This window comes from Sceloporus occidentalis, unplaced genomic scaffold, assembly GCF_023333645.1.
Source record: "Sceloporus occidentalis isolate IW3139 unplaced genomic scaffold, rSceOcc1.0.p SCAF_54, whole genome shotgun sequence".
NCBI lineage: Eukaryota > Metazoa > Chordata > Lepidosauria > Squamata > Phrynosomatidae > Sceloporus > Sceloporus occidentalis.
This window is the reverse complement of record NW_028317034.1, coordinates 5,116,586-5,397,244: the sequence shown is the minus strand read 5'-3', so window position 1 is coordinate 5,397,244 and position 280,659 is coordinate 5,116,586. Positions and strand designations below refer to the sequence as shown.

The 280,659-nt window shown below is 38.9% G+C and overlaps 6 protein-coding genes and 1 non-coding gene across 9 annotated transcripts; 4 read left to right on the top strand and 3 right to left on the bottom strand.

Annotated features, from left to right (window-relative positions):
• Window positions 1-59,205: 59,205 nt before the first annotated feature.
• LOC149288056 (transcription cofactor vestigial-like protein 2) lies at window positions 59,206-65,635 on the top strand. 3 transcript variants are annotated; one of them, XM_089492217.1, is made up of 4 exons: window positions 59,206-59,286; window positions 60,598-60,916; window positions 64,409-64,930; window positions 65,595-65,635. In XM_089492217.1, exons 1-4 carry the CDS (start codon window positions 59,206-59,208, stop codon window positions 65,633-65,635), a joined length of 963 nt encoding a protein of 320 aa, XP_089348343.1. The 3 variants fall into 3 exon arrangements, with proteins under 3 accessions (XP_089348343.1, XP_089348342.1, XP_089348344.1); XM_089492216.1 differs by lacking the exon at window positions 65,595-65,635 and adding an exon at window positions 65,442-65,485; XM_089492218.1 differs by lacking the exon at window positions 64,409-64,930.
• Window positions 65,636-80,990: 15,355 nt separating this feature from the next.
• On the bottom strand, window positions 80,991-150,228 carry ROS1 (ROS proto-oncogene 1, receptor tyrosine kinase). Its single transcript, XM_089492183.1, has 39 exons — window positions 150,147-150,228; window positions 145,133-145,281; window positions 144,724-144,859; window positions 144,126-144,333; window positions 141,674-141,750; window positions 140,717-140,833; window positions 140,071-140,255; window positions 139,402-139,499; window positions 137,495-138,012; window positions 136,984-137,193; window positions 136,099-136,209; window positions 135,448-135,623; window positions 135,014-135,205; window positions 134,627-134,727; window positions 134,135-134,349; window positions 132,409-132,572; window positions 132,035-132,200; window positions 129,196-129,252; window positions 125,239-125,441; window positions 123,175-123,386; window positions 122,464-122,753; window positions 120,379-120,555; window positions 117,951-118,168; window positions 116,776-116,920; window positions 115,357-115,589; window positions 115,104-115,277; window positions 114,065-114,236; window positions 113,556-113,673; window positions 108,084-108,271; window positions 106,569-106,655; window positions 106,292-106,427; window positions 105,497-105,659; window positions 102,745-102,809; window positions 102,102-102,240; window positions 101,754-101,845; window positions 100,832-101,035; window positions 99,247-99,381; window positions 85,669-85,832; window positions 80,991-81,097 (listed from the first exon to the last, which is right to left on the bottom strand). Exons 1-39 carry the CDS (start codon window positions 150,226-150,228, stop codon window positions 80,991-80,993), a joined length of 6,384 nt encoding a protein of 2,127 aa, XP_089348309.1.
• A 9,411-nt stretch (window positions 150,229-159,639) lies between these two features.
• Window positions 159,640-213,537, top strand: LOC149288054 (discoidin, CUB and LCCL domain-containing protein 1-like). Its single transcript, XM_089492182.1, has 16 exons — window positions 159,640-159,670; window positions 161,530-161,658; window positions 190,051-190,269; window positions 199,671-199,808; window positions 200,452-200,503; window positions 200,727-200,799; window positions 204,410-204,543; window positions 205,719-205,759; window positions 207,022-207,228; window positions 208,142-208,266; window positions 208,649-208,796; window positions 209,284-209,400; window positions 210,016-210,100; window positions 211,205-211,254; window positions 211,345-211,473; window positions 213,008-213,537. Exons 1-16 carry the CDS (start codon window positions 159,640-159,642, stop codon window positions 213,535-213,537), a joined length of 2,208 nt encoding a protein of 735 aa, XP_089348308.1.
• A 13,935-nt stretch (window positions 213,538-227,472) lies between these two features.
• Window positions 227,473-239,153, bottom strand: LOC149288053 (Golgi-associated PDZ and coiled-coil motif-containing protein-like). Its single transcript, XM_089492181.1, has 9 exons — window positions 238,890-239,153; window positions 234,293-234,457; window positions 233,203-233,226; window positions 232,217-232,392; window positions 231,751-231,916; window positions 230,818-230,913; window positions 230,243-230,407; window positions 228,930-229,110; window positions 227,473-227,591 (listed from the first exon to the last, which is right to left on the bottom strand). The coding sequence occupies exons 1-9, from the start codon at window positions 239,151-239,153 to the stop codon at window positions 227,473-227,475; spliced, it is 1,356 nt and encodes a 451-aa protein (XP_089348307.1).
• Window positions 239,154-249,087: 9,934 nt separating this feature from the next.
• On the bottom strand, window positions 249,088-249,159 carry TRNAC-GCA (transfer RNA cysteine (anticodon GCA)). Its single transcript has one exon. It is a non-coding gene; the product is annotated as a tRNA-Cys (tRNA).
• A 532-nt stretch (window positions 249,160-249,691) lies between these two features.
• On the top strand, window positions 249,692-252,887 carry LOC149288051 (nephrocan-like). Its single transcript, XM_089492180.1, has 3 exons — window positions 249,692-249,880; window positions 251,297-252,198; window positions 252,431-252,887. Exons 1-3 carry the CDS (start codon window positions 249,692-249,694, stop codon window positions 252,885-252,887), a joined length of 1,548 nt encoding a protein of 515 aa, XP_089348306.1.
• A 2,436-nt stretch (window positions 252,888-255,323) lies between these two features.
• Window positions 255,324-271,310, top strand: LOC149288050 (dehydrodolichyl diphosphate synthase complex subunit nus1-like). Its single transcript, XM_089492178.1, has 5 exons — window positions 255,324-255,843; window positions 258,567-258,695; window positions 270,352-270,504; window positions 270,597-270,696; window positions 271,220-271,310. Exons 1-5 carry the CDS (start codon window positions 255,324-255,326, stop codon window positions 271,308-271,310), a joined length of 993 nt encoding a protein of 330 aa, XP_089348304.1.
• Window positions 271,311-280,659: the final 9,349 nt, after the last annotated feature.

Here is a 280,659-nt window from a genome sequence, read left to right as displayed (position 1 = left end):
AACAAGTTAATCACCTGTCTTCGCTAAAGCCTATACAAAGCTTTAAGTCCTCCTGTTACTAGAGACAAAAGAGAGGATCAAGATCTGTCAATGAAGAGCATGGGTATATTTCTCTGTTTCCATTTGCCTCCTGATAGTGCTGTCATGCTCTAAATGATTTCCAAAAACCGCAAACAAAGTAATTGGCTGCTTCACACATGCGGCAGTAAACCACGAAAGGTTTTACAGTTAATACAGATGCAGTTAAGAGCTTAACGGAATACCAGTTTTCACTTACATGTATATTTAACCAGTGTACTTAAGAAATCACCCAAAACTCCAGTGTTATATCAGTTAAATACATTACATCATCAAGTATTGTAATGCATTCTGATTTTTGAAACATTTAGAAAGTGGATGAATATTACTTACACATGTGTACAAATAACATGGGTTTCTGTTAAGTTGCCCTGCAACTTTAGTACTAAATTTAACAAGTGTATTATACATTGGCAGAAATGTCCTTTATAAAACAGCTCCCACTTGTCTGGGAGCATGCGAGTGTGAGTACTCGCACATCAGGTTAGAAAAAGATAATTTAAATTAAGTCTATTTTTTGTATACATAATGATAAAAGATATAAAGCTCAGGTGAACAGTACTGAAAAAGTACAAGAAAGCCCTTTCTTTGATCATCATTTAGTTTGCATTCTCCTAGTCTTTGAATTTTCCCTCACCATATTCTGTTGAAAGAGCCAACAGATACGGAGCCGTGCCATCTTTGTGGAGCTGCCATGCAGTAAAAAAATAAGATGAAATAAAAGGATGGACTAAGATCAAGTTCTAAAGAGTCACAATAAATCCCAGATCTTGAAAAAAGAGATATCAGAAAATCTCTGCTGAGATACAGCCGTCATACCCGGGTTCAGTAACAGAATATCATCCAGAGAGTAAAAACATAGGAAACTTTTTTCTGACATGAGCTATCAGTTCTTTCATAATTCTGGTAAATGTATATGGTGCATTGGAGAGGCCAAACACCATATTTTACTTTTAGGGCTGTCATAATCACCTGATTGGCTAAATAGATGCTGCTGCTAAAACTTAAGCACAGCACAAGCGTTTCATCTCACAGGCAAGATTCTCCGGGAGGCTGATGCATACCCACTAGCTGTTGCTACGTGGTTATGCTAATCCTTAGGACAAAGCAAGTTTGCATATCATACATTCCTGCAAACTCTATTTTGTTTCTCAAGTTTCACTAACACCAAAAAACACAAAAATTTGAATTTATTTAATATTCATATACCATCAAAAACGAAATGCATAAATCTTCATTCAGACTATTTCTTAACATTTTCCAGCACAAATGATCTAGATGCAGATCTAGACTGGCGGTGAGTTATGACCAGCATGCATCACACCATATGTCAAATGCAATATGCAGATCATAAGCAAATTATGCAACCAACACCAATTTACACAATCCTGCCATCAGAACCAATAATATTGGTCAGACATGCAGGAGAAAGGGGGAAACTGGGATCTAGAGAGCTCTAGCTCTCTCACTGGTGCCACCCTGTACCCCTAATTAGGGTGACTTACACATAAATCCAAGCAACGGAACCAGATATTGCACTGCAATTAGTGTCCACTGTCACCTGCTGGAAGCAGTAATGCAATCCAGGGGTCCACCGTCTATAATGGGAAATACAGACTCCACAAGTCCTAAGTCACGGAGGCTTCTGTGACATTAAGAAAAACAAGTACCTACTTATTTAGTACTCGGCAAAGATTTCAAAAGGTATAGCTTCTAAGTTTTTACAGAAAGTGAAATGATCATTTTGTCTCATAATTTGTCTTCTTAATAAATTCTACTTTACCAGGGTGATTGTAAAGGAACCCACAGGAATTTTCACTGCTTTGTGCAATATATCTTATCTGTTAGTGAGTACATTCTGAACTCCAGTCCTAATAGATAGGAAGCCTTGTCTCATTTGTACTATAATTTAACCTTAACTGAGTTGCCAGTGTTATACTACCACATTTAGTAAATGTGTATTTTTATGTTAGCGTTTGTCATTGTATTGCAAATAGAATCAAATCTAATCAAATCTAATCTATAATTAATGCACCTAATATTTATAAGATGACCCCTCAAAATGTAAATATTAATTTAGGGGGGAAAAGCCAGAATACAAGACTAGCCTATAGGAAAAAAAGTTTTACTAGTAAATACTAATTCACATGTAAACTATTTTTTCATATTTAATAAAAACTATGATTGAGAAAAAATATTTTTTGTTTTTATTTCCTTTTATTTGCCACTCTGCCCCCAGTTATGCACATCTGCCTCTCTGATATGCCACTCTTCCCCCAGATATGCCTTTTAACCCCCTATATGCCACTCTGCCTCCCCCATATGCCTTTTAACCCCCTATATGCCACTCTGCCTCTAGAAAACCATTATACCCCCCATGCCACTCTTAATTATCCCCCACATGCCCCGACTTACCAATGCATCTCTAGACTTGTCCCCCGTGCTTCAGACTCCCTGGTGTCTAGTGGGGGCAGCCGGTGGAGGTCCGTGCGATGCACGCAGACAATCTCCTCTGCTGCTGGCCTGTACTTCCGCCAGGGGTTCTATGACTGAGCACTGAAGGTCATGTGATGCTGGCGCTCCGTCATAGAAGCCCCAGAGGAAGTGCCAGCAGTAGTGGAGGATGTGTACGCACATTGCACAGATGTCCACCAGCTGCCAGAAAGGATGATACGGGCTCCCTGCAGCGCTGCGGGGGATCTGGATCTTAGTCTTGTAGTCTGACCTCTATTTCAAGTCTGAATATAAGACGAGGGATATTTTTCAGAGCATTTGCTCAGAAAAAAACCTAATCTTATAATCGAGCAAATACAGTAGTTTCTATGCTGCAGAGAAAGGCAGGAAGATTAAATACAGTAATAAAATATGCAGAATACAGAATAAATGCTTTGAGCTGTCCTAACAGAATAATAAACAGGTGTTTCTCATTTATCAGTTCTTTTTCGCCTATAACATCAACCTAATACAAACTTGTATGCAAATTAATTAATTAATACATTTCCAGCGCACATTATATATAGCAAATTAATTTCAAAATACTCCTTTACCCCAATTTATGCTACTCCCTTCTTGTAAGTCAATTTTAATCATCCGCTTATATGTTAGCGTTACATTAAGTTTCCTTAGTGATTAAAAAGACATACAAATTGAATAAACATTTAGGAAGTCTTAAACATCTCAGTTCTTCCCTTTACTCTAACTAGGGTTTCCAACAAGAGCACATTAAACCTCCTGTATAACGCATAGGTCCAGGTAGAGTTTCAACCTAATCTCTGTATAATCTGTACAGGAAATTTTGCTAGAGCTGTGGCGTATAATCATCTTGTTGTTGGTGTCATCTACACACCTCCAGGCGTTAATGGTGCATTCTGTGTGGTAACAACAAGCTCCCTTAAAGTAAATGTTGAATGTGTTACTAATCCTTATGTTTGCTTTATTCTTGAAGCTGATAACACTTGGTAAACAAACTCCAGTTTGGACAGCTTCAGGCAGGCACCCTTGTTAGATATCAAAGGAATAGTTGCTTTTAAAAAAGCAGTGGTCAATTAATGACAGTTACATTATTAACGTTTTATTTGTTGGGACAAAAATGACACTGACCTATGTTATTTAAAAAAGCCTTATTTCTACTAATAAAAGCTTCATAAATTCAAAACAAAAAATACTTTTCCCAAATTATATTTCAAAACAATCATTTTCAGTGAAATTAAAAGATATAACTGTACTATGATGGAATTAACAACCATTTTGCATCCAGAGTTATAATTACTGTTCATACAAAAGCAATGGCTTGCTGACACGGCTCAACCCAATCCCACTACAATCCCAATACAAAAATGAATGACCCATCGTATAAACATGGAAACCCTACTATCATAAGTTGTAGAGTCTAATACAGTAAGGGAACTTAAACATGCATGAGATACAGCTATACCGAATTTCTAGTTTCTGAGGTTTTGGTCCTAATCTCAAAACATTATTGAAAATATCAGTCACACAGAAAATGTAATCAGGAGTTATTTCAGTAAGGTTTAAACTAATGTCAGGTTAGCAAAAAAATAGTACTGGAATTAATACAGTATTATGGTTTCTGTTTTTCAGAAACGCAATGTCTTAGAGGGAAGATCTGCTAGCCACCTAGAAAAAGAGGTCCCAATAGCTTCTGTCATTAACATCTTTTTTTCTACTTGGCCCAAAAAATGTTTCACCATTGACTAAAGACTCTATCCTCTCTTGGTTTTATTCATTTTCCTGACAGAGCTACACAGCTAAGCAGTTGGTAAAAGATGAAAAATAAAATCCCCAAAAATAATCCATTTTCGAATTCCTTTCTTGAAATTGTTTGCTATAATGGGAAGACAAAGGGACATTTAAAAGCGAAACGCATATACAATAACCAATGCAGATTATAACAGGTAAATTTACCTCAAGATGGCACTTGTACATTAGCTTGTAAGAGTATTTGAAACAATATTTTTTTCATTTAATGTATAGGTTCACACTTTTCATACTTGGTGTTTTAGGCTCTATTTTACTATCATATTCACTCAATTTACTATGCACATATCGATGTACAAAGCCCAAACCAAATTATTATTATTATTATTATTATTATTATTATTCATTTTTCTTCAATCCCCACTGATCTGTAATAAAAGAACACCACTCTATGTAATATGTACTGTAATAATCACTGCTGGTTAAACATACCACATAAAACAAGGCAAAGAGCTTAAAGAGAAAGTGCCCTAGAAAATGTATTTTTGTGAGCATTTAGTAAACTATTGTATAAAGCAATGTCGTACATCAATCAAAAATATGTTTGATTTTATATTGTACCAATCTAATGAAGACATTTCCCCCTAGATTTGTATAAGTATTAGACTGTAGATTGGTTAAGGCTGGTCATTCTCTTATTAGCACAAGCCAGTATGATAATAAATTGGTGTATGTATCTTATAGACTGGGCTAGGTTGACATGAACATTCTTGTAGCAAATATCCAGATGCCAAAAATATTCTATTATATGAATGATCACAGGTTTTAAACAGAAAATGTCTCTTCTTTTTAAAGATTTGTTAAGTGAAATTACTAATAAAGCAACTATAATGTGATTCATTTTTTAATGATAAATACTTATGACATTTGATTGATACAAGAGGGACATAACATAGCAGACATACTATGCCTAAATCAAAAAAGTATGTTGTTCTTGACATAATATTTTTGTGAAGAGACTAATCAGCTTATCAAGATGTCAACCAATTGTTACTGAGACCCCAACAAACAAACTGGAGCATGGTACTTGAATGTGTGAATCAAAGGCACTAACAATAAACCCTGGGATGCGCGTGCAGACATGGTGATTGTGCTATGGAAGCTAGAGGAAGTAACACTGACCAAACAGTGGCATCTCATGTTGCAAAGTGACACAGAGTGCCGACTTGATTGTGTCAAAGCCGACTGACTTAAAACAATACAACAGACGATTCATCACCACCTTGTATAGAGCCTTTTTTAGATTGAGTTTCACCCACGTCTGGAAAACTTAAACAATGCTAAACCATTTTTACAGAGATGTGCTTATATATATTTGGAGAGAGAGAAAAGAGTATTTCAAAATATATTCTTAAAAATCAAATTTCAATTAATTGCAGCACTTCTTTTTATTTTTTTCCCCTCTAATTTTAGTGGCATTTTTATGAAATTTAATTGCAATGTATCTTACTATTGTGCTTTGCTCATTGCTTGCTGTATAAACCCTCAAGACAAGGTCATTTGTGCCCTGCCTTTTATACTGTGGCAATTTTCTATTGCCATGGAATGCTATTATTTTCTAAATGTTGTACATCTTTTTTTCATTTTTAATATTTAGTATTAACATTCTTTCTTTCCTCTTTATTTAAATAATAGCTGTGACACTGCTTAAACATTACAAATTCTACTTACTTTTATTAATTTACACATCCTTCAAGTAATCTATTTCTGTTATGCAAAACATGTATTTACTGTTTGTTTACTTATCAGCAAACAGCTAATGCAATGTCTATAATGCAGTCCCAAAGCTGCAGAGAAATGCAGAAAAGGGACATCAAACAGGGACATGTGCTGTCCTTTCACCCATGAAAACATGCTTGTGTTCCTGTACTGAAATTAATTGCAAAAATGTAATTTTAAAAAGAATGCTTATGTCATTCTATGGAATAGCATCACAACCTAGGAAAAAACTCTATATGTGCGCTAAAATTAACTATATACATACTTCTAGTCCAACCTGTATGATGTAAAGAAAAAACATATAATAAGTGATCAATACTACATTCAGTCTAGTTAACTAAGTGGCAAAGTGTTGAAGACTGTTTTGTGGTAGATAATGGACCATTAACTGATGAAATGCAAGAAAAACAAGAAAGCAATGACAAATTCACGTTACTCTAAACACGTTACAGAATGGTAATGTCATATGTTATTATAGACTAAGTAATGGAATTGAACTTATATTTCAGAAAGTCAAGTGGATTCTTTCTTTAAGGGTAGTAAAGTACTGGAAAAGAACTAGACCATCTGAAAACATTGCATAGAGATCTTTCTTTCTTGAGTCAATATTTCTTATATGGTGATAAGTGACAACATTAAAACAGAACTGGACAGCATGCAAGTGTGCCTATTTTGGTTTGAGCTTGGCTTCCATTAGCCAAAATGCAGTTGAATGACTCTAAGTGGCTTATATATGATTGAGAACAGTAATACAGTTTAGTGGCCTCAGATAAGTGAACAAAATACCACGGAAAAGTTGCTTTAAACATTTGTTATTCCACATAGAAAAGCATAGCTTGAAAGGTCTACCTGGGAACACAAAGGGTCGATAAAGAAATCAATTTCCTCTGTGTACTTTGACAAGATATAGTGTTTACTAATATTTGTACTTTGGCACTGAATCGATTGAAGGGCCTTTGCTTTGATCACATGAACACAAGGCAAAATATTTAATGGAATTGTCTATTTTGTCATCAACTTATTGTCTAAAGTAAAAAATTAGGGTTATATTTTGGAGTTTGTTTAAGAAAATAGACCTCTACATTTTATAGTGTTGGAGGGACAGTGGTTAGACAAAATAATCTGATATGTAAAAGCAAGAATGTTCAGGTCATGCTTTTGAGGGATGGAGACTTGCATTTACTAAGGGGGTGTAACACATTTGCTATGTGCAACGAAGGGAAGGTTCATATGCAATAATTATATAGACGTTCTAAATGGACAGGGCCGGATTAAGAGCACCGTGGACCTGGTGCTGAGGATTTTGGTGGGCCTTTTTATGGAAATAAATAAAATAGACAGAATCTTAACTCTTCTGCATCCATCTGTACTGGATAAAGATGACATCAGTGCTAGGCAGATAGTATAAGATATAATCTTATATGATGGGATTGGGAGTATATCAGTATACTTAAAAAAAGTAATCATACACAAGATGCCTGAAGCCACAATTTAGTGCAATTAATATGCGGATTGAAATAGAGTAAATAACACTAAACCTGTACTTTTCCTCTCCCTGATTTATGGGCCTAGAAAGTTTAGTCCTCTGAAGTGACAACAAATTGAGGCTCTGCCACACCGACACCCAAACACACACATACCAGGACAGGCTCTGCCACACCGACACCCAAACACACACACACCAGGACAGGCTCTGCAACACCAACACCCAAACACACACACCAGGACAGGCTCTGCCACACTGACACCCGCATCCAGACAGGCTAAGCTAACAATATTATTTTTTTATTATTGTCCACACTGCTTTTGTCTTTTGTGTTTTTACCCCCTTGTGTATCTTTGGTATTGATTTATGTGATGGCCCCAGCTGCCCCCCTTGTGTATTGATGCTGCTAGCCCCATGTGTATTTGTGCACTCCAGCGAGCCCCCCCACTGTGTATTTATGCCCCCAGCCAGCCCCACATTGTATATTTATCCCACCAGACAGCCCCTCCCTTTAGTATTGATTTATGTGATGCCCCAGCAAGCACCCTCTTGTGAATTAACACCCCCACACCCTTGCTAATTGCTCCCAGTCAGCCCCACATTGTGTATGTATGCCAGCCAGCCTTCCCTTTAGTATCAAATCAGCCCTGGCGCCCAGATTGCATACACTGCCTATCACCTAGATTGGATGCCTAGGACTTGCCATCTCTGCCCCCAAACAACCTCCCTGTGGCATCTTTGCGCCCAAACAGCCTCCTATGGCCCCACCTATTTACACATCCATGCTATCACACACATATTAATTCACTCATTCACAAATATTCATTCACTAATTCAGATACTCATGCACTCATTCAGATATCCATTCACTCACTGAATCCCTCATTCAGATACTTAATATATACTCATTAATTCACTCATTCATTCACTCAATCTTACATACTAATTATTACACCCTCCCCCACCCCCTTACCTGAGCTGCAGATTTCTCTGTGTGGCTCGCAGACTTCCACAGGGGCCCGCTGCTTTCTTCTGTGTTGCTTGCACTCTGTGCTCCTGGGTTAAACTTGCATGTTAGGTTTGGGGTATCTTGCAGTGTGAGGTAAACTTATGTTCTTTGGCCAAGGTAGCATACCAAAGCATCAAACATATTTAATGTATCTACTTGTAGTTTTTTCTTAGTCATTTATGTCATAATTACCTACTTGATTGTGGATATCAATACATGTGCATTATAGTACATTAGAAAAATTGTCCATTCATTTATCTAAATATCCATGTAATATTTATAAAATTCTGAGTAAAAATTTACTTAATTCAGTGAACATGTAAATTATTATTGAGAGGTATCTATTTTCAAAGTGTGCATGTCTGATAGTCCTAGTCACATTATTCATTTAAAACCATTCAACTAGTTTCTAAGAAATGAAAGAATAAACATCTCAGGAAATATGAATCTTCTAATTTTCTGTCACAATATGTCATTCCATATGGGATGTCCTTGTACAAAAATCAGGAAATAATGACAATAGAATTAGTTGCCGTCCCTCTACTATTCTCATAAAAACGATAAATCCAAGGACAAATGGCTTTACGGAAACGCAATGGATTTAAAACTGTTTAAACGTCAGTTTTCTATTGTGAGTCTAAGAAGAACATGTTTACTATTCATGTCAATCTGTTGTTAAAGATAAAGTCACGCCAATTTTTTATTTTACTTTTTAACATTGTAATGTATTTTGCCACAATCCAAGCTTTAGAACTCTATATTAATAATTTTCAAGTTAAAAAACATGGTACTAAGTATGTAGTGATAAATTTAAAATAAGTCCTGTGTGTATCTTTATAAATAAGATGTTTTGTGTCCAAATGAATGTTTTATAATGGTGATTATAGACTTTTTACATCAAGCAAAACAAAAGGAATGTTTTTGTTGCTATAAAAACAATTGTTAAACCGTTCCTTATTATACATAAGTATATATTATAACACCTCTTCACTTTAAATTTGGGCATCTTTTGAATAGCTATTTGCCTTATTTATTAAAGTATATATGTTTTAAAAAATGCAATGTCTCATCAGACATTTTTTTTAATTTTTTTAATTTTTGGGTGTCAAATTTTAAATGATAAAACTATAACATATTATAAACGAATACATTATAACACAAAAAATACTCACAATACCAGAAATATATTTTGATAAAATAAATGCTGCAATTATAACTCATAGTTTCCTAATTTAGAGAAATATTTTTTAAGAGCCAATGAAGCTATCTTTTGTCTAATTTTTTTGTTTTTTAATCAGACAATAGGAGACATGCGCTGAAAGTGTCAGCGGAAAAAATAAATCAAAGACGTCTGAGCTCTTACCTTTGAGGTTTTATAAGCAGATATTGCCTGTTGTTCAATATTAGAGAAATTGTAATTTTTTAGAGAAAAAAATCTTCCATATTTCTAGTATTGAATACTGAACAACAATACTGCTTTCTCAATATATTTCTTTGCACTTATTCTGCATAATGTGGCATGGGATGATATATTATTGTTAGGATTTAAATGCTGAACAATAAATTGGGTGCAGCCAAATATGTCCCTACTTTTAACTTTGTTAGCCTATTTTCATAGCACACACTTTCACAAAAAAAAAGTTTTTCATTGCACCAGCATCTAGGTTGGAAGATGAATGCCCCTCCCTCTATCTTTCTTAAATGTCCCTGTTAAGGGTTCAATTTCCAAGTCTACATGCTCTTTTTTTAACGACTTGCTTAGTTTGGAAGCTCAACCACTTTATCTTAGTTTAGTAACAGTTTATTTCAGTTAGGACAAAGAATAGACTAGAAATAAAAAAAATGGCCTTGGCACTTTAAGGCCAGCAGCCAATAAAAGGGATGCATGTGGCCACCTGCTGTATGCTCACGGCTGTCTGCTTTACTTTTCAGCTTGTGACCATGTGTATCCAGCAGACAACTGCACACAAAACCAGCGAGTCTGTGGCATGAGCATTAGCAAAGTTAGGTCTAATGTGCATTTGTTCATTGTGTCTGGTGTACAGTCTTTGCCTGTTTAGGAACCACTTCTAATGTGAATTCAAGATGTTGGTTTATATATCCATTTCCAGGTTCTTTGTATCTTCAAAACACAATACTGGAAGATATAGATAGATAGATAGATAGATAGATAGATAGATAGATAGATAGATAGATAGATAGATAGAGATATATCTATCTATCTATCTATCTATATATCTATCTATATATATATGCTATACTTAGATTTAGGGGTAAACATATTAAACAGCTTACATTTTAACTAGGAAAACCTATATTTACACATTTATGCATTTACACATACTCCTCTGTGTCCCAGAGGAATGCACAGGCCTTAAACACCTTTTCAGACACCATTCAATTCTTCTTACATGTTAATTGTCTATTCAGTAAAACTGTTTAATGTTCTTTGGTGAGATAATGACCAGATTAGAGCAGTATAGATGATTGAGAATTCAACAAATCTTTATTTCCCCATAAACTCTTCATAGAGTGATACAAACACAACCCCTAAGGTATTTCTAAAAGAAAGCCAAACAACCTTTTAAGAAAGAAATCCATTCTTTTTAAGTATCTGTCACTTCAAAAGTGTCTCTCTCTCTCTCTCGTTTCTCTAGTGATCTTTTTACCGAGAAGGAGTAAAATATCAGCAGTCAAAATACAGCGGAACCAACTGCTTGTCTTCAAGATAGAAAGGATTTTAATCTGAGATCTGTGAAAACTGACACTCGTGCACAACAACAACAAAAAGAATAAATACAACTCTGAGAGGGGTAAATGCAGCTAAAACGTACGCTGGATTAAGTTTGTTGTTGCTTGGTTTAATGTCCTTATCATTAAGTCATCCCTAATACTACAAGGTGTGGAATAGGAATGCATCAAAGTATCACTGACATTCACCGGCAATTAGCCGTTTGACATAACTCCCCTGGCGCAGAGAACATTGGCACTTTACCATGTTCTTCTCATGTGATGTGTATCTATTAGTTTTAATGTGTTGTCTACACCTGGATAATATGGTATGAAGCATCTCAAAATATCTGGTTCACTAAAGTCTAGTTTAAAACTGATTAAACCTGTATTTCCAGGTTGTGTTTTTAAAAGTATTACTTCATAGAGGACACACATAGATTTACTAAGACTATCACTTAGTGCGTTCACATATGCAGTTTTATATCCGTTATGAAATAGCTGTCTCTGTATAAAATTAAGTTGATCATTTTCATTTCAAATTAAAAAAAGAATGTACTTCTCCCTTGGGAAACAACAATTTTAGCAAGGCAATTATTTCCCCAAAGTTAGAAGACATACAGGCTATTGGAACTGAAGATAGGTAACCTATTGCACTCCAGCAACTATGATGGGAGTATTATTTTACAGCTGGCGGAGTGGTAAGAGCTGCCAGTCCCTGACGGACACAAGCTTTGGAAATATTACAAACGAAAATACATTGCTTCCTATCAGTTACACTGCAATAATTTGTGAGGGGTTATGGCCCAGTGTTCTTCCTTTAAGAATCATAATAATCCACCATAAATAATATATAATTCCTTGTAATTGCACGGCTGTCCTACAGATGGATGATGTCATGCCCCCCTTTCCATTCTATTAAACAGGTCCAGCAATGGCTGTTTTGTAATCTATATCCTAGCTCATAATCACCACCTCTTTGCTATGGTCACTGACGGGGCTGTCTGGTAACCCCCATGTTGCAAGTTACACAGTTAGTATGATGTAAAAAGCCTTGTGCTAAAACAGTCAGCCCTTTTTCCTGAGAGCTTGTCTACTTTCACACCAATCACTTGGTTCAGTAACAGTTGTCTGCATTATTTAACTCAGCCCAGCACGTTAATCCAGCAACTGCTGTTTTGGGACAGGTGCAGGGATCAAACATGCTCTGTAAACTAAAACATCTGGCCCGGCAGTGATAATAGGCCCTTTTACTGAACAAGTTGGATGGGAAATGGGAACTCTCATAGTTAAAATCATTGCAATTAGCTCTCTATTTCTTACTGTACCCGGCAATGGAATTTGTTTAAGAAAATGTGCCTGTATTTTTACTTTCTGAATATACATTAATAATATAATAAAACTCAGTACCACAATGACACTATATGTAATCAGTAGTCAACGGAGAGCTAGAGTTAAAACAAAATGGTTATTGTGCTACACATGTAATTAAATGTAAACAACAATAGTACATACTGAACAGTCGTGTGAAAAGGAAGTACACCCTCTTTATATGGTTTTACATACCAGGACATAATAATAATCATATGTTCCTTAGCAGGTCTAAAAATTTGGTAAATACAACCTCAGATGAACAACACATGACATATTATACCGTGTCAGGATTTAGTCTACAAAATTAAAGCTAAAATTGAGAAGCCATGTGTGAAGAAGTAAGTACACCTTATGATTCAATAGCTGGTAGAACCAAGCTGAATTGACAGCAATAACTTGAATTATTTTCTGCATGACTTTATCAGTTTCTCACATTGTAGCCTACTCTTCATTACAATGTTGCTTCAGTTCATTGAGGTTTGCGGCTATTTGTTAATGCACAGCTCATTTAAGGTCTCACCACAGCATTTCAATCGGGTTGAAGCCTGGATTTTGACTGGGCCATTGCAATACCTTGATTTTTTTCTTTTTCAGCCATTCTGTTGTAGATTTGCTGGTGTGCTTGGGATCATTCTGCTGTTGCATGACCCAATTTTGGCCAAGCTGTCGGACAGATTGCCTTACATTTGACTCTAGTTCATGGTAGACTCAATGACTGCAAGGTTCCTAGGTCCTGTGGCGGCAAAACAAACTCAAATCATCACCCTTCCACCACCGTGCTTGACAGTTAGTATGAAGTGTTTGTTCTGATATTCTGTGTTTGGTTTTCACCAAATGTGGCGCTGTGCATTATGGCCAAACATCCACTCTGGTCTTGCCTGTCCAAAGGACATTGTTCCCGAAGTCTTATGGTTTGTTCAGAAGCAACTTTGCTTAAGCTGCCAATCATTGACAGTACACCAGTACCCACAATGAGAGTATTGTTAAGTATATTTTAAGTACCCAATCAGTGGTTTGAAAGTCAATATTTGGACTTTATACATGGGCACTAAGGTCTAAACTGACCTCTGCATGCAGCATTCAGCACTGGAGCTGACTAGAGGTGAGTACAGAATTCAGCTGAATTCATCTCCTGCAAGGCATTTAGCTGTAAGTTGAGGATTCTGCAGAATGAAAACTTTAAAGGGGCTACGGACATGGCATATGCATGAACACATATTTCAAAGGGATGAATCAGTTCCAGATAGTGTAAATCTATGACTTTTCTTGGAAGGCACCATTTCCTATTTTAGTACGGTAACCTGGCAATAATTGTTACAATCATTTTTATGCTACAAGACCATCTTTGTCCATCTAAAGATAATGACCTATACTTGTGTTCCCTGCATACTAAACCCTTGAATAGTCTGCATGGTCTGGCAACCACAAGCTATGTGGCAGGCATTTAATTAAGTGGCCTGTACAAATCAGTGTTATCCACGAGCAATGACATGGAAATATTAGTGGATTTGGCTATCCCTGCTACCCTCTGTGGTTGTGATGCGCTTAAAATATTGTCACATTAAACAACCCAAGGAGAGATTTTTCTGTACAATTTGTGCACAGATGATGTACAAATAATCTGGGTCCCTTTGAAGAGAATGCTTCAACTCCTGTTTTGCAACAGACTGGATATAGAAGCCTGATTTGCTTAATCCAGTCCAGGATTTTAATAAAGCCTGCAAAAAGTGAAGAACATGGACATTTAAACATGCTAATCATGAAGTCTCCTGGAAGGAAAATGACTTTCGCTGTGCTCCCTGAGTAAAGAGATGCCCAGATATTTCCCAGCCTGTTCAAGAGAGACCAACTTTAGCGAGTATTTAGGCTAGTCATATTCAGCCAGCAGAGTATATGCCAGAAAGGGCTCCAATGGAATCCTTGGAAGTGATATTTATGGCCCTCAGCTTAAGGAGTTTTTTTCCACAGTACATAAGTGATGCAGCAAGTTGTTTGTAATGCATTTAATTAGATTTCAGATTTCATTAGATCATCAAGCAAAGTGTTGAGAGTCCAAAAATGTTTAACATGGATTAAAGGCTCATTAATGTACTTATTCTCATATATTGGAAACCCATGAACCCAATGCCTTTGAAAATGTAACATAGATAAGAAAGTCTGTGTATATAATAGGATTTGTCAGGGGGTTTTCATAGATGTCTATGTGTCTGCAGATTAATAAGGTGCACAAGCATCCTGTTGTCTTCTCCTTCATTATTTTCCTGCTATGCTACAACCTCTTAAGTCAATTGGCTTCATTTAGAGCACTAGATGAAGACAACATGAGTTGTGACAGAGGTTTACCTACTGTAGAGGAAGAATTCGGAAATTCCTTCAGCTCACAGTAAATTATTATTTTTTTAAAATCATCAAAAATTAATCAAGGCTTAATTACTTTTATAAAGTAAATTTAAACTTTTTTGCTTTCTGCAGCTTTGAAAACTTATACTTAAGAATGTAATCCATCCCCTTCCTCCCAAGTCAAAGGCGCAGCTGCTGCAGTTTATGGTAGTTGCTTCTGAATAACCATGCCGGACAACAGCTGTGCACCAGGTCATTTGTAATGTCATAACATACAGCAGCCATATTTGGTTCTATGAAAACAAAATGTATGTACTACAGTCAAGATATCTGCCTATTATTTCGCGATTATCTAAACTGAGCAGTCCCAAAGAGATGATTTGATGCACACTGAAGAGTCCATTAATACACTGTAATTTCAGCAGCGAATGTACACATTTTCTTCTTTATTTGTGAAATTGCTGATAAAGGGATTTGTTTTCAGGAAACTGCTCAGTAGCTGTTGGAGCTGGAAACGTCTTCCCTGAAGATTTAATGACAGGCACACTGAATAACAATTCCAGGGTACTGTTCTTCAAGCTAAGCTACTTTTACTCTTCCAAACAGCATTCAAAAAAGCAACTGGCCCTCATAACAAATGTAGATATTAGGTGCCTAAACCAAAAAGATTTATGGAGCCTAAGTGAAAAGTGTTGGATTTAGTTACACAAACATTAAATAATAATTAAATGATATACAATGTTAGGGATATTAATGAGACAAAATAGGCAAAACCAATATTTCGTCACACACACAAAATAACGATGCTACCAAACATTGCAGTACCACATCCACAATATTAATTTAAGGAGATACCCTATATTTTATCTCCGATCCTAAATTCTTTCAGATCGCCAAAAATTATAATTCAAATTAGATAGATATCGCCACGATAGTCAATCAAAAATATTTTTTTATTGTGAATACAATTTATAAAATCTATGTATGAGTCACACAGTGCATAATATAAAACACAACGTTCTTAAAACATGTCAAAAATTAAATCAATTCAATACAATATATTATCGATAGTTATCAATATGAATTAGTACTATATGAGTCTAACACACAATTAATTTCCAGTCCACTCAGCAACCAAAAATTGATAATAATCCGGGCAGTAATAAAGATATCACTATTTCTCTTATATTAGTTTAACTAATATGACAAATTAAAAATAATTTAATAATGTCTACGAGTATTAGTGAAATTCCTAATAGATGAAAATGATGTCAAACTTCATCTACAGGTAAAAATACCTTTTCATTATTGTTATTATCACGGGTTATAAGCTGCAGTCTCACAAGCCGCCATATACAATAATGCAATATACTATTTCCCAGAAACAGGGAATTCTATATGAAGAAGACAAAATTCATCTCTATTCAGAATAATAAAACAATTATAATTACCACCACTTGTTGCTGTTGTCCAACTGGTCCTTGTAGAAGTTAATCCAGGTTCAGTGGCAAGAAATTAAGTGGGAAAGAATATAACTTTCTAAAAGGTATATAGGTTAGAACTCCAAGTAACTCCAAGAGTGAAATATGGTGCCAGGATCTTTAGATTCCAATTCTCTGGGGTAAATTTGGTGAATCAGTCCGTCCTTTTCCTTTTTCTTTTTTTTCTTTTTTTTTCCAAGACATAAGCTTAAAAACAGAGCTTATTATCATAGCCTCCACCTCTTGATTGGAATTCTCCAATCATAACGGTGGGTTTTACCCATTAAAATTAGGATTTCTACTCATATTTACACCGTTGTAATTTCTTAATTTACCTGTGAGAGACGCTCTGGTCTAAGAATTAACTTAAAACCATTACATATGTGTTTGGAATTTATCCTTGGTCACCCTAATCGCCAGGTGTTACCTCCTAGATAGTAACTCAGGCCTTGGTAGTCTTACGACGTATCCCCCATTCCAAGTTACATTTCTAAAGATATGCAGCGTCTACTCCTTAACTTTCTCATGGAAGATAACATTAATTGTATCATATATACGCTGAAACATCATTATACATGAATACTCCTTTGTTCTCAATTATAGAGGGAATAAGGACAAAAAGAAATAATCACTACATGATTAAGTAAAATAAAATGGTTCTGACTCCATTTTGTGTTCATGTAAAGTACAGAATATATGGAATACATGTTTTCTATGATAAAATATCCGACAACAATAGAATATTACAATTATTCTACATCAAACCTTTACCTGCTGGAGGCCATATAAACTGATTGTAACCCTTTACACAGTAGTGGTTTACATGGTAGTGCCTCTTATGAAGGTGATGCACCTGCATGGAGATTTTTTTTATTAAATGCTATATTGGCTCTTTGCCTATCCAACCCCTTTACATCAAACATAAATAAACAATGCTAGCCATAAAGACCCGACTAGCTATCTGCATACCTAGGAACTTTTGTGCTCAGGCTACCGGGAGACTACCCTTGCGGGATGCTGCCAGAACTAACCGCTGACATCAGTGGGCGGCACACAGACGTTGTGAGTGGTCCTGCTGACATCGGTGGACGGTTCTGCTGACAGCGGTGGACGTTCCCGCTAATGTCGCAAGAAACACCCCCATTTAAAGGATAAATGGGCAGGGAGTGGGGCGTGTCAGGATAGAGGATATGGGTATCGACCCAGAGAACCCAAGTATGGCCATCTGGCATGCCAGACAAAAGCCATGTGGGCCTGTGGCCAATATGGCCAAATACTGATACTGCTACTACTGATACCAAGCTACTATTCCTACTATTGCTGACTCAACATCAAGTGATTGTGTTGTGTAGTGTAGCAATCTGGGGTATTACAAAAAGTGGAGTAAAAAAGTGATTGAAACCAAACTAGGACACTTGGTTGCTTTCCAGCAGTTGTGGCAACATTTGACATTCAAAGTGTTTTTATTACATTTGTGGATGTTTAGCCAACTAAATGGATGGGTGCAAATCATGAGATGTTCATTCCACAACATGTGGATGTGCATTGCACAGCAGCTGTAGCATCAATTCATACTGATATAAAAACTAACTTTTGACACTCCATTTGTACTCACTTTCCTGGCTGAGACTCATGGGAGCTGGAGTATTAAATAACCCTGTCACAGAACCAGGGCTGCAGAGGACTTTTAACCCTAAATATCTCTAATGTCTCTGGCCCCACCAGAGTGCTCTTTTGCACAAATATACCACTGGTGGTGGGGCTCAGACGAGGTGTGGTTGGGAGACGGAGCACCTTGGGATCACCCCGAAAACAATGATTTAGGGTTATAGGGGCATTGCTGTGCTTGGTGGCCTGATTGTTGCTCCGGGCTGTCTGGGTGGGGTACTGTTTGTAGTGATGGGATTATCTCCAAATCTGAGTTTGGATATAAGGCTGTGTGTTTTCACAATAAAGTGTTCTTTGTTTTTTACCTCAAAATTAGTACATGCGCTGTATCAACTAGATTTCGGTCAGCTACAGCACCAGCATGTCTCCATTCCGACATGCTTCATCTCTCTCTACCGCTAGTTCTGTCTAGCACTGAGAGGGTTAATCGTGGAAGTCTCGGGAAGGAAGCAACGTTTGGCGGGTGTACCCAGTCGGGGTACAGGACCTCCCGTCACAAACCCTTGCTGCAATGCATGTTTGAAACAGAAGTACCTTCTGTCTGCAGCCTGCAAACTGTGTCTCTGCCCAGAAGAGACTCTGTGTCTATTATGAAGCAGTTGTCAGAGTAATGAGGAGGAGACCAGCTAGAGAGCAGATCAAACCTCTCTGGTAGCAGAGGGATGTGCAGAGTTTTTAGGGTTTTTTTAATTGCTGACTATCGGGTGTTTTGTTCTGCTTTCATGAGTAGTTAACATATTTTAAAGAACCTACCGCCCCCCGCTGCTGCTCCAGTGGGCCTGTGAATTTCCAAATAAGTGCCCCTTTTTCCCCACCTCTCTGCATGCTCATTGTCAGTGTAATTATAAGGTAGATGCATTGTCATCTATGTTACTCTACAAACCCCAGGTAGTCATCAGTGACAGATCAAATATACCACCCTGATCTACAATTATTCATGGTTTTCTGGACCATCTCACCCGCCTCATTAATGGCATAAAATGAAAACTTTTTAAAACAAAAAGTAGGGCTAAGTGATAGTGATTGATGGTTCATATCTGTCAAATACTTATTTTATAAGTACTATTTACTTCTGTAAGTCAATTATGTGTCAGACTCCATCATCCATCATGTCCTGTCTGTCTTTTATTTTAGGCAATAAACTCATAAATGCGCCCCTGAAATTTCAGTACCCTAGGAAGCCTCTTAGTTGACCTTTATGGTAGGGCCATGCTGTTAACATAGCACATCATCTAAGACTTCATAGACATAGCATCCACCAACCCATCTTTGCAAATACTACAGTTTCAGACACTTGCAGGAGCATATTTTAATGTTCTTGGATGTGAGAAATAAACCATGTAACTGTCAGTATGAATAAACCTAAACCAGAGTAATTCAGTAATTCCAGCTAGTTTGTGAAGCCTAAAACCAGGTAATTGTCTATCCTTCCTGCAATGGTGATGGAGGTTTAAGGTACAGGTAGTATTAAAATAAATTCAAGGTGAACAAGTGATGTAGCATTAAATAAGCTGTTACTGTCATATGTCCTAAGGACTTTTCTTTAAGAGGGACAGTCCCTCTTTGGGATAATGATGCAGTTTTGTGGGCGTTAAACAGACTTCAAAGTCACCATATGTTTTTAAAAGCCGCTAACTACACGTGTCCCTCTTTGACCATTTGACGGGTGTAAGATATGATGCACTGGTACTTTAATGTACCTACACTAATGGACCTAAATTACAAATAGACTAGATGCAGTATCTGTATTTGTATACAGTAATTCTACATGTCTGCTCGGATTAATACCCCCCTTATTTAAAAGCTGAAAAATTGCCCTTGATATAAGTGGATGACATTGATCGTATTAGATAAAAATGCAGAAATCCTATGCCAGTGCCCTGTGGGGATTTATGGATCCAGTTTCAAAATAGCCCATGATTTTGTTTCTGTGTTTCATTTCAGTAATGAACGTCTGTTCAGTAAATCCTCACTGTATGTATATATCCTCACTTGCTTTTATAAATAGACATCTATACATACACCATGGATTGCAACAGGCAGACAGCCACATCTCGTGGTATTATTTTTAATAACACGTGTTTCCTTAACTCTATTTCTGTCTTTGTAACCGTGGCAGCCTTTCACTACAACATTACATATAAAAGGTAATGTCATAACAGTTGACATCATAGCCCATAATAGATATGAAGTTGGCTGCAAGAGGTTCTTGCTCTCTTTAAGACTAGGGAGGGTTAGATATGTTAAGATGAAACTACTTAGGCAATAGTGACTAAATTAGCTTCTATCAATACTATGTTAACATATATTATGCATGAAAAGATAATGGTTGTTTTATGTGTTGCAATGTGTGATGCAAAAATGACAAAGATGCACTTTAAAAGCAGGAAATATGCTGTGCAAGCTACAAGTAGTCTACAACACATTTGCCATGGAAAGCCAATGACCAATGGCTCCCCGGACCTTCAATGCCATATTTGTCTGACACCGAAACATTGTCCCACAGAATTGATACACAGATGTGTTATTGACTTATAACAGACTTCTTTCATCTTTACGTTAAGCCTCAAGGCTGTGGGCCACCACCTGGACTTTGCTGCCTGTTGGTGACTTGAATTCCAAAAGAAGTATACTATCCTAATAATAAAAATCCAAATGCAAGGTCAGGTAAATAATTATTCCAAGAAAGGGACTAGGAAAGGTGAGCTAAAGGAATATGGGAGGAAGGCTGTTAAGGCATTAGTTTGCAGGTATCCTTAAAGAAATGGGTCTGAAGGGATCCTTTCAAAGACCGAAGGTAGGGGGAAAGACGGATAGGCTGGGGGAGGGCATTCCAGAGGATAGAGGCAGCCCTTGAGAAGTCTTGTAAGTATGCATGAGAACTAGAAATCGGAGGAGAGGACATACAGAGAGTAGGGTAACTACGAAGAGCTTTGAAAAGTAAGAATCAAGATCCTGAAGTGCACAGGCAGCCAGTGAAGAGACTGACGGAGGGGGAGGTTTTTGTAAAGCAATGGGAGAGGAAATAAGCCTGGCAGCAGCATTCATGGTGGATTGTAGAGGGGTAAGACAGGTGTCAGGGAGACGAGCTAAGACAGAGTTACAATAATTAAGGGTGGAGATAATAAGGGCATGGACAAAAGCCTGGCATCTTGTGTTAGGAAGGGATGAAAGCAGGCAATGTTTTTAAGATGAAAGCGGCAGTTATTTGAGACAGACTCAATGTGGGCGTGAACAATAGGTCAGAGTCAAGGTTTACACCAACGCAGCAAGCTTGATGGGGTGATGAGAAGGTTGCACATTTGACGTTCAGGGAAACTGATGAGGGAGTATTAGCATTGGAGAGAGGGAATATGAGGTGTTCAGTTTTTGAGAGATTAAGTTTTGGGAAACATGCAGATATCCAGTTAGAGACAGTTAATTATACAGTCTAAGACAAAGGGAGAGAGATCGGGAAAGGATAGGTAGATCTGGAACAGAAGGGGTCCTACAACTGAGCCTTGGGGTACCTCGACTGACAGGGGAAGGGGAGAGGAAGTGTTACTTTAGCGGGAGATGCTGAAGGTATGATCACAAAGGTAGGATGTGAACCAGGATAGAGCAGTGTCCTGGAGACCAAGATCGTGAAGGGTTTGAAGGAGAAGAGGGTGATCCACATGTACTAGGAGATGGTTTACAGAGGAGGAAGCATTTTACAATTGTAAATTCCTATGACACACACACATATACACTGATCAGCCATAACCTTATGACCACCTGCCTAATATTATTTTGCCATCAAAACAGTCCTGACCCATTGAGGCATGGATTCCACTAGACCTTCGATGGTGTCCTGTTTTATCTGGCACCAAGTCGTTAGCAGCAGGTGCTTTAAGTCCTGCAGGTTGCTAGGTGGGGCCTCCATAGATGCATCCTAGTGCCATGTGTTCTCCAGGTAAGTGACACACACACACCTGACCATCCACGTGATGTAAAAGAAAACGTGATTCATCAGACCAGGCCACCTTCTTCCATGGCTTGGTTGTCCAGTTGTTATACCCACGTGCCCATTGTAGGCACTATCGGCAGTGGACAGGGGTCAACATGGGCACCATGACTGGTCTACAGCTATGCAGCCTCTTATGCAACAAACTGTGATGCACTGTGTGTTCTGACAACTTTCTATCAGAACCAGCATGAACTTTTTCAGCAACCTGAGCCACAGTAGCTCTTTTGTTGTATTTGACCTTCACACCCCATATGCATCAATGAACCTTGGCTGCCCATGACACTTAAATCCCTTTTCTTCCCCATTGTGATGCTCAGTTTGATCTTCAGCAAGTTGTCTCGACTAAATCTACATGCCTAAATGCATTGAGTTGCTACCATATGATTGGCTAGTTTGCTATTGAACAGGTGTACCTAATAAAGTGGCCAGTGAGGCCACTTTTATTGAGCATTATTATTAAGTGCAGGTTAAAATAATAATACTCAATGTATAAAGAGTTATATGTGTCAGACAACTAGTAGGCATGACCCTTACGAAAAAATTACTGCAGTTTTTCTGAAGTAATACTGCAGTTTTTTAGACATGAAAAAACTGCAATACTCCACTTTTACTGCAGTATTACTGCACATTTACTGCAGTATTACTGCATTTGTACTTCACTGTACTGCAGTTTTACTGCAGTTATTTTTGTAAGGAAGTACAAATGCAATAAAGCTGCAGTACATTGAAGTACAACTGTAGGTTTGCAGTATAAAAAAAAAAGTGCACTAAATGTGCAGTAATACTGCAGTACAACTGCAGTACAGTGAAGTACAAATGCAGTAAAACTGCAGTAAATGTGCAGTAATACTGCAGTAAAAGTGCAGTATTGCAGTTTTTTCATGTCCAAAAAACTGCAGTATTACTTCAGAAAAACTGCAGTAATTTTTTGTAAGGGGATATTGTTGATTAAAGGTATAGTAGTGTGGCAACTAAGGTTAAAAGAAACATATCAGGTTTGGTCTTTCCCCAGTGTGTTTCTATTCACAAGACAAGCAATCCTTAACCTTGAAAGAGTAGAGGATGGATGTACTGGGTGTGGAATTTAGCATCTAGTTAATGGCTAGTCTTCAAGAAGAGAGAAAAAGATGCTAAACTCCTGAAAGAAACCTTTGACTTGTTGTGATGCTTGTATCTAGTTCCTTCTTATAGAGATTGTCATTAGTCAACTAAAAAAAAAAAAGTATAAAAGAAGAGTTGCAGATTTAAATATGCATTATATCTGATGCTAAATTTATAAATAAAAGTACTGATAGGTTGGTGGCACAAGAGAACTATGAGTATAGGTGCATTACAAAATACTGTTGCATAAAGATGAACAGAAGAGTCAGAGTGAAAGCCACATTATTGCAACTCCCTACTAACTGGTCTCCCTCTCTCCTGCCTTTCATCACTCCAATCAATCTTCAATACTGCAGCTAGATTTATCTTTCTCTGTCACCGTTCCTCATCTGTCGCTCCACAATGCCAATTGCTCCATTGACTCCCCATACCTTCCAGAATCAAATTTAAACTTTTGACCATGACCCACAGAACTCTTAACTACTCTGCACCACTTATATCTCTATCCACCTTTCCAAATACATCCCTAATTGCTGTTTTTGTTTCTCTCAAGACTTGCATCTCTTATAAACCATCATCACCTCTTCTCACTCCTGGATGCAGGAATTCCCTTCCTCATTCAGTCAGACTTTTAAAAACTCTCTGAAAAACCACCTATTTTGAAAAGCGTACAACCTTTCCTCCTAACACTCTCAGCCACCACCCTAATCAAGCCATCTGAATGACTAACAACCTCTACAGATCATCCGGACCTTATGAACTCATCCCCATTCAAGCAGTCCTCTTCTATTGTTTCACTTCCCCCTTAACCACTGACTACATTATAAGCTCGCAAGAGCAGGGTCCTCAGGCTCCTTTTGGACCACTGTGTTATTATGTGTGATTTTAAATTATTCAACTGATTGTAAAAGAGCTACAGAATCTGCTGCCACCATATAAATAAATGTAATGTAAAGTCTCAGGAACCCAAATGGAATGCATAATATGAAGATAAGGGGACTGGTTTACAGTACCGAATGCTTTGGAGAATATAATAAGTAGGCAGTGATGTCACTAGAATTGGGAAATATGAAGGCCATTTGTAACAGTACTAGACTGGTCTAGAAGGCACCAGAATACAGAGAATAAACTGCCAGATTTCCCCTTTGTTTTTTGTTATATATTATTATGTTTGACCATATATGAAACATGTATTATTAGTGCATCGTTTTCAGTGCGTTAGTAGTGGTGTTAAAATTAATATTCGTTTCACAGCTTCTTAAGCAGCTGTTAAACTTTAGTCATTAGTACACATTGTAGTACTTTCTTTTGCTAAGCCACAGAGGGAGCTTGCCTTGGAAATGGAATTCTCCAAGTGCTGGCAATGATCCAACCTCAGAAGAAGAGTAGACACATTGTTATGCACATACACTGTGCACAGTGGGTAGCAAATATTGATCACAACAGCTCTTAGCTTACTTATGCGATCACAGGACCAACTGGAAATAAGTGTTTTTCCCCCAAGTTTTTCATGAGAAAGCAGAATAGATTCCCATTACAAAGCAAAACCTGTCCGCCACAAATCTTAAACTACAGGAAACATATAATGTCAGTGAAGGAACACTGTCAGTGATTTAGCATTTAACTGAAATGCCAGCAGATCTTGAAAAAAGCCCATTTACACTTTGTGGGCAGAGTACAGAATGGCTGAACTCAAATAATTGATCAAGGTGGTGCAATGCGTATCTGGATTTCCGTAAGGCCTTTGACACTGTCCCACATAGAAGACTTATAAATAAACTGCAATCTCTGGGTTTAGATCCCAATGTTGTTGAATGGATTAGGCAGTGGGTGAGTGACAGAAAATAAAAGGTTGTAGTCAATGGAGTACATTGGGGGCAAGGTCTTGTTACCAGTGGGGTACCTCAGGGATCTGTACTCGGACCCACTCTTTTTAACATTTTTATTAGTAATATTGCACAAGGTATTGATGGTAAGATATGTCTTTTTGCAGAGAAGGACTACTACACTCGTTCTTGGACTGCAGGATAAAACCTACCAGGAAAGGTTAAAGGATCTTAATATATGTAACTTGGAAGAAAAACGAGACAGGGGGAAATTTTAAATGCATAAAAGGAATCAATATGATAAAGGAGGAGAGTATATTTAAAAGAAGAACAGCTTCCACAACAAGAGGACATAGTCTTACATTAGAGGGAAAAAGGTTTGAAAGTAATATCAGGAATATTAACTTACTGAGAGGGAGGTAGATGCATGGAATGGCCTTCCAGCAGAAGTGATACATGTTAATAAAGGGAAGGGGTTTAAGTATGCGTCACATGGGCATAATCGGAGATAAGATGATTTAGGAAAGTCAGGGACTTAGGAAAGTATTCAGAAATTGGGCAGACTAGATGGGCCGAATGGTTCTTATGTGCTGGTACATTCTATGTTTCTATGTTAATTAGTCTTTGGCCTACATACACATATTTAAATGCAGTAATTGTGTTTTACAAACCCTGGAGAAGACTTTCAATGGAGCTCCTCTTCATGTTTCAATTGGCTTAAAGGTAGCTATATACATGCCTGTAAATATTGCACCAACCCTTCATTCACACAATAGTCGATAGAATCCATACTATAGCGTCCCTCCCCTCCTGGCTTTTGATTTCTAGCACAAGGTATAAAGAGGTATACACAACTACTACAATCACTTTTCTAATGCTGGTCAGATATATAATAATGTGGAGAAAATCATATCCTGGTCATTTTTGTCAAGCTGAATGCAAGTTGGTGTATAATTATAAAGAGGAGAACATGATGAATTGACGTGAATAAAATGTTCTAGACAGAAATATTTGTCAAACATGGAGCAGCAAAAGTAGGAAATGGCTTGGTTTCAGAGAAAGAGGGGGCAGGTAAGAGTTTTAAATGGATCCTCCTTATTTCTAATCTCAAAAAGTCAGGACCACACATAGCACCAGGCATCCCATACAGCTGTCTTGGGCATCTGAATCAGGGGGTGCCAGCAGGTTGCATATTCTTCCTAGGAAGATTGTTGAGATGAGATTGAAGCCCCTGTGCTACTTTATTAGGGGCACATTGAGACCCAACATCCCTGTTCCTCTTTCCTCTGCTGATGTCCCTCCTTTCTAAATGTTTGCTGTATATGAGTTTGTCACAGCTTTTTATAAAAAAATATATAATGCTATCTAAAATGCAAAAACTTGGAAGGGTGGCAAAGTATTCTGGCCAGGAGTGTCATTTGGTCTAGGACCTGACCAGCTCAATTTACAGTACAGAGAATGCATCTCTGAAACTAACATCACATTACATGGGTTTACTTAGTACACTCAATGTGGGATTTGGGAACCCAACAGACATGCTTTAACAGTAATCCCAATGATCTATTTCTAGATGCATCCAAAGAGTACCACCTGGGGAAAAAACATGTTTATTACATTTTAAAGGTCCATCTAGCTATGATCAGCAAGTCCTCATGGGGGGGGACATTTAAAGCCAAGAGAAATCATCCCCCTGCCCCCATGCAATGTATGGAACTCACATACTCACTGGTACACACTCACCTATGCAAAAACTTACACAGTCATGCTAACATACACTCCCTCTGACACACACATATACATACGCAGTCATGCTTACACGCATGTACACATGCACATTTGTGCTCACACACATAGACATTCAAGCTCACACATAAATACATATACACTCTCAGGCTAACATACATACAGTCATAAAATACATACATACTTCCTCCCTTACCCCTTCACTCACTAACATGCTTCTTTTCTTCCTCCCCCCACTCCCTAACCTCACCTGCAGCTACAGCCTTCTCACTCTTACCCTGCTGAGTTCCTACCTCCCCAGGCCGGTTCAAAGGTCTTCACAAAGGGCCAGTCTGACCCTGGGGGGTGAGAACAGGGAATCCTAGATGCTCTCTGTGTGCCCTAGATGACCTCTTCTACTCAGAAGCAAACTATAGGTTTATGAAAACTATTCACAAAGCATAACTGAGACTAAATTATTCATCCCACCACAACTCACACACAACACACTGCTTAGAAGACCTGTGCATTTGGATTTGTACGCTCGTTAAAAATGCTTCTTATTTTGATCTGACGTTTTGATGTTTTGAGCAAATTGGCCAAAAACAAACTAATACATTTGTCTGAATCGTTTTTGGTCAATTTGCACATATACTGTTTAGTGAACAAATCAGAAAGTACAGTTAAGACTGTTTATAGTTCTTCTATATACACATTTAGGACACCTTGTTTTGCAATGAAAACAATGTATAATATGGCTTATTTGCTTTAACACTGAATCCAAATATAATTGGAACTTGTTATTATAGAGCAGGATAAAAAGAATCCTAAAAGGTACTAGAATAGAGTAAAAGCATGAATGGTACAAAAAGTACAATAGACATGGCAATATGAAGCACCTCCTTCTCTTCTCCAAGCAGTATCCAAGCAACTTTTAATAGAAGGCCAGCTACAAGCAAAAAAGGAAAAAAAAGACAAGAGTGGAAACAAGACATCACTTCATATATATAAATGGACTCTTGAAGAAGAGGACAGATTGTCAACCCAAACACTAATTTCTCTTCCGAGATAAAAAATACACAAACAAATATTTACAATAAAACACTTTAAATGTACCTGAATTCTGAAAATGCAGGGTTCTAAAAGATTCTGAACCACCATGAAGAGTGTAAAAGCCACGGTTTTGTATTTTTAGTTAGAAAAACATCGATGCACAGATACATTACTTACTATGGCTTCAGTCAATGTGAGCACCACTTTAAAATTAAGAAAGCTTTAAAGAAAACCATGTAGAGTGCACTTTGAAAAAGAAATCCCTAAAAAGGTCCTATGAAACTTTCATCTTTCTCAAAAAAGTTTAGGAATCTTTGCGGTGAAATGAAAATAACTTCATAAAACCTTGAAGTAAAAATATACTTGTGTTTATCAGGAGATGTACAAATATAAAATGAAATGTTACGAAAATGCTTATTTCAGTAAAAATTATATTCAGCACAATTGATGTATTAATATAGAACTGGCGAAGTAACATCGGCCCTGGTACTTTTAGACTTGCTACTTTTACAGGTAAAGGTAGGTAGGAGGACATCAGCACAGAAAATGTGAGATGGCTAGTCAGGGGCTGGCTGTGATGGCAATAGTGAAAAAGGATTTAGCAGCATTTTATAGAGTTTACCATGCTATGTATAATTACATGTATCTGTAAATATCATATTCAGTAGTTTGGGATCACTCAGCCAGCTACACTTCCACCTGCAAATAAATTCAATACAATTTATACACACAATACACAAATAAAACACAAATAGGAAAAATAAGAACAAAATATCCCACACCCACATATTATTGTTATTATTATTATTATTGTTGTTATTATTATTTAGAAATGGGCTGGTGGCAGCCCTTTGCATTTCTCATGCACCTGTTTTTGTGGATTATAACTCCCATCACATCAGCCAAGCTGATGATAAGGGTCATGGGAGCTGTGGCCCACAAAAGCAGCTTCATGAAAAAAGCAAAAGGCTGGCATACTTATAATTTTTTCTTCTTTTTTAATCTAAACTGTTTTTGTATAGTGTATTATAAATGAAACCATTTATTTTCTGTGTGCCTACCTTGCCCAATTCTGTGTGCTGTTGCACAATGCATGTAGTGTGCCCTGTAGATTAAAAAAAAAATAAAATATATATATATATATATATATATATGCAAAAAACAATGCATGTATAGCATTTCTGTAATTTAGAGATGCAGCTGAATGTATTTTGGTGGGTTTCTCTGTAGTTGCATGTAATCTGTCCAAACTTTGGCAAGTTTGGTGAAAAAAAATTAATGTTATGGCTCATTTTGCCAGGGATTGTGACCAACTGGTTGCATGATAAGTGTCCAAATGCTCCTTTTGAAATACCATGAGTTGTCTTTTGTCCAAAAAGATATACTTCTGTTCAGGTATTTGAACTGACTGGCTGCTAAAAAGTCCCAAATGAGACATGGGTATCACAAAATTTAATTTGAAAATGTCAAGTTTGGAAAAGGGAACAGGCATGTTCCATGTAATGCTTGGAAAAAAATGAATTCAAGCCACTTATATTACATATGTTGGACCATACCAACAGTATTAATTGAAAGCTCTATTTATCCTTGGAAAAACAGTATAAAAATTGTGTGGGTTAAGGAAACTAAAAAATGCTGAAAAAGTCAGGTTTTTAGGCACAAAACACCCTTAGTAAAGAAAGGAATAATGGGCAAAATTTGCCTTTCTTCGCTAAGACATATGAGTATATATATTTATTGTATCAATATGCTTTTTTTATGAAGACTCATGGGTGTTTTGGGACTTGCTATGTAACAACATCAGTTGTTACAGAGCACCAAGGTATTATTTCTAATGGCTGAGTGTCACTAGACCATTATATCAAAATATACATGCAAGACCATCGGTTCAGCTCATAAGATGGTTTTTAAGTTTGGTGTTGGGAACTTGGTGTTATAGCTCTCTGGCATTGTCATTATCAAGGAACATCCTGCCTCTTTATGCTTTCAGTATTATCTGTCTTATCTGCGTGCTATTTCTAGGATACCGAGAAATGGTTTGCCTTACTAATTAATGATCATTTTAAGTCCCATTGCAGCCATAGGACTTTGATTAACTATTAAATAGAGTTGCTTTCTTTTTTCTGAGTCTGACACATAGTTCTCTATCTCTGTGGCAGTTAATTAATTGGGAGAAAAATACTGCATCCAACACAGGTTCTGACAAACTGAAGATGAAGATACTGCTTCTTTGGAAGAAGCTTTAAACAGCGGCACTTGTCCTGCAGCCACAAAGGGCAATGGTTAAAAACAGGATTTTTACATGTCTGACCACGAGGAAGACCCCCAACAAAACAAACAAAAATTAAGCAGAGAGCTCTGAATTTTTTTTTCCATTTTATTTGGTTTTTTTACTCACTCTTTCTTGGTTCATGTACACAAGTCTAATATAGATACAGTATACAAGGTGAGATTGCTGAAGACAGTTTAATGACAGAAGTCATACAATATGGCAAGACTGAGCACAGCAACAAGACACAAAATAGTTATACTCAATCAGCGAGGTCTCTTCTAGGCAAAAGATTCAAAGGCAAACAGGGAGTTCCAGATGTTCTGTCCAAGCTCTTTCGAAGAACATTTGTGTGTCTGACATCTCTGTCTATACAGTAATGTGAAGAATGATAGACATGTTAAAAGGTAATTTCTATCATTTAACAAATTTAAAGTGAGTGAACAGAAGAAAAATCTAAGTTAATATTTGGTGTGACCACAGAATCAATTCTTCTAGGTACACTTGCACAAACTCAAGGATTTGGTAGACACATAGTTAGATGAATGATTAAACAATTATGCCAATTAGATGCTAATAATCATCAATTTAATATATAGGTTAAAACGCAGTCATTAACTTAACCGGAAACATTTGTAAGAGGAATAAAACTGGGTGAGGAACAGCCAAATTCACTAACAAGGTAAAGTTTCTGGAGACAGTTTAATGCCAAAAGTCATACACCATGGCAAGACTGAGCACAGCAACGATGCATACGGTAGTTATACTGCACCAGCAAGGTTATTCCCAGGCAGTATTTTAAGGATGTTCTGTCCAAGCTCTTTTGAAGAAGTACAAAGAAACGGGCAATGTTGAAGACCGTAGACTTGCGGCCAAAAAAGCCATACCTCCATAGTGGAAACAAGGCCAAGCGACTTAATTATTCACAAAAACATAGGAACTGGGGTGAATAAAAATGGCAGTAGGTACTCTGGACTGATAACTCTGAAATATGTGGCTGTTGGACAGCTGTACAAGAATGCATGTTTGCAGGCAACAGTGAAGCGTGGTGAAGGTTCCTTGAAAGTTTCTGCAAATAGAGTTGGGAAATTGATCAGAATTAATGCTGAGAAGTACAGGCAGATATTTATCCATCATACAATATACAATATATACATACAAACACTCACAAACACTCATACTGTACATAGATATTTACAATCACATACCCCTATACAAAGATATTTGTGCTCAAGTACATACAAACATGCACACCTCCACAGAGGATTACTAAGTAAATATGTATCCAGTACTACAATATAACAACACTTTTAGTTATGTTATATTAATTAGATAATTGCAATTGTGTTAAATATTATCAGAGGTAGCAATACCTACCATTTTAATTTGAAAGAATTATCTCAATGCGTAAGATAATTATAGTAAAAAACACATGGAAAATCTAACTTTAACAAATAATAATGTGATAATAAACACAAGAACAAAAGAAAGAGAATCAGAGTAAAAAAGGATAAAAGGGATACAATAATTGATTGGATTATTATAAAGAAACCAGAGACATTTGTTTGATGCTGATACTTATGAATTAAGAATTCCTTGTGTAGTTATTTTAAAGGCAGGTATTATAATATACAAACAAAATATTAGAAAGACAAGTATAACCACTTGCATCTACTATAGATCAATGAAGGCTACTAAAGTCCTGTTGCCTGTTGGTATTTATCCTGTTTTTGGAAACATCTCATATGCCTGGTATTTTCATTTATTTTGGCACTGAAAATGAATGATGCGCATCGCTGTTTCTAAACAAGATTTTTTTTAAAGATTTGGTAAATAAAAGTATATATTTTATAAAAGGTGACATCCCAAAGTATTTTACTAGGGTCATCTTAATACTTTTGATTTAACCATTTTAGCCCCAGTCTGTCCTAAATGCGTGCAGACAACCTCTGCTGCCGGCACTTCCGTCTGGGCTTCTATGACGGAGAAGCACCAGCGGAGGTGCCGGCAGCGGAGGTTGTCAACGCACATCGCCGCAGCTGGTTATATGTCACGCCACATCGCGCAGACGTCCATGGCTGCCGGAGAGGAGGATCCAGGTCCCCTGCAGCGCTGGGGGGATCTGGATCCTAACCCTGCTGCTTACCCACAGCAGGGATAAATGAAAAAGAAAAAAAAACACTGCATGTCCCGGGCGTCAGGCGACATGAACTGTGCATCCCTGCGCTAAACCCTGAATATAGGCCGCACCCCTACTTTAAAGACCTAAAGTGTGTGTGGGGGGAGTGCGGCCTATATTCGGGCCAGTACTGTATTTTCAAAAACTAGACAGCTCAGGGAATCTAGTTAGGGGCATACTGGCCTGTCCCACGCAGCTGATTCCACAACAGCTGATTCTTCCAAAGTTAGACTATAAAGAAAAGAAAACATTTTCACATCCACTTTGCAGTTTCACATGTTTATTTTTCTGCATGGATATGTAAAAAAACAAAAAAGGTCTTGATTTGTGTTTAGTAACACCCCCAGAGTACAGCAATACTCCACATGCATTGATAAGTCATGTTTCTCACACATTGTGGTGTCAAAACATGAATATACACATTTCCGTGTTTTTTTTATATATATATTTTTTGTATATGTATTGCTATCAGATCACTTGTATGTGACAAGTTTAGGCCACTGACATTGATCTAGGAGACTGATCTATAATTACTGACTTAACAGGTCACTGACAAGTGATCAGGTAAAAATTATGTATTGCCCAATAGGAGCACAGCATTGACTGATATTTACACCACCAATTTAACCAAACCACCAATGCAGGGGCATACCGAGACACCCCTACACCACCAACTTAACCAAACCACCAATGCAGGGGCATACCGAGACACCCCTACACCACCAATTTAACCAAACCACCAATGCAGGGGCATACCGAGACACCCCTACACCACCGACTTAACCAAACCACCAATGCAGGGGCATACCGAGACACCCCTACACCACCCCAGGTTCTGAGCCACAGGCCAGCTCGAAACCTACCAAACTAACTTGAACCAAGTCAAATTAGTAAACCAAACCATAAAAACCACCGTACTAAACAATAATCCCCAACTATCCCCGCCGCTGTGACAAAACAGGGTAGTCACCCCCACAACCCACCAGTAAAGGGAGGGAGGGTGGGACAACCAGGATTTAGAAAAGCAATTAAGGGACCGTTTACAAAATGGTTGCTACTTATATACCTTGATAGTAACCCCACCCATAAAAGATTTGAACCAATCAAATTAAATCACTCCTTATGCACACCACCTAGCTCTGTCAAGACCCACTCCACCTAAGCTGCGCTGTTCCACGGGCTTCAAACTCGTAGGGACAAATATTAATCCCTGCAATGCCGCGATTGTGTTATACACGTACAATATCTCACAAAAGTGAGTACACCCCTCACATTTTTGTAAGTATTATATCTAATAAACTCTAATAAATATCACTGAAGAAATGACACACTGCTACAATGTAAAGTAGTGAGTGTACAGCCTGTATAACAGTGTAAATTTGCTGTTCCCTTAAAAATAACTCAACACACAGCCATTAACGTCTAAACCTTGGCAACAAAAGTGAGTACACCCCTCACAAGCGGAAATGTCCAAATTGGGCCCAGTTAGCCATTTCCCCTCCCCGGTGTCATGTGACTCGTTAGTCTGGTTTGCCCAGATAACTGGGCAGACAGCAGCAGCAGTGCCTCAGTGAGCACCACGTTTGTTGCGACGTTGGGACATTTTGTTTGCATGACAGAACTGATGAGCCCACTTGGGCGTGACATACCTGGCACCTTACCGGACGGGAAGGGGTTCAAAAATATGGGAACAAATGGAAAAATACGACAATATTGCACAGGTAATCTTCAATACATTAATATATACTCAATCTGAAAAATCTAAAAGTAAGTATATTTACTCTCCCCGTAAACAAGAACTAAAACTAGATAGGGAAAGATTTTGACACAAATAGGTCTTCTCAAATATAAATGTTATACAAAATATGAATTCACCAACTATAAGCATTAATATTTACCCTCAAACCCTCCATAGCAGTACAATAGTTTGGCTTGGCTAATGTTCTGGCTTGCAGCAACTACCTACTTGTGCACACTGCATAAGAGTGCGGACGCATATCCATTGAAGTTTTAACTTCCCTGTGCGCTGGGAAGCCCATTTAATAAAAATGAAATAATGTTTGGATGGCTCCCTGGCCCAGGAGAAACTGCATTTGAAGGAAACAAATCAGCTCTGCACAAGGGAGTACCTAGGGTATTTGGCGCCCGCACACACACACAAAAATGTATTTAATAATTTAAATAAGTAATGAATAAATAACCTTTACTGAATAGATAATATAACTTTCTATAATAACACCTCTGCAAAAAAACACAAGGCCTATTCTGCAAAGGTAAACGGATTTATATCCTCTACCTTTGGGTCTCTATTGCTGCAAATTAAATTAATTAAGGCTATATTTATTTTAACCGTATACTGAGCCCAAAACTGATGATGGTACAGCATGACTCCCATCATTATATACTGAGCGACACATTAATGGTGGTACAGCATAACTCCCATCACTATATACTGAGTCTGACAGTGATAGTGGTAAAGCATAAATAATATATATATGAAGGTGGTATAGCATAACTCCCTATCATCAATGAGGATATGGAATGACAGCACAACACACAGCAATTTGATCAAGCAAAACTTTAATACAAAACTCTTACTGCACATATGTATATATGTGTGTAAAACAAGTTAAGCCATCAATATCACAGCAATCAATGCTATAGTGTCAAATGTCAATACAGTGCTACATCATTGAGCCAAGTAGTTATCTCTCCTTTAGCTGATTAACTCTCAACTCAGGAGGTACTGGGAATCCCCTTAGAACAGTCTTTTCAAAGAGTCACTTGTCTCGGATGCAAGGATCCGTCCTGGGCTGCCAGTGCATGTTCTTGCAAACAACGCAGATGAGGCTTCAAAGTTTGTGGTTGCGGCTGTGGGTCTTTATAGCCGTTGTGGGGATTTTCCAGAATCTTTCAGGGGCGACTGTCTTTACATCATGGGGTTATCTCTAGGTGGCTTCTGTTCTGTGACGCAGGGTGGCTCTCTATTCTATGATGCTGGCCAGGCACCCTTACCAGAGGTCATTCGCCATTTAGTTCTTATGTGCTTGGGTGTTTGCTTATCTATTCGGCACAGTGGTCTTTACATTTTGATGCCTAAGTTACAAGTTATATAACTATACTAAGCTTATTAACCCTGTCCTGATTGGGCCCAAGAGTCATATGATTAAAATGCATTACACTCCCATCACTGTATACTGAGCCAGGCACTGATTTTTATACACCGTAACTCTCATCACTATATACGGAGCCAGGGACTGATTGTGATACAGCATAACTCTCATCACTATATACTGAGCCAGATATTGACAGTGGTACAGCATATTTCTCATCCTTATATAATAAGCCAGGAATTGACAGTCGTACACCAAAACTCCCATCACTTTATACAGAGCCAGGCACTGATTGTGGCACACTTTACCTCCCATTACTTTATACTGAATGAGTTACTGCTGGTGGTACACCATAATTCCCATCAGACTTTCACTTACACACTCACACGCTTTCTTACACTTTCACAATGTCTTTCTAACTTTAGTGCATCCCTGTCTTGTTTCCTGAAGTTCCTCTCCTTTTTCCTCCTCCTTCTCTCCTCCCCCCCTCTTGTTCAGCGGCTTCAGTGCTGAGTTTTGGAATATGACATCATATTCTGGGGCTCACCATCTGTATCCAGTGCGGATTGCAAGAGAGCAGGATAGGGAGGTCTGTATGAACAGACAGTGCTTCCTCTCCCTCGATTTTGCGCTGGTTAGAGGGAGATCCCCTTAAGAGGGCCGCACATGTAGGGATCAGACCCACTCCCAGGTACACCACTGGTGGACGGGCCCCAGTCTGTGCTTGATGGGTCCGTCCGCCCTTGGTGTTGAACAACCCAATCAACTGAAAACATGTAATTCATGTATCACACATTGCAACTTAAATCTGGATGTCTTCAGGTTTTTGTAAATATAGTTAAAGAAGAAATAACAGTTGAGTGGTGGAAAGAGTTACACAGCATTAGACCCTTGTGCCGGGGAACCCACTGATCTTAGGATCCTTTGGCTTTTGGGTACATTTGCCGGCCCTTTAAAGTTGGCACTGTTGGTACTGCTGCTGCTGATCTCTGTAATAAGTTATTACTAGAAACGCATAAAATGTTTGTTTCCTTTTAACTTATTTTTGTACAAAACTCTCATCTTGCTTTTACTTACCTCAAAATATAACTGTATATAAGTGCCCAATTCAAGCCAAGCACACAGCCATAAAACCATTGATTTTATACCTAATGGTACTCAAGAAAGCTTCCCCACCATGGAACACCCATGTAGACCAGTTGTTCAGTGTTTATATCTGTCACTCTTCAAGAAAGTGGGCTTTGTTTGGAATTTGCTGCTTAAATAAACTTATATTTTCTACTTATTGACACTGAAGTGAAATAAGAACTAAGGGTAGTAGTTTGGTAGATTAGGCTAAAATAACCAAACAATAAAATTATTATGTATGTGAGGAGAAGACCACAATTTGTATACCTTGGAACATTCACAGTTTGTCTTTGTGTCTCAAGATTTTTCTACAATGTCAAGGTCAATGGACACATTTTAAAATCGACATCTTCATATACTACTCTTATGCTCTTATGATAGCCGAGCATCCAATCTGGGGTTGTTTCTCATAGGTATGTAACAGCTAGTGCATGCTTGAATACAGAATATCATTACATCCTGAAAGTAATGGTTTTCACAAGGATCATCATGTCACAATTAGCAAATCACAGGAGCTTAATCTTAGTCAGAGACTATTAAAGGGTTAAAAATAGATTTTTTTCCCTACTAAACAACAACACATGCTGGGTAAATCTTTACCCACTAACTAGTGTTTTAGATAGAAGCTTTCATAGGCACTCAAGTCTCTTCTTCAGGTTTTCCTGAGAAATGGGTTTGAATGACCATAAAATATCACATTTGTACTCTGAAAGCTTCTTTGTTTTGCTTTTGTTTTTGCCAGCATACCTGAAAATAATACCTGAGTGGTACTGAAAGCATGTAGATGAAAAAGTCAGCCATACAAATAAAAGTATTTTCTGTATCAAATATTTATTTTATTCTTTATAAAAAGTAAAATCCACATATCTGTATGGTTATACCACAGGTTCTTGATTTCATGTTTATTTTTTTTTTGTGAAGAACACGTGCAGTTTGTTACACAATTTTAATATAAAACGGCTGCTCTGTCACATATTAGTAGAATATACTGCACATTAAAAATGTATATTCAAATTTAAAAATGTCAAATCGTTTTATAAAAATCGTCTTTTTACTGTTTCAGTTTCTAAGCCATTTTATACAATTGTAGATATTCCTGAATGAAATGTAGCCTTGGAGAATATGATGTCACTATACAAACCTTCTATATACATTTTAAACAAAAAAAAACAAACACACAACTTACCAGGAAAGGGGCACTGTGCATCCACCCTAGGCCTACAAATCATTTAGGTATCACGGTTAACCAGAGAAAACAGAAATTATCTGTATTTTGGTTATTATATTTTAGTTATTTTGTATATTTTGAAGTGACCCAGTAGATTGAAATACATGATGTATAGAGAACAACATAAAACAACAGTTTTACATTGTTTACATTAATACTTATGAGGAAGGACAAACACAATTAATAATGTATGTATGAGAGCAATGATTTGCCATAATTAGAAATTCAGTTTTGACACGGCATTTTAAGTAGCCAATATCCGCTATTTGTTTATATATAGCTGTAGTTTAATAGCCGGTGGAACTGTGGTGGATTAGTGTTAGTCAGTCAGACAAAAAGCAAAAAGCCAATTCGGAATCCAATAAGTCCCTATGGATTCCTTCAGAAATTATGGATCCTGATATCTCCCCTTTATAGCATATCTTGGAATCATCAGTGAAATATCATCTTGTGAGCCACTAATTTTTTTGTGAGCATCAATTGTTTGGGATGGACAGCTTCCATTTTATGTGGCATCTGAATCCAATGTATAAACCCCCGCAATAAAAAGCACCTGATTTGAAGGGAATCAGTCCTGGCATTAGTGTCACCTGGTTGAAATAAAGTTATAGACATTAACTCTCAACATTGGCATTATGAAAAAAAATATTTACTTCTACTGCACCATGCATCCCTTTGAATATTGGTTCCTTGCCATGATGCTCTGGTTAAAATATGAACATCTCCACTGATATTTTAGTAATAACAACAAATGCCCTTTGAAAACTAACCAAGGTCATCACCTATATTTTGATATCTTTTACACAATAACAAAATTGTTCATTTTTTGACTTACCTTAATTCAAGACCTTACTTGTTGAATAAAATAATTAAAAAGAAATGTTTCCTTTACCAGCTTGTGCACACTAAGTAAAGGTGCAATTATTGCAAGTATCCAATTTGCACCAGGATGAACTTTTAACACTAAGATTTAGCGACTATAAAAAGTACCAGCTTATGTACGAGCTTGAAAATACAAGTCTGTATAACTTTCAGTATAGTGTCATGCATTTAGTTTCCCTGAAATGAAATACGCTACCTATTACCATACCTGAAAATTTCCCAAGGTAGGCTACCTGGAGCTCTCCCTCCCTTGGGGGAGTAACTTCATGACAGAGCAAGGCCAACCATGCTTAAGGTAGCTGGTCACACATACGGGTACGGCTAGTTACAAAGAAGAGTAGAGTTAGCTCCAGACCATTTAGCACAGGTGCATTTTGGTCCAGTCTGACTATGAGTTGGCCAGCAGGTCTTGGGGTGGAAGCAAAACCTCTGCCACGCAAAACAAGAAGCAGATCACCAAACAGGTACAGCCTTCATAGCATGCTGCTGCCAGCACTGCATGTCCTTAGTAGGCAGGGCACAAAGATATTATCACATATGCCGAAGCTCCACAGTAAGGGCAGCGGTCATTGAGGATGTGGCTGGGGGGTGCCGTTCTAGCTCAGGACAGCAACAAACATAATGGCCTTTAGTTGATGAAGAGTAGGAGAGAAGTGGAGGTGATTGAGCCTTTATGATATCTTAATGTAATCCCTGGGAACTCCTTACTGGCTCTCTGTGCAACCCATGAAATCACTTTACAAAATGTAATGGCGCCGCTGGTATTTTTTATTTGGACAATATATCGTCCTTGGACTATATGAGGACAAACTTAAACAAGGTGTGCACACTAGTTTTTTTAAAAATATATTTTATACTGTATTTTGCAGCAACGTAATAAAATAAGTCCATTATTCTAGATAAAATAGCTAAATGAAGCCTGAATAATATAATAAAAAGTCCAAAGGATTTGTGTGACATATTTCCGTTTAAAAGTACAAGATAGTCATGATTTTGTTAACTGAATATGGCTTATTTCAAAGAATAAAAAGTAACAAACAGGAGACAACCCTATAGCGGAGTTGTTCTTCATCTGTACACTAAATCCTATTTTCATGCCAACTTCCCAACATCTCGTATATTAGCACTCTCCTCAACTTGATTGCAAGTAAATAAAATAGTTAATGTTACAGATAAGTAGAGAGTGAAATCGATTTACATTAAGTTAACTTAGTCAAACAATCACTTTAGTTAAAGACACAACTTGCCTCTTCATCTCAACCACCACACATGCCCTGCTGCTACAACACCTAGAGCCTAACACACGTACCACTGACCTTGCAATGCAAATAAAAGTGCCATGAAAAGATTACACATTGTGTCCAACCAAATGATTAATGGTATGGCCTCTCACTCAGCAATCTTCTCATAGCAAAACGCTAAGATAATATTTCCCACCTCTAATATTCTACTTAACATAGTAGATCTAATTCTCTAATTAGTATTAATTACATACTAAGTTGTTTCTTTATGCATGCAAAAAAGTTAGAAGACCTTGGCATGGTGATGTATGTCTGTTTTTTTCTCTCAGCTGTCTCACCCAACAGTCTGAGTTCTTAAGTTACAGGACAGTTTCTAACTTTGTGGTTGTCCGAAGTCATTGGGACAGAAGGCACATGATAGATAATTTATGAGGACACAGAGCTGTCACATTCAAGGCAGGTGTTGAGAAACTGGCAAACCGCCTGAGCAAAGAAAAAGACTCTGACCTCACCCTTTAATACTGTAAAATGGTAGCTGACATGGTCACAGGATAGCTAGCATTGACATAAGGGACTTTATAAATAAAACCATAGGTCATCAAGCTGGAGTAGACTGTTACATCTGACTCTTTATAAACACAGGACACCATGGAAAAAATGGCAGATCTAGGATGACATTGAAGGACACCTTCATCATTTTTCAGAGTAGTTTAAATAATCAGGGCCCTCTTTAATGCAGGGCAGAAAGCGCAGATGCCCTGGGCCGAGTCATTTCTGGAGGTCCATAGCAGCAGCCCCTTGAGCCCGCAACTACCAAAGTCGCAGAGGTCACAACTCCGACTGGGCCCGCCACTCTAGGGGGCCAGGCAACCCCTGCAACTGTTTTCACACGGGCTTGCAGCTTACCTCCGTGTTGCTTGCACACTTTGTATGCACCTCTCTTTTACTGCCCAAGAGAAGCAGGAACATAGCAGGGTCACGTTGCTGCTGGGAGAAAAAATGGCATAGGCAGACTGTTTGGTGGCAAAGATGGCAAGGCAGGCTGTTTAGGGGCAAGGATGGCATAGGCAGGCTTTATGGGGCAAAGATGGAACATGTAGGCTGTTTGGTGCAAATAATGCACAGGCAGTCTGTTTAGGGGCAAATATAGCACAGTGAGGCTGTTTGGGGGGCACTGACAAGCTATCTTGGGACAAAGATGGCACAGACAAGCTGTATTAGGTGTCCAATCCTCTTACTGGACAGGTCCTGTGGTTGCAATCTAGGCACCAGGGCTGGTCTTTGGGGTTTAAAATATGCAATATCTCGTAAACAGATTGGAATACTCTAAAACAAAATGCAAAGTGCCTGGAGCTCATGTTATCATTCCATAAAATCAAAGTGTGGAAGACAATTTAATAAGTGCACAACTGAAGCATATGAATGAGATTTAATTATAGAGAATTATAAAACTGGATGATTTATTATTCATTTGTTTGCATAGGAAACAACGGAACAACACATTTAATGTCTGATTTATATAAGTTAGCCACTGTCCACCCTTGGCAAATGAACAACCAGAAAATCATACAAAATAGTCTGTTTTAGGGGAAAACCTGTATTTTAAGCATAGTAATTACTTATGAAATATGCAACTGTAAGCTGACTTTCTATCTGTGCAAAATGAAAACATAATTGGGCACTGCCAAATCTTGGATTGTTGATGGGAAATTGAGTTTCAGATTTTTTCTTAGCAGAATTGTTTCTTAGCAATATTGAAATGGGAGCGATGTCCTGCCACTGATTGGCTGCTTCAAGCAACAAATGTCAGCCCATGGAGGAGAAGGGGAGCTACTGCAGCAAGTAAGTGTTTTTTTCTTCCATTTTTCTTGGAAGAATGCCAATTAAAGTACCCACATAGATTAGACATTAGACTATATTTTTAACCTGCCTTTTTTATTTGGAAGTTAACTTGAAATTAACTGGAGGAGCAAGGGGGCAAACACCACTGTGTATACTTCAACTCTAATCTCCAACTACTCATGCACTCTGTTACTATGCTTATACATAGGACTTTAACTTGTTTTCCTGCAAATGTTTTCATATTTTAACAAAATTCCAGGTTTATGATTTAAAGTTACCCAAATATCAATCGATATATATTGTACATTTTACATGCAATGGAAAACTTCATTGTTTTATTCAAAGCTCTAAATGACAATTCTAAAAGTTAAATGTGTTGTATTATTGAAAGATATTTGGGTTAAATCTGATGCCGGGAAATTATTGAGGAATTGTTTGTATCAATGAATTTATGCATTAGTTTTTGACCACTTAAATAAATACTAGGTAGGTCAAATGTAAAAAAAAAAAAAGATAAGCAAAGTAACGGCAAGGAGTTTTCTAGTAAAATCACTAAACACGTCAGGGTGATGTATATAACAATTGGTTCCGCTAAAAGGGGTAAAAGTTTAATTGTGAACATTCTGTCGGTTACAGCTTGACTGCTTTTTACTTTTATCACTTTGCACTAGAATTTCTGTTAATACAGGAGAGATGTACTTCATAGGAAGGCACAGTGACATGTTTCACAAACCAATTACTGAATAGTAACTCTTCTGAAGCACTGTGTGACCCTGGTATGCCAATATGCAAGAGGTATAGATGCAGCTGCCCAAAATCTTACTAAGTCCATAGCTGACAGCTGCTGCTTGAGCTCCTGCCTCTGTAACAACAGATGCCTGTTCGCTTTCATGTAACAATTTGTGTATTATACTTTCAGGAGCATAATAGGTTTATGGTTGCTCATATACCCATAATTTCTCCGCACCAATGACATAATATACTTCTGGCAAGGAATATAGCACCTTTTCTCTTTTTTTTTTTTGCCAGAACATATAATTTGTTTGAGAGAAAAGAAGGTTTTTCATTTAAATATTTAATTACATTTTATTAAATATTATTTTTCAAAATGTCTTCTTAAATATCATTTTATGAAATTATACTGTTTATGTATTTGCATGTTCATGTTTAGTTCCTCTGTTATTATTTTCTGACAATTTTATCAAAATTTGTATTTACAAGAACTATGGATACTGTAACTGTTCACTGCAGATTTCCTATAATATTTCCTTTATTTATTTCTAAGTAAAGTAAAATGTTGCATCAGAAAAATAGTGTTTGATTTATATACATAATGTCAGCTGGTTTTGTGTTTGCTCTATGATGTGTAGATGGCTTTGTGATAAATATGCTCATATTTTCATTTTTATTATCTAGTTTTATTATTTTATTTTTTTTGCAATTGGCCTTTATTTAGCTGTTTTTTTAAAACTTTGTGACATGTCTATTGCATCATGTTTTTTAATAAAATATTCATTTAGAATGAATTAGTATTGCTAATACTACTAATAATAAAAACAACATCAATACTAATAGTAGCAAAATCTAAACTATATTGTGACACAGTTCCACTCACATCAATAACATTTATACATATGTTTAAAAGGTATACAGTTGTTTTCAACATTTAACATGTATACTCTTCTCTACTGTACTCTTTCATCTGCTGAAATGACATGGGAGGTCCGGAAAGCTTATGTTGTTGTTATATGTTGGCCCAATAAAAGATATTAGTATAAAGACTAAAGACTCCATTTTATTTTGGGTTAAGAGGGCTATATCCATTTTTCTACTTTGCAGATATAGACCAAAATATTTTAGCAGAGACTGAGCTGGATTCAATACAGGAGACACATATATTAGAAGTAATTGAATAGCAATCCTTGCATAGATTGCAATAAAATATTATGAGAAAAAAATGGCGTTATCTTTAGATAAAATGCACTGCTATTTTTCTTCTCTTATTTTTCCATTGCCGTCTGCGGGAAGATTGCTATTGAATTACTTGTGATAGATTTATCTTCGGCATTGATTCCAGCTTAGTGTCCCCTTGCAGTACTTGCAGAGTAGCATTTCAGAAACCAATCAATCTTTGTAGTTAATACAGGCATTGACAGCTCTAACCCCAAACATACAAAAGTTCCATTTAAAGGCAGTGTATATATTCATCGCAGAGAAGACCATACACATGGTCATGTGTGCACACAATGTAATTGATAAGCTTCTGAGTATTAGAATAGCAGAGGCACAATGTTACAGACGCATACAGGATTATGCAGAAAAGTGTCTCTTTGACAAAAGTACTTCAGTTAATATTTCACTTATTATAAAATATAAGCTTCTGGAAAACAAATAAAACAATTTTGGCCAATTGTGCAAACAGTGAAAAGTGATTTCATGTATTATGTGATTACATTTACTAATGTATACCATCTACTTAAGTTACTAGAAATGTCTTGGAGTGTTGCACTTGGGGAGGTCCACCTCAGGCGCTGCTCATCAAAGAGGTGCCACAGGTGGCACAATCATGGTCGCAACCAGGCCTGCCACCCTAGGGTGGCCGGGCAAACCCTGCAGCCACTTGTCTGCCCCTTTACTTCCACTAGGTGTAAGTAATGCCCACGGCTAGTTGAACAGAGAGGGTAGATTGGATGATCTCTCTTACTCTCTCTCCCTGCCTTTGACTGATCCAGCAGGCAGGTAGTGACATCACAACCACCTCTTGCATGCTGGATCAGTCTGAACACAGGATGGAGCGAAAGAGAAACATCACTCCTGCAGGTAAGTTCAGGTAAGTGGTGTGAGCAGGGCGTGTTTGGGGGCAAACATGGCTCAGGCAGGCAATTTGGGGCTACTGATAAGCTGGTTGGGGAAAAAAGGACACTGATAATCTGTTTAGTCACAAAGATGGCACAGATTAGTTTTTTGTGGGGCGAAATATGGCACAGGCAACCTGTATGGGGCACCGATAAGCTGTCTGGGGAAAATATGGGACAGATAAGCTCTTTGGGGGCACATATGGTACAGACAAGCTGTTTGGGGCAAAGATGGCATGGACAAACTGTTTGGGGGCAAAGATGGCATTGTTTGTGGACAAAGATGGCACTCTGGGACATGTTACTTGGTCAAGTGGGAGAGCCTGAAGCAATTTCCCCACCAGAGCCCTGTGATTTCTAGTTACGCCACTGCCTCCAGCCTTAAGACAGTAACCCCAGTCCTGCAGCTATGTTTCAGACTTACAAGTCGAGTTCATCCACTGTGGAGCATTGAGTTCTTAATGGCGAGCACTGAGCTCCCTGGTTAACACATTAAGTGTGTATTTCAAGTGTCCCCTCGTGAAAACACCATACTAGATCACCAGGGAACAAGTAAGCAAATCCTAGGTGTGCAGAAAGGAAGGAGAAATGCTGGGATAAATGCAGTTTACATTCTTGTAAATATTAATTTTTTTGTGGGTGTTTTTGCATTTCAAATTGGCGGGATGGCAACCACAGGATTCGCCCCAAGTGCCAAATCCCCTAGGTATGCTCCTTATGTCTTATAAATATGTCCAGATGTTATCTGTACTTTGAACAAAAGGTTAGAGCTGAAAATAAAAATGCCACAATTTCCCTTTTTATAATCATGCATTTGGAATTGCGCAAAGGCAAAAACTATAGTAATACCGTATTTGCTCGATTATAAGACGACCCTGATTATAAGACGACCCCCCAAAATCTGAATATTAACTTAGGAAAAAAAGAAAAAGCCTGAATATAAGACGACCCTAAAGGAAAAAAGTTTTACCAGTAAATGTTAATTCATGTAAACTATTTTTTTAAATAAAAGCTATGATTGAGAAAAATATTTTCTTTGTTTTTATTTCCTTGTATTTTCCAGCCTGTCCCCCAGTTACGCACATCTGCCCCCAGGCTTGCCACACCAATATGGCACTGTGGCCCATGATATCCCTTTTAACCCTCTATATGCCACTGTGCCTCCAGAAATGCCTTATACCCCTATATCCCATTCTGGCATTTAGGGGGTTAAAATGCATATTATGGGGCAGAGTGGCATATAGGGAGGTATAAGGCATTCCAGGAGGCAGAGTGGCATTAAGGGAGTTAAAAGGCATTGTATAGAGCACTCTGCCTCCAGAAATTCCTTATACCCCTATATGCCACTCTGGCATTTAGGGGGTTAAAAGGCATATTATGGGGCAGAGTGGCATATAGGGAGGTATAAGGCATTTCAGGAGGCAGAGTGCTCTATTAAATGCCCCCTTAACGCCACTCTGCCTCCTGACATGCCTTATACCTCCCTATATGCCACTCTGCCCCATAATATGCCTTTTAACCCCCTAAATCCCAGAGTGGCCTATAGGGGTATAAGGCATTCCAGAAATGACCTATGCCCCCATTTAACACACACACGCACACACACACACACACTTACCAGTGCTTCCAATTTCCTGCTGTATTGCCGGGGCAGCGGGTTGACGTCTCCTTCCGCTGCAGCCGGAAGGAGGTGGAGTTGGCAGCGGGGGTAGTACGGCACCGGTGCGGGGAACTCTGATCTCTGACAGTCGGGGAAGGTATGCGAGACGGACGCAGACAACCCCCTCTGCTAGCCACACCTCCTTCCGGCTGCAGCGGACGTTGTCTACGCACATCGCGTAGACGTCAACCCGCTGCCCCGGCAATACAGCAGGAAGCACCGGTAAGTGTGTGTGTGTGGGGGGGTGACACAGGAGGATCCAGGTCCCCTGCAGCGGTGCGGGGGATCTGGATCTTAGTCTCATAATCAGACCTCTATTTGAGGTCTGATTAGAAGACGACCCCGATTAGAAGACGAGGGGTATTTTTCAGAGCATTTGCTCTGAAAAAAACCTTGTCTTATAATCGAGCAAATACGGTAATATGTAGCAATATTATATATACATACCCCTCAAAGAACTACACATTAAGAAAATCTTTAGTCACAATAGCCAATACTGTCACATGATCCATGAAGGGGATTTGACTGTTGTGAAATAGGTGGCTTTCTGTAAATGTTTATATTATTATAGTTTTAGATTTATTGTAACACACGGTTTTCAAAGACTCTGGTCAATGCTTGGTCAAAACACGGAATGGGTGGAACATATTGCGTACTGTATATTTGTTTTGATTTTATTATTGGTTTGAAAACTTTATTTTATTTGGATATATGACCCTGAAAAAAATAAATGGAAGACTCCGAATGTATATGGAAGATACTATTTTCCTTATTAAAGATTGGATGATTTTCTGCCTATTAATCCGTAATTCTTTTTCTCTCTACTGAGTGGAATAGTTACCATATATTTGGAGGTCCTGGCTATATACCTTCAGAAGCCTACACTATCCTCTCCTTTGTGAGTGCAACCATTATTGAGGAGGGGTAGTTTAAGTGTACTGAATTGCACTATTTTTCTTGTTTTATTTTAAAGATATCTTCTCTAAACACTTATACATTCATTCACTCACTCAATCACTCATTCATTCAGCTCTTCTTGCCAGAGAAATGTGCCAATATTGGCCCTTTATAATTAATAGTAATTAAAAATAACATTGTTAAAACTACAATTAATCCCCAACAGTGAGCAGAATGCATGGACCTTCAGACACCGTGTATTTGCATTCATTTAATCCCCTGATATAATCATGCACATTTCCATTTTAGTTTACCCAAAAATGAGAATATTGAAAATCTGCACTTGGAAAAACAAGCAAAACAAGATCTCAGAAAGGTTACAGGCTTGTATGTCTCTTGCCACTAGAAACAATGTATAAATGTGTTAACTATGTTATTTTTGTCCTTTCTACTTCACAGTTGACATTTGTTAAGTCACTTTGTACTATAATACTGGAAACCATGCTAGTGTGGAAATGCCAATCAAATGAAAAGAACAGACTCTCTTTTTTAGTAAAAATCCAGGGGTTGAGACATTGGTGAAAACATGTTACCTAATTATTTTCCTCAATGAAAGAATGAAAACACAATATTAATAATTAAAACATACAACATTCGCTATGCTGTGTGTCATTTGGCAATTGTAAAATCATAGATAACATATATCTTTACACAAATAAGTTTATTGTCTTTAAGTCTTCTGTATGTTTTCTTTTCCAAATATTGAATAGTTACTGTTCTCTTCCATAATAATAATGATGATAGTCAGACTTCAGTGTACCTTCCTGATGACCTCTCTCTGCCTATTATCCAAAAGCTTATAGGACCAGAGAGTTAAGTGAAAGATTCACAGGATTCCCCACAACATAGCAGCCATGCTTTAGTGAGTTTCTGCAGCTTGTTATGAAGCATACCACACATGGTTAGAAGGGCTATATTTTCATTTAGTCTGAATGCTTGGCACTCTCAGACCGTAAACATAAGACTAGGTACAAATAGATGGAATTATTGTGTTGAACACCATGTGATGAAAGTGATTAATAATTAATTTTTAGTAGTGTGTCTCTCTAAGATTCATGCGATGTGCCAAATGATTTGTCATAAAATGAAATCGCTATTTAGGTTATGTAAGGATATTCTTTTATCTGCACATTCTTGTCATTGCAGAAGACTGTATAAGAATTAGCAGATGTTATGTTAATAGTGCAGTACATCTTTCTAAGAAAGAATTTATGGTGGCATATGTCAGTGCTTACAGGGATTGCAAATCTTTTAGACATGCATATTTTTCATTGCTGTATTTATTAGTTTACTGTTCATTTAACTAACCCAATGGAGAACGAAGATATTTTTAAATAGCTTGCCTTTGGTGAGTCCACCCTCAGGAGAGTATTACATTTTAGCTCACAAGTGCCATTAAAGAGGAGATTTTGCCTTACATTTTGGCCCTAGACTGCCCCTGTGGGCAGGATTAATCTATTTAAGCATTGTTAATTCTTGGCTGAGCACATCTCGCACTTTTTTGCACATACCTTTTGTACTAATTGCCACAATGGAAAACTGAATACAGATTAAGACCAAGAGCCATCCATCAATCCCAGCATCAACTCACGGTGGACAATGAACACCAGTAGCTGCAATAGGTACTAGAAATGTAACAATATGCTTTATATAGCATGAACACACAAGCTTTGATATATTTATAGTAAGCACTATTCACAAAGGGGTTTATTTACGGTTTCAATGAGTAGGTTTGAATGTTTGATTATTGATATGTGGCTGACACCTCTGTAATGGCATCTAAACGTTACAATAATTGTCCATATGAAAAACTATGATGCATCATGAAGTAAAAATAATCTAAATGAAGTCATTTACATTTTAGAAGGAATTTAACTGTAAGTTATAAATATGAAAATAACCAGTTTAGGATCACTAATCACTAACATAAATTTGTCAGCTCCAGGCCGACCTTGAGAATCAGCAAACTCACCCAGAAATTGGGGTCCAATGGCAATTAAAAGGGTCAGTCTAGTCCCAAACTAGTTTATTTTAAATACTTTTTTTAATGCATAATGGAGTCAAGTTTCCATAGACTTCAGTACATCTCACTGCATGCAAACTGATACAAGCATTCTATTGTTATTGGAGTTAAAAATTAGATTTCTGAGTTGCCACATAAATAGGCGGAAGTAGCAGCAGCCCATCACATGTATGCTAAATGTATGTTTTGGATATCAGCAGTGGTTCTATTGGACTGACATATAACTGCTTCATAACCATTGCTTCATTTACAAGAGGTTTGGAAATAACATTTTTAATCTTAGCTTGCTGAGAACATTAAGACATACCTAGATCTGAGAGGCATACTGTCAGGCCATCTTGCCTGGGTAGAATGTATATTAAGCATGATGTCAGTTGCCATGCAGCATCTGGTTATATGAACACAATAAACTAACAGTGCTTAATTTTTAGTTAGCACATTCAGTATCTTTAGTATGTTTACACAGGTATGGCTTATTCATATATATATAAAGCTTCAACAGTTGTGAAAATGTATCTACTGTGCCCTTACTCCCAATAGCTGCAATCCCACTCTGGTGTCTCAGCCAGCCAAAAACACGATAACAGAAAGCAAATGTGTTGTGCGCTCAATACACCTAACATGCTTATAATACATAAATGGTACCTTTGTATTTAGGGTCACAAAGATGCTTCAAGTAAAACAAATAAATCCAAAATAAATATATATAGTGCAATATGTCTATAAAAGTGGTCATTAACACTCAGAAAGCTGTAGGCACTTTGCATGGAGCAGAACACCACTCTTTGATCCACATCAACTGGAGACCGATACGATTAGTGTGTTCCTTACTCTATACTCCACAACTTCACACTTAAGAAGAAGAAAAAAGCACTGGCATTATTCAATAAAAACATTACATTATCTTACATTAAAAATAATTTGATACCCTCCTGAAGACTAAGTAAATGGTAAGTTCCCATGGAAGTCCTCAAATTTGTGCCAGGTTCCTTTGCTCCCACAACAGCTTGCACCCATCGCTGGGCTTCATCTGGTGAAACATAAAGATGCCATACATTTATTAGATGCATTTTAGGTTATTGAGCGTAAAACTCATTTGCTTTCATTTATATATTGTAAAAACAGTTCTTTATTGCTTTATGGGTTGCATAATATTAAAACATTATATTTAAAGAAAATGTATTAGCGACAATGCAGAATTACTGTTTATTTCTAATAATACAGTCAAAATGATTAATAAACTTACTATATTATGTTATCCGTATTCAAGCTTACAATTACATTTATTGAATTTTCCATTTTTAACTTAAGCACTCATACTTCGGATGTGCTCAATAATGGCTGTTTGTTTTATGGTTGTGTTTGGAGCTGAATGATATATTCATGAGACCACCATGCCTTAAATCCCCAGGGAGAGGACAGCTGAAGGCCAATTCTTCTGTCATTTTTGAAACGTCTCAAGCAGTTGTGCTTGGAATGTGTTAAATGGAATTACCCAACAATCTTATTCATTTCAAAAGTGGGCCACTTGCTCCAAATATCCCTTTCTTATGGTGGAGCTGCATTAACAGAAAAATTATTAAATACATGAACATACAAATATTGGTAAAATAAAGGTTAGTAGAATGGATGGGCAAATAGTTTCTAAGACCGTAGATGTGTCACGAACCGAGGACACAGGTTGATAAGGAGCCCAGGTGCAGGGGATACGAGGGGCTCTGTCTGTACCCCACGATGCATGATGGCCTGGGGGTTGATACAGACAGGCGCAGGAATAATCCACAGACAGAAGATCAGGATTTAAGAGTTGTATTGTAATATGGTGGTACAACAATATTTACAAAGAAAGTCACTCGACAGGAAGCCCACTTGCGGGGCACACGGCAGGAAGCCCACTTGCGGGGCACACGGCAGATAAGCCCTCTTGCGGGGCACACGGCAGATAAGCCCTCTTGCGGGGCACACGGCAGATAAGCCCTCTTGCGGGGCACACGGCAGGTTGCCCACTTGCGGGGCACACGGCAGGTTGCCCACTTGCGGGGCACACGGCAGGTTGCCCACTTGCGGGGCACACGGCAGGTTGCCCACTTGCCGGGCACTCAACCAGGGTAGTCCGCTAGTGGGCAGTCATCCTGGGAGTCGCGATGCAGGGCACTCCTATTGGGAGTCCACTTAGTGGGGCGCTGGCCGCAACTCAGGAACACGGCAGGTACTGGAACACGGCAGGTACTGGAACACGGCAGGTACTGGAACACGGCAGGTACTGGAACACGGCAGGTACTGGAACAAGGCAGGTACTGGAACAAGGCAGGTACTGGAACAAGGCAGGTACTGGAACATATCAGGAACCAAACAGGTAGTCCTCAAACATTAATGTCAAGGCCCAGACTGCAGGGCTGGGCAGGTTTATCAAGGCTGACTTGATCAGGTAAGCCACTGCAGCTGGACCTGATAATTGGTCTGAGAGGTCCTGAATGGCCAGGGCGGCCACTAGTGGTCGGCAAATGAAAATGAACAACAAAGTTTGAACCAGTCCAGCTAGCGCATGGTGAAACGTGACAAGATGGGGCCTTTCAAGCAAGCAACCCGGATTTATGAAAACACAGGTAACATTGGTGCATGTGTCAACAATGAGTACATTTAACACTTAATTACATGATTTTCCATTTCATGTAGTCATATGTTTGCCTGATGCACCTGAAGTTTCTGCGAAGGTAGTCAATATCCCTAAACAGCGAATCAAACAGGCAAGTCTACTTTGAAAAGTTTGAGTTGACTTAACTAAAAAGCAACTCAATATCACTCAGAAAGAAACTTTTCTAATCTTAAAAACTAGAGTTGCTCAACTCGACAGCTGGATAAATGATTGTTAATAGGCCCCTGAAAAGGTGAATAAATTATTGTAACATATATGGAATGGTGTAGTAGCTTATGTAAGATGCAATTAAATTTAAGATGGAAATTAATTAAAATGTAACTAAAACAGCTAAGGTTCTACAATCAGATTGAAATGGTTGGTCTATATCATCATAGTATCTCTTGTTTTTCTGTTTGGATGTTGTTGGAATATCACTGGTGTGTTGGGCGATCCAAGTTTCCATATTCCAAATATTCCCCATGACATTAAGAATTTTTTTTTATAGAGGATGATTGCTTCACTTTCTTAGTCTACATTTTGTACTCTTGCTGTTACTGGATATCCTGGATCTTGAATTCAAGTTTTGCATGTGGTAATGACACTGAACTCTTCGGTATGCAGCCCCTCACACCTTTAAACACACGTCATTTGTAGGTTAAAAATGAATGATAGTTTAAGTCGACAACCTAATTATAACAAGTATTTAGTATTTACGCATCCTCCACAATTCATGCTTAAGTCGAAAATAGGAAGCTTTGTGGTTGTCATGTGTCTGACCAGGAATAAGGCATTGGGCCAAGACACATTTGAGACAGATGGAATTTCTTGCCCCTGTGAAAATATACTGCTAATATCATCCTCCCCTCTCCCCTCTTTAGACACAAGTGGATCTCTAGTGCAGTCGACTGTCACCCGAAACTAACAAGGAGACGTGTCTCCTAGCAATCTGAGCTTCAGTCAAAAGTTCATGTCTTGGCAGCCCTATGCCAACTTGGACAGAGATTTCAGGAATGGCTAGAAAAATATTTTTATGTAATTTACCTTACTGTGGTATTTCATTTATAACCTTCAAAAATGTAAAGAGCATGAACTAAAAATTCCTTGACATACTAAACATACAGCTAATACACCATGACAGGAGAATTACACATTTTTGCCTATACCTTGAGCTTTACATATTCAGATGACATATTTGCATACTAATTTCTTTGGTTTAATTCATTATTTTAAATATGTATTGACATTTTAAGGGAAACATCTAATTACTTAAATCTAGTTATAACATATATTTTAATTTTAGTGTTAAATATCTAAACTGAGTTGTGATGATTTCTTTTTCTCTCTTTTCCAATGTCTTTTCCTATATAGTCACCATCTTTTAAGATATTTTATCTAACTGAAAATAAATCAAATGTATAGAATTTTCATTTAGTGACAGTAAATTCATGACAATTAATTCATTTTTCTTGTTATTCAGCTGATCAAATGAGTGGGACATAATACATTTTTTATGAAAACTATTTTGTTGTTTTGGATATAATCAGGAAATTTTAAGATGTTGTTTTTCCAATAAAAATAATTATTATATTCCAGATGCCCATAAACACACAGACACACATTATTAACATCCATCTGCACTTATGGAATTGATTTTAAATCATCTAAGCAAATCAGATGGGGTTACATAAATGTTATGTCTGTCTAGTACATATGTGTGTAGTACATACATATTTAACCTGTAAACACATTAACATTTAGAATATTTGAAACACTCATTTAATCAGTGATGAGACAAATGGATAAGTACTGATGCAAGAAAATTATCTCTGCTGTGATATTGAGATTGTTCCCCCTTAAGAAGGTGACATGTATACTTCCCTATATTCTGAATAAGTAATGTGCATTAAGACCCCCAGATAGGTGGATTTATGATACTAAGTATTGGGTTAAGAGGTACAGAGCTGTGTCATTATTATTATTATTTATACATATTATATCACTGCAGGGAAATAACCCTATAAACTTAACAGAGCTGTTTCCATGCCATGTCTGGTTTTAAGCTTCCACATTTCTCTACCTTCTCCCTTGGGGCAGCTTATTACTGCCTCATTTCTTAAACCATTGAGTGCTGGGGCTGGGAAACATTTTTGCCACGGGAAACCAAGCTAATTTTTGTAGTTTTCCTCGAGTTATATTTAGGTGACAATTATTAGTAAATAAATCCAATACATGTAATCTACATGTAAGTAGATTGCACCTGAAGCCCATGTAGATGACAATGCACAACATAAGGCTGCACAGCTACAACTAATAAGGTAAATTCCATAATTATGCATAAACATAAGCAGAAAATACAGATTTACACAAGTATGACAGCCTCAAGTGGAGTGTGCTAAGAGTTGTAATCAACCAATAAATGTGTGCTCTTCTTAATCTTTGTGACTCTCCTTGACCCACCCTACAACTTCCTACTTGTTGCTTTTCTTTTTTGGCCCCTCCTCCTTAAACACATTTCTTTCCCCTTAACCACTCCATAGTCTGTGTCTCACATTCCCTTCTTTCATCAACCTACCCCAGCTCACATGCCCTTCTCTCTTTCTTCAAACCTTACACAATTCTAACCAATTGTGTGAAGCCACCTCATCCCCACAAATCCTAATCTCACCTCTTATTCATCCTTATTCTCCTCATTTTATGCTCAAACTGATGTACAGTTTAACCCTGGCATCTCTATTCCAATCAACATCCCTCCCTGCAAATTTCATAAGCACAAACAACCACAAATTTCAAACCAGTCTACTGTAACCCCAGCTGTACCCTCTGGAATGAACGCCTTGTGTACAACAAACGGCTGTTCACAATCTTTTCATTTTCTAACCACCTGACCCCCTTGCCCTCACTAAAACATGGAAACAGGCACTCCATTCTCTCTGTCTGACCACAACCTCCTACCATTCAACCTTGCCATACCTCTCACACCTCCTCTACCTAAAAAAGACCACAAACTTTCAGAAACTTCTATGACCTCAACCTACTACAGTTAACACACTTCTGCCTCTGCTTTGAAGCATCTCTACGTCCTCCTGCCCTGATGTTGCCACTGCACAGCATAACAACACGCTAGCCTTGGTCCTAGATGAGGTTGTTCCTGTAACTGTGCCCCCCCCAAGCCTTCCACATCAGCCATTGCATTCCACACAAACCTGTTGCCGCCAAAGGTTTTCATGCACAGCAAAGCGACTGTTTCCACTTTTCCATTCTCCTCTGTCACCCAGCACCTCCCTATCCTTCAAAAGTCTCTGCCCAAGACCATGCAACCCATTTTAAAAATAATTTATTTTAAAATAAAAAGCCTTGTCGCTAGTAGTGAGGCCTCTAATGTCCTCTTGCCTTCGTGTCCCAACACCTTATGATTACTTCACCATCTCTTCTATCCACAATTCCTGACAACCCAATCCACTCAAAATACCCATTTCACTTCCTTGTTGTCACACTTGTTGTGACTCTTCCCTCTCTCTCAAGTTATTCACCAAATCCTGAGAAACATCTCCTGAATCTGCTCTTTCTACACCTAAAAAACCCCAAAATACTAACCTACTCCCTTGCAATATCCTGTCTACTTACCAGCTGGCCTTTTCCCCTCCCACCTTTTACCACCCCAGTTTTTTTTTCTTGCCATCCCTCTTCATCTGCTGACCCACTGGGCCAATTACTCCATTGACTCCCTGTACACACCAAAACTAAATTCAAACATCCCCCTATATTACTTCTACCATATCCATATACAATACTAACCACCTTCTTCACACACACACACCCATGACTTGAGTCTCTCTCTTCTACCAGGTGTACTTCTTCCCTCTTGCATATACAGGATTTCACATGTGTATCACTTTTCTGAAATTCACCACCCCATTCTGTCAGTCTTTCTCCTACTGACCTTAATTTCAAATGGTCACTAAAAAGCCGCCTATTCCAAGAAGCATACAACCTTCCCTCCTAATACCATCAACCAGCATGCCAAAGGAGCCATCTGGCATGCCATCCTGCAAGATCATCATAGATCATCATAGAGTTCTCCATAATGACCTCACGAAAATTAACTCATCCTTATCAGTCTTCTCCTCCTGTCTACCCTCTCACTAAACCATCAATATCTCATGGTGCCATTTCTGAGCGCACTGTGCATGGCGGGTTCGAGCCCCAATTTTTTTTGCTTAGAATAGGGACAAACCCTGCATTTTGAAGTATATTTGAAAAACACATTAGTCATGAATAAGATACATATGAAAACACATATTGCCTAGTAACACTGTGGCCCATGTGATCATGTGATGGGCTGGGACAAACAGGGAGAGCACTGGTATTATAATATTATAAAAATTTATAATTATAATTATAAAAAGTAACTTTAAAAAAAAATATATATATATATATTACTGAAAACAAAGTTATTTACAACAGAGAAATTACTTTCATTGTAATAAACAATTCAAATAAAACCTCTCCTAAAAGAAATCAGAGCTAAACATGTAAGAGGGAGGGGGACATGTGAGCTGGATGGATTATCAGAGTTTGTGTAATTGTATGTGTATGTTGTATGTGTGTGTATGTATGCATCCTTACTGTTACATATGTTAATAATGTCGTCTTAAATTGCGCAAATTATTTTCACTCTCCCTAATGGTAGCAGAATCCCCTGGTGCTATGTAATTAAATGTAAAAGAGGAGAGTCATGAGAGAAGGAAGAGAAAAATTAGAATGGGAATGATAGAGAGAGCAAGGAGAGAAGAAAGAAGGCGAAAGGAGTCAGAAGAATAAGAAAGCAAAAGGAAAACCTTTCAACCAGATCAGTATGATCATTTTTAGTCAGCACCATCATGCATGTTGAATGTCACCCCACCCCTTACAAAAGGCTCTGCCCTTCCAACTGGCCAAAGGATGCCTACCTTCATATAGTTGAGCAATAGTAAAATTAGAGGGTTGGTAGCTGTTCGGGCTAACATTTTGCCATACTCATAAAAAATGCATATTTATGTAACTGCCTAGTGTGATTTATTTAAAATAGCATTCAAACTTATTTATAGTGTCAAATATCACCACCACTGACAGAAACCCAGATGCAAATCGGCTATTGACAGCCCATGTTTGACAAAATAAAATATGTTCATAACATTTGTATACCGCTCAGAGGGCCCAGCAGTGGCCGCAAAAGGACAAAAAGAGGCATTCATAGCAAGTAGACCTTGCAGGGCTCTCCTTAGTGCCTACTGCTATCTAAGGGGGAACCTCGCTGAAGATTTGCATTGGGGAAGTGCACCTCTTCCACTCACCTTCAATATTGTACCTGTTTTGTTATATTTAGGGTTTTTTCTATTTATTTGATTTTTTTTTTAACCAGAGCTGCACAATTTTTAACTTGCCACATTTGGCCAATGGACATCTGAATATCTGTGTTGAATTATACCAGACCTGAGTGTATTTTAGAGATGAGATATCCCAACGCTTACTTTATAAGCGTTTAGCAATAATTGAATATTTGATTGCTTGCTGAAATTAATGTTGTGTTAAGCCAATATATTGCCAATTTTAGTATAATGTTTTGCTAGGTGACAAAAGTTTGGAAATTTTGCCTGTGGTGCAGAACAAGTTATGATCAGATGACAAATATAGCCGTGTCCATTGCCATTAACCTTTGCGGTATAGTTCCTATTCTCTGTCTCTGCTATTTCTAATATATATGTCAGCCGAACCAAAATCATGAGTGTGTTCCAGATGATATTACTGCAATCCTTTCCATTATAGCATGCACAGATATGTTTGCTACCATTAAGTTATCTGGGTTTAGCTTTTAATGCACTGACAATCTCAGTGACTTTTATTGTTCCAAATGTTCACAAGAAGTACTGTCTATTGTTCAGTATTCTTCCAGTATTAAACCTACTTGTGTTAAAAGGGGTTTTGTAATAGAGAAAAAAAATGTTCATTGAAACTTAAACAGCTTTGGCAATATACACTTTTACCTTACAAGTGGAAGGTAAATAATTATTATTTATTGGATAATTTCAAAGAGGTATCATACCAGCCAGGTAATTGTTAATCCTGGCTAATACAGATATTGCTACAGTCCCACAGAGTGCAGGGCCCTCTAATGTAACTGTTCCTCTTAGTCTGCCAAGTCAGACCCTTTAAATGAATATTCTAAGAAGTATATCTAGATAGATAGATAGATAGATAGATAGATAGATAGATAGATAGATAGATATAGATATTAATAAAGCATGAAAACTGTCTCCAAAGCTATGTTAAAGTACATACATTTCCTGACTTGCTAAGCAGGTGGGCACATTATTTACATTATTTTTGTTATATAATTTAGCACTGCCCAATCAATGATTATTATGTTTTTCATTTTTGTATATACCGTAATTCCTAATATAGTTTTTTTTTTAGTTTTGTGGTGGTTTTTTTTTGTTTCTATTATATTTTATTAATAAAACAGGATGTATTAGCCCAATCACGTTAAAGATGATACAATCTGGACATACATTAACCTTTACATTGTACTAAGATTCTTAGTTTCTCCTGTTTCTAAACAATATATGGCGACTTTTTTTTTCTACTTGGCTTGATTTACAATAATTCTTACCATTTTATTTTTTTTTTAGATATTTTTTTTGGGGGGGGGGGGGTTCTGTGATACATGCTATTAGCATCCCCACAGCATTGTTCTTTAATACTGCACATGGTGGCACCTGGAAATGGAAATAAATAGCAAGCATTTTTCTTTTTTCACTAGGACCATAAAATGCTTTCATATAGAAAACTGCCCAAATTCCTGATCTATAAGTAAACACCACGCCAGCACACCTAGCCCGGGTCATACACTACAACGTGATCCAGGCTCTTTAAAGCCCTAATAATAACATCTTCCTGAAACAAAAGCAAGAACAACACCCTAGGCTGTTGTCTTTCAGCTTTCCCACCTCTCGTCGCCTACCTCCCCCTCTACACTTGCCCAGTGTGGCAGAAACGTCACTACGCATGCGCGGGATTTAAATACCCTCCAGCGGCAGTCCGGCTACCTGGCGCACTGTCACTTGTCCCACGTTGAAGACAGCTTGCTGTCACGCTGCTCTGGGCTACGGATTGAAAGTTTGCAGAGATCCCACTGTGGAGCCCCACGCATGTATCCACCCCGACTTCATCCACGTTCTATGAAGGATCTTAACATCAGGAGCTTTTCTGTTACAAGAACACTGAACCTTAATGGTAAAGAACACGAAGAAAGTAGCGATCAACAAAGCCAACATTAGCAGCATCAACTTTTTCTAGCCATGAGCTGTTTGGATGTTATGTATCAAGTGTATGGTCCTCCTCAGCCTTACTTTGCAACAGCTTATAGCCCTTACCATCAGGTACGTTACACAATGATAAAATACAATATATATATATATATATATATATATATATATATATATATATTTATATATTTATATATATATATATATATTATAATATATAATAATTAATAAAATTATATAATTATTATTTTTATTTTATTTTTTATGAGGTTTAGTCATTTGAAAAAATTACTTTGTATTTTTGTATTCTCTGATCTGTAGATGTTCTCTTCCTACAGAAAATGTAGGTGTGAATTCTGTCGGTTTTTTTGCTGTTGTCAGTGTGTGATCGCCAGTAAAGTGACTTTAAATGACACCGTCCTCTATTCCAAAGGCATTGATTAGGTGCAAAGAATAATATTTACTAAGCAATTAACCAGCGCTGGCTGAGAACTTCGCATGGTGGATGTGATCGCATGGCAGTGATTTGCTTTTTTACAAAGGATACTATTAGATGTATTTAGGAAGAAATTGTTATTTTCGTGTAATTCCTTCCTCGGGTGTGTGTTTGGAAATATTAGTCGCTTTGCTACTTTTTCTACCCCCCTTAAATGTGTCAAATATTTGCTGGGATGTTTCCCATCCCCTGCACCTGTTGCAGTCTGTTGCACGTGTTTCTTCATTCATAGACATTTCAGCCCCGATCTGAAACCGACCCCGTTGTTTTATTCATTCACAGAACTAAATGCTTCGTCGGTCTCGTTAAAAGCTTTAGTAATGTACGCGAAGGTAATTATATTAATGTGGGTGATGTACCGATGTATTATTTGCAGTGGATTTGGGGAGTTTGTGGAGTTTACTGGTACTTATGTAGTGGATTTTGAGATATAATATATATATATATATATACACACGTATAAATGGTTTTATTAATGAATATGCAATCATAAAATTATACATTTGTGTATAATATATATTTTATTATTTTTTAATTTATATATATTTTTTTCTAGCTTATATTCACGAGGCGTTGCAAACATAGTGTATCGCCTCCAATAACTTGTTAGATCCCTATGTATTAACGCGTTCTTATGAATCCCACATACGTGCCCTAACAAGCGGCTTGGTTGTGTTTAGTAAGTTTGGAGCGCTGTACTGACCCGGGGTCTCGCTAGGAATAATTCGGAGTCTCCGAGACAGCACCGGGTGTCCCCGTCCTAGATCTGAGAGGGTAACTGGCTGCTTTGTTACTCGAAGGGTGCATGGCTTTTAGAGCTGCGATAGCGCACAGTTGTGAATACGCCGGCCCCTGGTGGGGATTGCGATGTTTCTTTTAGCGATGTTACATGTAACTGATGAGCGTCGCTCTCTTATTGTGTTATATAGAAACTCGCCTTTTACTCCAAGATGCAAGAAGCTCCAGAGAGCGCTAGCAGCAGCAGCAGTGTGAGCAGCGTGAGCAGCGGCAGCTCCTTCTCCAGCCATGTAGTGCCCCCCAATATCAAAGAAGAAGACTGCAGCCCCGACAAGGAGAGACCCCCCGAGGCAGAGTACATCAACTCCAGATGTGTCCTCTTCACCTACTTCCAGGGGGACATCAGCTCGGTGGTAGATGAGCACTTCAGCCGGGCACTCAGTCAGTCCAGCAGCTACTCGCCCAGTGGCTCCAATGGCAAGAACTCCCGCAGCTCCAACTCCTGGAGGGGTAAGTGGGACTGGGCTGCTAACAAAATATACCGATCGTCCAGTGAAACTTTTCATTTACACACTAGGGGTGCAGTGGGGAGAAGAATAAACCCCACATTCAACCTCATCATGCCTTTATAAACCTAATCTGTCTCTGATTTCCTTAGACTTATTTTTTTTAATAGTAGTGATCAGTTATTACATGGACAAAAAAATAGAAAACTATGTATTCCTATATTATAGGAATTTTACATTTAGGTGGCAAAACCAATTAGCTTGAAAATACATTGTGTATGGGATAAATAATAGAAGGTTAATATAAGTCTACTTACTGAATGTATCAGCACTAGTAGTGGAGACTGTATTTGTTATGTTATACAGTAAATATGTGCAATAACATTTTGCTTACAACAGAGGGGTCATAGCCTCAAGATTAGTAGAAAGCTAATTTAATTAATTAATAATAATTAACAATATTTAGCAAATCAATTAAAATACATGACAATGATACATCAGTTGTGTTTATTTGTATCTTGTAAAACTATAAAATTAAATGTGAAATTTATATGCAATAGGTACAATGAGTTCATACATGTATGAAAAGTGCCTTTTTTTTATTTATTTTTTTGTCATCTTTAAGAAAAGCAATTCAGTTAATTTACAAAAAATGGAATAGTGTTTTAGGCACTTAAGAATACATTTAAACAACAATTCTTTAATAGTAAAGGCAGCAGCAAAAAAGCGGCTTGAGAATTTGTGTACTGGTATTATTAGCATAATTCTGTATGAATTCATACAGTAAGGGAATTACCAAACAGGGGATAGGCATATAGCTAGCCTTAGATCTGAATCTAAGACCAAGGACTGATTAAGAGTCCATACGTCAGGAAAAATGGGCAGACCATATGGGCAGAATGGTTCTTCTCCGCTATTAAATTCTATGTATCTATGTTTGTCAATGCCATTTGCTCAGGGGAGAAGAAATAGAACATTATGCGGCTGACAATGACAGCAGCCACTTTTAGCTGCGCAGTATATGTCAAACTGTTTTTCAAAGTCTGCTAATGGAATTTAAACACTGAAAGGGTTAAGTAAGCTTTGTGAAAAAGCACTTTAAACATGAAGTTTTATTTGGTGTCTAGACTAAAATCTTGATTTATATATTTGAGAACTGACAAATTGTTAATTAGATTTGTGCCGTAGTTTTCCTAACATCAGCCCCAAATTACAATTTAACGGAGGGTTTGAGTTATTTCTTCCCTCTCACGTGTATCAGTGATCCACATGGACTTATTAAATATCTGTCATGTTTCTCATTGGTAGGATAGTCTATCTATACTGATGCTACATTATTCGTTTTATTCTGCAAAACTGGGCCCATGGGATAATACTAATTTAAAAAAAACAAACACATATGGTCAGAAGAAAAAAGGTCAGAATTGAACCATTTCACAAAAAGAATAATTACTGAACTAGTAGCACATGTTGAAATTAACCTTACAAAGAGCAGGCTAACTAAAATAATGATCATAGTCAATTTGGGTCTTTAATGACCCATCCCTGGTAGGTTCTATTGGTAAATTAAATCTATAACATATTGTTGTGTGTACGGTCAAGCATATTCTAGATTTAGAATTTAGCCCATCACTTTCACTATTTTGCCCAAATAAATTCTTGAAGGTTCTATAGTAGAACCTTGTCTAGTAATGGAATCAGCATCCATACCTTATAACCAGATGTCCCAATTTCAACGAGCGAGTCTCCAAATTAAGGCTTCTGCCTCTCGTCGTTTAATGCAAAAGTATCCCATAAAAGTATAGCAATTAACAATATTTTTTTTTTTGCGTTAAATATCATGAGTGGTTTAACACGTTGCCAATACCACATTAAAAATTCCCATCCCAAATATGAGCTAAAATATACGCTTTAGGTAAAACTGGTCATTTATGCTTTGATATAATTTTTTGTTGTTGTTGTTACCAGTAGAATGTATACTTCCTGCTCCCGTGTGCATAAATTAATAGAGCATTTTAAGCACTGTCCCCTAAATTAATCGTAAAAATCTGGCCTGTTTATATCACATGCATACTAATTTGTAAAGCGCAGAGCTATGTTCTGAGCAGCTGTTCTTCTTTTGTACTCATAGCCGCTACAGAATTTTAAATTTGAAAAAAATACTTTGTTAATTCTTAACTATTCTTAACTAGAAGCCAAACATGCTTAACAGCCCAAAGTATTAAATTGTATGCTCTTTGTTTTTGTATGTGTTGCAAGCATTGTTTTTTTGGCTTAATGTCAACATCATTAGCCTGATAATTTGCTCCTAATATTGTTAATTGTTTATTTTCACACTGTGAGCTGCTGTTATCTCTTGCAACATTATGTAGGCAGTTGATCGTTTCCTTTACACTCGCAAGTCACATACACTCTAAATTAATAGGTATATGACTCTTGATGTCATTTTATTATTTTCTAATTTTAAGTCTCATTTACATTACATAGGTAGGCTTATAAAATACTAAAATTATACGTACTCACTTTCAATATCAGTGATTCTTTGCTAAGTGTGAGCTTACCCTTTTTAACTTTACTATCATTTCTGTCTTAAACTTAAGCTGATGCGTTGCACCTTCCCAAAATACATCTATATTTAACTTCCAGAAAATGTGACTTTTTACGGTGAGGTCAGTTTGGACTGCGGAGAGACTGTTCCTTTAATAACATGCAAACAGTTCATGTTACCATGTGAAGTTAAAAAGGTACACAGAAAATAGTCACAGATCCAATCAGTGGATGCGAACAGATATAGTATTTTGAGTTGAAGTTACAATTGAGCAAAAGAGCTTGAATATATAGTTTGAACTTATTTTAAACCTAAACTAACTCTGGCAAACTAAAGGTCATTCAGTACTTTAAAATATTATGTAAACTCTGTAAGGTTTTTTTTTATATAAGTACAATATTCTTTTGATTAGAATAATTATGGGACTTTTTGGATTGCTGGCCAATACCAGGATGTTCAACTGTAGTCCACAAAAACAACAGTTTTCCAGATTGAATATTGAATGATTTCTTCCAAAGAAGATCGAAATAAAATGTACATGTTTATACAGTAAAAAAGACATGTTCGTGCAGTTAGATATTTGTGGTTATGTATAAAAGTACTATTACTGTCAATGTATTATTCAACAAGACTAGGGGGGCCTCAGAATACCAAGAAATTAAGATGGTAAATCTGAGGTCTTGAAAGCTTATGTGGGTCTTATTATGTAAATATGTTAGCACATAAACAGGTATCACTAACATCAACAAAGAGCAACAAAAGACATTATTTAGTAATGCACAGTGTTAATTGCCTGATTTCCTGTTGCTAAAAGATCTTCTGAAACTCTAGAACGTTTGAAGCTCAGAAGTGAGTTGAACACCCTTAGTCTGTGGCCAATGCACCAAATATGAAAACTAGTAGATGGCGAGTTACTGATCACTAACAACTGTCCTTGTCTTTTCCCAGACTCATCTTATCCGATGAACCAGAGAAGCTTTCCTCCTTCTTTTTGGAACAGCAGCTATCAGCCACCTGCAGTCACTGCCTCCTCATCATTGAGCAGCAGCCTGGCCAGTCCTCTCAGTGGACCCCACGCAGAAATCCCATTTGGGGCAGATCCCTATTCCACAGCTTCGTTACACAGCCACTTACACCAAGCTCCCCCAGAGCCATGGCACCATGCACACCATCATCACCACCACCACCATCCATACTCAATTGGAGGAGCAATAAACAGCCAGGCATCAAGTTACCCAAGAGCCAGCATGCATGAGGTTTATAGCACGCACTTTGATCCCCGTTACAGCTCGCTGCTTGTCCCAGCCTCAGTCCGTCCTCACCGGATCTCTCCAGCGGGAACAACACCAGCTGCAGCCCAGTGTGATCTTGGCAAGGGAGAACCAGCCACTTCTGCATGGACAGCGCCGGGTCCTTTCCCAGGGCCAACTGGAGAAATGGGACAGAGCCTTGGTCTCAATGTTGATGCAGGTAACAGGACCCTTCCCATGCTATTGTGGCAGTAAAATATTGATGACAGCAAAGGCCTCCCCTATCATACATGTTTTCAGGTTGCAAAATTCTGTCACTTACATACAAATTTTGTACACACACAAACACACATATATATGTATATGTGTGGATGTGTGTGGTGTGTGACAAAGAGACAGCATGCAAGTATCATCCTCATACATGAAGTCATTCTGTAGAGTCTACTCTAGCTGAGACTCCATCTTGTACTGACTACCACTCCCATCAGCCCAACTGTGCATAATGGAAGTTGTAGTCCAAAAAAGTGACCCCTTATTTCTTTATTATATGATTTATGATTTGCCAGTTTCTAACTGCTATGGCACTGCTTGCTTTCATTTCACTCTGTCCTTAAACATCTTGTGTGTTTATCTCTCTTCTCCTCCTCTATCTTCTTCCTTTCTGTATTATGTCTTTCTCTCTATATATTTTTGTTTCTTCTGCCTTTCTTTTGCTACTTTCCTAATACCAGGTTTACATCCACAGGATAAAAGCAAAGATCTGTACTGGTTTTAAAACCTATTGCCCCATGTAGATCCTAAACACCTTGTTAAATTGGTAACATCCTTGGCTGACATCGAGTTGCTTTGATTTCGTGGTAACAGCTTGTGATCTTGGTTTGCAGCTCGGCGTTACTCCTTCTGTGGTGGAGCCCTCCTGAGCTGATCTTCTCAAAGACTTAAACCAAACCATCTATCCCAGTCCCAGGAACTATCAACGCCCAGAACCAATTTGAACAGCACTCAAGCACTAAGACTGCACTCCGAGGAGCATGTGAACCGGACGTATACACATACACAGAAAAAGAAACATGCCATTTAGGAGAAAAGATTTTTTTCATTTATGTTGTGGACCTTTCAAGAACTGATGTTATTTTTATTTAAGAAGTTGCTATCACCAATGAGTTGGTGCCACCAAAAATTATATAGATATAAATATATTAATATAAATTCACTGGCTTTCCAATGACAAGGACAATATATTTTTTGTTCCTTTGGTGTTGTGAATATTTTTTAGGCCTATGTGACATTTCATTTATATTCTCTCCATACAGGCTACCAGTTTAATAATCTAGGTATTTGTATAAATATTATTATATATAAAAATACACTCAGAGACACAATTGCACGTAACCTTTAAAGATCTGTATCCAGTGGCCCATATGTGGACATCCAATCCAGTTTATGTGGTGAATGGCAAGGAGCTATCTGTAACCACCTGCCCCTAAGCTTACAGAAATGCAGCTGTTAAACGGACAACTGTTTAAACGTCTGAAATATGACAACCAAGGTGGCACTCAGGATTTAGCCCAACTATTGCAAATTATTTTTTTACAAGGAGAATTTTATGATGAAAGGAGAAACCCTTTCGGCTGTGGACAGCCTGTATGCAGAACAACTGCAGCAGCAGCAACTTGTAAGGAGATCTGCACGGAGCACAGTATGGACAGTTGATCTCTAGGGCTCCTATTTGTGTGTGTTTGCTGCTGCCGTAAGGTCACTTTAATTCGTTTTTGGAAAACAGTGAACGTTGTATTTAATTTCAGAATCTATACATTAAAGTATCTTAATATGTTTAGTTGTGCTATTCGGTGAATAAATATATTCAGTCTTCATCTATTTTTGTGATTACAAGGATATACCTAAACAATGATGTGCCGATTTTACAAATACCTGTTTCTACTACCAGAGCCGGCCTTAGGCGTTGTGGCGCCCTGTGCGGACTACTCCTCTGGCGCCCCCCCTCACTACCCCCCCCTCTCTGCCCATTCAAACTACACCCCCCCTGTCCCTTCAAACTACACCCCCCCTGTCCCTTCAAACTACACCCCCCCTCTGCCCCTTCAAACTACACCCCCCTCCCTCTGCCCCTTCAAACTACACCCCCCTCCCTCTGCCCCTTCAAACTACACCCCCCCTCTGCCCCTTCAAACTACACCCCCCCCCCCACTTACCTTGTTGCCGGAGTCCTGCGGTGAGAGCGGGAGGCATCCATCTTCTCGCTCTGCCGCGGTGCCGGCATTTCATGTTGAGAGCCGGAATAGTCCGGCGCTCAACATGAGATGCCGGCACAGCGACGGAGTCACGGAGAGTAAGGGGCGCCGAGCGGTTGCCGAGAACTTCACGAGCAACCGCTCGGCGCCCCTGACCGGGACATAGATTTAAGCATCGTTTTTTTTTTTAAACTTTATTTAACATGAATGATGTTAAATAAAGTTTTAAAAAAAAAACACAAAAAAACAAACCGATGCTTTAATCTAAGTCCCGGTCAGGCGCCCCTGCAACCATGGCGCCCTGTGCGGTCGCACAGGTCGCACACCCCTAAGGCCGGCCCTGTCTACTACTTACTCCATTTTAACTCATAACATAATAGACATAATGGACCGTGACATTTCATTGACCAGATGCCCTGAGGGCTTCCCGCTGTGTCCAGGTAAGTACATAAAGGGTATAGTGCAATCCATTTGCCCAGGTAGCTCTAATTCACTGATGGCGCAACATGCAGACCATTCAACGTAGTCTTCCTAAATGTGATACAGCCTGTACAGAAATTCCCGCTTTTTTTTTTAGAGACTGAGCATGCAGTATGTTATTATTTATTAACTTCTATAGTGCCATCATATTCCATAATATTCCACCTGCTGCCTAATATTTTCATGTCATTCTCTTTGTATAGTGTGGTAATCAACCTTAAAAATAAATACAAATGATTGCTGAACTATAGGGTTAATGCAACAAAGATTTTTATACTTTTTTAAGAAATACTCTGACTTCACAATAGAGTGCCTTTTTTTAAAAAAAATTCAAAACCAACAATTAGCATTTATAGAAAATTAAAATTTACCAGTCCTGTGCATTGCCAGTTTTTTAATACATATCACCAAATATATTTAATTAAATATATTATATTTAAAGCATTTTATAGAAATACCAGATCACAACTACTTACTTTCTTCTATCATAATATTCAAGTGTATTTAAATGAACTATTAAATGATTTGTTATAACCATTTGTTCAAACCAAATGATCAATTTAATAACTGCTTATCTGGTACAACAACAGCTAAAACTATTAATACAATGCATTCTAAACACCTTTCATAGTTATGTGGCCCATAAAACATGTAATAATACTAAAATACACCACAACGGATGCACAACTTTGTAGAAATGAATTAACAGTGGTAATAGACAGATGATATTATATACATATAGTATAATCATATACTATTACATTTTGCTGCCACCCATGTGTTGGATATATGTACAAAAAATTGCCTACGAATATTATTATCTATAAAGCCCATATATATATTTGCTGTGAGATTTTTAAATATTTGTGTTGGGGGATATATTCAATAAAGAAATAACCGAGAGATTTCTTGGAGAGTTTTGTTTGAAACTCTTCAAATTGATTATATATTATGAAGACCTAGTGACTGCAAGTTGCTTCAGCAAGAAAGGCTGACCTAGGCTGCATAATCCATAATTCAACTAGTAATATACCTTTCAAAATTGTTCACTTTTTAACCATACATTAATCAGGGCCAACCTTGTCTGCTAGGATACCAGAAACATTTCCCAACCCAGTAAGCCACCTGACCTGGAGCTGGTCTTCAAGTAGGCTAGCTCTTGCTTGTGGATGTTGAAAACTGTTTAGTGACAGGGCACAATCTTCTTCTCCCGTCTCCCTATGATTGCATGCATGGCATTATCTTTTTTTGTATAGTGTGGGTAATGGCGGAGACCAAGTTTCAATAATGAATTCCAAACAAAAAATGTATTTGTAAGGTGATCTAGAACAGTCTATTGTGAAACAATGAAGGTGGTGGGTTTCCATGTGATCAATGTTCTTTGTCACTTAAGGCACAAGGGTATGTCCTAGGTCCCCTTAGCATTTATTTTTTTTCCAGTGGGGTAGGACACTGGAAAAAGTATCTTAGTATTTTCAGATGACCATATCTGGAAACTTTTTGGCTTCGGCGACCCAGAGCACCCCTTGCAGGATGCAGGGAGGAGGTCCCGGTGATCTGGGCGGGTCCCACTGACGTCGGTGGACAGTCCTGCCAATGTCCATGGACACACATTATATTTAATTGAGAAGTGGGTCGGGAGTGGGGTGTGCCACAACGCTGCTCCCACGAGCTGGAGTTTCCCCTTAGGGACCTGAAGAAGCGGTGCTTCACCAGGTATGGAGATGACACAAAATGCTGTAAGAAAAAGATGCTATCAAACTACACATGGATTTGAACAATAAAAGACAGTTATACAGCTGCATTTCCACGTAGAAGAATGTGAGCTTATGCATTTGGAAACAAAATACAATTCTGCTAATTATATATTGAATGACTGCTCATTGTGAAAATCCTCAATGGAGAAGTAACTGCAAGTACTTTCCACAAGTCCTCTCAGGCAGTTGCTGCTAAAACATGCAAGTTTTTTGTCCTGCACTCTATATATATTGTGACAGAATACCCCTTCACTTTGGTACTCTGTCCGGGAATCTTTACTTACACACAGTCTTCAAGGCTGCAGAGACGGCTCAGACACGAGGAGGGTAAAATAAAAGGCTGGGCCTGTTTTTATTTTTCGTCACAGGCATAACAGAAAATAAATAAATCAAAACAAAAAGCCTCGCTCTTGTGAGCACTAACTAATACAAGTTACTCCAACCTAACTGCAGTTGGACAGCTTATCCGTTCCAACAAAACAAAATAACACAATATATGCAATAATTGCAGCAGTCAGTGTTTTTGGCAGCTCTCTCTCAGGGAGCCAAATGATCTCTCTTTTGCACTGAGACCAGGAGGCTACTTAACTGCCTCTCCCATTAATTAGTGGAACCAGGTGAGTACTAGGAGAGTATCCGATAATCTCCGGACTGGATTCCCACCTGCTGGTCTTCGGCTGCTCATAAACTGTGGAGTGGAGCACTGGCCCGCCCTACTCTCCAAATGCTCCACCCCAGGGACCCAAAACACACAAATAACAACAGACGTTAATAAGTCCAATATTAACAGTACATCTCCCTGGGGCTAGAAAACCTATTGTGGGTAACCACCCTGCAAAATATAAGGGGATATATACACTCCCTCCATTATCATCCCCTGCTTTCTGTCACAATATATATATCTTTACATATCATAAGTAGCATCACACCTTTAATATACCATACCACTGGATTGGTAAACCGCTTCTTCAGTCCATTGATCAGTCCGTTGGTGCACAGTAAATGCGCAGAGGGAATTTACCTTTTTTCTCTTTTATCTTACTTGTCTAATTTTTACATTATCCCTCCTCTATCTAACTTTTCTGTCACCCCACATACACACATGTAAACCATCTGTAAACACATACATTTACAAACATACACATATATGTATGAATACAGTACAGTATTGGATTAACCCCTTAAGGACAATGGGCGGTCCCTAAACCCATTGAAAACATTGCATTTTGAGCCCGTACATGTACAGGCTTTGTCATTAACGGGTTAACTGATACATATATTTGGTCTCATCTATTTTATACTGGATGTCATCCACATGTATGCCCCTTCTATGTTCAACAAAAACCTCAATAGAATCCTTTTTTTTAAAAAAAAAAGAAAGAAAGCAATGCACAGAAGCATGGACCATGAGGATACCCAAAGAGCAACTGCCATATGATTGCACTCCCCTGAAAGACAGGCAATAAATGAAATTGGTCAATATCTACTATGGGCTTGTCTACGGTGAAGAAAATATGCGAGTATGTATTAACATACATAACTACAGCATTTTCAAGAACATAGACAATGAGAGCTGACAAAAAAATACCCCCAAAATTAAATGAAACAATGTGCAGTAGCCCATCCCCTATTATCACAAAATACATTAAATAAAAACACGTAAAGAAAAAAATTAAGTTAAACAAAAGAGATGTCCTTGAACATGGGGGAGAGGGGGATGTAGTTGTAGCCTATACCCCTGAAAGTTATTTTATGACTTCCCACTCCCCACTATAAATGGTGGTGATTCAACTTGCATGTCCTCAGCTGAAACATACAGAATTTCAAGTTGCAAACAAAATGTGAGTATATGTGACCTAAGTCGCACCTGGTCATTAGAATTAACCCTTAACTCAGCTGACCAGATTCCGACCATTTACAGATTTATTCCCTTAAGGCTGAGTTGGTAGCAAATCCTTACAGCCCTTCGTCAAAAGTAGGTGCATTGCTTTTACATATACGGTATATTTGAACTTCTTCGAATGTGCACTTTCATACAATGACATATTCCTGTCTCTTGAAACAGCTGCGTGTTTTTTCCAGGAATTAACCACTGCTATGCATAGTTGACCCCCTCCTACAGAAGGGGTTAAACAAAGTGACAAAATAAGCATAAGAAAACAGCAGAGTGTAATTCTACACCTCCTCTATAAATCAGTGATTTATTGCCTCTCCATTACTCATGTCAGCTTCTAGTGTCTGGTATTGAAACCCTCATGCCTTCTGTCCTTTACAGTAGCACTGAATGAGTTACTTGTGGTCTGATGTTTAAATGCACCTGATGATCTGGCAGGGGAAGGGATGGAAATGTGACTCCCTGGACCCTGTCCATCCTAACATGACTCCTGTCTCCATATTATTCAGTACTTTGAAATTATCTCAAGCTTGCATGCAAATAAATCTTGTAGGTTGTCTCAGGTTTCTTCTAAGGTCTGGGAGCCCTGCTATTATCTATCACTGGAGCTTTGAAGTTCTATTTAGATCAATGCCAGCCACAAACTAATCCTAATCCTGGCTCTCTGTGAAAGGCTGGACAATATATGGTGGTTTTTGGACCTTGGGTCTTATTTACTTATGGGTAGGGAGAATAATCTTTCTAGACTACTAATGTCATAAGCATGAAGTCCTTTCTAGTCTAAAGATGGTGCACAGTAGGTGACTGCCACAGTAGTTAACAAATTCCTAAGTAAGCTGCAGGCTCCGTCCACGTTTATATAAAACACAGAAAGCACTAGTGTTGGGAAATGTAAGCAGCTTGAACCATGTTAGCACTATGTCCATATCTGTCCCAGTTTGACAAGTGTTAAAGATTGCTAAAGATCTGCACCTGTTGAAGATATCAATGGGACCATAACACTAAGGAAGACAGTATTATTTTCATACTAGCTGATGTGCCCAAAGTTAAAATGACAGTAGGTGTTTCACACAGTTTCATGTAGTGATTCTGTGCCTGTTGTCCCCAACTGCAGTCCCATCAGTGAAAGTGCCTCCACTCACAGCGCATCAGGCATGAGGGCCAATATGAGGGGGAACCAGGCTGCTTTTTATGTTTATCTAGGGACCTGGGCTGTACACAGCATACAGGCAGCACAGACAGGGGTCACCGAGAGAGATCAAGCCAAGGTGGTACATTCCATTGCTGTACCTATAGCCATTTTGTATCTGGAAGGCTTGACCATGTGTAAATAAACTTTACTAATTCAGTAAGTCGTATCAATCTACCTGCCCTATCTGTCTTTACCAAAACACAGGTCTATCTTTCCAAAACATGGCCACAAAAGACGTTTGACGGCCCTGCATCCTTAATCGTTTCTAGGATAAGCTTCCGAGAACAAAAAACAGCAACCCATATATAGAACATATAAATAATATGTATAATGTGTGTTTCAAATATATGAGCATACCAGCAGACCTTTGGCCAGGCCTCATGTAATAAAGTCAGCCCTATTCATTTAATATAGGATACAGGATCTTGTAGCATAAAGATTTTGCACTATTAAGATCGAGTGATAGGAGGAGGGAGCGCTTTGGTGACATTAGCATTCTTTTAACTGCTGTTTGTATGTAATTGAATCTGGATATTTGCTCAAGCAGTGTAGTTAGACAAACAAACCCCCTTCATTACCATTTCCTTCATTCCCCACCTCCTTTGAGTAAAGTGAGAGGAATCCTGACACAATGTGCAATTTCCTGCAATGCAGCATCTAAAGTGCTCTCTTTCTGCGTTGACCTCGCACCAGCTCACATACCCACAAATGATTATTCTTGTTGGATCCCCTCATGCTTGGGCAGACTGCTCTGCCTGTTTCTAACTGCAGCTACAGGCTGCTGGATCAAGGAGCGATACCTGATAGCTGCTGTTTCCGTGGTTGAAATATTTGTGAAGTTAACGCATAATCTGAAAGCAGAAGCTAATAAATTATAGGGTGCTAATTGGGACCGGAGTGGAGCTGTCAATCATGTTATCCTAAACACACTGAGACCCTCATAACCTAAAAAGGCAAGAGAGAGTATAAGTATCTCCCAGTTGTTCCTTGCTATGACCTCCACACAGAGGAAGAGCAACAAGAGTATAAAAAGTACAAAACAAATAGCAAAGTGCAGGTCACTTAGAGGACTGAGAATCAGCAAGTTGTGGCTACTGCAGTTAACAGCTTTGTTTGCAAATGTGTCATTATAAAAAAGCAAATAAAATCTGGATGTTGTGGCTTTCTGCAAAATAATGGTTCTCATTGTGTTTCCCATATGCTTTAGGCACTGGATCCTACTGCTCTATGCAGTAGAAAAAAAAAACATGTATAGGTGATTTTCTTAATTTCCTTCAAAAGAAACTCTTGCCAGACTGTCCATATTGGGTTGTTAACTGTGTGACTGGCTGCTGAAATAAAAAAAAACACACACACAACATAAACAGCCTAGGAAACCTTCCACATTTCAAGCGGTTAGGCCGAATATTCATGAAATGTTTTATGATTGACTTGAAAATATAGTTATGCATCAAGGAAACTAATGTAAAGGGACAATTAACTGTCACTAACAGCCCCAACAAAGGGGAAAAAAAACACTAACCTGTGGTAGAAGCTGCAGCCCTGCTGCTTCCATCTTTTTCAGTGATTCTTGCCACTGATTAGTTGCTTGAGAGTGCTCCCATTGAACACATCTCCTGCACAGAAAACAGCTGGGAGTGGGGTCGTATGCTATGGTATTTAAATATCAATACTAATTAGGAAGTTCCCATATATTTGTATTTGTAATAATAATAGTAATATTTATTATTATTTATTGTTTTATAGCGCACCAGATTCCACAGCACTGTACAAAAGGGTAGATAGGATAATAAGTATATAACATAACAAAGTGACATACAGAAACAACATGTGAGGAGGGCCCTGCTCAAAGGAGCTTACAATCTAGAGGTGATGTCAATTAATTTAATATAGCGTGGAACTGGGAAAAGTAGATTTATTTGAATGCAGTAGAGAATATACCACTCAGGCAACCCAAGGCATAGATATAACAGAGTGTATCTTTATACAATATGTATAAAAATACAATTGCACTCTTGTTCCACAAAACAACTCTGCTATTTTGGTGTGAGTAAGTTAGGAACACAAGGCAGCATTTAGTCTCTTCTAATATGTATAAAACCCATACCACCCGTTATAAAGACAGACAGGTGCTGTGGTAAATTTAAGATTAGGGGAATCTAGTTTGCTAAACAGAAATAGCTCAATTATTTTTACATCACCTATTGTAATCATACATCTTTTTTTATTCCGATACAATATTCACTTACTAAAATGTCTTATTCTATTCACTAAAAGTAGAGTCATCAGTCAGGTTACATGTTAACTTAGCTGACGTAACAATGTAAAACAAATGCACTTGTATGTTACAATTTGCAAAACAACTCCCTTTTTCGTGATGCATGGGTTGTTGGCAAGTTGTTGTGAGTAAATGCAGCTTTGATTTGCTGAGTTGCAGTTGAGTTCATGAGCTTAACTCGACCCTTACCTTGCTAGCTCGTCTGCAACTTGCCATATCTGTTCAACACATAAAAAAAGAAACTAAATTGAAAAAAAATGAGGGTCCAAGAAGGGGATACAGCCAAGTCTTCTCTTCCCCAGTGAGGGGGTGGGGGGGTCATAATTCTCCCTCTGGAATAGGGAGTCTATACATAACCCCACACACATTCTCTAGGGCATAATACTTTGGTACCCACCCATACCGCCTCCTCTCCCAAAATAGAAGGCTTAGGGGGTTAAAGTAATGTGAATCCTTTGTGGAACTATGGTGCCCAACAAATCCCCCCTCCACACACACACACATCTGATGATGAAAGAGTCCACAATGCCATTCAGTGAAATTATACATAAAAAAACCATAAAAACAGGGAAATATAGGGCTCAGTTTACTAGGGCTTACAATATAAATCTGTCAATGTGGTTTATACGTTTTCAGATAAACATAAATAAAAAATGGTAATTGCAACACATATAATACACATAATTGCCACATCATCAGATGTAATAATGCATATACATGTCTGATATAAATAAGAAGGATTTCTGCTTTATGAACAGACCTTTTTGTAATGTTTGTAAGTATTTTAGGCAGATCATTGTAAATTGATGTTACCTATAACACATTTTTACAATAAAGTTTATCAGTATAAGTAGCTAACATGTGTTTATTCAGATGGGCAAAACTGTTCCAGTCCACAAATTCATTGGAAAGCCGACAGAATCAGAAGCATGACAAAGGTTTTTGTGTGTCATCAAATAAGTGATGCACAAAATACAGGTGAAAAATTCAGGTTAGTTACAATTACAGTTTGTTAGCAAGAAAAAGAGTAGAGAAGTCTGATCAAAGTTGATTTTACAATCTACAGAATTTTAGAAAATATTATAATTTATAACTATTATGATCATTATTGTTGTTAAAATGTATTGATATAGTACCAAAAGTTGGAACAGGGCTTGATATGGATATGGCTTGATTATTATTATTATTATTGGACAAAACATGTAATTCTTCTGCTATCAAAATGCATTTGTTTCTAATTTTGAATAGTTAACAAATGGCACTCATAGGCCAGTGCTCTGTGGGATGTGGGATGAACTTCCCCGGAGTTCATCAAGAATGTGAGCAATGCTTTGGTTGGGAAGCATCTCTTTATTATGGTACAGCAGCACACATGTCCTACATGCTTGGTAATTTTCACACTACTAATACTGACATTTTTTTTTGCATTATGCCGGCTTGGAATTTCGCACAGCTTTGATACAAACTGTTTGCCTTGAAATTTTTAAATTACAATGTTCAAACGTGCTTATAATTGAAACAGTTGATGTACTCCTGTGTTGTGATATGTGGAATAAAGACTTGCAATGTTACAAGAATAAATATATATATACACCGATCAGCCATAACAGTATGACCACTGACAGGCGACGTGAATAACACTGATAATCTTGTTATCATTTAGCCTGTCAGTGGGTGGGATATGTTAGGCAGCAAGTGAACATTTCATCCTCAAACTTGATGGGTTAGAAGCAGGGACAAAGGGCAAGCATAAGGATCTGAGCGACTTTGACAGGCAGCACTTATCATGCAATAGCATAACTAAAAAGTGATATATACATATATATATATATATACACACACACATATATATATACGCTCACTGGCCACTTTATTAGGTACACCTTGATAATACCCTTTTTCCTTCAGAACGGCCTTCACTCTTCATGGCATTCTATCTACAAGGTACTGGAAACATTCCTCAGAGATTTTGGTCCATACGGACCTTATAAAGTGGTCAGTGAGTGTGTGTATATATATAGATATATATACCGTATTGGCTGGAATATAGGACTACCCTATAAGAAAAAAGTTTTACTTGTAAATATTAATTCACATGTAAACTATTTTTCATATTTAATAAAAACTATGATTGAGAACATTTTTCCTTTTATTTGCCAACCTGTCCCCAGTTATGCACATCTGTCAACCAGATATAGCTTATACCCCCCTATATGCCACTCTGCCTCCCTGATATGCCACTCTGCCTCCCAGATATGCCTTTTAACCCCCCATATGCCACTCTGCTCCAAAATATGCCTTTTACACCCCTATATGCCAGTCTGCCTCCATAATATTCCTTTTAACCTCCTATATGCCACTCTACCTCCCTTATTTTTCTTTTAACCCCCTATATGCCACTCTGCCTCCAGAAAGCCCTTATACCCCCCATATGCCACTCTTACCCTCCCCCGACTTACCAGTGCTTCCCTAGACTTCTCCCCGTGCTTCAGATTCCTTGGTGTCTAGTGGTGGCACCCGGTGAAGGTCTGTGCGACCTTCTATGACTGAGAACCGGAAGGTCATGTGATGCTGGCGCTCTGTCATAGAAGCCCCAGAGGAAGTGCCGGCAGCAGCGGAGGTTGTCTGCGTGCATCACACAGACCCCCACCGGCTGCCGGAGAGGAGGATCCAGGTCCCTGGATGCGCTATGGGGGATCTGGATCTTAGTCTTGTAGTCAGACCTCTATTTGAGGTCTGATTAGAAGACGACCTTGAATAATAGGCGAGGGATATTTTTCAGAGCATTTGCTTTGAAAAAAACCTTGTCTTGTCATCCAGCAAATACAGTATGTGTATGATAGTTACTTATCAAACTTAAAGTCACACTCAGAAAAAAGGTTTTCAAGGTTATATTTCACAAAGCACATGGTGAAACACCATTAACCATTTCATTACATGCACTGTAGCAGTTCTAAAACCCTGATAGCCCCAGAAGTATACTATCCCCACCTTAGTACATCTTGACGTCTATTAAAATAAATCAAACCACATAGTCATTCTCTACAATTTACACGTGGAAAGCAAACCTTGGTAAATATTGCCCTAATTGAAAAAAAGGCAAAATTCAATTCAAATAAATAATTCACATTTTTTTTTATTAATCCTGAAGAAGAGCTCGTAATGTTTGGCCAAACAGATACAGACACTTACCAAACTGTTGCATTAACCTTTCAGGCTTGTTACTTAAAAACCTATTACAAAAGATATATTTAAAAGCCTTGTTGCAGTAATTATGTAATGCTTCTATCGGAAACATTTAAGATTCTACAGAATTATGCACAGCAGCAACAAATATTCCTTTTATGTGTTTTGTTATATGAAAAAGTTAGAGGTCAAGGAAGAAGAAAATTACTCTCCTATTTTTTATGTGACTTTAACAGGTCAAGGACTGTTTCCTTTTAGTTATAAATGACTGATGTCTAATATATTTATTTCCCACATACATGTAAACATACCAAACAATAGTCGATAAGTATCTGCAAAACAAATATCTATGTAGAAAAAAACAGTAAGTTACGTTCAAGAAAATTGCAGACTGAACAATAAAATGTAAATGCCAAGGTGAGTAATTTTGTTACTTAAACAATCAAAGAATATTTGAATATCGTTTTCTAATGATCTCTGTTCCTTGAACCTATACTTCAGCATAATGAGTATTGGAGCGTAAACTTTGAATACAGGAAAATATCAAAAAAAGTGAAAACCTTGAATTTAAAAAGTCAGTTCATAGAATTTGTTTGGGCTATAAGACTAAAAAGTGAGTGTTCGTACAATGTCTGAAATGTGATATTATCACCATGATCGATTGAATATTACTTTTGATTAGACCATTTCACTGGTTGCTATAGCGATAGGGCCACTTTCCAAAGTTTGCACTGCAACAAATTTTTTCATACATAATCCTCTTTGGGTGTTAGGGATTGCAGTGTGCTCATGAAAGAGTGAAATGTTCAGTTAGGGTAGGTGATGAAAATAAGAAGATCAATCGAGCATGTAGACTCTTAACCCTGCTGCTTCTTATTCTTCTATTGAAATATTTTCTACAAATAAAAAAAAAGGTTTTGTATAGTTGAACTTGCATTATTATTAGTGTGCCTCTTATCCAGATATAGCAAGGAATGCACACACACATTATATATATATATATATATATATATATATATTATATATACACAAACACATACACTACCTTTCAAAAGTGGTCACTTTTTCTTGGAAAACAAGGGCATTTCTAGCTGTAACATAATTGCAAAAGGGTTTTCTCACAATCAATTAGCCTTTTAAACTTAAACTTGGATTAGAGACCAAAACGTGCCATTGGAACATCAAGAATGATGATTGTTGATAAAGGGCCTCTGTATGCCTATGAAGATATTTTGTTAAAAATCAGTAATTTTCAGTCGTTACAATAGTCATTTACAACATCAACAACACCTGCACTGTATTTCTGATCCATTGGATGGCAAGATGGCAAGTCACCCCAAATTTAGGAATGGTAGTTTGTATTAGATTTGTAAAAACAGACCAAAAACTATTTGCACACATTTTTTGTTTTCATTTTGGTCTATTGGTTTTCGAACAACAAATTTTGTTTCCTGCCCTTTTGGTTCAGATGAAATTCAGAGAACTTTGTCACTTACTCTCATTCACTCTCTCATGCTCTCTTACACACACATTCTCACGCTCATTCACACTCTCTTGTGCTTTATCTCAATGTCCCTACCTTCTCCACTGACCGCTTCTGTGTCTCCTTTCCCGCAGCTGTGCCTCCTTTCCCGCAGCTGTGCTTCTTCTCTTGCCTCTCCTTGTTTTTTGTCTTCTTTCTTCGTCCGCTGTGCCCTGTGTCTTCTATCTTCATCCGCTTCTCTCTGTGAAGAAATGCTTCTCTTTCTCTGTAAATTCATTATTGTGGCTTCCCAGAGCACTTCCGCAAAATGACGGATGCTCTGAACACACCCTCTCTGCGATTGGAGGGGGGGCAGTCACTGTGGCTCAGCCCTTTTGTGGAAGTGCACACAAAGGCCAGAATAATGCAGATAGATTTTTCGACTATAAAGAGGTGCAGAAACACCTCTCCTTCTCTATGAATATAGGGACTTTCGGAAAGTTTCCGCACTTTTTAACTCTATTTATTTCCAAACAAATTACGTCACTTGTCTATATACTCACCTTCCTTTGCGATGTAGTGTTCCCAATGTTGTACCAACTTTTTCCCAGAAGACAGTCAACATCAACATCTGACCCTGCCATCAGAATGTCGCAGCTTGAATCGAGACTCATCAGACCAGGCAACATTCTTCCAGTCGTTAATTGTCCAATTTTGGTGAGCCTGTGCGAATTGTAGCCTCAGTTTCCTGTTCTTAGCTGACAGGAGTGGCACCTGGTATGGTCTTCTGCTGCTATAGCCCATCTTTTTCAAAACTCATATGGTTGTGCGTGAAAATCCCAGTAGACCAGCAGTTTCTGAAATACTCAGACCAGCCCGCCTGGCACCAAGAACCATGCCACGTTCAAAGTCACTTAAATCCCCTTTCTTCCCCATTCTGATGCTCGGTTTGAACTTCAGCAAGTCCTCTTGACTAAGTCTACATTCCTAAATGCATCGAGTTGCTGATTAGCTATTTCTGTTAACAAGCAATTGAACAGGTGTACCTAATAAAGTGGCCAGTGAGTGTACAGTATACATACCGGATAGATAGATAGATAGATAGATGGATAGATAGGACAGACCATTCTTTACCAATATTGGACCATCCATTAATTATGCAATATCTAATTATATTCAAAATCGCAAGCTATATTTGTATGTTTTACAATTTCTTTGAGGAACAAACAGATAACAAAGGATTAATGACAAAATCCATATGAAAGGAGAATACATTTCTTTATTAAATAAGCAATTCATAAGCAGTCTTTTTCTTTTTTTAAGTATATATATATATATATATATATATATATATATATATATATATATACAGGAGGGCTCAGTGCATTGTGTACACTGTATATAACAGTTGACCCAGACATTGTTAGTTGGCCTTCTGTTATATGTGGAGGAATAGGGAGAGAATAAAGATAGAGAGAGAAAAATGTAAAGAGATAGAGAAAAGAAAAAAAGAAAGGAAGAGGGAGGGTGGTAGAGAAAAAAACAGAAGTAAATGGAAAAAGGAAAAAAGGGATGCTGGTTTTTTTTCTTACATAACAAGATAAGCATTTATCCAATTGCTCCTATGGAATTGAACATCTAATAATTTAAGCAGTTCCAGTCAAGTTGCATATTTTCAACGAAACCTAAAGATTGAAGCATTTTGAAGGATTTCTGTCTTTTAACATGGGAGATAATAATGTGTTTTCTTATCTTGATTATTTTTTGATGTTTGGTCTTCTATGTTGTGATCATAAGGTAAGTGAGTCCTTCTGGATTTCTTGTTTCAGTAAGAGTCAATGGACCACTACCTTCTGGTTCTCTGCTGCTAACATTGACGTCTGTATCTGAAACGAAAACAGGTTGTTCAGTTGCAATATTAAAATGTCAGGGGAATGCACAAGTATACTCTTTAAAAATCCAAACAAGAAGAAGCCCACACTATACATATTTACATTACTCTTATAGGCATAGAAAAATACCCCAAAAAACATATAGCTTATTTTACTGGCATAATTTCTTTCTTTATAAAAATGATTTAGGGTTTAAGATAAAAAAATACTATTTTTACCAGACCTGTTCCACCAGTCTATGTAAATTAAGTTGAACGTCAGAATACCAACATGTCCAACCAAAGGATTAACCAACGTGGCTTGGTATTGTATCTGATTGCCTCACATCTATTCACTGCTAGTCAAAGCCTTCATATGGATAGCCACACTTCATATCACAAAGCTCTATTTTCTCATATGGAGAAAGGAGATTACAATTCTGTGCCAGAATACCTGAGAAGTCATTAAATGATTCTTCGGTTACTGCTGATAACAGGTATGTGCTGCTTTAAACTTGCCCTTAAGGTGGACATTTTATAATAAGGCCTTCCAATTAAACCTTGGTATTTATGTCTCAGACATTTGCTGGCCTGTCTGCCTAACTTTAGATCTGTTCCTTGTGAAAGTGTTAAGTGCTAGTGTTCGCCTAAATTGAGCTACATGAAGTCATTGTGGTATTTTTATTCAGTATGTGTCTACGTTACTATTCCCAGGGCTTAAGTGTTCACAGAATGGGCTTCATTTAGATTTTATACGTGAGATGTGCTTCCGGCTACAAAACAATTATTCTCCTTGAACCATAATGCAGGTTAGGGCCACCTTTAATATTTCCCACACATTTTTCATGTCATTACTCTTATTTAACATTAGTGGCGTTGCTGGGGGATCTATTGAGGCTAAAGTCCCACATCTCAATGCCATAGCCCTGAATGAGAAATACCAATAACAAAAGTTATGATGGGCAAAGGTGATGGATAACCTTTCCACTTAAAATTAAGGGGGTAGTAGAAGAATTATTAAACACTCATCTACAGATTCTGGGTAGGCGCATGCAAATAAGGTCAACAATGATCCCCTTTTGCCTCTATATCCTATCCTCGCAGAAATTAAAGGGTATCAAAGTCATTTTGAAGGAAAAAGGATATTGGGATGATAAAACCCATGAGTTTATTCACATTTCACACAGAGCACGTTTGATTCACACTTTCTTTACTTTTATTTATAACATAACTATATAGTCAGTATCTTTAGTATATATCCAAACTGGGGTGTACAATTGCAGACAGTTTTGCTTAATGCACATTGCTTGCATCTACTTTCATTATTTTTCATGTTAAATTGTTTGAAAAAAAATAAGGTAATAATGGACAGAATTTAAGATGACTTTATCACCTAAACATTGTTTTTACTGTTAATGGAGAAAAGAAAAAAAAAATGATTGGAAATAATCGATACATTATGTTAGTAGAACTGCAAGCAATTGCCTAAATTAGGGAAAAGATGTGTTTTCAATGTGGAGTCTCCTGTTTATGACATCACTTGTAGATTTATATGCAAATTACACATAACCCATTGAAAACCAGTTCATTAACTTTTCATTTAACATTTTTCTCCTAAATTAGCTATTTGCTTGCAATATTGTGAACACAACGTATGCATTATTTTCAATTAATTTTTTCTTTTCATTCACAGTAAAAACAATGTTTAGGTAATATAGTACCTTTAACTAAATCTGTTTTTGGTGAAGATATTCATTGTTTTGCACTATTGTTTACATATAAAGCTGAAACCTCAAGAACTAAAATTGCACTGCAAATTCAGTTTTTTTTTTACTAAACTATTGAAAAAGGTTTTCTTAAGAATTGTTTTATATATGACATTTATGTGGCATAACAAATATATATCTCCTAGTCTCTTCACTGGGGTGTACAAATGTACAAGGCCATTGTTTACATCTGTTCATGCATATATCTTTTTTTTATTATTTTGTTGCCAATTTTTTTTTTTTTTACTGACTCTAGCCTTATTTTCTTTTCTACATATCACATTTATTTTATTTATGTTTGCGAGAGGAGGCCAACAGTTGGGCTATATTACCGGTATTTTAAATGACGTGTCCAAAAACATGAAAGCAGAACAGTCAGTTTTTTATCATTTCATTTATTTTCATTTATGAATATTATCCATAGCTTATGCCTTTCGTTTTTTAATTTGGAGATAATTGGTTTGAAAGGAATATTTATCCTCAGTGGAACTAATATACGTGGTAAATGTTGGCAAAACTAACATCACAATTAACTCACTTCCCCCAAGCCTCTCCTTATAATATATTATAAAATTAAAGCAATGTGGTAAAAGGTAGGAAATAAGAAAATAAGAACAACTCTAGTCTGCCTTTTTTTCCTGCTTAAAAACCTCAAACCTAAATTGTTCCTTGAAGAATTATACATGTACTCAGTAATGGGAGGAGAGCAGAAGTGATGATGGTGCATAGCCAGAGGCAGGTATGGGTGTGTTGCCATGTGTGTCATTAAAAACACACTTGCACTTTGCGATCTGTTGAAGCAGAATGTTGGGATATGATTTCATGTGCTAGAATCCCACTTCAATAGGTCACTAAGTGGCAGCATGACAGCCTTGATTCTCATTATTAACTGGCCAGTGGGCCAGTCTGGGGAGATTTGCTTGCAAAAGTGTCCTAAAAATCGGCATGTATATTATAGGTAAGGTTATCCAATGGCCCCATAAACCAGGCGCACTTACAGAAAATGCACGTTGCAGGGCTACATTAAAATCAGAGCTGTCCAGCATCAACCTGCAAAATCCCCTATTATCTGATCAGCCTATATTTCTGTGTTTGAAAAGGAAAAATAAAGAGGTGGAGGAAAAAGTGTATGTTACATGATTTCTTACAAAGCAAGACAAACATTGCTCCAAATGCTTATATTAACCCCTTAAGGACCAGGCTTTTTTTTACTTTTTGTACCCTTTGGGGCCGAGGCTGTTTTTAACACTTTTGCGGTGCTTGTGTTTCGATGTAATTTTCTCCACACCCATTTGGTGTACCCACACAAGTTATATATTGTTTTTTTCAGGACAAGAAGGGCTTTCTTCAGATACCATTGTTTTGATCATACTTTCTAATTTCCTATAAAAATAATAAAATATGATGAAAAATTGAAAAAAAAACACTTTTTCTGTTTTATTTGAAAAAATCTTTTACTCATACAAAAAAGCTAATGAAAAAACATGCTAAATAGATTCTACTATTTGTCCTGAGTTTAGAAATACCCAATGTTTTTATGTTTTTTTGCTACAAGTAGCGTTTGGTTATTTCAAAACCATTTTGTTTTTAAATCTGGTCATTCTGCACTATGTGCTACTTCAGGTATCTTTAAAGCTGGCCAATGCAATTTACCCCATCAAACCTCATCTCCCGAGTACAGTGATACCACCCAGGCATGGCTTTGTCTGGTTTTTGATGGCTAAAAGGCCACATTTGAGAAGTGCGCCCCCCCCCATTTTGGTCAGTCTGTGCCTATGCTCTATCTTTGAACCCGGCCACTCGTTATCGAGGCATTTCAGCAACACCATTGAAGTTTTAAAATGGGCGTCCGCCACCAAATAGTGTATGGCGGATGTTGATGCCCCAGGGGCTGCTGATCTCGGTGTTGCTGAATGCCTCGACATCGACGCATTACAGCAACGCCATTTAAAACGAAGAAAGTGATCGTAGTAAGCTTGTTTCATGAAATGACATGCCAGGCACGTCATTGGTCCGTTTGTTTCTGACGTGTCTGGGCCGTCATTGGACGTTAAGGGGTTAAAGTTCACCAACAAAGAATGCCTATTTAAGTTATTTGTAAGTACTTATGCAATCTCAGCCTGTTAAAATAAATTACCTTAAGCGAATCCAAGCGGGATCATGTTAGACCACCCAAAACTCTCGTACTTGCTAGCTAGCTGGGGGTAAGTGTGACATGTGAGTAGTGTGGCAGTTGGAAATGTGTTCAGCCAAACATATCTTCTGCAAGGCAAGTAGTCTGAGATCTGGGAAAATGGCAAATGTATATGGAGGAATTCTACAAAATCCTCCTCCAATGCATTTGCTATGGAGTAAAAAAAAACAATTATATAAAGGGATCGCTATCATTTGCATTAAAGTGTATATGAAAGCTGAAATGACTCTTTAAACTGCTATTTTGCTTATAAGTATGAGGCAGACAAAAGAAACACAATTAAAATACACAAATTTCTTATGTAAAGTTAAAAATTTTTAAAGATAACAAACTGACCTGCCTGTCAAGGTGGTAAGATGCATGCCAAGGACATATTTCATCATATAAAACAGGTAATGTTAGTACAAATGTGTTAAACATAAAGTCTCCACAATTTATAATACAGAGATAACAAATATTTATGTAGCACAAGGAAATATTGTATAAAATCTATGGAATAATGGAAAAACCGTCAAACTTTGAATTTACTTCATTTGCATTGAATTTAGATTGTGGGAGGGTGGTGAAAAGTTTCTTTAATAACTGTAATATACCATATTTAGATCTTTATGAATAATGCTTAATTACCTTCAAAAGCTGGATTGAAAACACCTTCCAGACTCATCCTTTTGACATTACGTTGGGTGAATCTTAAAGAGCACAATTTTAGCTCTTCTAATTGTTTACGAAGGTAAGAGAATGATGGTCTTTCTTTCGGGTGCTGGGCCCAGCATTTGAGAATCAAATCCCACCTAAAAGGAAAAAAAAAGAAAAAACCAGAATCAAGTAGTAGACTAAAATATTTATGAAATGCTTCTTTCTAAAAAAAAAAAAAAAAAAAAAAGTAATGTTCTTGATATGATAATATTAATACAAGTGTCTTCTTTAGCTTTAGCTGTTTCTCTACTTTTAATAAATGGCTTCTTCATATTAGCTCATCTCGTCAAAAGAAAAGTTCTCAGTTGATGGTCTAAACTTTATTTCAGTGCCTTGTCGTCTTATGAAACAGTAACAGAGGGAGGTGATTTTCTAAAATGAATGGTACCAGGTCAATTGTTATTTGGTTATCACTCATAAGTATGAAAGACTCTGTTCTCTGCCTGTCAAAGGAGCACTAAGGTCTGATGAAAGCTCATGAGTGCATTTTCATTTCTATATGAGTAGCAGCAGCAGCAAAAAAGGCATTCCACTGCATCTCTTGCAGGAATCAGGGTGTACACTGATGAAGATGGACAAAATAATCCATGGTAATATGTATAGTACAGTACTGAAACTTTTTGTTTATTAATACAATGCAGAATCTCCTTGTCCAAATACCAATATTAATCAACCATTTTTTATAAATAGGGAATGCTTATTTCCCTATTATATAATCATCTATTCATATATATATACATTATATATATTCATATATATATTATTTATAGATGTGTATGTGCTTCAGAATGATCTGTCATTTAGTTTGTTGTTATATTTCTTGTTAGTGGAAATCTTTTCACTGGAAGGTGTTTTATGAGGAAGTTGTTCTGCATCATTACTGCTCCAGTAGAGCTTTCAGTGGTTTCCTGTTAGGAAAACAACAAATAATAGACAACTTTCATTTTGTTCTTCAAGGCACAGGAAGTATGAGCAATCACCTTACAGACCGTGCTACGGCTGCCTTGAGTTAAGAGCGTTTGATGCCCATGAAATGCCTAAGAAAAGACTTTCAGGAAACAAAAAGATTCTGAGTTGCTACTGAAAAAACCAACACGTAGACACAACAAAGTAAGAGATCAGCCCACAACCAGTAAATACGGTTTAGAAACAACTTACAAATATTGATTGAAAATGGAGTTACTGACCATCAATTGGAAATTTACATTAAAGGAAATCTAATAAAGTATACAGACTGCACTGATGTAAGCATCACCAGGGGTACTTTCTAGTTACAAAAGAGAATCACAAGAACGATAAAACACAGCAAGTGAACAAAAATATGAAAATGTAAAGAAACATTTTTTTAAAAGACGCCTTGTAACCAACACAGATCCAAAGATTTGAGAGAATCTTATTTTAATGACCGGTTGCAAACATTAAGCATGAAGAGTTAATGACAATGAACATTATGCTTCCTGTCAGAGAAGTATTGTTAGCTTTAATGAAGAGATGGGACAGAATATGTTTAGGAAGCTGTCAGTGAGTCTGGTATTCATAAATGTTACTGAGATATGTAACACTATGTTTAGTGACAAGGTCACAGTAAAGTTGGAAGGTTTTGGTATGCCTGTGAAATAGAAGATGGATAGCAGATCTGCTAATGGGAAAAATAGTTTTACACTAGAAATAGTTTTACACTAGAAAACTGTGCTTGGGGTATGGGTGCAGAGACAAATGTATCTGGAAAAAGCCTGAACAGAACAAAAAAAGTAAAACTGTCTATATTTACCCGATGACTGTATGACGGAAGGAACTGGAAAATACTTACTAGATGGCATTAACATACTAGCAGTAAGATAATATGAAAGCAGCATAAACATGGTTGTAGAGGTATATAAGCATGTCTGTAGTATTATTTTCCACACTGTGAGTTGTTATAGATAAAACAATAATTATTTTAAAACTGCTCATGAACTTTGAGGTTATCCAGAAAATATATTACTGCTCCCTATCTAAGTGAGATCCCGACAAGGATCACAGTGAGTGTCATATAATTGTGCATATTGACAAGTGGGGTCGCATAAAAAGTAACTGTCCTTTGTCTGTCCACACAAACATGGAATTGCAAGAAAAAGAAACTTGGCAACCCATGAGCATACCTGGCATTGCCGAGTGAAGCACCGCTTCTCCAGTTCTGAGGGTCAAGACATGAATCCTTAACACGCCCCGCTCCCCGCCCATTTTCCCTGTAAATGGGGGTGACTGAAGTCGGCAGGAACTCCCACTGACGGCGGCGGGAACTCCCACTGATGTCGGCGGGACATCCCACTGACGTCGGCGGGACATCCCACTGATGACACGGGACCGCCCCCTGACATCAGCAGGCCCATTCCCAGCACTCCCCTGGATTATCAGAGGAGCAGATAGAGGCAGGAAACATAAAAACACAAGCCATTAGGATATGGACTTACTCTAGAACTACAAAAAGTACAAATGGATTGAGAATACTGAATACTCTCAGTACCTGTTATGGTCAGTACAGCAAGCAGACCCCATGTAAGTCAGCGGTATAGATGAGACAAGAATGCACCAGCAGCATATTGTGAACCTTGCTGGTGGATACATAATACAGACGCAAATATTCATTCCATATATGGTTTAAAGCACATGTCACAAGTCAACCGTCGAGCAATGATCTAGTGGAAGAGTCAATATGGTTGGTTGATAATTTTAAGTAGTACTGGTTCTATTAGGATTATAACAGTTGAACAAGTAACTGGAAATCTGTTAACCGAGACAAACCAAAAAAAATTTATTGACATGGAATAATGTTCTGTTCATCAGTATCAGAGATCACAAATTTTAACCTTTCTTCAAGCCATGGGGAATATGATGGCAGTATATTAAGCAATAAATAATAATAAGGATTAGCATTCTATAACCATGTATATCACATTTAACTTTTTACAGCACATATGTTTTTCTTTTTAAGAACTAACAATATACAATGTTATAAACATGTAAAGGACCACATCTTGTGAATAATATCCCAATAAGTATTACATACATTTAAAAATATGAAAACAGACATGTATCTATTCTAATATGGTGAAGATCTCAAATAAAATTTAGTTGAAATCTTTTTCTAGTGTTTTATCATAAAGTAGATAGATAGATACATATCTTTTTTTCAGTAACCTTTACAACAGCTGCATAATCGTATAAGCTACACATACTGAACAGGTGTATACATCCAAAAGAAGCTATTATGATTGTGCTGGTATTATCCATGTTTTATTATTTTTATTTGAAAAACATGGTTGGAAACTTTATTTCTACTCTTTATGACATGAACCATGCACAAAAAAGTGTACAATATTCACTTTGTGAACGGAGACTGAACATATAGCAGTCAGTGCTAATATGGTGCCCTCTACTGGACATCCATCAGAAAACAATGGAATAAACCATTTAAAATCCTTTAGTGACTAGAATGGAGGGTTGAAAAAAACTGTTAAAATGTCTAATATATTTATATGATGTGGTTTTATGCCATCTTGATTAATGTACCATGATATCTTGTTCTCTCTTTAAATTAACAGGAAAAAAAGAATAAACAGTGTTATCTATTTTACTGATTTATTTAAATATATAGGTCTTAAAAAGATACAGGTTGTCTGCTAGATCTTATAAAATGTGATTAAAGAATTGAAGAAGAGAAAACATCTCAAGTTAATAATGTTCAGTTTATTCAGTGGGCTTACGGGACACTTTTTTTTTACTGGATGTGGCTGTACCAAGACTTTGGATGTGGCTTATTCACTTGCTAATAGCTTTTAATGCAACATAGTAAGACATTGTAAATATAATAATGCATTTAATTGAAAAAAATATTTGGTACTTTACAACATTATGATGTACTCACAATCAAAAAATATTGCTTTACAACACTAAGATATACTTTTTTATTTCTTTGCGACACTAAGATATCAAAATTCTCCTACAAAAAGGGATATCAGGGGTGGCTAGAAGGACAGAGGGATATGTTTCTAAAAGATGGACTGTCCCTCCTAAATATGGACACTCGGCAGGTATGGCGTAAGAGGTAATAAGTAGCCTGAGGATGTAAGAAAAATTGCGAGACCCACAAATGACATGCTGGTAATTTATTCAAATATGAGTAGGAAATAGGGAATATATATACAGTATCTCACAAAAGTGAGTACACCCCTCACATCTTTGTAAAAGTGTTATTATATCTTTTCATGTGAGAACACTGAAGAAATGACTCTCTGCTACAATGTAAAGTAGTGACCGTAGAGGCTGTATAACAGTGTCAATTTGGTGTTCCCTTAAAAATAACTCAACACACAGCCATTAATGTCTAAACCTTGGCAACAAAAGTGGGTACACCCCTAAGTGGAAATGTCCAAATTGGGCCTAATTAGCCATTTTCCCTGTGTTAAATTTAGTGTTATCGCTCTCACACTGTCTCATACTGGTCACTGAAAGTTCAACATGGCACCTCATGGCAAAGAACTCTCTGAGGATCTGAAAAAAAGAATTGTTGCTCTACATAAAGATGGTGTTGGCTATAACCAAGACCCTGAAACTGAGCTGCAGCATGGTGGGCAAGACCATACAGCGGTTTCATGGGACAGGTTCCACTCAGAGCAGGCCTCGCCATGGTCGACCAAGGAAGTTGGGTGCACGTGCATAGCATCATATCCAGAAGTTGTCTTTGGGAAATAGACGTATGAGTGCTGCCAGCATTGAAGGGTCAGCCTGTCAGTGCTCAGACCATACGTCGTCCCAGAAGGAAGCCTCTTCTAAAGATGATGCACAAGAAAGCCTGCAGACAGTTTGCTGAAGACAAGCAGACTAAGAACATGGATTACTGCTGGAAAATAATGGTGGCCACACAAAATATTGACACTTTGGGCCCCATTTGGACATTTCCACTCACTTTTGTTGCCAAGGTTTAGACATTAATGGCTGTGTGTTCAGTTATTTTGAGGGGACAGCAGATATACAGGCTGTACACTAACTACTTTACATTGTAGCAGTGTCATTTCTTCAGTGTTGTCACATGAAAAGATATAATAAAATATTTACAAAAATGTGAGGGGTGTACTCAACTGCTAACTTGTATGCACTCACTGCTTAATGAAAAGTGAAAGGGCATTTTGCATTATTTCCACAATATCTCAAACATAAAAAAGAACCCCAGAGTAAGGAAAGAAACAGAGGAGCAGCAGCAGTAGGGCGCTGGGCCTGGGCAGGCACTGGCAGGGAGACATATCCAGCCTCTTAGTGCAGGACTTAATTTCCCCAATATTCAGAAGAACTGATCCAGTAAAGAAAGAGTTTTATTCTGCACTTGATTAAAGAATAGCTTACAAGCAATCTGCGCCCTGGATCCCACCAAGGCACCAGAACATGACACCTTTGTGAGTCCTTGGTAGTAACTAAAATCGCGTCATACTTTGGTAGTTGAGGTGAACAAGATATTAGCACTACTAGAGTGAGGAAGTTCAGTACTGCTGGTGCTGGCAGTACTGTGATGACCAATCACAGCAATCACATGACTGTTTCATCAGTTACTGTGCCTCTCTCCATAATCTTTATGATCTGTGGTGAGACACAGCATTGGTGTGTGAAATCTGCAAAAAAAAATTTTCCAACCATCAAGTATCCAATTTAACCTATTGATTAACGAGACATAACCGGACACCATCCTGATCCTACCAAACCCCAAAAAATGTTTTGGCTAGTTCGGTGTTCCGAACTGCTGAAGAAGCCTATACTATTCTGGCCAAGTCAGATGTTTCGTCTGACAAAGCCAAAATTACAGCATCAGATATTGAGCGAATATCTGATGTGTCTGGTGTCACATCAGATAATAAGTGTGACGGAACCCTCCATCACTGGAGAGGCCAGCCTCCTCCCTATTGACTATGGGCCCTGGGTTTGTAAAGGCTTCTGTGGCTACCCCCAGCAGTATCATCTCATCACTGGCTGAGGGGATTATCTCCCCGCCACCAGGGAGTAACTGCCATTGTTTTAATTTAATATCAGACCCCTCCACCCCAATGCTGCCCTAGAGGTGTCCCAAATTTTGTTAATATAAACCTAGGGTCATAATGATTTTTTTAATGAACTTTCTGAAATATACATCCAGGAACAGAATGTCTGCATTAAGCCCCTTCTTCTCTTTAAATAGAGACTGCATTTCAGAGAGTATACCCCCACAAAGTGGTCTAGCTATGGGGTCTACCTTTGTGAAAGCGTCACAGGATATACTGCCTCATTGAGAGTGTATGAGGGAAAAACCGTCTAGATCCCCCTGGCTGCCAGTCTCACTAAGTACAACAAGGGCTTTGTGAAATTCTAGCCCTTAGATACACTGATAAGAAGGATATGTATGTTCTATCCTCCATACACAACAAACAAGTGGTGCCTGTAAATGTGAGAGGCTGATGCCCAGGTTCTAAGATCCCAGCATATTTTTGACCCTGAAGTAGGAAATTATTTTTACGGCTGATTTTGGCAGTGATTGGTAACCAAATGACTGCTTAAAAGTGTCCAAATGCTCCTGATGAAATACAGAAATGTATACTTATGGGAGCATGTTCTACTGGGGAACTACTAAACATTTTCACATATAGCATAGGCCTGGAAAAACACCCTGACCTAATATACTGGCATGTTCCAACTTATGTCCTGTAATGTCCTGTAAAAAACTCAAAACCTATTGGTGAAAAAAGCACAAAATTCATGTGGGCTTTTTTCTACTTTCACTCTTATTACTGATAATAAATGTTTAATCATGTAAATGTTGTATCAAAAGAAAGCTCTATCTCTCCTTCAAAAACAATATATAGTTTACATGAGTAAACTTTTTACAGCAAAGGGGAATAATGAGCTATTATTTTGCTTTGCCCACAAACTAGAGGTTTTGCCTAAATTAACTTTTACATTGAAAAAAAAGCCCTAAAATAAATAAATGAATTTTAACATATAAAGAAATGTTTGCTGCAGTCCCTGCATATCAATAATGAACTAATACTGTATACACCTATACACTTCTCCTATTCACCCCACTCCAATCAATCACAGCGATAACCATCAATGAGACCATTCCCCCAATTTTTGCCTACTTCTATCTATCAAGATGAGATAAGACAGCGGCACTTGACGGCCACCGTTTCGAATTAAGTCCAGAAACTGAGCTAAAAAATTACTGGAATCTTGTTTATTTCTTGTTCATGGTAAAAAGTCCAGAGTGAATCAGTGAAGGGGCTGTTGTGTGTAACCATTTTTGTACACCATCTTATATATTCTACAAGGTACATGTATGAAGACACAAAAAATTTTACAATGACAATCATTTTTTGTAAGTAGTGTTTTTGTAAATTCTCTCATTGCCCTGCAGAAAGGATGACATCACAAAATGTTAAAGTTTGTCAGTCCCACATTAGCTACTATTAGCTATTCCTTAAGGGATTAACGAACGGAAACACTATTTCACTATATAAACTCTATTTTGGTGTAGAACACTCTAAAGAAAAAGTTTTAATGGTCATCACTCATCATCTCAGAACTAGGTTTAGGACAAAAGGAATTTGAAGAACTCGGCACTTCCATTAATAAGCAGAAGTAATGGCAACAGACAATTTACTGAAACTACATACAGGTGGTGAGTGCTAGGTGGATACCATAAAATAACTTTTGTGCCCTCTCTTTTGTAGGCCATATAAGCATTTTAAAGTCTATTCTTCTGAACTCTTTTTTTCTCACCTTTTTGTCTTTTTTTGTGAACAGAGATTGACACTTCTGATGAAAGTTGAGTAGTGTGGCATATTACACTTCCAACGAATACACTTCCATATTTCTAAATGTTACGCATATAAAACAAATACTGAACAAAACAGCTTCTCCTTTAGATTTGTCAGTAAAAAGAAACTGTTTTTGTTCATTATTTTGAAATACAGTGATGAGAAAAAGTATTTGCCCCTTTCCTGATTTCTTTTATTGTTAGTTTTTGTCACGTTTAAATATTTCAGGTCACTTACTCACTTAGCTAATATAAGACAACGTGAGCAAACACAAAACGCAGTTCTTAAATTAATATTTCATTTCTTGAATGTAAAGAGTTGGACAAAACCTATATCACCCACATGAAAAAGTAGTCAATCCCCTTAACCCAATAACTGATTGTGCCACCCTTGGCACCAACAACTTCAATTAAATATATGCAATTAGTTTTTTTGCATCGCACTTGGCAAAATTATTCAGCCACATTGCAGGTTTCTTGAGCATGGACTGTTTTTTTTAGGGTCATGCCATGGCATCTTAATCAGATTCAAGTCAAGACTTTGACTAAGCGGGCTCCTGGCCTGTTTGATTTATTTCTGCTCTGTGATTTTGTACCTTGCTGACCTGATCTGTGCACCATACCTGGCTATCATGACTACCTGCACTGTGTACCGACCTTAGCTATGTCTGACTACACTTTAAGTGTACCGAACCCAGGATTGGTCTGGGCATCTACCTCTGGCATTACCTATATAGAGGTATCTGGCACTTCCAGCAAGTGCTTTGCTATCCTCTACTCAGTACATATACATATACATATACATATATATATATATATATATATATATATATATTCCGTATTGGCTCGGATATAGGCCGCCCCCGTATATAGGCCGCACCCTAAAAGTTTGGTGCTTTTTTAAAAAAGCACCAAAAAAACATGCTGCCACTCTGTCTCCCCCCCTGAGATATGCTGCCACTCTGTCTTCCCCCCCCCGAGATATGCTGCCACTCCCCCCCCCGAGATATGCTGCCACTGTCCTCCTCCCCCCTCGAGATATGCTGCCACTCTGCCCCCCCGACTTACCAGAGGAGACTCCCGGGTGTCTTGCGGGGCCGGCGGGGGACATCTACGCAATACGCGGGGTAGGCGGGGAGGGACACAGAGATCTTGAAAGTGGAGATAGCGCAGAAAGGAGAGGGGCTTCAGATCAGAACAAGGAGGGTGGAGATGGGGGAGGGGCAAGATCAGAACAGAGGAGGTATGTATTAATAAAAATTCTCATAAAATTCAAGAGACTCAGGGTAATATTAAATGTATGCTTGCTAATGCAAGGAGCCTAAATAACAGAATGGGAGAACTAGAGGCAATAGCATACACTAAGCAATATGATATAATAGGCATAACAGAAACATGGTGGGATGAGACCCATGACTGGGCAGTTAACTTAAAAGGTTATACGTTATATAGGAAGGACAGAAAAAGCAGGAAGGGAGGAGGAGTATGCTTGTATGTTAACAACGAGCGAAAGTCAAATATTAAGCACCTTGAAGGTGACAAGGGATTTGTGGAAGCTTTATGGGTAGATATCAACTTGGGGCAAAAAAAGGAAAAGAACTACTGGTTGGGATATGTTATAAACCACCTAATGTTAATAATGATGAGGAAGAGCAGCTGTTAGAGCAAATTGAGAAAGCTACACATCTGGGTAACACGTTAATTATTGGAGATTTTAATTACCCGGACATAAATTGGGATAGAGGGACTAGTAGTTCTGCAAGGGGATTGAGGTTTTTGAACCTGTTAAATGACACATTCATGTCACAACTGGTACAAGCACCAACTAGAAAGGATACTTGTTTGGATCTGGTGATAACAAACAATGTTGATCTTGTGTCTAACACTTGGGTAACAGTGATCACAATATGGTCTCTTTTGAAATAAACTCAAAAAAGAAATTGCCCATGGGGAATACTAAAACGTATAATTTTAAGAAGGCTGATTTCAATAAGATAAGGGCAGCTTTACAACTTATTGACTGGCAAGAACTCTTCAGGGATAAAAATACTGAGGAAAAATTGAGTATTTTCAAACAAATATTAGCAGGGTACACTTCTCAGTATGTACCACTAGGAAACAAATATAAAAGAAACAAATTGAAACCGATGTGGCTTAGTGGGGACGTTAAGCAGAAAATAAAAATAAGAGAATGGCTTTTACAGCATTTAAATCAGACGGATAAGAGGCATCCTATATAAGATATAAGGAAGCCAATAAAGCATGCAAAAAGGTGATTAGATGGGCTAAACTAGAAAATGAGGGTGATTGCCAAAGAGAGCAAAACTAACCCCAAAAAATTCTTTAAGTACATAAATTCTAAAAAAACAAAAAATGAAAACGTAAGTCCATTAATAACAGAGAGGGGAGTGTTGGTTAAGGAGGACCAGGAAAAAGCAGAAACTTTAAATGACTATTTTTCCTCAGTATATATTAAGGAGGAACCTATGGCAATGGATATACATAGGACCACTGAGAAAAATTTTCAGTCAAACTGTGAGTGGATGGCTCAGGACAAGGTGCTGCAGAAACTAAAGAAAATTAATGAGTCAGGAAATAAGTGAACCTCTGTTTCTAATCTTTCGGGATTCTTTTCTTTCAGGAATTGTACCAGAGGATTGGAGCAAGGCAGATGTGGTTCCTATTTTCAAAAAGGGTTCAAACTCTGTGCCCGGAAATTATAGACCTGTGAGCTTAATTTCCGTGGCTGGGAAAGTATTTGAAGGGCTGTTTAGGGATAATATTCAAGAATCCCTCGGGAAGAACAGTATTATTAGCAAAAATCAGCATGGTTTTATGAAACATAGGTCCTGTCAAACTAATTTAATTGCATTCTATGAAGAAGTAAGTAGAAGTGTCGATCAGGGGGTTGCAGTGGATTTAATCTACTTGGATTTTGCCAAGGCGTTTGACACGGTTCAACACAATAGGTTAGTATTCAAACTGAGGGAAATTGGTCTAGATGCAAATTCTTGTTCTTGGGTAGAACATTGGCTTAGAGATAGAGAACAGAGAGTTGTTATAAATGGTAAATTTTCAAGCTGGTCAAAAGTGGTAAGTGGTGTCCCTCAGGGTTCTGTTCTGGGACCAATTTTATTCAACATATTTATAAATGACCTGGCAGTAGGCGTTGAAAGTCATGTTTCTGTGTTTGCAGATGACACTAAACTAGGTAAAGTTATACAGGGCGAGCAGGATATTACTGTGCTGCAGAGGGATCTAGATAGACTGGGGGACTGGGCACACAAATGGCAGATGAAATTCAATGTAGATAAATGTAAAGTTATGCACTTCGGGGTAGCGAATGCACAAGCAACCTACACCCTAAACGGTAGTGAATTAGGGGTAACGACAAATGAGAAGGATTTGGGAATTGTTATAGACAACAAACTAGGCAATAATGTGCAATGTCAGTCTGCGGTTGCTAAGGCCAGTAAGGTATTGTCATGTATAAAAAGGGGCATCAAGTCGCGGGATAAAGATATAATTTTGCCTCTGTATAAATCAATGGTAAGGCCGCACCTTGAATATGCTGTGCAATTTTGGGAACCTATTCTAAAGAAGGATATCATAGCACTAGAAAGGGTGCAAAGGCGGGCTACAAAATTAATAAAAGGAATGGAGCACTATAGTTATGAAGAAAGGTTAACTAATTTAAATCTGTTTTGTTTAGAAAAACATCGCCTTATAGCATTATATAAATATATTCGGGGCCAATACAAACCATTGTGTGGAAATCTGTTCATAAACAGGACTATGCATAGGACACGTGGTCATGCGTTCAGACTGGAAGAAAGGAGATTTAGACTAAAGCAAAGGAAAGGGTTTTTTACAGTAAGGTCAATAAGGATGTGGAATTCTCTGCCTGCAGAGGTAGTTTTATCGGAGTCTGTACAGACGTTTAAACTGCAACTGGGTGGATACCTGGAGAAACATAATATTCAGGGATATAATCTTTAATTATGGGGAAACAGCTTATTGATCCAAGGAGAAATCTGACTGCCATTTTGGGGTCAAGAAGGAATTTTTATTCCCTGGTTAGTGCAAAATTGGAAAGAGCGAAACCGGGGTTTTTTTTGCCTTCTTTTGGATCAACAGCAACAAATTAACAGATATAGGAAAGGCTGAACTTGATGGACGCATGTCTTTTTTCAGCCTATGTATCTATGTAACTATTTAAATGGGTGGGGAGTGGGGCAGGTTAGGACCCCGCTCTCTCAACCAGGAGGATTCTGGTGTCGACCCAGAGAACCAGAGAAGCAAGCTTCTTCAGAAGTCTCTGGGCCAAACCCAGAGAGTTCACAGGTATGGTTACAGCAGTTGTGATACCATGTCTAACAAAAGATTTTTTTTGCAAATGTGAGATGAGCCTTTCTGCTCTATTTGGTTAACAATGGTTTTTACCTGGAAACTCTCCCACTGATGTCATTTTTGCACAGTTTCTTTCTTATTCTAGAATTGTGAACACTGACCTTAACTGAGGCAAGTCAGTAGAGCCCTACACGGGACTGCTTTTTTAATCCCGCTCCCGTTGTTTTTAATCCCTCTCCCGCCCTGTCCCGCAATGTGGGTGTTCCGCTCCCGCCTGCTCCCGCCACATTTGTGGCCAATCATGCCGGCCTCCTTACCTGATTGCAGTCCCGCAAGGCTGCCCTCGAGTTGTTCTCTCACAGCGTCTCCTATCTTGCTCCGCCCAGGAACAAAGCGGAGTCACAGGAAGTGATGTCACATCACATGACTCCATTTTGTTCCTGGGCGGAGCAAGATAGGAGACACTGTAAGGGAGCAGCGAGAAGGCAGCCTTGCGGGACTGCGCGGGATTACCGGGACCCGCAGGTACAGTGCCTGACCGCCCACTCCCGCCCGCAGCCCCAGCAAGACCGCCCGCGGCCGCCTCCCAATGCAGTCCTCTACAAGTGAGCCCTGCAGTTCTTTAATACATTTGACCACCTAGATGATTTTTCAATGTGCTCTGGGAGGAATTTTGATTCACCGGCCACTCCTGGAAAGGCTCACTACTGTTCCAAGTTTTCTCTATTTGTGGATAATGGTTCTCATTGTGGTTTGCTGGAGTCCCAGAGCCCTTGAAATGGCTTAGTAGCCCTTTCCAGGCTGACAGATGTCAATGTTTCTCACCAGACCTTTTAGCCTACTTCACTTTGCAGGACAGGTTGTATTTAATTTATGTTTAAATTCATGGTGGCTTGCAGTGATCATGCCTGGGAGTGTCTGGTGAAATTGAACCCAGTTATCATTTACATTTGGTTAATTGGTTTCACATAAGGCAAGGTAGGGTTGGATAGCTTTTTTCCTTGTATACATGAAATCATTTTAAAACTGCATTTTGTGAGTACCATGGTTATCTTTGTCTAATATTAAAATTAATTTGATGATCTGAAACATTTAAATGAGACAAATATGCAAAATTAGTACGAAATTGGGAAGGGGCAAATATTTTTTCATAGCACTGTATGTATGAAAACCAATTCCTAAATGGCAGATTAAATTGTTAGGATTTATAGAGATGATTAATATCTTAACACAGGGCTATACAATGGGGAGTACATTAAACTCACAGTTAAACAGTTTAAACACTGAATTTAACAATGCTTAAGTATTGGTAATTAAGATATTTGCACTTTAATACTCACAGATCATCAGAACAGTTCACTGGGGCCTCCATTCTTTGCCCGGAACGTACATGGTGTAAGACCTCCAAGTTAGAGTATCCTGGATAAGGCTGTTGACCAAAAGAGAAAACTTCCCAGAGGACAATGCCATAGGACCTATAACAAGCAAAATAAGAATGTTGGACATGTTTGAAATGTTGTATATATATATTCTAAAGACAACTGTGATGATTATCATGAGAACCTCCCTTTCTCTTATGAAACCACTATACTACTAAATACTACGAAATACTACTAATTTGTTAATGGGTTTTTTTACCCTATTACTTTAGCATTCTTGTGTTTCAACTTCCCTTTTTCTAACTTCAATATCATTTTCCCATTTCCACACATTATGCACATTATGTTATTATTCACATCATATGACTATCCACACAGGTCATTTTAGGGTATATATACTACCAAAGTAACAGCTAAAGAGTTCACGGTGTGGTAACAAAGAATATAATATGAGGGAAGATTACAAGATTCACCATCAATTCAAGGACAGCTATCTATCGGATATTGTCTTTAATCGAAAGAGATTTGTAAGATTTCCTAACTGGATTACATATATTTTAAAGTACCAAGCAAACTTTCTTTCAATTGCTTACTTCATTTTCTGGTAAGATACTTGTCCTGCTGTTTTGATTTCATGAGTATTTTTATATTTTTTTCCAAACCATATTTGTACTTCAAATAAATAAATGTTAAATGAAAGGAATGCAAGTTTATGGAAAAATATATACTAATGGAATGCATTGTTCAGTCAATTTCAATAAACATCTTTTGATTTTACATATCTCTTTGATCTGCTTTTAAAGGATTTAAAAGAAGTAACATTCTGCTTATACACCAGCAATTGTAATGAAGCCATTCTGCAAGGTTGTACCGGAAAAATAAATGGCAAGGTTGCTCTAGAACAACAGATGTTAATGTTTTGCTGAAACAACACACAATACCTACAGAATACTTTCTTCCTAAATTTACATATAGGGGTGGAATGGTGGTTTCTGAACACTTAATAAGTGTGACAAAACATTAACCTATAAAAAACAGGAAGTGTTGAAAACATATTGATTTATTTGCCTGTTTCCATACAAAAAAAATTGAAGATTGGAAGAGAGATTGACACACAAAAAAAACCACTTGAAACATTCAGAATAATTGTATATGGCTTTTTTTCAAATTCCGCAGTAAATGCTGAATACTCTGATACTTTTCTAGATTAGATCTCAGGTAAGCAATAAGGAAAGTGCATCCGCTAGGAGTTCACTGAAAAGTAAATGTATCTGGCAACATAATCACTATTCCATGTTTATTCTCATCTTACTACCCTCCTGTGTTAAAACAAACACCATCCTCTCATGGATTGAACCTCCATTCACGGAATGCTTAATGCAAAAACCTGTGAATTATATGTGCCACTGGTACTATCCAAAATGTCCATCCCCATAGGCATTTACATAGATTTACATGAAAGGATAGGAAATATTAAAAGATTATGGGGATTATATATTTATTATATATTATCAATATTTACAAAAATGCATTATTAGAAACTCACCATACATCAGAACGGCTGGTAAATATCCCATCAATTAAACTTTCAGGCGCCATCCATCGAACAGGAAGAAATCCCTCTCCTTTCTTTTTGTAGTAGTCATTACTGTAGATATCTCTAGCAAGTCCGAAATCCCCTATCTTTACAATTCTGTCAGGGCTATTGTATCCCTTCACTGAAACCAGGCAATTGCGGGCAGCCAGATCTCTAAAAAGATATCAAACATGTCCATTATTGGTATTTTTCTCAGAAGTGGGTCTTATAGATTTTTAAGTAAAAACTTTATGTAAATATTTGTGGGATTTGGTAGGTATGACTCCACATCAAAATCTTAAGGGTCACTATGTTATTGTAACATGTTGAATAGGTTTTGGCTTTCTTATTCACTCTGTATTAATGTTTATACACTTACTCAAGTCATGTAGACTAGTGTTGGCTCAAGGGAAGACTTTAGAGATATTCTTTTCAATTTCATTAATTTTTTTTGTTTATTCATTAAAGGGAGAGTTGAAAAGACAGCTTGCAGGGAAGCTGTGTTTCAGCTCCTTGATTTCTGTATACATTATGATAGGACATACTCGTGAGCTTCAAAAACCTGGCTTCTTTACATCCCTAGTCTAAATGACAAGGATCGAGTTTTCCACTCTCACTCTTACTCACTTGGGAAGCTAAGACTTGGGAAGAAGCAGATATGGATTTTTATCTAATTAAATAAATATAATCCAAACAAAATATGTTTTTTGGTATTCAATACATATGGTAACAAAAAAAATCTCCTCTGTCAACAGTATAGGAAGCAAACTAAATGTTCTGGAGCTTTTCAGATATTACACTTAAATTAATTTGTTTGTCTTTCTCCTTTTAATCTTGATTATGGTTTAATGCAAACATTGATAATTATTTATTTTAAAACAATTTACTCTACCTGTGGACAAAATGCATTTTTTCAAGGTAGGCACCACCATTACAAATGTTAAGGGCTATGTCAAGAAGGTCTAATGTTGACAGCAAAGGTTTCTGTAGCTAAAAGAAACAGACAATAGCATTATTATAACATTTGAATTTAGGAGTGAAACGACTTAGAACTCTTCAATATATATATATAATGTACATATATAAAATGTATATATTTATATATACCGTATTTATTCAGTAATCTACAATAGCTTCAAACCAACGATTTATGGAAGAGTACGGTAGAGTATGAGTAACACAACAAATACCCAGGAATATGCATAAAGACCACTTTTGACAAGGATATATATTTCTACACACTTACAAATGTATTTGCTCGAGCATCTCGTAGATACGAAAGCAGGTCTCCACCATCCATTAATTCCAAGATAATATACTGTGGTTCATTGAAAAGGCAAACCCCAAGCAGTTTCAGGATATTAGGATGGTCAAATTGGCTATGTACATATAAGGAAAATTATGGTAAGATCATTGTAATAATGCATGGCATATATATATATATATATATATATATATATATATATATATATGTATTAAAATCAGCAGTGGTTGGATAAAAGGTTTGGAAACGCTAATGCAGTTGGGGGAACAGCACATTGCAAGAAGTTCAGTATGGTTTCACGTTATACTATTGCAAGACATCCTGCAAATTATAGATAGTTGATTATAAGATTAACACATTTGAAACTACAGCTGAATTTTCCTAGGCGTTTTGATGTTTTCAATCTAAAGACATCTAGATGGTCATGACCCATGTTCGTGATCCTTTATACTAACTCACCATAAATTGTGGAATTAATGTCATTTTTACAGCTCATTCAGTAACAGATAATTAAAAGACATACAAGAATACTAGGCATGTGATCAAAGGAACTACAATGGGATGTTATGAATTCCAGTGAAGAGTGTTCGGGGACAACCTTAATTTAGGACAGAAATACCTCATCAAGTGTGCTTCCTTTATGAATTCGGACTTTTCATGGTCTGTTGCATCACTCTTTAGCGTCTATTTACACAGAGACAAAACAAGCAAATCTCACCATCAACTACAAGGTATTGGACAATGGAGAATAAGAATAATTGCTGTTACCAGAATGCCACACAACTAGCAACATGCCTGAAGCTAAATATACTTTACAAAGCAAAAGATCTCTCCTAAGTTTGTATCGCTATGTAAATCAACCCTTGTTGATGTTCGGAGTACTCTGTTTTGGTTTCATAAGAGTATTGAGGGTTTTACAGAGTTGTGCAAGTGTTCTGAAGATGGATTACAAAGTGTCTTTTCCTCACCTTAACAGAAAACTGTCAGTATAATGGCTTTCAGCATAACTTAATTAATTTAAAGAATACTCAGAGCAATCATATGCACTTTGCTGCATTTGATGGCTAAGTGGTCCCTTTATGTGGTGTCCTCCTTCAGTGGCGTCTCCAGCTTTCATATTTAGGGGGGGCACATGGGGGGCCAGGAACCAAAGTATGGGGGCCAATTATAAAACGGTACATATACACTATATATATATATATATATATATATATATATATATATATATATATACACACATATACACACACACGTTAGGCAGTTATTTCTCATTCTTTAATATTAGCCCCTGCTGATGACAATATATAGAAATATTACACCCTGCTTCTGATATATATTAATATTAACCCCTGCTGCGGATATATATTGATATTAGCCCCTGCTGCGGATATATACTTATATTATACCCTGCTGCCGATATGCATAGAAATTATACCCTGCTGCCGATATATATTAATATTTGACCCTGCTACCAGTATATATTAATATTAGCCCCTACTGCCAATATATATTATTAGTCCCTGCAGCCAATATATATATAAACTTAGCCCCTGCAGCCAATATATATTAATATTAGCCCCTGCTGCCGATATATATATAAATACTAGACCCTGCTGCCAATATGAATATAAATACTAGACCCTGCTGCCAATTAATATTAATATTAGCCCCTGCTGCCAATATATGTTAATATCTCCCTCTCCCTCCCAAACTATCCTAACTACCCCCTCTCCCTCCCAATCTATCCTAACTACCCCCTCTCCCTCCCAATCTATCCTAACTACCCCCTCTCCCTCCCAATCTATCCTAACTACCCCCTCTCCCTCCCAATCTATCCTATCTACCCCCTCTCTCCCTCCCAATGTATCCCTATCTACCTCTTCTCACTTCCTATCTACCTCTTTTCACTCTCTAACCCCCTCCTAACTTTCTACCCTCCTCCCCCCCCCCCTTTGAAGTTCACTTACCTTGGGCTTGTAGAAGTCCAGCGGCGGGATCGCGAGGTCTCTGTCTTCCTGGTTCTGCCGCAGTGTGCGCGGCTTCATTGCTGAGCGCCGGATATGACATCATATACCGGCGCTCGGCTTGAAATGCCGGCACTGCGACCAAGGCAGAGGCCTCGCGGTCGCGGAAAAGAGTGAGAGGCGCCGAACGGTCGCTGAGAACTTATTCCTCAGCGACCGCTCGGCGCCTCTCTCTCTCTCCTCCGGATCTATTAAAAAAAAAAAAAAAAAGACGGCGTTTCAATTGGGGGGGCACACCGGGGGGCACAGCATGATTTAGGGGGGGCCATGGCCCCCTCTGCCCCCCCCCTGCCGACGCCACTGTCCTCCTTATGTAATCGGCAGAATCTCCCCATATGCATTTGTCCAGGCCCGGGCTCCCTGAGATAATTTATACTCCCCCTCAACATACCTGCCATCCTGGTGGGTACTGCAGGGACTTACTTCCCTGGAAGACTGCAATGCACACTACAGCAGACCCTAGTCCAACACTTTTTGCTGCCTCAAATGAGGGGCTTCAGCAAAAAACGTGTGGGCAGGCACAGCTCTTTTTCCACACTTAAAGGGGTTTACTGGTAATTTGATTCAGCCTCCTGGAGGTTATGCCAGTGACTGGCTTACTATTTAATGATGGGAGTTATGCTGTACCATTGTCAGTGTTTGGTTTGCTAAATACTGATGGGCTTTATGCTGTATCACTGTCATTGTTTAGCTCAATGTATAATTATGGTAGTTATGCAGTACAACAATCAGTGTCTCAAGCAATATACTGTAATAGAATTTCTACTGTATAACATATGGCAGGCTTACTATGAGTGGCACTGCATCATAACTATGTTTGGCTAACTGTATACTGATGAGGGCTTCGCTGTGTATCTACAGCATACCAAGCATGTATGGCAGTGTTGGTGGGAATTTGTTACTATAATCTGCACCATGATAACCAGGTGTAGCTAAATTATGCTAATTGTGTGGGTTAGGCACAGTGGGTGGAGCTTTGAAGAAGTGGTTGTGTTACATTTTCAAGTATGTTATTGATAGCTGTTCTGCAAAGTTTTCCTGGAATTTTTCAAATGTTGGCAACTATGCTTTAGCACCCATAGCATTCCATTCAAAGGCTTTAGATTACATAGTTTACTATGAGTCACAGTAAATAAAGATACGTTGAAAGATATTTTGTGAGAGAAAGAATATAAAAAATGCTTGCGTCACAGACAAGTTAAGATAATGTGCTTAGAATCTTTACCATCTTTTATGTAACTGTGATAACTATGTATGACTGCATAAGGCATTCAGTAGAATAATTACTAAACTGTATTATTAAAATACCACATAGACTTATTTTAATAAGATATATATAAATATTACCTTCACAGCTACTCTTGTGGTGCCAGTTTCAGGTCCTAGAATGTCCGCAGCAGTTCCCTCATAGACCTCACCAAAGGCTCCACTCCCCAAGAAAAGACATAACGTTAGCTTCTCCCGAGGAAATTGCGCCAAACTTTGCATATCAATTTGTGTAGGAAGGATACTGGAGAATTGAACATTGTATTTTAGAGGCATTTCAGATAAAAAAGGAAACCATCTTGAATTTTAGGTATCTATAAATTTACGGGGAAGGCCATATGGATAATTCAGTCCACCTATTATTATTATTACTGTTATTATCTATTTTACTTTATTATTAATTTAAGATCCTTCCTGAGAGAATCTCAGAACAATAAGAAGAAAAAAATCACTCTGTAAGAACACTGTATAGCACAGTATACATCAATTATCACAACAACCCGGTTAGAAGGAAGAAACCAGTTAGGAAGTAAAGACTCTCTTAGATTGGAAAAGACTGTAAGGAAACAAATGGTTCAAGTCTGGTTATGGAATGAAAAAAAATCCCAACTATGATCATACCTTATTCAAAATATATAAACCATTATTAATTAGTCATCAAAATTAATCAAATAAAATTAAAGATATATAGAGATGAATACTTTCTATTTTTGTTTCAAGATGTATTATCACCCCAGTGGCATATACAAAATATTGGACAAAAGGCTCCTGTAATATTACTGCTGGTGCTTCACATTTCTTGTACTCACATTTCTCTTCCACTACTCAAGGGGAATATAGTTATGTTTCAACCAAACTGTGAATTGTTGGGTTTACCTTATAGCATAACAAGCTTTCCCGAAACCAACAGCATTAGATAATCCGCGCAACTCTGCTAGTTCTTTGTCTTCAAAGATAACAGCTGGATTTTCTTTGGTTGGGTTGTGTTTGTATTTTACCCTTTTATATATTGCTATGAAATGTATAAGGTAAAAAAATAGACAATTATGTTAGAGAAATCCCAGGTACAATCTGTTCACAAACTTACAGAAATAGACAATGGAGTGACAGTAAGGATGCAGAAATGAATGCAAATGACCTACATGCTACCCACCAAAAGCAGCTGTCACAAGAACCCCAAGAAGTATGGCTGAAATAGTTGCCACGATGATGGTGACTTCATTCGAAGAGTCAGATTTCACTATTGAAAAACACAACAATAAATAGAGTTTGCATGATTTATCATAAAATAAGCCGTGGACTACAAAGTACGAGAGCATGACCCCATAGAGAATGGAGAAACTTTGGAAGCAGCTTTATTCACCAAGCAGTGAGTGCATGCATGGTGGTTGAAATCTACACAGAAGTTGGACTTAAGTCCAACAGAATCACTGTTGCCATCTTAAATTTGCACTTGCGGAAATTAACATTAACATACATTCACCTGACTCGACCCCAAAGGGTGGACTGAAAACGTCTTAATAAATAGACTTCATTGAGAGGATTTATGCTTATGGCTGGACTGGGGATGAAAAGCAGCCCTGGCATTTTAAGGACAGTGGCTGCTAAATGACGTACATCCTTTTGTTACAAGTGCAATGCGTAGATTTAGTTCAGTTTAGCTTAAACTTGTTCATGCAATCACAGTGTGACATGAACAGCTGACACGTGTGCTTTAGCTGTTAAAACCCCTAATACACATATGTGAGGAAAGAACCAATAGGATATCATGGCGCATGGGGTGTTTGTCTTCTTAAGAACACTGCAAGGGTTAATCAAATTGTACATAAAAGCATAACATATAAGTTCTGTCTAACTCAGATAAGAAAGCTAAGCTGATGTATCATCATTTTCTGGATCATGTGCACAAAGCTGCAAATAAGCTGGTATATCTGTTTATTTGCAATGCTTGCATGCAGGACAGTGGGTTTTGTATAAAATTATCCATGACTAATCATGTGCCTAATCTCAGTGCTTTTGCCGATATGTCCTTTTAGTTCTTTTGCTGGCGTGAAAGAAAGAAGCTACATGGACTTTTTTGTTAATGTAACCTTAACCAATTTGATGCTCCAAATATTTTTCCAGAGCTTACTTACATTATAATTTCCATTATTCTATGATTTCAATGTTACCTATACTTTTGGTTATTGTCGGCACTAACATTTTTATTTTTGTTTGGTACACGCATGTTATATTCCAAAATCATGCAGGCATGTACATTACTAAGGGAAAAATTAAATAAGCAATTAAGGAATAAAAACATAGGTATACGTGCAAATATAGGAATTTGCCCATTTAGGAATTTGACCAGCAAAATAAATTTCATTGTACACCCTCTTTTTTGGATTGCTCATTCCTCAGCATTAAATATATTGAGTCTCAAGTAATTGCTTCAACACGGACCCCCAAGGGATTTAAAATACTCACAAGGTGGACTCAGATTAATGCAATTGATGTAATGCCAAGTCTGATACTAAATATTTGTAATATTATTTCTATTGTGAATCAGATTAAAGGTTTGAGTGTTGCCACTCCTTTGGCACTGAAAAGTTTAATTTGCATTTGTATAATTGGTCACATTAAAGCCACGTGCACTGAATTCTACGTCCTTTTCCAGATATTCATTTACCTTTAGTTAGTAGAATACTTTCGCTGACGTCACTGTGGTCCCCAACTCCTAACACATTTGCAGCTGCAGCTCTGAACTGGAATGTCCCTTCCATCGTTGTTGCCTTCCATATGCAGATATCAATACATGAGCCATTATATGCCACATGCCAGAGAGTCAGAGCTCCTTTTTTGTTATCCAGTACCTTTCTGAAGTGCAAGAGTTGGCAGAAAATAAAACGAAAGCATCTACATCAAACTATTCAAGTAATGTTCAATGAGAAGTATGTTAGAAAATGAATGCAATCATTATGTTATTATTTAAGCGTTATGGACACAAATCATTTCCACATAAATACATTGAATGGTCATTCATTTTTGGCTGTTTCTTTAACTATGTTCGTTAACTATGTTCCTTGTTTTCAGCCAACCAGTGGCGACTCTAGAAACAGTATATAGGGGGGGCACACAAGATACCACAGTCAAACTGGGGGGGCATTAATAATTTCCACCATTAAATCATACCACTGAAAAACCATATATATTATATATATATATTGCCAAAAGTAATGTGCTATGGAATGATACTTTTGTTATTGGACAATACAATACTTGATCATTCAACATGGGAAGCCTGAAGCCACAATTTAGTACGACTAATCCTTGAAATCCTTTAAACACCACAATACCTTAACATTTGCACTAAATGATTTCAGGGCCTAATATTAGATCCTGCTGCTGCTATATATATATTAGCCCCTGCTGCCCATATATATTATTAGCTCCAGTTGCCGATATATATTAATATTAGTCCCTGCTGCCGATATATACATATATATATATAAATATTAGACCCTGCTGCCGATAACAGGTATAGATCAAAACATTAACACACAAACCCAGCTTTGCATGTATAGATCAATTGAAATTCACTTGTGATCTCAGCACTGAAGGTATATATCAAATAAACAGAATCAGACATACAAATCCTGTATTTGCAGGTATACAATAATAATATATGAAACGTAGCATCGCAGGTATAGATCAAATAAATACATGGAAACAGCATTGCAGGTATTAACCAACTGAACAAGACATACAAACCCTGTATTTGCAGGTATACATAAATAATGCATGGAAACATAGCATAGCAGATATGGATCTACACAATAACACAGAAACCCAGCTTTGCAGGTACAGATCAATTGGAATTCACATAAAACCACAGCATTAAAGGTATATTTAAAACCCCCTAAATTACAGGCATAGATCACAGGTTGCACACCCCAAAGCAAGCCCTGGCGTCCACACTGTCCACATAGAACCTGGCCAGCACCCAGATAACACACATACGATTTGCCATCTTTGTCCCATATACACCCGGCCTGTGCCATCTCGGTCCCCAAGGCTCAAACATCCTGCTAGTGCCATCTTTGCCCTTCCACAATTATACATCTATGATACACACAAACACATTAACTCATGCTCTCCCTCATTCAGACAATTCATCCACACATTAACTCATGCTCTCCCTCATTCAGACAATTCATCTATTTTAAGAAACTACGCCCCTTGGAGCTTCCTACATGAGCAGTAATGCCACGTCAAGGCTTCAACCCTAATTACTGATCATTCACATGCCTTTCATATCTCCATTCACTCGCAGAAGCACACACCAAACTTTCCATACATTCACTCACAGAAGCACACACACCATTCTTTCCCCTTACAATCCCAAAGAAATGATGGTAAAAGGAGAAAAAAAAAATCACTTTTACAGCAAAAAAAGTTTGGCTGATTTTAATAATATTTGCAGTTCATCAGGATTTCAAAAATTGACACCCTCTACCGTTGGCAAAATTTAATCCCATGATCAAAGGGGTCATGGGATTAAAAATTAGTATCGGCCATTTTTAAAAAGGGAATGTGACTTTTTATAGCTATATGATCGCTCTGGTAACATTGGCTACCACAGTGATCATTTAGCTAGAATACTTAAACTTTTTTTTTTTTTTAAAGTTTAACTACTTTATGTTTAAATTATTTTTTTTACATTTTTTTAAATTCTTTTTTTACAAGCTATATACCGTTGGACAGGTGAGATAATTACCTTTCCAACGGTGTATGAGATACAGGCATCTAAGCAGCATGCCCCATGCCGCTTTAACTGCCAATTGTCAGTTATTAATAAAGTTGCGCGGTGACATCATCGCGTCATTGCGCGTGCCGTCACCGGCCGGATCGGGTGGCCCCGGTGATGCCCTTCAGTGTGAGGGGCAGATCGCCGGGGTAGGTGGTGATGGGGGTCCACAGACCTCCATCAAGGTAAGATAGTGCTAGCGACGGCATGGTGCCGTCGTTAGCAGTCAAGGGGACTGTCCTGGGTAGCTCCAAATTCGGAGGGGGGGCAACGAATATCTTGGGGGGGGCAATTGCCCCCCCTTGCCCCCCTGTAGCGACGCCACTGCAGCCAACCTATCTAGAAGCTAACTACATATCTGATCCACATACTCCAGCTTATCTCTTGAATAATATGGGTTGCACCTCTTATTTCATCTACGTCACAAATACCCAGTCCAAAGTTTAAAGAGTTTAGTCCCCTTTCTCATTCCCATTTCCCTAACTCTCAGATGGGGACAATGGAAGCAAAGTTTATCCATTCATCTCAACATAATTTGCCTTATATAGAAAAGGTATTGCTACATATAGATAATATATGTTAGTAACAAATAACATAATATTGATACTTAATATGACATTTGATTTAGAGTTAAAGAACCATTATTGGCATAGACTCAGTAGCGTGGTGGGGGGGGGCGGTCCGCACCGGGTGCCGCTCATCAGGGGGGTGCCAACTTGCAGGCACCTGGCACCCCTCCAGAGACAGACAGTAATGGAGGAGCAGGCTCACAAGGGCTCCCTTGAGTGATTTTAAGCCAGGTTCAACCCTTGATGGATATCGCTCCCTTGCGATCCGCGCGGCAACAGCTGCTGTGCGCCGGGATTGGTTGTCAGATCCCGGCGCACAACACTGAAGCCGCGCCCACTGAACCGGAAGAAGACCTGAAGAAGAGGAGCGAAGAGGAGGAAAAGAAGCTGTAAGGAGAAAAGAGGAAAGGTAGGAAAGCATTCAGTGAGTGAGAGTGGATTGGTATATGTGTGGATTGGTATGTGTGGATTGGTACATGAGTGGATTGGTATGTGTGTGGATTGGTATGTGTGTGGATTGGTATGTGTGTGGATTGGTATGTGTGTGGATTGGTATGTGTGTGGATTGATGCATTTGAGGATTGGTATGTGTGGATTGGTATATGTCTGGATTGGTATATGTGTATGGATTGGTATGTGTGTGGATTGGTATGTGTGTGGATTGGTATGTGTGTGGATTGGTAAGTGTGTGAGAGTGATGGGTGTTATGCTGTACCATTTCCAATGTATTTTTCATTATATAATCATGCTTTAGTACATCATAACTCCCATCACTCTATACTGTTCCATACAGTGGCAGAGCTGGGAGACAGAGGCCTTGCACCCCCACCGCAGGACTCCTGAAAGGTAAGGAGAGGGTAGATAGTTAGGAGGGGGTAGATAGGAAGAAGGGAGTGAGACGGGGGGATAGGGGGTAGATAGGGAGAAGGGAGTGAGAAGGGGTAGGTAGGACAAAAGGGAGTGAGAAGGGGTAGATAGGGCAATCATACTCCTATCATGCCAAGTCTGCGAGTACATCCTGGAATCTGGGTATGCCTGGGCATGATAGGAATGTGATTGCTGTTAACAATCATATATATATATATAAATTAATTATATATTATTAATATTGTTATTTAAATGTTTTGTCCTATTTTGGTGTGTTACTTACTTTAAATACAAGTGTTAGATTTTTTTTTTATGGTGTGTGGGGGGGTCATATTCGGTTTCGGCCAGGTAAATGCTGCATTTTCAGTTTCAGTCCAGAATTCATTTCGGTGCATCCCTACTACTAATGAAGTGGTAGGCCTACACCACATCAATGTTTGGCTTAGTATATAGTGATAGGAGTTATGCTGCACTATTGTCAATGTCTGGCTCAATGTATAGTGATAGGGATTACGCTGTACCACCGTCAATGTGTGCCTCCGTATATAGTGGTAGGTGTTATGCTGTACAACCGTCAATGTCTGCCTCAGTATATAGTGATAGGTGTTATGCTGTACCACCGTCAATTTCTGCCTCAGTATATAGTGATAAGTGTTATGCTGTACCACCGTCAATGTCTGCCTCAGTATATAATGATAACAGTAAGTGTTATGCTGTACCACCTTCAGTGTCTGCGCCGGTATATAACGGTAGAAGCTATGCAGTTTTAAAGTGTGTATGTGGGGGGGGTGCCACATACAGGATCTGCCCCAGGTGCCAAATACTCTAGGTACGCCCCTGCATAGACTATAGAGCTCCTTGTAACATTCCATCAACAGCTAAAGAAGCGATGACTGCAGAGAAATAGGTGAGTTCACAGAATTCTGCTAACTATAATTCAGTATAAATCTGCAGTTTCTGGCAGAATATTTGAACTGGAGGGCTATGCAAATTGTAACACAATATCTGTGATTTACCTGATTAATTGTCTTTTTTTGTCTACAAACGAGGAAAACCCTAAAACACCAATGGGTAAACATTTTAAAGCCCATGAATGATGAGATAAAAACATTAGATGTCCACCAAAGGGGAGGCAATTTGCATACTCTACTTTGCCAATGTGAAGTTTATTGGATTTTTGTCACTTGATGCATAAATCACTAGGTATGAGCTCAGAATGGGACGTGTGATTTTAATTTAAGCATAATTAAATATTTAAATGTTTATTGTGGTATACATAGCTATTTTTACATAGATTGGCATTATGTTATTTCTACTAAATGAATCCACCACCCCCTTTTTCCCCCCCAAGTCTCTGTTTACTTTAGGTTTATAAGGGTTGTTTACTATACTTTACACAGTTGTTGCCTAAATGATAAAACACATTAATTCATCATATAAGAATTTTTAAATGTATCTACCCACTAAAAAACTTTGATACACTTAATTCAGATGATTGGCAGTGTTTTTCTTTTTCATTTAAAGTTACATGTCAAGCCTGTGTAGCACAGGTGAAACGCATAAGGGAAAGCCACAGCAGCATTATCTGTTTTAACATTAAATGGTTTCTGTACCATGCAGATCTGATTTACTGTGATTTTACTGGAAGAAATAAAAGTTAAGTCTTACAGTCCAGACCCAGAGTGCCTTTATAACGCCATTGGATGGTCCTTAAAGGGAGGTACAAATTTGTTTATTGTAATTGACTTAAACCTCTTATTTCATCTGCTTTACATTTTGCTAAATGAGCAACCCTGAATTTGTAACCTTTAGTAAATCAATCCTAACATCCACACTTGAGAACCAGGGTTGGCCGCCAGCTGTTGAGGAACTAGTGATAACAGACAGCATTTTTGTCAAACTCCTCTAAAACAATTACCTGTATTCTAAAATATTGTAGATCAGATTACCACCATTATCTTCTGCAGTGTTCCAGTGGATTGTATTTTGATCACCAGGCAGACAATATGGAGTTCCTGCTTTACCTGGAATACCAGCTGCAATAGAACAGATACAATATATAGTACTAGCATATGTGTGGTCATCATAGATTCATCTAAACAATTATTTTTTTTCTTCTCTATTACTTTTATAATTTATGAACTATGGTAAACATACCTCACCGGACCTCCAACATTAAGTTATCATTTATAAGTTTTTTAGATACATTCAGAATTCTCAGTATTTTTATACAAATAATGAAATCCGTATTATTGATGAGCGGAAGCTTAGTATAACATTTCACATGGTTTTGTCAATAATCCCCCTAAAATTTTAATTACCTAAAAGTCAGACTATAATATTTATGACAAGTGTGTGTGACATGTGGTCTTTTATGACTGCTTCTTTTGTTTAATTAAAAAAATTAAATACATCAAATCTACTGACCTGAAGTTTTGAAGTCTGCTGGCTTGGAAGTACCTTTAGCTCCAGTTACATAGATTACAATGGCACGCACAAGATAATACGTGTTGGGCATTACTCCTGTGAGGATGCAGGTATAGAGTGGTCTACCTATGCAGGACATGTTCATTGGTCGCCTCCAGTCTTGTCCTATTAACTAATAGAAACAAAGTGCAGAGCAGAGTATAAAATAAAATAAAATAGTAATAATGTTGTTAAACAGTTCTCAACAAGCTGCTTGCTGAGGAATAGACCTTGTTAAAAGGTGCTGCCCCACTTAGACGAAACATTAATTGCGCTCCCTAGCATGTTTTAAGAAGTGTTTTAAGCTTCTGTGACAACAAAACCATTTCCCACTTTTATAAGAAAATGCAACTTCCAGGCAAAAAATATGAAAACGACAATATTTTTCATGAATAAAGAATTACATCTTGAAAAGAATTGGGCATTCAACAGTACTAGAAATGGTTTTGTAGTGGTGTTTTGAAGCCTTAATAGTGTTAAATTCAGCAGAGTAGGCGCAACAGAGTATTTCATTTTTAAAATATCCTTTCAGGTTCTTGTTCTTACAATAGTATGTGAGTATCTCACATAATAGTATGTATCAAACATAATAAGATCTAAATATGCCAAGATATGATTGATTAAAAAATAAATTAGGATATAAAAGATAACATTAGGTTTGATGTTGTCTTGACAAACCTTGTCACATGATCTAAGAAAAAAACAATCCTTTAAGTACTTGTAGGTCAAAATGTAGGTCAGACAGGTCTGTATCATTGCATTCTCAACTATATCCTATGAAAAATATTACATACATTCACATTAATTGGAATTTAAATAACCATACAGTTTGGTTTAGTGGATAACCAGGGTGATAATTGTCTGATCAACAGCTTGGCGTAATCACTCACCTTAATAAAGCAGCAAGGCCCGAAACAAACCATATTACTGACACAGGATAATGAAAAAAATAAATAAATAATTTATGCTAGCGATTTAACACAAAGGAAAACAATTTTACCTCTTTTATTTCAAAATAGAAGTTCATTATGTCCTCCTCAGAAGTTGTCCACTGAAGTTCGAAAGTGGTGTTACCAGGAACTATGTTGCTGGGTGTGGCTGGTGCTTTAAATGTTGTGATATAAGTTGGAGGGCTTTCATTGAACCAGTTTTCTTCTGGGTGAAATGCAAGAACCTAGAAAATCAATCATTTCAAAGAGATCAAATAATACAATGACTAAAAGGTACGTTATAATGACTACAAGATCTCATACCTTAAACAAATAGGAAGTTCCACCATGTAGACCAGTGAAAGACCATGCGAGCTGCCCATTTGGGAATTCACTTTGTCTCCATGGAGAAATAGGAGTTAGTGGCAAAATGTTTGATGCAATTTGATATCGTATGGATGAAAGTGGTCCATTTGGTTGGGATGGACTATTCCATTGGATGTTTACAGATGTGTCTGATAAAACGCTTGTCAGCATGGTAGTCACTGTTCCTGGAACTGAGGAAAAACATTAGAGCAATAATAGGAGGGTACAAAAGAAAATCTCCCAATATTCTAAAAACACAGTCCATGAATTTGTAATCAATGTTCATAAGTTCCTTAAATTGGCACTGATAACTTCACATCCATAATTTAGCTGAACCAGAAACGTCCTGATCCAGATACCAATAGCACAATCAAAAGAAAACTGGATGGTAGAACAATCAACTCAAAATCACCTTTTTTATTAACAATACAAATATGTCACAGTTGAAGTAAAGTGAAGGTTTAGGTTGCAGTTCATTTGAAGAGACGGTCGCATGAGGGGCTAACACCACAGTGTGGAAAACCTACAATTAAATATGGTGAAGAAAATATTCAGGTGTGGGGATGCTTTGCCTATTCTGGGGTTGGTGACTTTTACAAGATTAACTAGACTTTAACAGAAGAGCAGTACCATCCTATTCTGCCTTCTGGCTTAAAGTTGTGTGTAAGAGGATTCATTTTCCAGAGAGTCAATGATCCTAAACACACACAGAAGGCATATCTGAACCCCAAGGAAGAGCAAGGAGTGCTAATTTGTATGGCTTTCGCACCTCAATTGCCAGACCTCAACCCCATTGAACATCTTTTGGCAACATTTACAAAAGGGAAAAGGCGAAAGACACTGTGACATCACTAGACAGCAACTGGGATACTGGAGTGCTGGAATAATGTGGATTGCAAAGCTCTACCCAAACTTGTGAAATCAATGCAGATATGGTTAAAGCGATCATTAATGTAAATGGCGGCCATACTAGGTATTTTTAGTATGCACTAACAAACATATGGTTTTATTAGTAAAAATTATGAATATTTATTTGAGAAATACTGTATATTTTGTCAAACAAAATAGTTGTTCTGAAATGTAGAAATAAAAGCAGATTGTAGTAAACTCAGACTTTTGGACCTATATATAAATATATATTATTTTTATTTATATTGTTAAAGTCAGCCGAGTGATATTCTATGTGTTATAAGAGAAATAGAACTAGAGAGATTAAAGGGGTTGTAGCAGGAGTAATCAAAATGCTCAAGCTGTTTAGGCTGTTTAGGCACCATCTTAAAAAAAATGTTCCTGTGACTGGTGAAGCATCAAGTTTTTTGTTTTATATGTTTTAGAACCAATGTTGTAGCCCCGCATGTGAAAAAGACAAAGACTTACCTCCATAAGCAGTTTTGGCAATTATCGCAGTTCCTGAAGGAGGCTGATCAAGTAGGAAGGAGTAATAATTGGTCACTATTACACCAAATTCATAGCTGCAATATGGTTGTAATCCAGGAATGATTACAACTTGATGATGAAATTCCTGGAATCATATTGGAGACACCATTGTTACCAAAACATAACAATCACATTATATCACTTTATTTACTGTACATTATCATGTTTCCTCGCTTCGACATACTAGCCACTACCCATTTACTTCACAAAAGTGGCCAAATAGAACCATGTAATTAAAAGAAGAGTGATAGTTACATTATATGCTACATATATGTTTCCATAACCCACTTCGTTATTTCTTTAAGAGCAGACAATACCAATCCCCACATTCCACAGCCACTGCTTTCAAAGAGAGCTGAAAAATATTATATTTACATAACAATGTATGCTATGTATGACTGAGAAATGACATTAAAAAAACAAGACAGCAAACGAGAAAAAACCATCACTTAGTAATGTTTCATTAAACATTATTGAAGAATAGTAAAGAAAAATCACTTTGTACAAATAACAAGACGAAAACCAATTGAAATGCATTCTAGTGAAACCAAGGATATGCCGGCCATTGACTTTTTTAATCATTTTATCCCAAAGAAAATACTTAGCTAATCCAAACCCAATATAGTTTGTATACAGTGCTCCATTTTGCACTGATGTAGAGTTTTGATTTTTCTCTCAAACCAATCAGGGGCTTTTAGTTTCTTCCCATTCCTAGCAATTAAACGTTTTGTAGCCACCAGAAAATTAGTTATTAAAAATTATTTTCTTTTGACATAAGAGTGCAGCACAATACTATCTGGCGTAAGGGATATCAATATCCCGCACAGCATCCTATTATTTTTCCCAGATGGTTCTCCAAAGTAAGTTAATTGATCTGTAGTTTCACCAAATGTGTAAAAAATATCTGGTCATTAAACTCCACCTCCAGCAGTTCTGATAAATAGAATTATACATTTTAGCTAAAGGTTGCTGGAACCATAAAATTTCCACTATATTCAGGCAGAGGAACACACTGTTGACACCTCTTATGGCCTTAAGCCAATCTTCCACTGACACGCTTCTACGTAATTATTTTCCCCATTTTGTACTGTTCAATTGGAGAAAAAAGATCTTACCAATGTAATGTCGTTAGATTTATGTGCGCTGTAGTATCTCACACCACTGTCATTGATATGTTTCCTAAATGTAACCTTGTATGTTGGAGTGGGGGTGATTATCCAAGAGCAGTTTGACTGGGTCACAGCTGGGGGCAATTCCAATGTAAGGCTGGTGTTTGCTGTGCTCAATAACCTTGGCTGAGTGCTATCTGAAAACAATACTAAGCATTCTTTTTCTGAAAAGAAAAAAAAATTACTAGACTGCATTTTTTTAAAATAAATATTTAAAAATGGCTACAATATAAACCTCTATTGGCAAAATATCAAAATCCAAAATACAAAAGAAAAACTATTTCTTCCAGTACCATGCTTCCCAAGTGTCCCAACTTCCGCTGCACAGTCACAATTTTGCCTCTCTATCCTGCTGTCCCACCAAGGTCCACCTCTGTCTAGTGCTGCCAGTTTGAGTAACACTCTACCTCCCAAGTTTGTTACTAAGAACTAATCTGTAACTGATATTGTGTATCAAAACATTAATTCCTAAACTTAAATATTCTTTAAAGCAGTATCCAGACATACACACACATTTTATAAATAATCAATAGATGCAATCAGAGCTGGATTATATTTATTATAAGAGACAGACGCTTCTCCAGTTCCTTTGTTTGGCAAGGTATCCTAAAATAAACAGTTTCATACATTATTTTCTCATATAATTTCAAGCTAAACTCTGTAGAGAAGGTGAATATACTATAGTTCATCATTTTCTAAATTTCATAAAGCTGAAAATATAGACACCCCTCACATTTTTATAAATATTTTATATATCTTTTCATGTGACAACACTGAAGCAATGACTCTCTGCTACAATGTAAAGTAGTGAGTGTACAGCCTGTGCAACAGTGTAAATTTGAGTTTCCCATCAAAATAACTCAACACACAGCCATTAATGTCTAAACCTTGGCAACAAAAGTGAGTACACCCCTAAATAATGTCGAAATTAGTAGCAGAGTGTCATTTCTTCAGTGTTGTCACATGACAAGATATAATAAATTTTTTACAAAAATGTGAGAGGCGTACTCACTTTTGTGAGATACTGTATATATATATATATATATATATATATATATATATATATATATATATATACCGTATTTGCTCGATTATAAGACGACCCTGATTATAAGACGACCCCCCAAAATCTGAATATTAACTTAGGAAAAAAGAAAAAGCCTGAATATAAGACGACCCTAAAGGAAAAAAGTTTTACCAGTAAATGTTAATTCATGTAAACTATTTTTTTTAATAAAAGCTATGATTGAGAAAAATATTTTTTTTGTTTTTATTTCTTGTATTTTCCAGCCTGTCCCCCAGTTACGCACATCTGCCCCCAGGCTTGCCACACCAATATGGCACTGTGGCCCATGATATGCCTTTTAACCCTCTATATGCCACTGTGCCCCATGGTATGCCTTTTGACCCCCTATATGCCACTCTGCCTCCAGAAATGCCTTATACCCCTATATCCCATTCTGGCATTTAGGGGGTTAAAATGCATATTATGGGGCAGAGTGGCATTTAGGGAGGTATAAGGCATTTCAGGAGGCAGAGTGGCATTAAGGGAGTTAAAAGGCATTGTATAGAGCACTCTGCCTCCAGAAATGCCTTATACCCCTATATGCCACTCTGGCATTTAGGGGGTTAAAAGGCATATTATGGGGCAGAGTGGCATATAGGGAGGTATAAGGCATTTCAGGAGGCAGAGTGCTCTATTAAATGCCCCCTTAACGCCACTCCAGAAATGCCCTATGCCCCCATTTAACTAACACACACACACACACTCTCTCCCCCCCCCTCCCCTCCCCTCCCCTCCCCTCTCCTCTCTCCCCTCTCAGCCCTCTCTTACCGGTGCTTCCAGCAGCGGGTTGACGTCGCCTTCTGCTGCAGCCGGAAGGAGGTGGAGTTGGCAGCGGGGGTTTGTATGCGTCCGTCGCGTATACTTTCCCCGGCTGTCAGAGATCAGAGATCTCTGACAGTCGGGGAAGGTCTACGCGACGGACGCAGACAACCCCCGCTGCTAGCCACACCTCCTTCCGGCTGCAGCGGACGTTGTCTACGCGGATCGCGTAGACGTCAACCCGCTGCCCCGGCAATACAGCAGGAAGCACCGGTAAGTGTGTGTATGATGGGGGGGGGGGGGGAGACAGGAGGATCCAGGTCCCCTGCAGCGGTGCGGGGGATCTGGATCTTAGTCTCCTAATCAGACTCTATTTGAGGTCTGATTAGAAGACGACCCCGATTAGAAGACGAGGGGTATTTTTCAGAGCATTTGCTCTGAAAAAAACCTCGTCTTATAATCGAGCAAATACGGTATATATATATATATATATATACTGAAATACAAGAGATATGGTGAAATGTATGTTACTTAATTAGATATGTGTACCTGGCAAAGGCTGTAAAGAAATACTATATGCCATAACAATAGTCATTTCCTGGGTCATCCCTAGGATCACTGGGTGTTTAGCAGATTTACTTGCATAATAAATAGTAGTATTTTTTTGGTTTGTTACACTCCAATATATGAAATAGTCATCAACAGCCAAACTCATAATAGTTGCACCTGTTATAAAGAAACAATGAAAAAGTTGCATACATGCATTATGTACATTTTCACATACGTTGTTGTTAGTATTTATGTTTATCTTAGCAACCTCCACCCATAGCAAAAGGGAAGACAAGGTATGTGTTGGATCAACACCTTTCCATAGGAATTTTAATTGGTAATTAATCCTCATCCCACTCTGTGTCTAAGTGGGCATAGGAAGGCTCCATATCCAGTCCACTGACAAATTATTAGCCCACCATTCCTCTTTAGCTGAGGTGGAGTTAAAGATACTAGTTAGTCCTTGATGAATAATGTGTCCTGAGGTAAGGTGACCAGATTTTAAAAATTAAATCCGGGGACATTTTTTAAAATTGGCAAATGGTAAAAAAAACATTTTATAAGCATATTTTCACAGAACCATTCACAGATACTAATCATTCACAGATACTCATTCATTCCCTCAATCACTCATACTCATTCATTCACCCTCCCCTTACCCGAACTGCAGATTCTCGCACAGGGGAAGCAGGAACGGAGCAGAGTCACGTGACTCTGCTGGGTTCCTGTTTCCCCTGGGCATAGCAAGAGACGCTGCACACAAAGTGTGCGCGAGCAATCCACAAGTAAGCAGCAGGGCCCCTGCGGAAGAGAACATTAATCCAGCACTGCATCCGGGGACATAATTTGTCTGGGGACAGTGTCCTCAATCCGGGGACTGTCTCCGGAAAGCAGGTACGTCTGGTCACACTATACTGAGGACCCCTGCCTTTTTTGAAAAAACAATTGTTTTGTAACTTAACACACATAGATATACACTATGGTTCAAACGTTTGGAATCACTTACAAATGTCCTTGTTTTTGAAAGAAACACATTTTGTCTATTAAAATAACATAAAAGGGTCAGTAATACAGCACATACATTGTTAATGCTGTAAATGACTAACTTAGCTGTAAATGGCTGATTTTTAAATGGAACCTCGTCATAGGCGTACAGAGGCCCTTTATCTCTCCCATCACGCCTGTGTTCCAATGGCTGTTGTGCTTGCTAATCCAAGTTGAAGTTTAAAAGGCTAACTGATAATTAATTAAAACTGCTAAGTGACCCCAAACTTTTGAATATATATTATTGTGTGGGATGGGAATACATTTTGACAAGGTCTACTTTTTGTCCTCTAAGAGACTTTATTCAATTGCAAAAGGCAGACCAGCTAAGATGAGTGCTGGGCTGTAATTACACAGAGGCCACAAGCTCCACGTTCATGTAAAGAGCAATTCCATATAGTACTTCTAGAGTAACTGCTTCAGAACAGCTTTTCAACATTTATTGAACAAAGCAAAAGACAGGCAAGTGAAAAGATTTACAGCTAGCCCCGATATTTATTCCCTGCTGCAAAAACGAGCATGATTTTAATGCTCCCTATATATGTATTTCCCTGAGTTTTTTTGTGAGTAGTTTTTAATAACTTTTTGATAAAATTACACATTTTTAATGATACTACACTCTTCACTCTATGTTTACATCTATGGTACATTATAAATGTGGTGCTGCTTACGTTGATTTGAGTGGATATCTTCAATGAATTGACGTGGATTCATTTATGAATTGGAATGGAAGATGAATTATTTCTGATATTTATTGAACTTCTCTCTAATGGGACTTCTTTAAACTTAATTTTTTTTTATTTATGTTTATACAGAGTATATTTTTGTATGTAATTAATTTATATTTCATTATATTTATAAAGGGAGTAATATTTATGCTAATTGAGGTTTACAAATTAGACCTGCTTACTAAAGTCGATATGATATTTAACACAACACGGAAATGCCAATTTTTTATGTATGGATAATTGATTTGATCGCCCCTGCTAATTTAAAAACACATAGAATGTTAAAAAAATAAAGAAAAATTTAATTACTTACCAGAAAGCATTGGTACAGTGATCACTTTTATACAACGACAACCTTCCAAATCAGAGGACCAGATGTCTGTGACATTGCTTAGATAGTATATGCAGGGATTAGCCTTATCAGTTATATCCAGTGCCAATGATGTGCCTAACTCCGAGGGCTCCACAGAACAGTTGCAGTTGCCTGTCTTAACAGAGCTTGTTTTATTCTCACTTCCTAAGACAGGAGTCACCGAACTGTCTTGAATATTATAGTAGGAAATTCTTTTGCCTTTGTCCCAAGATTCCATCAAGTACAAACGGCTATAACACAAACAATGAAGATTTGAATTTAGTTTTTTAATTGTTACCATTTGCTTCCCTGAAGTCTATGGGTATATCTCTGAAAATTATATATAAAATGTGAATATATGCAGCAGAAAATGTGAACATAAAATATATACTTCTAAATCCCTTTCTCATGGACATAAGTAGGTCTCAATTGGCCTATATGTTATATAAAAAGCAAAACCCAACTAAGTCTCCTACCACAGCCTTAAAAGCAAAAATGTTCCAATCAGTAGCAATTTAAATTCAATTCAAATTGTAAAATGCTACCTAGACTACAACTTTTTTAATGCAAGCATTCCTCAGCAATTTAAAAAATATATTTGAAATCTATTATTTGATGGTTTATTATTTTTCGACCATGTAATACAAAAGATTTTTTTTATTGTAAACATACCTCTGTAACGGATAGGCTGCAATCGCTTCTATGCTTGAATTCTCAGGTATTAGGAACGTGCTGACAGTTTTTAAGACTTTTTTCTTTTGTTCCAGGTCAATGACAAAGAGTTGCGAAACATTCTTCTCTGAATGTATATTAACATAAATGTGTCTTGCGATCCAATCCACGGTCATGCTATGACTGCGCAATAGTTTTTCATCCTTAAACAACTAAGCAAAAGACAAACAGCTTAGTAGGTGCAAACATTTTCAATCATGACATTATGATGAACAATCAACATTTTATCACTTTTGTCATTGATGTACAGTACCCCTACAGTTTTGTTTCTACTTATTACCTAGAACAGGAGTCTCCAAACTGCAGCTCTCCAGCTGTCGCAGGACTACATGTCCCATGCTCCTCTGCCAGCCTTTGAGCTGAATGGGAGATGTAGTGCCATAGATTGGAGACCCCTGAGCTATCTCTTCATGTCCAGAAAAATCTTTTGTTGGGGGAGATTAACTCCATGCTGTGATATACTTAAGACCAGTCAACTCTAACGATGGCTCGATGAATGCTTTGGTTGTTCGGGTGCGAGTAGGGGTCTGCATGACAAAAGACCCCCTTGGCCTAAAGGGATTTCTGTTGTAACTAGTGAGTGTGATATTACTTTTTGTTTCAATATTTATTTGTTAAATTGTATTTATTAACAGGGAGAAACCCCCCCACACACACACACCCCTGTGTGATCAGGAAGCAAAGTTCTGTCACTTTAAGTGGGCTCTCCTACAATATGAGAGAAGTGACATGCTTGAGCCAGCAATGCTGAGTTCTGTTGACAGAAGGGAGACCAGGCTAATCTCCAGTGTATCAGTAATGAATTGCTTGAACTACTAACTGATGTTAGATCATTTTCATGGGATCTGGGATAATGGTTTTCTCCCAGGCCCCTATGGGTGAGCCATACTTCCCTCATTACTATTAGATAACCCTAAAGTCCACAAAAGGGGCTCCTTGGAACAATAAGGAAAGGGAGCAAGACTGCTGGACCATGCATAAAGGCAGCAATAAGGGATTTCACCATTGGTGGGGTGGCTGCAACAAGTGGTTAATATAGGGCGGGTGATTTAGTACCTTTTCCCCTTAGGACAGCAGCTAGGTTATAGCCGTCCCGCCCGACCTATGGCATGGCTAGACTAGGATACGGTGTTTGTTATTTATGTTAAGATGTTTTATCCTGGAGTCTTATTTTCTCCATGATGTTGAGAATTGTCTGTTTTGTTTTCTGACAGCTGCGGTGTGGGTCTCCTGGCTGACTACATGATGTTTTACCTGTAATGGGCTGATGGCACCTGCGGGGCTAGGACTCCTGTGCAAGTGTTGATGAAGAGCTGCCTGTTTGACCTATGGCTTAAAAGCTGGCAGGTTGTCAATGGGTGATTTATATACCCGGTTAGTACCGCTAGCATGAGGAATCTGATTCAATGTTATTAATCAATAACGCTGTGACCAATGCCCTACCCCACAATCTGTGTCCAACGTCATTATTGGGTTTGGCTGGGTGGGGGTTGGGCTTTGGTTTTTGTGCTTTCGGTCTAAGCAGTCATGGTTTTAGCAGCATCAGAATACTAGAAACTAGTAAAAATAATACAAAAATTGGATGCTAAAAAGCATGATTTTTTTAAAAATAATTCACACAAATTGTTATATAATTAAATTCTCATTTATAATTTAAAAAAAATTACTGACATTTATATATTCAAGTATCTTCTTTTCTGTTTTTGTTACAATACGCAGTTAGAAATAATAAAAGAAGACTATGTATATTATGTGTATTCATGTTTTCACTTTTTAAAGAAGGTCATTTACCAAATGAATTCTTTTCTTGGAAAATACAAAGGTTACAATTAATGAATGTCATGTTTTATAAGTGTACTGTTTCTATTGTTTTCAGTACATTTGTTGGTACCTTTGCTTGTCATTACAGTGCGTTGTAAAAAAGAGAAAAAGATACTAATATCTAATAAGTGCCGTTTATCGTATTCAGAGAAAGAAACAAAGAAACGCTATATAGATAAGTACCAGAACATTGGAGAGGTTTCCAATATCTCGAATGAATAGCAAATCATTCAGTATGTAATATAGTTTTCCATTGTGGGCTGTGTAGGAAACCGACTTCAATGGTTCCTCTACAGTAAAATTCCACATGGCTTCCATTCTGTCGGTATCAACTAGAGTTATTTCTTTAGAGGAGATATTTATTATAGCAGGTGCAGGGTGAACATCTGAAAAAAAGATTGTTAAATCAAACACAACTTTAAGCATGACCAGATTCATTTTTAGCTTTTTTTCTGCTTGTATAAAGGTTGTACAGTAAGGAAATGTTCCCACAGAGAACCTGATATAGGCAGCTAAATTACTACAATATACATTATTATTTGAGATAATTTGCCCTCTCATTACTCTACCCTTACAAAGGCTCCTCTGCCTTCTCCCCATTCCAGCCTTACATAGTTATGGGTAACTTTTGATTTTATTCACGGACTCCAATGTATTTTACTGTATATAACCTGGAGCAAGCAATATTTAATTATTGGCAATTTCCTCCCTTGGCTGCCTCTACAGAAACCAGGTAGCATTTGTATATACACATCCCTGCAATGCGAAATACACTAACCTCAGCCAAGAATGTCCACTCTACGATAAACAAACCCTAATATTTTTCCTTTCGATGTTCTACAATCTAGTAAAATCTACCTGATATATTTGCCTCAGTTGTCTTGGAGAATGGACCAGGTCCTATAGAAGTGTGTGCTTTAACCTGCAAAATAGTATTATACATGGTGCATCATATAATCCAGTGGAAATTGTCGGGTTTCTAATAATAATAGTAATAGTTCAATCTTTAACTTTGGAGAAAAATAAGACTGTAAACACAAGGGATTTATTAACTAAGTAAGTTGTAGATGAGCAGACAAGAAATCTTATCAGATTGCAATTGTTATTCATTATGAAGGGTTAGAATATATGCCAGGTTTTGCCCTTCAAAGTATTGAGTAGGCCTGGATTATCTATAAAGCAGAACAGGCATGTTTCTATGGTGCAATCTTAACATAAACACAGTCACATGTGTTGTAATACTGATTGTATGAAATACATTTATAGAGATCCCACAGGTACTCAGAAATTGGCTAATTACTGCTAGATGGTCTCGGCTCACTCTCTCCTGGGTGGGAAGGATTAACTCGATCAAAATGAATGCTATGCCTCGGCTCCTTTACTTGTTTCAGACCCTCCCCATTCGCATACCACCTTATTTTTTCTCTACACTTCGCACCCTCTTCCTTCGGTTCATTTGGGGCCGTGGCTCACCACGGATTAAACATAGTATGCTCATTTTGCCGAAGGAGAAGGGTGGACTGGCTCTGTCCTGCCCCCGCACGTACTCGGGCCTGTCACTTTCTGCGTGTTCCTGTATGGTCATGTGGGGCGCAGCGTAAACTTTGGGTGGGAGCTGAGAGTGCTACACTTGCTGTTCCAACGAGTTTGTTACCTTGGCTCGCCACTACTTGTGCTTGTCGCGTGGCTGCTTCTCACCCTTTTGTCTCGCTTGGGGTCTGACACTCCTTGCTCCGCACTACCACCATCTCCACCGTCCCTTCTCCCATTATGCCGGTCCGCGATAACCCTGACTTCCCACCGGGGTTAGGAGTAGACCTCTTCCCGGCGGTGGTACCTGGGGGGGGTGGCCGGGATTCGGGCCTTCTTGTCCTCCCGTGGCTTGAAGCCATTGACGGACCTGGTGGCTACTGATCCGCCGGCCCCTCTTGATAGGTTCCACTATGCCCAACTGGGCAACTTCTTTCGGACTCTGGTCCGTAAGCACGAGATTTTTCGGGACCTTATCGTCTTCGAGAATCTTTGTGTCCGGGACAAACTCCCGGCTCATGGTGTGTCCTTGCTTTACGGACTTCTTCTGTCCGCTATTTACCCCGCTACCCCACCCCATGTGGGGAGATGGGAGGGCTCCTTGAATCTGACCCTTACGGAGGAGCAATGGCGTAAGATATCGATCTTCACTCATCGCTGCTGCATCAATAACAGGGACCAAGAGATGTCTTATAAGCTCTTAGCCGGTTGGTACCGCCCTCCATACACATTAGCCCGATACAATGCTGTAGATGTGGGGATTCCCCGTGCTCGACCCTTCACTTATGGTGGTCTTGCCCTCAGATGCTCTCTTTTTGGACTGCTGTCCACTCCACTGCTCAAGCCCTTACTGACAAGCGACTGCCGTTCACCCCTGAGTTCTTCCTGTTACTGCATATGCTCTATCCTGTCTCCTGGTACAAGTCTACGATACTCCGCCATCTCTTGGTGGCACCCAAATCTCTCATCCCACTGCATTGGGGTGATCCTGCCCAGCCTTCGATTCGGGAGTGGATCCTGCGGGTGGAGCGGAGACGTGTCCTTGAGGAGCTGATGTGCTCAGTGGACGGCAGGTCTGATAAACATCATCGTCTCTGGTTTCACTGGGTGCAATACCTCTCTGGCCCCGAGATGCGCCCTCACCTGGCGGCTACTCCTGCTCCGTAGGGGCGCTTACTTGATTGCCCCTACATATTGCTTAAGGTGCCTCGTCCACTGCAGTGTGGCCAAGCTCCAATTTTCCCCTCGATGTCGATAGCTTTTCGCTATGCCCTATCGAGGTGGGCCCTTGCTGTCCCCACCATCACTGTTTCCCAGACTCGCTGGTCCTGCGCCACTCGGAGTCCTCCACACATACCGCATCCTGTTGTGTCACGGGCCGCGACCCTGTCGTTTATCTTTAACTTGGTCCATTGCGATTCTATTGTCATTATGTCGTCTCTGACGTCTTAGTCACGAATTTATGCCCTCCTTGATGAACATCTCCCCACTGGCGCTCCCTCCATACTACATGTGCCATGATGGCCTTGGACTGTACCCTAATCTGTATCCCCCCCCTTTTCTTTTCTTTGTGTACCCCCCATCCCTTTGTTGGATTTTCTCTGAAAAATTATTAATAAACATTGATTTACCCTAGATTTACATGGGCGTTGGCCAACTCTTCGTGTTCATCTGCGTCGGGGAAAAAATAATTTGTATTCCACGAATATTCCCCCCTTCCTGTGTTCGGTTTGGGCGAATATTCGTGTATATTCTTCGTGTTCGTTTTTTTCTTCGTCTTTTGCCTTTTTTGTAGACTGGGTTAATACGGTGTTAACGCGGCACTACGCAGCAGCGCCAGGATTTTAAAGGTCCGCATGAGCAACTCTATTGGTCGCCGGCAGGGGCCTCCTCTGTCTAATGGCAAACGAGCACCCTGCTGGCGACCAATAGAGTCGCTCGTACAAACTTTTAAAATCCTGGTGCCGAAACTCTAGTTAAAGGTCCGTACGAATGACCAATAGAGTCAATTGGTTGATGCCAGAGAAGACCCCTGCAGGTGACCAACAGTGTCGCTTGCACAGACCTTAAACATCTGATGGGGAACCTACGGATTTCCGCTCCCGTTAACCCCTACGAGGCTATATAGGGAAGGGACAAGGGAAATTAGTAAAGGAAGACGAACATGAAGATTCTTTGTGTTGTGTGTCTTCATCTTCGTATATGTTTTGCCACCGCCATGTTCATTTCTTCGGTATTTCGGTATAACAGTATAACATTGACAATTGTGCCCACATAAGCCCTTCATTTTCTAGCACTCCCAAAAACATGTACCATGTGAAATTCCATCCATATATATTTTTATGCTTATGAAACATAGCTGTAGTGCAATTTTGTTGAATACAATTGTTTTGCATTTGATATGGCTAATAATAAATTATGCAAGGCCTACCTGGAACTGTAGGAGAATTTCTGGTTTTAGATTATAAAGGTAAAAGGATGTTGTTGAAACTGTGGCATTGAGGATGCTCCGCATAGCATTTTTGCTTTCATTTATTATCCTGTAGCACACTGTAAAGTGTGTCAAAACACCATTAGGTGCCTCTGGGTAATCCCACCTCATTTCCATACCCATGCTTTCTTTGTCTTGTAATCGAAATATCCGTGGATTCAAAGGTACAGAAGGAACTGTGGTTGAACATAAAAATGTGTACATTTTTGAAAAAAAAACAAAAAAAAACATGCTAATCAATAATAATCTACTGGTTTTAGGTCATAAAATAACCATATGAAATGAGAATGAAGAGCTTTGTGTGTTTACTATTTCTATTAAATAATGTTACACAGAAGGCACATTTAGTATTTCACAAATTAAATCCACATATTGTTGTATTAAGTATCATTCATCTATAAAAAAGAAGACAAGTGCATGTACTTAATGACTAGTTATCAGTTGCTGAACATGGTGCAGCTGTGATTTTCTTTTGCTGTCGATGTAAGTTCCCTCAGTCCGCAGCCAAAACCCAACAGAATGATCTTCTACTCAAAGCAAATTACGTATAAAGATTTTTAGTAGACTTGGGCACCAGGGGGCTCTTCGTGTTCGTCTTCGTGCTCGTCTTCGGCAAAAAAAAAAACTTCGTATTCCGCGAATATTCGCCTGGTCCTGTCTTCTCTTCGGGCGAATATTTGCGGACATACTTCGTGTTCGGGTTTTCTTCGTTTTCCCCGGTTAAGGGGTTAATATGGGGTTAAAGCCGCTCTGGCGCCAGGAGTTTAAATGTCCATATGAGCAACTCTATTGGTCGTCAGCAGGGGGCTCGTCTGCCATTGGTTGATGGCAGACGAGCCCCCTGCTGGCGACCAATAGGGTCGCTCGTACAGACTGTTAAACTCCTGGTGCTGTAATTGTTCGGCAGATCCCGCTGGTCTCCCTGTTCTATCATTTATTATCTGATAGAACAGGGAGACCAGTGGGATGTGCCGGGTAAGTTGCAGCATTGCACCACTCTGTTGGTCGCTCGCGCAGACTTTTAAAACCCCAATGCTGCAACTTACCCGGCACATCCCACTGGTCTCCCTCCCTGTTCAATTAGTTAGTCTGTGCCGGGTTAAATGTCCGTACGAGCGACCAATAAAGTCGCTCGTACGGACATTTAACTAATTGAACAGGAAGGGAGACCAGTTAAAGACCAGTGGCATATGCAGGGCAAGTTGCAGCATTGGGGTTTTAAAACCTCAATGCTGCAACTTACCCTGCCGATGCCACTGGTCTCCCTCCCTGTTCAATTAGTTAAATGTTAAAGGGTTAAGGGGCTGTGCAAGTGAGCCTATTGGTCGCTTGCACGGCCCTTTAACCTATGGATTTCCGCTCCCGTTAACCCCTTCGATGCTGTGTTAGATAACGCAGCATCGAAGGGGTTAATGGGAGCGGAAATCCATAGGTTCGCTGTCAGGGGTTACAAAGACCGAGTGAGCCTATTGGTCACCTGCAGGGTCTTCCTCTGGCATCAACCAATTGGTTGATGCCAGAGGAGGTCCCTGTAGGCGACCAATAGGCTCATTCGCACTGCCCTGTAACCCGTGACGGCGAACCTGCGGATTTCCACTTCCGGGAATTGCCGCGAAGACAAGGTAAATTAGAAGAGGGGGGGGGAATGGTAGACGAAGACGAAGACAATCACGAAGATCTTCGTGGTGTGTGTCTTCGTCTTCGCCTACGTTTTACCGCCGCCGTCTTCTCTTCGGCGTGTCTTCGGAACGAACACGAAAACGCACTCTTCGTGTTCGTTTCCATGTTCGCCCGAAGACGAATGCACAAGTCTAATTTTTAGGTGTGTTTAGGGATTAATTATACATCACTAAAGAGAAAACTGTGGTCTTTATATTGCTTAACTTTAATTATAACCAAATTAAATTCTATTAAGTTGGTGTAGTAATTGCTCAAATGAAGCCAAAGACCAGCTATGAAGGCCAGGCAAAGTCAGAGTGTGTTAGTGTGTGTTGAAGCAAGTGTTAGTTAGTATTTGAGTTGTATTAGTTAAAGGAGTAATTCCAGACCATGTGGACTAGCTTCAAAAGTAGAATGGCTCAAGGATAGGTGAGTACTTGTATGAAACAAGTTACTATGTATGGCAGGTTCTGACAAAATATTTTATATGTATTCCTTGTATGGGTACTGCTTAATAACAAACAAGTGTATATAAATATCTGTTATCTGTATTTGTTATCTCAATCAAATAGACATACTGAGAAATGCCATTAAGTCAAATCCACTTACCACTGGTTGCTCCTCTCAAAACATGAGTTCTAAGTTAATACAAATAATGCATATGGACATAACTGCATTTAAAATTATAATTAAGTTATCAACTACCAAATAATGACTAAAAATAAGTGAATGACAAGGTCTATAACTGAAGATAAGAGATCAAGAAAAGAGAAGGGGTTTTTTTTTCAATGGAACAGATGCATCCAAAGGTATTTTAACATTACATTTTTCCAAAACAGAGATTATAATCATTCACGGTTAAATTTACTTCAAAAAGCATCATAACTCAGCTATTATACATATTTCTATTTTCAAGTGCGCCACTCAATTGCTACATTCAAAATATTTAGGCGTTTTCAAATGAGTTAGGTCATTAATAGCACTGTTCCAGTTTAATAGGCCACATATTTTACAATGTTTTGGATAGTAATGTATCAACATATCAAGGTTTTATTACAGTACTTGAGTTGCAAATTGGAACAGATGAAATATGTAGAGCTTGCCTTTGTTTGTACAATAATAGAATTCTTTCATTAATAACTGATCTTTCTTTTGTGTAAACAAAACTACAATATGTCAGTAGTATGGTTGCAGCCCATGTTCAGAAATACAATAGGACAAGGCAACATAAAAAAAAAATGAAATGAAAAACAATTTTTGCCTATTATGTCACTTCCAAATGTACCCATAAAACCAAACCTCCTTCTGGTGCTCGAAGAGTTAAAGTTGTTGTGGGTCCCTTTCTCCAATATGTGTAGGGAGTCACAGAGAAATCAAACTCAATATATGGTTTCAGTCCTTGTACAACAAAGAAAGGATTGCTGTAACCTTCAGGGGCGAGACAGGGGTCTCTGTCCAACCCAGACTGAAAAAACAGACATTAACTTTTACTGTATATGCATATATAATTCGCTTACATGATCATAACAATCTATATTTGTTAAACATTCACCCTAAATTATATCAATATAATGTTTCCACTGGAACCTGGCCTTATTTAATTGGAATGAAAATACAAATTACCTATAATAGATTATGTTGTCAGTAGGAAATAAAATGCTTAGAATCCATACCATATGCTGCAAAACTTTGGACTCCACACAGTAAAATACAATGCCATATTCCACATTTAATGTCCCTTTCCAAACAACGAGAAAATGTGAATAATTCCCTTGAATTTTAAATGTAGAACTGGGAACCAAATCAGGAATGACTTTGGGAGTGTATGAAAAATTCCCTGTGAACAGAAAACAAATCATGTTTTTTTAACTTAAATAATTTTTAACATTACATTTTACAGTTAAGGGTATGTTCATTATATAATTATTTAGGTAGGTCTAGTAAAGTATAGTATGGTATATATAGTATAACTGCATCCATTAAGGAGTTTTTCCTTATTTAGTAAAGTGCTAATGTAGATACTCGTTTGAGTATTTGTGATATAAGTTGCCCTGCTAGAGATATAGAAGCACCATAATCTATAGAGAACTACAGTACCAAGCAACACCTTTTTAGGACAAATTAGTGACTTTTTGTACCATCTATATGAGGCAACATATCGACCTAGTAGGGCTTTTGTGTCTTTTCAGGCCAGGAGGTACGAGTTAGGTATCTCAAACTTTGGTCATGTGAATTTATCCAACCTTTAGATTCCAGTAGTATTATATTTTCTGGGACTCTTTAGAATAACATCAAGTAGCTTTTAAACCAAGAGGAATGGTTAATTATCCCAAAGATACTTTTTTTATTAAATCAATAGTAAGATATTGTTAAATAATGTCTACACTCATTAAAAAAAGATAATTGTATTGTAAGTTAAGTACATCAGCAACTTTATTAAGTAGGATTACATGCCATTCTTTCTATTGTGTGGGGAAACACCGCCTCACAGTGGCAGGTTGTCAATACAACAAGCTGATTATTATTATTATTGAAACCTGCAACAGACTCCTCTAGAACACTTGTTCATTAAAACAAAAGAAAGCCATCATCAACAAAGTAGAACAAAATACAAGTAAATGAAACAAACGTATCTGTTTTTTTATGTTTAATATTTAATGCTCCTTTTATGTTTAAATCAATTAAAATAGTACACAGCCAGTGCAGATAATTGACTTTATGCTGAGGAAATAGTCATTACATTATTTATTATTATTGTTATTATTATTATTGTTTGAATTACCAAGGAACTTGGAAAGTGATATTCAAATGTTGGACGAGTATAAAGAGACACTCCAGTGCCCCATGCGATTTCAATGTGGAAAGTATATTAAAGAACTTTGTATTTTGATATCCATTGTTAACTGAAGAAAAAATCACTTACCTCAAGGAGAAGCTGTTGCTCCTGGGGTGCAGCACAACACCCTCTTCATGGTTTAATGCATTGTATGCACTAAAGTATATATGGTGGCTGGAGTTTTACTTTAATGACTATGGTGCTAGTTTGTTCTAATTTACATGATAAAATTACAGATTTTGTTGCATATGTAGCTATATTTTTGGGTTCAAATTTAAAGCAGTCCCACTGATTAAGCTCATTGGTAAGCAATTTAGCCTTAAAAAATAATACAGGACTTGCTAAACTTTGATATAGTGGGGGGGTAAGCAATACAGTGTATGCCCAATATAGGTGTTTTTTGATTGGTATTCGCTGGGTATGTGCTGAAATCTTGCTTTGTTTTGTGTACTTATTGGTTATTATTATATCAGCAATCTGGGAAACAATGTGTATGCCTTTTATGCTTTTTAGGTTGTGTGCTCCCCTGTTTCAGTGTTTGTTTTTTTGCATTGTTTTGTTACCTGGCAATGGTTTAATGCTGTTCAGAACCAATGTAAAAGCTGTAAATTCTGCTGGCTGTGAGAATGCTGTACAAATCCGTTGATTAACTTCTTGCACTGTAATATATTTTTGCCCATTTATCCAGAATAACCGGTCACTATGGAACATTAAAGCATTCTGCCAAATTTCTGAAGAACTCCAAAAAGCAAACTCGGTGATTGGTACATCTGGAATCCTATCGCAGGACAACATATGATAAGCTCATAATAACCATGGCAAGGTAACTTTTTAAAATACACATGAAGCTAAACATACAGCTAAATAAAATAGCGCTTAGAAGCTAATGAAACTTGTGATAACATTTACACTGTACACACAAAGATAAACAGATCAGTTCAATGGTAGGGCTGGTTAGTAGGGGAAACGTATTGATAAGTAGTAATATTAATGAGATAGATGTATGCATTTAACCATTACGCTTAAAAGTATAAAAAAAACATAGCATTAATTACCCATCGTCTCTGAGTTTGCTATGATACAAGTTGACATTCAGTCCATCCTTCACAAGCCAATACAGCAAGCAATGTTTAAAGTCCATTGCAAGGGCAACCACCTTGTATAAAATAAGTTAATGAATAAAATGAATTGATTTAATTGTTTACTTTGTATCCAAGCAGAAAATGTATCATTTGCATTGACTGCAAAAATAATATATGTTATTCATGGAAAATATAAAAAAGGACATCGGTAAGGGACAGCAGGACAGATCGTTTGGGTTTTTAACCCCTTAACGACAATGGGCGGTCCCTAAACTCATTGAAAACAATGCACTTTGAGCCCGTACATGTACAGGCTTTGTCATTAAGGGGTTAAGAAGGACATTTGTGTTGAATGCTTACCTGTCTACTGGTAAATAATGTTAAGTTTTGTATAACTGAATGTTTCTGTCCATTGAGTTTGCTGCTTTCCACTGTGTAGTCTGTGCTCCAATAAAGAAAGCCTTTGGTTGAATCCACTGCCATGTCATTTACTAGATAACTGACAGATCTGATTACTTCTATGTCAGGTGAGCTCAGGGGTTTTCTGTAAATCTGTCAACAAAACAGACCATACTGGTGTATTCAGCATTCAGTAGGAGTTTATTGGAAAAATCTACATAGTTTTCTTTACAAATTATACAAATATATTTCCAGTAGAAGTCAAGAGAACAAAACTTCATTAACGAGAACCCACCTTCTTTTTCTCCACCTCCAGCTATTTTCATTGCTCCTGTTAATCAGGAACACTGGCTTAATGTTCAACTAGGTTATACAGGTAACACAAGATTTCATACCTTGGCACTTATTCTGTCAGACCAGTAGATACAAAGGCCAAGCCAATCAAAAGATATAGGTCCAGCTCTTCTTATCTCCTTTATGTAAATGAGAGATAAAGTATCGTTCATGTTCCACATGTGCACATGTCCCGTTTCATTGCTCCAAAAGAGTGTGTTATTGTACCAGTCCAGATCTTCAATCAGAAAGACACATTACACTCAAAGAGAATGTAGCAGTTGGACTTGTGTTAAAACTACGCTCTCCTTTACCATACAACATTCAAAGTGTTAGGTCTTCTCCGCTCATACAATAATAAATACATTCCTTATTATACTGCCCTTCCCTTAATAATTTGTTAGGTGGAGTAAAGTTTTTCAACAGGTCCACACAACACTGAAACATCTTAAATCACATAAATGTGTCTTAAATGATGCATACAAATGTACTATTGAACATTCTGCTGTTATCAAGCTGCTGGAGGCCACCACTTAATCATACATGGCTGTAAAACTAACTACTGAGCCACTGGCAGTCCTACCCATACTCTTCAATTTTGACCATATCTAATAAACAAGTGACTTTAATCACTTTTCATATATGCCTTCTTTTTTTATTTTGCTTTAGGGCATATTCCCTTATAATAAAATGTCAGTAATTTGGAAAAATACCTGTTATAAATCTCAGGTTCCTATAAAGAAGTTCTCCTGGTCCGAATAAATCCAAAGGTTGCCTCCAGGCTCCCTCATGGCCTACTGCAATGAAAAAAGGTTCCTCTTCAGCTGGAAAAGAAATAAGATTTCCCTTATTTAATATCTTAGCACCCTCAGTCCTTAATGCAACAGAGCTCTAGAGATATCTGTGTCCTGACATTTGCAACAATGCACGATATGGAATTACAACCAACATTTTTTAGACAAAAGGGCTAATTGCTGTATAATGCCAGTAAAATTGGTTTAAGGATGTAAGGACAAAATGGCAGTAAGATTGCCTCTAGGGAGTGACACTGTTTTTTCAATTATATTCAATAGTGTGTTTTTCTTTGAAGCTAAGTGGGCTTTTTGCCATTCATTTAGCTTTAAAAAGCAATTAAAGTAATTACTGAGCTCTTCAATTTGAAAGAATGCGATGACATACTGTGTTACTCACATAGTTAACCAAGTTTGCTTTATTATAGAGATATGAGTTTTTTTGGATGTGTTAGCATGCTACCTCAGTTGAGTCTGGTCAGTTAAGCTAGGGGCATTAGAACTCATTATGCATTTTAAAGGGCCAGCCCTAGCAAGGTTCTACTACGAGAAGGCCCGAGTCACCCTTGCGTAATGCATGGTTCATTTATTAAGGTGACCTAAGAAATTGCTCTACTTTTATTATAAAACTAAACCAATTCTCAGTGAGGTGAAATCCTTCTTGATGACACAAAAAGGACAAGTAGCCCCACCTTGTGTAGGTTAAATGATACCTAGGGCTATATTACCCCTTTCTGTTATAACATTTTGATTACACTATCACACCCTGAAATGCATATAACAACATGGTCTGCAATAATAACTCACATGGGTCCAGTGTGGTTCCTGTTACTGGCATTGTCCATTGGCTGTTTCCAGCAGGTGATGATGCACGCACTGTTACACTGTATTTTGTAGATGGAGCCATTTTTGTTACTGTTATATTAGTGTAACTAATATTTGAAAACATCTGTGATGCTTTGGAGTCTTCTGACGTTACGTTAATGCTATACATCCAGTCTCTCCATGCAGTAGGACCTTAGGAAGCATAAAGCCAATATTATTTCAAAGTCTATAAATATAAGGCTTAAGAGTACAAATGAGGAGCAAATATAATTTGCCATGTGTTTATTTTTATTTTGTTATAATTAAATAAACACATTTATGTTCAAAAGGATAAAATCATTTTAACTGTGATATCCTCGGCTTAAATGCTAAAAAAAAAAACATAAGAAATCAACAGAAATAAATAGTGCCATAAACTCTTTCAAGTTCACTTGATGATCATTCAACCAAAAGAAAACAGTGAGCACTAAATGAGAACTCTGGGAAAACTTACTAGATTCTATAGTGGACCTTGGTGGCTGCCAAATAATGGTAGCAAACTGGGCTCCAAATAACACCATTACATTGTGGGGCTGGGTTGGCAGTGGAAATGGCTGAATTGATTCTCCATATAACATAATGTTATTATAATCTGAAGACGCTGAAGCCGCTAGATGACAAGTTACCAAGTATTCATTATACCAATATCTATCTGAATAGAAGTATTCTTGGAACACCTGATTTCCGTCTGTGAAGAATAAATGGTCATTGAAATAAAAAAAGCTTCTAATTTCGGTAATGTCACTATCCTTTATGTGCCTCAGTAATTTATCATTGGTTCCATCCAGAAAGGCTGATACAATTGAGATGTTTCCTCGATGTACACTGGCATAAACAACTCTTTTCAACTGAACATTGACCATAAAGTCCTGAATAATGGAGCTATTTATTATATGGGTCAAAATGGCCTGATTAGGACTCTCCGGGAGAACTGTTCTGTGGATACCATTATTCAGAAGCAGGAACAAATACCTAGGAGTAACAAAAACAAGTTAAAATATGCAAAAAGTATACAATCTACAAAACTAATAATTCCCCTTTCGCTTGGATTTTAAAAAAAATATTTCTGCTATCAGTATTTATTCAAAGGGACACCACAGCCATCATATGTACTTTAGTTCAGATGACAACTGTGTTACTTCTAATCCCTTAAGGACCAGGGTGTTTTCTTTGGGGGGTTTTGTACCCATCATGACAATAGCTGTTTTAACATCTCTGCGGTGCTCGTGTTTAGCTGTAATTTTCGTCTTTCCCATTTACTGAACCCACACAAGTTATATATTGACATTGAGGCATTACAGCAACACCATTTGGGTGCAGGAAGCGAACATAGGCCCATTTAAAGTCCTGACGGTCCTGGTACGTCAATTGTCACTAACTGGATGTTTGCGCATGATGTGCCCGGACCGTCAATTGTCTTTCAGGGGTTAAGTCATCAGCAAGCACAATGGCTTGTAATGGTGCCAAAATGGCCTGTAATGGTGCCAAAATGGCTCGTAATGGGGGCTACACCTGCAGATGAATGAACAAATCTTAACGATTTTATGTTACTTTTGCAATTCGTTTTCCTTTATGTTGTCGGAGATTGTCCTTGTTTTCATTGATTCGTACAAGCGCACAAAACAGGCAATTTTCATTAACTGCAATTTACAATTATGGCATTTTATAGACCGTATTAAGAAGTCTTAAGATTTTTGGGCATCATAAGCCAGGTTCAATGATTTAGTCTGCTGTCCGCTAACTAATACAGCCTGGAAAATTGTACACACAACCTCCATTTTCTAGCAATTCTAATAAACCATTCCTATCCCTTTAGACTTACTTAAATAATTTGAATAACTGCACAAAATTAGTTTAGAATGGTTCCAATGTTTTTTTCTTAAGTTGATCAAAAGGATATGAAAAAACGGTACTGATTTAATTTAGCAATCTAAGTATACAGGACATCGCTTTGTCTGAAATGGTGGGCATTTAAGGAGACTGCTTCACAGGAACAGGTCCTGCCCTAGGATTTCTAGCCTGTTCTTGCTCCCTAGGTGAACTTGATTCCTAATGACCCTCTGCATGCCCTTCCTTGCTAACTTAGAAAAGACCTCCATGGCGGTGCCCCCTGCAGTTCAGCACACCAGGCAGCTGTTTTGTTTGGTTATATGATAGGCTGACACATTTTATATATATATAAAGTAACTTCACTCCTGTTCTAGAATTGCAATGCCTATGTAGAATTGGATGTTCACTATGCAGTTAGAATAGATGTCCACTAATTGGGCAAAATTGTAAGTGCTCATTCTCAAATTATTATAAAATGAATTGATTCAGAGTTTCTGGTCTGAGTTAAACTGGACATAAAGCACTACATACCCATTGTACGGATCCACCACAATCTTCAGTGGAGGCTGAACAATTGTCAGTGGGATATTTTCTGCAGATGTGCAGTTCTTTAAGTCGCAGAAGTACAACTAAAACCAAGGAGGCAAATGTTACTATATATTATTTGCCTTATACCAACTGAAAACAGCCTCGTAAGCACCATGAGTGTGAGTAGTAGTATTGTTTAGTTATTCTAAATAAATATTTTTGCAGTTCAGTCTTCAGAACCATGAGCCTCATCATAATTGCATCCAAATGTATTAGAGGGCATTGGGCTTTATATATAGTCTTTTCATTACACATTTTATTATAATTTATATATAGACTACAAGCACCTGTGGGTCCCTGTTAAGCCTAGATTCCAATGCATATATGTATATTGTTTAGCGAAGCCAATGAGTTGAAACTAACTCTCCTGAAAACCCAAACCTCTGCTTTACTGAATATACCCCACACCATCACCTACAGGTTAATCTATGTAAGAATAAAGGAATGTTCACACAAAAACTCTATTACAATGAAATATGATCTTTGCACTATAGTATTCAAAAGACATCTTGATAGGCATTACACTAATGGCAGATCATATTTGAGCACTATTTTCTTTAGTAAATGATACAGATTTTGAAAACATTTTAAGAAGTTTTCCTGAAAGCCTACCTGATTGTTCATGATAAAATAGATATTGTTATTTAACCAGTCCACGGATATTGAAGTGATGTTCCCCGAGCCAACATACAAAATCCTAAAATCGGTCATGTCCGACATGTCATTAGCCCCTTTTACCCAGATATGATAGTCTTCAGAAAAATAGACTTTCTGGTTATAAATATCCATAGAAATTCCTGTGGAAATTAATATTCAAAGTGTCTTTAATGTCATACAAATATTGCACCATGGTCACTTGTTTTAGAGGAGTTCATTCTGGGACTCTATTGAAAGCATAATAATTCAAGTATTATTTTTTCACTACCAGCTACAGCAGAATCACTAAACTAACTAAATATTACATATATACATTAATCATTTCATAATAATAATAACTAGAGTTTTAAAGGATGGAGCCTGTTCTGATCTGGAGCCCATATAGTGAGCGCAACACAGGATTACTTCATTATTGTCCTCTAGTGATGTACGTAGGCTTTCCACACGTATTTATCTCATTGATGAACTTTTGGTAACCAACTCATTTCTAACACTGAAAAATCACTCATTATAGTGCTGCTTTTGATTAAAACATGATGATCAAAAGTGTAACACCTAAAATCTGAAAGCCAATATGGAATGGCCACAAGAGTACACTTACCAGTTATTCTGTTGTGCACCGTCAGACACTGAGCTTCATATATCATTTCCGGCAGGTTATCTCTCTTTTTAAATGTATTATTCCTTGATAAAAATAACCAAAGGGGTTTATCTGAAACTAATCAAAGTAGAATGTGAAGGTGAAACACAAAATTATATTCATTTTCACTGCAAAACTAAAAATACGTTCACAACACCAAAAAGATTACACACTGACAACTGAAACATTGTCAAAATGGCTATATATCCTTTAGAGAGTAACCCATATTGTGGTGCATTCAAACCTTCTTTTTAATGGTAGTATGTAATTTTTATCTTGCTTAGATATCTGTGTATGATCCTGTACGAGGGCTGATGAATCAAAAAATTCTGAAAACCGAAAAGATACCTAGCTATATGGAAATGTGTTCATAATAAAACCAGAAAGACCATAGAACAGCAAAGTGGATGTCAGAATTCACAACCGGGTCCTTAAATCAAATCCACATGTGACAAGACTGATGTAGGGCATCATATATTAACCTCATCAATTGACAGTTAATGCACAGATGTATAGCTTTCAGTGCATTTGTTAACAAAACATGAAAATCCTTTGTTTAAAAAGAAGTTTAGAAAATACATTGAATAAGCCAAGCAATTTTAAACCAGTGGCCTGGTCATACCTGTTCCTTTTCTATAGAAACTCAAGCACCTCTAGGCCCTGCATGGAAAGTTGGTTCTGCCTCTGTCAAGGAATGGCATTCTAGCTTGTTCAGCAGGCCACCTTGCCAATGGACAAGTCGCAATCCTAAACAGACTGCCAGTGGTAGACTTTATTGCAACCCCAATGCGAGTAACATGCTAACGATATTATGTTATTCTATCATAAGGTACCTCTGTCAATTAACTTCAACAGGAAGTTGCGTAGAAAAAAGATTAAAATGTCCCCTAAATTGATTATATTCTTTATTTATTATACCTGTTGCGTTCATCATGGTAATGCTGGCTTCTGCTGCAGGTCCTTCTCCTTGTACATTTACCGCAGTGATAGAGATCCTGTAGAAAAACATTAACAATCAATCACATTGAAGCAATACTATCCAATAGAGGATTTAAACATAATAATCTCATGATAAATATAAAGTACTTCCCGATTAACATGTCAGCCTCTTGACTGTTGGGATTCTTAATTGTCTGCTCACCTCATGATCTCAACTTCCCACATAAATGAATTCAATACATTTATCCACTAATGCAGTGGCCTCAATCAATCCAGCAGCATATGTCAAACTACAGTTCTGTGAATTCTCTGTATAATTCTACACCCTGATGCCACATACATTGTATTATTATTTTTATTTAATGTTCAGTTATTTTTTATATTTTATTTTATTTTCGTCATTTTATATGTTTCATAGTTAGTTAGTAATCTGTCCATGTAAAGTGAGAGATCACAGAATGCAAGAATTTGTTTAAATCCTTAGTCACAGTCCGAGGTTGAGTATGATTGATAAGGGTTATATTTTTACGGTATAATGTATATATTCTTAAACATAATACTAATTCGATGTATTATCATACTGTATGCATGACAGTTATTGATGGATTTGTGCCTCTGCAGAATTTCCTTTAAATTTAATAATGAAAATATAATTTATCTAATCCGTTTGCAAAAAAAGTAGATTACATCTTCCATCCCGTTCTACATTCAGAATGTAAAGATGACCAGGTAATCCACTGTGACTATACTGCAACTATTTGCAAGCAGAAGCAGCTTTGGTAAGGAGCTACAACATTAGTCATGTGATTTTGAAGTGTCATGCCATAAACATATCTTAAAACCAGACTTTCTTTTGATAGGTATGTTGAATTGAGTTTATCGATACAGTGTGCTGATTACTTAAACAGCACCCTCGTAATATTGTTAGATTTACTCTTTACTCATAAACCATAATATAATCACATATTCTAAAAACAAGAAACTGGCTTTCCTTGTTCGCATATACAGTCATGTGAAAAAGAAAGTATTCTTCTTTGAAATCTATGGTTTTACATATCAGGACAAAATAAAAACAATCTGTTCCTTAGCAGGTCTAAAGTTAATTACGGCCAAACATCTCCAGTTTGGTCTTGTCTGTCCAAATGACATTGTTCTTGCGTTTTTTTCAAATGCAACGTTGAGTCAAACATTAATTGAAAAGTCAAGCCCTGGATACTAGGAGGAAGGGCTGCATGACTGGGCCTAGACTAACAGAAAGCTTGTTGCCAGGTCTTAGGGGGTCAGATAAAGGACACCCTATGGGGTTCCTCGGCTGGTTGGGTGGGGTTTTTTGGCTGTCTATTTAGGTGACCCTTTTTCCCGCCACTGGTCAGATACTTTGACCAGCGCTTAAAGCAGTGAATCCCCGCCCTCCCTCCCGTTTTAATTGTCTTTCTTAATTTTATTTTTAGTTATGGCGGATGTTTTGAGATAGGTATGCTATGTTTTATTGGTTGTTATACCACCAGTTATGTGTATTTCAGTTTCTCCACGGGTTCAGTCCCTGGGGGAACTTTAAAGGGTAGGGTGTTCCGACCCAGCGGTCTCCGCATGGTATTTGGCGGGATATCCCTACAAAATGTTATTGGGTTTTAAAATGTGATGTATGCATAACCTATCTCATATCTTCTTTTATTTCTTGCATTTGTCACAGTAATAAAGCGCTGTGGCCTTACACTTTTTCCAACGACCTCATGTCTCACGTGTTTTATTTATGTATTCAGCTGTATGTTATAGATAGTGCCCGAGTCATGCTGTGGCGGTGCATAAACAAATGCAAACAAATCTCAATGAACTGAAGCAGTGTTGTAAAGAAGAGTGAGCCAAAAATCCTCCAGAACGATGGGAGAGAAAACAATAACTTCAAGTTATTGCTGCTAAAGGTGGTTCTACAAGCTATTGAATCATAACGTGTACTTATTCACAGTTCTATTTTGGCTTTATTTTTGTTGAATAGGTCATGAGACACAATGTAATATGTCATGTGTTGTTGTTCATCCAAAGTTGTATTTACTTACTGTAATTTTTAGACCTGCTAAGGAACAGATGATTGTTATTATATCCTGATATGTAAAGCCATAGAATTCAAGAGGGTGTGCTTTCTTTTTCACACAACTGTATGGTTATACCATGTTAGCCATACAAAAGAGAGAAAGCAAATTTCATAAATTTGCAAGCTTTCAAGACAATCTAGGTCTCTTCTTCAGGCAGAGAAGAAGAGACCTAGATAGTCTTGAAAGCTTGCAAGCCATTATATATCAGTTAGCCAATAAAGATATCATCCTTACCAAAATAGCTTTCTTGTTAGCATAATTATGTTCCTAATTTTAATAATCTGAGTAGAATTCATATATATCTATTTGCAGGCATTTTTGCTCAACACTCGCATTACCTGTATGTGGTTCCAGGTTTAGTGGCATAAAACTGAAAGCTAAGTTTCCCAGTCACCGAAGAGTATTGTGGGTTTTCCTGGTCAGTAGACAGTTTCAGATTGTAGCCTACAATAGGTCCATTTGGAAACATCGGAGGAAGCCAGCTGACTTCTATTGAATAAAGACTAGAACCTTCCAGATTTTCAATAATGGGAGCTACTGAAGGAACTGTAAAATATATACATCACACAATGAATAGCTGCATATACATATATATTTAACTCTTTGATTTTTCAAGTCTCTCAGCTTGTGTTTTGTATACATTTATGGGGCGTTTCCCATGGTGCGAAAGAGTAAGTCAATAAATATTTCATTTAGAAAGTAATATCTTTAAATACGTTGATGTTAGGGGTTATATAGTTTGGAAAATATGTTACTGGCTGAAAAAGACATGAGAGTTGAATTAAGGCAAAGTACAGGAGTCAATTAAAATGAAAAAATGAAACGTATTCAGAATCAGAACAGACTAGCTTCTGTGTATAGTACTGAAACTCTGATTCTAGATATGATTATCACGCTCTCCATGTGTCTTATAATCGAAGAAACAGTATGTTTTACCTCCAAATGCCAGTGTCCGGTATACAAGACTTGGCAGGGATTGAAACTGGAGTTGGCATATAATCCAGATAACTCTGAAGCAATATTCAGTGTAGGGTGACAGGTTATTGACTGTATATGAAGGCTCTGTTACTATCTAAATTAAAAGTACAATATATTAAAACAAGTACATATACAAATAAATAACATAGCACGTGTGCTTTACCTTATAATCGAAAAGTATATTTTACTTCGAAAAGTGAATATGTTTGGATCAACATTAAGTTAACTTATTAAAAATATCCATCTCAATTCTTATTTTAATGCATGTAATTAACACATAAATTGATATTGCTGTATAGGTCCCAGAGAATATAGTGCAACAATTTATTTGCAATGTATTATTTGTTGGCAGCATGCAATCTCTTACCTCTGTGTATTCCCATTCACTTGCAATATGCACATACTTCCACTGAATTATATATTTTACTCCCGAGATATTTTGTGGGCTCCAGCCCAATGTAATATTATATGCCCCAATGTAGGAGGCAAAGGGTGGTGTGGGTTCAATTGTGCAGTCTGAAATAAAATGGAGGTAATTATTATTATGTTTTACATATTATTCTATGTTATTCTATATCAATGCTATCTAACATAAGAACATGGACATTTGATATAAAGACTTGTACCTTAATGAGCTTGAGGCCTTTGTCGCGGTGTGGCGCTTTATGATTAGCGTCGGAATATGGCATTATATTCTGACGCTCAACAGTGAAGCTGCATGTGCTGCGACAGGACAGAGAGACTGAGCCCTCGCGCTCCCACCACAGGACTTCACCAGGGTAAGTGAACTGCAAGGGGGGGTAGATAGTAAGAAGGGGGAGAGGGTTTAGATAGTAACGAGGGGGTAGATAGTAAGAAGGGGGAGAGAGGGGAGATAGAAGGGAGGAGATGGAGTAGATAGTAAGAAGGGGGAGGGGGAAGATAGTAAGAAAGGGAGGTTATAAGAATCTTGAAAGAGAGTGAGAATGAGTATGAGAATTAATGTGTAGATGAACTGTGTGAATGCGTGAGGATGAATTAATTGGTGTGTGGATGAATTTTGTGAATGTGTGAGAGAATAAATGAATTAATGTGTGGATGAATTCTGTGAAAGCATGAGATAATAAACAAACTAATGTCTGTATGAATTGTGTGAATAAGGAAGATAATGAATGAATTAATGTGTGGATGAATTGCGTGATTGAGTGAGAGTATAAATTAATGTGTGGATATATTGTGTGAATGAGAGAGAATAAATTAATATGTGGATGAATTGTGTGAATGAATTTGAGAATTAATGAATTAATGTGTGGATGAATGGTGAGAATGCATTAATGATTATGTGTAAGTGATTTGTGTGAATGAGGGAGAAAATGAATAATTGTGTGAAGGAATTGTGTAAATGACAGATTGAACGAGTGACTGTATAAGTGTTTTGTGTGTATGATAGATGTATAAGAGTCAGGAACCACTTTTTCGCTGCCTGAACCATGGCTTTTTTATACCTGTGGCATTTAAATCTGCTACTACTAGTGGCCACCCTTTGCCCTCTGGAGCACTCAGAACTCTATTACTAGGATCAGGTGTGCCTTGTTACCTGGGTTGAGCCCTAGTCAATACATCCAGCTGGGCCTTGTTACCTGGATGACCCTGCCTTTATGAACTTGCCCTGCCCTTCAGTCAGGGCCTTTGTATTGAAGTTTATGGACCTTTCTGCTGTGGCTTGCACCTGTACTGTTCCTGGTTCCCTGCTTTGTGTCCTGATCAAGTGGATTCCCTGCTTTGTGTCCTTCCAAGTGGATTCCCTGCTTTGTGTCCTTCCAAGTGGATTCCCTGCTTTGTGTCCTTCCAAGTGGATTCCTTGCTTTGTGTCCTTCAAAGTGGATTCCCTACTTTGTGTCCTTCCAAGCGGGCTGTGTGCCTTTCGTACCTTTCCAAGCGGGCTGTGTGCCTTTCGTACCCTTCCAAGCGGGCTGTGTGCCTTTCGTACCCTTCCAAGCGGGCTGTGTGCCTTTCGTACCCTTCCAAGCGGGCTGTGTTCCTTTCGTACCCTTCCAAGTGGGCTGTGTGCCTTTCGTACCCTTCCAAGCGGGCTGTGTGCCTTTCGTGCCCTTCCAAGCGGGCTCTCTGCCTTTCGTGCCCTTCCAAGCGGGCTCTCTGCCTTTCGTGCCCTTCCAAGCGGGCTCTCTGCCTTTCGTGCCCTTCCAAGTGGGCTCTCTGCCTTTCGTGCCCTTCCAAGCGGGCTCTCTGCCTTTCGTGCCCTTCCAAGCGGGCTCTCTGCTTTTCGTGCCCTTCCAAGCGTGCTCTCTGCCTTTCGTGCCCTTCCAAGCGGGCTGTCTGCCTTTCGTACCCTTCCAAGCGGGCTGTGTGCCTTTCGTGCCCTTCCAAGCGGGCTGTGTGCCTGTCGTGCCCTTCCAAGCGGGCTGTGTGCCTTTCGTGCCCTTCCAAGCGGGCTCTCTGCCTTTCGTGCCCTTCCAAGCGGGCTCTCTGCCTTTCTTGCCCTTCCAAGCGGGCTCTCTGCCTTTCGTGCCCTTCCAAGCGGGCTCTCTGCCTTTCGTGCCCTTCCAAGCGGGCTCTCTGCCTTTCGTGCCCTTCCAAGCGGGCTCTCTGCCTTTCGTACCCTTCCAAGCGGGCTCTCTGCCTTTCGTGCCCTTCCAAGCGTGCTCTCTGCCTTTCGTACCCTTCCAAGGGGGCTGTGTGCCTTTCGTACCCTTCCAAGCGGGCTGTGTGCCTTTCGTGCCCTTCCAATCGGGCTCTCTGCCTTTCGTGCCCTTCCAAGCGGGCTGTGTGCCTTTCGTGCCCTACCAAGCGGGCTCTCTGCCTTTCGTGCCCTTCCAAGCGGGCTCTCTGCCTTTCGTGCCCTTCCAAGCGGGCTGTGTGCCTTTCGTACCCTTCCAAGCAGGCTGTGTGCCTTTCGTACCCTTCCAAGCGGGCTGTCTGCCTTTCGTGCCCTTCCAAGCAGGCTCTCTGCCTTTTGTGCCCTTCCAAGCGGGCTCCCTGCCAAAAGACTTATTACCGGTATTTTATTTTGCCATACGTCCGCTTTCTTGCTTAGACTGTATTACCCTTATTTGCTGGTCCTGTTATATACATAAAATACACTGCATTACCTGGATTTCTGCTTGTGGTGTCTTTGCATAATCATGCACCATGGGTTACAGACTGAACCCCAAGTATCCCCTGCGCATGGGCTCCTACCTGAGTCCTGACAATAAGTGATTTGGGAAAAGGCAAAGATGGCACAAGCAAGGTGTTTGAACTTTGGGGATCAATATGGCACGGGCAGGGTGTTTATGGGACAAAGATGGCACGGGCAGGGTGTTTATGGGACAAAGATGGTACAGGCAGGGTGTTTATGGGACAAAGATGGCACAGGCTGGGCTGTAATTTGTGTGTAATCTAGGTGCTGGTCCAGTTCTATGTGGACACCAGGGCTGGCTTTGGGTTGTGCAACCTATGATCTATGCCTGTAATTTTTGATCTATATCTTTAATGCTGAGTTTAAATGTGATTTCCAGTTGATCTATACCGGCAAAGCCAGATTTGTGTATTATTCTGTTGATCTATATCTGCTATGCTATGTTTCCATACATTATTTATGTATACCTGAAAATACAGGGTTTGTAGATCTTATTTAGTTGATCTATACCTGCAGTGCCGTTTCCATATGTTTTTTATTTGATCTATACCTTAAGTGCTGAGTTTGCATGTGATTCCCCAGTTGATCTATACCTGCAAAGATGGGTTTGTGTGTTAATCTGTTGGACTATACCTGCAATGCTATACACACAAGTGTTGTTTACATGTGTTGTTTATTTGATCTATACCTGAACTACAGGGAGGAAGGAAAAGAGAAGTGTGGCTTAGTGAATGAGGGGGATAAAAGGACTCTGGGGAAGAGTACGGGAGAGAGGACCTTTCAAAGTCACAGTAGAGTCAGAAGGAGGGAAGACTGCACTAACTCTCACAGTCTTCCCCTAATCTGCAGTCAGTGTGGAAAATATATTTTTTTTGTTGGAGCGGAGGGAATGATTGCATGCTAGGGTGCGTGGAGGGGGTGCAAAATAAATAATTGCCTAGGGTCCAATTTTTTGGATATTTAAAGGAAAAAAAATTGTGTTTATTCCTATATTTAATGTATTTAAGGTACATTATTGTTACCAGTGTTTCCAGTTATATATTATTGTGCATGTTTGCACTTGCGCATAAATAATCTCTAACTAAAACTAGATTTTTTCCCTTTCTTTTTTGTCGAGGGGGCGCCAGAGAACTAGTCTGCGCAGGGTGCCTGAACACCTAAGGCCGGTTTATATGTTCCTTTTGCAGTCATCAGGCCATCACTTAAAATATATGTCTAGGTCCTATTTATCTTTGCTTTAATCTTGAACATTATTGTTACTGGTAGATCAATACATACATATACACATATTTAAGATGCTATGAACACGCAAAAAAATGCAAAAGGAGACAAAAATAGTAATTTATGAAATAAAATGATTTAATAAATCAACATCCTAAGATAATGTAAAAAGGCTTGGTAAAATAAAATACGGGGTCATAAAAATTTAAGAGATCTGCATGACCATAAACTTTTAGATTTACTGTGACTCTGAAACTGGAGCTATTTCCTGAATTACACAACAGGCACAAAACGCATATTTCTAATGGAATAAAAAAATCGACGACATTGATCTTTTTCATGGTTAACAATTGTGTAAAACCACCTGATCTCATGGAGGAAATGGCTTGATCAAATACAAAGTATATACTTGTGACAGATCGTCCTGTGCCCCAGACTGGACACATCCGCCCGTCAGCTCCTTCCCTCTCCCAGTAAGCGGACACACTGTGGCTGTCCGAAGAAAGCAGTCACAGACCAGCACTTCCCTCAATCATGAGACAGAACTTCATGGTTTGAGGTTAAAACAGAATTCTCTGTGCACCGAACCCAACCCCCAATCCTATCAGCCACATCCCATCACAAATCCCATCAGCCACATCCCCTCCCTCACAAATCCCATCGGTATACAGGGGATGTATCAGGTGAGGGGATTAAGGGATACAATGGGTTTCCCCCACCTGTGTTATCCCCCCTGTAGTGCGGGTGCCGTCTGGGCAGACAGGGCTGTGCTGGCTGAATAAGAGCCCCAGCCAGATTATAGGATCGTCTCTTTGAAGGCTTGAGCTGCAGCCACATTCAAACAAGGTACACATAAATATAATAATAATAATAATAATAATAACAGTGAAGATCAGACATGGTTCTTCACAATACTTTAACACACAGCCAATATAATTTTTACAACAGCGTTCAAGATATTTAGAAAATAATCATCTGAGATATGACATAGGAAGAGTCACAGGACAATCAGTACACAGAGATAAAATAAGGAGTGCCATACCTTGTATATCATTATAAGAACCATTTTCTGTGTGTCTGCATTCAAAGTCATAGCATGTTATCTGTACAGAACAAACATTCATGTCGTAAATAAATTGTATAGTTTGCAATTGTTAAATGCTTACAAATCATTTTAAGTTATTTATTTTTAAATATAACATTAGGTTGTGTTAAAAATGGTTTTCAGAACAGAAGCTGGGAACGATCACCAAGAATTCCATCATACAATTTTTTACATTTTTTTTCCCCATAAAGTGTTAGCCCAATCAACAACAAATCAAAAACAAAAATCAACAATATTCTTTTGTTTGTGTGATAACCCCGCTTTGCTTCAGAATTGCTCCACATGGGGATGTAAACCCATCTTTTATATATAACAGTTTATCTTATTTTTGTTTCATTTACTTTTTTGTATACCTAATCATATTGAACAAAAGGGACAAGAATCATGACTATTGTGGGTTAGAATCTATATACTTATTATTTAGACCATTGTTAAGATGTTCCAACTATAGTTCTAAATCCAATGCCCCGGAGCCTTCATGTGCAATAGAGCATTGAGGATAAATTACAAATTAATAGTATACTATAACAACCCATGGATGGGTCATGCAGGTGTTACACTGCAATACTTAGTAAATGATTTAATGCACAGAGTAAATTGGCCATTGTTTTCTGAAAAGGATAAATTATAATGATAAATACTTCGTTGTTAATTACCTTTTAAAAACTGTTCGCTCACAGGGGCATTGCTAAACTTATCGAGAGCCAAGGCTTAAGACCGTACTATACTATAAAGCACCTTATACGCACCTTACAATACTGAACATCCTATTAACATTGACTGATGGATATAGCTTATTTATAATAATTATTAATTATAATAATTAGACTCTTAACCCACCTCTAACAACACCTTTGTGATTTTAGCGCACAAAATAGCTAAACAGTGAGGCACATAATGGATTTTAGAACAAGAATGAGTGTGTAATGATTGACCCTGGCAGATAGATGAAATTGATCTATGGTGGCCTTCCCAGCTCTGCTTGATCCAAGTTCAATTCTATTAATAATAAATAATGCAAGCTAGATTGCTGTACTAAGTGACAGGGATGCATGACTTCAGGCATGAGAGGTAATCCAGTTATAGTGAGAAATATGCTGTATATTTATTTTGAAACTTTTTTTTTTTTAACCACTGAATACATTTTTAAAATTACAAGATGGTTTGTTACCTACAGCAAACCAGAACATTAGAAAAAGTCCCAGCCATGGGTACCTGAGACTTGACATAGTCATATTTCATGTGGCCACATCCAAGGTTAATAAGGCAATGTAGGATTTACTGAGGAGCAACATCCATCAGAACAGTAGTATATATATACTGCCTTTTAGTTCTTCATGATAAACATTGATCAGGTTCTAATAATAGGGTATAATAAAATAAATTGAGGCAGGCAAAAATCACCCCAAAAATCAAGAAATGATTGTCCTCATTCATGACCTCTGTTTGTGCTTACTTCTAATGACTATTATTTTCTTAGCTTTCTTATAATGTAAAGCCGGGCAGTGTGGGTACAAACACTGATTAACCCATGTGCCCTGGGACTCATTTTCTCACTCCCAGGCTCCCACAGTTTGTAGATTCCAGCTTTCTCCTGTCCTTTCTCAATCAGCAGTTTGATTCATTGCCTGCTTAAAGGCTGTGTAATCACATTTTATCTTAATTTTAATCCCCCAGCGCTCACATATATCATGTTTTCTGACAATAGGCATTGTTTGCTGCTGTGGCCTGGTTTCGTTATGCTAACGAAAAACAAATGTGTAAACTCAACATTGTTGATTTGGTGCTGAAAGAAACATCGGCTGATGGAAATTCTGTTATTAATGCTGGTTTGTTGTCATCTGATTATTTCACCTTGCTACAGTACTATATCCACCTATGGATGTAAGATGAACAATGAGATACTGATATTACTATTTATGACGGATATCCATAAAAATAGACATAAAGCATCATAAGAAATAAACCTTATATTTAGAGGAAATGTACGTGAATAAATGCAACCTAACATTTTTATTTTCTCAAATTATTCCATATGTTGCGAAAGCCTACAAAACAGAGACTAGGTTTTTCAACTTGTCACTCACATTAGTTTTGTTGCAAGTACATTCCACCTCTTTCTACTCATTTTTTTCTGTGTCTCAAATACAAAGCCATTAAAAACACCGGGACTCACATATTCACTATATTTACAAGTGGCTGGCTATGCATATACCTTCAGGTTTTTATACACTGGCTTTTGCTTTTTATTATAGGTCATGTGATTAAGGCACCCCTTATGCCAAAACATTGGCGTCATCTCCTTTGCCCCTGTTGTTTTGGGTTGAATTTGTGGTACATATAACTTGATATTTCTTCCTTTCCTCTGTGCATGACTTCATAAATGTTACTTTTTTTACTGTCACATGAATGCTTCATGGGTATTTGACTTTATGGTGTGCAGCGTTTTCTATTATCTGATTTATTAATCACTTTTACAAAATTCTACATTTTACAGTTAAGTTACAACAACTGCTTTTGAGGGCAGTGGGGATCACGGGCCAGTTAAGGAGATCCTCTTATCGGCGTTCACCGACCCAGTGAGCTGCAAAAAAAATGGACCGACAGACCTCTATTGCAGCTCCCATGTGCCCACCTCGCAATCCTCTGAAGCTGAGTGCTGCCCACACCACTACCAATTCAGAAACCTGAAATGTTGGTTGTATGACATTGTGACATAGGCGTTCTCTCTTCTAGTCCTTTTTAATGTTATGGGCATCATGTGCTGGGCAACCCCACTAACCAGGAAATGCTAACCACAGGTCAGGTCACGCAGCTAGTCAAGAATTTAGCATGTTGCATATAATGTAAGATGAAAATGAAAAATATACTAAAAATGGTTGCAATAGCTAATAGTGACAAATTTATGGGTGTGATTTGACAATCCCTGGTCTTAGTAGAAATACAAACTTCTGTTTCACCGTCAAGAAACATATGAGATGGAGCAAAATAATTAAAATGTAACCGATAACACTTTAATCTCCCATTAACTACAAGCTGATGAACTAATTGTATATTAATGAGATGTTGGAGCTGTGCATATGGCACATTAGTGTCTATTAATTGTTCAGCTAAAGGCAAGGTGAAACCATGAAACCATAGTGGCCCTTGATTTTTATTTCATACACACTGCTCTGTCATACATATGCCTTATAGAAATATCTGCATTGGTCGAGACAGTATTTGGTAGGTCTTAGCAAAGGATTCATCCCATCAGCTTTATCATTTTATTGTAGTTGGTATAGGAATTTTATTCATTTTGTAACGCAGCCCCCTGTTTCTTTATATATAATTTTGTTCATAAAAAATTAGTTAATAGGAAAAAAACTTTGACTTGAATATGCATTGTTAAATAATAATAAATTAATTAAGGCTCCCTTTACCTCAACCACACAGAGCAAGGACATGCTAAATTTCAAAATGTTTCACTGTTTAAGGATCCGTACGCATAAACAAATTCAACATCAGCGTTCTGTTTTCAAAGGAGACATGTGGAACCCTACAAAAGCTTTACAAGGGCAACTGCCTTAATGGAATATAAAAGAACACACAACACAATAACAATGAAACCATTCAGTGGCTTCTATGATCATTGTTTAAGTTTGTAAGCGTTCCTGACAGTATTGAAGAAGAGCTGCTAATCTACACCAGTTAGGCTTTGTTAATATTAAAAAAAAAATAGCGGCAGCCATTTTCTCCTAAAATGATCTGCATTAAGATTCAAGGCCATCAGAGCTGTTGTGTATCAGAAGTAGAACCGATATTATATTTACACAGCATTTTAGCAGTAAATTCATTTACTATAAACTACATATAGCTTGTGCTTTTTTTCTTGTCGATTAATTAACTCCTTAAGGACCAGGTTTTTGGGGTTTGTTTTTTTTTACCATGTTTGCACTGAAGGACCAGAGCCGTTTTTGTGCTTTTGCCATGACTGTCTTCAACTCTGAATGCCCACTAACTCATTTAGTGCTCCACAACACATTATATATTGTTTTTTTCAGCACAAGTAGGGCTTTTACCTATAAAACTATATATAACCAGTGCAAATGGAAAAGAAAACTCCAAAAGTGTATTTAGGTATTTGTCCTTTTTTGGAAACACCTCATATGCATGGATTTGTATTTATTTTGGCACTTACAGGATTGAATATGAATGACGCGCATTGCTGTTTCTAAACAAGATTTTTTTTAAATGTGATATGCTGGCACAAAAGTATATATTTTTTGAAAGATAACAGTCTGTCCTAAACATTGCAGTAAAATGTATTTTTTTCATTTTTAACAAACCCATCCTATCCAAACACAGTATTTCAGTATTTTTTTCCCTGGGTACATGAAATTACTGAAACAACTTGTGATTTGTATTTAGAAACACCCCCCGAGTACAGGAATACCCCATATACATGGGTAGGGCATGTCTCTTTGGCAGTGCAGGTTCAAAATTGGAACATGCGCATTTCAGTTTTCAAACATGAAATTTTGACAGATCAGTTTGCTGGGTCCAGGTCTCATCTGAGTGGATCTTTGTGAAAGAACAAAATAGGTCTTGATTTGTGTTCAGTAACACCCCCTGAGTACAGCGCTACCCCACATGTATAGATAATGTTTCTCAGACATTGTGGAGTCAAAACTGAAACATGAGCATTTAAATTTTTAAACTTTTTAAAAATATTTTTTTATCAGATTACTTGTAAGCAGGGCCGGCCTTAGAGGTGTGCCGTCCCATCACCAAGGCCAGGGCTGCGCCTAGGCTGCAGGGAGAGGAGGAGGGAGAAGGGCGCAGAGTGGTCGCACATGAAAAAGTTTTCAGCAACCGCTCGGCCCCCTTTGTCTCCTCTGCTCCCTATCGCTGCCCTGACTGCTGTGGTGGGAGCTCAAGACCTTGGTCACGGCGATTCATGATGAGTGCCAGAATATGATGTCATATCCCAACGCTCAGCGGTGAAGCTGCACACACCGCGGCAGGACAGTGAGACTGAGGCCTCCTGCTCCCACTACAGGATGCCACCAGGGTAAGTGAACTGTAAAGGGGGGTAGATAGTAAGAAGGAAGAGGGGGTAGATAGTAAGAGGGGGGTAGATAGTAAGAAGGGGGAGAGGGGGTAGATAGTAAGAAGGAGGGAGGGGTAGATAGTAAGAAGGGGGAGCAGGTAGATATTAAGAAGATGGGGAGGGGGGAAGAGATCGTGAGAAACGGAGGTAGTGAGAATCTTGAAAGACTGAAAATGATTAAGATAATGAATGAAGTAATGTGTGGCTGAATTGTGTGAATGGGTGAGAGAATTAATGAACTAATGTGTGGGTGAATTGTGTGAGTGAGTAAGAGCATGAATGAATTGGTGTGTGGATGAATTGTGTGAATGCGTGAGAGAATAAATAAATTGATGTGTGGATGAATTGTGTGAAAACATGAGATAACTAAATTAATGTCTGTATGAATTGTGTGAATGAGGGAGATAACGAATGAATTAATGTGTGGATGAACTGAGTGAATGAGTGAGAGTGCTGGGGACCTGGATCCTCCTCTCTGGCAGCCATGCGCGCAGATGCGCGCAGACAACCTCAGCTGCTGCCGGCACTTCTGCTGGGGCTTCTATGACTGAGCACCAGCGTCACATGACCTTCCAGTGCTCATTCATAGAAGCCCCGGCGGAAGTACCAGCAGCAGAGGATGTTTGTGTGCATCGTGCAGAACTCCACCGGCTGTCCCCACTGGACACCAAGAAATCTGAAGCATGGGGAGAAGTCTAGGGAATCACGGATAAGTCGGGCGAGGGTAAGAGTGCCATATGATGGGGAGGTATAAGGGTTTTCTAGAGGCAGAGTGGCATATAGGGGTTTAAAAGTAATATCAGGGAGGCAGAGTGGCATAAAGTTGGTATAAGGCATATCTGGGGGACGAGTGGCAAATATGGGGTTAAAAGGAATATCTGGGAGGCAGAGTGGCATATAGGGGTATAAAGTATATCTGGTGGCAGATTGGCATAACTGGGGGCAGGTTGGCAAATAAAAGGAAATAAAAACAAAAAATGCATTTTTCTCAATCATAGTTTTTTTAAATATGAAAAATAGTTTATATGTGAATTAATATTTACTAGTAAACCTAGAATTCCTTTACACAATTATTAATTCTCTCACTCATTCACACAAATTCTCACCATTCATCCACACATTAATTCATTCACACAATTTATCCATACATTACCGTATTTGCTCAATTATAAGACGACCCCACAAAATTTGAATATTAATTTAGGAAAAAAAGAAATAGACTACCCTATAGACTACCCTATAAGAAAAAAATTCCAAAATTCCAAAAGTAAAACACAAGAATCAAATTTATGAAAGTATAACTTACCGGAATACTTGTGCATAAATCCAGACAAACCCCGAGTATAAATAATATCAAAGGTGCAGTCCATGAAAAAAGACCAAATTTGTTTTGTGCACCGAATAACAAAATAAAACGCATAATTAGATTTCTATTATTCTCCAATTTGTTTGTATATAAAACATACTAGCACCAATTCAGACAGTTAAAAAAAAAAAAAAGTAAATATGGAACAGCATTCTTTTTCCGTATGTAAGAAAAGTATATCCCAGCACGAACATGTAATAGTTTTTAAGCATGCCATGCTTTTACACACATAATTGTAACGTTTGTATATCCATTTCGAAAAACTGTAGAGGGACTGATCCAATTACAATACAGTTACGTTTGAAAGATTTGACTAATTCCAAACAACGATAATTTTCCAAACAATATCTGGAAAGGCTAGTTTGCCATGGAAGATCCCAGGAAGACGTGTATTTAATGTGTGTAAAGACAAAAAATGATGTGTTTTCTAATCTCCTTTTACACAGTCACTCCTTTTTATGACTCAAGTTCCATAGGTTGTCTAATTTAAGATTATGCAATGACCTTTTCTAGTTATTCATCAAGCCAGTTTTCTTTTTGTTCTTCCTGTTCTGGCAAAGTATTAATATTTGTTTTACAGTAATTATATGCGCAATCCAAATAGAAGCTGAAGTTTATTTTGTTTTATAGGGCGTTTTAGTTTAGATACATATCGCTATGTGTAACAGAAAAATATTTTATCTTTTTCATACAGGGAAATCTGTTAGCGGCAAACAAGCTAAAAACAATTTGAAATAGACCAGTACATACACCGATTGATTAAAGTTGGCAATTTAATTTTATTAGAAATTCACTTGATGTGTGCACCAGGGGAACATTCATCTTAACCTGTTCTGAGAATCTGCCTGATTAACTGTTTTACCCCATTTGCTGCTGACTCTCCTTAATGATTTGAGAGGGAAAATGCTAAAAATCAACCTGCATTTGTGCAGCATATTTAAGTCATTTAATAAAATGCGAAAGAATTGTCAAATTATTACTCATCCTTTCATATAACAAATGTGTGTTCCAATCCGCATGCAGTAAAATGCACCATGAACTTGTTGGGATGGAGGCCATCGAGTATGGGCAGGCAACGGGGATATTTTAGTATAAGTGTCTGGTTGTGTAAGTTTTAAGTGTCTGGGTTAGTGTGTGTTAGCGTGAGTGTCTGTGTGTTTTAGTGTGAGTGTCTGAGTATGTGTGCTAGTGTGAGTGCCTGTGTATGTTAGTGTGAGTGTCTGAGTGTGTTAGTGTATGTCTGGGTATGTTAGTGTGTGTTAATGTGAATGTCTGGGTGTTTCCGATTTCATTATAGCATTATTAGTACTCCTAAGGTCCATTTTACGAACTTATGGATCAACTCCACTGCATCTAGAACCCCTGTAAACAAGGAGCATAACACTTAACATAATATCATGGCTATAACAAACACTTCCAGGCAAGGCAAAGTGGGATATGTGATGGAGGAGTGATAAAGGTGTGAGATGTGGTGATGTGTGACTGATAGACTGAGGTTTGATGGAGTATATATTTGTGTTAATGTGAGAGTGTATGTGTAAGTGTATTAGAGTTAGTGTGTATGTGTGTTTATTAGTGTGAGTGTATGTGTGTGTTATAGTGAGTGTGTGTATAAGTGTGTGCTAGTGTGTACGTTATGTTTAAGGATACCTTCCCCCTGTGCCAGAAGGTGCCAGCCATCCACTGGTGTATAGTGTTAGAGTATTTGGAAGTGTTAGTGTACAGTGTTAAAGTAAGTGTTAGCACATGGTATTAGAGTAAGAGTGAGGGTTGTATATAAAAAATGACATGCTTATTTGTTACTGTTCTACTTCCTGGAGAATTGTCTGTTTTTAAGAAAGTGGATTGCTTTTCCCGCCACTCACCTCCGGATTCCTTCGAATAGCTTGCTTCTCATCTTGCAGCTCCATACACATCAGACCAGTAAAAACATTACTTAGGGACAATGTTAACCATTTTGTTATTTTATTTTTATTAAAGCAGGCAATATAATACAAGTTTTCTGTTTCTCATGTCAATAACCTTCCACAAGATGGCACTGCTATGATATTATTTGTGAGAGCCAGAGAGGGAAGACAATCATTTTTGCAATAAAAAATATGTTTTCATTATAATAAAAATCCAGTTATTATAATATTATAAAAAAATATGAGTTTAAATATTACACAGGGTTTTATAAATGTATTAACTTAATACATTGTGAAAAGACTAAAAGTTAAGTGATTTTGGAAATTCACAATATGTCTAATCACTGAAGTTTGTGGCATGCAGCATTTAGAGATCAATGGAAGAATGTTGGTGCCATTGACCTGGACACATCAGTAAATGAAATGTTGGACCCCTTAATCTGCATTTTTTATTTTATTTCCAAACATGCCATAGTCTATGGCTGTGAGCGTAGGGGGACATTTTTATGACACTGCCCATGGACTGGGGCCAGTACAGCACAACTCACATGTTTTTGAACACAGTTTTTGAAGTTGAAAACGCCAAAGTGGAGCTGGGTCCCAAAAGGCTTTTGGGAGGGGAACTGTGTCCTTTCACAGGCAGCCCACCTTAAAAACTTCAGTGTGCCCCATTTTAGAGGGAACCCTAGAAGGTCTAGCCCTCCCTTTGCTTTAGCCAGGGAGGGAAGGATGGGGCTACAATTCTCCAAAAGAGGAAAGATGGGAATCTGTTTTTTCAACATTTTTCTGCATGACAAAGGGAAACACGAGGTACGTGGGGCTTCAATTAAAAATATGAGGTATGTTTGCCTTAAAGGTGTTTCTTTTCAAGCAAAAACATTGTCTTTTAGTTACATCGGAATAAAAGACAAGAAATTGGTTCTATAGAAGTTAGGTTGCATACAAACAATGTTCCTGATTTATGATTGATTGATTTATCCAACCCACAATACCCAAAGCACACAAAATCTATATACTACAGTAGCGGTGCATTCTGACGTAGGCTGACCAGGCGTAGGGCACCCAATGTCCCGCTGCACAATGCATCGGTTACAAGGTACTGTAGATCTTTGATCTCCCCAACCAGTCCATTTACACTACAGAGGCTGTGTGGATGCTTTGTGTCTTTTAATGAATTCAGGATGCTGACCATGGAGGGGGGCTGGTGGTGCTGCCTTGAGTCAGGCATTGGAAAGCATGAGACCACTGTGAACCAGCATATAAAATTGTTAGAACAAGTTCCAGAAGTTGTATACTACTTAGATCAAAGTAAGGAAAGTTGACTTGTGCCTCCACCACCAAAATGCAAAGGATAAGACCAGAAAAGTGTTGCACCCAGGGAACCGTTATGTAAAAATGTCTCCACTTTATCTTCATGGTATCGAGTGAGGTCACATAAATACGCTAAACTTTGTTACAGAATTGTTTTAATTATGTAACCCAAACTTTCTAGACAAACATGAGATATCAGTATATTATTTCGTTTAAACAGGTCTGTTACCTGTACACCCTGTTTTGGATGCTTTCCAATAAAGCCTTTCTTCAATTGTTGAACTGCTCCAAATTATATGAATTTAAATGTACGTGCATGGAGAGAGAAATAAGACACACGATGGGTCAGATCCAAAATCACTCTGCTTTATTTTGTTTATAATATAGATTATATAGTGTCCGGAAAGAGGGACGTCAGGTTACGTAAAACTTATTAATTGGTTAATCCTGAAACTATGCGGAAATAGGCAGAAAACCGTTAGAAGCAAATGTTATATACTTTCCTGTAACTAGATATAGCCGGATGGCGCTTGTGGTTAGTAAAACATAGATAATCAAATACACTGCTACTTGCATCTCTCACGCAGGGCCGGCCTTAGGGGTGTGCGAACTGTGCGACCGCACAGGGCACCATGGTTGCAGGGGCGCCTGACCGGGACTTAGATTAAAGCATCGTTTTGTTTTTTTTAAACTTTATTTAACATCATCTTAAATAAAGTTTAAAAAAAAAAAAAGATGCTTTAATCTAAGTCCCGGTCAGGGGCGCCGAGCGGTTGCTCGTGAAGTTCTCAGCAACCGCTCGGCGCCCCTTACTCTCCATGACTCCGTCGCGGTGCCGGCATCTCATGTTGAGCGCCAGACTATTCCGGCGCTCAACATGAAATGCCGGCAGAGCGAGAAGACGGATGCCTCTTGCTCTCACCGCAGGACTCCGGCAACAAGGTAAGTGTGGGGGGGTGTAGTTTGAAGGGGCAGAGGGGGGGGTGTAGTTTGAAGGGGCAGAGGGGGGTGTAGTTTGAAGGGGCAGGGGGGGTGTAGTTTGAAGGGGCAGAGGGGGGGTTTAGTTTGAAGGGGCAGGGGGGTGTAGTTTGAAGGGGCAGAGGGGGGGTGTAGTTTGAAGGGGCAGAGGGGGGGTGTAGTTTGAAGGGGCAGAGGGAGGGGGGTGTAGTTTGAAGGGGCAGAGGGGGGTGTAGTTTGAAGGGGCAGAGGGGGGGTGTAGTTTGAAGGGGTAGAGGGGAGGGGTAGTTTGAAGGGGCAGAGAGGGGGGTAGTTTGAAGGGGCAGAGAGGACGGGTAGTTTGAAAGGGCAGAGAGGGGGGGCGCCAGAGGAGTAGTCCGCACAGGGCGCCACAACGCCTAAGGCCGGCTCTGCTCTCACGTATCTGCGTGAGGTGTGACCCTTTATATTGGTCGAGGCCAGCTTATATTCATTAAAGCAATAAGCGTTTCTTGCTGATATATTCTGGTTCCATAACAATCCCATAGAGTAACCCAACGATCTACCTATATTGGCGACTCAAGCGAGTTGAAAAGGCAGTATTCAGCAAAATAAGTTGTCTTATTGTTTGTTTGGTTGGTTGATGGGAATTGATGACACTTAAAGTTAAAAGTGCTTCTAAAATATAATGAATCTTTTACAATTTAGAGGCTCTCAATGGACAGTTAGAAGGGCAAATAGAAGAAGGTGACCTTGAAAACAAGGAGATCTGGTCACTCAAGTTTGCAAGTTTACAGTTAAAAAATAAACAACCCTATTTGAAATCAAAGAGTAAAGGTATTTTCAATCAAGCAAACAACCTATTTACTTGGTTTATTTATGATCAGATGACAGCTTCATGTCTATGCTTGATGCTACTTCTTGTTCATGTTTGTTGTTTGAGTAACTTTTTTTCCCTTGCTGCCCTGCTCAGTGCTAGGTCCCACAGTCCTTTCTGCATGTAATTTGATGTCACTATTGTTAAGTGTGCATAGAATGTGTGTTCTTACACATCAATTAATTGGTTTGCATAACTCACTCATATTCATATTCACTCACTCAGATGTTGATTAATACCAGCATAGGATAATATGTGCTGCAGTGGCACAGCAGGTGAATATTATTACATTATACCCCAAAGCCCATAGACTGGCCACAAATTCATATTTACATTGCATTCACAGGATTCACCTATCTGAGGTCTCTTCTCAGTCAGAACTCCTCTCAGACCTGGCTCATGTGCATCCTTGGTTCGTTCTATACTAGTTAGGCCCCAAAATAGTAACAGTAATGGACTGACTGTCAAAATACACACACATACAGTATACCACACTTACAAGTGCCTCCCCATAAACAAATATGCTTGCCCATACCAACATTCACCCTTACCCATAAACATTCTGACTTCCACTTGACCTTGCATCTACACACTTACTTGCTCTAACATAAACACTTTCAACAACACACATACTCTTTGCCATTTCTTGTACTGTTAGCCCTATCTCATTATCGCTAATTGTTCTCATTATCTCTTCCCTTTCTACTCATCTCTCCCCTTTCTATTTATCTCTCCTCTTTTCTTTATCAATCCAATTTCTCTTTATCTCTCCCTTTTCTCTGTATATGTTCCCTTTCTTTTTATCTCTCTTTGTTCTCCTTATCTTCTATCTTTTCTCTTTATCGCTCCTCCTGTTTCTTTTTTTTCTCCATTTCTGCTTACCGCTCATCTTTCTGTTTATTTCCACTTATCTTTCTATTTAACTCTCCCTTTTCTCCCTACCACTCCTTTTCTCTAGCTTTATCTATGGTCCCCTTCTCATGATCTCTCCTCCTCTTTCTCTTTATCTGTTTTTCTCTCTCTTCTTTTAATCACTCCCTATCTTTTTTATCTTTGTTCTCTTTATCTAACCACCTTTGCTCTTTATCTCTCCTCCACTTTTCTCTCCTCTTTCTCTTAATCTCTCCATTTTCCCTTTATCTCAATTTTCTCACCTTTCTCTTTCTCTCCTCTTTTTCATTACCTCACCTTTCCCCCCTATGCCTCCCCTTTCTGTATATCTTGACTACTTTTTTGTCTCTCCTTATCGCTCCCATTTCCCCCTTTCTCTTTATCTCTCTTCCTCTTTACCTCACTTTTTTTTACTATCTCCCCTCCTCTTCTTCCCTTTTTCTCTCCATTTTCTTTGATACCCCCTTTTCATTATTTCTCTTTTTTTCCTTATCTCTCCCTTTTCACCCAATCTCCCCATTTCTCTCCTTTCTTCTTATCTCTTCTTATCTCCCTTCTTTCTCTATCTCTCCTCCTCTTTGTCTTTATCTCTCTTCTTTGTCTTTATCTCTTCCCTTTGTCCACATGTCACCTCCTTCTCATTATCTCTCCACTTTCTCGTTATCTCTCCACCTTTTCCATTTTCTCATCTTTCTCATTATCTCTCCTTTTTCTTGCAATGTTATGTTTCATTATCTCTCCTTTTCATTATCTCTTCTCTTTCTCATTTCCTGTTTTCTCTATCTTTACCCTTCTGTCTATCGCTCTCTCCCTCTATCTCTCTACTCCTCACTAGATCTCCTCTTCCCCAGTATGTATCTCACCCTTCACTTACCTTTCTCAAATTCTATGGTGTGAGCGTAAGGTCTGTTCATACAAACCTTTATCTCACTACTACTTTTGGCCTCAGTGCTGTGTGCAGGGATATGATGTCATATCCTGGCAATCACCATTTATAGCTGGTGCAGTTCATAAGGAAATGGGAGCGAGCTCTGTATAAACAGACCTTGTGCTTCTTTTATTTTTGGCCGGTTAGAGGGAGATCTATGCTCTCTTCTCAACAAGCCCTGATCCTGCAGCGGCGATGTCACGCAGGTGTACCCGGTCAGGATACAGGTTGTCCTGTCACAAGCGATCTGGTTGGCAGTTGGCGTTTCAGTTGGGGGGCACATGGATTATGTGTGGAGGGGCAATGGTCCCCTCTGCCCTCTCCCCCTAGTGACACCACTGAAAGAGATGTGTTCAGCTGCACACGTCTATTGCTCGGAAAATAGCTGTGGGGTAGGGAAAGGGACTAAAGGGACTTCTCAGCTATCATACTCATTAAATGTGTCCCTTCAAATCAATTTGCATTTGCCTCTTCATATTTTGTTCAAGTGACATGAATAATAGACCAGCCTTTCAGTAACACACAAACAAAAGCATTAGCCATGTAACTTCCCTGCTGTCCTCTTTTCAGAGGCAGCTACTCCTCTGCTTTTTGGTTTTAACCTCCTGTGCATAGCCATTGTTCTTTCTGCTGTCATTGTAAGAATTATGCCTGGGCCTGTTCACAGTAAATGACCTTCTCACTGTCCAAAGGCACCAAGCCTCATTATTATGCATTACTTGAGGTGGACAGCTTCCGAAAAATCTGATACTGAGATCAACACTATTCTGATTAGGTGGCACTGACTAATTTCAGAGTGATTGCATATTAACTAAAATTTATTACAATCATGTGTAGCTGTGAACTTGTGGTGTGAGGAATCTTAAATATTCGAGACTGGGAGTGTAGGCAACCTTTATGACGTGTGCATTTGGTTAAGTCCTGTTGGCCCACATTCCAAATCACACCAAATTGTCAGATGACAATCAGATATTTGAAATTATCTATCACAAAAGAGTGTATTCACTTTAAAGTGAAAATTAGCACCTTGACATTTGTGTGACATGAACATTAAGAAACTCACTGTGAGAAATATTTGGAAAGAAAATAAGGGCTATTTTAAGTGCAGTGTGCATTTTATTCACATATTTTATTCACAGATATGTTGGCCTGAGTTAGATCTTTGTTTTTTTGTCAATGGGTTGGTCCTTCAGGCTTTATAAGGCAACGTAATCTTTTGTCGTACTTTATTTAATAAAAGAGTCTGTCATCCAGGTCTCTTCTAGTGGTATTGGGACTTATTATTTTTATTATTTATTGTTTTAAATAGTGCCATCATATTCCGCAGTGCTGTACAAGTTTTAAAAAATAACTTTATATATTTCTGTTTGAGCACATATAGTACATCTACACAATGGGACTGTAGGTTCTTTGAAAATCACTGGACTAAGGCATAGTTTGTGAGAGGAAGTTTGGAGTTATGTAGCCTCATTAGGACATAACAGTAGACTATCACAGAACAGCCTGACTTGCTATGGGTCGACCAACTTCCTCTTCTAGGCATTCAAACTGCTTTAGTTGTTGTTCTAAGTAAGCTTTTCCTTGTCGTATAATATTTCCCTTTTTAAGAAGCTCCTTTTGAGTTTTTCCTGCAAGTGAACATAGTCCTGATCCTCCGTCCATCCACTCTCATTGTTCTCATACTGCCCTTCCAGAGATTCTTCTGCTATAAATTTAGGGGGTGATGGCAGAGGTCTTCATTGTATACAAACTTTTTATGTGTGTCCTGGTTGACTGACTGACAGATTATTGTTATTATTAGCCAAGTGACCTATGCATTTTCCCATCCAGACTGGGAATCACCCAAACGAAAATGGTGCTTGGTCCTTTTAAAGAGCAAAGAAGCATTTCCATGGAGAAACGAAGCAAGCTGTTTGGTGTCATCTGGTATCCCTCTAGAACTATGCTTTTTAATCATTAAGTAAAATAAAGCTGGAAGTTTTTTTTTTTCAAATGCTGGATCGATCCCTTTGGGTTTTTTTTGTGTTCATCCCTCTAGAATACATGAGAAAATGGTCAAGGCCATCAGATGAGCTTTGTTTATTGGTTGCCAAGATGCTCAGGGGCCAGTTGCAGCTGTCCAATGCTTGGCTGTGCTTGGGCAGATGCTGGTAAACCTCTTCTATCTAATCATGGGTTAACAACACTGCACCGGGTGATTTAATTTTGTCTCAATGATAACAATATTAAATGTACAGGTAGCCCAATGCTAATATCATTGCCAAAGCTTTATCTTCAAGAACTTTGAGGAATAATTAAAACAATAGAAATAAATATAGAAGTATATGTTTAAATATCCTTTTAAATCAATGTAGCTTAACTGGTAAAATATTCATTGTGGTTGTTCATTCAAAAGAAGCAAAAAAGAAATACATTAAAATGCACTTGTCTTTTTTATGATTATTCTTCAAGATGGCATAGCAGTTCTTATTGTCATAGCACCCACTCATGCGTTGACACATAAACTTAATGAATTTAAGTATTTGTGTATGTGAATATAGAGGAATAGTCTTTGTAGCAGCACTGCCAACAGCACAAATGTAAGCAAACCATTAACTTTGCGGTAGTGATCACTCACCCACCCTGTTTACTTGCAGGCCAAGGGAGTGATTAGGTATTTGCAATATAAGATGCATGTTTTTTAAGTTCCCCTATCAAGCTAAAAGTTGCGGCTTACTATAGTATGGAACTATAAGACATTAAAAATTCTATATTGTACGTGCAAAAATAGGTTTAGGCAACTTACAGATATGCAAAACATTTAGGTTATAAGTAACTAAAATATAAGTAAGAAATTGAGCATTAAATGTAGTACTGTATACAGTAATGTTGTTTAGGATTTACAGATGCTTGGCTTTATTTCACTTTATTCCAATAAACTTCCTTTATCTGCAGATCTAGAGGCTGCCATTGCTGTACTGAGATAATTCTTTATGGCAATGCTAACAAGGTCCTGTTTATTTCATTTTTATATGATAGTAATGGAAAAAGATGGTTGGCTTTTCCCTTTTAAGGAGAATTATTACGTTAGAGATTATTCCTTATTCTGCATATATTGCTACATTTATATGTAACATATTAAAAAAGAAAGATGATTAAGAATAATAATTAAAATGTTTGGCATGTCATGGCTGTAGAGCGTCCCTTAAAGTTTCCAATTCACAAAAATGTTTTGGGTTTAGATTTCTTTAAAAGGAATCATCTACTATCCCTGACACCCACCACTAATCAAGAATGCTTATTAAAATCAATCTGATCAATGGCAGTAGTGGTTGTACCTTCACCTCTCCACACATCCCATTTTCAAATGCTTAAAGTGAGAAATCCTATAAGGGTCAGCCCTACTGGTATTTTGAGACACATGTGTCATGTCACACATGGTATGTGGCTCTGGTGGTAGTCTGGGGTTCCAGGTCCTCATACCAATTTACATTCTGATGCATAGAGCATGGTCAAAGGGGAGTAAAGGGGAACATATTGAAAGTTCCTGACCTTGTTGATTTTAAAGTTAAGTGATAAGAAAAATAAAATATTGATAAATCACTGGGAAAACATAGCAGATCCCAATCAAGCATAACATATTTCCAAATTACCCAAAATAAAATCTGTAAAAATTTGACCAATTTAATATGTAAAAACTAGACAAAGGTAATATTAAATGTCTGAAAATCTACAGTATACAGCCATGTATACAGTATACAGTATATGTCATGTTTCCCTGCATTTGATTATTCGTGCACCAGCGTAACGCTAACCGGGTGGCTCTAGAATGCATGATTACAATGCACTTTAGTATAATGGACAAAACAAAGATGCCTTCCTTCATTAGGTGTCGATCCCATCAATACCGGTTGGGCATGTAAAACTGGTGCCTCCAGTTTAGCAACTTACATGAAGACAGTTCCTCTCTCTGTAGGGGTGTGGTTGATGGGTTTTGTTCAATGTTACCTTGAAATAGACAAAGTATCTCCACAAGGCTGATAATAGGTAGCCAGTTTTTTCTGAAGTACTAGAACAGTAATGAATAATATATTGGCCACTATTTACATAGTAAATTAACTGCCCACCCAGACTGCCATTTTTTTTAAATACAATGTATATTTAAATACATGTAGTACAGAAAAACAAGCATTAAGATTAACTCTACTTTTAACCATAGACATTGGGTAGGACCGCCATGCTACCTAACCAGTAAAATCTGATCTTTAAAGTTGATTTCAAAAATAATAAAACACCACCTGTCAGGTTCCATCCACTAAACCGATGGTTTCAGTGAACAAGGTCAAGAAAACTAGAGCCAAAACTATTCAGAATATTCATAACATCTACTGAGTTTCGCAAAGGTTCTTCTTCGCTCACTCCGAACTTTCTAGGTTTACGATGGTTCTAAGGTCAAATGTAAGACTAAGAAGCCTTGAGTTTTGATGTAACTTTTGAGACAGTGCAGCCTAATAACTGTGTGATTTGCTTTCTATAATAATGAGTTGATCCTGGGCTCTTTACATTTTTAGTGAACAAAGCCACAATATTAAGAAGATATTATTAAAAATAAAACAAAGCGGTATGCATGTTTCAGTAGGACAATAGGATAGCTCGTCATGCTTAAAATTATATTTTGACTTGAGGATGGTATCACCTGAATCTGGGAATTAGTTGAGGATATTATACAATAACTTTGTGATAACACAAATATATGGCTCAGTATCAACTTGAGTGCCCTCAATGTTAAAAAAGAGCACAAACCTTCTTTCTTCAGGGCCCCCATGTTCAACAAGCACAGTCATCTTACAAGTCCCTACCTTGAAACAATGTGTCTGTATTCAATTAGGCAAGTTAGACACATGTGGGGAGTATACTATTGTGGGACTATAGTGGCTTCAGATGTAGATGTACTGGCTATACCCCCAATGGCTGTCCTAATTATTAATATGTAGCATGTCAGCCTCACATTATCATTTTTATAACAATTTTTTTTTAAACATCTAAAAGTTGTAAAAGTGTACTATTTGCTTACATTTATTTTATCACTGATAATATTTGCCTCATGGGGAAAATGATAAACTACCGTGTGCTTAATGAATCTTTGAATGTCCTTAAGAGTTCTTTACCAGTCATTGTCTGCAATCTGAGTTTGCCATGCCCTTTTTACTATATAAATGCAAAACAAAGAAATTGTTGACACTGTATAATATCATTGCATAACCTAAAATAAAATGAAAAGGCATCGCCTATGAACAGAGTGTATGGAGGCTTGTGTCAGCGCCGCACAGGCCTCCATAGTGTAAACCGGCCGGTTGCAGCGAGGGACTGTTGCCCTAGGCCCAGGTCTAGTCAGCCTAGGCCAGAATACATTGCTGTTCCTTCTATAGATGCACTTGTGCCAACCCATGTTTACTTAATGGGGAGATGACACATTGATAAAGAGGCAGGCACATTTGTGCAATGGTTTTGGCTCTTGAATAAATATTGATGACACAAGTGCACCAATTAAAAGAAGTTGTGGCGTTCATGTTTTGTTGAATCTCTTTGGTCATTTATATCGTTAGCATAACATGAATCTTTCAGTTGCTGTGGTTCATTTTGATGGAATACATTCCTAACAATATTTAGGTGCACAGCTTCATAAAACCAGAAACTAGGAGAGCGTGAGACCTAAAATTGTGTACTGAGGTCTAACGTTTTAACAGCATAATAATGAATTCTAATTTGAAAAACTATTTGGATGTACCTTTTCCCTGGTTCATAAATACATCGACTTGAGTAAACAACTTGGTCTGTACTGTATAATTCCTAATTTCAACAAACCTTTGTCAACCGCTGCTAACACCCATACCGTATTTTGATCATTAGCATCACCCTGAGTCGCTGGTAACGAAGTGGATGCAGAATTTTGAGTGGCCAGGTCAGAAGAGAATTAGGGCTACAAATCACTTGAAAGTTTGCTAATGAATAACACAAAGAATGCTCTTGGAAGCAGATCAACATCTCAATGCTTGAGATGTTGAATGCAGCGTTAAGGTTCTTTATTTGCCTAGTCTCCATTCCGTAACCGTAGGTGAAAGATTTATTCGCTCACAGTGTGAAGCCAGTTTCAGTCTATCACTTTACACAATGTAAAGGGGAAAGTGTGCTGTGTCTTTGTTATTCTTTAACATTTCGTACTGAATATAAACAGAATAGGCAAGGTAAGCAAAGTTGGGTTGACCGAGAAATTGGTGTCCAGCTGATCATGTTAGTCAGCCTAAAATTACAATTATTATCGTTATTATTTATTCCTAAATATATGCGCACTGACGTAAGTTCCCTTCTAAATACATAAAGCCAGATAAACAGCATGGTAAAAGTGGAACTAAAATGTACAAGTCAGGGTTTTCTTTTTTAAAGCATTGCTAAATTTCTTGTGGTTTGTTGTAATTCTGTAACAAAAAAATACCCATTTTCAATAACAATTAAAACATAAAAGTCCTTATTTGCCAACAAGTATAGAAAGTATGTGCACAGATGTACATGTTCTACCCATATGTATAGCGAGAGCTAAAAATGGGATGTAGAATGTATATTTTGGGTGTTTCAGGACAAAGTAGTTAACACCTCACCCTGGTCTTCATTTGTTTGTGTGGAATGTGCCGTGTGTTTTTTCAGCACGAGTGTCCCATATTTTTGTACATACTTGAAATGTTTTGTAATGTTAATACGAGTGGTAAGGACATTTTTGCCTTTTCTTGCAAGCCTGTCCGGCTCTGCCTTCCGTAGAAGAAAAGTAAAAATAATATTTTTTTTAAAAAGGCCACGTTATAAATGGTTATTTTACTATTCACACAATGTTATGAATGGTTATTTTACTATTCACAATCTGTTGCATGGATCATTTTGTTTGAATTATAATTTAATGTATAATTGTAAGAGAGATTGAATAGTCATTGTTCTTTGAAAAGAAAGTAGCAGGTTACATCTTAGTGGCTTTTTAATCATTATGACTGGGTAAAGGCTTGCGTTTGGCTTGGCGAAGCGCTATAGGAGAAGTGAGCTGGAGTTGTATAGAAGCACATACCCCTCCATCAGCAATCTGGTGGTTCTCCATAGCCTAAGTTTAAAAAAACAACAACATAAAACACCTAGAAGTTAAAGATCATTCAGCACGTATCTTCCCTATAAAACTATATGTTTAATAAATCTACCCTTGCAAAGTATGATGCAATATTGTGATATATGGTTGGGAACAGATGGAGAGTTTAGCTCACCTGTTACTCTCCACCATTCCATACATAAAGACCAGAGGAATAAAGATGATGGCGCTATATATACCATAAATAAGAAAACCCTTGGGAAATGATTACTGTTTAACATTAAATATATCTTAATTTAAAAAAAATGCATGTAACTATATCTATATGGCTAAAATGATCAGGCTACAATTTTCATCATTCTCTTTATTTATTTATACTGGTGAGCAAGTGAAACAATAGAAGACTATAACTGATATGGCTTCAGGTCATGGCTACAGGCAAAAAGTAACATGGCCGCTAGGGGCCGCTGTTGCGCTCAGGACTGCCGGCTTTGCGCCCTCCCCCAGCTTTAGGAGGAGCACACGGGGATCTGTGTCAAGCGGCTTGAGAGCAAGGATCAGACACATGAGGAAGGGTGAAGTGTGAGTGTGTGCTTCCCATTCATTGAGTGTAGGGCAGCCTCACCTTACCCTGCTCTTGGCTGCACTTCGTATATAAACTTTTCAGGAAGGGTGGATCTAAAGGAAAGGTCGTGGATCTAAAGCTGGGGTCGTATTTTGGATCAAAGGGCTTTCCCGGACTGACCCTATGGCTGGATTATTAGCCCTGCTGGGGCTCTCCCTATCTGCCCCTGTGCTGCTGTTAGCAGAAACGCTAGGTGAGTTGTTTGCTCAACTTTGCGCCTCTTTTTAAATCGCTTTAGAATGTACTGTGCGCACACCTGTGCGAGTAGCGCTGGCTGGGGATCGGAATGCTGGATTAGAAAGTTCGGTGTGGGAGATGAGGCTGTGCGATCTCTGGCACTGGACTCGTTCCGTAGGATCACATGTGCCGTGGGGGGACTGGGGGTAATTATATGCTTGTCCTGACCCCGCTCTCTCTGATGGCTGAGATCAGTCCTAAACCCAGCTGCAAATGGGGGTAACCCATAGACCCCCCTCCCCCCCAATCTCCTGACAGGCAAGCAGTAAAGATCGGCCACCATCTGACTCACTTATGGAAACTTCTCTTTGAAACCCTGTTTAGGGAGCCCAGATCCAATAAATTACCGGTAAGTTTCCATCACTGCCCACTTTGTCTTTGTATCCAGTGTCTGTATAGATGGCACTAAATACATTATATGTAATCGGTGCTTACACTGGGATAAACTTGCATGGTGTTTTTGTAATATATCCACACCTCCTCCTAGATTGTAAGCTCATTTGAACAGCCACCCCTTTCCTTTTGATTCATGTCCTGTTATTGTACACCGCTGCAGTGTATGATGGTGCTATATCAATCAAATAAGAAATCGATGAATGGTGTTGTATGTGAATTTCCCTGCTGGATAATGTCACATCGCGTTGACTGGCTCATTGAGGACAGCCGAGGTGCGCTGACCCATGCGTTTCATATCGATAGACATATGTTCAGTCCTGTGTCCCATGTTTGCGTGTTGGTAGACCATGCACATTGGATCGATTAGGAAGTGTCTGCCGCAGACATGTAAGCTTTGTGTTTTAAACATGAATGACTTATCGTTATCCAATCTTTCTTTTAACCCACTTCATCATTAGACGACATAGTTAACCCTTTTCAAATCCTGGTGTAAAAATGTAGGCTTAGGGAATCACTAATTGTTATGAGACATGTGTATTATATCTTGGTGATTGTCTAATAGTAGTTCCAGTTGCTTTTATTTATTGTATAATTGTATTTGTTGATTACGTACCTTGACAATCTTACAGTCTGCCAGCAGTTGTGGTAAGAGGGAATTTAAACATGCATGAGATAGGTATAAGACTATCCTTAATCTATGAGGAGATCCAGGGTTGATTACAAAATGGCCCAAATGTTTCTATTTGAATTGGTGCTTCACGCCTGGTTGCTATCTTGTTTAACGGGAATAGAGCGTTTTATTTTTGTATGTATTCGTGGTAATTATGGTTCAGTAAATGCAGTCTTCTAGAAAAGAAGGCTATAAACAGCTATCTGCTTACCCAAATAGTCTTACATTCTGAAATAAATAGTATGACAAAAACAGATCAGCCTGTGGTTGTATTTGCTAAAACATTTTAACTCTAAAATATACAAATGTGAATGCCTTCTGTCTGTATCATGGGTTCGAGAAATATACAGGTATACTGTGTGATTCGAATCAAACATTCTTGCTCCAACACACACAGGATAGTATGAGAACCTTCTGCAAGGCTGCCCGGTATATTGTTATAACGATCACGGTTGGAAGCTTGCTAACTGCTAAACTGGGCAAATGCTCCCAGCAGAAGTGTCAGAAGCTAATAGAGTGAAGGAGTTTTAGAACGCATGGGATAGGTATAAAGCTATCTTGACTATAGCTCAGGGCAGACTAGATGGGTCCAATGGATCTTATCTGCCATCAAATTTAGTTTATCATTCCCAGATGGCATGGGGCACTTACCTTTGCTGCCACTCGCATGGCAGATCCTTCCTTTCTACGTAACTGGATACACTGGATGTTGGCCTTAATGTCTGTCCCTGATCCCTGTTGTTATACTCTAGGAAGGTTTGGAAGACCGCTGTTGCCCAGGTCTACTGATGATAGAATAGAAATTACTGTGCATTCCCTTTAAAACATCAAGTCTATACTAATTTTGATATACTGTAGCTTTTCTATCTATGTGAAGAAGAAGCCATCTCATTCTCCAAAACAAGCTAACAGTGCGATGTAGACTATATATATATATATATATATATATATATAACGTCCTATCTGTAACTATTGATTACTTTACTCGGCCTCAAGCAAAATAATTGTTGCTCGCTTTTGCCCCTTAAAGTGATAAAGTGTAATTCTGAATACTTTTATACATTGTTCATTTATTGAGCCTTTTTTTTTCTATATCAGATTTTATATCCAGTTGAACCTTTAACCTAAAGGGCAAAATGTGGGAGGTCCTCAACACCTATTAATTGTGTTTGGTTGATTCAAGGGAGTACTTGGTGACCACACGATTGATGTCCCAGATGCCATGTTTGACAAATCAGTCATCAGTTTTACTTGTTTGGGAGACCTAGTTCCAGGTTGTGTTTGGAAGCACCGGTATTATTCATGCTGTTCATTAGAAAAACAGGTCACTTTTCTGATAGGAAATTAATTTTTGTTGACATCATGTCTCATTCTGTGATATTTATGGCAAATACTCAGGAAGATCTTATTTTGGTTACATACAGACATGTTTCCTTATATTATCATTCTTTACTGGTTCCAGTAGAATTATCAAGGGAATGGTTTGCTTCACATGAGAATGTGACTGTGTGGGAGATAAAGTCCTGCTCAGCTTGATCCTATCATCGTGTCTGTAGGATTTCCAGGCTGCTCTCTTTATGTTTGTTAGAAGTGGCACCTCTCTACAAAGCATTTATACTTCTTCAAAGGCCTCCTCTGTGCTTCCCTTTTCTTTACTATTGTTTGGCCATGTTCTATTTTACTATAGCTAAAACGTTGCAAGGAAGACTGTGTTTGTTGCTGGTGATATCTCAGAAAGCCTAATCTAATGAACGCTAAATGTATAGAAAGTATAAGAAAATGATGTAATTTCCTTGTATGTAAAGTATATATATTTCTATTTAATGGGGAACTTAGCTACTGTTAGGTGACGGAGTGTGTCGGGTGTCTTTGCTTCCTTCCGCCACCCTCCAGCCGGACAACAGTAGACGTCAGGCTCTCCAGTCAAGCCGTGCACTGGCAAAAATGAAGGCCTCAATTTGCGCCCATTTTGGCAACGCGCTGTTTCTATGTGGGACATATGCAGACTTCTCATGCAGGCTGGGGCAATAAAAGTGCCAATTTGACTTCAGCTTTGCCAAAGATCACTGGGAATGTGGCCTTAATTTTGTTGTGCGTATGTGTTGGTTATATATAAGCCAAAATAATAAAATCTTTTACACAAACTGCAGTAAGTGATGAGAGATGCACTGCTAGTGGCCAATAACTTCTTAAAGTGGAAGCCTCAGCATTGACAAGAACTTTTTTAATAACCTTTCTTTATTTGACAACCTGGAGGCTTCCATTGTCAGTCATGTGATATTTTGGATGGCTTTCCCTGTTCGATCACCACACTGAGCAGTCATGGTTTTTGTCTGGTACATTGGGATAAGATAACAGAGGTAAAACACAATCGAATGGTTGATATGTAGCACCATGTAACAGACCAGAACTGGTTTTTTTTTCTTCATACACATATACATCTCTGGGTAAGAAGCGCAGACAGTTTTTGTTTTTTGTATACATTGTACAGCCAATACACTGTATTTGCAGCAGGCTCACACTGTTTGGTAGGCCTCGTATTATACATTTGTATTATTTGAGCCTGTGACTAGCTTAGCGCACCGACGTTTTTTCTTTTCCCTGTTTGCACATATTTGAGGTTGTTGGCTCCTCATTAGTCTGGTTGCAGCTTGCTGTCCAGGGGTTAATAGGGAGGAGGTTTAATTGCACCTCCCCCAACACATTAATAAGGTTTTGGTAGCGGTATAAACTGCTTTGTGTGCCCACTATGTAGGAGGTGAGAGTAGGTTCTCACTAGACTTGGGCACCAGGGGGCTCTTGTTGTTCGTCTTCGTGCTCGTCTTCGGGGAAAAAAAAATCTTCGTATTCCGCGAATATTCGCCCGTTCCTGTCTTCTCTTCGGGCGAATATTCGCGGACATTCTTCGTGCTCGTTTAATCTTCGTTTTCCTCCTGGTTGCCTAGCAGGGGTTAATACGGGGTTAATAACACATCACAGCAGCAGCAGCTGCCGTGAAGGTACCTGTGTGCAGCTCTATTGGTCGTTTCGGCAGGGGGCTGGTCTGGCATCAACGAGTGAATTGCAGAACTGCAGAATGCACTTCATTCGTTGATGGCAGGCGAGCCCCCTGCCGAAACGACCAATAGAGTTGCACACACATACCGAGGTGTACTGTCCATAGATGTTTAATAAAAGAATAGGGAATATTTTACATTTTTAAATTGATTTTGGACCACTTTACATGCCTAACATTTGCTACCTATTTACAATGGCATACTTTGCAACAACCCAACTTACTTATTGGACAGGACTGGAAAATAGCAGGACTGTCCACCAAAATCTTGGGTGTGTTGGCAGGTATGCTGATGGAAAAATGTTGGACAAGAACTAAAAAATAGCTTAGGGTTAATGTACGGTTATGTTTAAGATTAGTAGCAGTGCACTGGTTTGGTTAAAGATGGATTATGTCTAAATAATAATAATTAAATTTTAATGTTTTTTTTTAAAAAAAAATAGGGGTTTATTTAAATGTATTTTAAAGTTAGATTTATTATTTAGTACTTGATTATATTTATTAAATGTTTATAGTAGCGTTACCTACCGAGCTATAACTACCTATGTGTATTTGCATTTTGCATACCTAGTTTAGCTAAATTAGATGGGACAGGACTGGAAAAAAGCAGGACTGTCCCTGAAAAAGTTGGGTCTGTTGGCAGGTATGTGGATGGAAAAATGTTATAGGGTGAAGTGTGAGTTATAGTGTTAATGTAATGCTATTAGTGAGTGAAGGCCAGGGCAAATAACAAGGAAAAGGTCCTTGTGTTTTGTGCATTGTAAGTGTGTGTGTATGTGTGTTATGTGTGATGTCACTGTGTGTTATATGTGTTATATGTGTTATTGTGTGTGTTATGTTTGGTTGGTTGTGTATCAGAAGGAAAATAATGAAATGGAAAAGGAAATGGGAAAGGCAAATGAGTGGGCAATTGGCGACCCGCTCACCTGTTTCACCCCAGGGCAAAGCACCCAAACACTGTCAGTCTTAGACGTTTGGCAGCAGACTTCCAGAGCTCAGACACAAGGCCCTAGCGTAAGCTGGCCACTCCGGCGGAGGTAGCAGGCGTTGCCACACCGCAAACAGAGGCAGCCAGGGGGGAGAAACTGCCCTTACCATTAGGGACATTTTGGGCATGACTCTAGCCAGGAAGCGAACTGGCAGAGAAGAGATGCTGGCACCACCACCAGCAGCAGCATTGAAAAGGCGAATGAGTGGGCAATTGGCGACCCACTCACCTGTTTCACCCCAGGGCAAAGCACCCAAACACTGTCAGTCTTAGACGTTTGGCAGCAGACTTCCAGAGCTCAGACACAAGGCCCTAGCGTAAGCTGGCCACTCCGGCGGAGGTAGCAGGCGTTGCCACACCGCAGACAGAGGCAGCCAGGGGGGAGAAACTGCCCTTACAATTAGGGACATTTTGGGCATGACTCTAGCCAGGAAGCGAACTGGCAGAGAAGAGATGCTGGCACCACCACCACCACCACCACCACCAGCAGCATTGAAAAATTGGAAAGGCGAATGAGAGGGCAATTGGCGACCCGCTCACCTGTTTCACCCCAGGGCAAAGCACCCAAACACTGTCAGTCTTAGACGTTTGGCAGCAGACTTCCAGAGCTCAGACACAAGGCCCTAGCGTAAGCTGGCCACTCCGGCGGAGGTAGCAGGCGTTGCCACACCGCAGACAGAGGCAGCCAGGGGGGAGAAACTGCCCTTACAATTAGGGACATTTGAGGCATGACACTAGCCAGGAAGCGAACTGGCAGAGAAGAGATGCTGGCACCACCACCAGCAGCAGCATTGAAAAGGCGAATGAGTGGGCAATTGGCGACCCACTCACCTGTTTCACCCCAGGGCAAAGCACCCAAACACTGTCAGTCTTAGACGTTTGGCAGCAGACTTCCAGAGCTCAGACACAAGGCCCTAGCGTAAGCTGGCCACTCCGGCGGAGGTAGCAGGCGTTGCCACACCGCAAACAGAGGCAGCCAGGGGGGAGAAACTGCCCTTACCATTAGGGACATTTTGGGCATGACTCTAGCCAGGAAGCGAACTGGCAGAGAAGAGATGCTGGCACCACCACCAGCAGCAGCATTGAAAAGGCGAATGAGTGGGCAATTGGCGACCCACTCACCTGTTTCACCCCAGGGCAAAGCACCCAAACACTGTCAGTCTTAGACGTTTGGCAGCAGACTTCCAGAGCTCAGACACAAGGCCCTAGCGTAAGCTGGCCACTCCGGCGGAGGTAGCAGGCGTTGCCACACCGCAGACAGAGGCAGCCAGGGGGGAGAAACTGCCCTTACAATTAGGGACATTTTGGGCATGACTCTAGCCAGGAAGCGAACTGGCAGAGAAGAGATGCTGGCACCACCACCACCACCAGCAGCAGCATTGAAAAATGGGAAAGGCGAATGAGTGGGCAATTGGCGACCCACTCACCTGTTTCACCCCAGGGCAAAGCACCCAAACACTGTCAGTCTTAGACGTTTGGCAGCAGACTTCCAGAGCTCAGACACAAGGCCCTAGCGTAAGCTGGCCACTCCGGCGGAGGTAGCAGGCGTTGCCACACCGCAGACAGAGGCAGCCAGGGGGGAGAAACTGCCCTTACCATTAGGGACATTTGATTCATGACACTAGCCAGGAAGCGAACTGGCATCGAAGAGACACTGGCACCACCACCAGCAGCAGCAGCAGAATTGGGAAAGGCGAATGAGTGGGCAATTGGCGACCCACTCACCTGTTTCACCCCAGGGCAAAGCACCCAAACACTGTCAGTCTTAGACGTTTGGCAGCAGACTTCCAGAGCTCAGACACAAGGCCCTAGCGTAAGCTGGCCACTCCGGCGGAGGTAGCAGGCGTTGCCACACCGCAGACAGAGGCAGCCAGGGGGGAGAAACTGCCCTTACCATTAGGGACATTTGATTCATGACACTAGCCAGGAAGCGAACTGGCATCGAAGAGACACTGGCACCACCACCAGCAGCAGCAGCAGAATTGGGAAAGGCGAATGAGTGGGCAATTGGCGACCCACTCACCTGTTTCACCCCAGGGCAAAGCACCCAAACACTGTCAGTCTTAGACGTTTGGCAGCAGACTTCCAGAGCTCAGACACAAGGCCCTAGCGTAAGCTGGCCGCTCCGGCGGAGGTAGCAGGCGTTGCCACACCGCAAACAGACGCAGCCAGAGGGGAGAAACTGCCCTTACCACTAGGGACATTTTGGGCATGACTCTAGCCAGGAAGCGAACTGGCAGAGAAGAGATGCTGGCACCACCACCACCACCAGCAGCATTGAAAAATTGGAAAGGCGAATGAGAGGGCAATTGGCGACCCGCTCACCTGTTTCACCCCAGGGCAAAGCACCCAAACACTGTCAGTCTTAGACGTTTGGCAGCAGACTTCCAGAGCTCAGACACAAGGCCCTAGCGTAAGCTGGCCACTCCGGCGGAGGTAGCAGGCGTTGCCACACCGCAGACAGAGGCAGCCAGGGGGGAGAAACTGCCCTTACCATTAGGGACATTTGATTCATGACACTAGCCAGGAAGCGAACTGGCATCGAAGAGACACTGGCACCACCACCAGCAGCAGCAGCAGCAGAATTGGGAAAGGCGAATGAGTGGGCAATTGGCGACCCACTCACCTGTTTCACCCCAGAGCAAAGCATCCAAACACTGTCAGTCCTTGGCGTTTGGGAGCGGACTTCCAGAGCTCAGACACAAGGCCCTAGCGTAAGCTGGCTACATTGGCGGAGGTAGCAGGCGTTGCCACACCGCAGCAAGTGCAACCAGGGGGGAGAAACTGCCCTTACCATAAGGGACATTTGAGGCATGACACTAGCCAGGAAGCGAACTGGCAGAGAAGAGACACTGGCACCACCACCAGCAGCAGCAGCAGCAGCATTGGAAAAGGCGAATGAGTGGGCAATTGACGACCCGCTCACCTGTTTCACCCCAGGGCAAAGCATCCAAAAACTGTCAGTCCTTGGCGTTTGGGAGCGGACTTCCAGAACTCAGACACAAGGCCCTAGCGTAAGCTGGCTACACCGGCGGAGGTAGCAGGCGTTGCCACACCGCAACAAGTGCAACCAGGGGGGAGAAACTACCCTTACCATCAGGGACATTCGAGGCATGACACTAGCCAGGAAGCGAACTGGCATTGAAGAGAGACACTGGCACCACCACCAGCAGCAGCAGAATTGGGAAAGGCGAATGAGTGGGCAATTGACGACCCGCTCACCTGTTTCACCCCAGGGCAAAGCATCCAAGCACTGTCAGTCCTTGGCGTTTGGGAGCAGACCTACAGAACTCAGACACAAGGCCCTAGCGTAAGCTGGCTACACCGGCGGAGGTAGCAGGCGTTGCCACACCGCAGCAAGTGCAACCAGGGGGGAGAAACTACCCTTACCATCAGGGACATTCGAGGCATGACACTAGCCAGGAAGCGAACTGGCATTGAAGAGAGACACTGGCACCACCACCAGCAGCAGCAGAATTGGGAAAGGCGAATGAGTGGGCAATTGACGACCCGCTCACCTGTTTCACCCCAGGGCAAAGCATCCAAGCACTGTCAGTCCTTGGCGTTTGGGAGCAGACCTACAGAACTCAGACACAAGGCCCTAGCATAAGCTAGCTACACCGGCGGAGGTAGCAGGCGTTGCCACACCGCAGCAAGTGCAACCAGGGGGGAGAAACTACCCTTTCCATTAGGGACATCTGAGGCATGATTTCAGCCAGGAAGCGAACTGGCAAAAGATACTGGCACCACCACCAGCAGCAGCGTTGGAAACGGAAAAAGGTGAATGAGTGGGCAATTGACGACCCACTCACCTGTTTCACCCCAGGGCAAAGCATCCAAAGACTGTCAGTCCTAGGCGTTTGGGAGCGGACTTACAGAGCTCAGACACTAGGCCCTAGCGTAAATTGGCTACACCAGCGGAGGTAGCAGGCATTGCCACACCGCAGCAAGTGCAACCAGGGGGAGAAACTACCTTAAACATTAGAGAGAAAAAATTTAACTTTCCAAGCTAAGAGCTGGGTAACCCAATTTGGGCAGATTGAATTTAAGAAAGGCAATCTGCTCCATCAGATGAGGTGCCATGCGTGAGCGCTGTGGACTCAGTATGTTTCCAGTCATAGAAAACACGCGCTCACTTTGAACAGTGGTTGGCGGACATGATAGAAGCTGCTGCGCAACCCGTGAGAGTGCAGGCCACACACTCTTCTTTTCATCCCAGTAGCTAAGAGGATCAACATTAGGAGCAGAAGGAACTTCACAGAGGTAAAGTTTGACCATTTCAGCAGCACTACTCTCCTTTCTGCTGCTAGCTCTGTCAGATGGTCCAACTATACTGCCAAGTGCCTCTTCCCAAAACGCAGCTGCTCCACTCAGCTGTGTTGTGCTGCTTGTGGCACTGCTGCTGATGCTGCTGCTAGGGGTAGCAGACCACATCATCTCTTCCTCCTCCTGCACCTCACCCTCCTCGGACAGCATTCCCATTTTACGCTGCCAGTCACGCACCTTGTTGACCAATTGCTCCCGGTAGCTACTGAGAACATTGAATTTCAAAGCTAGCTTTCCCTTAATTCTTGGATCACAAAGGCACGCTAGCATCATTTCGGGACTCTCTTCCATTCGCTTGCGAAGGTGTACTTTTAGCAGATCCTTCAGCTTCCTGACTATGGCTGCTACGTCAGGATGTAGAGTGCCACCTTGAACAGCCTCACGGTTTCCAAGGAACACATCCATCTTGCTGCCTAGATGGGAGAACACTGGGATTACCTGGGCCAGACTGGCAGTGTTTGAGCTTAAATTTTCTGTGGCATCCCTGAATGGTTTAAGGACTGCCACTAGCTGGGCGATCACTGTCCAATCCTCCCTATTCAATGGAGATGTAATCCCAATATTGTGCTCTGAGGCAAGATTATGGATTGCCCTCTGCTGCTCCAAAATCCTCTCTAGCATGTCTAACGTGGAGTTCCACCGTGTACTGACATCCTGACGTAGGCAGTGTACGGGAAGACCTGACCTCTCTTGCTCTTCCCTCAAAAGTTGGCTAGCCTTAACACTATGGTGAAAGTGCCCAGCGATCTTTCTGCAGCGGGACAGAACTACTGCTGCCACATTAGTTCCTTCTGACATTGCTGCCTTCACTACAAGATGGATGATGTGGGCTGCACAGCGCACACCAACAATATGACCATCTCGCAGCGCTTTCACCATATTGGCACCTCCGTCAGTTACCACAAAACCAACTTCAACATTGGTGCCCGCCTCTGCTCCCACCCAAAGGCTAAACATTTTCCTAATCGCATGCAGAATATTTTGGGAAGTGTGCTTTTCATCCATCACTTCTGCATGGAGAAGGAATGATCGGTAGCCTGCTGCAGCAACTTCCTTAGACACACCGGGCTGCCACCAGTGTGCTGTCAAAGAAAGAAAGGCATGCTGGGCGCTAGGTGCACTCCACAAATCTGTAGTGAAATGAACACACTGACCAGCAGCCTTGGAAAGCTCCTCTTTCACTGCTGCAACACAGGACCGATACAGCGAGGGGACAATGTTCCTGCTGAAAGTGGAACGTGACGGAACTGTGTATTGTGGAGCCACAGCCGCCATCAATTGTTTGAAAGGCTCCCCTTCAATCATGGAGAAGGATGCCCCTCCAACAGCAATGAACTGACCAATAAGTCGCGTTACTTTATTGGCCTGCTGTTTGGGCATCGTTCTCTTGGAGTGGAATGCCCCAAATTCTTCCAGGGTGGGCTGGGCATGCAGTGCTCCAACCTGCCTTGGTCTCTGGCTGCCAGCACTAGTTGCTGCTGCTGCTGCTATTGGCTCAGAAGAAGAAGCTGTTGGGGTTTTTCCACGGCCACCAGCTATGCTGCCTGCACTAAGTTTTACCTCTGCATCTTTCCCCAATAGCACAGCGTTGTGTTGAGTGCTGAGGTGATGCTTCATGCTAGCACTGGTAAAATGGCCAGACACTTTCCCTCTGCTTATTAGCTTCCCACAATGTTTGCACTTTCCATAGCACCCTTCTTCAACATTTTCAAAGTGCTCCCAAATTGGGGCGCGCATAGCCTTGGAGTGTGCCTTGGGTGCTGCTCTTACTGCTCGGGGTGGATGAACAGAGGCAGAACTAGTGGTGGTGGGACTGGTGGTAACAGTACTGGCCATAGTGGGACTGCTAATTGCTTTAGATTTGCTAGGTTTTGCTGCTGCTGCTGGTGGTGGTGATGGTGATGATCGTAGCGGAGAAGGTGGAGGCTCAGGGGAAAATTGTGCACTAGTCATTTGGACACTGCTCCCTGAGGAATCTGATTCCTGACCACTCATCTCCTCTACTTCCTCTGGCTCATAGTCTAGCTCTTCATTAGCCAGATCGAATGGAATTCCTGCTAGGCTGGAGCTAAGACTGATATCGTCGTGAGACTCGTGACTAGTAGTAGTGCGAGCAGGAAGAATAGACTCTGCACTTGGCCTCTCAGTCTCAGGCTCCTCTGCTACCTCGCTAGGTGGAGTTCCACTATGTGTAGCCCTCTCTCTAACTGTCTTTACAAAAATTTTGTAAGGACTTGGTGGCTTGCTAGAGGTACTAGGAGGACATGGCGTGGCGGTACCAGTGGGAACAGTAGGCGCAGCACTAGTGGTGGTAGAGGCGGGGGTGGTGGTGGTGGTGGTTTTCCCTACAAAGGAATGAGATCGCTTTGGTTTGGGACCCCTCTGAGTCTTGCTGCTAATTTGGCTCTGCTTGGTACCTTGCATGCTGCTGGTGGATGGGGAAGATGCTGCTTGGGGCAAAAGGCACTTCTTTTTAGTCACTGGGCTGGTACTACTTGTGCTACCCTTTAACTTTGAACGTGCTTCTGGTGCTTTAGGCTTTCCGTAAAAAACCATAGAGCTTGTGGGCCTAGCCGCACTACTACTGCCTGCTTTTGGTGCCTTTCCTTTACTTGATGATCCTTCAAGCAATGCTTCCCCAAATGATAAGCGAGAGCTTGGCCTACTTGGCCGACTAGACTGACGCAAAGGCTGCATCTTAGAGCTGGTGGTGGTGCTGGTGGTGGTGGTGGTGGTGGTAGATGGAGCTTGTCCCTCCTTAGTCCCAAAAGGAGGATCCATTTCAAATTTTGTGTTGTGTGTGTAGTGTAGTGTAGTGTAGTGTAGTGTTTAAAAAACTATAAAAAAAAAAAAAAAAAAAAAAAAAAAAAAAAAGGAAAAACGAATTAAAGACAAAAAAATTAGAGGAAGTTCTCTTCAGTGCTACTGCTTAAAAAGTAAAACTATGCACTACTGCACTGTGCTGTGTGCAATCTGCCAAAATCCTAAAGTTATTGAAATTATTAACTCAAGATTAACTATTTAATAACTAGCAGTATTTTATTTTTAATTTGAATTTACACGGGCCTAAGAGCTTAGCCTACCACTATGCTAGCCTAAAGCTATATTTCCTTACTATAAGTCTACCTCTAGGCAGACGCTCTCAAACCCACTAAGCTAAAGTGAGGTTAAATCAGATTCAGTATATGATTTATTAATTAATATTAAGTTATATAATATTAATAGATTAGAACTAATTTACTTATATATTATGTATTATAGATAGAAGAATATAGATTATGAATTAGAATTTAGAATTAGAATTACTTATATTATAGATTATGAATTAGAATATTATTATTTATAATATATTATAGATTAAGATTAAAGAAGATTAGAATTATTTTAGTACTACAGCTAGTAGCTTGAAGCTTTGCTTAGTACAGCTCGTCACAGTCAATTTTTCTTGAAAAGAATTAGAAATAAAATAAAATGTCACAGCAAAACAGTTATCTTCACTGCTTGCTGCACTCACTAGCCCAACAAGTTCACTTCACTGATGGACTGAGGTGAGCAAAACACTAAGGGTACTTTTAATAAAATTGAAATAAAATGTAAAATAAATGAGAAAATCTTTGCAAAACAGTTAACGTCACTGCTTGCTGATCAAAAAAAAACACAGCACTTATGCGGCTGCACTCACTAGCCCAACAAGTTCACTTCACTGATGGACTGAGGTGAGCAAAACAAATGAAATAAAATGAAAGATTAATTAAGAAAAATTGACTTGGTCTCTTACTGTTGCTAAAACAAAGCACAAACTATAGAGCTGCAGCACCAGTACTAATAAGATTAGCTGAACTATACGCTAGTAGTAATTAATTAATATTATTACTTTTATTTATAGCTAATTTAATTAACTATTAAGATAAGAAAGAATTAGAGAATTATTGATATTACTGATTTTAGATTAGACACTAGTAGATGTTCTGAATGTCTACAGTACACTCTACACTAGTATACTATTACTAACTATAACTGACAAATATATATATAATTTTATAATGAATTCAATTATTAATTATATTAATTAATATTACTGATTTTAAATTAGACACTAGTAGATGAATGTCTACAGTACACTCTACACTAGTATACTATAGTATATATATATATATGACTGACAAATATATATATATATAATATTATAATGAACTATTAAATTATAGATTCTATTAAATTGTAATTTATAAATTCTATTTAATTTATTTAAGCAGGACAGGCAATAGGCACTAGTGCCAGCCCAGGGCAAGGGCACCCCAGTGCCACTGAGGCACTGGGTGCACTGTCAACTCAACAGCACTTACACTAAAGTTGATGACAAATTAATTTTAAAAAAATTAAATTAATCAAATTATTATTATTAAATATATTAATTAAGTAGCACTGAAGTGAGGATGAAGTACACAGTGAGAAATGGCAGGCTAAGGCTTACCAGTCTCACACAGAACAGAACAATCTCTCTCTGTAACGCTCGGATGCAGCACAGCAGTGTTGCCAAAGCAGTCACAGCGAAAAATGAATGGATCTCTCAGGCAAGCTCTGGTCTTATAAAGGCGCCTTCAGAATTCAAAAAACAGCAGCACAGGCATTGGACGAGACCCTTAGCGTTACGTCACAAGAGTGAGCTGATTGGACAGACGAGGATCAGCTCACTCCTGTTTGAAATTTTGGCGGTTGCGCGGCAAAAACGAAGACGATCACGAAGAATCTTCGATTCTTCGTGATTGTGAGTCTTCGTCTTCGCCTACGGTTTGCCGGCACTGTATTCTGTTCTACGTTCCTTCGGAACGAACAAAAAAACGGCCTCTTCGTGCTCGTTTTCATGTTCGCCCGAAGACGAATGCACAAGTCTAGTTCTCACCCTATTGAGAGTGTGCCTTGACGTGGCGGGTGAGCTTAATGATGCTTTGGCCAATTCATATAACAAAAACCTCTCATTTATATTATGTTTATATATTTGTTGCCAACTTTATTAGGGTAAGAAGCGCAGACAGTTTTTGTTTTTTGTATACATATACATCTCTTAAAGCATTGTTCCTTCACTTTTAAAATTACACGGGCCAGCTTTCCCTAAACTCACGACGCCTCATAGCTAATTATTCACATTAGTTTTAAGGTGGACTTTGAATGCTCTGCATACCTGTTACTGAGAACAGAATTAAATATGTGGCTATAGCGGTTCCACATGCTGCCAGTCTTTATCTGTTTTTCTTGTTTAAGCAAACAGCTCTCATTCAATGAGTAGAATTTGACCTGGACAAGACCTAGTCCTTCTAAGAGGAAATGCATTTACTGTGAAGACAGAACAGGTTCAGTTGCTTATATGCAAACAGACCTTCATAAGCTAATTTACATCAGACCTTTGGAGAGAAACCAGCTGGCCAAAATCCAGCTGAGGTCGGCATTTTCTAGGTTTACATTGAGGTTTTAGTTTGCTGATCTGTTTCAAACAAAACACAACACGCTTTGGTAGTTTTTCATGTGGCTTGAGTGCCTTGTCCTGCTCTGGGAACTTTATGTGAAAATTCTGCTGTGTCACAGGTCAGAAAGCAATGTTTCCCATTCTCTGGTATATAAAAACATATGGACATTTGTCCGTGTTGTGAACATTCGTTCTTTTGTTCCCATTTCTGTCTTTGTTCTGTGAGCATTCTGAGGGGGTTGTCTAACGAGATTTCTCAAACACAAGAGCAGAAAGTGCTACCGTTGATTTCAGTGGCACAAAACATTAGAACATAGCGGAGGTGTTTCTTCAGCTGCTACTAATAGTAAACCATTTCATTTTGGCAGGTGTAATGGGTGCTTGTTACAAAGTACTTTTGTTCAGGAGCCTGCCTGGAACACTGGAGAATCCCTTTAGGTTTTGTACTGTGCCAGCTAATTAGTGATATGATCTAACTAGACCTTGTTCCGATTATGGAGTGTCGTGGCCACGGGCTAGAATGTCATTGATCATTGAAAGGACTGACTTGGCGGCCTGTAGTTGTGTCTCCTGTAAAACCAGAGTGAGCTCTAGACAATTGAACATTGTAAATGCTCCACGTCCTGGAGCTGCTGTGACATCTGCGGGGGAGTGCTATTCACATGACGTTCCACATGTTTCCTTTTCATATTTTAATCCATGGAGGATTTCCTGAGAGTTTGGTTTTGTCATTAGATGGAACCACAAGAATGCGTTCAGAGGGCGCTGTGTATATATTTTGCGCCAGATAAAGGAAGGGCACTTTCTGGACCTTACCATAGATAAAATAATGATGCAAAGTCTGAATATTGAGGTTACAGGAGCGTACCTTCTTAAAGGATATCAAAAGCTTTAGGTGTGTTCATAATTTAATTTGTATTTAGCGACGAAAGCGTGCCTAATAGAGCAAGGTCCGCACTGATATGACACCGTGTCAAAAGTACATTCTAATGATTACACATTAGAAGAGAAGATCAACCTTTATTTTTGGTGGGGGGTTTTTTGTGATCATTAATGATATCACATTACAGCATTTAATACTAGAAACTTACAGTAAATTCATGGTTAATTGATTTATTTGGGAAGATAAGTCAGGGTGCGGCTGTTGAAACAAGCGGAAGCGAGGGGAATGTTTCACGTATGCAAAGATTTCCTATCTTTTAACAGCTACAGTCTTTACCTTATGTATCTTACCTGCAGCTTGTCCCGGAATACACTTATTGACAGTCCCTTAGAAGGCAATATAATTTAACTCCTCAAAAAGCTGTAATAGGTAATACTATGTCACATGTGACAATACGTGTATTTATTAACCCCTTAAGGACAAAGCCCGTACATGTACGAGCTCAAAGCGCATTGTTTTCAATGGGTTTAGGGACCGCCCATTGTCCTTAAGGGGTTAAATACTTTGTATTGGTGAAAAAGATTTTCTTAGGGCACCCTTGTTCCAGGAGCTGACTTGGAGCAATGTTAATGTCATTAACCATTCATTATAAAATGACCGGTCGTGGCTAGTTTCTTGTTTGTGAAGGCAGAATTTGTAGTTAATGCAATCATATAATGATTTTCTTTGCACTGCCATTCACCTACAACTTACTGTTTAGCACATACACCCCTTCAGGCAAAATTATGTTTCCACTCTGCTAAACATACGTGACAGATGTAAAGCTTTCATGCAGTGCAGCAGTATGACGAATACCGTGTTTGGAAATACATCTGCTTTGTGTTTATGTTCTTATCTTTCGTTGCCTGTCACTATTGTGTCTTGTCATAGCAGCTTTGTGACTGCTGGTCTTCCCGCATCTTCTTTCAGCACTTATGCTGCTGTTCCTCACCCACACATGCATACGGACCACCTCCGGTCTGAGCTTAATTATCCCAACTTCTATGGTACATTTAACATGGCTAGTGTGGTATATAACTCATTTAGGCGTGTTGTGTGGGCACGTGGATATTTTACATACGGATGACATAGGCCCTGGTGATCTACAAAAGACTTTATTTCAGCACTCAAAGCCTGCAATCCTGATGGATTTTTTTTTTGATCCCCCTAATTAAAGTTAGTTACTAATTAAACCGGCTATCTCTAAGCATCCCTAGAATTATCCGGGAAAATCCAGGATGGGTGCATTTCTTGATTTATGGACTTGAATTGCTATCTTCCAGGATGTATGCATCTCACAATTATTTGATCATATTAAAAAAGTTCAAAGCCAGATGGTACTCTGGGAGATAAAATGCAAATATTTTGTGAAATTTGTATATAAACAACCAACATTTTAAAATGGCAAAGATATCTTAACATATACAAATACCTTTATCTGTACAAATCACACAACGTTGTTACGGTTTGCTAATGATATACTATAAAGTAATATTAAAGTCAGCTGTATTGGGGAATATTAATGCATGTGAATGAGGTAGGCACCAACATTGCTTATGGTGGACATTTCTTGAGGTCTTGGTGGTGGACAATTTAATGTTCTATGGACCTTCACAAACCTTGCCATGGAAACGGCCTTGTTTGAACGCTTTGCCTATGCCTACATCTAATTTAAGGTAGGGCACGTGGGCTTTTTCCCATTCAATATTAACATTCTAGTGGAAAGTGCATACTACTTGTCAGTACTATGGGTGCTAAATGGAGAGACGTAACGTAGAGGCATGTGCTTGGACACTGCTATAGCATACCTCCCAAGTATCATGCCAGTTGGAGAGATGTGCTGATCTCCCCCAGACCTGTTCAAGGAGCTGTAAAATCAAAGGCGGTCTGTGCTGTTACCTCACAGTCCTCCATTGCAGCTCCCACATGGCCTCCTGCTGCCATCCAAGTCAAGGATATACGCGAGACAGAAGTTAACTTTCTAACTCCATTAACTAAACAATCTACATACCATAACATGGAGACCATGCAAAATTGACCCCCACATTTACTAAAAAACAAAAATATATATATATATTTATTTTTTTTTAGATTATTGGAATGTATTCAATAGGAGGCTACTTTCCTTATGCATAATGCTCTCTGCATTATAGACATGGGTATAACAATCAAAACATAAACTTCCCACAGGATTAATAGTATCAGTGCTTCCTGTTTATCTGCCTAGACTGATTACTAGAGGCAGAGGTTTGTTTTGGGAGTTAACTTTCCGGAAGAACATGTATGTGACCACGGTGACATTCATATTCTTTCTTACTTTAGCTTGGTTTCACTGCGATTTTGGGATATCTTTATAGTACTTCTATCCGGGGGAAATAATACTTCCTGTTTGTCTCTTGTGGAAAGGATGTGGCCATTTCTAGAATGCATAAGCCTTGATTGTTAGACCGGGTAGGTAAACTAAACAAACACAGTAACTCTAGCGAGTGGTGAGAATACACTCGGTTATGGTTAATCAAAATGGCTGGCAAGCAATAATGGTAGCACCATGATTCTGGACATGCCACTATTATGTGTAAATGATGGTGTATAGTTAAATAGTACAGCCTAAACTATAAAGTTACTCTGTGCTCTCATTAATTTAGTGTACACATCTTGTAGGTGGATGTGTCCTTCTACACAGAATTATTTTGTTGACTCCTCACGGTATTGTTATTGATGACGTCCCTCTGTTGTTTATCACAGTGGATGGATGTGGACACGTGGTCATGTATGAAGAAAGTGGAACGTTGACATCTAAGAACTACCCTGGCACGTACCCGAACCATACGCTTTGTGAAATAACAATCAAAGTGGCAACTGGTAAAGGCCTATATGTGAAACTGGCTGATCTAGACATAGAGTCTCGGGATTGTGAATCTGCGTACCTCAAGATCTACAAGGGATCCTCTTCTACAGAATATGGTAAGTTCACAGCGTAACAGATGTGAGAACAAATCCACTTAGCAAAAGTGTGTAAAGGAGAAAAGGTCACTTAGACTGTGAATGCTTAGATCCACCCAAATTGTATTGCATATGAGCAGAATTTGTAATGTCCACCAGCTTTGTAGACCTTCTACAAATGTTTAAAGGCACTGGCAACATGTATTTTTACTTTGAAAAGAACAAGTGACTATTCCACCCATGTTAGGCAGTTTTTCTAGTCTTGTCTGTTCATTTCAAGTATATTACTTAATATGTATATTGTTGTAAATATTTTATCCTTAATACGTCTTTGTTTTTGATATCTAAGGAACATTGCAGTTATCTGTAGTTTTGCATCGTGTCCCAGCATTAAGGACTTGTAATTTAGCAGCTGTAAAGCTACCAGTCATTTTCTGGAGCAAGCTCACTCTTTCGTTGATATTCCAATACCACCATGACCAGACCCCCACCACCATTTTTGTTTGGTGGCAACAGTTACTAAATAGAGTGTCAAAGTGCGAATGACGTTGAAGTGTGAAATGTTAAATCACAGCTGGTCACTTCCTCCTTTCTCATACTTTACGAAAAGTCTTCTGTCCAAAGACTGAATATCAAATTTTTGGTTTGTGGAGATCCAGCAGTTAAATTACACAAAGCCAGTGTACTGTTTTAATTAAGAGAAATGCTAACAAGAATGCAAATGGACCCTAATTACATTAAATATAAGCATTAGTCCTGACACCTCTTTGCGGCAACATGTTAAAATGTACTATTTGTAAATTAACTTGAAAAACTCTGCAGGAAAACACTTTTCTTCCATGCCAAGGGCAGGTAGCTTTTGTCATAATATTGCTTGTAAAACGTGTATTCCTGGGGTTTTAGTTTTAGTCACCCAAATTAGTATTTCCTTCCATACAAAACCATTTATAGCAGAAGAGCGAGATTCATGATTCCCCTTTTTTTAAATGGGTAAAGGTATCAAAAATGCATCTTGCAGGGCAGCAAGGATTTTAATCCAACCCTACAATGTATGTTATACCTGTGTCTCTTTCCCTGACCAAATACCATTTCCTAATGAAAATGTGTGTGCGCATATGTATAATGTATATAATCTAAATACAAAGCAACATTGCACGTAGGTTACAGATCCACCCATGGGTGCGTCTTCAAACCAATGTCCATTTATAGGAAAGTAAAAGAACCACTTTTTTTATGGACATTTACAAGCGCTCACCTTTCCTACTCACTCTCCTGCAATACTTATGCTTATGTGGCTGGTCCATCCCTAACAACGGCGCTACGGAATATGATGGCGCTATATAAAACAGTAAATAATAATAAGAGCACACTGAGGATTTCTGCGTATGATATGATATATAAATATATATAATACATCAGATCGTTGCTTTTATAGAGCCTGGGAGCCTTGGGTGCAAATTTGCAGTATTTAGTAATAAAAGCATCTGATTGTTACTAATGAAATTAGGTAATTGCTCCAGTGCTTGTCGTTTAGCGGTCAGGTCGTCTCATTAAGTAAATGCAGCACTTTGCCCTTAATCCCCACTTGTGGTTGGACCATAATTTCATAGTTTCTTAGTGCAAACATTCTCATCGGATTTAGTACTTGGATATCCATTGAAGACAATGTTGTAGAGCGTCACCTGTCTGTGGCCCTTTGACTAGTATTTCCATCATTGTCATACAATCTCTGACAGAAGGCGCTGAGTATATACCAGTGGAAATATACATTTGCTAAGAATGATAGGAATTTTATAAAAATGGCCTGCGGTGGATATGTTTCATTCTAAGAAACTGGCAATCTGCCTTAATCTAGTGTCCTACTGTATTTTCAGCGTGTTTCTATGTAAACAAATCTGGTGGTTACCACCGGGTATTATCAATGTCTGATCCCTTGTCAGTAGGATTTTCTAAGCTGCCATGAGGCCTATTAAATACAGTATTATGTCCCTTACAATTAACTGATGGCTCCATAGAGTGGGAGAGCTGATGAAGCCATACCATATGTTTTAGTGACCCCCTTTAATCTTGTCTCCCTTTTCATATACTGCTAATTAAACATCAAGTAAAGTTACATTCGCAGGGCCTTGGTGGTATCTTCTGCTATCTATTTTATTTTCCTTGTCCCCTTCAACTTTGCTTATATACAATACCATTCCAAATTTTGGGGTCGCTTAGCTGTTTTTTGTTGTTTTTTATGGAAAACAAGGAAATTTCTAGCTGTAACATAGTTGCAAAAGGACTTTCTAATGATCTGAAAGCCATTTGGGGTAACTGACACGTTTGCCCACCCTGTTGGTAGGTGCACTCACCCTATTCATGATCGGCAGTAACCGAGGATTGGATTATTGCCTCTTCTGCTGGCTCAAACTTCACCTTTTTTTTGTCTTGTTTTGTTTTAAACGTAAATTTGGATCATCAAATCTGTAATAGCAAGTGGAGTTCTGTCCTGTTGGAGGTGAAACATGCAACAGTCAACGGCATTAAAAGCCAAATGTGAATAGAAAATATTTTCCGAATGTTGTATAGAAACTGTACTTTTTCCCCATCCCAAAGTGTGAGTATGGGTGCCGTGTGTGTACATTAGAGAGGTAAATGTGCAACTCCTGTTGTGATTGTATTTAAGGGTAAATATTTGCCTAAGAAACATCTATTTAGAATTAACCATATACAAAACAGTCTGACCTGTTTGATTTCTGTATGTATGCAGTTTCTTGGGGTTAGAGCATATTGCTAGCATACCTTCTCCTCCCACCTAAACACGTAGTCACACTTCGTGACTCCACACCCATTGCCTTCACACATGGCCAAGCAGATTTTGCTAAATTTGCATGTAGTTCTTTCCAGGGGGTCTAAGCATTGTCTGGGCAGAATAAAAGCCTGTCTGCCTAAGGGTTTAAGCATTAGCATGGGGGAGGGTATAAAAGGAGGCAAACACAACTGTAGGAACCGATGGCACAACTACAGTAATTGAAATTCTGCCTATCGTGATATAATGCGTTCTAATATTAGACATCGGTTTTATAACAAGATTGTCCTTTAGGTTTCCAGACTAAACAAGTTATTCAGTCCATGGTTAAGCGATAGCAGAGTCATGTTTGTTGTCTTTTCTCTCTAGCTGCTATGTGCCAAGGTTCATGCCGGTCTAATATTGCACATACACATATCATAAGGCTGAAGTCCAATAAATCCTTCCTTATCAGTTACTATTAAAAAGTTGCTCAATTAATATAACCATTTTATGTGTACATGCTTCATTAAATAAAATGCAACAGTTTCTGTACAAGTGTTCACATAGACATCTTGAATTTGATGGCAGATAAGCCCTTTATTTTTTTATTTTTGGGGGGGGGGTTTTAATCTTTTTTAATTTTCTAATGTATTAATCTTGGACTTGTCATTCAGAATAACTTTGTTTTTCATGGTGCATGTTTAAAATCCCTCCCTTCATTAGCCTCTACCACTAATAAGAATGTTCTGTTTATCCACCACCCTCTCGGTAAAGTAACTCCAATACTCATCCTTTAGGAAGTTAAGGAGTCCGGTAAAGATTCCGTTATTAAAGCAGCTGGCTGGTTAGGGCCACTGGTTATTGAAGTTGCACTCCAGTGACTTCCCCAGAGCGCCCACAACCCCAGTACTTTTCTATAGGTTGGCTATGCTCCAAGACACCTTCTCAAACAGCTTTGTTGGAGTGAGGGATTGGGCCGATAAGATGATCCAGGCATCACTATTAAAATTGTATTTCTATGTAAAGTTATATCACGAGTGTAAAGCGGTGTATCTTATGTTGCACATGGTGCTAGACAAGTGGGGCTCCTTAAAATAGTCATCCCTGTTTCAATACAGGTTTTGCCATCTGTATTATGTGTGAGTCTTTTGTCTGATTCCCTAAAGACCAGTTTGAATTAGTTCTTGGAATAATTGTCGATTGTGAACTGCTTGAGGGTCAGCCCATCTTGAAATGTCTCAGGTATGTATATGTGTGGGTGGAAAGGCTTGTCTCTGAAATGGTTCCCACTCTCTCTTCTAAATAGCATCAGAAGCCTTGTTCAAAGCCACTTCCTTTCTTTTAAGGCTTACGCCTCTGTTTATTAGTGGGTTACTGAATGGTTTGCATGTCATGAAGTTCCGTCCTTTTAAAGTGTCCATCCCACTTTTTATTTGACAGGACAATATACCTTGGAGACTCTAATGTAATTTACAGTTGGGTTTGTCTCTTCTTTCATCTGTTAACCAGATCAGGCGGGGGTTACATTGAATTCTATTTCCAATTTGCACCTTCATGTTATTTACAGATCTGGGTTCCTGCAGTTAAGTGTCCATATGGCTCCACAAAGGAGCGCCATTCATTTAGACTGCTATACACACTATGTTGAACACCAATGCATTATTCCTTTACATTTTCTTCTTCTGTTCTTGATCCCTAGAAAGATGTCAGAATTGTTTTATGTTGTGTTTTAGATTGTTTAGTAAATTATATGGGTTTTTTTTTTGTTTTTTTTACCTATAGTTTTTTTTTTTTTTGTGATCTCTAGTTTCCCCAATAAAGGAACATAACATATGCAGTCTAAACGTAGGATAGAATGCATATTTTCATAGCATCGTTACAATAGCTCTGAAGCTGATAGCGTCATGTAGGAGTCATTAATGCATGTTATATCAATATGTTATAATTATATAATTGTTACCATTGCTCTTTCAGTGGCTCTCATTTTATGGTGTATTTTGGTTATGCCTGCCAAAGTTTCTGGGCATATGTGTAGCCTCAGTTTTTATTAGGCAAGGCAACTGTAACCTTTTCGGAGGATGTCTATTAAGAATGTTGTGCAAAACTAAAGACTTCCTGGTCTTGCGTGCACATTTTTAATGGGGCTCCAATAAAAAGTTTCACCCTTTTGAGTAGTGGTGTTTATGTGCTTATTGTGTTTTACATATGATACGTCTTTTTATAACAAAATAGGTGGCATTCTAAAAATCCTATTAATACTTTTTATAATAACTGTTTTAAAAAAAAAAAATTTTTAGAACCATTTTGTTTGTCAAAATAAAAATGGGAGATTTGTTATTTGCTCTTGATGTTGACCACTTAAAACATATTTGTTTCGTATTTTGGTTCCTTGGGATTACGAAAAAATGTGAGGTTTATTAAAGTGAGCATTACTAAAAAGCCATAATTGCTTAAAAGTGTTTTTTTATTATTCTTTCCATAATGTTAAGATAGTAATGTTTTCTGGCAAGCAATTCTGAATGTTCCTACGGTTAAACCTCTTGGACGGTTTGTCTGCTTGAATAGATCTGTTGTTTTTCCACACAATTTGTTGTGTGTAGCTCCCAGTGCCCTGTCATCTGTTACTTTGCTGCATGGTGCGGTGGCAGGTACAAATCTCTTGTGGCTGCTTCTGGAGTACATTGTTCCATTGCCTGTTCTTTTTTTCTTTAATCAGACTGACAAGGAACAAAGCTCTCATGATGTGACAAAATGTCCATGCTTGCTGGTGTCCAGCCGAGGAAGACAACACAGGCCTCTGGCTCCAGGCCACAGATTTTGATGAAGGCTACTGAAATTTTCTTTTCTTGACTGATAGGTTCATAACTCATTGTGGAGCAATAAGCTCCAAGTGAATTATTAAGATCTCCCTGGTGGGGAAGAAGATAGATAAGGGCATCATTACCCTTCATGGATGAGAACTCCTTAACCCTGACACAGAATGATCTGTCCACCTCCTATCAGCCTGCAGAGACAGTGGTTATTCTTATCTCCTCTAGACTCTTGTCTGCTTCAATCTGTTGGGTTTGTCATGGGTATACATGATTGTAGCTGACACTTTTATTACTTATATGGTTGTGTAGATTGTGATATTGAAAACAGTAGTTTGTTGGTGGTCCTTAAATTGTAACCTTGTTTATATTTAAGATCTTTCTGGTGTGTCCATGTCAAGGCTTCCTACCTAACATGAGATATTCGAAATTACCCTTCTTTATTGCTTTTCTACAGGTGGTCTCACAGGACGCCTGTGCCAAGAACGTTTGTAATATAAGCAAACCAGTCTTTTCTTACACAGCATTCTACAACAATATACTTTAGTGCTTGTCTGGTCTGCTTTATGGGAAATACAGCCTTCCAGTGCCTTCCAACAGTTCAAATTATAATGTTTTTTCTCACTTTTAGTGACCTAGGAAATTCTGTGATGTACAAGTTTATTTTATAGTTATCATTTGGGATACTTATTATAAATGACAACTCTATTTCCTCCCAGGATCTAAATCCAGCTTGAAAAATGATTTATAAAAACAATTCCATTGCGGAATCTACAATGCCAGCAATTATAGACGCTTCTGATGAGGTTATATATTCATTAGATGTAAAAGATATAATTAGCAAGTGGTGCACTGAAGAATACACCATCACAGAGGATATTCATCACTTACAGCGGTTATGCTAATGATCTAAGCCATTCATAATAAGTATCTTGATTAATTGCCAGGACCATTGAATCCATTGTGCGTTTAACATTGACATATATGCAAATTCTTTATCCGTTTTCAAGTATAATGCCCCATATAGCCCCCATTAATGAAAATGCATATTAAAGTATTTTGTAAGTAGTTTAATATGCATTCTTTAACGATAAAAGAAAAAATAGAAAATGTTCAAATGTTGCAGTTCTGAAGCCTTGTTTTGGCTGCTTAAAGCCTCATTACACTAAAAATGTCACGTTCGCCAGCGCTTGAGTTTGCTAGGGATGGGTATACCGTGCATGTGCACTAGGTAGGTGATGTCTTTGGCTGATCACATGCCAAGGAGCTGTGCAAAAACTTTTTAAAAGTAAATTCAAAAGTGGCGATTTTGTTAGCATAAGTATTAAAGTGCACATGATGATTTAAGTGTCCATTTAGCTGACGGTTATAAGACCTCTATAGGGTTATGGTGCCTTTCCCCCTTACTGATCAGGATCAGCATGGTTCAGAAAAGCGGTCTTTTGGAAGCTTTCATGGTGTAACATTTCAAATCCAAGCCGTGTCTTTGTGTTCTACAAATGTAATGAGACTAAAATGCCAGCTCAAGCAAGGCAATTACTGCAATGTTGCCAGAACACAGTAGGTGCAAATTAGAATTCACACCATTAGAAAGTCCATTTTCAAATATTTGTAAAAGATCAAAAAGGCTAATTAGTTCAATGTAGTGTTGCAATAAGAAAATTAAAACAATTTCCGGTTAAAGCAAAACAAGCTTTTTTTTTTTTTTTTTTTTTTTGTTGCTCAGACATGCAAGTGGGTGGGTTTTTAACCCTTTCAGTACATTATGGGCTAATTTTGCAGTGGCTGGGTTAAAAATTAGCATTGCAAAGTGATTATCTCACATTGAAGCGCTTTCGAGCAGATCTGTGTATACCATCTGTTTCTGTCTGTTTTCAATCTGCCACAAATTCGTATGCTTTTATCTCTTTATTGTGCAATATGTTTAATCTTTGCTACTATAAATTATTTATAATCTTTAAAAAAAAAATAAAAAAAAAATTGTATCTTGTGATTGATCCTTGCTACAAAATGCTACATTCTTATTCCTACACTTCATGCTTGAAGGCTTCTTATAATATTGTAGGGAGGGGAACATATGTATCCACAGTTTTGCGGAATCAGCTTGTATTTTGGAGACAAGGAATAAGGATTGTCTCGGAGTTTATCGATGTGATCATGACTCTGTGCGACTCCACTGACAGGGCTGTAGTCTCTGGGTGGTCATAGACACTTCTCGGAGGGTGATCTGCTCCAGGCCACACTGATTTGCACGAGAATGCCAGGCTCTTTGAGGAAGTTTAAAATGCGATTGCTCATGTATCTAGAATATATAAAAGAAGTTGTAGTAGTAGGTGATGCGGAGCATAACAAAAACAATCTAAGTGCAGCAAGAACACCCAAGACAAACTACACAATTTTATCAAAATAAGAATATACAAAAACCTAAAATAAGTGTCTATGCCCCTTGTGGTAGGTGAAAGATATATTAAATAATGTAGATGATATTCAGGTAAAGAATCCAGGTATGATCATGGGAAAAAATAAAAAAAATAAACCAATATACTGTAGTATGTTGCACAACTTAATAATTCACCTTCACGAACCCTGCCACGGACATTGGTGTCCCTTTGTCTATCCCTGCCACAGGCTATACTTGTAATCAGGACTAACACAGCGCCTTTGAGAGATGCAGCAACGCAGCTATCTCGAAAGGTCCAAGTAGGTCCATCAATACATGCCACACATTTGTCCATTGTGAAACAGTTCATCATACTCTTTTATTGATGTACTATGTGGCAGGTGTAGTTACCTGTAAATAATGAAATCTGTTCAGTAGCAGAACTTATCAGAATGGTCCATCTCATTCTGTATGTTCCACAATGGAGGTATTGAGGGAAAGTTTTTAGTAGCTGTGTAAGAACAATACAGGCTGTGCATGTCATAGTATGGAGAGCAAAATGTAGCTATGGTGCTGCTATATAAGAAGCATGTGAGAAATAAAAATGTTATATCTGTGTGTGTAATATAACACACACACTTCAGAAGGAAATGAAGAGTCTATCGTGTCTGGTAGTAGTAATTACTAGTCTGTCACGGGCAGCTCACCTGCTTGAGCAGATATGCTCACTCCAGTTTACTGTTCCAGAACTCTACGTTCATGTTGTCCTCACGTACATTTTTTCCTAAGTAATTCCGTTTTGAGTATCATCCTACTCTACATGAAACCATATGTAGGAAAGCAGTCTCATTCCTGAAGCATAGCAAAGGTTCAAAAGTTTATCTGTAGATGGTCCTTACAAGAGGATTCCAAACCTGTCCACAAGTACTTCTGGGAGGGCAGAGGTTAAGGAATCTTTGTCTCAAGCCAAGATAGGTCAATCAATTTGACTATGAGACTAAAGCGAGGAGATTAAAATATATCCTGTTTGCATTAATTGAAAACTGACTTGCGGACACGTGTCATGCACACTGTAATGTCTTGAAGCTGGTACACTTGAGATATTGTAGAGGGTCCTTGTACGCTTGACATACCATAAGTGTATTTAAACTTTTATTCTTTCTACTTTTTCCACAACCATGTAGACTACTAAACTGGAGGATTACATATTATAAAGATTGTAAACTTGCGAGCACATCTGTTTGTCAATTCTAATCTTGTCATTCGGTTGAATATATGTATTATAAGAAGCACTGCGTAAAATTGTTGGCACTATATAAATATGATGATAATAATAATAATGTGGATTATTATCATGCAGATTCTGTATACCTGTTATTTCATGGATATTATGTGACTGCTATCATGCTTCTAACCTGTATTTGTGTATGCTGAATTTTCTATATATTTTTTTTTTTTCCAGCAAGCTACTGTGATGATTTCAGTAATGCACCCATGGAAGTTTTCTTGGATACAAATGTAGCAAACATACGTTTTGAGAGTGGCCTTCACGTGTCCGGACGAGGATTTTTGCTGAACTATGCCAGCAGCGATCATCCAGGTGTGTGATTTTTGTCAAATAACATGACTATAACATTCAGGGTTAAAAACATAATTATCATTAATATTATACATGGTATCCATCACTGTAGTCAAGAAAAGTAGACCACTGAAGTTCTGAAAATGTATGATCCATGTATGTTTTGATCCAATAAAAGGCATCAACTTGGACTAAAAACTCTTTTCTCATGGTCACCCATGGCTATATAGATGTCTGTGAAATTAAAGACAAAAGGTGGTGTTTATGTTTTTATTGCTTCACTTTCTCTGTGTTTTAGCACAGTGAAGGGAGGCTCATTTTCAACTATGCTCTTTTATTTTCCTGGTCGGCTGACGTGTGCGTACATGCACAGACGTAGGGAGCATGTGTTCGCACAGTGCCGGTATATTCACACCTAGGAGCTGAGTTCAGGACTGAGCTCATCTAGGACTTGGCACATTAGCCTGCTAACCATATTGAAGCCTGGAAATTGGAGGGTCTTAGAAGGAGACTTTTTCTCTGATAAAAAAATTTTGTCAAATGATTTAATATTATTTAAAAGTTAAGCCTTATTGTTTGTGCTTCAGCAATCATATCCATATATATTTTTTTTTATACCTGCACTTATGTAATTAATGCCTTTGTGCTTTTTTTCCTATAATAGATCTAATCAGCTGCTTGGCTCGAGCAAACCATTATGAAGAGACTAAATTCAGGTACGAATGAATGTAAATGTTGTAGCATTATGCATGAATGGAGCAATCTGCTAGTGTCTCCACAGTCAGCCTCCGTAAGGGTGTCTGCAAATCATGACTGTCTTTTTTTTGTTGTTGTTGTGGATTTTTTTTTATTTTTATTAACTGTAGAATGTGCATTAATAGTGTATGTGAAACAAACAAAAAGTGTGTCTTCCATGAGTCTTGTTTTCTATTATTTCAGTAGGTACTGTCCAGCTGGCTGCCGAGATGTTGCTGGAGACATATCTGGAGATGTGATAGATGGATACAGAGATGTAAGTATAATGATTCTCTAAATAATATATTGACCAAAGTAAAAGCTGTACCCATAAAATTAAAGGGTATGAATAGCAAATTGAGTTTGTGGCCCCTACATCTGATCCATGTAGACCAGTCCAAATGTGGTTTCCTTAACCCATTAAATAGTGTCCCATTTTAATTGCCCTGTAATTCGCTTTCCCCATCCCATTAAAGTTTTCCCACACACACGCATTCAATGCATAATGACTAATACTAATTCATATATATTTACCTACACTGTATCACTCATGCGTTTAAACACAGACATTCATTCAGAGGGTACTTACACATTCATTCATTTATACACATACCAACGCCTAGTCATTTAGTTATTTAAATTTACATCATGCACTGACTGGCTGAGTATGATACTATTGCAGTCCTTAAATGTAATGCAGACCTTGTAAATTGTATTCAGCATCTGACTTGGTACTAAAGGGAAAACCAAGTAGTACAATTCCTAAAGTCACAGACTGAGCATGATCGGAGGTCTCATTTAAGCAGAGGCACACTGGGGGAGTCTGACCAACAGGATGATTTGCCCCTGGTTATGCCAGTATATTTCACTGATCATGCAGCACATGCCTTAGAGTGCTAGAGGTTGTAATTCACGGGGACCAGAAATCTGAGGTATAGCTGCAAAGTCGAGCTTTGGCTATGTAGGGAAAAGGGCAATATAGCAAATGGTAACTTGTCTCAATCAGGGAAATCCTTTCGGAGACATTTAGAACTCTCTAGTAAGGCTACGAAATTTTAAGCAGATGTATGGATTTACAAAAACATGCATTTTGTTGATGTACATGTAGTTGATCTTGGTCTGTTTTATCAGTGACTTGTAATTCTATTTAATCCATTATTGCAGATGTGCTGCTGCTTTGCATTGTCCGTTTTCTCTATCCCCAATAGTGTTCCTCAGTGCACTATTGTTTCTAACTTCACAAATAGGTGTGTTTAGGAGTTCAAAGTGATTGTTCTGTTTCATGTCCTCAACAGTAAGTGTTTGCCCCACCTAATTACACCTGCCCCATCCTGTAATTATGAATAGCTTTGATTGTACCTGGGTGGCTCTTTTGCAAAACTCTCATTTCACTCTAATGATGAACACTTTGTTCTTGCTTTCTCTGGGCAAAGAATTGTGTTTGTGACTTCATTAAGCTTCCTAGTCTCACTGTTACTGACCCCCAAGGCAACGAGTATCGGTAACATGAAGTAATGAGGGTCAAAACAGGTCATTTACAGTCCATGTAAAGAGTAAGGAACAGCCTATTTGAATACTTTGTCCTCCAATTATAACCACTTTTGGAATGGAATGTCTACACTAATCCAGTCAGTCACTTGAGCTTAGTCTACAGTTGGTTGTGAACAGATTAGCCTATTTATTTGCATGTCTCAAGGTCAGGCAAAAATCTTAATGGCAACGAACAGCCAGAGATACCTGTCTACCGGTTGTAAACCATATGTTCTCAACTAAGTGTCCTTTGCATTGGCCTTGTTACGCCCTCCTACATTAGACAGGTAAGTATGATAAAGAAACTGGAATTCAGTCACCTCCAAGATATACCTGATTTACCTCTCTGTCACCTAGTAATTGCTTAGTTACTTCCAGCTATTTTTGAAGACGGCTTCTGATCTCAGAAAAACTAATTGAGGAGCCACTGAGAAGTTTGAAAGAGTCATGCCACACCTAATAATTATATGATTGGGAGTGATCTGTAAAATAATATGACTTATTTTTCTTGACCGAAAGCTGATCCATACTAAATAGGTTCATTGAACATTTAACTTTCGTTTATACCATGTCCGTTTTTGTCCATCAGTAACTATTATTATTATTAGATGTCTTCCTAACCCACAGTATGACACATGAACGTGTGAAGTCTTTATAATCCCAGTTCCACGTAGTCGTAGATGTACTATATTATGCATGATGTTTGCGGGCAAAAGATGTCTAAAAATGGCAAATTTATGTCTAAAATCTGTGTTGATTCTGTCTGTTTTGCCTGATTTTGATTAATCGCATAGTACTTCAGAGGCAATGGGAGAAAACACGGACATTGTTCCTCATTCCTTCATTACAGGGTTGTAATTTCAAGGAATGGATTCTTATGTACCGCCAGGTCCGTTATCCAACAGGGGTTCTCTGTGTGTATTGCTTATTTTAGACCATTTTATACACAAAATACCTTTTGGGTAATTTGTGTGTAATATACAGTTGTTTTCCAGTTGTAGTTTGGTATCCTGTGTTATTAAAATCGCTAAAGTTCTCACAGACAGAAGGAATCCACGATAGATGTATAAGTATCATAAGTATTAATGAGTATCGTTTGGCATTGTCTAGGCAGATGAACAAAGAGATTCTCACTCCTAAAAATATAAATGTATTGCAGCAATCACTGGTTAATCATGCGCATGAATGTATGGAAGTATGTCTGTCAGACTTTCACACTGGGTTTCTGTCATGTCTTGTCATGAACTAGCAATGTGGCCTAGGGCAGAGTTGTCATGCAGCATTCCAGGTCTAGCAGGTCTGCCCTGACATTAACATTGGAAACGGGGCCTGTTCATAGCACCGATTTATGTGTCCTCTACAATTTTTGTTTGCATAGTCCTTATTTATAAGCCATGAGTCAATGACTGTCTCACCAACTTCCAAAAATCTTGATTTACTTCTTTGATTTGCTGTACCGTGGGAATGCTGCCCTACCGCGTCCAGACCTCTACGCTGAGCATCACATATGAGCAAACTAAGAATATGTGGTACTTAATACTGCCAAATGACCAAAAGTAAACTTAATGGAATGGATTCACCAACGGAAGTACTTAGTGTCCAAGGATACACTGTCTGACCTCCATACAAAACTTGTTCCATTTACTGTTGGTTTTGTTATTCTGACATAATTATAATTATTACTAATTATAGGACAGTATTCTATTGTATTGTTATACTGTAGTCAAGTCAAATATAGCTATACGGAAGAGGGCATGTGATGTGTTCGTAGCATGTTATATTGGTAGTTCTTATGCTCTTGATTTAATGCTAAGCTTATACTATTACTTTCATCCTGCAGTTGTGGAGTCATCTCTCCAGCTACATTGATTACAGATTGTCTTACGTTTGTGCTTCAGTGATCAGCTGACAGACGTGAGCTCTAAATAAACTTAGGTCGGGACAGGGGATTGACAGTGGTATTTTATACGGGACCACCCTCTGTTTCACAAAGGGAGTCTTCCAGTTTGCACAATATGAATGGAGTCTTCTATCTGCAATCAGTTTGAAGGCCCTTGATGTCCTATGATTGATATACAATACGTAAATTATACTATTTCAAATTATTAAGCATTGGAAAACTTTATGGAAATTGATATCGGGGATTATCTTGCTGGTATTTACAATTATTATTAAGACAAACCGAATATCACGATACATTATGTAAATATGCAATTTGAGTATTTCATTTTTTTGCAATGTGGTTATATGGAGCGGCAAAATCACTGATGGTTGCGGGTAATAAATTCATGTAATATAAAATTAATAACTCAAATACTTATGGTAAATATTTGCTTCATTTATTGTTTTCTCTGTAGACCTCCCTGCTTTGCAAAGCTGCCATTCATGCCGGAGTCATTGCAGATGAACTAGGTGGACGGATCCAACTCACACAGCGCAAGGGCGCAAGTCGATATAGAGGAGTTCTGGCTAACAGGATTTTGTCTAAAGAGTATGTTTCACCTTTTTTTTTTTTTTTTATGTTGCTGTATTTTCGGTTTGATTTTTCACCTTCAATCCTTTATGTCCTAATGATTTTCATGACATCCCAATCTGTCCGTATCTGTTTTAACGATGTGGGGAAGTTATGAATGATTCCCTTGCTAATTGTGCAGACATGACCTTGACATTTTGTCTCCTTTCCTATGAAGTCTGTATGCGGGATTCCAGTAACATGTACGCATGCGATACACATCCTCTTTTACATATGATAATAGGTATAATGAGTAAACCATACTAACAAAAGATACAATAGTGAATGTAAATAAAACAATGCAATCAACCCTACGAACAACTCTGCGTTTGTAGTGTGAACAGAAGTATCCCTGCTCCCAGCTGTGTGTTCTCACCTAGGGCAGCAGCACTACCAGGGCCAGATCGATGCAAGCCTTTAAAATTGCATCTTATCTCTCTCTCACATTTAGCTCTATCACATTACTTTATGCACTGCATCTATATCTCCTTTTTTCGGATTCCATTTTATTAGTTATTCAAACTAGCCTGAAGCTATATCTGTTCCACCCCTATCATTACATATAAGATATAACCCTCTATACGTTTTTTGCCATATAATTTATTTGTGTTATTGTGAAGGACGATTGATTTAAATTAGTAAATAAAATAAAACATGCCCTGAAACCAGAAAACTTGAGTGTTTTGATGACATGAAAAATGTTTTTCTTCTTGCTGGACCTTCCTCTTATTCATTCGCACATGTGCACGCAGTGAATGATTGGTTGACTAGCGCAGTTAAAAACATAATTGGTTGATTGCCGTGCTGATAAATCAAACTAAAGGTGACATTGTTTTAACCTAAAATGACACATGCTTGATAAGTCTTTCTTTAATAAGGTTACTGACATGAGACTAAATAATAATATCCTGGCTAATCCCGGAGTTAAGAAAACATTGTTTCCACTACTTTCAGTCCTATACTGGACAAAACATGTCACTTCTTAAACAGAAGTGGAGGAGAGAATGATCCTTGATGATGTGTCGCCTCTGGTAGAGACAAACTGATCGGGGCAATGCTTTTGTGTGGCTCCAATAATGAGCTTACCCGCTCTGTTAAAAAATGCTTTGTCTACACGCCGTCTGAATGGCTTCTCCTTGTATTTTATCTTGCAGTGGCTCGCTTTCAGATCGCCAGTTTGAGTTTAACAGTCTCGGTAAGCAGAATACATTGTAAATGCCTGTGTGTGTGTGTGTGTGTGTCTTTTGTGTTTGAACATGCTTATTGTATCAAGTTAGCAAACAGATTGCGGCTTCAGAATACACCATCCCTCGCAAGCTTTTGCAGTCGGTGCCCTTGTCAATACACAAGGCTTACAAGGTTTACATTGATTCTAAAACAATACGTGTCTTGCAGGGATCTTGCTTTTTACTTTATTTTCTGCCTTCAAGACAAATGAGAAATAAATGACTGCCCGTATGCGCCTTCAAGAAGGTGTGATTTATAACATGCTAGTGTTCGGGTCTTCAGCAACTCTTTCATAAGTAACTTGAAAAAGAGCCAAAAGAGATGCATTGTTCCCTTCCATAACCGATTATGGATAATTTAAAGTGGTATTATAGATAGATAGATATAGATATTTGCAAGCAAATAGCCAAAATATCCAAGGTATCATTTTGCACGATATTAGACTATTTAAAGACTAGACAGACTATTTAAAGTCTTATTAATAACAATAAAATATTCCATTTTAAATGAGACATTGTACATACGATGATACCTTTTTAAAACAGTGAAAAGTAACAAAAAAATTAACCAATACAATCTAAGTTTCAAACATCGACCATTGCTGTAATTGACTGTGTAACAGTTCGACTGTTTATGATAATTTGGTGTTATTTTATTGCAAAATAACATTGAAGTGCATCCAAAAAAAATGTAACTGGAGGTCACAGTGATCATGCAGCTGTTCTTTGAATATCTAGCTTGTCTAGGCAAAGGTTACATGAATTCCGGCTTATGAGTCTGCCTTCAGGGGGATCCTTGGCATGTCTTAATTAAGGTGGACCTAAGGAAATAAACCCCTCCAAGCAGAGCGTACCAGTTTTGCAAACAAAATATTCTAGCTTTTTAAATACTAATGGCTGTTCTTTATATTCTTGATCTGTGGATGCTGGGAACACTTAATTGTCATTTGACACAAAACTAGGCGCTCATTGGATGTTTTCATGGAAACTAAAATAGCTTCTTAAACGTTTCTGTGGGTTTATGGGATTAAGTATTCTGAAGAAAGAAAGGATGGATCTGCTGCCAAGGATTATTTACTTGACATCCTGTTGAGTGTTTGTTCTGTCTAAGTGTAGCAATACATTTAATTTAGCCTGTGACGTTAGATTCTAAAGACGAGCATGTCACCATGTTATTACATGTGTTTTGAATACATTATTCTTTTTAACAACTCCTGATGTCTGATTTTAGACTGCAGGACCTCATTGATGGTTGGTCCAAGAGCTGATATGTTTTCAGCCACCTCTTCTTGGGAGTGGATGAGTAACACTGGAGAGATGATCTACTGGTCACCCGAGAGAGCACAGCTGAATAGTCCAGGCGTATCTTGGGCATCTAGTCACCAGGAGGAGCGGGAGTGGTTGGAAATAGATTTGGGGGAGAAAAAGAAAATAACCGGTGAGTATGAGGACACTTTCTCTATTTCTTTCCTTGGTTGCAGGAAGGTTGCTTATGGTTAGGATGGAACTATTTAAGTACCTTAGAAACACAATGTAGGCATACAAAACGTGGACATAAAACATTATCCTTATGTTTTGGGAAGGTTGATGAGCACTGGAAGCCAAAAACCTTTTCACAGAAAGACTTTTATTATCCTTCATATTCTAGTTGGTGGATACTCCTGTTTTAAACAGTTTGTGGCTCCCCTGTGTTTTTAACTCCTCTCCATTTACCTTCATTGTCAGGAGATGGGGCGCTCACAGATGAGTATTCCTGTGGTCTGGCGGGGGAGCAGGGAGATCTCTGCCTCCATCGCCACATCGCTTTACCTGCTCTCTGCTGGTCTATGCGTACAAAGAAATTCAAAGAGCTGGGTGATTGTGTCACAGCCAGGGGTCGTAAATCTCTTTTTATATGTAGATTGACAGGAAGCAGAAGTGCCTCTATTGTCAGAGATCTTCTTACCCCCACCAGATCATTGGATTCGGTTGTGCCAATGTTGCCATTTTAGATTTTGCTGGAGCAGTCATGACTGCACTTGACATGGTTTTGTTAGCCTATGTGAATGGCATTGTGTGTTCAACACAAACACAAGCAGCACAATATAAATAACCTCATTGTCTCCCTCACGGAGACTATTTTGTGGGACTATTGGCAAAGTTATTTGGTTAAAATATAAATAGTTAAGTTTCTTCTGAACTAATCCATTTTATATCACTGTGGAGCTTCATTGCTAACCCAGTTTTTGCATTATTTCTAGTGTTCTGTGTGAAATATAGCATTTTCTCTGTAATGAATTATGAAAGTGAATACTCTGCTGTTCACAGTTGATTATGTCACACTTAACGTGTCCTCTTTTGGTATGTTCCAGGTATTGTGACTACAGGATCCACATTACCAAACTTTAATTTTTACGTCAAATCTTATGTCATCAGCTTTAGGAAAGATGGGCCAAAATGGAGACTATATAAAGGAGTCATTAGCAGTGAAGAAAAGGTGATCTTTAGATTTATCTGTTAACATGCTCAACAAATGATATAAATCAAAGGCATTGCATTTATTTATTTAGAGCATCAGTCAATTTCACAGAGCTATTACAATAGGGGACTGTGAAATTGTACAATGACATTAAAAATGACAATAATGTTGATGTGTTGAGAACTATTGGTACGAGAAGGAGGATGGCCCTGCTCTTGTGTTTAAAATCTATTACATGTTAGAACATGGTTTTACTGTCATGCCCCTTGGCCCACTTGGAGATTCTATGATGTATGTATCATAAGTGACATGTTATGAAGAAAATACTGTCTGTTTTGTTCCTTGTGACACGCATAGTGACCACACTATACTTATTTTCTTGGTCTTTATTTATATGCAGCTGTTGGAAGGTAATTCAAACAATATGGGTCAAACACGGAACAACTTCATCCCTCCGATTGTGGCACGATACCTTCGAATTGTACCACAGACATGGCACCAGCGGATTGCCCTGAAGGTCGAGCTAGTAGGATGCTCCTTAGCACAGAGTATGTAATGCCAGATAATCTCAGTGTTCTGTTGTTCAGTGAAATTACGTTGCTCTGTTGATCATGTAATTAAGCTAATCTTGTTCACAAAATCATATCAGTAATTGTGTGTTTTCATTTCAATACCACTACAATTTACATTTTTGTGTCTCGATTTTTTTTATGTCATTTCTGGTTTGTTTTTATATATTTATATTTCGTTCTTTATATTCAGAACTAGATCTACGGAATCTGGCGCTATATCAAACAAATAATAATTTACTATGTTAAAGTATGTTGTGGGGTTTGATCTTATACCTTTAGCATTCAATTGAAACGGGAGCTTTTTAATTTAATATATATTTAGTATTTTCACAGTTAGACAGTGGCCTAGGAAGGAGTTGGGTCTATAGGAAGAGATTTCAGCCCAGTTTTCTAATTTGGCCTAATTATGAAAGCTTCATCAGTACATCACTGTTTATTGCTCAATCTTTTTTTTTTTTCCCAGATCATAATTCATCCACACACCCCATGTGGAAAAAGACAAATCTCCGAAATGCTAAAACACCCACGACGGAAGAGAAGACCTTCACTGAGCCGATACCGTCTGAAGAGACAAACTTTGGTGAGGCTACCATATAATTATCAATTTAAATACTCGGGCTTTAGACTAAATTATTTGGAGTTCAGCTTGTTTTAAGACAGGTAAAGGGCAAAAACACACTAGGGGGTTTTAGCTGATCAAGGTTAAAACCCATTTTGTTAAAGTGCCACCAAAGCAATATTTAAAATGACAATGGGTAAAATAAAAGTAAGGAATTAAAATGTGTACACCATTGTACATCGTTGGCATAATCGGAGAATTAGCCCTGCTAATCATATTTTTTTTTCTAATGCTATATGGAAATGACAAAAGCTAGCGATTATGTGGCAAGTAAGCCTTTAAACAAGCCTGAAAAAGTAAAAGTAATCAAAAGTTGTTAAAACTCCAATGTGCTGGTAGTTATATAGTTCTTACACCACTGTGAAATGATCAATTCACTCTTAGTATGTTGTTCCATGGATGTTCTTATTTTCATTTCTCCCACCCGTAACTGGGCGTTGGAAAATGTATTTTTTATTTTATAGATACACAAAAGTGGACTGTATGCATATTCTAAGATAACAAGATTGTAATACTCTTATGCTTTTCTGTATGTGATGTATGATATTTTCTTATTACAAGAAATTCTTTTTTTAGGGTGGATTATCGTTGTGGTCGTCGTCTCTCTTGCTCTGGTCCTGTTTTTAGTGCTAGTTGGCATTTGCATTTGCCTGTCACGAAGGTATGTATTTTAATTATATATCTGTTTGTGTGTGCTTTTCTGTGAATGTGCTGACCCTTTGGGTCCCAGATAAGAGTGCAACACATTTAGGAGCTAGATGTGTTTCACCTGTTCTGTGGAACTGTCTGCTGTCCCCCACAATCTTTTTCATTGTGGGGGCAGTACAGTTTTTTTTTTTTTCCTTTTTAAGAAAACAATTAAGGAAACTTTATTAAAATGAAGGGGTCCACAACCATTGTTGCTCCCTTTCTCCTGTGTGCCTTCTCCCTGTTCTCAGTGGAGAGTCTGTCTCCAACAGTATGTCCATAAAGCATTGTCCATCTTATTAGGTCAGGAACTGAAGACTTGGGACAACATCATTTTGCGATGTCTGTACAGTGTTTCTCCACAAAACTCTAGGGATAATTCTGAGAATAATGTAAAGTTCATCTTTTTTTTATGTACTTAAAATGAAAAGCTCTCCATTTGTCTCTCAATTTGCAGAGTTGTAGTCCGTTGCGTTTATTAGATCCCCTCCTGTGTCTGTAGTGTTTGCTTGTTTGTTTTAGCTGACTTCGAAACGATTATATACTCTGCGTTCCTTAATTGCTATTGGAATTCGTCCCCCTTCTCCTGACCCACCGCATTGTTGTGATATCTGTAAGCAACGGCACCCAGCTTGCGATGCGAGGTTAAGCTTGCGAAGGGGTTATCAGCCCTTTTAAAAGTCAATCAATCCCCGGACTGTATCTCCTCAACTAAATTGCATCCAAATCAAGTGCTGCCATCTGTAACTGTTTGGGTCTTGACAGATAATCACCATTATTGCCTTTTAGTCATGGCTTTCAGGTCTCTTCCTGAGAGATATAAAGAACGAGGCTGCTTGCTTATTAAGGGATTGTCCGTTGGGGATTCATTATTCTGGACTTGTAAATATTTTAAATGGCTTGCGCCGTGCCTTTGGTTATTTTATATGTCTACCAAGCCCGAGTTCCAGATTACCTTACAAACTGGTTTTAATGCACCCCCCCCCCCCCGGGCAAAATTCAGCCACAAGTGTTTGATGAAAAATCATTCCTGGTAGAATTCACACATAATTGGGTATATGATTTGTCTTTGGGACAGGAACAGGACAAAAACCGATGTATACAAAGCGACTGATGAACAGAAAAGTGGTAAGATAAGAATAATAGGCTGATTTTTTACATCTAGTTACCCATGGATTATAGGAGGTTCTGTATATATAATTTGTTTGTCTCCCGCAGGCTGCTGGAAGCAACTTGAACAGCCGTTTGTGAGACAGAATTCCACCGAATTCACCATCAGTTACAGTAACAACGATAATGACAAGGATATGCTACCAAAGTTTGATCTTGTCAAGTGCGACATGGAAGGTAAAAGAAATTGTTACTCTGTGCCGACAGCAAATTGTGATTATCTTCCCCACCCCCCATAACTTGAGAAGCTTTGCATATTCTATATGTCTGGGCATGACAAAAAACACACCCTGAATATTTAGTGCTTTGGGATTTCAGACTCCATCCAGCGTGTTTGTTTCGTGGTCTGTGAAAAGAAAAAGGATGCACAGTGGGGGGAAAACAGGGGGCACATTTATAATATGAAAGCCTATGTTGTTGTCTTGTGCCAATGTTCTGGTTAGGTGGCAACAAAGATGTTTTTTGGCAGTATCAGACACTGCCACAAGCAACCCCCACTGGAGTAAAGAGTTATGAATTTGTTATATACTGTGTTACGTTTGTTCCGCCAACAGTTATTCCATGAATTACATTTTCAAGCAAGGGTTTTAGTTTGAGATCGGTGTGTAGAGGTGTTGCAGGAATGGGAATGTCATTGGGAAGTGGTGGGAATGAGATCTACCTGAATACTTAGAATTGGATATGTTTCCATAAAACAGGTGATGCAAACACATAAGGACAAATGTGCTTCCAAAATGTTTTTTGTTTTGTTTTGTTTTTTTTATCTCATAACCCCATTTTCATGGACCATAGAAAATATAGGTGAAATACATGGCTTGACCCTTGAGTATAGTTTCCACCCTGATAGCAGATGACTCCTTTATACTCCCTGACAGAGCGTATATTGTGGAAGAACACAAATAATTGTAGATAAAGATAAGTTCAGCAAAATGAACATTATCCTTTAAATATTTATCTTCTTCAAATAACTTGCCAATGCTAACTGTGGCTAATATTAGAGTGCTCGTTAGAAAGCATTTTCACTACTGTCCATTAGTCCATAACAGTTTCTTCCATAATAGAAAAGCAATTCCAACTGTATTGGCCACCTAGACTATAGTTTTTCGTTCTTCATGAAATGTTTGTCTTTGTCACTGTATCAGGCTTACCCCATCTTGTATAATAATATTAATAGGAAGAACATTAATCATCATCATTCAACTCTATGATCGTACTGTGTTCACATGATCCTCGATATAAAATTGTATTATAAAATTAATGTGATATCATTAAGAATGGATTATTTAGGCTTATTAGTAATTTTCTTTGTAAAGCAGCAGGGTAGATGGAACATTCTCATGCTTGTCTGTGGAATCTTGTATAGAGGATGGTTTGTGGAAATATATCGCCACCTTGTGGAGAAAGAAATGTAGGCAGCAATAGGTTCTGATTCCAGTAGCTTTTGAGCTGAGATTTTTGGGCACAATGCCTTTGCTGCTCTTGTAAGGCATAATCATTAGCAAATGTATTAAAGGACACTCGGAAACAACATGCATTATTATAGTAATACTGGCAATATTTAATATATGTGAGTGTGTACATGCGTTACAAAAAAAATGAAGGAAACATGAGCACTGTTACTTATAAAATGTGAATTCCATTGAAACTTTCATTCAAATGCAAACAATTGTTGGTGTATTTACCCATTCTCTCTATTTTTTCTTTGATTTAGACTATGACCAGTCCAATATGATAGGCACTGGCTTGGTGACAAGAAAAGGATCCACCTTCAAGCCTATGGACACAGATGTTAAAGAGTCCCTTGATGGGCAGGAGATTGAAAACCACTATGATTGCCCACACAGTCGCAACAGACCTGAGTATGCTCTTCCACTTAATTATCCTGAGCCGGAATATGCCACTCCTATAATAGACCGCCACATAACACGAGAAAACATGTTCGTACCCGTGTCCGGCTACAGCGTCCCTGTGGTATCACTAAACCGCCAACAATCCTTCTCGGTCGCCAGCTTCTCCATCTCCACAAGCCCAGAGAACAGTGGTGGAGAGTACCAGACACCGCACTGTATAAACTTCGACGAGAGCGAATATGATAAACCAAAGGTCTACAGGGGATGGGGTACATTGGAGAATGGCGATTATCAAAAACCCCCGCTCTGCTCAATGGTGGCAGATGGTTATTCATCTCCAAGAGACTGTTTAAAACCCATCAGTCAGACTGCAATAACATCTCTATTGTGACCCCATGAAGAACTAACTAATGTTACTGCACAGCTGCTTAAAAAAACATTGTTTATATTAAGAACATTGGTATATTAGATTCCCCCCCTCTCACAATTGTCAAGACGGTGTTACTAGGGTGTATGTGGTTTTAATGACTTAATTTGTTACATGGCTCTATTGCCAATCATAAATCAAACCATATGCCAGAATCCCAATCCATATATATATATATATATATAGGCAAGTAAACATAATAAATCTATCATCTCAGTTCTATTCATATTTATTACAGGAATTAAATAACCTTAAGACTGCTGCCATGACATCACATAGTAACGCATACCTTCCCATAATCCATTGTACTTAACTGCAAAAATCATAATGCCATATATGTGAAGTATAAAACTTTCATAGTTTGTTGGTTTTTTTGCAGTCAAATCCAAGGAATAGCACATTTTTAGATATATTGGGAATTAATCGGTATCTTAGGAGGGCCCTGAGATCAGGCTGCTACTTTCCCAAATTATCAATCCCCGGCACAGCTCTTCCCTTCTGGTTGAACCACCTACCTCTGCCACATTCCCACGTCATGTATCTGTCATCATTGTTCTAATATTCAAGCCTGATTGTATTCACATCCCAAGACACTGTCTACTTTGTGTATTATGTGCAATGTGTATAGAGTTTTATAAAGAATCTTATTTGTTAGATTTGCCTTGTTACTGAATATATTTCCATAATTTTTATATTGCCTACAAAAAAATGCAGGTTGGTCCCCAACACTGTGAATATTTGGACCTTCTGTATGTCAGGATTTGGGGTTTTAGGCTGGCAATTTGTTATATAATGCCATCGTTGCTGAATAACGAAATATTGTTGTGTTATTCTGTTACTGGTCTTCTGATGTTTTTGTTTTGGGCCAGACGTTACTTGAGCGCACAATAGAATGGTCAAATAACTGAGCCGCTGACTTCCAACCCATGTGCAACATGATAAAACTTCTGTATCTGCGGGCAAGCAAGCATTCTTGGACCTGATTTTGTGCAGTCGCTAAACTAGACATGCGTCTTAATAATTTAGGCAGCCAAAATGTTTGTATGTGGATCATGTTTTTTGGATAATGACTAGGTGTCTAGACTTAATTTATTCTGCAATCATCCATACATGTAGCGTTAGAATTCTAAAGCTCACATTTCTGTTTTAGTAATAGGTTGAAGATGAGTTATAGGGAGATCTATCATTTAACCATCTTAACTAGGCATTATAAAGTGCCTGCTCTAGTGTCCGCCCGTCAAAATGTATAGTGAAGATGGTAGGTAACAATTTTTCATCTCGCTGCGACCTACTACATCATAAAAATACTTTTACATTCTGTATCATTTTTCCTGTTGACTTTAAGGTAAGTATATTTAAAAAGTACATTGAAAGTAAAAAAATTTTTATGCTTTAGTTGTTAAGAGACAACGAGCGTACTGTTTTAGTCTTCAAGGCAGTATCATTTACGCAGTCATTGACTGGTCCAAAGTACAGCTGATAACACATGCTGATGTGCCATAGAAACCTATCAGTATTCTCATAAAGTGTGTGCACACCCACTTTAGTGGGTGATATAAAAGTGTCATAGTGGCTATTTGTATTAATTTTAAATGGAGACTAAAATATATATATTTTTTTTTTTTTACACTTTTTAAAGGTGCGTTTTCCATTCATTCTGCTGAAGTTACAACTGTTTTATATAAAATTTAGCATTAGGAGCCTCATAATGCTATTTATCACAATGCTATCCTAGTACTGTTTGAATGCCAAATCCTTTTAGCTGGGAACTCTCCTGGTTTGACCCAAAGTTTTCAACTTTCCGACAGTTTTTTCCTTCTATGAACAGGTTACAGTGTTTGGCTGTGACCACTTTCCTCCCAAACCCAGCAAAGGCTGTATGGAGCTGGCCCGATTCCTTCAAAAAGCAATTCCCCCAGGAGAGGGCGAGTCAAGGTAGTCTTGGGAGTTTCCAGAAAACAATATTGAAATTTTGCCTCATTAATATTTTTCGGGGATGACTTAAAGCAGCCTTCAGGGTTTGCTGGAAGCCTTTGTCCATAGGAATGGATAAGTGGGAGTTCTGCTCTCACTCACCTCCATGGTCTCTGAATCACGGAGTGAAGCAGAGCTTTAGAATATGACATCATCTCTAAGCAAGCTGACTCAAACAACTGCTCTGCCATTCACAGTTTTAATCCCAGTGTGAGATCTGGGGTCTCGCTCAGCAAGTGCCGTACCTCCAGGTGGCTCACCCACCAATAGTTAAACATAGATCAGGATACAGCTGGGTTCTCTTTATATGCTATAAAAGGTGTTTAATTCAATATTGCTGCTGCTTCCCACAGTGCACTGAAGCTTCTCGTCACCTTATTGGTCACATATTTAATATTTATTTGGGTAATGGGTGAGGTTTACAGACTATTATTTTGGGGTGAAACTACTAATATATATCTTTCATATTATTTGTAATGTTTTTTGGATAACCTCATTTAAGATGCTCATATTTTGTATACAAATGTTTTTGTTAAGACTCCATGTAAATAATGCGTTATACATCTGTACACAATCTGCTAATTTCAGCTTTTCGTTTTAATTTCATTTGTGAAATGGAAAATCACCAAGAACAAACTATGGATGTAATTCAAAGACAAATCGATTTGACCTTTTTATCATTGTATATATGTAATATCGTAAGATGACAGCTAAACCAATTTGCACACTGTGATTTATACATTCTGGTGCTGGAAAAAAAAAAGAATGTGAGAAACTGAATGTTTAAAAGCAAAATTTTGATTAAACTGTGTAAATGGTGACATTTCTGTGAAATAATAAACCATTTCCATTTTAGAAAGTGGTCATTTTATATTAACATGTAAGCTAGACTTTATTGATTGAAATTGAAAATCCATTATTTTTTTTTTAGCGGGGTCATGTATCCAGAATCATGAATGTGCCTAGATCGTACCATGTGGCATCCCAGAATTAGATGGTGCCATCATTAGCATTGCCTTCAGTGGGGCTGGGAAAACCATCGGTGTAGAAGGTATGATGGAAGCCTGTTCTTCGAATCGGCTTCACATATCTTGGAAATCTTGCTCCATTACAATTAAAATATATGGGAGAGTGTGTGTACGGGCGAAGCAGTAGATTTGGTGCGATTGTGTAGAGGACATTGTTGCTCTAATGTCCTGAATTGTAGGAAATGCCTGTGGAGCATTTGAAGGGTATCAATCACTGGCATTCTGGTGTTTCTATGAATTGTGATCCTTGAGGGAAAAAAAATTGTCAGTGGCTAAAAGCACAGGGAAAAGGGAATGCACGAGGAAAAAAAAAAAGGTAGATGGGTAGATAAGGGCTAAAGGTCACACAAAGAAAGCACTTTTTGCAGCTTAGTGAAAAGGAATGCAACAAGGAAGTATGAATTTTCTCAATGCCGAGTGCTTATCTTTAACTTGTCCACAGAGCAGAGAAGTGACTACCTTCCATATAGTGGCACAGAACACAAAGCTTGTATTGTGTAGTTTCATCTCAATACACAAGAATGTGTGCTCTGCTCAGCTATAGTCATGTTTTCTTCCCTGAAGCAGTGTCTTACAATAACTGAACACGTTTCGGGGCTTTGCTGTAACATTTATATATACCATTATATTGCATATTTATTGTTCATGGCATGTTATAGGAGAGGACAGGGCCGTCCCAAGACAAAATGCCGCCCCCCCATTATCTACCCTTCCTCTTCCTGCCGCCCCCCAATTATCTACCCCCCCCCCGTACCTTTCAGCAGTCCTGCAGTGAGTCTCCCTGCTCGATCTCGGTGATGTCATCTTCCGGGGCGCTCAACATTACAAGCCGGCACCAAGACCGAGCTAGAGGGCTCGCAGAGGAGAGAGAGAGAGGGGCGCCGAGCGGGTACTGACAACTTGGTAAGATAAAACCACTCGGCGCCCCTCTCTCTCTCTCTCTCTCCTTGGCTTTTAAAAAAAAGAAAAAAAAAAGGGCTTGGGGGCAAAGTGCCGCCCCTTCAAAAGTGCCGCCTGGAGCAGTTGCCCCACTCGGCTCCATTGTCGGGCCGGCCCTGGGAGAGGAGATTTTCACAAGCCACCCTTATTAAGGGGAACCTCCAGCCATCATATATGTACAATAGCTATGGTCGTAGGAGTCGCTATATCGACCGGGCCCATCAGGTGACCCCTGGAATCACTCGTCCTGTAATGTCCATAATACCCGGAGCTAGCGGCACAGACAGCAAGGGCGGGTTTGCTGCAAAACTATCAAAAAAGGGCTGATCCAAATTACAGAAATGTGCTGGGTCACCTAACCCTGCACTGCATGAATGGCTGCTTGAAAAGAAGGTTCCACAAAGGTGAGGGTTGAGGGGGAAGGATGAAAGTCAGAGGGTAAGGGAGGCAGGCAAGGAGGGACAGAGAGAATGAAATAGATAAGTAAGTTAGAGGAGGAGAGGGTATGTATACATGCATGTATGTAATAGTGAATATGCGTGTCATAGCAAACAGCCTGCTTACTACTATCTCAAGCCGAGTCCTTGCAAGATAGAAAAGCTCTTGCCAGATCTGCAAGCAAGTTTCTAAATTCATATTTTGTATACTTATGCATGTTTTTCTATACATGTACCAAATTTGTATTTTGGGAGGTTTTCTTTTGTGATCTCCTGGCCTCCCACAACCATAACACTACACCCTTTTTAACTTCAAACTTTGTCTTGTAGCTTTTCTCCATCATAGGAGCCTGCTTACTACCATCTAACATAAAGCTCTGTGTAAGTCTGCGTGTGGCAGCATCAGTGTGTATTAGACTTGCGCATTCGTCTTCGGGCGAACATGAAAACGAGCACGAAGAGGCCGTTTTTTTGTTCATTCCAAAGGAACGTAGGTGAAGACGAAGACTCACAACCACGAAGAATCGAAGATTCCCCTGGATCGTCTTCGTTTTCGCCGCGCAGCCGCCAAAATTTCAAACAGGAGTGAGCTGATCTTCGTCTGTCCAATCAGCTCGCTCGTGTGACGTCACGCTAAGGGTCTCGTCCAATGCCTGTGCTGCTGTTTTTTGAATTCTGAAGGCGCCTTTATAAGACCAGAGCTTGCCTGAGAGATCCGTTCATTTTTCGCTGTGACTTCTTTGGCAACACTGCTGTGCTGCATCCGAGCGTTACAGAGAGATTGTTCTGTTCTGTGTGAGACTGGTAAGCCTCAGCCTGCCATTTCTCACAGTGTACTCTTCCTCACTTCAGTTCTACTGAATTAATAATTTTATTAATTTAGTCATTTTTTTATTTAATTTTTTTCCAGTGCTTCTGTCATCAACTGTGTAGTGCTGTTGAGTTGACAGTGCACTCAGTGGCACTGGGGTGCCCTTGCCCTGGGCTGGCACTAGTGCCTACTGCCTCTTCTGTCTTCAGTTAGATAAATTAAATAATAGAATTTATAAATAATAATTTAATAGAATATATAATAATTTAATAGTACATTAATTTATAATACATATATTTGTCAGTCATATATATATTATATACTATAGTATACTAGTGTAGAGTGTACTGTAGACATTCAAGACATCCACTAGTGTCTAATCTAAAATCATTATATTAGTAATATTATATAATTCATTTTAGCTAGCTTAATAGTTAATTAGCTATAAATAAAATTAATAATTAACTACTACTAGCTTATAGTTCAGCTAATCTTATTAGTACTTGTGCTGCAGCTCTTTAGTTTGTGCTTTGTTTTAGCAACAGCAAGAGACCAAGTCAATTTTTCTTAATTAATAATCTTTCATTTTATTTCATTTGTTTTGCTCACCTCAGTCCATCAGTGAAGTGAACTTGTTGGGCTAGTGAGTGCAGCCGCATAAGTGCTGTGTTCTTTTTTGATCAGCAAGCAGTGACGTTAACTGTTTTGCAAAGATTTTCTCATTTATTTTACATTTTATTTCAATTTTATTAAAAGTACCCTTAGTGTTTTGCTCACCTCAGTCCATCAGTGAAGTGAACTTGTTGGGCTAGTAAGTGCAGCCGCATAAGTGCTGTGTGTTTTTGTTCAGCAAGCAGTGAAGCTGTTTTGCGCTTACATTTTATTTTCTATTCTAATTTCTTTTCAAGAAAGATTGACTGTGTGACGACAACAACTGTACTAAGCAAAGCTTCAAGGTACTAGCTGTAGTACTAAAATAATTCTAGTCTTCTTTAATCTTAATCTATAATATATTATAAATATATAATATAAATTGTAATTCATAATCTATAATATAAGTAATTCTAATTCTATAATACATAATATAAGTAATTATTTCTAATCTATTAATATTATATAACTTAACCCCTTAAGGACCGGGCTCATTTTTCGTTTTGTACCCTGTGGGACCGAGGCTGTTTTAATACTTTTGTGGTGCTTGTGTTCAGCTGTAATTTTCTCCTCACCCATTTAGTGTACCCACATAAGTTATATATTGTTTTTTTTCAGGACAAGATGGGCTTTCTTCAGATACCATTATTTTGATCGTATCATCTTATTTACTATAAAAAAAAAATAAAAACAACATGGTGAAAAATTGAAAAAAAACACATTTTATGACTTTTATTTGAAAAATCTTTTACTCACCTAAAAAAGCAAGAAAAAAAACTAGCTAAATAGATTCTACTACTTGTCCTGAGTTTAGAAATACCCAATGTTTTTATGTTTTTTGCAAGTTATAGGGCAATAAGTACAAGCAGCGTTTTATGATTTCCAAATCTTTTTTAACAAATCTGGTCAGTCTGCCTCCATCTCCTCTTTGGAATATCTTTGAAGCCGGTTAACTAAATTTAACCCATTCAAACCATATATTTTGGAAAACTAGACACCCCAGGGTATTCCAAATGCTGTTATTTTAACCCTTTCCATGCACCAATTATAGAACTACACTTTGTCAAACTTTGTAATAGTAATTTTTTTTTATTTTTTTTTCACACAAATTGTACTTTAGTTATAGATATACAGGTTCTGGTATATGTCACTGTCAAACAACACCCCAATGTGTTCAGGAACATCTCCTGAGTGCAGTGATACCCGACATGCATGGGTTTGTCGGGTTGTTTGAGATTTAAAATGCCACATTTGGGAAGTGCGCTTTTTTTCTCCATTTTGGTCAGTCTGTACCTATGCCCTATCTTTGAGCTCGGCCACTCCAATTTACCCCATCAGCCATTTTTTTTATATATTAGACACCCCTTGGGTATTTGAAGTGCTTTTATTTTAACTCTTTGTTGAGATTTTTGAGAAATTTTAGCACTTGCTCAAAATAATAAACTTTATTTTTTTATTTTATTTTATTTTATTTTTGTAATACTTTTTTAATATTTTTTTTTAAATTTCTCAAGGAAAGGCACCACAAGCAGGCAGTAGTAGGGCTGCTAGGCCCACAAGCTTTATGGTTTTTTACGGAAAGCCTAAAGCACCAGAAGCACGTTCAAAGTTAAAGGGTAGCACAACTAGTACTTCTACTAGCCCAGTCAGTAAAAATAAGTGCCTTTTGCCCCAAGCAGCATCTTCCCCATCCACGAGTAGCATGCAAGGTACCAAGCAGAGCCAAATTAGCAGCAAGACTCAGAGAGGTTTTCACAAACCAAAGCGATCTCATTCCTTTGTAGGGAAAACCACCACCACCTCTACCACCACTAGTGCTGCGCCTACTGTTCTCCCCAGTGCCGCCACGCCATGTCCTCCTAGCACCTCTAGCAAGCCACCAAGTCCTTACAATATTTTTGTAAAGACAGTTAGAGAGATGGCTACACATAGTGGAACTCCAGCTAGTGAGGTAGCAGAGGAGCCTGAGACTGAGAGGCCAAGTGCAGAGTCTGTTCTTCCTGCTCGCACTACTACTAGTCACGATATCAGTCTTAGCTCCAGCCTAGCAGGAATTCCATTTGATCTGGCTAATGAAGGAGATGAGTGGTCAGGAATCAGATTCCTCAGGGAGCCGTGTCCAAATGACTAGTGCACAATTTTCCCCTGAGCCTCCGCCTTCTCCGCTGCGATCATCACCACCACCAGCAGCAGCAAAACCTACCAAATCTGCTAGACTTAAAGCAATTAGCAGTCCCACTATGGCCAGTACTGGTAGTACCACCAGTGCCGCCACCACTAGTTCTGCCGCTGTTCATCCACCCCGAGCAGTAGAAGCAGAACCCAAGGCACACCCCAAGGCTATGTGCGCCCCAATTTGGGAGCACTTTGAAAATGTTGAAGACGGGCGCTATGGAAAGTGCAAACATTGTGGGAAGCTAATAAGCAGAGCGAAAGTGTCTGGCCATTTTACCAGCGCTAGCATGAAGCATCACCTCAGCACTCAACACAACGCTGTGCTATTGGGGAAAGATGCAGAAGTAAAACTTAGTGCAGGCAGCATAGCTGGTGGCCGTGGTACTACAACAACAACTAGTACCATCTCCAGAGACAGCTGCTTCTGAGCCAAGTGCTAGTGCTGGCAGCCAGAGACCAAGGCAGGTTGGAGCATTGCATGCCCATCCCACCCTGGAAGAATTTGGGGCATTCCACTCCAAGAGAACAATGCCCAAACAGCAGGCCAATAAAGTAACGCGACTTATTGGTCAGTTCATTGCTGTTGGAGGGGCATCCTTCTCCATGATTGAAGGGGAGCCTTTCAAACAATTGATGGCGGCTGTGGCTACACAATACACAGTTCCGTCACGTTCCACTTTCAGTAGGAACATTGTCCCCTTATTGTATCGGTCCTGTGTTTCAGCAGTGAAAGCGGAGCTTTCCAAGGCTGCTGGTCAGTGTGTTCATTTCACAACAGATTTGTGGACTGCACCTAGTGGCCAGCATGCCTTTCTTTCTTTGACAGCACACTGGGGGCAGCCCGGTGTGCCCAAGGAAGCTATTGCAGCAGGCTACCGATTCCAGAATGCAGAAGTGATGGATGAAGAGCACACTTCCGAAAATATTCTGCATGCAATGAGGAAAATGTTTAGCCTTTGGGTGGGAGCAGAGGCGGGCACCAATGTTGAAGTTGGTTTTGTGGTAACTGATGGAGGTGCCAATATGGTGAAAGCGCTGCGACATGGTCATATTGTTGGTGTGCGCTGTGCAGCCCACATCATCCATCTTGTAGTGAAGGCAGCAATGTCAGAAGGAACTAATGTAGCAGCAGTAGTTCTTTCCCGCTGCAGAAAGATCGCTGGGCGCTTTCACCATAGTGTTAAGGCTAGCCAACTTTTGAGGGAAGAGCAAGAGAGGTCAGGTCTTCCCGTACACTGCCTACGACAGGATGTCAGTACGCGGTGGAACTCCACGTTAGACATGCTGGAGAGGATTTTGGAGCAGCAGAGGGCAATCCATAATCTTGCCTTTAGAGCATAATATTGGGATTACATCTCCATTGAATAGGGAGGATTGGACAGTGATCGCCCAGCTAGTGTCAGTCCTTAAACCATTCAGGGATGCCACTGAAAATTTAAGCTCAAACACTGCCAGTCTGGCCCAGGTAATCTCAGTGTTCTCCCATCTAGGCAGCAAGATGGATATGTTCCTTGAAAACCGTGAGGCTGTTCAAGGTGGCACTCTACATCCTGACCTAGCAACCATAGTCAGGAAGCTGAAGGATCTGCTAAAAGTACGCCTTCGCAAACGTATGGAAGAGAGACCCGAAATGATGCTAGCGTGCCTTTGCGATCCAAGGATTAAGGGAAAGCTAGCAATGAAATTCAATGTTCTCAGTAGCTACCGGGAGCAATTGGTTAACAAGGTGCGTGACTGGCAGCGTAAAATGGGAATGCTTTCCGATGTTTTCTTAAACATAACCGTACATTAACCCTAAGCTATTTTTTAGTTCTTGTCCAACATTTTTCCATTCGCATACCTGCCAACAATTTTCGTGGACAGTCCTGCTTTTTTCCAGTCCTGTCCAGTAAAAGTTGGGTTGTTGCAAAGTATGCCATTATAAATAGGTAGCAAATGTTAGGCATGTATTAAAAGTGGTCCAAAATCGATTTAAAAATGTAAAATAATCCCTATTCTTTTATTAAACATCTATGGATGTGTGACTGTGTATGATAAAAAGGAGGCCAAGTTCCTTGGAGCATTTGTCTAGGTCTCAGACAAGACAACTGCTCGGAGGAACATGGCCCTCAGTTTCGGGCAATGTGTATTGTGTACAGTACATCTCGGTACGTGTGTGCAACTCTATTGGTCGTTTCGGCAGGGGGCTCGTCTGCCATCAACGAATGAAGTGCATTCTGCAGTTCTGCAATTCATTCGTTGATGCCAGACCAGCCCCCTGCCGAAACGACCAATAGAGTTGCACACACGTACCTTCATGGCAGCTGCTGCTGCTCCGATGTGTTCTTAACCCCGTATTAACCCCTGCTAGGCAACCGGGAGGAAAACGAAGATGAAACGAGCACGAAGAATGTCCACGAATATTCGCCCGAAGAGAAGACAGGAACGGGCGAATATTCGCGGAATACGAAGATTCCCCCCCCCCCCCGAAGACGAGCACGAAGAGCCCCCTGGTGCCCAAGTCTAGTGTGTATATGTGTGTGTCTGTGTGCGGATCTATTAGCATGTATATGTGTGCTGGTTTACCCATGTTTGTATGTTACTGAGGGGGTGGCTGCAACAGGCCAGCTTGGCTTTGCCTGTCGCCTGGGCCTAAAGGTTCCTGCCCTCCCCTGACACTGTCTGATCCTCTCCAGGAAGTGACATCACATCCACTTCCTGCATGCTGGGTCTGTCTGCACAAACCATGGAGGAAGACAGACACACCACCCCCGCAGGTAAGTGGTGTGGGCAGGAGCACAGGTAGGCTGTTTGGAGGCACTGACCCATTGTTTGGAAGCAAAGCGGACACTGTGGGACATGTTGCTTGGTGAAGTCAGGGGACCCAGAGCAATTTTCGAATGGGGACCCTGTGGTTTTTAGTTACGCCCCTGGTGTGGTCACTAAACTGTCAGGGTGTCCACCTTGCAAATGCATTGGAGGATGTTGCAGAATCTCTCCATATGCATCTGTCCCTTTTGCCTGCCCCTAGCTATTTTCCTAGCATTCTCTGCCTATGATATACTTATAGGCAGTCAGCTTCAGTACTGGCTCAGCAAAAGCCGAGTACTCAGAGTACTTTAATGTGCATTCTTCTTTAGTGGAGTTGTTAAGGACAGGTAGCAACAAGAGATAAGTATGAAGACAACACTCCAAACGCTGATTAACCAAAGATCACTAATCTGTATGGAAGTAGTCCTGGCTTTAAAACGGTAATAATATTAGCAAGTCTTCTACCACGTCTAAATATTGTCATGTGTGAAGTGTATTATCCGGAAATATAATAATTATAAATCTGAATACGGATAACCAGACCAATCAGATGAGTGTCTGAGCAGTGTTTGTTATGAGCACCTTCACAAACACGCTCTCTGATTGGTCCACTATTATTACTTATTTGAACTGATAGTGGGTAGATTAAATTACTAATTTATATAACACTTGTAAAACAGCAATTAGGATCTCAGAATAATTGATATACTTTAAGCTTTGTTCTTCAAATATCTAAAACACCAACACATAATGGATATACATATTTATTTTATAATCTTAAAAAAAATAATTTGAAAAGATATGGCTTGGCTGCAAATAAACAATGTGAAGACAAATTATACTATAAATAATGCCTCTGCTTAAGTCTTACATACAAGTTTGTTGAAAGGACAGAAAATATATCCTTTATTTCCATTGCACATCTAGAACTTCCTTTAACCACATACATTTCAGTTTGTTCCTATTGAAAAACATTAAACGGCACACTGTATAAGGTACTCATTTTACAAGTGTTGTACAGTTACATTAAGTACAAAAACTTAGTACCATTGATGCACAATACACGTTTGGAACAAAAACATCCCTCCTATCTTCAAAAAGCAAAACAGACAGTGTACAGGGATGCAGATTCCTGGGTACCACTAGGTAGTAAGCCATTAAAGTGCTAAACCTACACACTTTCCTCCTCTTTAACCAGAGTCTACAAAAGACAGGAGGACGTATGGCAAACCTGAAAGAGTAAGGAGAAAGTTGGTTCATCTTTAATTTAATAAAGGGAGCAATAAGAACTTGAAAATACTGCATGACACTAGAATGGTACAGGAAAGCTTAGTGCCTTCTACATCAAGCTCTCTGTCCAACATTAGGGGCTAAGGCCAACGTGTTAATGAAAGGCATTATATATCATCTGCAGGGCTTAATGGGTCACTAGTACAATTAAGATTTTTGACACTTGCAGTCGAATCTTAAGAATGCCAATAAAAAATGCCATGCATCAGCTTCATAAAAAATACAGAGGTCCAGTCGCTATGCCAAACAGGTGTTACTCCACGAGGGAGGGCTGTTCTGACCCTGCATGATGTGTAGTTATAGAGGGGAGATTATAAAGCCAGCCTGCGGATTTAACCAATGCATTTATTCGCAGAAGCTCGGTAGCGGTGGCCCTTCATAACGTATAATGAAGTTGTTAAACCGAAGCTTTAACGGATTTGCACATTTTGTAAATAAGACTGAATGTGTTCTCAAACAGGAGACGACATGGGTGCTTATGTAGCCGTGTCATAGCCTTGATCAGATACTGAATACAGTCACATGTTAAACAAAACAATATAGAGCTATATGTATTACAATGGTAGTGAGTAACAAGAGCTTTCATTAAAACCATGGAAGATGCAACAAAAATATTGACCTTATAAAATACACAGTATAAAAAAGCATTTAACAGATATATAAGCTAGATTTCAAAAAAGTCACTAAGGGAAAAAGTAGAGATTTATAAATACCAGATTTGCTACTATTTACATCTCCAATGTTCTGTAAAACAAATACATAGTGCAGATAGTACAAAGGAGGAAAAAAACATGTCACATTCCACATATTAATAGAAATGGACATTACTATAGATAGAAACAAAATGTTTTTTTCTGATGTCATTCTATGCAAAGTGGCTGATGTCATACACCATATGAGAAGAAGTGTTGGCCATTCACATTTTGGTTTCGTATAACAGTCTGGTAAGGAGGCACTGTGTGCTGATGGGAATACAAAGTATGAAAGCATGCACTTATTTGTAGACTGGATAATAATGCACTCCAAGAACGGATTCAGCCTGTTGAAAAACGCCACATGCTAGATGACTTGAAAAAGAGGAGAGGGGGAGACCCTGCAACATTGCCATCCCACTAGGTCTGCCTTCCAACCCATGAATGGTAGTACTGACAGTATATTAAACCCTCTTATTGCTGCTCTGAGCTAATAATTCCTAATTTAAAGAGTTGGAGCAGATGCAATACTTTTTTTTTTTTTTTTTTTACTATACCGCATGTGACTGTAAATATGGATTGTTTTTGCGCTTCCTAGAGCATCATGTTTTTAATAATTATAAAATGGAAAAAAAAAGTTATTTACTGCATATAAACAGATGCTCCGTTATGACTTGATTGTGCTGGGCCGAATTGGCACTTAAATACAAAATTACCTGGCTTTTCTAAATGTCAACACAAAACACTTTTAACGTCTACATACTGTAAGACAATTTTTTACATCAGTTCAGTTTTCACCAAAACCTAAAATGAATTAAAAACGTGAACACATTTAACTGTTACACAAAAAGGAAAAACACTTGCTTTGGTGCTTACAAAAGACAAAAAAAAAAAAAAAAACATGCAACCGCATTAAATGTATGGCTCATAGTGGATAAATGACACAGGTTCTCTCACACTTTGAATTGCTCAGTGAAACCCTGAGGAAACCCAATTTAAGGCAGCAAACAGCAGCCTCCCTCGGACGCAGTGTAGTTAGACTTCATGTCAGTTAGTCTTGTTCCACTAGAGTCAATATTGGTCTCGTCTGCCAAGAATACAAAAGCCAAACTTTAGGATAAGGATTCGGATGAATATGCTAGTTTAGACGCAGTTCCCCCTGAAAGTGAATCACTTGCTGGTTCCAAGCCTCCATTTTCATGACCATCAATATGTTGCTTTTGGTCAAACACTGGGAAAAAAAAATAAAAGTTTAATATTAAACTCTTGATATAGAAACATAAATTGTGTTGGTCTGATATGACATGAATGATAATATAAGAGTTACAGCTCTAAAGTATCAGGACCATAAAAAACTTGATTCCCAATTAAGCTAAAGGGTGTAAAATGCAAGACTTAACTCAAGATGGGATATATAGAAATAACAGGTTTCCTACAATTTACAAATACCTCCAAGGAAAGGTTAGGTGCAAAATTTCATAAGGTATTGTACAGTGGCAAGAAAAAAGTGAATCCTTTGGAATTACCAGCATTTAAGCACATATTTTTGTCTAAGAAGGATATCGTCATCTAAGTTGCAATAATGAACAAGTACAATCGGTTTTAACTAATAACACATCACTCAAGCATTCACATTGTGGGTTGGAAAAACTATGAAACCGTGGGCTAAACAAAAGCTAAATGGAGTAAGGAGTTAGTAAACCTGGTTTCCAATCAATGAAACGGGATTTAGGATGTGTTTAAGAGCTACTTTGACATAAAAAAATACCTACAATCAAGGATTGCTGAGCTGCATAAAATTGGAAACGTTTGCAAAGTGATCTCAAAGAGTTTACATATTCATTCAATTGGACAAACTGTTTATTAATAGACAATGTATGACTGTGGTGCCCTGCCAAGATGACAGGGGCGCTACACAAAAAAGCTCAATAAACGTAATAAAGAACCCAAGACTAACAGCTAAAGTGTTGAAGGAATCAGTGGAACCGTTCAGGAGTTGTACTGCATGGAAAACATTGGCATGGAGTCCATGGCAGGACACCACAGAGGAAGCTGCTGCTCTCCAATTTTACATTGCTGTTCGTCTGAAGTTTGCTGAAGTGCTCCAACACTACTGGGAAAATGTTTGTGGACTGAAAAAACTATGGTTGAATTATTCGGGAAGCGCTTGCTTGAGGTTATTGCTGCCAAAGGAGATTCAACCGGTTCTTAAATCCAAGGGTTCACTTAATTTTTCAACTAGCACTGAAAATGTTTAACGAGTGTGTTCAATAAAGACATGAAATATTATCATAGTTTGTGTGTTATGAACTTAAACATAGTGTCTTAGCTGTGACTTGGATGTAGATCAGATCACATTTAATGAACAATTAACGCAGAAAATGAGGTAATTCCAAAAGGGTTCACATTTTCTTGCCACTGTAATACCACTACATGAGTTTAATCTCTGTGATTCATCTTTACACATCTAATGTTTTGAGGATCAGGATATTAATAAAAAAATGATCTAAAGTTCCCCCTAGGACTGGAAGTTGTGAACCACGGTTGGTAGACTATTAGAAGACCATACCTGGCAATGGTTTGACATCACCACTTCCATCCTTACTAGCTCCAGGGCTACGGCCTCCTTCCTCCAATTCATCAAGGTACAAGCGATAACGATGGCCACTTTCATCTTCATATTCTACATTTTCATCGTCTGAATCTATCTCCGGAGCAACATACACAACTTCAAACTCAATTTCTCCCCTCTGCAAAGCAAAAAAAAAAAAATTACTTTTAAAACTCAGTATACCAATGTATTAAAAAAAACATGTAAGAAAAGTTTTACATTCACACACTTAAGAAGAAAAGCCCGCTAAATGTCTTCTGAAAATACAGACTATGGTGGTATTATCTGTTATATGTTAATACGGTGTGAACATAAGCGTTGTTTTTTTATATTAATCTTCTTTTCATCTTAGGTGTGTGGCTTCTGCCATTGTTGGTAAATTTTGAGGTTTAGCTACATCCCCTTAGTTACAAGCTTCATACTTTTTATTTTATAACCAGAAGGACTAGTGCTTGTCCAGTCCTTCCACCAAATAACTTCTGGGAGATGCAAAGCAATCTCTTGGCTCTTATTAAAACAAGCTTTGCGTACGCCTGCATGGTATATTTGGATAAAATACAGCAGTGTGCAGATGTTTTGTTTTTTTTTAAATAAAAAAATAGCATGAAATGCACTTTAAGTGAAATCTATGCAGCTTTATTGTGGGGATGAATAATCCTTGAACCAATTGTGTAAATAAGTTCTGAATGTTTTCCTTTTTCGCTGTAATATTATTACTAAAAAGAACAGTTATTAAAAACTGTATGGCACCAAATCGTTGAGCTGACTATATGTGGGTAAACCTGTACAAACTGGTTTACTCTGCCAGATGTTCCGAGTAATCCCAGGAGAAGCTTACGCATGACCTACGGCTGTCACAAAATGAAGCCTTATTGTTACGTATTATGAATAGTGCACCAGCACATTCTGGAGCGCTATTACAAAAAAAATAAATTAAAAAAAAAAATGCGCAAGTAAGTACATTAAAATTGACAATATACAAATTGGACAAAACTATAAAAGGAGAAAAAGACCCTTATCTATTGCCAAAATGTTTTCCCAATAAACTTGCACACTATTTTACCAGCGGTGAAAACACAAAGCAAAAAAAAAGGCACAGTCACAACAAATAAGTACACCATGGGACTCCCCTCTTAACAAAAACCAAAACAAAACAAAACATACCTTCCCACCAGTCACATAAACAAAGCTATGGTCCTAAAATTTGTTGGGATATTTAAATCATTGGTGTTTATGAGCAGGAACATTGTTTTGTAAGGCATGCATCTCACCTGCTGAGACAGAATTGTAACAGCTTCTTTGTGCTTGGCATCTCTTAAGTTGATTCCATTGACTGCTAAGATGGCATCCCCAACATGCAACCCTCCACAACGGTCAGCTGGTTGGGCTGGATGGATTTCTGAGATTAGAATAGGAACTCCATGCTCTTTCCCACCCTGTTAAAATAAAATAAGGGACACAGGGTTTAAAATATTCAAATGTTTGCTTTGTTTTTTTATGAATGAGATATCGCAATGTTAAGGAACCGTAAAACCGAAGGGCAAATTCACCCACTCAACAACCTATTGAGAAGAAAAAAAAAAAAAAAGTACAGTGCTACCCTAATACGTTTGTCTCCTCTGAAATTGTAATGTCAAAAATTGAAGCTTGACAAAGACTCAGAAACAGCAAATATCAACATATCCTGCATTCAGACCTTGCTGTGCATTCCTAATGTACTACTGGTGCTCCACCACTGATGGGCCTGACCGAAAAATCTAATACCCAGTTAACTTATTAACAGTATGAAGCCTTCCTTTGAAGGAAGTTAAAGGTTTACATTAATAAAATGACAGATTCCACTTGCCGTGATTGATATGCCAAGTCCTTCATGGTCTTCTTTAACCAGAATTACTTTTCTGATTGGACCCACTCCTTGGCTTTTCTTTAAACAGTCTGGGTCCTGCTGGTACAAATGAATATATTAATGTTCATGCATGCAATAAAATATTTCTGTATGCGGTATAGTTTTTGGTGTAAACCACACAAACATATACACAGGCTCAGTCCATGGGTTATCAAAAAGGTCTTTACCTCCAAAGACCACCAGTGTGTGCTCAGACCAAACAGGAACACCACCTTGTATATGCTTGAATTAATTTTTATATACAACTCACTTTTATAAACAAATGAAGGTCGGCAACTCCACAACAGAGGGAAGACAAAAAAAAAAAACAGAGACCTATTTGCACAAAGATATGCTTGGAGCGTTTTGCACGACTGGAGTTACATAGAAACATAGAAAGTGATGGCAGATAAGAACCAGTAAGCCCATCCAGTCTGCCCAACCTCCGAGTGCTTTCCTTTAGTACTTGCCCTTATCCTTTATCTAGCTTGGCCTTATGCCTATCCCATGCTTGCTTAAATGACCTTACTGTATTAACATCTACCACTTCTGCTGGAAGACTATTCCATGCATCCACTACCCTTTCCGTAAAGTAATATTTTCTGATGTTACCATTAAACCTTTGCCCCTCTAGTTTATGCTTGTGTCCTCTTGTTGTGGTAGTATTTCTCCTTTTAAATAAACTCTTCCTTTACCTTGTTGATTCCCTTTAAGAGTTGCCGACCTTTGTTTGTACATACTAGTTTTTTGTAGTAAGTCACACGTGCACCGGTCTCATGCTACTAAACTACTTCAGGTGTTCAAATAAGACTAGGTACACCAAGCTGTTCAACACTATACTGTTACCTGATAAGGAAATATGCCATTTTTTACAGTATACAGAAGGAAGCTTACATGCCCTGGAGGAGTTGGCAAAGGACGCTTTAGGTCATTGCGTCCACGACAGGCTCTGATAACGGTTTTGTGGCGATGAAGGTGGATTTCAGCCTCAAGTTGGTTCCACAGTTTGTCATGGGCAGGTCCTTTCATATCCCGTCCAAGCAACTGAATCTGCTGCACCCTACACATATGTAGGAGAAACAAATCATTTCCACCAGTCCACGTCAACATCAAATCAATACTGTGACTAAGCATAATGTTTAAATTCAAAACTTTTCCCTCAGAGATTAAATGTTTTGTATACCTTTGACCTAAACTCGATTGTACATACAGTGCCAGTAATGGGTGTGCCACATAGACAGGAGCTGACATAACTACACTGGATATTTGTATTACAAGTTGGTGTAAACTGGCCCTATAATGGTCGCAACCCACAGACGTCATCAGGTAGATGCTGCTGGAGCTTCATGGTTTCACCCACCTTCCAGCCAGTTCTTTATCCAAGTACTTTGCGGCCAGTCGAGCACCATACACCTCCGCCTGAAGGACTGCTATGTGTCGTCTGAGAGATTCGTTTTCCTTTCGTAGTAACTTCACTTCCGCCTCCAACTGTGCTTCCTTCACTTTTTCTTTTTTGTTGGCCTCAAGTTCTTTTTCCTGCCATCCAAAGAATATTATTAACATAATACATTAAGAGGCAAATAAAGTCTAAACTCCAACACTCCACATTTAAAAACAAACCCCCACCCAAAAAAAAACAACACAACAGTCCCCACAGGAACAGAGACAATCCCGATACTGGTAGATACTGGTGCACAGCTTTCCAAACCATTTCCTTAGAACAACCAGAAAATAAGTCAGATGAACCATAATGTAACTGGCCACCGATTTCAATCATATGAGTTAAAAGGGTTGCCAGCTACCCAATATGTTATCAACAGTCAAGTTTTTTTTTGTGGGGAAATACTTTCATGGGGCTATTACTGGACCAAAAGCACAGGAGTAGAATATGCATGGCAACAGATTCATGCTTAGTTAGCTTAATATCAAATAGCATTGAGATAAACAAGGGGAAAATAGAACTAATATATATTATATGGGTAGTAGAAGCATTATTAAAACGCTAATCTACAGACATGCCAGAAGGCTTGTTTTTTCCTCAGAAATCTCATGGTGCTGCCACAACCACAAGGGATTCTGGGTAGGCACATGCGAATAAGGTCAACAATTATCACCTTTTGCCTCTATATCCACTTTATACATGGATCCCCTATATATACACATACAGCGCTATACTATTTTACACTTTCTAGCTAATCAAAGACAATTTCACACTATCCCTGAGAACGATAAGATATGCTTTGATAAATTCTATAGCAGTTGTATACATATTTGCACAAGTAATACTAAAATAAACCTAGAAATAGCTTTTGTATTTAATAAAGAGACAGCCATGACTGTACTCACCATAATTCCCAAGGAAGGGACAGACTTAAAGCAAGAAAGAAAAAAAGACTAGATTAGAAAAGATTTTATTAGAGGGATAGAAACGTATTAGAAGAGAATGGAAAAGGGAAGACTGAGTAAGTGTGAACATCATGGAGTTGGAACCCCCTTTCTATGCTGCTCACTTTAAATACTACTACATTTGAGTGAATGTTTCTCGCAGAGGTGCATTTAAGAGCCTCATATTAAAAATGGATATTTGGCAGAAGGCTTGGTTTTTCTCGTGGGCAGAGAGAATGGGGAAAATCAAAATCTCAGGTCTAGAAAGCTGTGTTGGACCAACAAACGGTATCAACTTTTATTAACAAGCCATCAGAACAAACAGCAACAATAAAGCTTAAGGAATGAAGAGGATCTATCGCACTTCCCAATAATTAAGAAAATTGGATTGCCATCATTAAAAACACACAAAAAACAATTTGATCACTGTTGCGTTACTGATAGTGTGCGTCTTTGAAGAATAAGATGTAGTGTTTTCAGACGGAAGTAACTTCTGGCACTGGTGACAAATGCAATGAGAGATAGGCAGGCTTTGTCCGTATTTTAAAACGTTTTTATCAATCCACATTGATAACCAGTTAAAGTGCCCATATATCCAGCTTTAAAGCAATGTACAGATAAGATGGTCAACTTCCAGCCCAAACACGTTATTCACATCTAATGTGCTAAAATTATTATAATGAACATTAATATAGTAGCAAAAAGTGAGCATTCTGAAATAGTCTATTGATGATTTTAAAAATAAAATATATATCGCCAGGCGTAGTACCAATCGTGTAGATGGACTTTTTTTTTTTTTAATGGGGCCTTACGTTTTCAACAACAATTCTAATGAGTTTGAATATGAAACAGTATTCTTACAATTTTGTTTCCAACAAAAAATATTTATTATTTGAAACAGAAATTATTAGTAGGCATTGTGTAAAATTATTAGTATTAATTATATGAAAGCTTTTAGTTATATACATGCACTTTCCCAGCAATAGAGATCTATCCAATAAACACTAGTACAGACAGCATTCTTTTTACAGAGCACGTATTTTCTGCTCACCAGTTTGGCTTTAATGGCCCCGGAATCAACATTCTGGCCCGTCTTGGCATGTAGCTGAAGCTGTACAGCGTGAAGCTGCAGGAGCTGATCGTGAACCTCCTTTTCTAGCACAACCTTTTCTGCCTGAGTTTCAGTCAGCTCCGACTTCAGATCCACAAGCTGTGCCTGCAAGATAGAAGGGGAATAAAACATTGTTATTTGTGGCATTTCATGCAATCTTTCAAGTCTTAGTTTTATTAAACACTTTACATCTGAAGAACGCACCTTTTTAGGTGTGCTGGTCTATTTAATCTGCAACATAACACTTTTATATCTAATGTGTTGTATCAGAAACATTTTCAGGGCTGCTGAAGGTCAAGCCCTTGTAAGAAACGTTCATGAAGAGCCAGAACGTGGAAGAAAACAGATTCCTCATTAGGGCTACAAGGTTTTTCAGCTACTGCCGTCTTTAAAAGAGAAACTATCATCATTTACCAAAAGAGTTGGACTTCTCAATTCCTTTCCTTTTCGTACGAGAGAAACAATTATTTCCAAATCATACCTTGCAATGAGCGCTGCACAACATCTACCCTACCAACTCTGTGCCTTCTAGAAGTTCTCCTTGTCGGTAACCCTCTGTTTACCCGGAAGGATACCTTTGTGACCAGCCCAAACAATAAAGCAGATGAGCAGATAACGCACCTGTTACATAAATGGGATAAACGTCACTTCTATTTGTTGGCAACACCGCTAACTATCTTTGCTCATTGCAGAACACATTTGAAAATGTAACCGAAGCTTTTCACTTGGTTGTGGTTATAGCGAGAGAAATGCAACTTTAGTTGTTTGTTTTTTTTTTAAACAAACTCTGGCACATCAGTTGAGGTTATTCACTAAAAAGGGAATTTGCCATGGGCCAACACTAGTAGGTCTCTCTAGCAAGAAGGGTTGGGCTGGCCCTGCATGCTTTATGCAGGGCCAGCCTAACCCTTCTTGCTAGAGAGACCTACTAGTGTTGGCCCATAATTTGATTGACGAAGAGACTATGAAGAAACCTTACTGATTTCTCTATAAATTATATAGGGTTGACCAAACTCTACCTAAAGAAGGATTGTTGTCACTTCAGTGAGATGCGGAAACTCAAATCGCCTATTACCTGTTTCTTTAGCAAAAAGAGTTTTCCAGATCTGGTTAGGTCTCCAACCTAGAAGGTTCCTGTATTGCGGCTCGGATACCGGGTTAAGTAGTTGAACAGGATTATCCCCTAGGTGTGGTCAAGCAAAGGTACTGTAAAACATGGTCACTTCTTCTGACAAACCTGTTCAACAGGTCTACAGATTGGGTCGTTGCAATGAGGACACTGTACTAACACAAACAAACACACGGCTCATGCGGAGGGAGAGGGAGCAGGTCTCAAAGCAGCTACCTAGGTGGAGGCCACCGGATATGTAAAAGGCAGATATATTTAGATGCAATACCCACCTTCATGTTCCCCACAATCAACTGAAGCCCAAGCAAACCTGCATACTTTGCTACAAGCTCTCACAACCTGCAATACCCACCTTCATGTTCCCCACAATCAACTGAAGCCCAAGCAAACCTGCATACTTTGCTACAAGCTCTCACAACCTGCAATACCCACCTTCATGTTCCCCACAATCAACTGAAGCCCAAGCAAACCTGCATACTTTGCTACAAGATTTCACTCGAGCTGCCCCATATCTCTGGAATCTGCTCCCAAGGAACCTTCAGAATTCACCCTCCCTCCCGACATTCACGAAACATCTAAAAACCCACTTCTTCAGAGAAGCATACCATCTTAGCTGCTAGAACATCCTTGTCATTGATACCCCCACAATACCTCTCACCCTTTCTCTATGCCTTATGTTTATCACCCCATTTTCCCTCTAGATTGTAAGCTTGCGAGCAGGGCTCTCTCCACCAAATGTATCGGTTTGTCTTAGTCTGTCAATTCTTGTCTTGTCATATCCCTTGAATTTATGTATTGTATTAAGCGCTGCGTAAACTGTTGGCGCTATATAAATAAAAGATAATAATAATAATAATAATAATATAGTTTTACTATTAATAGACCAGTGTTGCTTGATGATAAAATCATTTACCTTTGTATTATAAATATATAAATTAACAAAATACAACAGAATATTACACCATTTATTTTTTTTTTAAATAACTCTACTATAGTAGTTAAAAATGTCATAGTTTCACATGTATATGCAGAATGAACCAAAGGGTAGCAGATGCCCACATGACATGATTTAAAATCTCTTACTAGGACTTGCAAGCATTTATCTTAAAAAGACCAGTCTAGTCACGTGTTTTAATTGATGCCCATTTATGACAACTACAGATCTTATAGTACATTTGTAAACAACACGCTAACATGCAGACAATCACCCTGAAGTTCTTAAAAACCTCATGGGCCCACAGGCAACAGTTGTAATAGCTGCGTATGTTATTTAAGCCACATGACTATATTCTCCATTCTAAACACCGTATTTGCCCTTAGGCTTAATCAACTGTGCCATAGATACAAGGTTGTTTTTTTCCAGATGATTTTCTCTTTGCTATTCAAGCAAATACGGTGTGAGCTAAAGGATGCTGTATTGCCGAAAATTCTTTAAATAATAAAAACTGTAAAGGGACAGAAGTTGCCATACTTTTGTACAAAGCCAACGATGGCGGTTCTGTTCCAGCCCTTCACAGCCTCGCTTTTGTAATAAGCCATACCAGTCAGTAGTAAAGCAGATCAAAGCTCACACGAAATAAGTCACGCAAACATAACCGTCAGTTACAAACAGGAAGAATGAAACGTAATGGCCAGGTCGGGGTTAGCTCATCATTTACATCCTTTCTAGATCACACGGATATTGATTTTGTTTTTCCTTTTAAACAGAATTAATGTCTCCTGATGCACCACCTTTTCACAATGAAAGAAATACCTTGTGTATCGATTTGTCTTAGTCTGTCAATTCTAGTTGCTGCTACATTCTCGTGATAATGAATGAGAAAGAAGTATTTTCGCTACATCATGAACTCACACTAACCAGTGAGGAGCATGAATAATACCCGGGGGGGCCATGAATGAATATTTTAGTTACCAGATCACCACTAAGCACAGTATAAATAGGAGTAGACAGTTTCCAGTTCGATTCATACACCCTGACACACGAGTTTAAGAAATGCAGAAGAACAAACATATCTTTATAACCGAGTAACAGGTTCCAGTAAACCCTTCAAAGAGTTGAAGAAGAAATCAATCCCAGTCTCCCTTACATAGCAGATCCAGTATCTGTTGACTTATCGGCCCTGCCAAGAAAACAGAGCTATGGTAGATTCCGATGACTGCGCAGAATTTATAGGATTGGGGGGAAGGGGGTCCAATCTGGTCCATGAACATTTTATTAGTCCTGATAATAGTTTGCAATCCAAAATCGTTGAGAGCAATATCTGTTTTAGAGAATTTTGGAACATAAATGCTAAAACACAAATAGTGTGGGCGTTAAATCCAAACACAGCCTGATACGTGTGTAAAGAGCACCTGTCGCCTGAAGAAGGTAAGGTATGCAATGTGGGTTTAACTTCATAAGGAAGGACACATCAGGAAAGCCTGTATACTTCCGCAAGATATGACAATGAGATGATAGTATACCAACAGTCAACTGTTAATAATGGAATGTGCCCATCAGTAAAATTACTTTCATCTATTCTCTTTCATACATCACAACTCACTCCCTCATACCTATCACACCTCACACCCAGCCATCACACCTATCAAGCCCCACCCACTCTACAACATTCCATTTAAGCCATGCCCGCTCAGGGCAACAAAGGGAGGCATAGGAGGTCACAGCAAGACTAATGCCAGGAAGAAGGTAAACTTGTCAAAAGTGGGAACTGCAACGCTGTGCAGGTAGGAGCCAATCAGAGTGCATCAAGCACAGTCTGATTGGTCCATTCTTTATGTCCAGCGTGACTGGCGTTACCCAGGGTGACAAGTCACTTTGCATATAACTGCAAACTCACTAATAATGCACTGCTTGCACACTTACAGAATTATTCAATACATATGTAAGAAAAGCGTGGTTATCTGTAAATAAATCTATTGGTCACTCATTGGAGAGTATTATTTACAGTAATATTGGATAAATAACGATATATAAAACACATCTAACGCAGATGGGAGCAGAATTCACATTGGAGCCCATTATACATGGATGCATTCTGATGGAGTATTACAAATATTTTGGCTGCTTCTACCGAGTTGGCTCACCTGCAACAATTGCACAGTTGCCAAGGTGACATGACCTTTCACTGCATGTGTGGGCAGCATACTAAAGTACGAATGCATGTAAGCATTTGGGGGCAATAACGTGCAGTGGAGTGTATATATAAAATTAACTCCACGGTGCATTATATATATATATATATATATATAGATAGATATACACATACATACATATACACACACACACACACCTTAGTCAACTAGTCACGGCTACTCCTATTACATTCAGCCAAAGCCTGGAGTATTAGAGCTGTCCGGATGTCACAGAACGGAATCCCTGTCCCCGCAGTCCTCCCCCCGGAGCCTCACCTCCAGCTTGTGGTTGATCTGGCTGACAGTCTGCGCCTTGTGACACAACTGTGCAAAGCACGAACTCAAGCTGGTCATCTTCTGCCGACCCTCGTAAGTGATGTCGGCCTGGTCGGGATCGATCTCGCCCAGTAGCAGGTCCACGTCCACAAACGCCTTGTCAAACTCCTTCTCCAGCACCTCTAGCCAACGGAACATGGACATGCCGGGAACCTGGCCGGAACTCGAGGCCGTCTGGCCAGCCGAACACGGAACGGCCGACATGACGGTGCAACCGATAGCAGGACACGGTAAAACCAGGGAGAACCGTCACTCACACCCCACGTATCCGTGACCCGCCCACTGATTGGTGGAGCGCAACGACCGGAGGCGTCATCTGATTGGCTCGTCAAAGTACTGCGACGTATGGCATGGAACGCTATGAAGCTCCATGAAGGGCAGCGAGAATAACATGTGACCAAGAGCGAGCTCTTGATTGGTGTAGGAAATCAAGGAGGTGGTGTGTTGTCGCCGGTGTAAGTTGAGTATCGGCTGTTGGTTGTTTTACTAGCTCTTTTATTCGCATCCGTGTCCTGTAATAACAGCCTTTCCTCTAGCCGCGGAAACCCAACACATCGCTTTCTTCTTCCGCTGAAGACTTAACCGTCCAAGCCACAAAATCGGCAATTGAATGCTTTCGTCTGCCACAACTGACAAGCCGGTCGTATGCAAATGATCGCCGATTGATTCTTGAGGGAAACGTTGTGGTCACTATAGCGATGGGTCGCACCCTGGGTGACACAGTCACATACCAGCAGCCAGCTTTACACCGTTGGGAAATACTGCTCCTCCTGCTCCACTCACCTCTTCACCCCGCTCGTTGACCCCCTGCACTTCATTTCCAAGTCCATACTCAACGTCCAGACCTGTCACAAAACCTTTTTCAATGTGTCAAACCGTATTTGATCCAAAATAAAGAAGCAGAGGCTCAGCACTCAAATATTTTTCACAATTGATACCTTCACTTTCATATTTATTCAGACTTGTAATATAATGAAATTTATTTATATATACACATTGATCTTTGCACTGTCACTTTATATATGGACTGGTCAGTTTGCACTGTCACTTTAAATTATGTAGGGTCGAGTCCGACCCCTTAATCACTTGTTTTGCATAAATATTTGAGCGTCTGCCTGCGTGAAATAAACTCGCCTTATCATTTGAGTGCTGAGCCTCTGCTGTTTTTTTATTTTGGATTTATTGAAGGGCTTGGTAGTACCCTGGCTCGTGCACCAGTTCACTACTGAGTGCTCAGGGGCGTAACTAGAAACCTCAGGGCCCCGGTGCGAGAATCTGTTAAGGGCCCCCACCCCCAACCCATCTATCCCTTTCTCACTATCTACGATCTCCCTCCCTACCCCCCCTTCTCACGATCTCCCTCCCTACCCCCCCTTCTCACGATCTCCCCTCTCCCTCCCTACCCCCCCTTCTCACGATCTACCCTCTCGCTCCCTACCCCCCCTTCTCACGATCTACCCTCTCCCCCCCCCTTCTCACGATCTACCCTCTCCCTCCCCCCCTTCTCACGATCTACCCTCTCCCTCCCTACCCCCCCTTCTCACGATCTACCCTGTCCCTCCCTACCCCCCTTCTCACGATCTACCCTGTCCCTCCCTACTCCCCCTTCTCACGTTCTACCCACTCCCTCCCTACCCCCCCCTTTGTAGGTCACTTACCGTCAACTCCTGTGTTGGGAGCGTAAGGCGTTTTTCTCGGGTGCCGGCGCTTCACCCGAGAAGCGGGTGTCTCGGGTGCTGGCACTTCACGCTGAGCGCCAGCATATGACGTCATATGCCAGCGCTCAGCGTGAAGTGCCAGCACCCGAGACAAACGCCTCTCGCTCCCAACACTGCACTCTGGACAGCGCTGAGGCAGGTGGCGGCGGGGAGCAGAGGCATCCTGGATTTCTGTCAGGGGGCCCAAGAGTTGCCGAGCGGTCGTTTTCAGCAACCGCTCGGCACCCCTTGGGCCCCCCTGACTGGCAGAACTCCAGTCGCGACCCCGGTAGTTCCGCCATTGTGAGTGCTGTATTCTAACCTTTCTTTCTGTGTAAACCGTATTTGATGTGAATTGCTTGCAACTGCAATTGTACTCTATGACCAGAGTTCTGAGCTGTGTCATGGAACTTACTAATGTATGTAAATATTATCTTCTGCTGAAAATGTTTTACTTCTGACATTGGAATGTTTAAGTTCAATAAATCATATACAAACAACAAGAGAACAGAGTACGCCCAGCAAATATTAGTAAAAGAGTGAGTTTAAAGGCAGGGCAGTTCCACTTATTCAGCTATATAGCCATAAAAAAATAGACAGGACTTGCCGCAAATGGGGTACTTTGATGTAATCGCGGGTATTTAGTGTCATATAGTGTGATAGAATCCTCAATATTTATGCCTCATATAGGTGTTTTTAATAATATTTGCGGGGTGTGAGCTGATCTCATTATGTGTACGTATTGGTCATTGATCATCAGCATTCCCGAATCTGAATATGTATGCTTTTCAGGGTATGCTTCCCTTTATTTATTTGCACACACATACACGCACATATATACACACACTCACTGGACACTTTATTAGGTACACTCGCCTTTCCCTTCAGAACTGCCTTCATTCTTTGTGGCATACTTTCTACAAGGTGCTGGAAACATTCCTCAGAGATTTTGGTCCATATGGACTGCAGATTTGTCGGCTGTACATCTATGATGCGAATATCCCGTTCCATCAGATCCCAAAGGTGCTCTATTGGATTGAGATCTGGTGACTGTGGAGGCCATTGGAGTACAGTGAACTAATTGCCATGTTCAAGAAACCAGTTTGAGATGATGTGAGCTTTGTGACATGGTGCATTATCCTGCTGGAAGTAGCCATCAGAAGATGGGTACACTGTGGTTATAAAGGGATTAACATGGTCAGCAACAATACTCAGGTAGGCTATCGTGTTTAAAAAATGCTCAATTGATATTAAGGGGACCGAAGTGTGCCAAGAAAGTGTCTCCCACATCATTTCATCACCAGCAGCCTGAACCGTTGATACAAGGCAGGACGGATCCATGCTTTCATGTTGTTTCGGCCAAATTCTGACCCTGCCATCTGCAATGCTGCAGGGGATCTGGATCTTATTCTTGTAGTCAGACTTCTATTTGAGGTCTGAATCGAAGACAGCCTTGGATATAAGACTAGGGGTATTTTTCAGAGCATTTCCTCTGAAAAAAACCTTGTCTTATAATCGAGCAAATACGATAAATATATATATATAAAAATATATATAATAAATATAACAAAAGTCCCAAAATCATAGTCTCCAATTATTTGATCTTCAACGCGTTTCGCCAGGAAAAATATATGAGTGGTAATACAAATAATAACCTAGCTATTAATCTAGCTATTTTTGTTAACAAGCAATTGAACAGGTTTACCTAATAAAGTGGCCAGTGAGTGTATATAACATTTAAAGGAAAACTGAGGGATCATTTTGCAAATTGACATTGAAATGTGTGCTTTATATTGTAGCTCATTGGCAGTTGTGCCCCTTGCTCTTCTCTGTGCCTATGTGACCATGTGCTTTTCTGGTTGGTCCCTATCAGGTTCCAATCTATTGGCCTCTCTCACATTGCCGCATTGGCCAGAGAACCAGTTTGTGCTTACCACAAGTCATCTTTGTCCTGTGTCCTTAACACACAAAAAAAAGGAGCACACTTACTTCGGTACCCAGACTGGCTCCCTTCCTGTAGCCAGCTCACACTACGAGGAAGGTAGCAGCCAAGACCAGGGCTCCTTTAATCAATCCTTGGTTCGTTCTACATAAGGCTACATTAAACTAACTTTACATTAAACTTTAAGTGAACATTTACAGCGTCACAACTGTTTACATTTGTATCAAAATGCAATCCCTAATCAAAAACATCCATTTACTAAAAAGCTGATCTTTTACACTAAGACAGAAGTGCCACCTTGTGGTGGTTGTGCAGTTTAAAATTGCTGTGTTGCATTTTCTGTTCAATCGCTGAATTACATATTTTCAGGGGGAAAAAAATTATTTTTAAAAACTTTTAAGCACCTGCAGAAATAATGATTGCTTGTGCTTTATAAAATTTATGAGGAGAATAAAATTATTAAATACAGAGTAAGTGGAAACATTATTGTTCACCTGTTGATAGTGTCCATTGATGATTGTAGACATTGTTTATTTTTTTTATTTTTTATTTTTTCTTTCTCTTCTCTCTCTCCTACACGCTCACCCCTGCTCCCCCTCTAGCCTTATCTGTGCAGTATATGCCACTATTTACTATTTACGACCCTCTTAGTTTTTTGTCTGCAAATTCTCTACCGTGTTGTTTTAACCCCTGTTTTAACCCTGTATCAGAACATGTACTGGTCAGTTTTAAACTGTGTTTTTCACTTGCTTGGTCAGAAATGCTTTTGACTTGATAAAGGGAGGACTCCCGAAAGCTCGTCTATTATTTTAAATACTGTTAGTCCAATAAAAAAGGTATTACAAGATTCTGCAACATTCTGTTTTTTTGCATTCTTAGACATTGTTTAGTAATATAAAAGAAAGCCCTCTGTCTTTTTCTCATGGCTACCGTACCATGTACACAAATAATGTGGGTATTTGCCTATTATTGTAATTAAGCATTGAATAATACATCTATGCTATAAGCCACTGTATATTTCTTACCTTTTCCTGGATTTTTAGTTCTGGCTCCAAGCTGATATCTAAGGTGCTTTCCTCTAAAGGAGAATCTGCCCTACTGTAAGCTTCATCAGAGCTTCCCTCGACCCCACTGTCAGTGTCCTCATCCATGGGAACAGGTGAAGGTGTAGCGGAGGAGGTTAGAGTGCAGCAGTTTGAACTTGAGAAGGAAACTTCTTCTAGAGACTCCAAAGACTCAATAGAGGGTCGAGTAATACTTGGATGAAAGCTTGCAACTGTGTAAGCATAACCATCATCTCCCAACCTATTAACAAACATAAAAACAATATGTATTCCATTGTTAAATTAGTTGTAATTCAGTTAACAAGATGGTTTGTTATTGATGCAAAAGAAAGATACCAAGCACCCAAAATATAATATGTGTATAATATTTAAAAGACACCCTTTCACCAATGTTCAAGGTTGCATGATCACACTGTTGTCACTAGCAGTAATTTTAATGATCACTCACCTGCATGAGACTTCATAAGGGTCAATCCATCTGTGTTTACTCCACAATAAATGCTGTACTTGTCATGTGCAAATACCCATAACTACTAAGGGATGCTCTACAGTGGCCATCCCTGCAGCTGGCTTAGGTGAGTGACGAGAAATATAGCAACAATATAATATGGCTCTGGAAATGGGGGTCTTAAGACAAAATAAAAGTTTTTCTGATTCATCAATATTTTTTATTATAAATGTATTCACACATAGCCAAAACATATAGTCAAAATATACTTACATTAGTAGTAGAAATGAGAAGGTGTCCAGCCTGTTGATCTCGAATCCTAGAGTTCTCACCTCTTTAGCCCAAGTGTCCAAAGATACCCATAGGAGTAAATGCCCATGTTGTCTGATATAAGGCATGAGAACAAAAGAGGGTGTGGACACTGTGTGGACCCATTGGCAAATCCAATGTTTTAGTTGTGTCTGTGACTCCACCCACTGGGCATAACACAATGGAAAGTTGATTAGTTCATTTACATTAAACTACCCTACTGTGAAAAGGTATACATCTTCCAATTTAATCGACATAGTAAGCCTGCTATTTTAACACCTTTGAAACTTTATTAAAAATATATCAAATATTATATAAAGTCATATTATTATTACTATTTTTAATTATATAGCGCCTACAATTTACGCAGCATAGATACATTCAAATTATATGACAAAACTTGATTTGACAAAACATTACTTTAGGTAAAGAACGCTCTCCTTTCAAGTTTACAGACTAGAAGATATGAACCATACAGCCTCTCTGGTATACCCATTTTGGTTATCTCTATATATGGAACTATATATGTAACTTTACTTGTGCACACCCAAAACCCACATTTTCCCTGCAGCGCTGTAGAATTTGATGGTGTTATATAAAAACAATAAATAATAATATAAACATTATTTGAAGATGTATTCATATCTATACAATTTCAAATAAATATTATGATTTGGCTACAGTCCAACAATGTGTACAAAATTGTGTTATTCTATATAAAAAACCAACAATATATTTCAAAGGAAAATAAAACCTTGATTAACCAGTACTGTTATTTTATTTCTAAAGCTATACTTTTTTTCAAATATATATAAATATAAAAAATAAAAAAGAACATCTTTGGCAGATATTAAAAGGTTGTAGATTGTTCTGTAATAAACTGTTCAAACATATAACTATCCCAATTTCATTTCGTATGACCTTGTAATATCAAGTATGTAAAAGTAAAAATGGTTTCCTTACACGGCTAAAGTTTGTCTATGTGGGCATTATTTATAGAATATTTTGACTACTTGATCCGTAAATTATTGTTCTTTGAGTGCTATCATGTCACGATGTAGCTTGGATTGTATGAAATAACTTTCACACGTAAAAAGTTTGCCTGGGACATTCGGAGGCCATTTCTACAGATTTAGTGAAAATGTTGTTTTTATTTTTTTTTTTCTATTTACACCACATATGGTATTTCAACACATAAATGATGAATTTAAAAAAAATGCGTTTAAAAGACTTTGCTTTTCAAATCTAACTCAACATCACAATGACTCTTAGTACGTTTCTGCTGGCGCACTTTCACTATCTATCTTATGCTAAAGGACTAGACGTGCCACTACAATGTTACACCTATACTGAACATTTAGTATTTACACATGAAAAAACGTAGTCTTTACATGTCTGATGGTGGAGGCCTTCTCCTACAGTGTTTTTCATCTGTAAATGCCCAGCTCTGCCAACGTATGTGACCGCCATTGTACCATTTTACAATCAATGTTAAATGACAATAGCAGTAATTGAATGCTGTATCTTTAAAAAATCACTGTTTCTTTCTTGAACATGTGATCAGATTTGCAGAAAAAGAGATTTTATAACCAGTATCAAAATAGTTTTGAGCTTTTTTCTAGTTCTAGTTTTCGCATAATATAATGTTTTATGAAAAGACAGCTCTGGAATCTTAGCCCAATCTACTAGACAAATACCCTGACTTCTTATCTTACTGCCTGTGGAAAACAACACAATAGCTCCTTGTTAATCACCCTGCACCCTGACTCACTTATGAAACTATACATAGCAACAGACTTTTTTAGCATTGCCATAAAGAATCAGCTCAGTGTGGTGCTTGAGCCGGGAAGCTCACACAAAATATCACATGACTAACAACAATGGCCGCCTCCAGGTCTGGGAATCAAGAATGTTTATTGGAACAAAATGACATAAAACCAGTTTTTTTGTTAATGTTATCCTGCATTACTGTACAAGCATTGTATTTTATGCTCAAGTTGGAAGAAAACTTTTCCTTTAACTACATCTCAGTTTATATTTAAATGGTAGATAGAAACTGTAACATGAATAGGTCAAATGTATTAAAAAATTAATCTCAAAAGTGTAAATGGAAAAGAATGAATGCATCAAATCTGAACTGAGACCCTGTCCTGAGTATTTTTATGCAAACTTTACAAGGTGAATGGCTGTGGCTGTGAACAATATGATTTTATACCTACAAAGTAAGGCACATCCTGTTGGGTTTTCATGGTGATTATTACTTATTAAAGCAAACTTGATTGTAAGGTTTATAAACTATTTATAATTATAGGTAAAGTGTGATTAACTCTATGATATTGACAATTATTTATATATTAGCATATAATAAACCTACTATGGTTCTCAGTAAATTAACATTATAAAAGATTTACAAATAGTCTATAAAAGAGGAATTACTTTTATTTATGCAAATGTTTAAAATAATACAATCCGCCTTGTTTTTCTTTTGTTAATTATCAGCAGACTGAGGGAATAAGTGAAACTTTTTGCCACTTTTTTTTTGGACGTTAAAAGCACAAAGTGCAAAGAGAATTTGCTTCTCCACTTTTAGGAATCAGCACCGTCTCCAATGTTAGAATGGACAGGGAGTGCACATTCTGCATTATGGCAACTAACATTAATGATATCTGCTGCTAATAAAGGCTGCAATTATTTATTAGCAAACACGTTGCAACGTGACCTGAAAAGGCCAGTTCCTTTCAATATACAGTTATATAGGTCCTGGCTCAAGCCAAGTACTTGTGTTTCAACCAATATGTGTATAATCTGATCAAATATCCTGTAACATTCAATAAGTAGAACATAATACATTGTAATTCACTTCTAATCAAGGAATGGCATGCTCATAGGGTTTGTTTCCACAAGAAGTAATAGCTGAAGGATTTCTGGTGGACCCCCTTTAACTGATCCAATTCTAAAATAATGCCCCAGCGGGGACAAGGGTAAGTTACAACTACAAATAAACCAATCCCGTTCCCAGGATCAAAAAATACCCTTATTTTAAAAACACCAGTGTCACCAGTCAACCGGACTGGTGACACTGGTGTTTTTAAAAATCTTTTTTTGGTTATACCTTTTAATAAACATATTAATAAAAGTCATGTTTTAGGGTGGGGTTTTTTGATCCCGGGAACGGGATTGGTTTATTTGTACCTTTAACTGATCCTCCCCTAGTTAAAGTGGAGTTCATTCAGAGTTTGATGGTCTAGATATATGGTACTGTACCACCTATATCATTCCTGGTACTGTTGATTGCCCAATGTCTTCCGAGAAACAATTCTTTAATCATGTAAAATGTCACCTAATTCATAAGATTTGCCTGGAACACTTAATTGTCACATGGCACGAAAGCAGACACTGAAAGGTTTTTACCATACAAACTGAGAAAGTTCCTGGAAGAATAACAAAAGAGATCTACTAAAGTTGATTTGCGTAACATACAGAGGATGAAATCAATGCTTTGTCTGAGTGGAACGGCACTTTTAATATAGTTTATTGCATTTCTGTATCATTTCCCTTAACACTTCAACATTATTTTGAGACTGAACAAAAAATCAGATTGAACTTTACATTGTCCATCTGAGGTGACAATCTGTGATAAGATAATGTATTTTGTTGTAGCACTGGACATCAGTTTGTTCTAGAGATCTTATCTCCAGGTGGGAAGGAGGATATGGTGGGCAACACAATATTAAAATATCACCGTGTACTTTTAGTTTATTTTGAAAGGATCCGTAATTATGTCACATTGCATAATAAAATGAGAATATTACACAGATGACGGATCTTGGTTAGATTATTTATTTTGTAGCATATGGATTTTCTATCTACAATTATAAGAATGCCTCCAATTGTTACTAGAGGCTGAAACACAATATCATGTACATTAAATGTAAAGCATTAAACCTAAATAACGCTGCATTGTTCCTCAAGTGGAGGCCGACATGTTTTTTATATGGCCCAGGCCCGTGGAGTAGGACCAAGGCCCATGGTCTTTCTGCAACTCACTCATTATTTATATTTACCGTCATGAATGTATTATTTAATATCAGAGGACCTGCTCTCTCCGCACTCATTACAATAACCAGTGAATGATCTCTGATGGCTCCTCTCTATTGCTTAAGAACGTTCTTCATCAAGCAAGGCACCTTCAGCCTTTGTGTTTGACATTCAGCCAAATGCCAAACTACGGGACTGAACTAGTCAGCAGGACTATAATTGTACAAAATTGCTAAAGAAATATAAGATACCCTGTTTTATTTCTGATCAATTTTGTTTATCATTAATAATATGATTGTGTAATAATGTTAAACAACAGTGTTCGTTGCTCAGCCTCACACTGATGAGTCCAGCCCAGAGGAGGCTGGGAGATGGTACAGGAAAAGAGACAGCCGATTTATTGTACAGCGCTCATCACTCCTGCTTGTATCACTGCGTGACTATAAAACCGCACCGGGGCAGAATATCAACACACTCATTGCCAGAAATACCTGTAATACTTTGCAAGCAATTTTGCATTCCTTAATTCCCCAAGTGTTTACTATTTTCTGCATTGAGATTATTTCATGATGTGTTCAATTAGAGGTTAATAAAGATATTTCTGCATGTGTTATATTAAAAAAGTGTGTAAGGAAAAACAAGGGGGCACCCGGATTTGAACCGGGGACCTCTTGATCTGCAGTCAAATGCTCTACCACTGAGCTATACCCCCATTTGTATGCTTCTAGAAATATATTCCTAGATTGTCATGTACAGTGTATCAACAGCTTGCGGTGAATGTTCCCCATTATGTGTTATGTTACAGGGTTGGAAATTATTTTATTCACATAAATCACACATTAAATATATAAATATATATATATATATATAAACTTGTATAATATATACATTAAATATATAAAGTCACCAAGGGTGATTATTGTGTACACTGGTTGCAGCACATATGGAATGCCTTATCACACGCCTGCTCTATCTTTATTTAGCACAGTATCCAGTGAATCCCAGATGTTGCTTTAACAAGATCTCCAGTGTGATAACTGGGTCAGCTCCCAGATGCTCTGATCCCAAGATAGTGAACAACACACCTTTACTAACATTTACCTGGAGCTAACTGCACGATTGTTTGTCTTACCTTCTGGTTAAGATAAAGGGCTGCATTAGGATTAATCCTTAATCAGATCTCATGATATATTGGATCGGGAATGAGGTGGAACTTGCATTGATGCGAGGTTGTTCTGCTGAAAATGTATCAGATCTGCTTCCTGTACATTGCTGCCTACCTGTGCAGCGGCTCCCTGGCCTCCTGCCCTAGGAGATGTACTTGTGACTCCCCAGCGGTAACTGAGTGTTTCCGGGTGTCACATTTACCCAGGGACATCCCTGCCACAACCAGAAAACTATATATCAGACACAGCAAAATAAGGCAGCTCCAGGTACGTCCAATTACTATACATTTTTATTCATATAGCGGCAACAATTTACGCAGCACTTCTTGCACTAGATATATTCAAGGGGGTATGGCAAAACTAGAATGGATACACTAGGACAAACCGATACATTAAGAGGGTGTAAGTTTACGACGACACTGTTTGTGCAATTATTGTTGCGTATAGTTCAAAAAGTATTGGAGTAATTGGTGTTTATTTCAAAAGTTCTTTGATTATGCTGTGTATTATCTTGATTAAAGCTGCAAAGTCCTAAGAATATAGTCAGAGTTTGTATCTACATTTACCCCATCATCAGCTCTTAAGACAATTACCTGGGGTAGGCACCAACATTGCTCATGGTGGACATTAACTGCCCTGTGGACCTTCACAACCCTTGCCATGGACACTGGTGCCCTTGTGCAGACACTTTGCCAATCCCTGACAATTACTGAGTGTGCTCTTCATATTCATATTTTGATAACATTCACTGAACTAGAGCGTCAGAGGCTTAGTTAACTGAGAGGGAGGTAGAGCGTCAAGCAGCTTCCCCGCAGAAGTGGTAGGGGCTAATACAGTGAGGGAATTTAAACATACAGATGGGTAAAAGGCCATTATGAATTTAAGGGGAAAAAATGGGCACACTAGATGATCCGAATGGTTCCTACCTGCTGTCAAATTCTGCGTTTCTATGTTTAATGGGTTTGCTCTGATATTTATCTTTTTCATAAAATAGACTATATTTTGATTTATGTTAGAAAGCATACAGGAGCAAGGCAATACAAATCAGGTCACATTGCTAGCACAGGTTAAAGCAGTAACTAATTAATGGTAAGATAGTAGCTCTGAATGGGTCCATATTGTAAACTGTATCAGCAGGGTCCACTTAATGTATCATAGAACGCAGTACATAATATTTGCCCGGGTTTCATGAGCTTTGCGTTGATTGCTTTGCCATTGTGTTTATGTCCACAAGTCTTTTTTCCTCGGTCCCTTTGTATATTTATCCTTGTTTTGATGTTTTTATATCTGGTTGCTTAATTATTTTGTTGAAAACCTATTAAATCAAAATATTTGCCCAGCTAATCCAATTTTAGGAATGGTGTGGGTTCCAAACTCACCTAGTTGTTGTCGGATGTTTGTTATTTTAAGAATGCATCTGTTTCATAAATATGTTTTTGAATGTGACAAATTCTACTGCCCACAATTCTATGAACTCACTTGACTCTGTTCATGGCTATGTGCAGGTATTTGGGTCAAAATAACTTGTAAAGGATCCACACATTGAATTCAATAGAAAATAGCACACAATACCATGTTGGGAGCCATACTGGCCTCACTCCTGGATATTGTCCAGTGCTGGTACTTCTTAATTTATTTGAACCATCCTAAAATGTTGTATTTTTATTTATTTTTTTAACCTAGATTTCCGACTTCAGTAGAACCCTAGGCTTGCAAGAAGTGTCACTTTTTTCTAGTGGAACAGATACTGTTGAAAACAATACATTCAAAGTGCTGAGTAACTTAAAGGTCCTGGAAATCTGGAAAAATAAATTGACAAATATCCCTGGATTGCTGCCACCAAATCTAGAAGTCTTAAAGCTGGGAGATAATTCCATTGGTTTTATTCAACGCCATGATTTTGAAGGTTTAATGAAAATGAAGGTGCTTGAGATGCAGAATAATATACTAAGCATGTTATCATTCAATGTATTTTCTGCACTTTTACATTTGCAAAGACTGGTCTTGGATAATAATGGGATACAGACTATATCTGGCCAAGCCAGACTCCCCTATCTGCGATATCTCAGTATGGAAAACAACAACCTACAATATCTCCCTGAGAACTTTTTCACACATTTTACCAGCTTACAATACTTGGGACTGTCAGGAAACCAGCTTCTAAAGATTCCACATCACCTGCCCAAGGCTCTCCAGCGCGTACAGCTGAAGAGAAATAAGATAAAATACATAAAGGTCAAGGACGTCAAACATTTGGAGAATCTTTCTGAGCTTAATCTCTCCGAGAATCTTCTTTCTTCTGTAGATGGCATGCAGTTTCTCAGTAACCTATCCTCTGTTGATTTATCCAAAAACCAACTTGTCTCTCTTCCTTCTAAACTTCCAACCAAGCTACAGAGGCTGGACTGCAGCAATAATCAGATTTCTAGGGTAACAACTCATGACTTCAAGGGCCTTCAAAACCTCAAGCATTTGTTCCTGGATAACAATGTTGTGAGCCAATTTGATGATAAGGCACTGCATTGGTGCGTTCAATTATCCAACCTGGCAGTGGAACAAAATCAATTAACTTCTGTCCCTTTTGGGTAAGTCTTAATTATTACTATACTGCTTATGAGCGAATTAGCTTTTTATAAATATCTCCATGCCGTGTGTGCTCATGTATGTAAAAAGTTACAATGATTCATTTACAAAGCACGAAAGCCAGCAATTCTTCCACTACAAAGTCATTTTTTTAGAATGTTTGGTTTAATTATTATTATTTGTTTCTCTGATCTTTGTTCATTCAGATGTTACATCATTCTTTGTATATTTCAGGCTCCCAGTAAGCTTAACAAGGTTGGATCTTAAAGGAAACGTAATAGAAGATATAAGTGAAGTTAGTTTCAAAAACCTAAAAAAGCTCCAAGTTCTGAATCTCCGAAACAATAAGATCACTACACTGGACCATCAAGTCTTGGAATGTCTAACACGACTCCGGCATCTATATCTTGATGGCAATCCTTGGAATTGCACCTGTAAGCTGTTAACGGTCAAAAGAATCTTGATCGATAAAGGAACTGATATAAAAGGTGGGCAGTGCGCAGAGCCTAGCTCTATCCGTGGAGAAAGTTGGATGTCCTCTGACAAGACTTTAAGACGCTGTGAAAGTATGTATAGTTCCGACAAAGGAAAAGAAAGCAGGAAAAAGCTGAAAACAGATGAACTGTCAAATGTGGAGATACAAACAGAGGAGGATAATGATGATGATTACGATTATGACATGGAATACTAATTTCTGTTTGCAAAAATGCAAAGGTTGCCAAAACTGGTAACATAACAAAATAATAGACCATTTAATTTTCTCGCATAATTTTATTATTTCTTCAATTTAATCTTAAAATGTGTATTTCTCCGAAACTATGAAATAAGAAGGGATGCTTAATAATGCACAAAAAGAACAGCACCCTAGAGTTACTAAGCAAGAAATAGGAACTCTGCAGCAGATCATGTAAATGCATATATATTGGGGGGGGCAGAGTAACATATGGGGCACTTGAATGGAAACGTACAGTAGTCTGTCTATAACTAACTTGTATTTGGGCTGTTTGTTCCAAGGATAAAATACAAATAAAGCTAATTGTATGTAAATACCTTAATTAACATCTGTAGAAGAAGCCACTGATGTAATATGTGTTATATCCCGCAGTCCACAAGGCCTGCTTTATACAAGATCCCCAACTTAAATGGAATGTTAATTTTTACGGAGGACGGATGGTGACACCTGGAGAAGACAAGCACTGAAAGCTTTATTTTATGGTATTGTTATAAATTTTCATGGTGGTAGCTGATTCTTAGAATCAATGTTTCATAAAGCTTCTCTTACCATTATGAGTTACCAAATAGTAGACAATTCTGAGCAGGGATTGACAAAGTGTCTGTACAAGGACACCAGTGCCCTTGGCAAGGTTTGCGAAGGTCCATAAAACATCATTAAATTGTCCACCATGAGAAATGTTGGTGCATACTCCTGGTTCTGAGTTTACCTTTCTTGTTTAAAGAAGGTCATCATTATGGAAAATAGAAGGCATACTTGATCTACATAAACTTTTTTGTATATATTGAACCCCCTAGATTCAGGTGCTCCAGCCCCTTCCTTCCCTCCCGGCCAAAAGGCCTGCTGGAGGGCCGGATCTTCTTGCTCTAGAAATCTTCAATCATCATCAGAAAACCGGACCTTTTAGTAGACCCGGCTCCACCATGGCATTTCCGGCGACAATGAAAAAATCAGTTCAATGTGTCTATCTGATATATTTCAATAAAAAAGCATAATAAAAAAAACCCCAAAAACCACGTGCACTATTGTGAATAAAAACCTCTATAATGAAACCCCAGCCCATACGCTATTGCCATATTACTTGTAGCAGATTGACCCTTAAGAGATGAGGCTTTGGTACACGGCTTACTCACTGGATCAGTTAGGGAGGTCACAGATTTCCCTTGAACTGGCCCATTTAGACCATGGAGGTTTATGCCTAGTTGGTAAAGCCCGTCAGTCATGTTCCATGCAAAGAAGTAGGCAGTAAGGTCCTGCCGGGCAGCTGCTGGGGCCTGCCCTGGGCCAGTACACCAGTCATGTGCCATCTGTAGACTCACGTGGAGACTGGGCTTGACCCAATGTTAATTTTTGCCACAGCTATTGCATTTTCTTGACTAGGATTTCAAAAGTTTTGTTTCAGAGTAAGTAGAACGTATAAGAACACCTAACAGAATTATTCGCTTGTGTGTGCATATGAATACTACACACTTTCTGGTAGCACTTTATACATGCTGCTCGGATGCATATGAAAGTCATATGTCTGGAAAAACAATGACAGCCAACTGCAGACACATGTAAAGAGTGACCAGAATACACAGCAATGTGTGTTACGTGGATAAAGTGAGCCAGGTGCCAAATCTGGTTTTATCACCATTTCAACTATTGGATTGTTCCTGGCGATTGGACCAATCCATTGTTACTCTGGTGATAAGACAACTTTCTGACTTTTGCGCCCTAATCACTTTTTATTAAAAACCAATAATTGTATTGATGGGAAATGCTGATTTTCTATCTTTACATACGGGGGCTGGCGGGCAGGCCTGGGGGCAGTATGAGCCCACTCATGATGGCAGGAGTACAGTGGAATCATGCTACATGACCCCCCACTAAAGGCACTGCCACTTGTGAGCAGCTATAGATATGTATCTATATGTATATACGTGTAAGTGTGTATGTGAGTGTGTATATGTACGTGTTTGTTTCTATACAGCACAGCACGCCCATGTTCTATAGATGATGTTAGGTATCAGGCAGTGAGTTTTGATGGGCTTTACGGCATGTGCTTGAAGTACTGTGCACTGTGCAGTTCCAACCAAAGTCCGTGCGACAGCAGTTCATTTCAGGCACAGTTTATAATCTTTCTGCACATGCCCGCCACGCTCCCAGGTGGCGCTCTCTCCAAACGAACTTCGCTCACGTCCACTCTGTGATTTACTAAACCCTTTTCTAGGTTCCGGCTCCAACCTTCCCAGGCCACGTCACTCAGCCGCTTTCCCGCGGAAGTGACGATCCCTGATTTGCTAGCCAATAGCTGACACCGACGTGCTCCCCGTGTTGCCGGTTGGATCATAATGTACGGGAGTGGGGCTGTGGAGTTACCGATGGCTCGGTGTCACTGACGGGGTGTCGGACATGTCCGTGGTGTACGCGCTGGCCTGGCGCTTCCTGTACGTGGCGCTGTGGGCCCAGCGCGCACTCCTCTTGTGGCTGCTCCGCTTCTGGGACTGGAGGCTGTGGCGCGCGGCGGTCGCTCTCCTCGTACCGAGTGACTTCGGTCTCCGCGAGCGAGCAGGAGCCAGGCGGGACTGCACGTACCTGTCAACGCGGCGGGACCAGCTCGCTCAGCAGCCGTGTCGCTGCGAGGACCCGCGGCCCGACTGCGACTGCCGGTACCTGAAGCACCGGTGTGACTGCAAGTACCTGCAGCGGCTCCAGTGCAACATCCCATTCACCAGGCAGCAGAGCGACTGCAAGTGCCAGCAACAGGTGCAGGGCCGCTGCTTCAGGACTGATGTGTCCAGCCTGGCCAAGTTGCCCGTGCACGTGGGACTGATCATCAATGAGGAGCAAGAGAGCTACACGGATGTAGCCAATTTAGTGGCGTGGTGCATGGCGGCCGGCATCTCCTATGTCAGCGTGTATGATAATCGAGGTATTATGTCCGTGTCCATTTGATCTGCCTTGGCTGTCTAGTCTGGGAGGATGTAGACTGGAAGTAAAAAATCGATAAGCCAGCTCATGACAGCTGCTCTTTAGACATGTCCTTTTCAGTGCGCGATCACTGTATTATCTTACAGAGAGGATGATAGATCCATGTAGAAGTGGTAGAGGCTGATACAGTGAGGGGATTTAAACCTGCATGATATAAGCATAAAGCGATCCTGAATAAAACAAGGGTTAAGAGACAGGCCAAATGGTTCTTATCTACTGTCAAATGATGTTTCTAAAACATAACAAATTGAGAATTGGAAAACTTTTACTGATGTATCCAGTACGCTTATAGTACCTAAGCAGCCCTGTTTAGGTGTGCTGTCCCTGCCCGGACTGGCGGTTGGCTGGCGACGTCAGTGTGGCCGACAGCTGGATTTGTACGGCTGCACCATACCGATAACTGCTCACATAGCCGGTGGCTCGATGTGCCTGGCTGCAGAATACGTGAGCAGAAACAACTAGCACCCGAGCTGGTTTGCTAGATATAGAAAAGACGTCATGATGTCCTCACATTTGGCGACTGCAGAAGGAGGTAGTGAATGCAGAACAATAAGTTACCAACTCAGGACTCTATGACTTGCAGATACATCATTAGGCTTACGCTAATGTGGAAATTCCATCACATGTCTTTATTTAGTGTGCCGGACTGTAAACGATAGAACTTGGAGAACAAGTGACGCATCTGCTTTAAGTAACCCTGCTGTTGAGCGATGCTCGTTATGTGGCAAAAAGACATGAGTCGAGCATTTTCCTTTAAGAGGCACACGAGACATTGTTCTTCAAATGCTTTTTCCTGCGACCAGGTGGGATTCTACCGCATACGTTGGTGACCCTATTTGTGTGCTTAAAGGGAAATGCATGTGGTTTAGCAATATAGTGGTGCCTCAGGAGTGTTTAGAAGACCATAATCAATCTTGAATTTGATCCTTACTTGTGATTCGCTACATCAGAAAAGTATTCTGAGTACTTTAACTTGATTTTAAAAAAGAAAAATTAGCTTCAGCTGCCCTCCTCCTCCTCCATCGTGTGACAATTCTGTTGGACCAAGGAGGAGAAGGGCAGATGCTGGAACAGGGCTGCCTCTTCCGTGCTAAGTAAGGGCTTTATTTATTTGAAGAACGCATATTAAATTACTCAATGTCACTATTCCTCTGTAGTGAGGCTATCGGGGATACTAAAATGTCCCTAAAAGAAAAGTGGGTAGGGTGGTTCGAGTTCCCTTTTGCTGACTGGTAGACTTATGCCTCTTCAGCTAAGAAGGTGAAAGATGAATCTGAAATGTTACAATAATAGTTGATTGTGCAACATTGTAGAGTGTGCTGGAGCACTTGTAATAGATTGTACTTGGAGATAGAAATTTGTTTTACATAGTTTAAGCTGTCTGCTGAACTGCATAAAGCGTTATGAGAGAGGTTCTTAGGTGACGTTCTGATTGTCTGGATTGCCTGCTTTCTCAGCGCCCTGCCTATCAAAGTACGCTATTTCATTAAACACATTTCATTGAGTGGCTATGTATCATATAGCGGTAAAAAGACTTCCTATTCAAATTGCAAATGTGCTCTAGGGTTTTGCGTTTCGAGGTGGAGTTAGTATCAGTCATGATATCATGACTAAATTGCCCAATCCAGTTTAGACAGACCTGACATCCTAACAGAAATCAAACATGTTTCAGGCATTTAAACATGAATACAAGAATACTGAATGGGTTAATGCCCCCAAGTTTTTCCGGAAAGAATATATTTAATCATATGAAATCTAGCTTCATTCAGCGTTTTTACTTCTAACTATTGCTATGGGATACCCAAACACTAATGGGTAGAAACTGAAAATGCATCTTATCTCTTAATTGTTTTTACGTTTAAATCCTGATAGGAACACATAGAATGACAGATATTCTAAGGTTTAGTTGCTTAGCATTTTAATATATAAAAGTGGAACAGCGTTTTAAATCCATTAACTACTGCTGGCTACACTGTGTTGGAGAAGAAATAGCCCTGTCTACATTTTTTTTTAATTATCATTCATGGGCATTATGGAAAACACCATGAATAAAGTGATGAAGAACTGCAATAAATAGAATAGCTATGATTAATTTAATTTAAATTACTTTAGTTTTAAATCATCTTTAACATATTCAGCCCCTAAAACATCAGCAGCTGTTCCTTGAAAGTTTTATGGTCTTCCCCATTTAATTGCATGGATGTATTCTGGAGAATTCACCCAAAAGCATTTGCCCTGTGCCCCCGAACACATCTTCTGCCACGAGATATATTGTCCTCTAGTCGGCTTCATCTCTGGTGTGTGTGTGTATACTTATCCTGGACTTGCAGTAGACCCTGCTGGCTATGTTTGTCCTTATCTTTATAGCAAGTGATAAAGGCAGGGAAGTTCACAGCAAGTTTTTGTACTTTAAATATAATATAAGAGATTCTTTTAAATGTTAAGGAAATAATTATATTTACAGACAGAGGTAGCAGGGGTTGCAAATTCTAGTTGGTTTAATTAAGCCAATAGTACTTCAAGGTGATCTTGAACAGCATTGCTTTCTGGTAACTAGTCAGTGTGGGTTTTAGATGGTTTCAGCTGCTTCTGTCTGTTTACCGTTAAACACAAATCCGGAACAAGTAAATAAGTCGAAAATGACTTGCTTTTTTGTCCTTTAAGGTCTCTTCAAACAAAATAGTTCCAAGCTGATGGATAAAGTGTTAAAACAGCAGAAAGAATTATTGGACCATGAGTATTCCAAGAACACTTTTGGTTACGCTAATGGCAGCGTTGACAAAACAGATAAAGGTATGTTTCTCAGCGACGTGAACGTTCATGTGGAAATAGCTAGAAGATATGAGCAAAAAGCACATATAATAGGTTCGTTCTCAATGCGCCAATTGTTCAAGTTTTTTGTGTTCCAAAGAGGTGCTGGTTTACCGGACTTTCCTTTATTATGTATTGCTAATGGCATCCTTCTCCTGCCAAGTCCTTTAAGACCCTATCGGATATCGGGCTAAATATTCCCTTTGGGAGCCGATGCAAGCTCTGGAACTTGGCCTTTATTGTTGTCGCAAGCTGTATTTTACATGTTAAATATGACATTTAGTCCTGCTGTAAACTCGGAGCCGTAGCTAGCTCCTTTTGCGCCCGAGGCAAGAATGGAATACTGTGCCCCCCAGCTATTTTTACAGAGGCTATTTTATTTACACTGCCCTTACACACACCAGCCCATAAAAATGCATATACACATACACTGCTCGTATGCTCTTATGCACATACACTGCCATTACTCACCCCTGCCTTTATACCAGGGCTCGACAAATCCCAGGCGCCAGGTCGCCATGGCGACTGATAATTTTGTTTATTAGGTGTTTGTGAGCCAAACCTATAATTGGGTTTAGGATCCAGATCCCCCGCGGCGTTGCAGGGGACTTGGATCCTCCTTTCCGGCAGCAGCGGGTGTCTGTGCGATGCAGACAACCCCGCTGCTGCCGGCGGCTCCGCCCACCCTCCTCACTGAACGGCGCTGTCACCGCCCACAAAGGTTACTGAGTCGCGCTGGCCAGCTGACTCAATTCTATTTCGGATCAACGGGGACAGCTTCTTAAAACGCCACCCCTGTCGATTGAAAACAGAAGTGAGTCAGCCGGCGCCGCTCAATAACTTTCGTAGGCGGCACCAGCGCTGCTCAATGAGCTTTGTGGGCGGTGCCAGCCCGGTTCAGTGAGGATGATGGGTGGAGCCGCCGGCAGCAGCAGCGAGAATGAATCCAACAGAGTGCACATCGGGGTCAGGTAAGTGGAAGTAACTGGGGGCATGCTTGGCAGTGGGAGGCTGGGACAAAGATGCCTATGGGAGACTGGGGGCAAAGGCAAACTCTGTCCCCAGTTTCCTATAGACATCTTTGTCACTAAATAGCTTCCCATAATCTTATGTTTAGTGACAAAGATGCCTATGGGAGACTGGGGGCAAAGGCAGACTCTGTCCCCAATTTTCTATAGGCATCTTTGTCACTAAATAGCTTGCCATAGTCCCATGTTTAGTGACAAAGATGCCTATGGGAAACTGGGGGCAAAAGCAAACTCTGTTCCCATTTTCCCATAGGCATCTTTGTCACTAAACATGGGACTATGGGAAGCTATTTAGTGACAAAGATGCCTATGGGAAACTGGGGATAGAGTTAATTAATGGTAATTAAAAGTATGCACTGGTGCTTTTTAGTGTGGGCAAAGTGTGAGTGCTGGGGCAATGTGAGGGCTAGGGTAAAGTGTGAGACCGTGAGTGCTGGGGCAAAGTGTGAGTGTAAGGCAAAAAAAAGTCCTGGCTCCTAACTTTTTTAGCTGGCTCCTAGGTTTAAAAAAAATTGTCAAGCCCTGCTTTATACAAACATATGCACATAAACACACAAATACCTACACTGCTCTTACACACACCTGCCCATACACACGTACACTGCCCTTACACCCCCTTCTCCCCATCTCTTACCTTTCTCATCTTCCGTTTAATTTTGGGAGCTTGAGGTCCTTCACTATAATTTCTCGGCGCATAGTGATTAGGGAGCACTGAAGCTAAGGTCTGAAATGACAGACCTTGCGCTCCCTAAAGTTGGGCCGTATAGAGGAAGATCGTGATCTCCCAACCAGGCCGCAGCTGCTGATCGAGCGGCTGTGCGCCCCCTCGCAGCTGCGCCCGGGGTGCGTGCCTCTCTTGCCTCACCCTTCCTACAGCCCTGTGTAAACTACTTCTGTACAGGGCAGAAAAGTGATCTGTTGTCTTCTATTGTGTGTGTCATACGTCTGTCTAAGGTTCATTAGAGCAAATACCATGTGGTTGTATGGTGCAATGCTTGTAACAAAATGTATCAATATAATAAATAAATGACACTGAAACAAATTTGTGGATAAACAAAGGCCGTGGTCTTTTATTTAGCTTATAACCAATTCATTACAGAATAACCAATCCGAAAAATCTTTACCTCAACAACTTGCAACTGAATATCAAATAAACAGAACAAACTCTTGGCCCAAACCACAGAGTTATAAATAATCAAATCAAAGCCAACTGCCCCAAAAGCCGGTCGGCCTTACACCTAACAATAAAAACCCCCCATTTGTTCACCCTTTTTACAGAGAGCAACTTAACCCCAATAAAAGCCACGACAGAAATATCATATTCAATCATTTTTATTTATTTTTTTATAAAAAAAAATTTTTTATTAACATCAATTAAGTAGGGAAGGGAGGGCGGGCGACAGTTCAGCAGCTCTTCCATGCTGCTCCCCGTGGCACTGCTGAAAACCGCCGCTCACCAGACTCAGAGGTCAGTGCAGTCAGTTAGCGCTAGCCAAGGGTAGTGAACAGACGCCTCAGAACATCTTCTTTTATAGGCTAAAATCCCGCCCAAAAGTAGCGCGAGCTGTCCGCGAGCGCAACCAGATGCAAAAGGGCGGTAAAACTAAGCGGCGCGAGCGCATTCTAGGACATTCCTCAAGTGTCCTTTGCTTGACCCTTGCCAATTAACCCTTGCACTTACACCACACTCCCCAACAACCACATGTAACCCTGTGCTATTTACACAGGGTTTTTTCATGTGGTTGTATGGTGCAATGCTTGTAACCAAAATGTATCAATATAATAAATAAATGACACTGGAACAAATTTGTGGATAAACAAAGGCCGTAGTCTTTTATTTAGCTTATAACTAATTCATCACAGAATAACCAATCCGAAAAATCTTTACCTCAACAACTTGTAACTGAATATCAAATAAACAGAACAAACTCTTGGCCCAAACCACAGCGTTATAAATAATCAAATCAAAGCCAACTGCCCCAAAAGCCGGTCGGCCTTACACCTAACAATAAAAACCCCCAACTGCCACAAATGGATATTTAAAAGCCATTTGTGGCCCCTTCCATAAAAACCACGGCCTTGTCCACCATGCTTTGCAAATCAGCATTAAAAATATCACAACCAATCGCAGATAAATGTATACCATCGTTCCTATAGAGGCCTGCACAGCCCCCTTCCAAATCAACATGTCTAAAACTTAAACCTCCTTCCATTACCATGAATTTTTCAATAGATCTATTTAATTTTCTCCTTACCCTTTCTAAAGCTTTAAAATCCTGACGTTGCAACCAAATTAAACGTGGAACAATCTCGGACCACACAAACGTTGTGCCCGAAAATGTATCCTTTAGCTGCATCACGATATCCTTAAAGTCCCTCAACAATTGAACAGATTTAACTTTCCCCAAATCATTCCCCCCACAATGAAGAATCATAACATCAGGCCATGGAAAAACCTGAATAAAACTTAATACATTAACCTTTAATTGAAAAATGCTTAAACCCCTTATACCTATCCAATAAATAACGATTTTTTCTGAGTTGAAACTGAGATTTTCTCCGTAACATCTCGCAGCGGCTCTTCGATGCGCCCAGAAAATAAAAGAATGTCCTACTATCCAAACCACAGTTGGACATTTACCTGTAAGAAATTGATATTAACACAGCAGCATAAGTTACAATAAATGAGGTCTTATGTATGTCCCAACGACCCAACCTTTTAATAATAGAATTATCAATACCCAGTAAAGCTGCTTCCGTTGCAGCACCAATTCGCAAGGAATGTGAAGAGATTTTTTCGGATCCCAAACCTAAGCTAATTAAACAGTTTCGTAAAACTTTTTTAAACTGAAACAGCGTCAAAGGTAAACCGGACCTATGAATTAACCAGTTACCGGTGAAATCTGGCCTATTTTTATTAAAAAGCTCTGCTGCTTGAACCGGACAAACCGTGCAATTTGATACTTTATCCAGTTTGACCCAACAACCCTTTCCTGATTTATCTGTTTTTGACGATCTTAAATAAATCAATAACTTATCATCACAGAAAACATCTTCATGTCTAATACCAGAACCACCCTTCTTATTAGCTGCCACCAATTCGCTTACACGAAAGGCGCCAAAGAATGCTATAATAAATGCCGTTCTGAATAACAATGCTTCATATTCATCCCAGCAATTCCTATGTACAACCCCAACCAAACTTTGAAGTAAACTGAAAGAAATAGGTTTACGATTATCCAAATTCCTTTGCTTCTTACTGAGACCTTTCAATATCTGTTTCGTCAAAAAATCTTTACCTATAGGTTGTTTGCCTGCTAACTTCATAAAGAAAGAAACACCCAAGAGATAGCAATCAATCCTACTACGAGAAAACCAGTTGTTAATTAACATTAACACAAACTCCAAAGTTCTTTCTATATTATTATCAAATTAATTTAACCTTCTTATATGCATGAAATTAACCCATTCCTTCCAAGCCTTCGCATAGCTAACCCAAGTAGCTTTTGAGAGAGAGTTATACAAGTAATGACTTAACTCTGCGATCTTAAATGCCAAACATCCACCGGAACTTCTAAGCCCTCCTTGTCCGCCATCGATGCCAACTGCCTGAAAACCTTAAAATCAAATCGAGATAGGGCGTCAGCAATAACATTTTTAATCCCCTCAATATGCTTAGCTTTTAACCATATGTTATACTTCAGGCATAAAAACACCAGATGTCTAAGCAGGTTAATAACCGGCATTGATTTGGCTCTCAGCAATATTATCCTTCTATTCGCCCAATTCTCGCCCCATAAATACACAGCTACCACCACCGGAAATAATTCAAGCAGCACTAAATTCTTAGTCCAACCTGCTGAAAACCAGGACGATGGCCATTTCTCTGTTGCCCATTTACCTTTCCAATAGATTCCGAAGCCGATTGAACCAGCAGCATCAGTATAAAGCTCTAATTCACTTGCATTAATAAAATCCTCCTGCCAAACCATAGCACCATTAAAATTTTCTAGAAACATTCTCCACACCTTCAAATCCTCCTTGATTTGATTGTTTACTCTTACCCTATGATGACCTATCTTCTTACCAGCTATACATCTCGACATATGCCGAGAAAAAACTCTGCCCATTGGCATAACTCTTCCAGCAAAATTAAGCTGACCCAACAACGACTGAAATTTTTTAACCGTCACTTTTTTTGCTGATAATACCTCATTAATAACTTTTAATTTACACACTTTTTCTAAAGGCAGACGAAACTCCATGTTCACTGTATCAATAACAATACCCAAAAACTGAAGCGAAGTAGTAGGAAAAACCGTTTTATCCTTAGCTAATGGAATGCCTAAATACTCCGAAATCTCAATAAATGAATTCAACAGCTTATTACAATCACCAGAACCGTTCTTACCTATGAAAAAAAAATCATCTAAATAATGAACAACTGAACTACAACCAGCAACCTTCTTAACTAACCATTCTAAAAAACCTGAAAAAGCTTCGAAATAAAAACATGAAATTGAACAACCCGTTGGTAAACACTTGTCAAAATAAAACTCACCTTCGAACTGGAAACCTAAAGAATGGAAACAATCTGGATGAATTGGCAACAATCTAAACGCCGATTCCACATCCACCGCTGACAACAAAGCATCTTTACCATAAAGCCTAACCCAGTATAATGCGTCTTCAAAAGACGCGTATTTCACTGGAAAATCTTCTGTACTTATCTGATCATTCAGTGATTCACCTTTCGGGTAAGACGGATGGTGAATCAGCCTAAAGGAACCCTTCTCTTTCTTAGGCACTAAGCCCAAACGAGACAGCCGAAACTTTTTAAAAGGCGGATTCCTAAAAGGACCTTCAATCCTACCCAGAGATAACTTTTTGAATTTTCTCCCGTACCACTGGAACATTTTCAACCACAGATTTCAAATTATCAACCCAAATGAATTCCTCTTCATTATATAATGGAATTCTAAAACCATCTCTGAAACCCTTAAAAAGTAAATCAGCCATCTGCTTGTTTGGGTAGTTGTTTAACCCCTTAATGACAATTGCCGGTTCTGGCACGGCACGGAAAAACAAGTCGATTATGACAAATGACGTGCCAGAACCGGCACGCCTTTAAACGGGTGCAGAAAGCGATCTACGTTCGCTTTCTGCACCCAAATGGCGTTGCTGTAATGCCTCGACCTCAAGGCATTCAGCAACGCCACGATCGGCACCAGGGGCCATGTCTGTACATTGTATGGCGGCGGACGCCCGTTTTAAAAGCGTTTAGGAGGCGATCAACGATCACCTCCTAAACTTAAATGGTGTCGCTGGAATGCCTCGATCAGGAGGCATCCAGCGACACCAAACACTTACCTTTGGATGGGCTGTGACCGCTCCGGAGAGGGGTCACAGCCGCAGCTGCCGGTGATCTTCGCCATCTGCAAGATGGCGGCGGCCCGGGAAAAAAACCAATAAAGGTGAAAAAGTTCGCTAGACGGTCTCCTGACCCTCTAGAGAACTCTGGCTCTACTTGCAGGTTGAATACAGGTACTGCATTCAACCATGCAAGTCAATGGAGCCCAGCTTTCTAATCAGTGTGATTTAGTAAAAATAAATTAAAAAATAAAATTAATAATAATAATTAGAAAAAAATAGTAAAAAAAACAGTAAAATGTAAAAATAATTTCCCACTGATGTCACTATCAGGGGAACCTTCAAGTTGAAAAAAAATTTAATTTTTTTTAAAAAAAAGGCAAAAATAATAAAATATATATATAAAAAAATATATTTTTGTGAGCAAGTCCTAAAATTAGCACATTATCTTAAAACAATTCTCGCATGGAAAGAGTTAAAATACTGGCATATTAAATGCCCAAAAAATGTATGATTTGATGGGGTAAATTGAATTGGCCGGGTTCAACAGTGTCCCTAATAACACTGGGGGAAGGATGGCCACACATCTAATTTCCAATTAGAAAAATGCACATGTACCAAATGTGGCCTTTTAGTTCGCCCAAAAAATGACAAACCCATGCATGTGGGGTATCACTGCGCTCAGGAGATGTTGCTGAACACATATTGGGGTGTCATGTGACAGCGGCATAAACCAGGAGCTGTAAATTCATACATAAAGTAGGTGTGTGGGGGAAAAATACACACAAAAAAATACTACTGCAAACTTTGAAAAAATTCTGGTGGTAAAATGTGTGCATGCAAAGAGTTAAAATACCAGCATTTAAAATACCCTGGGGTGTCTAGTTTTCAAAAATATATGGCTTTATTGGCCACACTGAAATGGCCCGGCTCAAAGATGTATCAAATAGGGCATGGGCAGTGGATCCCCAAATGCCAAAGTTCAACATTGAAAATGCGCATGTCCCAAATGTGGCCCTTTTGCCCCCAAACAGCCAGGCAAAATCATTCATGTGAGGTATCGCTGTACTCAGATGTTGCTAAACACATATTGGGGTGTTTTATGATAGTGACATATACCAGAACCTGTTTATTCATACCTAAAGTAAAATGTGTGTGAAAAAACAAATGCAAAAAAAATTACTACCATAAAGTTTGACAAAGGCTGATGGTAGAATTAGTGCTTGAAAAGGGTTAAAATACTAGCATTTGGAATACCCTGGGCTGTCTAGTTTTCAAAAATATATGACTTGATGGGGTAAATTGCATTGGCCGGCTTCAAAGATACCCGAAATGGCACATGAGGGGAAGAATTACCAGATTTGGAAAAAATGGCTTTGAAATAGCAAAACGCTACCTGTACTTTTTGCCCCATAATGTGTAAAAAAAAAAAAGCAAAAAAACATTGGGTATTTCTAAACTCAGGACAAATAGCAGGTTTTTTCATTACCTTTTATAGATGAGTAAAAGATTTTTCAACTAAAAGTTAGGAACAGTCATTTTTTTTCTAAATTTTTTTACCATATTTTATACTTTTTTTTAATAGTAAATAATATGATACAATCAAAACAATGTCATCTAAAGAAAGCCCTTCTTGTCCTGAAAAAAAGCAATATATAATGTGTGTGGGTTCAGTAAACGGGAAAGAAGAAAATTACAGGTAAACACGAGCAGCGCAGAAATGTTAAAACGGCCATTGTCATGAAGGGTACAAAAAGTAAAATCAGCCTTTGTCACGAAGGGGTTAAACAACAGAGTAGTCTTGACACTATCACCGGCGTCATTGCCTTTTTGAATAGACTCCCTCCCGCTAGAATTCCCGCTATTTCTGTGAAAACATCTGGAACCTGGGTGATTACTTGCAAAAATTTGCATTGCGCTTCAATAAAAGCCCTTCTGGCGCACTTGACTAGAATTAGAAGACTGAAACCTGTTACTATAATTATAGCGTTGAGGTAAAATTATACTCGCCCATGTACCCACATCCTTCATACCAAATTTCAAATGTTTGTGCACTGCTAGTTTTTGACGAAATATTTCGTCATAGTTAAACCAAGACATGCCCCCAAAATTTTTATAAGCCTCGAGGACAGATTCTAAATGTTGGAACAACCCGGTACTGCTATCTTTATGTTTCTCACAGTAAACACTTGCATATATACAAAAGGCCTGAAGCCAGTTGTTAAAAGACCTAGGGACCGGTCTTCTCCTATCCTCCTCTTTATCCTGCTTCACCAAAAACTCTTTTGATGTCGGAAGCAGTGACAAAATATCAATATAACACCCTTGACAAATGAAAACCCAAAGGTGACATCTCGCATGACAAAGCTTCCTTCATATTAGCTTCGTTAACAAAATTCCTCTGGCCGGCTACATTCCCCCCCCCCCAAGCCTGAGCTGGATTAGGGGCCTGCCATTCTTTCAGTAAATTAACTAAAGAGCCCACAACAGCACTTAATTTATCCATATCATATTTTGGGGACTCGCCCACAGCTGTCCCTGTATCAGTCTGTCCTGTAGAAGGTCCGGGCTGTTCAAAGACCTCCTGCGCAACGGGAGCAGATGCAGCCAGATTGACGCCTACATCCAGAGTCATAACGACCCTGATACTCCCCTTCATCTTCAGTCTGATGATGCTTCCGCTTCTTGCAGGGCTGTTTGCCTCTGACCGCCCTGGAAGCTTGAGTACGCTGAGCTGTGGAAAGTCTACACGACCTTCTTCCGCGTTCTGCGCCCTCTGCTGACGTCGCTGCGACCGGTTCCTGATCCCGCGATGACACAACATCTCGCGAGATCGTGAATGTATTGAAGGAAGAAACGCCATCTTCCCCGGCCATAGACTCTCTTCTTCCGCGATGTCTCCAGCTTCAACCGGCTCGGCAGAATCCATTTCTTCCGCAACCGGAGCAGATGACAGGCAGCTCTTCAGCCATTCTTCAAAGCCTCTTCTCCCGGCTCGTTCGCGAAGACAATTCAGCAGCTCTTCCATGCTGCTCCCCGTGGCACTGCTGAAAACCGCCGCTCACCAGACTCGGAGGTCAGTGCAGTCAGTTAGCGCTAGCCAGGGGTAGTGAACAGACGCCTCAGAACATCTTCTTTTATAGGCTAAAATCCCACCCAAAACTAGCGCAAGCTGTTCGCGAGCGCAACCAGATGCAAAAGGGCGGGAAAACTAAGCGGCGCGAGCTGCTCGCGAGCGCATTCCATTGAAAAGAGCGGTAAAACTAAGCGGCGCGAGCGCATTCTAGGACATTCCTCAAGTGTCCTTTGCTTGACCCTTGCCAATTAACCCTTGCACTTACACCACACTCCCCAACAACCACATGTAACCCTGTGCTATTTACACAGGGTTTTTTCATTAGTTGCAGTTTTACATTTAATTAAACCCGGTATGGGTTTAAGGAGCATCCACACTAAGAAATCTTTAAGGTTGCCCATTGAAAGTGTTATTTATCTTTTTACTAGAGGTTGTCTTCTGTTTCTGTTGTCTTTGCATCTTAAGTTCACTGTCTTTTCTTTGTTTTAAATCTGGAAAGCAAAAAATGTTGTGTGTGTGTGTTCCACTAAGCCTGTTGTATGTATGTGGACCAAATTCCAGCATGTTGGGGTTTATGTGGGATAGATTACACTGAATGTCTTTATGTCAAATATATTTAAATGGGCTACATACAAAGAGTGTATATCAGATTATTTAGGCATTATGTAAATATGTTTATCAATGCACATTATATAGATATGTTAAACATGTATGTATGGAACAAAATGGTTAGAAAATGTTTGTAAAAAAATGTATCAATCGTTCCTATTAATATGTGCCTATTAATATTACTCTACCAGTCAGCTCATGGAGACTGGGTGTTCAGTCTAGGGCTGAAACAACGAATCGATAAAATCAATAATAATCGATAACGGAAATCGTTGTCGACGATTTCCGTTATCGATTAATCGAGTGATCGATTCGTTCTTGGCTCCTTTTACTTACCTCCGCGAGCGTTCCCTGCTTCCGCTACACGCTCTGCACTGCGTGACGGATGTGACGCGTTCCGGAGGTAAGTATTCTTCATGTCTGTGCGAATCGCTCTGTGCGAGTGGCTCCGTTCGCACAGAGCGGTTCGCTCTGTGCGAGTGGCTCCATTCGCACAGAGCGGTTCGCGGGGGTGGGGTTTCAGGGGATGCAGGGCAGAGTGGGGGTGGGGGGGCAGGCCAGGGTAGGAGACTGAGTGCAGGGCAGAGTGGGGGTGGGGATGCAGGGCAGGGTGTGAGTGTGGGGGCAGGGCAGGAGACTGGGTGCAGGGCAGAGTGGGGGTGCAGGGCAGAGTGGGAGACTGGGTGCAGGGCAGAGTGGGGGTGTGAGTGTGGGGGCAGGGTGTGAGTGTGGGGGCAGGGTGTGAGTGTGGGGGCAGGGCAGAATGTGGGGGCAGGGCTGGGTGCAGGGCAGAGTTGGAGACTGGGTGCAGGGGCACAGTGCAAAGTGCCAGGGCTGGGTGCAAAGTGCCAGGGCTGGGTGCAAAGTTCTGGGTGCAAAGTGCCAGGGCTGGGGCAAAGTGCTGAGTGCAAAGTGCCAGGGCTGGGTGCAAAGTGCCGGGTGCAAAGTGCCAGGGCTGGGGCAAAGTGCTGAGTGCAAAGTGCCAGGGCTGGGTGCAAAGTGCTGGGTGCAAAGTGCCAGGGGTGGGGCAAAGTGCTGGGTGCAAAGTGCCGGGTGCAAAGTGCCAGGGCTGGGTGCAAAGTGCTGGGTGCAAAGTACCAGGGCTGGGGCAAAGTTTCTTGAACAGTAATAGTCCACCTCTTTTCAGAATGTTTGGGGTTATTTTGTTTCATAAATATTGTGTTTGGGTTTTTGTACTTTGAAAATATTGTTTTTTTATTACATCATAACAAAATAAGAATGTTAATGTAAATTTTAAGTTGTTTTTTAACATCCAGTTCATTAAATTATTTTAAATAAACTAAAAATGTGCATATTTTTTTTTATCCGATTAATCGATTAATCGAAAAAATAATCGGCCAACTAATCGATTATTAAAATAATCGTTAGTTGCAGCCCTAGTTCAGTCTAGAAAGATATGTATATATTCTATCCATCTAAAATGTGTGTGCAAATGTTTCAAGCACCTCTGGCAAAGGACCCTTTGCTATGCATTTTTCTGTTATATGTATTGCTGTGTTTTATGTTCTCTAACGCTTCCCTGTGCACTCTTTAGCTCCCAGCTGTTTGCCTGTGGTCAATATACTATCTCCTGAAGATGGAAAGGCTGAAATTGGAAAAACTGCCCAAAGATTCTGTAAGTTAGTAGCAGAGAAAAAGAACCAACCAGGAGACCTGGATGTGAATGTATTAGACAACTTACTAAGAAGTGAGTACGTGTGCAAAAACACTTCCTTTCCTGGTTTTCTATATGCAAGACAAATATTGCTGAGCTAATGTCGGTTTTCTTTCCTACCCTAGGTACACAAAGCTTCCCTGACCCTGATCTAATACTGAAATTTGGTCATGTAGCCAGTACTTTAGGATTTCTACCATGGCACATTAGACTTTCAGAAATCATGTAAGTATTTACCAGCGCTCTATAGGTGTGTTCAGAGCCCCCTCATCCGGTTAACTGAATAAAACTCTATCTCAAATTTCAAGTACAAATACAACGATGCCTGCATTTAGCACTCATGCCCTCATGGAGATAAGCGATCTTAAGCGATATTGAAATGGCAAGCTGGGATTTTTAATCATGTTGCTTCTTCCTAGGGAACTCAACTGTTTGTATGTGCTGTAGCAAGTTCAGGACACAAGCCCTAAAGTTAGACCTCTCATGGTTTTTAGATGTAACTGTAACATACATGTAAGCAGTTGAGTATGCTTTGAAAATAAGACTATTGTACACACGCATAGAAGACGCAAAAGAGCATACGGACATGACGACAAGCCAATATGGGGTTTCTAATGGAACAAAAGTATTTATATTGAGAAATTGCAGTTGACATTACATTGTCGTTTTGTAGCTATAATTTTAAAATCTAGAGCTGATGTAGACTAAGCAAATGTTGAATTGTTTTTTTTTTTCCCCCCCTCCTCAGTTCTTTACCTTCACATGTGAATATACGCTATGAAGACTTTTATTTCGCTCTCCGTTGCTACGCGGGCTGTGAGCAGCGGCTTGGGAAATAACCTTGTCACATGAGTTCCACCCGGCTTCTGTCTCAGAAGGACTCCATACCTCCGTTTACAAAGGAATGAGATCCAGCCAAGATGGTTCGTGGGTCCTACCCCAGCTGTGGACTTACAATTTGTCATCTGTCTGCTCATTAATGTGTCTTAATGCACAGTTTGAGAAGTGTCAGCAGCCAATTCAGGGAAGCATGAACAATAAAACTTATGAACTTGTTTGGTACAGATTGCGTGGATAATTCTGTTCATGTCTCACGTTGGTTGCCTGAGATATAATCACGGTCAGGCCTTTTAAGATATCTGCTACTAAATGCAGGGGGCAAGGTGCTGTTAAGTCTTGCTACATCATGAAAGAGCTGCACCACGCCACAAACTACCTAATAGAAAAAAAACTCCGTCCTATTTTGTTCCTTCGTTTTTGTTTTGTTGACCAGAGCTGAGGGAACATTTATACGCACACCTGCTGTGTGAAAGCTAAAGAGAATGAGTTCACTGCAATAAAAAAAGGGTTTTGTGCATTTTGTCTACCAAAAGCTTAGGATCGTCGATTGAATTTCTTGAGCGAGGGCCTGCCTTTTGATGTGAAACTGAGGTTTTTGTTTCCCATTTTAAGAGAAGGACAAAGTTCATGCAACCAAACCAAAAAATTGAAGTGTTTCTTTTAAATAGTACTCTTGGGAATTAATGTAGCCCACAAACTTTTTTTTTTTTCGTTTTTTTAATTTTCAATTGCACTGAATTTACAGGATAGCCAACTGAGTAAGTCTGATCACAAGTATGTGATTGAAATATTAAATGTATACAAGCAAGGTAACCTGACAAGATGTATCAAAAGCTTCTCTGGTATTTTGCAGAGACTTGTAATCTCTCACAGATTTTTCTCTGCATTAGGAAAGGCCAATCCTGGCGAGCTTCTCCTGCAAAGCTTAACTGGCTTTCTTACGTAGCTTGATGAGGTTTCTTGAGGTAGCTATGCATTACACAGGATAAACATAGCTCTCGCAGGAGAACCTTGCTTGGGTTGCCTCTTCCTAATGGATAGTGAAATTAGTAAATTGACTGCAGCTTTTTTTGGAAACCCCTGCCTTAGAGAATAACCCCCCCACACCTCCTGCATTTAGCTTCTCAGCTGTGTTCACATTGAAGTCACCAAAATCAGCTCAGGGGGCTGCTTAATGTGATTTTGCCAAGTGCTCTAACCCTACGTGGAGCTGGCCAAACATTCACTATGCTTTAGCTAGACTGGTTAAGTCCATACTTCTTTTCAGTTCTATAAGTAGAGTGTTTTACCATGTTGGCCACAGTAATAATGGCGATGGGTACAGCCAAGGGGGACACATTTATTGGCTGAGTACAATAAGTTCTACTTTACCAATAACTTTTATCCCATTGACTCCACCTCTCCCATATTTTCAGTTTTTATGTCAATAACCCTTGAGATTCCAACGTATCCAAAAACATTGATAAAGGCAACTGCTACCAGCCTTTCAGTATTTCAGACCAAGCTTGTATGATATCGTAAATTTCTGAAAGTCACTGCTTTAGCACTTATCCTTTTTTTTAATGCGTTTTATATGCTGTAAAGGCCGGTAGGGATTTTACCGAAATCTCCCTAAAGAAGTTGCTGTTCATCTCAATTTTCTTTCTGCAGACTTGACTAGTAAAGTGTTTCTATTTTATGTTTCAGGATTGTTTTCTCTTGTAAGTAGCATTGAGAAACATGCACTGCCTGAAATCCTGGTATGTTTTGTTTTTTTTACTTGCAATACACTACCATTCCAAATTTTGGGGTCACTGGGAATTTGGGGAAATTTCTAGCCGTGCTAACATAATTGCAAAAGGGTTTTCTAATTATCAGTTAACGTCTTAAACTTAACCCCTTAAGGACAATGGGCGGTCCCTAAACCCATTGAAAACAATGCATTTTGAGCCCGTACATATATATACGGGCTTTGTCATTAAGGTGTTAAACTTGGATTAGCCAATATAACATGCCATTTGATCACAGGAGTGATAAAGGCTCTCTGTACACCTGTAAAGATATTCAGATATCAGTCCCTGCTACAACATTAATAATGTCGACTGTATTTCTGATCCATTTGATGTTACTTTAAAGGACAAAATGTTTATTTCCAAAACAAGGACATTTCTAAGTGACTCCATACTTTTGAATGTTAGTGTACTTCATGGTAAAAATAATAATAATAATAATAATAAAACATAAAATTAAGACCCCTTGTGTGTCTTGATTAAATGGCATCATATTTTTCAGAAACCAGGGGATATGTTTGGAAATTAATTTGACCTGTTTGTAAAAAGCCAAATGTAATTACATATTTTTATTACAGTTTCTGTAGTATATGCTTCAAATAACAGACATTTTTCATTTTTTTTGAGAGCCTCCAAACAAGTTATATTTAGAACCGTAATAAATTGCAGGTGTTTGATCCCCACAATAATTTAAAAGTGCAATAGTGTTCTGCAGTGGACACAGAAGTTCAAACCTGTGTGAGTCCATTTTTAAAGACATATTGTGTATTAATGAGGTTTTAATTAAGTTTGGACTATTATTTATTGACTAAATAGGCTCAGGATTTGGAGAGATGAAGTTCTTCCACCGAAATTCTGCATGCATTTTGTTTTGCATTTCAGTAGAAACGAATTGCAGTTAAGAGCTGCACACTCTTTATGTGAGTATTTCTGAAGACTTTCCTTATACTGTATAAGCAACACTTCACAAGTCCCTGGAGTCTGGGAGACCCAGGCCACGTCATTTGCTGCTTTTTGATATATAATGTATGTTTGTTTTAAAGGAGATGTTAATAGAAATTATGCCCCGGGTCACATTCCTTCCCTGTGATATAGTAAGATATTTGGCAGTTCTGCTGCCTTCAAAAGCCTAGTTTTCAATCTATAAATGGAGTTTAGTAGTTTTAGCTGACCTGCCTGGGAAAGATCGCATCCCCACAGGTAGCAATGTGTATAATACAATACATTCTCAATACTCCTTTTTCATTAAAATGTTTTCTGTTTCACATCCAAATATATAGTTGCCAGTCTTATACCTATATTTTTACTTTAAAATGCAACTTTTTAACATTCAAATACTTAGACTATAGGAACATTAATTAAATGCTGTGAATCCTAGGTTCATTTAATGCAAAAAAAAGTTACTTATGGAAATATTTACTGTTTCTGTGCTTTCCCAAGTCATCTTTACGCTACTTTGAAGACATACTTGCATAAAGGGTGTGCATTAAATAAATTACATTTTTAATCCTAAATTTGTTCAAATTGCACTTGAAATTTACCTACGCAGCTCACTTATGGGTTTATATTAAGTGGCTTTAACAATCATGCCAACCATGTTATGCATCTCTGGGGCTTGATCTATGAATGTATGTGAAATGCAAATATTAATTCCATATACTTATCCATGCCATTCGTACAAAGGAGTATTTTTGTGTCCTGTTTTGCAGTAATGTCTGGCTACATGTACATATTGTGAAAAGTTTTTATGGTTTAAATATATGTACCGAATTTTAATATTGGAACATGAAACATTGTATGAGAATAGTTTAAAAATAAAGCCTAAGATGCTAATCTTGTTAATAGTATTGTGATTGGGCATGTGAGGTAGGATACTTGTCATCCTGCTGTTAAAGCTCACTCCAGAGGCTTACCCAATGAAATTGTCTAATACAACATAGGGGTTGTTTTTGCGGTCAAACAGCTATTTAAGATTGTTTCAACATGCAAATTTCACTAAAAGTTACTTAAAAAAAAAAAAAAAAAAGACGAGTGTGTGTGGGATCAATTATGGAGTCACCCCATGGGGCTTAAATAAGTAACTAACTCTATGTACCTGTCACCCAGCATTTTGACAAAATGGCCATTATCCCTTTGTTAATATTAATGGTTTATATAGCGCCATCAAATTCCATAGCGCTGGACATAACAAGTAGTATGTAACAAACGAGCTTACAGTCTAGAGCAGGGGTGTCCAAGTTTTTTCTGCAGTGGGCCGCTTCATCAGAAATGTATGTGTGCGTGGGCCGCACTCATTTTTCACTGAGAGAAAATATGGCCTTTTAGCTTTATAATGCATATTAATACAGGGTTAATTAGACAGAATTTTAACTCCTCAGCATCCATGTGTGCTGCATAAAGAGATCATCAGTGCTCAGCAGATAATATAGGATAGAATCGTATGTGATGGGACTGGGAGTAATCATTACACTAACAAAGTCATCATACACGGGACGCCTAAAGCCACAATTTAGTGCCATTAATCCTTTTTAATAAAATATGCAGATTGAAACAGAGTAAATAACACAAACACCTTTACTTTTCCTCTCATTAATTTCTGGGCCAAGAAAGTTTTGTCCTCTGAAGTGACTACAAATTCAGGAGGGAGTTTTATCTCTGGATAAGTAAAGATTAAATAGTCCAATTTATTCCTACAGTAAGTAAAGTGCCAGAAAACAGACAACCAAATATGCACCAGGACAGGTTCTGCCACAGGTTCTCACAAACACACACAAACACACACACACCAAGACAGGCTCTGCCATACTGAAGCATTTTTTTTTTTTCTACACTGCTTTGACATTAACTGCAGCTTTTGTATTTTTGCCCCCTTGTGTTTTGATGCCCTAGCCAGGCCCCCTTTACTATTGATTGTGTCCCCCTCCCCACAACCTTATGTATTGCCCCCCCTTGTGCATTTATGCCCCTGCACCCTTGTGTATTGATTTATGTGATGCCCCAGCCAACCCCCTCCCTTGTGTATTGATGCCTCCACCTCTTTTGTATTGGTTAATGTGATGCCCAACCACCCTCTTGTCTATTGTCTATTGATGTCCCCACTGCCCCCAGTATTACCCCAGCCACACACACTCCTGTTTATATTTATTTTGTAATGCCATTACCCAGCACCCCCCTCCCCTCTTATATGGCTCCTCTTTCCTATAACCTCTAACTATTTTTGTGGTAATACTTACATTTTTCTTTTTTTTTTTCCCCTGCTCTCCTCCGATGTGATGACCCTCTCCTTACACGAAGAACACCTTCTGTGAGCTCCGCCCCCTCGAGCATCACGCGTTCAAATCGGCCACCCCGGGTGCGAAGTTCGCACGATGGCTGCTTTGAATGTGATCTGCCGGTGCACGGACCAGCCGACCCACCGGCAAATTTCCTGGTGGGCCACTCTGGCCCTGGTCACGCGGGCCGCACCTTGAAGTCCGGCGGGCCGCATTTGGCACGCAGGCCGCACGTTGAACGCCCCTGATCTAGAGGATATGTTCATCTAAATCCTAATTTGGTAGAAGGTTGAAAAAATAGCCTTTGGTGGCTAAAATATGCAATGCATCCTTCAGTCAATTCCCTCCTCCTCTATGTTTGACATTGACTTGTAATTGACATGTCAGATTTCTACAGAGCCTTTTGTCATAGGTCCTCTTGAGCCGCTTTTGGAAGTATCAGCTATTTTCTCTACTCAACCCTTTGGTGAGATGGGGTTGTGTTGGGGAAAAACTCACCTGGAGGCTTGCTTAGTGGATAAGACTGCATTGCTGTTGTATTTAGTTACTGGATTCAGAAATCGAGGCTTCAGTCTCTCTCTTCCTCCTTGCTAATCTTGGTGAGAGCTTTGAATCATTTTTGATTTTTACACTATAGCACCATTATGTTCCATGACACTGTACAATGGGAAAACAGGACATAAAGGGTTCATTACATTAGAATTTGGACTTGGAAACAAAAACATGCTTACGGTCTTGAATTTGCAGCCCTTGCAACAAAAGACCCAAGTGACTGTGAAAGCCAAACAATTTAGATCAATAAAATGTCTAATTTACATATTACAATTTATATGTACAAGAAAAGTAAAATTCATAATGCAAAAAAATAAATTGGCCAGTTGGTGGCAGCATAAAGCAGGTTGAAATGTTCTGTGAACCGAGACTATTATTCACCCTAGTTTAGTAAAATGTATTTTACCAAAAAATATATATTGTTATATAACATATATTTAAAATATCAAAGCCTATACAAAATCCAACAAACAATATAAAAATTAAATTACATTATGTATCTATAAATAAGCAGGATAACAAAAAGATGTATAGTGTAATATTTACTTCAATATTTGCAGAGAAAATAGAAGTCACTTCAGAAAGTTAAGACATATTCATCCCACTATATGATCCAAGGGCGCCTCTGATGTCTCAGGATGAGGAAATTTATCAAGAGGAGACACATATATTTGTCTTCAGTATATAATTATTTTACTTCAATAATTCAAACATTTGTATAGTAAAAATCTGTGAAAAGCTTACATAGGGAATGTTTTCGTATTTCAAATGTTTAGTGGTTCTTCCCACATATTGTAGGCCACAAGGGGGTTCAATTAGATACACTATATGGCCAAAAGTATTGGGACACCTGATCATTACACCTACAGGGACTTTTATGATGTCACATTCTAAATATTAATATGTAGTTGGTCCCTCCTTTGCAGCTATAACAGCTCCCACTCTTCTGAGAAGGCTTTCTACAAGATTTGGGGGTGTTTCTGTGGGAATTTTTGCATATTCATCAAGAAGAGAGTTTGTGGGGGCTGGCAGGCAATCTCCGTCCAGTTCATCCCAAAGGTGTTTGATAGGGTTGAGGACGGGCTCCGTGCGGGCCAGTCAAGTTCTTCTACATCAAACTCATCCAGCCATGTCTTTATGGACCTTGCTTTGTGCACTGGGGCATTCATGCTGGAATAGAAAAGGGCCTTCCCAAAATTGTTCCCACAAAGGTGGAAGCATAGCATTGTCCAAAATGTCTTAGTATCCTGAAGCATTAAGGTTTCCCTTCACTGGAAGTCAGGGTCCCAGCCATTGAAACACAGCCCCATACCATTATCCCTCCTCCACGAAACTTTATAGTGAGCACAATGCAGTCTGGCAGGTAATGTTCTCCTGGCATTTGCCAAATCCAGACTCGCCCATCAGACTGCCAAGCAGAGAAGTGTAATTTGTGAACTTCACAGAGCATGTTTTCATGGCTCTAGAGTTTAGTGGTTGCGTGCTTTACATCACTCAATACGACTCTTGGCATTGTACTTGGTGATGTGAGGCTTGCATGCAGCTGCTTGGCTATTAAAACCCATTCCATGAAGCTCCTGTTGCACAGTTTTTATGCTGATATTAATTCCAGTAGAAATTTGGAATTCTTCAGCTATGGAATCAGCAGAACGTTGGTGACTTTTACGCACCATGCGCCTCAACATTTGGAGGACCTGCTCTGTGACTTACCCTGGTCTTCCGCTTCGTGGCTGAGTTACTGCTGTTCCTTGACGCTTCCAGTTTCCAATAATACCACTTACAGTTGGCCGTTGAATATCTATCAGAGATGAAATCTCTGATAAAAAATCTCTTTAAAAGTTGCATTATCATCATAAAAATTGTCTGCATAAAAGTTAGATGTCTTGGAGTCAATTGTGATAAGACAATCGAAAAAGTATGCCTATTAGGGTGTCAATCACCACCTCATCATCACCAGTACCAGTGCCACCACCCCCATCAGTGTCAATATGGCAAGGAGTAATGTTGCACCTCCAGCAACTGGGGGGGGGATTAACAGTATGAAATATTTCATCATTGACACACACTAGTAATGTGGTAATATGCTACATGTACAAGAGGAAGGTAAGCAAAGGCACATTCTCACTAAGACCTTATATTAATTATATAAACAAGTGGTTGAGGTAGTTACATGCACTGTATATTAATATGTTTATTTTGGAGTTGAGAATTGAGAGATGATGTGATAGAAACATTTAAATATATCAAGGACTTTAATAAAGTACAGGAGGAAAGTTTATTTAAAAGGACAAGAAATGTTCCAACAAGATATCATAGTCTAAAATGAGAAAATCAGAGGCTAAAATGTAATTTAAGGACGTTTTATTCTACTGAGAAGCTGGCATATAAGAGCCTCACAGAGGTAGTGGTAGAGTGGCTGGATTTAAATATGCATTTGATGGGCATATGGCTGTCCTGAATCTAAGACAAGACCAAGGTTTGAGACTTTACAGCTGAAGGCAGGCTAGATGGGCTGAATTACCTGACAGGCCAAAATTGTAACATGTGCAGTTTGTAAAACAAATTTTTAGTGAGGAGAAGCATTTTTAATAGAATTTTGTTGTAGGGGAGGGGTATGAAGTGGTAAGGCTGGTTATTTTTTTTATTATTTCTTTTTAAAACGTTTTTTTAATATTTTGGATTTTTTTTTTTTGGTTTGCTCTCTAGAAGTGAGTACTACGTCATAACTAGAGATCACATATAGGGTATCTTCAAACCCCAGGGATCTCTTCTGAATCAAGAGAAACCATATGTGATGTCATGAAGACTTTGGTGGTGCCCATAGTTTATCCCTCTTTTCATACAGCTGCAAGCTCTGCTCTCAAGCTCTTGATCACACTATTAGACCTTTGAGTCACCGCAAGGGGATCCCCGGCAACATCAGCAGTGACGTCAGTGGAAAGAAAATGTCTGAACAGAAGTTCAGACATTTAAATCCCCTTAATTTGAAAACATTCATTTCAAGCGCTCTCACATTAAATCACCCACCTTGGGGCCACACATTTTGGCCCCAGCTAGCAGGGGGGATAGAAAGCCGGAGCTCATTGGCCAACAGCAGAGATTTAGACATTTTCTAAATAATTTAATATAGATTTTTTTTCTGTTGTTTATGTTCATATTATTGTTTCAAAACACTATGATGACCTCCCCTAAGGGGTTATTTTTTACGTTTGTTAGTTTATATCGTCAAGTTACCGTGGAAGGTGGTTAGTTAGATAGGACTAGGTAGGGGTTAAAAAATGAAAAATAAAAAAAATTAAATAAAATTAAATCAAACATATACAGGATAATGGGGTAATTTCCGATTCAGGACAAGCTAACCAAGATATTTTTGGGTAATTTTTCCTATTTATACTAACTGTACATAATTTATCTGTAAAACTGTGACTGTTTTTTTATCTCAAGATTTTATTAAAAAAAAAATAGTCTTACATATACCAATGTGGTTTTTTTATGTGTGTATATATATATATATATATTGCACCTCTTCCCAAGTTTTGTCTAAAGGCTGTCCTGTACAGCAGGCAATTACTTTCAAGGGATCCATGTATAAAGTGGATATAGAGGCAAAAGCTGATTATCGTTGACCTTATTTGCATGCGCCTACCCAGAATCCCTTGTGGTTGTGGCAGCACCATGAGATTTCTGAGGGGAAAAAAACAAGCCTTCTGGCTTGTCTGGTGTCTGTAGATGAGTGTTTAATAATGCTTCTACTA

Bases quoted from the DNA above. Each gene is read 5' to 3' on its own strand.
- LOC149288056 (XM_089492216.1), top strand. From the start codon at position 59,206: ATGAGCTGTTTGGATGTTATGTATCAAGTGTATGGTCCTCCTCAGCCT. The intron at 59,287-60,597 runs GTACGTTACACA...TGTGTTATATAG, and splicing joins CTTATAGCCCTTACCATCAG to AAACTCGCCTTTTACTCCAA. The intron at 64,931-65,441 runs GTAACAGGACCC...TCCTAATACCAG, and splicing joins TGGTCTCAATGTTGATGCAG to GTTTACATCCACAGGATAAA.
- ROS1 (XM_089492183.1), bottom strand. From the start codon at position 150,228: ATGAATGTTTGTTCTGTACAGATAACATGCTATGACTTTGAATGCAGA. The intron at 144,334-144,723 runs GTAAAACATACT...TATATTTTACAG, and splicing joins CCGGACACTGGCATTTGGAG to TTCCTTCAGTAGCTCCCATT. The intron at 134,350-134,626 runs GTAATTAATGCT...GTCCTGCGATAG, and splicing joins AGCAAACTCAGAGACGATGG to GATTCCAGATGTACCAATCA.
- LOC149288054 (XM_089492182.1), top strand. From the start codon at position 159,640: ATGTCCCGCTGCACAATGCATCGGTTACAAG. The intron at 200,504-200,726 runs GTACGAATGAAT...CTATTATTTCAG, and splicing joins TATGAAGAGACTAAATTCAG to TAGGTACTGTCCAGCTGGCT. The intron at 210,101-211,204 runs GTATGTATTTTA...TCTTTGGGACAG, and splicing joins TGCATTTGCCTGTCACGAAG to GAACAGGACAAAAACCGATG.
- LOC149288053 (XM_089492181.1), bottom strand. From the start codon at position 239,153: ATGTCGGCCGTTCCGTGTTCGGCTGGCCAGACGGCCTCGAGTTCCGGC. The intron at 233,227-234,292 runs GTGAGCAGAAAA...TCTTGCTTTAAG, and splicing joins GGGCCATTAAAGCCAAACTG to TCTGTCCCTTCCTTGGGAAT. The intron at 230,914-231,750 runs GTAAGCTTCCTT...TTGTACCAGCAG, and splicing joins TGCCAACTCCTCCAGGGCAT to GACCCAGACTGTTTAAAGAA.
- LOC149288051 (XM_089492180.1), top strand. From the start codon at position 249,692: ATGTATCAGATCTGCTTCCTGTACATTGCTGCCTACCTGTGCAGCGGC. The intron at 249,881-251,296 runs GTACGTCCAATT...TTTTTAACCTAG, and splicing joins GCAAAATAAGGCAGCTCCAG to ATTTCCGACTTCAGTAGAAC. The intron at 252,199-252,430 runs GTAAGTCTTAAT...TGTATATTTCAG, and splicing joins TTAACTTCTGTCCCTTTTGG to GCTCCCAGTAAGCTTAACAA.
- LOC149288050 (XM_089492178.1), top strand. From the start codon at position 255,324: ATGTCCGTGGTGTACGCGCTGGCCTGGCGCTTCCTGTACGTGGCGCTG. The intron at 258,696-270,351 runs GTATGTTTCTCA...TGCACTCTTTAG, and splicing joins CGTTGACAAAACAGATAAAG to CTCCCAGCTGTTTGCCTGTG. The intron at 270,697-271,219 runs GTAAGTATTTAC...CCCCCTCCTCAG, and splicing joins ATTAGACTTTCAGAAATCAT to TTCTTTACCTTCACATGTGA.